Here is a 257,326-nt window from a genome sequence, read left to right as displayed (position 1 = left end):
TATTTCTACATAAAACACAGATTATCATTGACATACAGAAGATAAGAGTTAGTGGTAATTATGAATTTTACGATCCTCACTTCCTTCAGGATTTCACTGGATTTCACTTTTTTAAGCTAAGCGGCATATAGTAACCCCGTTTCTTACAAAGCTAGTCCGTGTTGTATTAATGTACTGTATGTTGTCTAAAACAAACACCTGTTCCTACCTGGCAGGGAGGGCTGTAGTCTTCATGCACTGTGAACATGTTATTTCCTCATCCAGGTGGCCACTCAAAATATAACCCAGTGTGAAATACGTTACAGGTGTGACCCCAGCATGCAAACCTGCTACCTTCACCAGACGGTGCAGGAAATCAGAAACACACCAGGCCAAGGCCATTTTGAATCCATAGTGGAGGAAGTCAGAATAGCACTGAAAGTCTTCAAAATAGACAGTGGTCATTTTCAAATTTAGGTATGATGATTACCAGTTTTTTTCAGGCCCGTAATATCTTTTATACACACAATTTCCTTAGTTAATTATCCAAGTAGAGGTTGTGCTTCTGTGATTTTGTTCACAGTGCACCATGTATTTAACCATTTTTTCTTTGCTGTCCTTCCAAGTCTTTCCAACCTGCTTAGGTTCACTAAATTTATGAGTATAAAGTTGGGAGATCTCTGATGTCCATATTACAAACATCCTGCCACACCTACAGGCACATGATCTGAAGCCGCTCATGCCAGATAAAATTTGTGACCCATAAGATTGAAAGTTTTTGGCTGTAGAAAATTATTTTGATTTGAAGCGCCTGTGTTTTAAAAGTATAATTAAATGCAGAGAGGTGCACTGAGCCTAGTTCACCAAAAGAACAAACAGCGATCATTAAATCATCGCAATCACCTCTGTAACACCGCTGTTTGGTGTTATGATGCAAAAGCAAGCTCTTACATGTCAGCCACACAAAAGGTGAGAGAGGTGATGATGCACATGGACGTTTAGATGAATTTAGCATGCTTGAGTACTGTGTGCATCCATGTTGCACGGCGAGGAGGAGGCCAGGTTTAGTGTCTCTTCAATTAACAGCAGAGGTCTCGTCTCGGCGTCCTCCAGGGCCTACCTGTACCTCCGCTGATTAGTGAGCAGTCACAGCCCCAATTAGAGAACACAGGAACCTGGAGAGACAACACTCTTTATTTAATTGGATTGTGTTGCAGTCAGAGGCTGCTAACTGGCAACGTATTGAAGCAACCTGGAACTGCGGAGCATAAACAAGACATTAAAGATAGAGAAGGTCTTCTCGAGAAGCATTCACAGAGTTTTGTGTGATGGTGCGACTACGGAAACATTTTTCATTCTAGGAATTATGCTAAGTGTCTCTCTCATTTTAGTGGAGAGTTGTAGTGGTACTGCTCCTCGGACAGGGTCATTAACACACTAGTTAAATTTAAATACTTATATACATGGAAGTAATGGAGGTTAAACTTAGCTCATCCTTTTTAACCTGAAAAATGTGGATGACTTAAATTCAGAGCATTATTACAAGTATTATAAAGTTGATGGGATAACACATCATACCTTATGAAGAGAAAAGTTTAAATCTACTGGTTTCCTTTTGAAAGAATGGTTTTTTTATTGCCTTGTGAATAGTTATCCTATAGTTAATGTATTAACTTTATACTGACACTAAATCAGTGCTGTCCAAAAGAAGCACAAATTGATGGTTTTCCGAAAAGACAATTGAGGATGAGCTCATAATGGTGGTTGTTTACATCGTTAATTAAACCAAAATGAGTTTCCTGAAATCATATTTTTTGTAGCTCTTCGATCCTGTTTCAATTTCCAATCCAAGACGACATTTTCCAATCCAAGAGCTGTTTTTCATTGTTGCGCGTTGACATCCAGGGTAGCGAAATTCTCAAAGGTCTCCTTCTTTTTTTCTTTTGCTAAAACCTTTTTTCCCCACAGTTTCCCCTCGCTGAAACATGTGGCACATAACAAAGACATCACCCTCATAGTGTGGGATGGTAGTCTACCACCAGGCGCCTAAGGGACACTGACTGGCTGCTTGGTGCTGCCAGGATCCAGACAGTCCAGTTTCTTTCTCTGCAAGTCAGTCAGACCCCCTCAACTCCCCAACTCCCTGAGCCCCCGTCACTCCTACCTCCATCTAATTACCAAACCTAAAACCCCACTCAACTAATTAGCCACAGCAGACCCAGGAACTGTGAGTAAAGGTAAAGAGATGGCTTCATTCTGGGAGTGTGTGTGTGTGCATGTGTGTGTGTGTGTTAAAGAGAGGAAGAGTGAAAGAAAGAGACAAGAAGAAAGGGAAATGGAATATTCAAGCCTCCTTTAGCGAGCACATCTCTACAGCCAATTAAAGTCATTTATTAAACTCTTTGCGAAACCTGAGTTGTGCATGACAGAATGATAGGGAATGTGTTTGTTTGTGGCTGTGCATGTGTTTCTGGATATGAAGATGTGCGTGGGGGTTGCCTGCACGCGCACCCACATAGCCTCCCTCACACACACACACACACACACACATGTCCACGTGTCTCAGTATGGCTGGCAATCTGTCGGCTTTTCTGTCTATCAGCGTCGCGAGAGCTCAGTGGGACATAAATTACAATATGCAGCAGCACCACTTGTGTAAGTCTCAATGAAGGGGAGGAATAACTTTCTTAATCAAGTTCCCCTGATTAATTGTAATAAAGGTGTCATCCGTAAATGTGTCCTCCTGATTGAGTAATTCGGGGCCGGAGACAGTAAGCACATCCCTGGTGATTGGGGGGTTGGACAGAGTAGGGGGAGGGGGAAGGAAGGTGTGTGGAGGACATACTGAGGCACAAATAGCTCCTGGGCACACTGGCAGCCTTCGCACAACTGACAGTTATGAAATACAATTATCAGTGTGATCTGCTTAAGAATTCATCAGCGGCTTCACCGGCCAGTAAAGACGTTCAGAGAGAGACAGAGAGGGAGACTCAAGAGGAGAGAAGGCCTCACTGATTAAATGAGATTTTTATTTTGTCCAGCAGATTGTTCACATTATGTTACACTGTTGTGTGAGGATTATCTTTTCTGTTGTTTTCCTGTTAGGATTGCTGGTTTTATCCGTCTCAGTTCAAACTAATAGATTATTTAAAAAAAAGGTTGATCTTTTATTGTAGTTAGCATTGATTTGGAGATCAAAAAAGATGTTAGAGGATTAGGTTAAAACAGGCTAAATTTGGCTTCACACAAAAAAGGAAAAATGTTTTGAGATGATAGAGCAGGTCGTCCACTAATTGGAAGATCGGAGGTTCGATCCCTGGCTCCTCCGGTCCAGCATGTTGAAGTGTCCTTGGGCAAGATACTGAACCCCACATTGCTCCCGCAGGCTGTGCCATCGGTGTGTGAGTGCGTGTGTGAATGAGCATTAGAACTCCTGATGAGGAGGTTGGCACCTTGCACGGCAGCCTCTGCCATCAGTGTAAGAAAGTGTGTGTGAATGGGTGAATGTTGGCGTGTGGTGTAAAGCGCTCTGAGTGGTCGGAGGACTAGAAAGGTGCTATATAAATACAGTCCATTTACTATTTGTGGCCTTTTAATATGAAGCCATGTCTTCTTGTGACCGCTTGTTACAAGCAAAAAGTGATCAGATTTTATAAAATTTTCACAGTGTTTAGAGGTTTGAAATGGTGAAAATGAATAATTTATGTGTGAACATACCAGCGGCATCTGCATCTTACGGGAAGAGTGTAAGATGCTGTTGAAAGCTTGAAAAAGGTGGACCTTTTGACTTTTTTTGGCAAACAAAAAATGTATTTGTTTTAGAGCTGCAACAATTAGTCAATCAGACAATCAACAGAAAATTAATCAGCGACTATATTGATAATTGAATAATCGTTTTAGTTGTTCTTTAAGCGACAATACCAAACATTTGCTGGCTCTAGTTTCTCATCTGTGAGGATTTCTTTTTTTTTGTCTTCTGTAATAGTAAATTGAATGTCTTTGGGTTTTAGACTGTTGGACAGACAAAATAAGACATTTGTAGACATCAAATTGGGCTGTGGGAAATTATAAAGGACATTTTTCACTATTTTCTGTATTTTATAGACAAAATGACTAAATGATTAATAGAGAAAATATTCAGCAGATTAATCGATAATGAAAATGAACACCAGTTGCAGTCCTAATTTGTTTAGCAGAAATATGTTTTTCTTTTCTTTTTTCCCATCTTGTTAACAATCTCATGACTCCTCCAGTTTTTCCGTAGGAGGTCTCAACCCGCGGGCTGGGAACAACTGGCCTAGGTTACATACAGTATAATAGTTGTTTCAAGAGAATTTTTATGAGTATATGTCAAGATATAGTTGTTGAAATACTGTTGGTTGTATGTTACCTAGACATAAAAACTTTCACTTTGAAGACAAATGTATCCTTTAGATGTGTAACCAAGACATCTGGAAGTCTTCAACAAATGAGCACCCAGCCAATATTTGACTGAGCCTAATATGCAGGTGGTAGTGGCCAAGTTCAAGAGCAACCCAGACAACCAAACAATTTTAACATGATTTAAAACAGTGGTTAAAAACACCATATCAGCTTTTATTTACCGCTGTATTAATACAGTATTATAAAACTTTATTCTAGCTCACTGTACTACCTGCATACGTAATGAATAAAAGATCAAAACAAGCACATTTCTATTTGACAGATAAAATCTCACTCAACAACATTCATCATCTCTTTCTACCTACATTAACCCTTTAGGGCACCTTCTCTGGCCTCTGGAGGGGAGTGAGGGTCCCTCACCGTGTCTGTTCAAATGTAGATATATATTCAGGTGAAAGGCAAGGGCACCATTCACCACCTCAGGATTAATGACAACATCATCGCCATCGCTATGCTGACCAGCCCCATATTTCCATTGGCTGGATAAAGAGGAGAGGAAAGACGGTGGCGGGAGGGGGGAAAATATGAGCATCTTGTCGGCGGGATGACGGACAGGTCCTCAGTCCAGCTCCCCCAGGTCCCCCCTGTCCTCATTCTTTACTGGCCAAGCTGGCTAGCAAGGCAACATCTCTGCGGCCAAGGACACAGGGGTGTCAGCAACGCGTCTGAGTAACATCGTTCATCAGGCCGCATCGGTAATGGGTAGCTCTCTGTGACAGTGGTCATCAGGACACAAAAGCAAAAGGGCCCATAAACATCACATGACAGATGGCTGGGAGGACAGCTTTAGACAGGGAGGGAGGGATGGAGAGCGAGAGATAAAGTGAGATAGAGAGAGAGGGAGAAGGACAGAGGTAGAAGAGAGATCTCAGGCTGGATTGTTAAGTCTTATGAAAAGTCTCCAGCGCCGGATGGTTTATGAATGCTCATGTTCAATGTCAGCTGTGAAGGGAAAAACTGGAAATCACAGGGAAAATAGTTTGCAACTGATGCCCAGCAAAAAAGGGTCTAACCCGAGCGCAGTTTGTGCAAAATAGCCCCAGTAAATCTGTCCATGATGAGGAATGAATGCAAAATATTATATCTTATTGCACCAAAAACATATCAACTCAAGCCTATCTGCTCAAAATGATTGATGAATGATTTTCAACAATATTTTCTATCAAAAACATGAAGAACTGTTTGAGATTTTATTTGAAATACCTTTTTACTCACGTTTCATTTTGAGAACTCGTATTTTTGTCATTCTGTCACTTCCTTCTGTTTGTTTACCTTCATGTCAGCAACGACTTTGGCCAATTAGCGCGGTGAAACTATTTAACCTCCAGCACGGTGCATGCAGTGTAAGCAAACGGTTAAACGGCAGGACCGATATGAAAGAGGTCTTTGCTTAAAAGCCTAACATAGAGAGAAAAAAAAAAGTTGTGCTTGAAAACAAAGGATAAGAGATTGTTGAGGAGAAATCTTCAGAGATACAAGCCTGCAGCGCTGATATGTCAGAAGATTTTATCAAAAGGATGTTTGGCACAACTCCGACTTTGAAGAGTTTGACAGATGAGCGCGCTGCGTTGGAAGAGTTGGCCTGAGGAGGATGATGTTTTAAATAAATTGCGGCCTATGCAGTTTTAGCTGGGGGAAAAGTTAAGAAATAATTACGGAGGTGATAGCAATGACAGAATGCGATAAACAGGTTGTGTGAAAATCAGGTGAGGTGAGGGTGTCGAGGGCTGTCATAGAAGTGACTGCAGAATCTGTTGCAGGTCCCCGTAGAGGGAAGACAATTGTTGTGTTAGCATTAGCAACACCTTTGTCAACTCCAGATGTATACTTTGTCTTCACTTGTTTACAGGGAAATCAATTCCCAAATGTGAGGTATCATCTTCAAAGCATAGGAAAATGTAGCTCCCTGCCTTCCATAGTGACGCCGCAGGCCATTCTGCGTCTTTCTTTGTTTTGTGGAAACAGCCTTGCCCGTCCATTAATCGTCATCCATCCATCCTGTGCACCTGTATATAAAAGGGAAATTAGAATATCCATCACTCGAGCGCAACGTCAGCATGATTGATGGGTTAGTCACTGGATCCCCTCCATTCCCTACCCAAGTCTATGTTTCAGGAGTGAGAAGTGAACATTATCTAGCACCATGATCAGATTTAGTCTGCACATTTCCATCTAGGAGAGCATTTTGAGTGGATGATACACATCCCTATGAGGAGGCAGCCAGCAGAAGGTTTATGGAAATCTAATATCATAAGGCTTTTTTGGTTTGTTAGACTTGTTATTCATAGAGTAGGCTGGTGACACGTTTGATGTAACAGTATAAGACAATGTAACGAGACAGAATCTCATTTTGTTGAAGTGTTTCTGTCAAACTATGGTCTGAAGGATGATGGGGAAAATCTGTGCAAACAGGTTTTGAGTGGGGTGTGCTAAGACTAAAATACCAACTGTTCTCAGAGAAAATCCTTTGGTAAATAACAGGAAATGTCCTCTGAGAAGGCGATATGAATGCCAGAGAGCGCAGGATACATGATTGTCTTTTGAGTTAAGTAGTATTTAAACAAAAGGCATAAATAGATAGACTCAGTGCAAACAGATGAAACAGAAAATTATATGACAATGTTGGGCTTTTGTTAAAAAGACTAAAAAAACTACTTTTTAAGTGTGATATGATGGCGTAAAAGTGCTCTCAAGAATTAAATTCAATGGGAAATATTAAATCTTTGTCTTTTTTTTAATATACTTGGCTGAAAATGCTCTATCAGTATTGTCAATCCAAAGATATCGGTATTTAAAAACCCATATCGGTCAAGTTTATGTCTCTCCTTCTCTATCTCTCTCCCTGTGTGTGTGTGTGCGTGTGTGTGTGTGTGTGCGTGTGTGTGTGTGTGTGTGTGTGTGTGTGTGTGTGTGTTTTGACGAGGTGGAGACAGGAGCCCTAACGCTGCAGGATGGAGAAAGGTGAACAGGAAACAGAAGGTGCCCATGGAGGAGGTATATGACATCTGTCAGGATCCAGGGTGGGTGGGGGATTCAGCACCCCCCCCTCCGCCGGCCGAGGGTCACCCATCGCACCGCAGTCGCTGAAGTTGTCACGACACCATGACACTTCCTTGGCAGTGGTGGCCGAGAGCCGGACAGCCTCGGACGTTCAAGACACACACATATTTTTTGAGTAAATTTGTCTGAGGGGAGTAGGGGGCATTTTGTATGTGCTGTTTGTTCCTTCTCTGTACAGAAATGTCATCGTCCTGTTCATTGTTGTCTCCCCCCCCCCCCCCCCCCCCCCCCTCCTCTCTTCAGGGTCCTGGATGGAGGAAGGTCAGCTGACATGGCAAGGTCGACAAACAAACAAACAGAAGGAATTAAAATAGAGAAAAACAGAGCAGATGAAACAAGGCGGTGTGTTTTTATCACTGTGAGGCTGATGGCATGTAGCAGCCATTACTCTCCGTTGTGTCCTCTGCCCCCCATTGGCTGCAACAACACCGCCTGGCGGGGCTGCCAGTGTCACGTCATCTCACACTTCTGCTTAACTACATGGACGACAAGGGCCACTTCACACCAGGATCGCTTTACTGTTTCTTACTGCTCAGGTAGCTGTGTTTGCTCAAGGTGGCAAAGGTTGTTCACACTTGATTTGATAAAAAATATATATATATGTTTTTTTTTTCCATTTGAATGAAAAAGTAAAAGAATAATCCTCACAAAATGTTCCAGGTTCCAGACTTCAGAAGCGCCGCCCAAATCTCTGATTTTTTTTTTTTTTTACAGCGATTCAAATAGTGAAGTGTAAAAAAGCTGTTAAGTGAAACAAAATGGCAATTCAGTCTCTTTACCTGATTAATTTCTATAATAATAATATCTTGTCAGCTGCAGATCTTTACTTCACTTTGTCCATAGAAATTTTGCTAATATGGGCAGATTTGATAGTTTTGATTTAAAATGGTTTTAGATGCAGGAATGTTGAGAAATGTGGAGAAAAAAAGGCTGATATTGCCAATACCGTATATGAAGACAACACAGAGTGAATACAGATTTGAAAGTGCCAGCATTAGAGACTTAGACATGTAACACACATGAAACAATACGTTAGTGCTGAGTTAATTGTTAATCCCCTTTTATATCTGCAAGAATATTATAGTTGTTTTATCATTTAGACTTCATCCTAAATAACCAGCAGAGCTCCGTTTGTCATGACTTTGAATGTGTTTGGCTCAGCCTGCTGCAGGTGAAGCCCGGGCCTCACCTTCACATATCTGTATGCAGAGTGTGCCTTTAAAAAAGCATGTTTCTTTTGTTTATTCTTTGCGTTGTCTTTTCCTTTCAGAGCAGAGTTTTGACATTGGAGATGACAGGTGTCTGTGGGGTGGAGGAGAAGGAGGAGGAGGAGGAGGAGGAGGAGGAGGAGGAGGAGATGATGGTAAGAAAACAATCTTTGACTGCCTGTGGGTGAAGGCAGACTCCTCTAGGCAAGGCGGCCTTCAGCGTTTAGCTGGGGGCGCAGTATCAAAATCACAGCCACTGCTGTACCCCTAAGGCGCTAATCTCAACCAGTTACCGTCAAGTGCTGCTTCTTCTTTATATAATCCTTCATTCCCCCCCTTCCCTCTTCTCTCTCCATCTCTGCCACTCCTCCACCGTCCCAGACCCAATCCACAGAGGTGAGAGGATAAATGACAGTTTGAGAAGGTGCAGGGGAAGCCAGGCATCTTGAATCCAGCATTGTTTCTTTGCTTACCAAGGTTAAAAACACATCCAAACTGTACAGCTCTCACAAAACGTTTTGCTGGAATTGTAATATCATAATTAGCAGGGCTTCTGTGCTTATCTGTACCAAACTAGGCATCTCACCAGATGCTTAGGAGACCTCTGCTGTCATTCAGTCGGCTAGATGGAAAAGGTCTGTTGTTTGATCACTGGATGACTGCTAATTTAATAAGTGTTAACTATGGAGCAGCCGAGCGAGGGAAAGAGGGAAAAATGAGGGAAAATGTAGGAGTAAAAAGCATTAAGATTAACTGATGACATGTTCAACTGTGCGCATAATATGAGGCTTAGTTAAGTACGCACATGCTGTTTGTCAATTATTTAAAACCCCAGGAAATTAAGTCCAGGTAATCTCATAAGGTGTAAATAACATTCTTTTTCATGGCAGCTTAATTGAATTCATTTGATGCTATTTAGAAATAACAGAATTAGATTTTCTTTCAAATGCAGCACAAGGCTGTCAAGAGGCGTTCTTTGTAAAGGTGAAAAGAAGAGGAATTAAACTTTGTTAATTCAAACAGATCTGAAGGGATCAGATATGGGAATAATTGAAAACACAAAGGATCCCTTATGTCTTCCTGTAAAGCTCTTACTCTTGCACTTTGAACTATTCTGAAGTCCATTAATGTTATATTCTGCTGCTGAAGTCACTTGAGGTACCTGAAACACAATACTGAATGGTAATCCAAGTTTTAATCAGGACTAAAATATATTTCTGATATCAGTTTCCGTAAGTGCTTTAATCTTCCGTGTAAATCAGGTTTTTTACTCTTTTTGCACATCATTGTACAATACATGCATGCAGGGAAATATAGTCACAAATGGTGCCACTATATTAAAGTGTCACCTTAATACCTAAACTACAGAGGTAACTGTGCAGCTAGTGAGGACTGAAGCAAAGATGTTGACAGCGGGTTGTAAAGACCAGGCCAACCATGCAGACACAGAGACAGTGGCCTCGGGTATTTCAGATTTGGCATTACTAGTGGGATGGCATGGCCTAACGTTATTTACACACACATAGGCAAACACACCCACAAAGAGACTTGATGCAGACTGTAGGTGAAGGCCGGTATATGTTTGTCTTGTCTTGTGAGTGAGCAGGCCGGAGATGGAAGGGGTGGGGGGGGGGAGACATATCGGAGGGACGGAGGGGAAGAGGGGAAATGGAGGGATTAGATGAAACCTTTCAGTGCGTGTCATCATCCCTGACATTCTGTAGGGCTTGACCTTAACAGAGTAGCATCGTGTCAGAGACAGGGTCTCATCACCGCCAAGGAACACACACACAGAGACAAGCCTTCAGAGATCCCTACAGCCCCGACATCAACACCCAACATACACTTTCATACAAACACACACATGCAGGCACACACGTACACTGGGAATCAAACTGATAAGTGAGTCAACACTGGTCTTTTGTGAAAACTCGAGTATCAACGAGCTGACAGTCATCTGATGATATAATGTAGTTTAATTAATTACATATTTATTGATTAGTGAATTACTGATTTGAAAAACTCTCACTACAATGTTGAATGAGTAGCTTTCCTGGGGTTTCTGGGTGTTTTATGTGCACTTTAAGTACTTCTTTTCAATGTTGTCTTAAAAGCTGAGGTTAAAAGTTCATTCTTCCTTTAGTAATTGTCCTGCAGCTATCAATCATATCGCACAATCTACATCAGCAGATGGAGTTGAAGATCATGTGGGATGATCAAAAAGCTCCAGATTAGATAGTTGCCCTGAGAAAGCTGTGAGAAAGTAGTTAACCCATTTTGGTAATGTGCTGCTGTCTCAAAGCCACATACAATAGTAATATTTATAAGTATATTGTAGGCTACATAAATTACATAAACCTGAAATAACTGATTATTTTGACCACATAGGGGGAGCGGAAACAAAGCATTAACATATTATGACTTTCCTTTTAGCTTTGTTTTTGGTCTCCACCAACTCCAGAAAATTATCTGGCTCTGATGCTGCTAAATGCTCCGCTATGTTCACCAGCTAGTCACTGCTTTTGTCTGTAGTTTGGTTGTGGACAGGTAGCATACAGTTGGTTTTTAGAGGTTTCTGACTGAAAACAGCTCATCACTGTGAGCAACCACTTTCATGTGCAGCACAAGTAGTCATGTGATCTATTGTTAGTATAAAAATAATCATTATAGCAGCTTTAAGAATAAGATGCAGTATCTGGTGTTCACATGTTTACTTAGATAGATCTCAGGTCCTGTCAAGATTAATTTCAAAGTTGTAGTCACATAAACAAGATATGAAGAAAATATGTCTGTCAGTTGTATAAAAACATGTTATGTTTTGTGTAAATGGTGAAAAGATATTGGAATTTGGAAAGAAGGAAAAAGTTGGTAACAAAAAAATGCACACATAGACCTGAGAACAACCGGCATGGAACAGAGGTAGACAAGTAAGTCCGGACATGTGATAGTGTTTAATGCAAAATATTGATATCTGCCAGTAAAAATAGATATCGGTCAAGTTCTCATAGATGCATGTATCAAGACTAAGGTTAATGCTCCTGTTCCTGCACTTCCTGACTTGACAGAAATTTACTTAAAGCCAGCCTATAAAACATAAAGCGTATCACAAGTCCCATCTTTCTACCCTGCCCACCTATAAAGAGTGTGTCGTAACGATGCCTAGACTTTATCTTCCACACCTTCTCATTTGTCGGCCTCCATATTCTGAAGACAGATTTAGAGTTGGCCATCGGGCTGCTATTACAAAAATATGGTTGACCTTTGAGGACCAGGGATGGTTTAGAGTAGGACTGTTCCTCCTCAGTGTTGTTTGGACAGCTTGCTCCTCTCAGTCTTATTAACATATGCCAGTCTCCCTAAATGTTCTCAGTCACTTTATTAAAAAATTTAAGTGCAACAGTATAATTTTTATTATGCCCATAAAGGAACCGCTAGCTCATATTAATTTTTTCATGAACAGTGAACTTTTGGAGGGAACCGCAATGGGTTACATAATTAATTTCTGCTTTCTGTTAATCCAATGCCGTATATTCCAAAGTCCTGCTCTTTTGGTCTTTGTTTGAACCTTGTTTTCTATCTATCTATGTAAAAATCCATACTTTAACTACAGTAAAACTCAACCATTCTATCAGTTTTTCATATATTTGAAGGCATTTCCACAGCTCCACATATTTTCTTCATTTCCGCCTTAAGCAAGTTCGAAAATATTTTTGTGATATCTTCCCTAATTCGATACATCATAAGCCACATAGAAATAGCGGGATGGAAATATATTTGGTGTCTGTGTTTGTCAGTGAGAGTGCTGCTAGGAGTTTACAGAAGCGGTGCAGTGGTAACAGTGTGTTTCTGACCCCATCATGCTATCTGTTCTAATGATGCTCAGGCCTCCATCAAAGTAGGGACCCCCCATGGCTCCTGGGGGCCCCTGGGCTCAGGCACAGTTGCTCTGGTTCGGTTTTTTCCCCTCACTGCTTGAGGCTCGGCACAGTAATGAGAAACAGAATTTAAAGAAAAGCAAAACAAAACAACAAAAACCCCTCCATCTTAGACTGACATCCAGTCTGTGTTCAGTCAGCTTGCTCTTTTTCTCCTTCTCTGTATCAAAAACAAAGATTGTTTTAATGGAGCAGTTCAAACACACTGGGCAGCTTTTGTTCAATGCAACATTTTTCTCTTCCACGCATGCACACACAGAGGCACACACACACACATAGACACACACACACACACACACAGGGAGGATTAGTGTAGAGTGTGCGCACATATGGATTGATATGTTACAGCTTACTGGACCGATGCAAGACAAAGGGAAAAAGTATTGATTTTTTGCCAATATGGCTGCATGTTGATCCTGGGGCCACATTCATTTTCATCACTCAGATAGAGGGGGAAAAAGCGGAGGAGTGTCACACTTGTTTTGCCAGTCTCCATGGCAACAAGGATCATCCAAGTCAGAGGAGGTCAGGTCGCTGGCGAGAGGCGAATCTGGGTTCACTGAAATCGACATTACAAGAAATTTCCTTCACCTTCACTCTGTCTGTCTCTTCTTGTGTCTGTCCATCACCTCTCTCTCACAATGCTCTTACTGCTCCTCCATGGACTTCTTTTACCTTTCCAACAAGGTTCTATTATGCTGCAGTTCAAATTCCTACATCAGCTAGAAGAACCTTAGGATGCTTTCATACCGAACCTGTGTGGTTTGGTTCAGTTATGCTGGTGTGAAAGTGGTCAATTGAACTCCGGTGCGGATTTAACAATTTCAAACTTATAGTTTGTTTGCTCTGGTCCGAATCTGTTGATGAGTTGGTAAACCTTTTGCACTTTCCTGTTGGTTCAGTTTCTTTTCACACAGAAAAAATTTCAAGCGGATCAAAATGCATCACTGAAAGCCATATGAGAACATTCACTTTGCTCATTGGTTAGATGTGTATGGGCCTGGAGTGCGAGTGTAAACACAGGAAGAAGGTCCTGAAGAAGGTCCAATCTCTGGCTAGCTGCTAGCAACTGTTGATCAGAGTATGCCTTTTAGTTGTTTTTTTTTCAGATTGAGGTCAGATCAAGTTCCCACCACAGATGAACCACTCCAGAATTCGTTATTGACCACTTCCTTGTCTTGGCACAGTTGTTTTGGTCCGCACCGGAGTACAACTGCTGTGTTCAGATCTGCCCAAACTGATCACACAAAGGGGAAAGCGAAAAAAGGTCAGATTCAGCCAGACTAAACAACATGGGTTTGAAAACGTCATTAAACGATCTTGGTCCACTTCCAACAAATGAGTGCAGTTTGTTTGTGTTTTGAAAGCACAGGATTTATAACAGTTGATATGTGATTTATATCTTGCTGTAAGTGCTGTATATATATTCATGCAAGACCATTTGATAATCATGATAACATGCACACTATCTGTCCATATTGGTTGCAGTCTTTATTGATTTTCATCTTCAAATATTTTTTTTTTATTTGTAAGCTCTTTGCGTCACCAGAGGACATAAATGAAATGAATAAGTAAATAATGATATAGTGTAATAATAGTATAAATAATAAATAAATAACACAAGAAGCATTTAAGCGCTGCATGTCTTGCTGTTTCTGCTTCTCCATGTGGGTCCATATAGCGCAGACGATACAGAATGACATCACCAAAACTGTCCAATCCATGAGTTACCTATCAGTCTATACAATGACATGTTTACAGCTCTTGGCTCAATTGTAAAAAGCCAGTGTGAACACAAATGAACTGGAGCTAAAAGGCAACATTTTTTTTCCGTTGGTCCAGACCAAATGAACTGAACTACAGGTGTGAAAGTGCCCCTAAATAGTACTTTTGATTGAGGCACTGAACCTCCAGTTGCTCCAGTGGAACCAGCATCCACCAGTAAAACACTGTTTTAAAACATATGGCTCTCTGTTGACTCTAACTGGAAAAATTGAGTTTAAACCCATCACTCATTTCTCTCCTGTCCCTCCACTCTCCTCTCGGTGTACTGCAGCTCTCTGACCAGGCTGCATCCTTCATCCCTCATTCCTCTTGATAGATTAGAGTTTATTACTGCGATCCCAGATTTGTTGTCACTGCGTATTTGGGTGGTAATATGTTTCCTGGCTCCTCATCCAATTTGCTGGGGGCTGATGGGCGGCTGATTTCGGGGGAGGCGTGAGAAGAAAGAAGGGTAGCTGCCAACCGACTGAGGCCAACTGACTCTCCTCAGGTGATAATTGGCTGCTGATACAACATCCAAACCCTAGTAATTAATCTCCATGGTTGTGTGTGTGTGTATCACAAACAACATGTGTTCACTTCTTTATGCGTGATGTAATACACAATCTGAAATACAGTTAACAGTTTCAAATCTGACCTTTACACTTTTATTGTTTTTTTTTTCATTTTTACTTTGACTACATATTTTTTGGGTAACAATATTAGTTCATGCTTATATCCTTGACAGTGCCAGTGCTTTTCATTACTGTAAAACTCTCATGTCTTTAGCCCCCAAAATAGTAAGAAAGGTCATCAAGTGCAATTATGCACTTTCCTCAGTTCTGATATTGTAAAATAATTAACTCAGCAAAGGGAACGCTACTAATCAAATGTAGACTGCCTCATTCGTTAATCGTTCACTATTGTTCAAAAATTGATCAGTGTTGCCTAATATAAATACAGCTTGTTTGATTACATATGTACTGTAAGATTTATCAATACTACACTTGTTGTTGATAACTGTTACTCCCAACCTTTCTGACCTGTGACCCCTTGAAACACAGTCTACTTGGGACCCCTTGACCTCCAGGTTGGAAACCACTTGTTTGTTATTGTATTATTATTGCAAGGCAATAATCTCATCAGACTCCATATAAGTAAAGTTTCAATGAACTGTTTTCAAGTCCCATGAGTTGTTGTTTCTCACCAACCAACTGATTAGAAAATGTTGATTTACATTTCATCTCTTGTGTCAAATAACTTGCATAAAGGCATCTCCATCTCTAAGCGTTGATGGTCATATTTGGATAAGATATTGTTACATCTTTCTTCTCTGGACCCCAGTGGCAGCTAATGGGATCTTCATGAAGAAATAACAACCAAATAATTAGTTTGTTATAAAAGCTACAAAAAAAGGCCTGCATTAAGTTAATTAGAATACATTTTGGGAAATAATACCACAGTATAACATGTCACATAATACACATCAGGTAGCTCATTGTTATTACATTGCAGTTGGTGATAAGCCGTGAAAATAACCTGACAGTGTACAAGGCAGAGATAAGAAGCAGATAGAACGAGCATCTATCTTACTCTGTTAATTAAAGATAATCAGTCCTTAAAGACATCCAACTCTTTAAATTAACACAAGATGGTGAGTCCTGCACCTCAGAGGGGAAAAGACAAAGAACAGAGAGATATAAACACGGGTAGAAACATAAGCTGTTTCCATAAAACTGTCAAGCAATTTTTAAGCAAACTTTTGAAATGTCACCAAAGATATAATGTTAATTATGTGTGTTTCTGCTGAGTTAAAGTTGCCATGTACACCTATTGAACCAGAGCTATAACAAAAACACAACAGGGGGAGTGTATCTCCGGAATTGATGAGCATATTGTTTATTCAAAGCTGATGTTGGTCATATTTATTGTCGTCTGAGAAAGACTACAAGGAAATTTATGTGGTAAAACACTAATTAGTTTTTCACCAGTATCAAGTCTGTCTAATACCAGTGCAGCTATTTATAGACTGAAGTCAGTCTACAGGTCATTCATTCAGTTCTTCAGTTCAACTTAATTCTTGCCAAGTTGGAAAAAGTGAATTTTGACCATCAGGTCACCATCTTTGAGGTAAGGTCACATACTGACCTTTTTGATTTGAACCTTTGGGAGACAATCTTTTCTTTACAGAAACTACAGTCAAGTGTTGCCACTGGACAACAACAATGACTGACATTGTTGTTGTACACTTTTTTTCACCTAACTTGTTATTTTAACGTATAGTTTAAAGGTTATGGTGATAGTCCACATAGTTTATGGAGAAAATGGCTACATTTATTTTAATATCAGTAATTTCTATTGCTATCATCAAAATCAACAAAAAACATATTAATTCTCATAATTTTCGCATATGAAACATAATTTGAATAAGAAGCCTTAGACAGACAGAAAAGATTCATGTTTAAGAGAATGGTGTCAATTCATCATCTCTGTAGATTAACCACAACAGTGAACCAAAGGCCTGTTCGGGTGTCTGCTTTTTTTTTTCCCCAGTGATTCCGATGGCGGACAACAGTAGGAAACTGGGTTTCCTCGCCAGGCTTTGTTCTCTGTGACTCCCAGTGTGAGTTCCGTGTTAATTAGGTAAATGAATACGTGTGTACAGACGGGGCCACCCCGCATTAATAGCGACACCAGCACAATCGCAACAAAAGGGCCCCACCAGCTAAGGCTAAGTTTGTGATTAAAGGAAAGGCCTCTATGGTGAGGTGTAACAAAATGGCATACAGCAGGCTTTGAAGCTTATTTATGGCGCTTTATCTAATCCCTACCACCCGTGGCTATGGAGGAGATATGGATGTATTATTCATGATAATGTATGGTGGTGACTCTTATGCAGATTCACAACAAAGGCAAACTTTCTTTTTGTCCCTCTAAACGGCCAATTATTTTTTTTTCTCTTAGACTGATGCGGAACAGATCAAATGATGAAAAAAAAACAGTGTTTCTGACGTTTGGTGGACCGGTTTACTGTATGCTCTTGTCTGTCTTGTGAGTCTCTGAGCCCTCAAGCTATGGGCTTCCTTGGCAGAACTTCTGACTACAAATCACAGTTTTATTCTTCTCACCTAGGGGATGCCAGAGATCCTCCATAGTCCTAGTAGTAAAATTTGAACTCAGTCCAAATCCACATCATGAACACACAGGTCAAAAAACAAAGACGGATCCTTAAAGAAACAAATCTACCCAAAAACATCTGAAAATAATTGGCTGTGTACCTTGCACTTCTGGGTGTATTAAACTTTACTTGGTGTTTTTTTTTCTTCTTATTTTTCTGAATAACAGGTCAAACATCTACAATGTGACATTGAAAATGTGATATGGATAGCTCAATATTTTGTTCACACACACAGCTTTATCCAGGAATCTTTTCTGTGTGAGGGTCATATGTCTGAGGGAGCAGGAGTCAATATTTCGGAAGAGTTTCTCAACAACTGACACCATTAGACCTAATAAAATTATTGAGAATCTTCCTTTGTACTGTTAATATGAAGCTGTTGGGTAAAGTGAACTCTCCTCTAATGCAAGGGGCTTGGTGTGATGTTGGCCTATTGAACAGTCATCCAACCAGTGTTTGACCCATTCATATGAGACTGCTTTCACAGGTTAATATCTGGTCATTACCTCTGGTCTGCAGCTATGTCATTAAATAATTAAATTAAGTTTCAATCTCTAATAGAGACCCATGCTCACCCAAACTCAACAGAGTCCAATTTGCTTTCAATACAGGCCAATAGGAGGGACACTGATACAAATCAGCTTGTTGGCCCATTCACCAGTGTGGGCCATATTTGAAAATCTGCTTCATAAATAGTTTTTCACTTATTCTAAAAGCATGAAGTCTTTTGTTTTACTTTGACTAAGAATGCATCCTAAAAAGTTCTGTCCACATTTCATCACTAATTTCTTGCCAAATGCTCTCTCTGGCTGTATTACTGTAATAGGTAGACAATATTCTGACCATGTTCCATCTAGTCCATATGCCTTTTATTATGATTTGATTTGATTTTTTATATGATTTATGATGCCACCCATATTTTACCTCATCCTGCATTAAGTCCTACTCAGATAGATACTTGATCAAGCTTACTGACAACACAGTTCTATACAACTTCCTCTCCACTGACCAGAAGAATATGCCTTGTGGATTAATTACATGTCCTAAAGAATTCTTTAAATGTACATCCACTAAATGTACATTTTAATGTGAATATATAATGAAATCACTATGATTACATTCATTTTTGATTGTTTGTTTGAAAAACAGTGTCATCTATGCTGCTTTCAGAGCTTCATCATTTTATATTAATATAATTGTGGTCGTGTTGAGACAAGACCTTTTTCTCTGCTTCTTCAGTAAAAACAGTAATGGCCAGGGGAGTGCAGCAACTTCACACCTTTATTTCAGCTCCTTTGAGAAAGGTATATAGGGGAATGTAGGAACGAGGCAGGTTGAAGTTACAATAAAGTTCCTAAAGTATAAGAGGATCCCAGGATGGATTACGTCCATGTCCATTGTCAGCATGTGTCAGGAATGGAAACTTTATTGCCCAAGTATCCACTGAACTAAAAATGCTAAAGCATCTTAAACTAATCATAGGGTGGGGTAGGATTGCTGCCGGATGGATAAGTCAATGCCAAACAACCACACCAGAGTTACGTGCGCAAAATAAAAGACTGTCATTAATTCAAAGGCAGTTAATAATGGATGAGGGAAGACATCACTGAAAGCTATTTACGGTTTGAGGAGGCAGACATATGAATAGATGACCCTTCCCTCTCACACAGTGACAGTCGAGGGTTACTTTACAAAACTGTTGGCAGCAGAAGATCTTCCTGTAGCAGACAGACAGAGCTGCTGTCACTCAACACTGAGCTGTCACCCTCTGCTGAGATACCATAAGTGTGTATGTGTGTGTATGCGTAAGTGTGTGTGTCGATGTGACAGGTCTGAATTAATGAGAGGTATGTGTCAAGGGGAGAGAGAGACGTTGAGGAGTAAGGAGGGCAAAGATGGCGGCTGAGTGGTGGCGACTACAGCATGTGTGTATGTAGGAATGGCACTTAAAAGGATAATTTTATTATTTCCTGTCTGGTTATTTAAGGGGAAGTCAGAATCAGATGAATCATTTAAGTCACAATCAGTGACAGTTTCATATTAAAACATTGCCTGCTACTCTATATTACTGATTGATTTTAAGATACCAGTAATTAGTTCATAAAGGGCTTATATATGGTATCGTAAAAACTCTGTCTTGTAGTTTAGTTTTTTTTTTCAGGGACAAAGCCTGTGGTGCAAAGGAAGTGATGTAATTTGTATTTCTGGTAAACTCTGAAGAACAAAGAACAGCAACAAAAAAGCACTGTACATACAGTCTATGGTCCAGAGCTGTCTCTCATTAAAAATGGCAATCTAACTAAGTAACATAAAAGAAGCGTTTTCCATTTAAAGGTCAGTCACTCAAATGACAAAAAATATATTTTGTCCAACAGTAGAAGTGATATCTAAACATGCAGGTAGTTTTGGTCTTAAATGCACAGGTTTTGAGATGTCTGTCTATGAGATTTCTGCCACCACCCAAACACAATGGAGAAGAGCGAAATTTTGTTTGTGATGGTCCCAGTGTTTAAGGGGACACTGAAGCTATTTAGTAGGAGAAAAAGACTCATCAAAATCAAAACAGTAGAGGTCAAAATGTCCGGACTTTTTATGGGTCAAGCTTCCAAAAACGCTGGATCCAACATTTTCCCATAATGGAACTCAATAGCATCGTTAAGTTGACCCCCTCCCTGCTTACTAAATGCTAACTTCTTTCAACCCCAGCACCCGCAGTTTGTAATGCCAGCTTCCTGTGCAAAAATGTAAGTCTCAAGCCCAGAATAATCCCCAGAGATAATCCTTATGACATCACTATGACATCATCAATGGGTTTTTTTTGTTTTTGTTTTTTTTTACTTTTGCAAGCTCTTTCCAAAACACATTATACAACTGTTTGCACAAGCTGACTTGTACTCTTCATGGCAAGTAGACTGAATTTCATGTGTGAAATCAGTGGAAAGCCCCTTTAAAAATGACACTAAATTTTTGTCTTTTGCTTCCATGTTTAAACACAATATACAGGATGTAGTTGCTATATGTATATATATGTGTATATATATATATATGTGTGTGTGTGTGTGTGTGTATGTATGTATGTATATAATCATATGCATGATTTACAGTATTGCTTCTTTCCTCAATAGTGTGTTTGTGTCTTGCATTTGAAAGACTGTTGCTCCACATAAAGAAAAAGATGACTCAGATGGGTAAACCTCAGTTTGTGTGTGTGTGCTTTACTCTGTGTGTGTGTGTGTGTGTGTGTATGTGTGTGTGCGTATGTGTGTGTGTGTGCCAGTTTCCCCTCCTGACTGAAGGAGAAAAACAGCCAGGGAGAGTCTATCAGCGTGGCACCCTGCTCCAGAACATTCTTGATGAAGCAAAGGTTGTCTTCATTAGGTGCATTAATATTCATGACGAATGGTAATTTTGACACAGAAAAGGTCTCAGTAACCTTTTCTCGTGCATTTTTTCACTTCTCAAGGAAATTACAGTCCGGCAATGACTTAATTAATGCTTGGTTTCTTCGCCAAGTCGTTTGAGGGCCTGTCACTTTGAGGTTGGGGTATCTGTCTCACACCGACAGCGATTGAGAGAGAGAGATAGAAATAGAGGGAGAGAGAGAGGAAAGTAGGATTTCAGGGAGATAGGGAGGGACAGGATCAGTTGCTTTTGCACAGGCTTATTTACCATTAAATCCTCCACTCTGTTTTCCTCCTTATGCTCCACCCCTTCTCCTCTCTCTCTCTCTCTCTCTATCTCTCTCTTGCTTTCTCGCTCCCCCTCTATACTATCCACCCCCTCTATTTCTCCACCTCCTCCTTCATTCACTGCATTGTGGTGTGTTGGTATATGGAGGATGTCACCCTCAAGGCCCTGCAGGCCTCACATTTCAGCCGGGAGATCATGAGATGTGACAGGATGTGACTTTTCACTTTCCTCTCTTTATCATCTCAGGGATCGTTCTGCAACATGGCTTCAATGCCACTGAACAGTGAAGCACTGCAGTCCTCGATGCATTTCCAGTCCAGAGGCTATTGTAGACATAAAAACAATCCCTGTGACATACTACTGTCTATGAAGAACATGCATATACATATTTCAGATGCTTTAAGTTACTCCATTCAAAATACATGTAGCATATATTTAACAGAGTTTTTGAGCTGTCAGAAAAGCACATTTGATCTGGATTTAGCTTTATGTTTGTGTTCTGTTTTTGTTAGTATGGAATTACAATAAAAAAAAATTGGGGAGGGGGGGGCAGACAGTGGTGATAACTTGACAAAATATATTAAAGGGACTTCTAAATTTGTCAAAAAAAAACTAACTGAATTTTTGTTGAGTTTAACATTTTCTGGATATTTTTATTTTATTTACGGTCCTGTAAAGCACAAATAAACAAATATTTTAAGGTGTTTTTTTCAATTATCACTATACCAGTATGATGGACTTATTACATTATTTGGCAGTGTACTACATTTAAAGGTTTTATTGTGTTTTATCCCTTTAGAACCACAGTTTTATGAGACTGTAACCAAGCAGTGCATTATCCATCAGTTGCAACAGTGCTGGCCGCCACACACACACACACACACACACACACATACACACACACACACAAACACAAAGATCAAACCACGCACACAGCAATCTAAAACATTCAATCCTTCCCATTTCCTCTAAGACAGTAAAATATTTGAACATAAGGCAGCATTTCCTTTATCATGTCCCATAAAAATAGTAATTTGCCGGAGCCCCTTGTAGCACAATATGGTAGGCAGTGTGTTTTCCTGATAATGTAGAGATGACAGATAGGTCCATACTGGGAGGTTTCACTTCATTCTGGATACCAGTGTAATAAATTGCAGAGGGAAGGAAGGACGAAAGGGAAAGATAGAGCGGGAAGAGAGAAAGATAGGGCAACAGATAGAGACTCCTCCGACATCTCTCTTCTCTGGCCAGTAGAAGGCTGCACTGTGGGCAGTGATTATACGCTATGAAAATGTAGGATTAATTAGGCCGGCAAGGGAAGGCAACCCTGTCTCATTACTGGCACACTATCCCCCCTCAAAGATATCACCGCTAACACGGCCATCGCACTAATGCCAGCAGACAAAGTCCTCTCTTTTCTGCCCATCGCCCTTATTATCTTATTTAAGGCCACTTAAGGAGGGCCCCAAAGGTGGGCGACACCATAGATTCTCTTCACTATACGCCACCTTAATCAGAGCCTCTCCTTTGCTCTCACCTAGAGTTATATAGAAAAAAATTGTACGTGTTTCAGAGAAGAAAGAGTTTCTTTTTTCAGTGTAGCGCTACATGTGTGATTGGGTGGAGCAGGGACAATGGTGGCACAGTTTCCACTTTGTCACAGGAATAATTAGTCTATGGAGACTTTGCCCTCACTGTGTTGATCCTCTGTTCTTCTCGCTTTATCCATTTTCATAGATAACGTGTCACTCGGCCAGAGCCTTCCTCTCCCCATAACATCTGTGATTCTCCATCATACACTGTTCATCTTCCAGGTCTTTATCTTTCTTATTTGTCAAATGCATCACATCATGGAAGGACAATTTTCTACACAGTCGTGCAGACCATGTGAAACTTTACTGGGATCGTTTCATTTTTTTGACCGCCATTTGAAATGATCATTATGGTGATAATCTGTAAGATATATATATATATATATATATATATATATATATATATATAGTGTGTGTGTGTGTGTGTGTGTGTGTCTGTGTGTGTGTGTGTGTGTGTGTGTGTGTGTGTGTGTGTATATATATATATATATATTAGGGCTGAAATGATCAATCAACAACATGATTATTCTGCAACTATTTTACAATGGACTAGTTCTTTCATAAATTTTTCAAGTAAAAATGCCAAGAATTTGTCAGTTGCAGCTTCTTAAATGTGAGGATTTGATGTTTTTCTTTGTCATATATGATTGTAAATTTGATATATTTGGGTTTTAGACGGTGACGATATAAAACAAACCATTTGAATATGTCACCTTGGTCTCTGATAAATTATAACAGGCATTTATCATTAATAATATTTTATGGACAAAATAATTCATCAGCTAATCAAAAAAATCATCAGCAGATTAACCAATAGACAAAATAATTGTTAGTTGCAGCCTTATTGTTGTTGTCTTTTTTTTCTTACTTAAATGCTATCAGACAGTGAATGTAATAGCTTATATGAGCTGTCTTTAGGAAGAAAACTGTATTATATTAGATGGCAAAAGCAAATCTGCAAAACTGCCCTGTGTACCATATGGGCCTCACAGTCAATTGTAACATGTTGTGGAGCCTACATAACGAAACCTAATTAGATTGTTGAGTCAATCAGCATCCCACAGGTACATAACACGGCTGTAGAGAACAACAAACCTGTCTAATTGCCCCGAACATGATTACACCTCTCACCAGGACTGAGTGCTTCAAACATCCTTGTTTTTGTTTTTGATTGCAAAGTCGTTACATGTGCTAATTGTGGCATGCAAACCTGTTTGAGTGAGTGTTAGCCTTGAGATGGAGGTCTAAATTATAAGCATTCAGTGCAATAAATGACATTCTTCCCGCTGCACACGTACTGGGCCCCTGCCTTGGAAATAAAACAGCTTTTGTGCATGTGTGTTCGCCCATCTCTACTGTTTATAACCGCTGTGAGAGTCTCACCTCCTCCGAGCCAGACTTAGCCGAACATAATTACCCAGGGCGCTCTGCGATAACGCCTACTGTCACTCCTCATTTACAAGGCCTGCTGGAACTCCACTCAATTAAGTAATAAAACATGTTCTCTACTATTACCCTCTATCACATGAACATTTCAATAGTGCACATCCATAACTGACGAGAGCTGCTCTCCTTTAAATTGGCAAGAGAGTTTATTGAAAATGTTGATGTGTTAGTTCAGGATTATTCTTTAGGTTTAGATCTCTTCCTCAGCTAGACTTTGAGCACATATTTATACTACTACAGAATTTCACCTGCAAATAATAATAAGCAACATTTTTATGAAAATGAATGTAATTTTTTCTACTTAATCATAACAGGTGAATTGATGAAAGATTGTGCATCTGTTATTCTAAACATCTGGAATTAAATCTTTAGATGAATAATCAAAACAGAAACAGAAATTAATGAAATCATTAAAATGTCCATAAAAATGTACGACCAAAAATGGAGAAAAATTTGCAAAAAACACACATTAAATGAGATATGTTTAGTGAACCTGAACTTTAAAAATCCATCCTCTTATTTTCTGAGACATGGTAGATTTAAAAAAAAAAAAAAAAAAAAGAGTAACATGGGACCTTATAAGGGAGTAATGAAAATGTCCTCTCAGTATTTATTTCCTCACTAACTTGTTGTGGTAATGTGCCCCCTCTGGAGTGTCAGCAAACTGTGATGTCTGCTTCTGCTGTACCAGAGAAAGAAAAAGTGTAGTGGAACCAGGGATTTGTGGTCTGATGCAAATATTGCTATGTCCCCAAATGCCGACCAGTACTCCCGGCCAATGGTGACCTGACTACGAGAGAAGAAATGTAGTCTGATGCAAATGTTGTGTTGGCCTGCAGTCAGAGCCCTTAAGTCGACCCTGAGGCAGTTAGCTAACTCCCAGACTGCCACGTACAGTACTGTGGATGTACTGTAGTTGCACTAAAGCTGTACTGTAGCTGCTCCGCTCACTGTTTTTCCACTAGGTGCTCTCCAGGGCCCCCCCCCCTTGCTCGCCTGCAGTGATGTCTGAGGCCACCACTATAGGCAGCTGCCACACCTCTGCTGAGGCAAGAGGCTCCTCTATGAACTGGGGTAACATTTCAGATGTGTTGCCATTAAACACCCAAGGGACACGGTTTGGAGGAAGAAAGTCAGCGTAGGTCTTGTGAAGAAACACATATCACTATTTCACTGCTAATCAAGTGGGAAAATATATTTGGCTCATCACAATTATATGGTATATGTTAAAGTTTTTTAGCCTCAGCTATTACAGTGAGGAAAAGTTTATATTAACTTCTCTCTATCTTAATCTATTTGGCTCTGACCTGCACAGTTCACTCTTGAATCTTGTCACTGATGTACATAATGTCATCATCCCAGTTTCATGTTTTCTAAGCAAAGTCAGTCACATGGTGCAATCTGGAATACAGTACAAGATGGTATTCAGTGTCAGAGATGAGCCATAGCCTCTTGTTTTCTACTCGGGGCGTAGTATTGAATCCACAGAATACAACAACTGCTTTTGTGCAGATTGAGTAGGTGTTCTTGTTTTATTCATTCCTCCAGGATAAATGCAGCACGGTTCAGGTGAGGTTTCACTGATATCAGCTCTACATGCGTCTGCATACAAGCGTTCCCTATAAAAGGTGTACAAAAGGTGCTGTAAGGAGATGGGAGATGGGTATGTTGATTTTCATAAAAGAACATACTGTTAAAGCATCAAAGGCTTCAAGATTGTCAGTCCTTCAGACACATAACATCAGGATCAAAATGTCAGCTTCAGCTCAGCACACAGACTCATACATAGTCCCAACACGACCTTTAAGGAAGTCCTGTAGGGCATGTGTAGGTGGTGAATTACAATATAAAAATGGTTGTGTGCACGTGTGTCTGCATTTATGTATGTTAGAAGTATGTACCTGGATAGTAAAAATGTAAATGTGTCTGTAGGCTCTAAAAGGTTAAATTTCTGACTGATCCTCACCCACATTTGGATTGTGTCCTAAAGTTTTGTGTTAATGAACATCCATCCGGGTGAGTGTGTGGCACGGTAAAACAATGCATCCTCACTAAAAAGATGGAAGCTTGGTAAAGAGTGACTTCTAATATGATTGCTTTCTCCATTGTATACTTTCATGGTTCTCTCTGTTCCCTCAAAAGTCAGAATTGTCAGGTTAAAAATTGTCAACAATGTAAATTTGCATGTCAAAGTTCACCAAAGTTGAGCCTTATGCGAAAGCACGACTCAAGCAGATTTACTTCACCTCCATGAGCAAATCCACTGATTGCAGTGATTCCATTGAAATGAAATAATTTCAAATGTTTGCTGTCATTAATGCTGGCATGACTGAGCCTTTAGTCTTGTGTGAGTGTGTGCGTGTGTGACTGCACACATGTATGTCTCCTGTCACCAAGGTCTGTGTTGTCCTGTTTCTCCCGAAAGAGTGCACATTCTTATGTCTGTGTATGTGACTGTGCAGTCTTGTGTGTGTGTGTGTTTTTGTGTATGTGTGTTCAGGTCTGTGTTATGGGATCTACCCACTGATTACTGAGGGCGAGTCTCAGCCTTTGGGAGTGTGGTGAAGGACTGGCTAAGCTCTCGGTGATGTCAGCGGCGTTTAACAGAGAGGGAAAAGCCTCGGCACTGTCGCTCACTGAGCCGGACTCTGACTGCTGTGTGTTTGTGTTGGACGTCAGCACGTGACATTTGACGCTAAACAGAACCCAGACCTAGGCCAACACAGAGCAAGGGGAACGTGCGGAAGAACCTGGGGCATGCTGGGTAACGAGATCTGGTGAAAGCAGAGGCTGGATAATGGCAACCTGCCGCACTTTACAGATGTGAAGTCAGAGCTTAGGGTCCCATTTATTTGGTTTCTTAACATAACTTGCTGTTTTTTGTTTTGTTTTGTCCAGTAGTAGAAAGATACATGAACAATAAGGGAGATTAGGAAACATGTAACAAAATGGTACAAGACTGGATCTGAATCCTCATTGTCACAGCTAAAGTTGTGTGTATATTTAATGTAATTAAGTAGCTTGTAATTTTGAATTATTTTAATAAATATGTGTTTATTCCCTTGCTTACATACCTAAATTGCAGAGAGAACCAGGCCTTTCTTTCCTCCAGGTTATCATAAGAGACAAGTCTTTATTTCTTTTATATTTTAACTCCATCAGTGCAACAATATAGTCATGTCATGCTCACAACTCTGTAAAGTGAAGTCACTCTATAATTCACATTTTGTCCTCGTTCACAAATTTACTGCAGTTAATTCTATATTATGCCAATCATTTCCTCCACAGATGGTTCACATTAAAAGCCTTCTAGCAGCTCATAGAGCATAATCCATCCCTTTCCTGGTTTCCTGGTCTGCAGGAAGTTTTGAGCCTAACTGCTAATAGCTTAGCACTGAACAAAAGAATGGCAAAGTACAGTAGGCCCAATTGGAATTAATTAGTGAGTGAAAAAAGTATTTTGAGCCTTTAGGAACTCTCTTATTTAACGCTCTTATTTGTTCATGCTGTTATTTGAGGTTCCACCGTTATTTGAATATCTTTTTTGAGAATGTGAATTCTAACCTTGCATACTGTTGTAGGAGAATTTAATCAAAATCCTGTATGACTTAGATAATACTAGCAAAAATAAAATTCGACTAACACAAGCATGCTACAAAATATAGCATTTACACACATTTGAAATCAGCACACCATTATTATCCATAGCCACCAGAGAACATAAACACAATGAGGTTGTTTGTGGCTCCCATAATAACAAGCCACTAATGATACTAAGTATTAACAAAAACCCCACAGCTTTTTGACATGTTAAAGCCGGGTTAAAGAACACACACACACACACACACTTCAGCTCAGGAGAGGTGAGAGAAGGTGGCGGCGCAGGGAACAAGGTGGGAGAGAAAGTGAAGATCTGGGGCCTTGGCAGGATTCAGCACGGCATGACAAGGCTCCCATTACATCTCATGTCAGCTCATAAACTAATGGAGGCATTAGCATAGCTTATAGTATGACTATGAGTCATTGGAGATGATATATAATTTAGAGAATCTGCGACTCAGCCCTAAAAACGGTGATTCCAGTTTACACAGCCCTCACTGATGAGAGCAGATGTAGGAATATACTGGCATTCATTTGTGCACTGTGCATTAACACACCATCTCCCTCACTCACACACACACTTGCACACACACGCAAACATGTATATACTTGCATCAGGAGGCTAATTACTGTAGCTCATGCGTTACTGATACCATCTCTTATTTTTCTCCCCTTCCATGTCTAATGGTTGTGACAGTAAATGAAGAATGCCTGGGGGGGCATTTTCATTGTGACACATTTAAGAACGCCAGCAGAACACGTGACTCGTGTGCGTGCGTGTTTGTGTGTGCATGTGTGCAGCTTTGCTTTAAAATCCTTCAAAGCACTGTCACAAAACACAAACATACACACACACACACACACACACTCAAGCTTGATAAGATCTGTTCAAAATCTCCATCAAAGAATCACCATTAATTGTCATCAGTCACAGCTGAAGCGGTGCGAGGGCAGCGCAGTTGCATTTCGATCAAGATGCGTATAGAAAAGCGGCTGATAGGCTGTGACGGCTCCAGGGTGCGCCTGGCGTCTCAGGGGCATCTCTTTGCCCAGAATCAAGCCTTTATTGTGGGGGAAGGAGCTCTCAGGGCCCCCTTCTAATCTGACGCCCATTCTCCTCTCTGTCTCACCTGCAGGTGGGAGCTCACACAGCTAAAGGCCTCCTCACAATCAACCCCCCCTCTCCTCTTCGGCTCCCTCTCCCTCCTGCCTCCTCGTTTTAATCCCCCATCCATCCATCTATTGCTCTCTCATCGCAGGTGCTTTCCTCCATTTCCTCCACACTTGTTCACAATTAGTAGCTTTCAGTTGTTTTTTTTTTAGGAAAATTTGCTCAGTGGTTTTTTTGGCGAATTTTCTCTCATGTGTTTTATTTTGTCCTCTTTGGATACGTCTCATCCTCCCTCTCTCTACCTCTTCTTTTCCTATCCTCTCTTTTTTCCCTCGCCCTCCTTGCATTCCCTCTCCCCCCCTCCCCTTCTGCTATACCTATCTATCTATAGTCCGGCAGATGCTGTCCCATTTGTACTCTCCCCCATGACATTCCTACGGGGGATTGCTTAAGGATTCAGGAGCCTCGGTGCTCATGGATCACACTGACACTTGGTCAGCATCAGCAGATTATGAACTATAGGCGCCTGACACCCCGCCATTGTTCCTCCATCTAAATATGAACAATAAGGCCCATCCGACGCCCACGCTGACAGCTTATTCGCTCTTATCACTCCTGTGGAGTCGCCCGGCATGATCTGGGCGCCTCCTCCCGTTCCTTCCTCCCCCCGCACCATGTACAAGTCTCATCCCCCCACCACCTCCACAACCAGCCCCACATGCTCCAGCCCCTTCTTAGCCCAGCCACAGGGCAAGGGTGGAAGGAGTGGAGCAAGAAAGGGAGGGAAAGGAAGAAAGGGGCAGAGGGCAGATAGAAAAGCTTGCAGAAAGATACAGAAGCTGGTTGGAAGATCATGAGGGCCTTCATCAGCAAGTAGAATTTACAGCTTGGAGGATGCTCTTATCTTGAAGAAAAAGGGTTCAAGTGTTTTGTTTGGGGGTACTCTAGCAGCGGGATGCCAGACTCTAATTGCTTGTCACTGTCAACTGTCAGATGAAGCCAAGAAGTCAAATACTGTTTGAACTGACTGAGAAAAGACACAGATTTCAGAACACCATGCAGGTGGCTGCTGTGGACAGATAAAAACATTAGCTCAACTTTCTTTTGAAGCTACAGTATATACATTACATACAGGCTTTCATTTAGTGTTTTACATCTATTTGACGCAACCCCATCACCACATAAGAGTGTCAAATTTGGATGATCGATCTAGCAAAACCCTGGATTACATTCAATTCAAACATTTTTCACATCCAATACCAACTTCTTGTTTTACATCCATTGTTTTCAAAATTCTTGCTTTTTATCTGTGCATGGCAACTACTGTATGGTTAAGGTCAAGAAAAGATCTTAAGTTTATAGAATTTGAACTTTATGGTTGAGATAAAGTTTGGGTTATACAAGTTAAACACTTAATAAAAAAGTGTACATTAATTGCTGCTCTCCTGCATGATTGTCTGATGCACCTTCCCACTTTGCACTGAACGTTGACATTGGACGTTAATATTGAGATCATAAAGAATCATACAATATGGATGTTATTCTGAGGGTTACTGGGCTGATTCTACAAAAATATTAGCTGAATATCAGCAGGGTTTGGTTAATGGACTGTTTCTCCAACCACAACCCTGCCACTGAGCCACACATCTCTGTCACCGTCACAACTTCACAACCTCCACCAGCTTTTAATGAGACTGGCCAAGTTCCCTGTTGACAGCACACCTTCCACATAAAGAAGAGAAAAAGAGGGAGAGAGGCAGAGAAAGGGCGACGGGTGGATGAAGAAGAGGAGAATAGCAGTATGGAGAGAAGGAGGAGGAGAGCAGTGGAGAGTGGCGAGGCTTTCTGAGCAGTGCAGAAATTAACAGGGCCCCAGGGACGGCCAGATCAGAGCCAGGGTCCCCAGAGAGCACTTACCACAGGGGCCCCCACGCTTGTTGCAGCAAGGCAGGGGCCACCAGGGGACTCCCAGGGCTACACTTCACAAATGTGGGGGCTCAATTCGCCATGCAAGATGGTTAAAAGGCAGACGGTCAGGGTGGCTGGGAAGGAAGCACAATTATGTCCTGCTTTGAAATACCCCGCTACGACAACCAGAGAAATTATAACAAGCTCAGATATGTTTAAGATCAATTTGGGAATAAATCCTCACAAATGACGTATTCCTCTTCTCTGAGAACATAATATTCAAAGGCTAACTCCCATGTAGGGTTTTTTAGAGGGCTGAAATGCCAACCAGATCACTGGGGATGAGGGAATTAGCCAATAATATGAGTCCTGTTGAATGACACAGACACCACCCATTGGCAGCACCATAAATTTGTGACTGCACTTCTCCAGTGGCACAGTCAGGAGTAGTATCACATCTAATCCAATATCAGTGACACTAAAACTCAATCCAGCAAATGAAATCACCCTGAGAGTTGAGGCCCCACTTCCTTGTTTTACATCAGGAGAAAGAAAGTGGGGGACAGAGAGAGGAAAGTAATAGACACAAGAGGGGATGACTAAGAGGAAAGGCTGCTGCAAAATAAAACTTTTCCTGTGTACAGAGATATTTGACATTCTCATTTTAGTCACATCATTTTAATTGTTAAGATGCAAACACACATGGGCCCATTTATAAACACTTTACACACTCATGAGAGTCCAACTGGACTGGAATGTAAGTGTCATAAATGAAAACAGAGATGTGTTGCAAGAGCCGTCCGTGGGATGTTTTTTCATCTGCACTAAGAATGTTCATAAGTCTGTTCCTGTTTCTGGTGGCGAAATGACATTGGACAGCTAGTAAAGCAAAGAAAATCTGTAGCTCAATTTTTTTTAGCAGTGTCAGTTATAGCCACAGGATGGGCCTCACTGTGTTAAATTAGTAAAAGATGCCAAAGGCTTTGTTTCTATGTAACTGACAAACATACTTTTAACAAACTTTTGAATGGTGAAATATAAATAACATTCCAATTGGGTTTTCGCCAGCTTTGTCATTCAATCAGCTTTGTGAATGTCAACAGAGACACATCCACAAGAAAAGTGAAACTAGTCTTTCAGGAGTGGATTAGTCAGGTTGGTCTTTTATTGGTCAGAGCACACCATAGCAGAGACTGCCCTCATCAAAACCACCAGTGACCTCCTCCTCACTGCTGATTCCGGCCACATCAGTATTCTTATCCTCCTTGACCTCTCTGCAGTCTTCAAAACAGTTTCCCACACCATCCTCCTCAACCCCCTATCTGAATACCTAGGCCTCACCAGTACAGCTCTCTCCTGGTTCGAGTCATAACTCTCCAACAGGAAACAGTTTGTCACCATCGGAGACCAGACCAGAGACCAGTTGCACCCCGGACCCAGTCAACCAAGGTGTGCCCCAAGACTCTGTGCTTGGACCCCTCCTCTTTACCATCTATATGCTCTCCCTCGGTAAGATCATCCACCACTAAGCTTCCACTGCTATGCCGATGACACACAGCTGTATCTCAGCACTAAACTATCCACTCAGTTCCTCCCACATCTGGATGTCAGTTGCAATCTACTCAAGCTAGATAGCAACAAGACAGAGCTCATGGTTGTAGCTCCTTTAAGGCACTGCTCCAGAAGGTTGGAGATCTTTTCCTCGACATATACAACTGCTCCATCTGCCCATCCCCAGAGGTCCGCAACCTGGGTGTCATTTTGGATTCCACCCTATCATTCCAGTCACACATCAAATCCATCGAAAAATCCACTTTCTACCACTTCAAAAACATCTCCAGACTCTAGCCATCACTCTCAGACTCCATGGCAGAGACCCTCATTCATGTCTTCATCAGCTCCCATCTGGATTATTGAAATGGAGTCCAGTCCGAGGCACCCAGTAAAGCCCTGGACAGGCCCCAGCATGTACAGAACTCAGCTGCCAGGGTTCTCACCTGCACCAAGCCCTGGCAGCACATCACCCCCAACCTCATCCACCTTCACTAGCTCCCGGTCAAGTTCCACATCTCCTAAAAAAATCCTCATCCTCACCTACAAAACCCTCCATGCCCTTGTCCCCCAGTACCTATCAGACTTCCTCCACCCCTATACCTCGTCCCAGAATCTGCAGTCCTCAGACACGGGTCTGCTCATCGCCATCCACACCGGCCTGTGGACTTTGGGGACAGAGCCTTCAGTGTGGTAGCCCCCACCCTTTGGAACTCTCTCCCAGCACAGTACCGCAATGCTGCATCTTAGGACACTTTTAAAAAACTCCTGAAAACTTACCTGTTGGTCTTAAGTTAATTCTGTCATCCTCAGCAGTCAGTGCTATTATTATTTTCTGTTCTTGTATTACTTGTTTTGTCTGCCTCACTATGTGTAAAGCATCTTTGGTTCCCTTGAAAGGTGCTATATAAATCAAAGTTATTATTATTATTTTATGTCAACAAATGTTAGCAATATTTTTGGTAACAAAATACAAACAGACAAAATGTACTTGGTGATATTCAACATGCTGATCATTTTTACAAGGTACAGGAGCAGCAGCAGGGAGGATATTTCTTAAGGTAGTGGTGGGCAGAGATCTTATTAATTTTTTCGTCACAGTTAATTTCATATAAATTTCTAAAACATAACTCAACAGAACCCAAAAACAATGCAAGTAATATATTCTTACATTGTATTTCTACTGACATTCAGTAGCCTGCTGCATGTATTACTGATGTTACATTGCACTAACCCTCATAATGCTTATAATACTCTTACTCCAGTGGAATAGTAAAGTAAATTTTTAAGTACAAATTTGTGGGACTTCAATATTTCCATTACATGCCACTTTATAATTCTACTCCTTCTACTCCTTCCACAATTCAGAGGGAAATATTAGTTTTCACTTCACATTTATTTGACAGCTTTAGTTACTTGTTACTTTACAAATCAAGATTTTACATATAATGAGCTTATAAAATATATGATGAAATATGATGCATTGTTATAGAATAAATTACTCAACAGTATATAAATTACTTCAAAAAATAACATACACCTTGAGCAACATGAAATGCTGCTACACTTAAATGTATCAATAATATTTTTCTATTTGATAAAAGGGCCATTTTCTGCACTGAGTACTTTTACTTTTGATACTCAAATACATTTAGCTGACAATATGTACTTTTAACTAAGTCAAGCATTTTTAATGCAGTGTATTTAAAGCTTGGTTTTGCTATTTATAATTAAGTTAAGGATCCAAACACTTCCTCCACCACTGCCTTACTCAACAGTTAACTGGAAGTGAAGAGGGAAGTTGAGTTAGCCAAACTGATGATAAACTTAAACAATCTTGAAAGTCGGATGGTTAAGACCTGTCATCATAGAGCTTGTCAGCCCATCGGTGTGCATGGATGCATAAATATGGCTGTGTTTTCCATTTTTACAAACATTTTGACCTGTACTACTTTTTTCATTGAAGCTGCTTTCTAACTGACTTGCACTTAGTGATGTGCCTATAATTAGGCTACTCTCATCAAACTTTCACAATGTGACATTATGGTAAAGTTAGTTAATATGTTAAAACAGATTTGGCAACTGATTTAAACTGATATCAAAAAGAAATTAAAATAGCTTTTCTATAGCAGTTTTTCTACTTGATTTTGGTGCATTATTTACAGGGATTATCCGCTTTGGCGCAGGTTGTTATTTTCTGTCTTCTGTATCATGTAAGAATGTACTGCTGGAGTGACCCAATTTTTACCAAGTAAAACATTAAAGTTTCACCTTATCTTGAAATATGTTTCTAAATCAAGAAAACCTATCATACTAGGTTTTTTTTAACCTCTCTTCATCTGTCACACTGTTTGTTTTGCTAAAATGAATATACCAACAGAATTAACCCCTATATGGCAGTGCTGACATGAAGCAGATGGCTGCAGCAGCTATGTAGAAAGGTGTTATCGCAGGCTGACAGTGAAAATCTGCTATTTAAACAGAGTGGCGTGTTGGCGCAGGGTAGCGTGCCGACTTCTCAGAGTCTACACACGTGAATCAGACTATGTGAAGGCCACTGATATAAAATTGAGGATGTCAAATTGTTTAATTCAAGACTGTACTGTAGATTTGTAAGTGTAACATTTTCTCATCCTTGAGAGGTTTATATCATTTTAAATATTGTAAATCTAAATGGGGAGGAAACTTAACTGGAACTGTTTTGAGAGCATTCCAGCTCAATTCTATTTCAAGTTTCTGCGCGATGTGCACAGTGTTGAAAAAGTGATGCTCTTGTAAGGGCAGAGGGAATAGGCCTCCCACTGATCCACTCTTTGCCTCATCATTTACTTTCCTTTCTGCTTGAGACACTCTGTCTTTCACTCTCTCTTTTTTATGTTTTGAAGTGCTATTCCTCAGTGTTGTGTGCCTAATTAAAAAGCACTTACAGTTGTTTCTGGTTCAAGGTTGAAACGTTGCTATCTCATCATAGTGAGCTAATCAGATCCCTTTTCAATCACCGCTTCTCCTTAATGAAGTGCTGCAGACTTTCAATGGGACTGACTGCCTGCCTGCCTGGTGTTTTATTTAATTCTTTTTTGGGGTAGGGGTAAGCTGCTCTATGGAGGAATGGAGAATGCTTGCCATTTTGGAGGGGGTGTGAGTGTGTGGGATAGAGTGGGCTGTCAATTTCTGTCAGGCGCTGAGGTGTGTGTGGCAGTGAGTCTATGGCAGGGAGACCAGGGGGGTGGGCGCTAGGCAGGGATTAACATGATCAAAGACACAAATGCAGAGCCACATAGGAAAAGTAAGAGAAAGGGAGAAGAGCCATGCAGGGCTCCACACATACCCCCCCCGCCTCCCCTGCCCTCTACACCCTCCTTCCCGTTTTCCCATAATAACTCCCATAGAAGAGATGAACCGTAACTGAACCGTGGCTTCCCTGGCCTGCACTCCACCTCTGCCTCAAACAACTATCGATTTACAGCAACAAAAATGACAAAAACAAACATTGGATTCTTCACTGTATATGCAACTATACGTGGCCTATCGATAGCAGGGATGTATGTACACTCCAGGATTTGAGGTTCCAGCAACCAGGGCACATGTAGGGCGAGACAGACAGGAAATAAACAAACAAGTCGGGTTTAATAGAATTGTACCTGGTGCCCCGAGGACACGCACACACACACAAGCAGAGCGTATCAACTGGCATGCTAATACTGCCAAAGGGAAGCCAAAACTAATAGTGGAGACATTAAGAAAATGATCCCCAGGCTGATATGTTTTCTATAGATGGCGACTAAACAGAATTGCTATATTTATCATACTCAGGGAAATAGAGAGAAGGAGAGAGACCCCCATCCGCACTCCTGTCCCTCTCAGTTGTCCCCGGGAGAGTGATGAGAGTTGCCCCCGGGAGAGAGTGCAAGTTAGTGTTTCTATGTGTGCATTTATATGTGTGTGTGTGTATGTCACCCAAGATACTGAGTCTCTACACTCCACTCCCACCTAGCCCTTGCAAGTTTAAGGTTATAAGTATTCAGATCCTTTGAGTATCAGTACCACAATAGGATACAACATTACAAGTAAATATTCTGCCTTCCAACTAGTAAAAGTACAGAGGTATTAACCTTTTACCAGCAGCTGTTCTGCTTTCATGATGCTAAGCATTTTCAGGGATTGCTAGTTCTATGAAAAGTGAATATGAACATGTACATTAAATTGATTAGAGTTTTATCTTTACAGTCATTGTAAAGAAAATAAACAAGGTACACAGAAAATAAACAAGGTGCACAGCATAGTATACAACTGAACATTTTGAAGCATTTATAGGCAGTACACAAAAATGTAATAAATAGTATTAAACATACTATAGATACATACATATGTAGTTGTAAGCAGATATAATGTTCATTAATGTTTCCACTATAACTCCTCCTGTGGGCTTCCATAACTGCATGTTGGTATATAAACAGATAATGAAGGAAAACATAGTGAAACACTGCTGTAAGAATGAAAAATATGTCTTCACAGGAGAAGTTATAATTGTTGACAAATACCGTTTATTAATAAACACTTATATTTGCTTATAACTACATTATTGTGTGTTAAAAACCATTCATGAACTGTGTGTACATTGCTTAAACACGCTAAATAGGGGGACTTAAATTAAATTTTATATTTTACATAGCTTATGTAAAGCTAATAATATTATACTGCTCATTATATTATTGTATTATTACTGCATTGTGCATTGCCTTAAAGTGTAAGTATTTTTCTGTCAATGTTGAGGTAAAATTGGACTATTTTACACACTTCTGGGTTATTTAATCTACTTCATATTTGATGATCCTAATGTTTTACATGCAAAATCTATATCTGCAAAGTAATGCATAACAACAGCAGTACACTACAATGCTTAAAATTGTACTTCAGTGCAGAGCCTGAGTAACTACTTATGTTCTATGTTACTTATCTGCTCTGCAGCCAGCTGTACAGGAAAGAGCATGTTAATACCAACAATGTAGACTACTGTTGATAGAGAAGTATAATTAAAGCACAGAATCTCTGTTAAAATTAAATTACAACATTTTTTTTCCAATAGTAACATTCACGCTTAGTACTTTTCATGTGTTATTTCCACCCTTGCTCCTACTTCTTTATCCTCATCCCTCCATCCATGACTCCACTCCTCCTCCCCCCCTGCCCTTTTCCGGCTCTCCAATTAAGCTTCAGCGGCAGGTTTCCATCAGCCGTCTGGTCGTCTGCAGCAGGACTCATCGGAGCAGAGGCCTGTCAGGAAATGAACTCATCACTGGGTGACAGCTGCTAATTTCTCCCTCTTCCATGTCACACGAGTGGCCTGCTGCAGTTAATAATGAGCCATCCAGCCCTGATTAGGGAGATACACGGGGAGGGTGGAGATGCACACAATACAGTACACAATCACTCAGCCAGACATGTAGAATAATGTAGTGCGGGGGCACAGACAGACATTCCTATTCAGAACAAAAACACCAACACACACAGTATACTGGGGATGCTAGTGGAGGGCATGAACCCAGCTTGACTCAGGCCACTCATTTTGTTATTTGCATCGCTGGGGGGCATACAGTAATATGCTTCTCCTACCTAGACTGATGTCCATATTAAAAGATGACTTTTGCTTTCATTACAGGTCAGTTGGAGGTCATACGGTTTAGTTTTTTAATCTTTTACCAACTGCCACATCACAATACTGTACATGCTCACATAAAAGTCCAACAAATACGAAACAAATATTTGATAAGATGTCCAAATTTCTAATTATAAAGATTTCTTACATCCTTAAACAATTTTTACCAGCATAAATGAATATTATCAAATTTTCAGTGAGATGCCCCTATTTCTTGAAGGTAGTCAGATACATCTGTTTAAAAGTTGCAGTTACTTAATACAGAGGCTCCCAGCCTGGGGTTAGGGTCACACAATAAACCTGAGGGGTCGTAATACTATCAACATGATAGCATAGCAGGAAAAAAAAACATTTATACTACACAAATATTACATTTTTCAGTCCAATCTATTTTTTCCTGTTCTCTTACCCTTTCAGCCCTCTAAAATGGTAAAAAAAAGGTAAAGCAACTATTTCATAGACTTAGTCATAATACATAGACATATTCAACTAGTGATTATGGGTAATTGCTTGCATATAGGTGAGTCACAAGACAAAAAAGGTTGGAAAGCACTGACTTAAGGGATGAATTCTCAAAATTTTGTAATTCATCATGAAATGCAAACAAATTCAAGTTACGAGGAGTATTTTCAGTATTTACCCCCTTCTCCCCTTCCAGCACGTCCATAAATATTATATAATTATTTGGCAGTTTCCACAGTTTATAGATGTAAATTCTATAAATGTGATGTTATTGTTGCATTTTCATCACTCAGTGGCAAGGGCGCAGGAAGTGGGAGTGCCCCTGCTTTTTCTGTATTGTTTAACTGCAAGGGCAATTTAAAAATATATATTATTAATGTGAATAATATATATTATTAATGTGAAGGAATATACTAGTACTATATACTGTAGTAGGTTGGGACTGTGCGGTGCATGTTCCACAATTTCCAAATGTTCCACATTTTGGTATTAAAAACGTGTGTGTGTGTGTGTGTTTGTTTGTTTTTTCCAATTAACACTTGAAATGATGAAGGCACTTGCAAATGACAGGGTAATGGAAAATGTACTTTGGGGTTTCATATGACTTATTTAAGATGCTCTGCTACTCAGCATGTGACAGCAGCACGTTGCTCAGGATAGGGGGATGATCATTCTTTCCGGTTCCCACATATCTTTGAAACATTCACCCCCAGCCACGCTCTCTCCTTTGATTGAGGCAGAAAATGAGCATGATTGCCTTGCTATTATTGAGACAAACACTAATACCTGATTCTGATCTGATTCTCTAGACTGATGGTTCAGCATGTAGACCATCTGATAACAAACACCTCGCTGGCTATGCTGTAGTGAATGACTGGGTAGTGATAGAAGCTCAAGCATCACCTAATGGTACTTCAATGGTACAACAATCCTGTGATCTTGTGGCACGTGGAAATGCATTTCTGATTCTGCAGCCAAACAAGTTGATATTTCTTCTTCCCCCTACGTCAATATACCTCCTCACAACCCGCAAAATCTGATATTCATGGCATGTCTTTCCTCGTCTATCCTCCATGTGCTGGTACATGTTGCTCATGGGCCCACACATATAGAACAAGGGGGGATAAAAGGGGATAACGCAATGGTTTGGGCACAATATAACAATAAAACTTGCTTGAAATAAATATAGGTAAATGAATATCTCCATAATAAGTCTCCATATACTGTAGCAGATAGTCCATTAAAGGAATAAAACTTTTACTTCTTCCAAAGATGATTGAAGCATGACCATTTGGAGGGAATAAACTTCGCAGGGAATAAACAGTGACAGCCTTTGTGGCAAAAATAGCTCTTAGAGTCTTGTAACAGTGCTAGAGTTTCAGTGTGCTTTAAACTGATGCAATTGAGCCTGTGATGCTCTGCAAGTAAAGTGTGACAATATTTTAAAGAGATCTTAGTCTCGTTCCTCTTTGTCAGATTGATGTTGCAAAATTGCCACGACAATCTGAGTTTGTTTCTGGTATCCTAACTTGTACTGTCCTCTGTCTTCCTTCTACTCAAATTGATCTGTGCACAGGTGGTGAGGGTTCAGAAAATCACCCAAGATCCAGAAGTCAACCTCCCCTGAGAACGACTTGTAATTGACTCCCGGGGTGAGAGGACACTGCTTGTGGGATCGTGGGGGGAGGCGGTGTGATACGGCATTCCCATCGGAAGAGGATACAATATTGAAGACCACAAAAGTTACTGTAAGGTAAAGATAAATAGAAACAAAGGAAAAATAAATGAAATGATGAATAACATCAATGAATGTCATGTCTAATGGAGACTACCTTTAACAACCCGCAAAACCAATCAGTTTTGGACTGATGAATAACTGACAGAGTATGTTAAGTAAGTGACTAACTGAACTAATAATAACAGAAATGTTGAGAAAGTTGATGATTTGATGTTTTTTTGATGAGATTGGTGATTTTCTATTAATCAAATCTCTGGACAAAGTGTCTCTGCCTGGAAAGAACCATTCCAGGTGCTGCTGACAACAGCATCAGCAGTAAACGGCAGGTAGAGAGCCACGCTGGTCCATGCCAGCTTTTGCTAGCAGGGGCTAGAACCAGAAGAGGGATGTGCATACACCACAACAGACCAGAGTTGAGTAGTTACACCCGGCCAACCCCAGGCCTGCGTGAACTCCACCATCCCCAAATTAAATTGTACCGAATTCTAAGAAGACATTGTGTGGAAGGAGGGCTGCTGTTTCAATAGCGCTCACAGCCAGGGATGATGAAACTTACATCAACGCTGCTGCAGACTATTTACCAGTGGTGCATGAGACTTGTGACAGATAAGTTTCTGTGTCCATTCACAGGAGAGTTTCAGATTTGTAGTGGAAGTGGAATACTGAGGGGTCAATACACATTGAAAGATTGTTATCTGTCATACATGGAAACTAGTCATCAAGACAGAACAGGGGTCACACTAATTAGCCACACATTTTAATACAGAGGTGCAGCAAGCATAGACTTGTGTCTCCATAGTTATGAGTCCAGAGGATTGCATGTTACAGGAAATAACCTAGAACAAACTATTCAAAGTAGAAAGTGGGAAATAATTGCAGTCAAGGTGGAGTATACTGTCTGGACCAATCACCCAGGATTGTTACTCACAGAATTATCAAACTGGGCAACAGGGCAGGGAGACCAGCTACACCAGACAGCTACACTCTTTACTCTGGAGAAAACTAATTTGAAACTAGGGTGATATGGAGAGGCTACACAGGACCCAACTGGGCTGTAGCCCTGGAACCACTTTATGAGCACTATTTTTAATCACCAAGCTGATAGTGCCACCAATTTTGTGGTTCTTAGACAAACCCCAGGACCCAGAAAATAGTGTGCACCTGGAGAGTACCACTACTGCTATTCATGCCACTCAGCAGATGGTAGGCATTGGTGATAATAGTTTTGAGTTGATGTATGATGAGTTCCACTGTGTGATATCTTTGATGAAATGATGAATAAAAATGAAAATGGTTAAATATCATGACATGTTGAAGGAAAAAGCTAATAGACAGATGGTGATTTATAAGTGAATCCTTACATATGTCAGCGTCCATACAAAGTCTTAAAAGTTTGGAAATTGCTTAATTTTCACCATAATATTTTCAAGGTTAGGACTATGCTTGAATTTGAATATACTCCTTGGAAAATGCTTGATTTTCAACATAATGTGGTGTTTCATCTACACAATCACAAAAAAAAAAAAAAACTATTAATGTTTGAAACGAAACGATCTCTTGCTCTGGAAATTAGCAAACATTAAACAATCATGATCAAAACTACAATCAAATATGAACAGCAGGTAAAAATGAACAAGGTGACAATATACATTGATTTCTCTGTGTATAAAGGGATTCCGTAAACTATTTTTTTTGCAGTTGCATTTATAGTAATAATTTAGATGAGATGATAAAGGCCTCAAGAGGCTGGGAAGTTTTGGTTTAGGTACCTTGAAAGTGCTTGAATTTTATCCTTGCGAAGCTGCACAAAACCCTGGTATGTGAACTAAGAGGCAGACATCATACTCTAGCTTCAGAACAGAATTTTGAATTTTGACGTATGTATTTTCTTTTGATTTGTTAATGATTTATTATGTTATGTTAGGCTTCCTTGCTAATGCAATGATCATTTAGTTAATAAAAAATCTACTAAACTTCTAGTAGTCCTAGGAATGCATATTCTTTTTTTTTTTTTTTTGGCCTTTACTATATATTCAATTCAATCATGTATTTGAATATATTTTCAACTCATATGCATAATAAGTGATTGATTGTTGTTTCTTGATACATATTTCAGATTATCACTACATGTTCCAATCATTAGAATCATTAAGTATTTTGAATCTTATATGCTATGTAAACATTTTTCCATATGGTTATTTTGATTGATCATTCACTGCCACATATTTGATTTATGTAAATTATTTTAGTTTTAATTGGCTATTCTCAGTGTCAGGTAATGGAGCGAATTGAGATGTTTAATATTATTTCTATGGTGTTTTATTAAGACTCATTTTCTTCTGTTCTGATTTAGTGATTAAGAAAGATCTTTATGTCTCTAATTAGATGAGTATATATATATATATATATATACACACACACATTATATTCTTCTATTCAAATATGAATTCTAAGACTCAGCAGATAGAGAGAGCAGCAGCTGTCTGACCTCTGGGTCTGGTCGACTTCTTCTCATGGCTGTTGTTATGAGAACACTGGTGCTTAAGTAAAACAATCTTATAGCAATGTCCCTATGTTATGATTCAGCCTGGCTGTCTGTCTCCTGAACAAATCTTATAACCACCAGTTCACAATTCTTCCTTCAGATTTTGAGATAACATTCATGCACCTGAGTTGTACCCCAGAGTATCCTTGATTGATCTAGTTTGTGTTTGTCAATAAATTCTTTTGCTTGAAGACATCCAAATCTCCTGGTGGTTCTGAATTATCAAGCTCAAGGTTTCCATAACAATTAAAATATTTATTATACTGGGATATTTTGGGTTTAGTGTAAGATTATCGGCAGAGAAGGTGGAGATATTATTTTTATGTTCGATTTACTTATTTTCAAAATGTGTATCAACCAATCAAATCTTTGCTGATTGCCATCAACGCACCCACAGAACGAAGTATTTCTGTTACAGTACACACACAACACACACACGTAGCTATGAATTCCAAAATGTCACAAAAGAGAATTTTTGTATTTTTTCAAAAACCCTACCAAAGTGAAACTTTCAAGGATGAGTGTTGATGATTCAGCTTCAGCCACTTCAGTGTCCATCCCTGATAACACCAGCAGCAGGCCCAGCCCCGACAATGAGCTTAGTCCTATCCAGCTGGCTAACACTTGCCCTTCAGTTAAACTCACAGCAGTGGAAATGGGTTCATTATGTGAAAGAGACGGATAAAGCCTTGTGGTTCCTAGGATCTCCAAAAGTTGAATGGGAGGCAGAGCCTTCAACTATCAGGCTCCCCTCCTGTGGAACCATCTTCCAGATTGAGTCCAGGAGGCAGACACCCTCTCTACATTTAAGAGTAGGCTTAATTTTTCCTTTTTGATAAAGCTTATAGTTAAGGCCAGCCAGGGTTGCCTTGGACCAGCTCCTAGTTGCTGCTATAGGCCTAGACTGCTGGGGGACTTCCCATGATGCACTGGGCTCCTCTCTCCTCCTCTCCCTCTCCATCTGTACACATTCATGTACCATTAATGCATGTTACTATCTTGGCATCTCTCCCATAGTTTTGTGCTTTCTCATCTCACAGGAGACCTTCAGCTGCAGACCGCCTGCTGTCCCTGTAGTCTAGCTTGACACCCACCACTGCTGCTATTATTATTAGTCAATTATGCCCACTGCTACAGCTATTATCATTAGTCATATTTCTATTATTATTATTGTTGTTATTGTGCTTCTCTCCTCCTCCCTCTTTCCCTCTCAACCCAACCGGTCAAGGCAGATGGCCACCCACCTACAGACTGCTAGAGGTTTCTTCCCGTAAAAGGGGAGTTTTTCCTTGCTGCTGTCGCCAAGTGCTTGCTCAGGGGGGAATAATGGGTCTCTGTAAAGAGTGCGGTCTAGACCTGCTCTATGTGAAAAGTGCCCTGAGATAACTTCTGCTGTCATTTGGCGCTATATAAATAAAATTGGCGTGACTTCACTTGACTTCTCATGTTGCTCTGCTGTAGCAAAAAAGCTAATTAATGAGGACTGGACAAGAGCTAATGCTGCATTTGTGAAAGGAGGCTTTTCAAATTGGTGAAGGGCTGTGGAAAAATTTAGAGAGCATGAAAAATCCTGTTTTTATCTTGAGGCTCTAAACAAGATTGCCGCATTAAGGAGCACACTAATCAATGTTATGCTGTCAGATATGGTGGCAAAAGAACAAAATACTGCTAAGATGGTTCTGGAGCTTTCAGGTCAATCAGATTTTTAGCCTGTGAAGGGCTACCTCTGTATGGCCAGTGTCATTGTGACGGATGGTTATGGCAACTTATGCTTGAGCACACATATTTACTACCTGTAACTCACAAATGGCTGTTCAGGAGAGACAATTGTATGTCAGATACAGTGCAGAATGAAATACTTGAATGCTTTGCACATGCTATTCAGCGCAAGATAGTTGCCGGGGCATCTGACTCTCATTACTATGGGCTGACGACTGATGGAACAATGGACATTGGGTCATCAGAGCAGTTCTCTTGTCATTTGCACTATGAGGATCCAAACCTTTCATAATGCACCTGACACAATATCACAAACCCTCTTTCACTGCATCAAGGACACCTTTTTGCATCTGAACCCTCTTTTAGAAAAACTACAAGGTTACTGTTTCGATGGTGATGGTAACATGTCTGGTCACTTCTCTGGGGTACAAGTGCGACTTAAGGAGATTTGCTTTTCTGGTTCATTATTTGTACACTGCTGCAACCATGCTCTGGATCTGGTAGCATAGGATGTGCATCTTGTAGTGGATGTACTCAACTTTGTGCAGAGCTCCACACTCATCAGAGAGTCAGCAAAGCGCAAAAACTTGCACCAGTCTTTTTTTGGTGATGAGGATGTCATAGTGCAACATTCTTGGAAGTTGTGTCCAACAAGGTGGTGTGTGAGGTCAAAAGCAATATCAAGGATATGCCATGTCTATGGCTCACATTTGGATCAGCAGGATCAAGGTGTTTGTGGTGAGATAATTGCAAAAATAGCAGGGCTTTACAAGCAAACTATGAAGGGGAGAACTGTCTGGCTTCTCTGTTGAGAGGCAGTCTTTGGGCCTTGAGAGGCCATGGAAAGAAGTCTGCAGAGTGCACAAGCAAGTTTCTGGTGTGCTCGAGTGCATTCATATGTTCAAAGAATGCATACACACACTAATTGAAGAGAGAGCTGTGGATGACATTTTGGCTAAAACAAAGGCATGTGCATCAGCAAACAATCTTAAGTTGCCGCTGGACTCTAGCAGGATAAGCAGGACACTGTCTCATTTTCGCAGCACAATAGCGGTGGAGGATGTTGTGTCAGAAAAGGGTGAATCACTGTGACAACATGAATTTTATGAAGCACTTGATCTAGTGAGATTTGAAATTGAGCAGCGGTTCAGCACATAGATATTTTGGATGATATTAATATTCAGGACCTCATGAGGGAGTCCACCTTTGGAGTGCCAAAGTCTTCATAAAGTAAGATGCTGTTTTATCGCATCTATGACACTGTGTGTCCATGTTATTTACTCCTGCCGCCGTGCAGTATGTTTGTATAATATTTAGTCTCTCTGGTTGTGATTTGTGACAGAATCTTCAAGTCTTTAATGACTTCTTATCTCACTCCTCTCCCATGTCTAATTTCTGTGGTGCTCTGAAGTTAACAATGTTTACCGAGTAGTTTAAATACTGTTTTTCTATATCTGCTCTTCGAAACATTTGCCATTGCCTATTAATTCAGCAGTAGTAAGAGTTAAAGTTACTGTACTCATGCACGTATTGTTAAAGCAGTTTTTGATAACTGAGTTAGAGATGATTTATTTTGATTTGAACATTGCGTAAGCCTATATCACAGGTATACCAAACCGGGTTTCACAGTTTTCATGTCTATTGGTGTGCATTGTGCAATCATATAATCGTTTTGGCTTTCTGCCCTGTATGAGGTTATTTGGCTAAATTCATTAGATATAAATTATCCTGTCTGTTTAGTTCAGTGGGGTACAAGTACAGCATATAGTATGACATTGTGCTACACACTGTATGTATGCCACTGACCTTCAGCATCCCCTACTCAAAATGCTTTCCAGCCTCCCTGCTCAGTGGGTGTTAACAAACTTTACTTCCCGCTCACAGGCACGCGTGGATGCTCACGCAGAGAACGTGACCTCTGTTAAATGTGTGTATCTTTGCTGAATGTGGAGAAAAAAAAGCATGAAAAGACTGTGTGAGTTTATAAATGCAACATGATGCTGGGAACAGGAGACAAAGACAGGCTGAATGGCAGACAGGTGTTATGTGAAATTACAGGCTCCCTTCCCTCTGTGTGGTTGTGGATTTTACTGCTCTTTCACTTCTCTCTGGCCTCACCTCTCTCAACATCCATCTGTAATCCTCTCATTTTTTTCCTGCCCACTCCTCCGCCACTTTCTCTCTCAGCCCACCTTCTCGCGCTGTGTGTGCTATGTGCGCGTGTGTTAAAGGGATGATCTTTTGATGCCCTCGCAGTGTATGAGTACTTTCTCTCTCTCTACTTTCAGCGGTTGGCCATTGTGTTTGCAGCCGTCATAGTGCTCTCCCACTCACTCCATCAGAAACCAGGCCTGTGTAGGGGCCTAAATGAATATTGATTCTCCCTCCAGTGCTGAATACTGCTGGGGAAAAAAAAAAGGATGAGTGTGTTGTACGCAATGAACAGAATGGGCCTGATGGGGGGGAGAAAAAGAGGATGACGATTAGGATGATGGTGATCATGATGACGATAATGATAATGGTGATGATAATGACTGTGTCAGTGATCAGAAAGCATGATGGGAGCTATCAGTTGATGCATGTATGTGCATGTTGCTTGTATGACGGCGCTGCACTGTACATGTAACCGCAGTGTTAATGCTGAAATGCGTGTTTGACACAACAATCAATGACAAATACTAGCATAAAGTGTTCGAAGAAAAAACTGGACACCGTTGTTAAAAATTAGGCTCAGTCTTTATTGTCAGAAATGAAAATGCATTAATGGTTTTTAGAGGTTTTCCAAAAACTTACAAATAGCTGAAGGGTTGTCAAAAACTGAAATATATCCTTATCAATTCCTTTTACTATGACACATAAAACATCTATAAGATCTGTTTTTAAATGTTTCAAAATATTGGTTCATAACTAATAATATACTAATTACTACAAAGGATGGAAGGAAAAATGTCATTAGAACAAAGAGAGAAATTAATAAACCTTTGTGTCGTAGGACACATGCGCAAACCTCTAACATCAAAAAACAAAGCTTAAAGTAATACTAAACAAAAATTTCATGGAGAAAATAACAATCCAAAATGCATTTGCAAGAAAACCATTGAATACATATTTTCCTTTTTGATAAGCCATTAAACTCTCAGCATATTGAATGCATTTTAAAAAAACAAAAATATTTCAGGAGGAAATATATTCATTTCCTAAAGTTGCATGGCATTAATCAAGTGGTTAATGTAGTCTTGGTGGTTGTGAGGATTGCAAATTAACTCACTTAGCACCAGAACCTCTTTCCTTCACTGTCCCACTAAACAAACGATGTCTAACCTGAGTTCAGCATAGCCCAAGAGAGGAAAAAAAAGACAGAAATGATGAGAAGAAAATAATTCAAACTGTAAAATGAAACAAGAAAAGCGAAGAGGAAGACTCCTAGAAATGGATTTCCTGGCAAACATTCTGTCTTTTGGGAAAATCAGAAATGAAATGACAAATGTACCTCTTTCAGTTCATTTCTCTCTCCTCTACCCTTCCAGGACTATATTATGAGGTGCCCCATCCAAGTAGACCACCATCTCTTCTCCAGCCTGCTGCTCTGCCTGCTGCACCTCTCCGTCACCTGCCCCGGCTTCTCCATATACACCTCCCTCCACCTGTAAGGTGCAGTTGTCCAGCTCCGTCACAATGTAGTGAGTGCCCTCATCATTGACAATGACCTGAGTTAGCCCTTCCTTCATCATCTGAGACGCTGCGAGCTGCAGCACTTCCTGCATCTCCTCCTGACCGGCCTCCTGGATGACCCGCACCTCCTCCTGCTCCTGTTTCACCTCAGGCTGCACAGCCTCAGCCATCTCTGGGGTCAAGACCTCATGAACGACAGCTGCCTCTCCATGCATTTCCTCCTGATGGCCCATTTCGCTGACAGCGCTGAGCAGAGCGTCCAGAGCCGTGGACGATTCTGACACGATGTGACTTTGTCCTGCAGCTCCGACTGCTACCCCTCCTCTAGCCACAGCACGCAGCTCTTCCCTGGCCTCCCCCGACTCCAGCACCACGTACTGGGTGCTGCCTCCGGCCAGGTGGGCCCCTGCGGATGCCACTTCCCTGCCTGAGGCTATGACTTGTCCGTCTTCGGTGATGTGGAGCACCTCCGCCACCTGGCCAGCCATGGCCAGTGTCTGCAGGGTGGCAGCAGCTGACTCCTCCAGGGCCTGGTCAATGGTCACCTCTTCATCGCCGTAGCCCTGGATGATGATGACCTGCTGGACAGACTCATCATGGCCAGGTGCATCCGAAGAGCTCTTCTTGCGCACAGGGGATTCCACAGATTCTGATTCCACAAAAGTTGCCCCCTGGCCCTTCAGACGACACTCGAAAGACTTGGACACAATACCTGGAGAGCACAAGAACACATTTCACATTAGATTTAATTTTTGGTATAATGCTGATACTTTTATTACAAGCAATTTGAGTGAAATAGAAACAAGCTTCAATTCCTACACTGCTAAAAATTAACCAAAATTGGGCAGACAAGTGAAGACCTTTAGTGCACTTGCACTCTTCCTGTGGTCACTGCATGTATTCTAACAACAAAGGGGGAAAGATCATGAGAACTAAAATGAAAGATAGAAGAGATTTCTTGGAGTCCAAGCACATATTATGAAAGGAAAACTAGTTAGTGGCAAGATGGCCAGGATCACATCCAAAAGCACTAAAATAAGCATTGCAATTACTGTCCATACCACACATGGCCATGTAATGTTCTTGGTAACTACAGTTGTTGCTATGTTCATGCATCCATCATTCTGAGAAAAAGCAAAAAAAAGCTTTAAAGAAAGCTAAGTTAAAATAAAAGGTGATGTAACACTTCACATATTTGTGTCACTTAATGCATGAAAGAAGACAGAATACGGGGATATTAGGCTGGCTGAAGAGTGTGGTGAGATACAGCTGGTGCTAATTGAGCCACAGTGTGCCCTCTCAGATCACAGGTTGCCATGGCGTTTCCAAGGTGACAGGAACAGTGTTAGAAATGCCATTGTTTAAACAGTGCCTGGCTCAGACACTTGTAGGCTAATCTATGCAGAAAAATGTGAATTTGAGACAGTGAAGAGGGGACTGTGTTCACACCTGAGCCTCTGAGTTTATTGTACAAATACTGAAAACACACATATTATTGTCATGGGAAAAGCATATTGACCCTCATTTGCAATGTTTTAGTTAAAACTGAAGGTTTGCATTTGAAAGTTTGCAGACACTTAAAGCTTTGAAAGCCTTTAAAAATTCAGAAAACTCTCTTCAAAATCCAAACTTTGCAGGAAGGAAAACATTCCTCATTTTTTGAGTTTGGTTCCGGAAAAGTTGACATTTTGGAGGTATGAGGTTTACCCCCAAGGGTAGCGATGAGATCACACAGATCCCCCAGTACATAGAGGAACAAACTCATCAATCATTGATATTCCTATCTCCCCCTGACATTTAATGTCCTGCACTCACAAGGTTGACAATGTGATCAGAAAGTCAGAGTTGTGCTGCAAACGGTCTCTGACCCAACTGTGCCCTGTCCTCCTCCACTGTAAACAGGCACAGTGTTAGCTTTAACTTTCACTCTTACAGGACAAATAGGCAGTGACCAGTAGTCCTTTGGTGAGAGCAAGTTCGTTAATCCTGCATAGATACACTCAGAATGGACTATCGCTATATTTTACAAGAGAAACAATTAACTCTTGTTAATTGTAGGTGCTGGTTTTAAGAAACACACCTATATGGTTGTTAATGGCAGAGTTAAACCTATCTCCCAGCTTCAGCTCAGAACACAGTTTTAAAGCTTTAAAGATATTAATAAACCAAGAAAATGCAGTGTTTTGGGCCTTTTCTGGCAACACATGCATCCACTGACACTTCCTGTCAGTTCAAGACTTTAAAGAACTACTTTTATTTTTGTTTCATTGATCAATTCGCCCTACATCTGATTCCAAGACTGGGAGGAAATTGCTTATCTGTCTACCATATATAAATCTGTCCTTTGCCCATGTTCACACTATAACATACAGTATGATAAATCACCAGAAACTGGCATTATTTTAAAAGTGAGAAGATGAGAACTTGTTGTAGCTCTAACACTGGATGGTTGTGATACAAACACACACACACACACACACACACACACACACACACACACCTTGCTATACCTGCCAGGTTTATTTTGGGGAATAGTTAAAAAAGAAAGAACAATGGACAAAAGGAAGCCGTTTCAAGATCTTTTTTTCACAAAGACTTGTTTGATTCATGCAGAAAATGAGAAAAGTTAACATTTTTTTTTGGGTGCTGTTGAGTCATAATGGACTTAACTATTAATAGAGAATTTACAAATCTGCATGTCACAGAACAAAAACAGATAGCGGGACAATCAAGCGAGATTGTAGTACTTAAGTGTGGATGGACAGAGAGATTAACAGAGGCCTCGGCTGTTGTCACTATGAATAACATCACTCTGAAGATTTTTCTCGCTGTGTTTTCATACCTGGTTAGTTTAGAATACTTTCTACAAACTCTGGAACTGTTTGAACTGCATGAGCGAGAACACAGAAATCAGATCAGGGCCTTGTTTAGAGAGGGTTCTCTTAAGATTTGTTTGGAATGATAACAGGACAACATTTTGTACTATGGTTTAAATACATTGTGATCAATTATACTTCTTTATGCCTATTGATTTTTTGCATGTGTGCATACTACTCATTTTGTTAGCCTGTCTCTTCTCTCAGGTTATGACTCTCTCTGTCTCTATGCTGTGTGTCTACTGTATAGAGTATCTCTATCTATAGGTAGTGTAAGATAACAATGTGCATTTGTTTAAAGGCAAACTAGCAAAGAATTCGTTGTGACACCACAGTCCACAGGCAACAAGTCTGTGTAGTAAATATCAGTTCAGACTGCTATTTGTATCTCAAGTGACAAGCACAGTAGTTAGTGTGTGGAGGGAGTCAGCACTGTCGAAGACAGCCAGAGGAAGTTGGCATTTTGAGCAGCAGAGGTTACCTATTTACACAGAGCTACAGGGCCAATGCTAACTGCCTACGCCAAAACGCTGCGAGCTGAGAGGTCGGCTGGAGAGGACAATAACTCAATGGCTGTGCAGTTTCTGCTGCATTACCATAAAACCTGTTTATATGGCTGTGTGTGTTTTCAAGAGAGAGAAGGGACATTTGTGTGTGTACCCCTGACTGTATGTATATGTTCAGCTCGGTAACACTCAGTTTTTTTAGTTTAAATATGTGTTAATCCACGTATGTGTGTGTGTATCTCTCAATTCGCATGTTGCATGTATGCATGTGTTAGTATGTGGGTGGAATGTTAGGCTTTGGTGGTGTGTGTCTGTGCAATAAGTGCTCCTATATGTACAGTATTTGTATGTATATGTAAGTCCCTGTATGTGCTTGCAAGCTTGCTTATGTGAATGTGTGCTGTGCCATGGGGGTGGTAAAGCTATGCGTTGCTAGTGTGTGTCACATTAGCCATGGGGTGCTGTCGGCGGGTCCCAGCGGCGGCCCGCTGAGGTTTATGGAGTGTCACTCAGTCGCCGCAGCCGTGAATCAAGTTAATGTTGCAGATCCCATCTCTTCAGTTGTCCTGCGCTCCCGGTGGAAGAACAACATTTGAACAGCGTGATTTGGCCCCGGCGAGAGGCTGATGCCTGTTTAATATGTGTTTTGAGTGTTCTGACTGACTGATTCCTTTAACAGGAAGTAGGAGAGAGGATGATAGAGAGAGAGGCAGGCTGCTTTATTGGCTGTGATCTGAAACAAGATGGAGGCTCCCTGAGAGGAATAAAACAACAGGAGGAAGAAAAGGGTACAGAGACGGGTGGTGATGTCATTTTGATTTCCAGATGACACAAACATCTTAAGGAGAGTCTTACTGCAAAACTGAATCAGTCACTAATAATAGACTAGTGGAGGGGGGATATTAAATGTGTGTGTGTGTGTGGGGTTACTTTTTATATGAACTTTATACTAATTAACTTTACAACAGAGGACAATATACACTACACCTTCCTTATCTCATACTCTCATCTTATTTCCCTATAAAAGTTTATGTGAGAATGTGAAGTGAAAGGATTATGGAAGGTATCACAGGGAAAGAGAAAGAGAAATGGAAAGAGGAGAGTGAGATGATTGGAAGAACCAGAGAGATATCTATGATCTATTTTGTAAACAGAAATAAAAAAAATAAGAATGTCAATAGTTTGTAGGTTCATTCTTCTTTTTTTTTGGGGGGGGGGGGGGGGGATTCCTTTAGTAGGTAAGGTTGGAAAAGGGCTGTGTTTAAATACATGTTTAACAAGGCGGTGAGAGATACGAAACATCTGTACTCTGAGAAACTACCATCCTCTGTGACTCCATCCACCAGCTCCTCCGCCCCCGATTCAGCAGGGACCCAGGCCTCCTCTAACTCTGAGGCCCCCCTCCCCTCCTCCTCCTCCTCCTCTACCACAACGACGACTGAGGGACTGAGGCTGTTCAAGGGACAGAACCCTTGCAAAGCATCTGGACCAGACTCAGTCTCTCCCTCCACTTTTGAGCACCTTGTACTGTGTCCTTCATCCTCCAGCACCTGAACTCTGCAGGAACCTACGCCAGGATCCTGTTTGTGGATTTCAGCTCCGCCTCTAACACCATCACGCCGGCTCTGCTGCAGGACAAGCTCTCCCAGCTGCATGTGCCTGACTCTACCTGAAGGTGGATTACTGACTTCCTGTCTGACAGGAAACAGCACATGAAGTAGGGGAAACATGTCTCTGACTCCTGGACCATCAGCACTGGTTCCTCTCAAGGCTGTGTCCTTTCTCCACTTCTCTTCTCCTTGTATACAAACAGCTGCACCTCTAGTCATCAGTCCACCAAACCCCTGAAGTTTGTGGGTGTCACCACCCTTATTGGGCTCAACTCTGGTGGGGATGAGACCGCCTACAGGTGGGAGATTGACCTTCTGGTGACATGGTGTGGACAAAACAGCTTTAAGCTCAACGCTCTAAAGACAGTGGAGATGGTTGTGGATTTCAGGAGGAACGCAGCCCCACCTGCCCTCATCACCCTGTGTGGCTCCCCAGTCGACACTGTGGAGTCCATCACTAGCCGGGACCTCAAGTGGGAGCAGAACATCATTGGCCTCACCAAAAAGGCTCAGCAGAGGATGTACTTCCCATAGCAGCTGAAGATGTTCAATCGGCCAAAGTGAATGATGGTGCACTTCTACACCTCCATCACTGAGTCCATCCTCACCTATTCCATCACCATCTGGTACACTGCTGCAACTGCCAAGGACAAGGGCAGACTGCAGCGTATCATCCGCTGTGCCGAAAAGGTGATCGGCTGCAATCTGCCGTCACTCCAGGACACTGAGGCAAGCAGGAAAGATCATGGCCAACCCCTCCCACCCCAGACATAAACTTTTTGAAACGCTCCCCTCCGGCAAGAGGCTGAGATCTGTAAAGACCAAAACCTCACGCCACAAGAACAGTTTCCTCCCATCTGCAGCTGGCCTCATCAACAAGGCCCGGGACCCCCACTGACACAGAGTCTATCACCCCTTATAGTTGCATTCTACTTTTCGCCATAAATCAGATGTCAAAGTTGTTAGAAGCATAGATTTTCTTTTTCTTTATACACAAGAGCAGTGATTTGCCCTCAAAACTGATTTTCAAGAGAAGTGCATGTCCCCAATTATCTATCTATCAATCAATTATTATGTGCACTGCTGTGAAGAAAGATGAAAGAAATAGCATAATTAAAATTGTTGAAATCACCATGCACCTGTTCTCTGTATACTCTACTTGGTGTAGCCTTTCTCTGTAAATTCTGAGAAGAACATCACTGCATGGGGGGATAATAGTGATGACAGCGAACCCTATCATAAGAAGTGTCTGATGCTGCCCAAATGGGATAACATCTAATGGATGAAATGATAGTGAAATTAAGCTAAACCTGATTTTGATGAGGACCCCACTGGAACCCCTTTAAGGACTATTAGGTGATCCCTGGATTGTAGTCTGCTAACCATTTGTGTGGTGTGACTCCGTGCCTTACAACAGTCAGTGTGCTAGGTTAGTGCGGGAGCCTCCTCGCTCAGTGTACGGTACAGATGCAATTATTGATCAGCGAATCAATGAGCTGGCCAGTGGCGGGGGCCCAGGGCCTCTAAGTGGCATTACTTCAGCTCGGAGAGGCCGCCAGGGGAGCGGTCAGACAGCACTTACCAGCAGTTAGAGAAATTAACCTTAACACTGAGACACCAGGACATACACAATCAATTACACTCGCTGTAACACAGGTCAGCTCGCTGCAAATGTAAGCTTACTTGCACATGCACATGTAATCAGGCCAGCACGCATGCACACACACTCATACAGACACACACACTAGTCTTGTTCTATACTGGTTCTATTCATTCTTTAATCCCTGAACCTAAATTTAACCCTCACACACACTGAAAGACAAAGAAATCAACCTGAATAGACGCAAAGCAAAGTCAATTATACTGTATCAAGCCATAACACAAGAGAGGACAAAAAAACATGCTCGCCATATCAATTACAAGGTCAGCGGCAGGACCATGAAAAAGCCAGAGCTTATAATCAATTCTTAACCACAGCACAAAACCCTTTACAATCCTTTTACCAGCCGATTACCTTCAATTATAGATATGAAGCCACTGCCTTAAAAAGAGCATGATGGAGACCCCTAAACCTGACACACATATGGCTGTTATTTGTGAGGGGATTTTTACAGACGAGGTGGGGCCATGTGTATGTATGTGTGTATGTGTGTGTGTGTATGTGTCACTGGTGCTGGCTTTTGAAGGTGACACTGCTAAGTAGATAAAGTGTCAGTTCTGGGTGTATCCAGGTCACCGGGGAAGGCCTGCATACAAGAGTGTGGGGTGTTTTTTGTGTGTATTTCAATGTATATGAATTTTTTATGTAATACATGTGGTGTATGTGATTGCTGCTTTTTTATTTTATTGTATCAATGTTTATGTTATATGCAGTTTTTTGTGCAGTTTTATATTTATTTCCTTGTTGAGTTTTGTGTATTTTGGCTATAAATGCTGTGGTTTGTGGTATTTGTTTATGCAATATACCTATAAAATAAACGCTACATAAAGAAATGAATGTGTTTATGTTTAGGTATTTTATTAATTATACTGCTTGTGTGTTTTCTCAACATTTTTTTTTTTTACAAAATAGGGTATTTATAGTAATATACAATATGTCTATGTATAGACGTTTATGTGGGAAGTTAATTTCTTTACAAATAAAAACTATATGTCACCTGTATGCATTAGTACATTGGTGTTTGTTTGTGTGTATACAGTACTTAGGTTTATACAAATTCATGTGCTGAATCCTTCTGTGTGCTACATACAGTATGTGTGTGTGTTTATTGACTGGTATTTGTGTGTGTGTGTGTGTGTGTATTTCAGGATCTTCTTTGGTCGAGCTGTGTACATGATGACCTTACCTGCCTCTCTCTCCTCCCCTGTGAGGCCTCAGGCAAAGCTGCATGTGCTTCCTTTGCGTGTTTGTGTACGGACGTGTGTGTGTGTGTGTGTGTGTGTGTGTGTGTGCGCACCTGCGTGTGTGTGTGTGCGCACAAACTAGCAGGTCAGCTGAGGTCCGGCTAGTGATGGCTCTACTTTGTCTGGTAGGGACAGCCGCTACTGTCACCTTTACAAACGCCATGAATCAACGCCAGGGAGGACAGGCCGGCCGACCAAAAAACAACCAATTATACAGCAGCCAGATTGACACCGGGTGGACAGGGCAGAGAGAGAGAGAGAGAGAGAGAGATGGAGATGCACTGAACACACCCAAGGACGAATAAACAGAAGAGAATGAGGGCACAGACTGACAGAGAGCCTTCTGGGCTGTAACACCGATACAGTGGCTTTAAAGGCCAATATTAATACATCAGTCAGCCTAAGAAAGAAGTAAATATCTAACAAAATAATCTGTAACATTGTCACAGAAAATTCATGTCTGTGATGTTCATTTTCTATTGTCAAATGATGTAACACAATGTTTAGTCTACAGCAGGTTCATAAAGACTATTAAAAAGGTCTTTCATAGCATAAATCCTCTGACACACAGGAAGTTATGTGTTTTATGTTTTTGGCTGTGAAGTGTTTTTTTATAGTGTATCCTGGTTCCTGTGAAAAGAGGAGTGTTTTCTCAAGTTTATAGTCTCTTTATTTAGAGTCTCCCACACTGGGGGGAAAAGTGTTGCTCTGGTAGGGAAGCTGTAGGTCTCAGAAACACCCACAAGTTGTTTTCATCCATGTCTCTTGACTGGGTACCATGTGTAGTGGATGCTAAGAGGGTGTTTGCGATGTCCAGATTAAAGCCTCATTTATGAGCATAAATAACTAATAACTGTTGATTTTGAGACATTTCATGCATCTGCTGCTTCGGTTTGCGATGAAACAACAACCAGGATTTGGAGACCTGGAAACGGTTTGCGTTTTGTTGTGAAGTGGTGAATTGCACTTGTTCAAAAGAATATCTGGCACAACAGCAATTGCAGTTTTGTTTACAGTAAACATAATATCTGGTTTTGGTCTGCCTTGTGTAGCCAAACCGCAAGGGCTTTATTGTGGTGCTAATATCTTTCACATCTATTCAATAACCATACAAGGAGAAAATCCTGTTGAAGAGCTTAACATAACTACAGAGTAACTGTCAGTGGTCTCAACACATGTACAAGAATGCAGCTTAAAGACAAGTTGTGTGTTTTAGTAAAACTGTGTGCTATTTCTTTCTAACAAACAAGAAATCACTACCTGAAGTCAAAGTTAACAAGACAGGTTGAAGAACACGGATACACCATAAAACCATGTTTGTCCATTTAACACAAATAACTCCTGGACATCACACACTGTAAGTAACAGGTGAAAAATATCCAAAGGTCCATTTTCTATTATAAAAGAATATCAGTACAACAATATTATGTTTAATACTGAACACAAAACATAAAAACATGAGACTATTTAAGAAAACTATGGTCATTCAGAGTCATAAGACCCAAAGCTCTGAGCAATGAAATATAGTAGCCTTCTGACTGAGGTGGAAAGGGCTCATAAGGTGAGAGGTACACACACACACACACACACACACACACACACACACACACACACACACACACTATAACAGTGGTCAGAAGGAGCACAGGTCAGCGTCCTACTCTCAGCTCTTTTTCTGCTGACAGAGGATAACCCAGTGCGAGTATAATCTAGTCCACACTAACTCTATCCCCCTCATGTCCCCCAGGTCTGTGCCCCCTGAAAGAGAGAGAGAGAGAGAGAGAGAGGGAGCGAGAGAGAGGGAGAGAGAGCGAGCGAGCAAGAGAGAGAGAGAGAGAGAGAGAGAGACTAAACAGGAGAGGGAGGTGAAGGTGAAGAAAAAATAATGGGGGAAAAACATCTCAATTACATCTTCATCCTTTCATATTTGAATAACTTTCTGTCTCTTCTGGCCATTTACTTAGTTATTTGATTTTAAGTTGATGCAGCCTAGGTATAAAAATGAGATATGATATCATACTGATTCAGAAGAAAATGAGTTTCATAACACAAAGAATTTACAAGAACTTACACAGTGACCTTTGGTTTATAGATTTTTACAAAAGATAAGAAAGTAGAATACAATAGAAATGAGAAGAGGATTCTTTAGCAAGTAGTCACAACCATCCATCTCCACGCAGGAGCTAACAGCTCCCTGGGAGGACCAAACTGTGTGGGGGGGGAGGCCATATATGAGGTTGTTCAGGTTAACCAGTATAGTTAGATTTAGCAGGAAAGTCCCTCTGTAAGATGAAGCATGCTTTGCGTCACAAGGGCGAGTGAGCGTCATCTACAATAACACACGGGCTGCTGAGAATTCATCTATTTGGCTATGGATAAAAGGAGCAAGCGTGTGGGAGGTTGCTACAGTCGCACAATCCGAGGCCTGATCAACCTCAGCAGGGCTGCCAGTGAGAGGGCGTCTGACGCTGAAAGGCCCGAAACACCTGACAACTGCAGGTTACATCAGTGATATTGTGTCCTAGAAAAAGATCAGAAGATGCTTCGTTTCGACGTTAAGATGACTAACCAGATATGACTAATGTATTACTTTTTGTTGAAGTGCTGCTTATTTCCCTGATGCTGTAAATCGTAGCTATTTGCTCTGCGCAGATTAAGGTCAGAAATGATCACAGTGTGATGGCCAGATGTAAGCAGGGGAGAAAAAAAAAGAAAGAGTGTAAGAGCCTCATCCAAGAATCCAAGAGGGAAGGTTGACATATGAAACAATAACAAAGATCACAACACTCTTCTTCCCCCATATCCCCCCCTCCCTCCCTCTTTTCCCTTCTCTCATTCTCCCCATTAGGCCTTCTTTCTATCTCTGTGGCCTGTTTCCTTCTTCCTCTCTCTCGTCTTTCTCTCAAAATCTCTGGAGGTGGACCTTTGATTGCTTCTTTAATTAGCCATGTCAGACGGCTCCTTGGATTTACTGGGGATGTCGAACTTCTGCAGATAATTACATCCCTTTCACTTTCTCTCTATTGCAACGTTCATCCCTCCCTCCATCCATCCCTCCATCCTCCTTTCACTGTGCCCCCACCCCCCCTCCTCCCTCCTTCCCCCCCGTCTATCCCTCTCACTCACTCTCCCATGATTTAATGATTAATTATGGATGTGAGTTTGAGAATAAAAGCTTTTTCGCTAATCAAAATGAAATTTCCACCCATTCTTGTAATTACAGTGTGAAGATGATGTTGCTGATGTCTTTTTGTTGCCAAGGCCTGGCCCTCGCAGTGATCTGAGGTCCGTCAAGGCGGATGAAACGAATAATCGTGACATTACGGCTGCTTCAGAATTTCTAAAAACTGGAGAGAGTTGGGGGGGAGAAAGAGAATAAACAAAGAATATAGACAAAAGAGAAGAGAAGCTGAGTGCTGTGAAGGATGTCTGTACAGAAGCTTAGAATGGGAATCAAAGCCAGGCCTGAAACTACAAGCTGGACAACAGCCATCAGCCATGGATAGAATGTTTTTTTTGTTTTAATTTAATGTAAGTTAAAAAATTGCAAAGGGTCAAGTCTTGCTAGCATTAATTTTGTTACAGTGCATTGATATAAATGGGAAAAAAACAAACTGATAAAGCTGCTTTCTTGAGATATTGAATGAAGACCAATCCAATCAGGCTGCTGTTTGATTAAACAGACCTTTCCACCTATCTCATAGAGATAGAAATACTTTAAGAAGCGGATCAATGGAAATGAATAAACTGTACATGTGTTCGGCTGCAGTTTCAGCTCAACCTTTGTTTACATTTATGCACAATAAGAACAATTAGCAAAGCTGTTCTTCAACATATTGATGAATTATGGTCCAGGTTTCTTTCCAGGTTGCCTCTTTTTCAAAATACAAGTGTTCTCTGGAGCTACACTACAACACAATCATTTCTTAAAACATTGTGTGAAATTCTCTAATGCACAGCTTACTTTCTTAGTAGAGCTTATGAATTTCTTGTTGCTTTTATGCAGAATTCAAGTGTATAATAACAAATATCTTCTATCCAGTAATGTATTGCATTAGTCTTGGTAATGAAAATGGATTACACTGAACTCAGACATGTTTATCAACATGATCATTGTAAATCCTCAACTGCAAACTATTTGAGACCGTCATAATCTTTGAAACATACATTTTATTTTTGTAAATTTCAGTAATCTGGTAGTGTCAGATAAAAGAACATGTTAACTCTCAAATTTTAGTGCTATTTATCAAATGTTGTCAAATCTATTTATAAAAAACACTACATAGAGTGAAAATGAATTTTACATAGGCACCACACTTCCTCAACATGGAGCAGGGAGACATTAGACAGCGAGAAAAGGCCTTTCATGTAGGGAGGAAGATGAGGAAAGTATATTGTATGTGGTAGTTTGGTCAAAAGGTGAACACAGAGCCTACATGCTGCTTGTGAGAACATCCCAGCAGAGATATGGAGGGGAGGGTTGCACCATGCAAATAGTTTCTGATTTACATGAACATGTTGTATTGAGGCTTTTGTCTTTACCATACAATTCTATATCAGCTCTCATTGTTTGTATTTTATGTTGCTGTTAATATAAGATGCTGACTGTGTGAGGGTGCAAGGTGCACACTGACAGCGGGAAAGCGGTGAATGTAGATGTTTTGTTGAAACTGGTGTTAGTTTTAAGTTTTGATGGATACCAGTAGAGAATATTTGACTTAACCATTTGGTTATACATGTAAGTGAGACATACAAAAACATAATTTCAATGCACTTTCTTTAGTTCTTTAGACATCTGAAGCGATGATAGAGGGATTTTTTTATGTTGGTGGCAGTGATGCATCTGTTGACTTTAAATGCTTTGAGTGAGTGACAGACTTTTGAAAGACGAGTGACATGTAATGAAATGTATAAATTGATGTGGCACTTTTTGCGTTTTACAAACTGCAACAGAGTCTCAGAGAATGTACTTAAGCAATTGAAAAAAACTGTAATAGAAATATTACAGTAGATAAAATCAAAGCAGCAGGCAATGGACACTATGTTTCCCATTATGCAACAAATAGCGTTCTTTCATTGAACCTTATATCATAGAACTGAGAGCACACTTCAAAGTATCAAACCAAGGTAAGCTATAAGGACACAGGATTTATATAAGGAGCTCATTCTTACAGAACAGTAATGCATTCATGAAAATATCACTGATTTCAGTGTCTGGTTATTTAGCTTGCGATCATAAGCTAAAATAATAGTTTACCCTCCTTTTCATTTACCACAACATCAATGACGCCAACCAAAATCAAAGCCTGACCATCCATACATCCACACGGAATATAATATGACAAGTCCCTATTGTTCCCTGTTGAGAGACTCACACTCGTACACAACACACACACTCACAGACACACAGGTCTGTTTAGCTTAGTCTCCGATCCTCCCTGCCATATTTACTGGGTATTTACCTAACAGAGGCATGCTGGAGATATTTATCGTCCTGATGGCTCTATATATAGGGCTGAGGAGCTTGGTGAGAGGAGAGGCAGGCGCGGTGGGAGGTTGCTTCTCTAATCTCCATCTCCAGGCTGACAGGCTTGAGAAGGCCCTAATGAATGGCTCTTTTCATCTGCACGCCTGTGTGTATGTGACAGTATAAATATTTAGCAATATTGGAGTCAGCTCGTGATTTTACACAGATGGAGTGATTGATGGCTCAACCCCCTGACGCATGCCAAAGACCATCCTGGAGATGTTATATAAACCACAGCCTCTCTCTCTCTCTCTCTCTCTCCCTCCATCATCATCTCCATCTCGCGCTCTCTCTATCTTTCACACTGCCTCCTCTGCTCTCCGCCTCCTTCCCAGCTTGTCTCCTCGCTGTCGATCCGCCCTCTGTGGCTCTGCCAATTTGCTTCACTGTTGAATTTCTATCATACAGTGTGGTGTCTCTACGGCTGTAAGACAAGCTAAATCAGAGGAAAACAACCTGACAGGGAGGAAAGTCTGAGGAGATTGGCATCGACATGTTACAGTGCGAACCGGCTTGGTATTTCAAACCTCTTATTAAAACACATTTTTTTCATAAAACCACATTCTTGAACAACTCTTAGATACTTTATGTATTTGATTTTAATTGTGTTTTCATTAGATTTGTCTTGTTTTTATTCATATTCCACTGTTTTATAATGTTTCTTTTATAGCCTGTCTGCCCTGTCTGTAAACTCTGCAAACTTTTTAAGAATGTTGTTACACAAGATCAAGATGATGCCTGTTATTAAGTGTACAGTGTGTATCTGAGTGCTGTTCCCATGCTCTCGCTGTACAGTAAATCAAAGGTCAAAGTGGACATGTGAGTGAGAGCTGCTCTTCAGCACGGTCAGCGCACAAGCAAATACATACAGAACATATGCATACACACACACACACATTCAGAAACACACACACACACAATGCTGTCATCTGTGCCAGAGATAAATCAGACCAACTACCTCTCACACTCACACACACACACACACATTTTGCTGCCAATATGCTGCAGGATCTCTCTATGAAGACATTGTGTGTGTACATCCAGTTTGGTTTAGCTATACTTGTGAGGACTGACTTGTGAAAGCTCTTGGCTATTATCGTGAGTGCATTTTGGGTTTTGTGGATAATTTGGCTGGTTGGCATGGTGATTTTAGGGTCAATAGTTAAAATCTGGGCTCAGATATGAATAGTGGTTAGGTTAAAGTTACAATATGGGTTTGGGTTATACATGTAGTCATTTTAGTTAAGGTAAATCAAAACCTCAGGGGGACTAATGTAAAAGGAATCTATTGCATTTGTGTGTGTGTGTGTGTATGTTTGTGTGTATGTGTGTGTGTGCAACGCAGACCTTCTGCATAGCCCATGCATAGCCAATTAAACTAAAATACATGAACAAAATCCCTGAACAAATATATGAGGACTTTAAGGGGGGATGTTGAAGATGTATTAACCTTGTAATTGCCTGTGTAAAATATGCTTCTCTGGTAATGAAATTTCCTGCTTTAATTTGAAAAAAATGGGGAAATATCTCCCCTTTTTTGCCTTGTGTTTTCTCATTTAATTGCATTTAAAACTTCAATCTCAAACACCCCCACCGCTTTTATGGGGGGAAGGACCAGTGCTGAACAGCCACATCTATTAATCTAACTGTCCTTTATCGGAATTAGCATTCAAATGTGATCGGTTCCACTGCGCCTTCGCCACTGCTTGTAATTCCAACAAAATCCACTCCTATGCAATAACTACAGTGCCCTTCAAGACCACTGCCACCTCCCCCTCGCTTTGAGAGGTATTGATTTTTATTTGTTCTGTAATGAGAACAATTAGTCTTTTTCATGCCCTCCTTCATCTATCACCTCCATGTTCCTGTGGCTCTGCCACCCAGCCGGCCTCTGTCTTTAAACCCAGCTGGAGGTCCGTTCTCAGGGTAGAGGACAACACTCTACCCCTCTGCATAGAAAATACAACACGCTGAAAGAAAGAGGACATTTTGTTCACCTGACTGTGGCCTAAACAAAGCATGATGTCTTCTGAATTATTCCAAATCTCTCTGGACAAAACAATGCAGTTGGGAGGGTGAATGTTTGATTGACAGGGGCTTTTGGAGGATGACACTGATAAGATAAAGCTGCAACATTTGTACTTTGATTATAAGTGATTATGATATTTTCATACCAAAATGACTCCCCAAAGTGATTATGAATGAATGTTTTCCATCATTTTCTTTTCTTGACACAAAGGAAAAGTTTGTATTTAAACTCTTAAGTAAAACCTAAAATAAGTATCTCTTATTAGAATAAATATTTTTTTTAATCAATACCACAATAACAGATAAACTGTATCCTATCTATCAGACTGGATGCCCAATCTCTTATTCAATATTTAGTCCATGTGCCAGCTCGACTCTCAGTGATATAGTCAGAAGAAATTACCGCACTCTAAATCTGGCGCCGCTGATGTTAACATGTATCATAAAATGTGAAAACACAATAAAACACTCACATCTATCCATTAAGAATGCTTTAATTTCCGCTGTGGCAGGAGAGTGGCAGGCTGGACGGACTAGCAGTGATCAGGAGACTTTAGCCTCTATAAACCACCTGATTGACAGGGTGATTTGTGACTGACTGACTGGATAAGTGGCTAGCTGCTCTCTCAGTGCAGCAGTTTGAGCCTGTATACGAGCATGTGTATATGTGTGTGTGTGTGTGTGTGTGTGTGTGTGTGTGTGACGTCAGGTCCTTTTTCAGCCATGGCCGGTGAGGAATGAAGTATCTGAAAGAGTCCATTTCTCTTGCCGCGCTGCCTGAGCCTTACTTACCCTAATGATGTATATAATAGCCTGCAACTACACTTAACCTGAGCATTACTGTGGCAAAGACTGAGTGGGAGAGGCACACACACACACACACACACACACACACACACACGCAGAGGTCTAGTTTTCTGAGGGCGCTGTTTACCAAAGGCTGCGAGGGCAGGAAACAACCTGGCACGTTGAGAAATGAAAGACTCGCAAATCGCACTCCATCAAATCAAATCAAACCCTAAGATGTTTATTAACATCGACAGCTGTATCCTCGCTTTTTTTTTTTTTTTTCTGATCCCTCGCTCACACTTCGCTCTGCTGCTGACTCATTCTGTTGCTATAAGCTAAATGATACAAGCAGTTAGCATGCTGCATCTGTTGTCTCTTAATTAAACTCATTTTCCTGGATGCCTGTGTATGTTCATACATGCAATATGGAATCTGGCCCTTTCACCCCTTTCGCATTCATTAGCGCGGACGAGAACAAGCTCATCACTTACGCGAGCTCCGTAAGTGACTGGATGGATGTGTGTGCACGCGTGTGTGTGTGTGTATGTGTGCGTGCAAGACAGGTCGGAGACAGTGGAGAGACAGTAAATGACAGAGTCACGTGAGGCGGCTACTGTATGAAACCTCAGATCTAATCAATAGGAGTGAGGAGGACGCCAGGCGCCAGCCAGAGGGTCACCACTCATCACTCAGGTCAACGGCAAACACACACATGCGTGCGCGCACACACGCCTACACACATGCACGGGGAGGGCACTGCACGGGGCACATTACTAGACAAGACTATGAGGCAGTAGAAGATGGGTCAGAGAGAGGTTGAAGCACATAGCAACAGAGGGGGAGCTGGATCGATGGGAGAGATTGAAGGAGCTCCGTAATACCAGAGGAGTCACGGATGTCCAGAATACAGCTAAGCAGGGCTAGGAGACAGGTCAGGAGGGTTAAAACAGCCTCGCACCGCGGGGAGGAGGCATCGACAGGCCATAAAAGAGGTGAGGGAACAGCGGAACTGACTGATTTTGATGCTCATCATGGTTGAATACGATTGCGGTCAACGCAAGGTATCACTGGTGTAGAAGAGAAATGGAGGGGTCTAATTTGATCAAAATAACCAGGTTGTGGCTAGAGATGAACAGTTTCACTAATATGACAAATATAGCAAGCTTTTAGCAATGTTTGCAACAGGAGACAGCCTGCTAAGCTGTGGGGGCTCCACGGAAAAGTGGGGCAAGCAGAGGAGCGCACCAGAGTGTGTGTGTGTGTGCGTCGTGTGTGCGCACCGTGGCTCTGCAGTAGAGAGACACCGACGGAGAGATGGACTAGGCCTGGTGGCATTTAGCCCTGTTCTATAATGACACTGAAAGCTGGGGAGGAGACACAGGCACTGTTATTGAATTATTGAAGGTGCACGGTGAGGTATAAATCTGCCATGGAGATGCCATACTGTTGTAACACACACATACACAGAGGCCACCGACACACAGCGAGGCTGGCGTGACGACTGCAGGCTTTGACTTGCTGACCTTGAGGTTGTTAAAACAAGCTCTCCGTCAGCTTTTCTGCAAAATATGTTTACCTCGTGAGAGAGAAAGGGAGAGAGAGAGAGAGAGAGACAGAGGAGTAGAAAGAGAGAAAGAGAGAAAGAGAGAATGAGCCGGAGTGAAAGTGTTTGTGTGTGCTCTGTGCTGACATTGCCGGAATAAACACAGCGACTCCATCAATTCTTCCGGATTGTGAGGCAAAATAAAAAAGAAGACACTGCAGAGGGAGACATAAAGTAACTACCAACCTGTACTAGCCGGGCTTTACTACACAGCAGCATCATGACTGAGAGAAGAGATTAAGCTCTCGGGACCGCAAACAAACATTCGAATCCTGTGAAACCGCAGTGCGCGCACACACAGATTAAAAGAGAACGGCGGTATATAGATATACCTGTAGCGAATGCAGCCTGCAAACCGTATATCAACCACCAATTACTGATGTTTATCTCTTAAATAAAAAGAGACAGAGTATTGCTACATGCATTAAGACATCACTATATGTGATAATTCCCTTTTCTTCCTTCCAGCGGAAAGATTTTCGCCGTGTGCAAACACATTTTTATTTCCATTATTATTTCTGTATCTCTGTACAGATAGGGAAGTAGTGTTTCTCAGCTCAGTCGCCTCCCACCTCGAACAAACCAAACAGAGGCTTCCTAAAGAATACGCTAGGTGGATGTGATGTACTGTATGTGTGTAGGAATCAACTGTGTGATAAGAGAATGTTGCAAAATGCTTATATGTACATTTGTTTGTTTCTATTCCAGTCTGCTCATGTATGCATATTTGCGCATGTATGTCCGTGTGCTCGTGGATAAGTGTGTGTCCTGCCTGTGCTCTGTAGCCGAGGGGGGCAACTCTTCTTATTAACATCATCAGTCTGCATCATTACTAGGCTGCCTGGGTTGGGCAGCAGGTGCTATGAGAGTGCCAGGGTTACAAACGACCACGGGATTGCTCTTGGAACACACACACACACACTCAAGCATACACACAGACAAAACACACACAGACAGACTCCAAACCCCCCTTTCAAATCCCCAAAAGGGATGTGGGGTGTCTGTGTCTATCTGTTATCCAGTGGGTTAGCGCTCGGTGTCTGGCCAGGTTTTCACTGGGGGGGACGGACTCCATCCATTCTCCTGACAACAGGCCGGTGATACGCAGAAGAGGCTGGGAGAAACTCAGCTCAGAGCAGGGGAGGGTCCACAAGTCAACCAAAAAAAAAAAAAAAGGAAAGAAAGACAGTGTGCAACTAACTGAAACATGCACACAACACAGTATGAAAAAAAAGGTCACATGTTCAGGTGCAAATGAGGGGTCGATACTGGCCTTTTAACAAAGAAAGAGCAATCTTGTAGTATATCTGAACTATTGCATATGGGGCTGACTATGGGAAGCCTTTAAAGGGTCACTTCATTCAAAATGTGGTGTCTATCCATGCGGCAGTTTTGATTTAATTTGTCCAAGTCTTCAGATATCCATCTAAGATTTCTACCACCCAAATACAGTGGAACTTTATGTGTGGTTCTTTCTGGAAATATAATGTCCCTGTAACTTTGGATAATTCACACAACACCCTGTCAACAGTTTTCATAGGGACTATTTCTTTTGTAGAAAGTTGCTGTTTTAAGTGAAATCTTGTGGATTATCCAGAAAAACCTGAACACCAATTCCAAAAAGACAAACATATTGTATCGGGGTGGCTGCAGATATCTCAGTGATAGATGATGAAACTTGTTCACATAAAACAAAAGCTGTGTAAATAGATCATACTAAAGGTAAGTGAGATTTTTGCTAAATTTGGGTGAACTGGCTGTAATTATTAATCATTGTAATCGGTAACCTACAGGAAAGACTTACTCTCTAGAGATTCAATGCATTTCAAAGGATACATGTAGCATCTATTGGCAACTTCAATCCTATCCAGTCAGGTTGTTGAAATCTTACCCTAACACTATGCAGGTACAAACACACACACAACACAACAACACAAACACATGGACGTCCCATAAATATGAGCAAAGTCAATAGGCAGAGTTTGCATATTGACAGATGGATATCTACACCGGTGAAGTTAATGCTGATAAAATGCCCTGTGTTATTATGGCATGTAACCAGAGAATGGTAATAAAAGCTATATGAATGGGGACTGGCCTGTTTCTCAGGCGCCTTTATGGCACCACCCATGACACCAAAGATGTGTCAAAGACAACAGACACTCAATACAGTGCTGTGCTGCTCTACCCTACCTACTGTTATGGATTATGTAGCCAGCATGCGTTCATTTAAGATGTACACATTGATCTGGCATTGACAAAACATTTCATATTAGCCAGGGTTTGCTCTTTACGGCATCAAGGGCAATCAGATGCACTATACTGCATCAGGCTAAATTTAACCTCCTATCAATCCAACTGTGATTCACTCAAAGTCATCCTGCTTCAATCTCTCACTGGAAGGGGTCACTTTTAAATAAACCTGGACATCTGAATGTATGCACACAAAAAAAAAATCTGTTTTTTATTCATTATTAGTAGGATTAAAGTTTGTTTAGGTAAGATAAACTCACTCAAGTGGCAAAATCAGTTTTGTTGATTGCACAATCCGCTGATATTCCCCTAAACCAACCACTTTAAACTGTGTCACAGCTGAGCTAGGTATGCCTCTGAATAAATCAGCATTAGTTTCATATTGATTTGACTGCAATTCAATAAAAAAAATATTGAGGAAGGTGGGGCGGTGCAAAACAAAATGATAAATAAATGAGAGATTCACAACAGGACCAAAAATTGTATTTGGTTCTTTAATATTGAAGCTGCAGCAGAAATTAATGTCTCTGGTTAGTTAGTGCTGTTAATTGGGCGTGCAAAATTAAAATGTTAAAGTCACTGCTAGCTAGGAACGTAGAGAAGGCCCCTCCAGCTGTATTTGACCTAACAGAGCGTGTTTCTTCCCCTTCCTTCTCTCTCTGCTTCAAGTGTCTCCAAAACTAATAAAAAACCCCCTCACAAATCCCCCCATGAAGCCCTCCATATGAACTGTCACATTAATAACACTGCACTCGTATTCAAATTTTCTGTCGAAAAGCTAAAGAAAGATTGAATGCCCCGCCGTGGCGCGGCCAAAGATTGAAGACGTGTCTCATTGACATTGTTAAAAGTTTATGAAAATATATGAATTCTCAAACGTGGCGGGCCGCCGTGCAGCTCCACTCCCAACACTTCTGTTAGAGACCGCGGCTTTTAATCAAAATGATTGAATACCACAAGTTTGGATTCAGGGATTCTAATAGAGGACGGATAAAGTGTCACGGTCCAGAACTAGAAAAACCATACGAGATCACACATGCATGCATAAAAACCTTTCTACATTTTTGTTTTTCCTTTTTTTTTTTTTTTTTTAAAACCACATTCCTCATTGGGAGGTATCTTGTTTTCCTCTGTTACTGAGTGCTTGTGTAAGTGGCATGTGTGTAAGCGGCAGTGTACGGTGGGTGACTGTTAGTCTTTTGGCTCTGTTCCTTTGCTTTCTGGAGCTGATATGAAGCTATATCTGGGAAAGAGACATATGGCACCAACATGAGCATACATACACACACACACGTATATCATATACTCACACACTCATATACACAGACATATGCACCTTATAAAGTGTGCTGAACACACAGTAACAGCTGCTGGCAACATCAAATGTGAAGACTAACAGAGGTGGCCATGTCTTTATGTGTCCGTGTGTGTGTGTGTGTGTGTGTGTGTGTGTGTGCGGTCTGTGTGGTGTGGCGTTGGCAGCAGAGGGCTCATGTAGAAATGCTCTCCAAAGGCCAGGAGCCGACACTGCAGGAAAAAAAAAAAATTGCAAATCCACTGGGGGATAGCACATGGCATCTCGTTGGACCGCACACTGCATATCACTGCTAGCAATGCAGGAGCTAAAGCAAAAAGAATCTTGTTTTAGTTTAACCGCTTTACTTTTCTGAATTTATATAAACTGACCCTATTCCCACAGCGGTAATTAGGACTTTCACTCAGGGTAGGTGGGAAACTCTGAAGAAGAGGACACATACAAAACTATATTTTAACACATCTGTAAGGGCTTACGGTGGACTTGAAGGTCTGAGAAAACAAAATAATTCAATGACAGCAGACTTGATTTAATATGCTTATTACACTGGTACCAAAGAAATCAAAGAATCTGGTTTGTATTTTGTAGAGTTTCACTTTGGACAAATAGATTGAACTACAGTAGATCCCAACTACCAGTAGAATCATTTCCCAAAATAATTTGTGCCCAGCTAAACTGCAGCCAGTAGGCTTATAAACATGGTTTTGCCTGTATGACCAATATGCTGATACAGTTGACATGTTAAGTACAAGCAGTCATTGACTTTTGCTTTGTTTTGTTTTACTATGTCATCCATGTGCATGTATTGACATGCCTCTGCTGCAGAAAAGTCAGGCATAGAGACAGTAGCTAGAAACATAGTGACGTCCAGTAACACAAGCATTCACACTTACTAACATGCACTCATGGTCTTTGCATGTTCATGTTAACTTAATCTGTATAGATGGTGGTCTTTGCTTAAGCCACTGCACCGTCATCTAGCAGAAAAGACATGCAGCGCAGGCAGCTTTGCTTTCTTTGGAATAATTAATGCTAATTAGTTCAAGTTTCAAGTTTATTTTATTTATATAGCAATTAGTGTAGCTTACACATCACCTCATGTACCCTGCTGAACAGATAATGATCATTTGACAGTGTTTATTTTAAACTCGTGTTGATAATGTTTTAAAAACCTGACGGAACGACTGGAAAGCACTCGTTTGTCACATCTGAGGTGCAGTATATGATCATATATGAGGCCTGTATCGTATTAGCTAGCGTTTATCAAAGAACAGAATAACAGCATCCGATAAAAATGGGAAATTTGAGATGTATAAATCATCTTCAGTAAACAAACAGCATCAAAATATGAATTCAAAACACTTGACAAAATGGTTTTAATATGAATGCACTGTGGAGGCATGATATTATATTGGGAAAATTGCGGGCTTTTGTTAAGTTCGACTCCCTCCTGCACACTGCTGACTGTCAAACATTGCCAGAGCTTCTGCGCTGACTGACATGTGTGTACAGTATGTATGTGTGTGTGTGTGTGTGTGCGCGTTCTCATAATGCTGTTGCAAGCAGGTGGTGTTTTTCTCTCACTCCAGGAGGCTCCTCAAACAAAGAGCTTTTAGCATCAACTTATCAATCTCTGCTACGACACCGCGAACAGCTGGGTGGAGGGTAGGTTGTGAGGTGGGGAAAGTACAGTAAACACACGTGTACACACACACACACAATCTAAGTGTTGCCTGGGAGAGCGCTCTGGGTGGTGACTCATGTCAATGAGTTTTGGCATAAGAGGACACAGGTGAGGAAAAAAAAGGCAGAGTGGTTCTAGGGTGACGGAAACACTGGCGAGGTGAATGGAAGAGGTGGAGAAATAGATAATGGAGGACTTCCGCATTCAAAGTCTGGCTTAAAAGATTCTCTCCTTCATGATTATACCTTGATTTTCCTTCACTTTTAACACTTCTATGATCCAAAAAATGTTTCCACGACGGCTGATCTACATACCAATATTTAACATGTTCAAGATGAGAAACACATCTCGCAATATTTGTCTATGTATGTGCATAAACAGAGGGACATTTGCTAAAGATTAATGAGCAATGTGTCATTCACCCACCGTATCCAGCAAACTTCTCATTACCTAGGTAACAAGTTACTACTACAGCGGGTGATCTTCTATCTGCTGTGTGATTGTGCTTTTAAGAAGCTCTGTGGAGGAGCAGTTGGGTTAAGGAGGGTTTCAGAAACAACTCTCTATTGCAAAGAATAAAGACACTTTTCACAGCGGGAGGAGAAATTCAATATGAGTGAAAGACCTGAGTCAGATGGCAGGTACAAAAGCTTTTATCATTTGTTTTAATGTGCTCTGATGACATTTGTGGATGGTTTGCAACACTGGGAAACATAATGAATCCCTTTCAGATTTAATGATACATCTGAGAGTTAATTCATCATATTTCCGATAACTGACAATCAACCTTACGTGATCACATCTTTTAGGCAGTTAACTAAATAGTACGACGAAGTGAAATAAAAGCTCAGCTCAGCTCTGTTATCACTATGATTCAGTCCACTTTCCTCCAATACAACAACCAATACTTAATTTCACTGACATAGAATTAAATTCATTTAAAAAAAAACATTTGAGGAATATTAAACTGTAGAGATGAAAACCTGAAATCTGATTTTTACGGTCACACCATGGAATGTAACTAACACGTTTGAACAAAGAGGTCATGATGCTGTTCAACCACATTGCATTGTTCATTACAGCCACAGATGCTGCAATTAAGCGAGTGATAGTTCAGGAGCTACTTCGGCAAGACCAGTTATAAAGGAGTAGACGCATATGGCTGTTGCCCTGGTAACCTGGTGTTGGTGGATCAGGATGCAGAGAGGACTGGTGGGGATGGACATCGTGAAGGGTTTCAGTGATTTAAAGATGAGTTTAAATTATTGTCTTATGATTTTTCATGGAACTGAGTCAACTGTGTTCATCTGATGTATCCTGAGAATGTCACACTCTCCAACACTCTTGGCAGGATGTAAAGCGATGAGATATAAGCAACAAGTTTGATGTGGACAGTAATGCGGACGTTTTTCTGGTTATTTTTCCACTGGCCTAACTGTGACTCAATTATATCGTTGACATCCTCTAAAGATGCTGTGATGGTACTGTGTTGTTTCCTGAAGCCAGAGTGGTACAATGAAAGGATATTATTAGCGTTCAGGAACTCCTTCAGTTGATCATTTACCAATCCTTCAAGGACCTTCGATGAGACGATTAAGTCAGAAATAGGCCTATAATCATCCCCCCTTTTAACAGATGGAGAACATGGGCAGATTTCCGCATATTTGGGATTGACATTTTGATTGACAGGTTAAAGATCCTTGCTAAGTGTTTAGCAATAGAATCAGCTGCAAGTTTTAAAAAGTATGGTTCCAGATTATCTGGACCTGCAGATTTTTTGGTGTCCAGCGAGAGCTTTGTCAACTTCATCAACAGAGAAAGGAACAAAATAAAAGGGCTGAGCAAAAATACAATCAGCTCTCATGTCTGACGAAGGCAAAGTTTTTAAAGACGAGGAATGGTTAGACAGGGAACCAGAGGCAATGAAGTGCTCATTGAAACATTCCAGCATGGCAGATCTCTCAGAAATGGATGTGGTGTCCTTAACAATGCAAGGAGGCAGTTCATTACGATATCGGTGGCTGAAATAGATTTGATAGCTTTCCAGAATTTCCTGGGATTATTCAAATTGTCAGTTGTTGCAGACAGATAAAATTTCAGACTTGGCTCATCTGGTAAATGAGGTGAAACGGTTATGGAGTAGCCTAAAATGGAGCCAATCAGCCTCAGTCCCTGTTTTCCTTGCCTTCACCCAAGGCAAATTTCTTTCATGAAGTAACTTAGCCAGGTCAGGGGAAAACCCTTCACTCGAAACTTTTGAACAGGAGCATGTTTATCCACAATATGCGAGAACCAATCATAAAAAAAAGTTTCCAAGCTATTTCAACATCATCAATGAGACTGATTTTTTTTCCCCAGTCATGGTAAAATAAATCATCACAAAAGTGCTTCATATCTTGTTTTATAACAAAACGAGGCTTGTACTTGAGAATTTTGGCATTTCTAATTGCAGCAATTAAACAGTGATCACTAATATTGTTTGCAAAAACACCAGGCTCAGAGTGCTTGCGGGGGGCAAAACTAAATCAGTCAAAGATGACTTCTCTGGGTATTTGGGATCAGGGTGTGTGGGGCACCCGATAATTTGGGCACGATTTGGTAAGCTACAGAGATCTTTAAAACAGTCGGATATAGGCTTTAGCTATTCAATTGAGGCCCACGCAGTGAATGATGGGGTGAGTCAGTCAAATCCATCTACATCAAAGATCCGGGCCTCGTCTTCCTCCCTCTCTAAAGAGGCTCAGGAGTCACAGCTATCACTCTTTTCCTCAACCTCCTCTCCAACGCCCCCCCTCACCCCACCACCACCACCACCACCACCTCCTCGATTCGCCCTTTCATTATCTCCACGGCAAGAAGGGAGAGAAAAGGGAGGAAAAAAAAAACAGAAGAAGAGGAGAGTGGAGAGGTCTGAAGAGGTTTTCAAATCCAGTGAAGCCTGTCACATTACAAAAACATGTCGCTTTAAACTAAATGTGAAATATCAGTAATTGAAGCCATAAATCCACTGTTGTGTTTCCCCTCACCTCCTCCTCCCTCCTTTCCTCTCTCTCTACCCATCCCTGCCTTGCTCTCTTGTTTTTGTAGGGGTGCTTTTGATGAGCGGTAAATTGGAAATTATTTTGTGTTGTAATGCCGCTCTGAAACGTCTTCCCATTACCATGCGTCAGTCAGCACTGACAGTGAAATTACTCAACTGTCAATCTGGCTATCAAAAGAGATGGGTGGGGGTTGTTCGTGGTGGGGGGGTGGGGGGGAGGTAGGGGGGTATAACAGGATTTAGAGATTGATCAATAAAGAGAGTGTGATTGGGGGGGGGGCAGAAGAGAGAGGAGGGGAGAGTGTTCGGTCCGTCATAATACTTCTGCTGTGATTGAATAAATCAAAGCTGTTGTGGACTTCAGCTGTCACTATTACCCTCCTCCTGAGTGTTCTTATTACTGTGTGTGTGTGTGTTTGTGTGTGTGTGTGTGTGCGTGTGTGTGTGTCTGGCGTGGGTGCCATTACTGGTACAGGCACCATCTCATGAGGGCAGCAGCAAATTAACCATAATTGCAGATAAGGGACAATAAGAGGGAGAAATGTATAGAATCAAGTAAATGGAATAATGTCTTTGTATGGCAATAATTTACAGCCTGACCAAAGTTCTCGAAATCTAGCTTAGATTCCCTCCTGCTGTGTCCTATGAATGTGTGGGTGTGTGTGTGTCTCTCAGAGGGCACAGCTGTGTTTTTGTTAGTGTTTGTGACTACATTTCTAGTGATATAGCTGGGAAATAACAAGCTAAAATTATCTCTAGCTGGTGATCATTGTAAAGCAAACACTTATATATAAAGAACAGTATTACATTTTCAATTTTATGCATTTTGATTATTGTTAAAATATTCAACAAAATGACTTACTAAGCTGTGTACTAGAAATGATATTGTGAAGATTTATGGTGTTCTTAAAATTGATAAACATTAGCTATAAATACAAAGGAGGGCAAATTGCAATTGGAAGCTATGGCCTCACCTGCATCTCTGCGTGTTGTACAATAGTTCATGAATGTTCTACTATTATTACTGCTGCAGTGTGTGTTGTTGTTATGTGTGTCTGTAATGACTGGTGTGTTGAGAGGCTTTGCAGTATATAAGGAGAGAGAGATAGAGGGAGAGAGGAGAGTGAGAACTCCTTTATTGCTCAATGCTAAATTAATTGCACCAATTATTCACGGAGAGAGTTGTCTAGTGGCGGCCTTCGGGGGGCGAGGCCCTGACCGCTCTCCCTCATTTTTAATTGGCTGTCCTGTTGAATAATTGATTGGAGCAAATGTGAAATGGATGGGAAGGTCCAAGTGTCTTTCATCACAACAGGCCGGCCGCTCTGACAGCCGGCCACAAACAAACTCTGCTGCTGTACGCAATAAACAAACCACACGCAGTTGAATTCGGTCTGGCCACTGCGGCGGGGTTAGAATAGCAGATATGACTCCTGTACATGACACTGCCCTCTGAAATCCCAGCAAGATGTACAACACCAGTAAAACTGATACTGGCAGGACAGAAATCAAGGAGGGCGGGTGTGTGCGGGTGAGCAGAATATCTATTTGTATCACAGTGTCAACAGCGAGCCGAGGCACTAAAATATTTTGATTATATTTTGAATATAACTCAGACTGATGTGTGGAAAAGGGATTTCAGGTAAAGCACTTACTCAAAGTACACCTTAACTTTGAGACAGTAATGTGATTACTGCAAGCAAACAAGACAAAAGCGGAAAACTAGTTCACCTCCCTCTCTGCAACATTTTGCATTATGTGTCATCGGGATGTCCTGCTACATTGCTTTATGGCACAGAAAAGCAAGAGGATGCTACTCCTCGAGTTGAACTTACATATTTGACTTGTTCCTAGAAGTTAAGAAACAACAGGGTTTATGGGAAATGTAGTACTGATACACACCATCAACTTACATCCATGGTCTTTTTTTTCACAGCATCACAGTTAATTTGATTGTGATATACATTGACCTTTAAAACTGGTACAAATACTTGACATCACTTTACTCGAACTGATGTTCATTACCTAAAATTAGAATATTATGAATGCATTTTGATCACAGTAGAAATTCACGTCCGCATACAATTCATTTTCATGTTCTTCTACACTAAATTTTGATGTTATTGGCTCTCATGATGTGCTTTACATAATAAAAGTGATCAAAAATATAATCTACCTGACTGTTGCATTAAAAGGATATTAAAAAGTAAGTAAAATCCAACACTTACAAATGCATGAATGTTTAATATATTGTAAATCTGTCCATTATTTTCTACGCCCCTGATTCACTCTTACATACATTACACACATTCTTACATGTGCTTCTCTGCAACCACACACACACACACACTCACAAACCCCTCGGTAATCAAAGGCTATTAACTCCCGGTGCTTTCGTAACAAAACAGATGTAAGATTCATGAGTCCCTGCCCGTGACTGTTGTCTTTGCCACAGGCTGGTAAAGAAACAATTAGTGCAGAGCTGGCCTCACTGTCCGCCACAATCAATAGTCCCTGATGGTCTTCTAAGCCTATTGACCGAGGCCTGTTCTTCTCCCTGACCCCCCATCTGTAGCGGCCGACAGCAGCTTCAGTCCACCTATCTGGACCTTGGGAGAGGGTTACTAGGTTAAACAAGGCCCGATCCATGCAAACAAGCATGTCTTAATGCTGTCTGCCTCAATCTGCATTTGTATGCAAAGATGTGGTGGAAGGTAAATGTGTAGCAGCTATTTAGCTTGACATAAAACTTCAAACCTAAGGGTGCACATCATGCAAAAGAATCAAAATAATTAAAGGTCACATATTATGCAAAATGTGCTTTTTCATGTCTTTCCAACATAAATGTGTCCCTGGTGTGTCTTGAGAACCCCAAACTATGAGAAAAGACCATCCTCTCTTTTTGTCTCCTGCTCCATCTTTCAGTAAATGTGTGTGCAAAAACAGTCCTCACCCAATGAAACCTACGGAATCAACTTTTGAACTGAATCAAAGTTCTGTTGTTTGCTGCAAGAACCAACACAACAGTCTTAATGTCCTCCCATCATCTGAGGAAATGAAGACCCACTCATTTCACTATATTTTTGATGGAAATGTCACCACAACGACTGGGAAACTGTTGTATGTATGTGTATGTGATGGATTTACACCAGCAGTCCGTGACCCGATCTCAAACTTTGAAGCTGTAAGTTTGCCATGTTTTATGTTGTTGAACTTGGTGTTAGCATATTGCGTGGCTAATATGTCTAGCTGTGCTGGACTAGTGACTAGTGAGGGACAGTCAAGAGAAACTGTGTGAATGTTAAGCCTCATTTGAAGCCAACTGAATAATGACAGTAGTAGGTTTGATGGTGGTAACTGTTTTTTCACGTTGCTTTTTTTGGAACTTTGAACTGCAGCGCTAGCTCAGCTAGCTTTGTTGTTTCATGTTAGCCTGTTCCGCTCTGTTAGCCTCGCTGGTATGTGTATGTTGTTGCTGTAACGCTTTGTAAATGTACTTGATAGACATGCCATGAAGGTAATGATACACGTGTGAAAAAGAAATGGTCAGACTGCAGGAGTTCCTTTGCTTGGCAACGTTGTGTAACTTGGATTAGCACCCAGCAGCTAACTTGCTCACACCATAAAGTTGTAGTGGCCCGCTACAGTGTGTTAAGTGTGTGTAAAGTCAAGCCGAGGTTAATATGTCCATTCTGATCCACAGATACACTTAGCGTTACTGTAGTACTAGTATTAGTGGCACTACTGCAGTTCTACTATGAATACTGTGAACAGTATTCATAGTAGAATATAGTATTCATAGTAGAGGCTTTTTAACCTCGGCCTCTCCTGTTGCGGTCATATAATCTCGCATTGTATCATGGTCAGAAAGCCGCAACCAGTTCCTGAGTTGGGCGTGGGGAACAGCAGCTCATTTGCATAGACTCAGAAACAGCCCATGGAAAACAGGGCTGAAACAGAGGGGTATAGCAGCATGCTAGAATGCATGATATCAGTGGCATTTTCAGCAAAAAACTTCAAAGACATGTTTTGGGGACCTAAGATACCTATATTAACTTGTTAAAAAGGAGTATAATATGTGACCTTTAAAGTCAAAGATGGATGGATTTATGAAGAGAAAAAAAAGCAAAAAGACCTGAATACTTTTTCTCATTTTTGTTCATCAGTGAATGTTTGCATTGCAATTATCACCAAGTTATTCTTCTTGTTAAAGGTTGCTAAAGGTTAGAAAAGTGTGACTGCGGTGGTGTTTTTGATGATTTGGATCACTGGACCGGCTTGGAAAATGACTGTACACTCCTTTAACAGGGATGTATGATTGTCAGTAAGTGTATAGTTTGGGACAATAACACAACTCTAATCACAACTTCATCTGCTGTTCAAAACGCACACACACAATGTTTAACTTTAGCATTGTTAAAAAAAAGTTGCATCATTTGAATAATAAAAATAGAATTATTGTCTATTTCTGTTTTTCATACTAGATAAACTGTCGACTTGTACTGAAAACTAATTCTAGGTCTATGTTTGCCTGTGCTTTTGAGGACTGAATGTGTATGTGCATGGGTGTCAGTCGACTTACACACACCATCTTGTACCAATCATCTCACTTAAACAGCAGCCTTAGTGGCACTGAGGCAATCTGCTGATGTTACGGTAATTGTCAGAATTTGTTTTCGTGTCCTGACAAAACCCTCCTCCTTCCCCGCATGTAAGAACATCTGGACCGGTCCTACTCACTGTTCCCCGGTGTGCTGTGACGAGCTTCTCCTCCACGCTGCCTGCTAAGGAGGAGGAGGAGGAGGAGAAGGAAGGCAACAAAGACGGAAGGGAGGAAGAGGTTGAGGCGGAGGAAGCGGAGCAGCTGTAAGGATGAAGGGGTGGGCAGTGGTGAACAGGTGTCACTCCCACTGACGGGCTGCCACTGTGCCCGCCACCCTGACCTCCCCGACCCCCCGCCCCACCTGCACACCCACGCAGGGTAGTGGGGTAGTGGCGGTTAAGAGAGCACCCATCCCTAACACGTTCCTCACCCCACGCCTACCTTCCTCCTCTTCCTCAGATGGCACCGAAGCCTTAGCTCAATCTGGCTGCTGGGCCCACAGATTGACATACAAACACGCAACACATGCACTAATTAGCACACACAAATGCCTGTACATATTCATAAGTGTTTGAGCATGAGAATGCATGGGCATAAGCTTGTGAATGTATGCAAACTAAAACACACACACACACACACACACACACACACACACACACACACACACACACACACACACACACACCATTGCCCTGCTAAAGCCCTCTTTTCTCTTTTCAGATCAAGCTGCACAACCTTTCTCTGCAAAACTAATATCAAACTCAATCTACATGTAGATAATAGGGATCCAAATAAAGAATAAAAGATAAAGAATTCATCGCGAGGCATATTATTATATGTGAGTGTATTAGCTGAAAATAAAGTCAAATGTCAATCAATAAATACTTAAATGCTTCATGATTAGATTGTGAACAAGCCTGGATATGGAGGGAAAATCAACTGGATCCCATTAAAACATCACATTACATGAACTTGAGGTGGTTTCTGTTATTCCAGCACAAAATATGAAGCCTTCAGGGTCGTTGGTAATGGCAGACTGTCACAGACAAATCACTTGCAATATATTTATTTGCTTTAGTAAACAAATAAGGCCTGCAATGAATGATTCTTTTTAATATCTTCTTTTCTGACTAACTAATTAAGTCTATCAAATGTCAAGCAGCGGCTTGAAATAGCTTGCTTTGCCCAATCAAGTGTCCAAAACTCAAAGGAAATCAGTTGCACTGATATTAAACAGAGCAAAGCAGCAAATCCTCACATCAAAATTGTTGTTGATTAATTTTTTGTCGATATACTTATCAACTAACTGTCTAATCATTTTAGCTCTGAAACAAATAAAGGCAAGAAAAAATTTGATACCAAGAGGATCAAATTTGTATCGTAATCGAGGCAGTATATGGTAGTATATGTTGGCAGTATATGTAATGTTAAAAAAATATGAAAAGTTACATCTTAATGAAGAATGAAAAAGGCTGTCTCCCCGATCAATCAATCAAAATACAAATCTATTTATCCATCCCTCTTATCCGTCCATCCTTCCATCTGTGTCCAATCATCACTGCTCTCACAGCCTTCATCACCCTTGTCATTTTACGCCAGTAACGTTACAGGACAGCGTGGCGAGAGGGAGGGAGGTGCAGGTGTGTGTATAAAGCACCCCCCCCCCCCCCCCCCCCCCCCCCACCTCTCTGCCCTCATCCCTCCTCCACTCCCCTCCCTCCGTTGCCGTGGTGAGGAGGGCAGTAATTACTCTGGTGTCAGCGTTGCTGGGTGCGACTCCTCCCCCAGCAAGGGGCGGCGGGCATCCATAACCCATCGTCCTGCCACGGGGTAAACGCCGGGCCATCCATCACGCACCCACTTGACAAATACCTTCCATAATAGAAGTTTATTTTTATGGGAGGCTGAATCAAGGACTTTCCCATGCATACAAAAACGTGTCAGAATTATTTATGGCTTGTGCTGAGACGCACAATATGTCATATCAAAGTCCCATCCCGCTTGCCGGCGCTGCTGGAAGCTGCCGGCGCTTGGCCTGTCGATATCTCCGCTCGCTATCAATAATGTGGAACACCGCCACGATAAGCCTCAGGATTCGGAGGTCATACACACACAAATGCATACGCATGGGAGCTGACACACACACACATATGCTGGCATTACATGCATACATAGACAGGGACATGCAAAAAAAACTTGCACATGATGACATACATAGATGTGTTTCCAAATGCATATCAAACGAAGGCAAACATTTTCATGCGCGCACACACACACACACACACACGCGTGTGCCCAGAGACTCGCTCATACACACACAGACAGGGAGGGAAATGTAAAAACACGCAGATGAGATGAGAACATAAATTCATTCATGTGCCCACATTCCCTCATTTAATGTTCTTTGCAATGAAAACAAGTGTGTTTTTGCACTTGCATACAAAAACAAGAGAAATACCAATCCCTGCATGACACAAGTGAGTTTTTCTTTTCACAGTTTATTTACTTTACCACCCATCCCTCTCCTAAGGATAAAACAATTACCCAAACAAAGATGTTCACAAGGCTGAACTCGGCCTGGTGCGTGGTGAGCAGGACTGCGGATTGCCGTCCGTCAGTTAAAACCACTGCCAAGGTCAGACGAAAAACAAAACGGTTTGGAGACGAGGGAGCGCAGCTGATCTATCCGCTACGTCTCCGTGTATGTGTGTAAACTGTGTACGTACGTCCATGTGCGGTGGAATAATCTCCGCCAGTGCGAGGGCAAATCTGAAGGAAAAAAAAAAAAATAGAAAAACATAACAACTTAAAGGAAATCCCTACACTGCAGCCTGCAAATCTGAGAGCTGTCAGTCAGTGTGAGTGGCAACCCCTTTTGCCCAGAGAAACAGCAATAAATTGGGTTCCCTGATAAGGCCCCGGCATCTCCAGCACAACGTCTGACCAAAAAGGGGGGAGAAAAAAAAAAAAAAAGAAAAAATGAGCTGCTTTTCCGTAGGCCACTTGAGTGCTGTCAATCAACATGACTGGCAGGCTCACATGTCGCCAGTGGAGAGAGCAATGGAGGGAAAAAATAGATTAATGTACAGAAGAAGGAGCTGTGAGAGAGGGAGAGGGCGGGGAAGAGAGAGAGAGACGGCATTAAGCCTGGCTAGGAGAAAATGAATAAATATGATAAATATGATAATTGAAATGATGAGATTTTGGTACTTGGTATTGGATTCCGCTATGTGCCCAAAGGGATTAGTCCTTCATTCACTGTCATTTTCAGCCTGTCTGTCCCCTACATACACATATACAAACACCGAGCGCCCACGTACAGTATACATTCAAATACTAACACAAAACACATACATTTAACAAGAAAAGATCTAATTCTCGCAGGTGGGTTGTTGTATGTGTAAAACTCTAAGGCGGCAGGAGGTGATAAACCTAAAAAGTCGCCGTCTACAAACCCACTGGCAAAGTAAAAAAAAAAAAAAATGAAAAAACAGCATCGGTAGCAGCGGGAGAACTTTGTCCTGTGAAGACAGAAGATGTATGGCTCAGGGGAGATAGTAGCAACAGTAAATGATTACCTTTTTACAAACTGGGCCTTTGTAATAAAATGCGTAGGGGGGAGTATTATCAATTCAGCCGCCCGGTGAAGATAGCATTTCTGAAGCCACGGCGAGGCTGATCACTATCTAGAGAGGAGCCTGAATCTGTATTCCTCACTGCGAGTCCAGGAGGAAGAGGGGTCTGAGACCTGTTCGTGTGTGCGTGTGTGTGTGTGTGTGTGAGAAAGAAAGTGTGTGTGTGTTTCACTGAGAGAGACATCCGTTAAGGCCCCTTATGCCTGCAGGCCCAGCTGTGACAGAACCAAGATCTATTTTCTTACACCCACAAACAGAAAGACATGCAAGAGTGTGTGTGTGTGTATACACATGAAATCTCTTATACGTGCAAACATACACACTTAGTCCTTGGGGCATAGAACTATAAGATTGGAGATGAAGTTCTGTGTGAAACCGTGTGTGTGTGTGTATGCATCTTTATACAGTATGTGTGTTTGTGTCGAGCTGAGATTCTCTGTTAGATGTCTCACTCTGGAGAAAGACACTGACAGATGACATGTACACAACCTCAAAAAGACACACACACAACACACACACACGCTCTCAAACAACACACTTGTCTGATAGCAGTCAAACAGAGTTGAGAGAACACAGAAGAGACAACAGACACACTGGCAAACAGATAGACAGACAGATAGCATGGCAGAGCTCAGCTGCTGGCCCAGAGTCACATCACTCACTCTCAACACACACACACACATGCTTGCACACACAGACACATATCACCCAAATGGTAAGACATCATAACACACACACAAAGACACGGCAGCACAAGAGAGAAGAAGAAAGACAGATAAAGTGAGAGTAAGGGGGTTAAAAACACACGGGGAAACAGTTAAATAGAGATATCAGTATAGCCAAAGGCGTTGATGCACGCTGTTGAATTGTGGGATATTTACGTGAAACGAGGTGACCGATGAAGTGACACTCATCTGTCACTCATCATGTCTACACATGCCACACTTCTGCCCTTTGCCAATGGGTATCAGAGGTCACCAAAGTCAAAAATTAAATTCAGTCCCCTCCGTGCTTAATGAAAAACAATGAATGAATCAATGAAGGTCGACAATTTTCATGGTTTTTATATTTGGTAGACATTAATTGTCAATGAAAATTGTAAAAAAGTGAGATTTGTGGATCATCTTGAGTAACAAGAACCTTGTTTCTAGAGGAAGATGTTGCTGCAGGGGCCAGACATTCCTGCTGTCCTGAAATTATATTACAAATAATAATAAAATAGATATGTTCTCATGTTGATCAGCCAACCCTCACATGCACACAATGAAGACAAACAGCCACTCAAACCCTGATCTCCAATTTTTTAAAAAGTGCCCTGTTCAGATCCTTATCTCAGCTAATATACAGCACAGAGTTCTGCTATGGAAATACAGAAGTTTCCCCCTCTCTCCATCCTCCTTATTCTCCTTTTTTTCCCCTTTTTTTCACAGGTGTCAGAAGAGATTTCATGGCCTGTGCGTATGTGTGAATTTGCCACACCCCTTTTGAGTGCTAATTTACCCTTTTAGGTTTAATCTACCCGTGAGTGGCTTTCCTCGCCCTTTAATTAGGCTATGGGGAGTCGACACCAACACTAAACACACACTCTTAGACTTTTGAGACACGCATCCAGACTACTTCTCGCTAACATAGACATACACATATACAGTATATGTACACACACACACACCCACTCAAATGCTGCAGAAACACAGTCCCAGACTTGAGACATGCTTTGCTGAGACAGTCCTCATCAGCCCTCTGTGGGCCTCTTTCACACTCTGGCTCCCCTCAACTGCACCAGTCACCAAGACAGGACAGAGAGAAAAAGGGGAAGGAGAACAAGAAAAGAGGGGAGGGGGGGGGGAAAGTGAGATATTCTATACTTGTGAGAGGACAGAAAGAGGTGCTGGTGGTGAAGGCATTCATCTCTGAACTTTTTTTCCATTTCATATCTATTAGTTAAGTTAAAGCCACATCAGATTTTGGCAGACTCAAAGTGGCGGCCAGAGATAGATGTTTGAATTTTTTTTTAAGTGTTAAAGACTGCGCTGCCCATCCATTTTCGATCAAGATGCTGGTGACATGTGCACTCATTGAACCCAAATGATGTTGTGAAAAAAATCTTTGCAACAGATTGGGCCAGGCATTCTCTGGGTAATACTCGAATTACCATCAGCAGTTTCATCACTAAATTTGTGATTTTGGACATAAGGCAGATGTGTTTTTACATCGAACTCTTGCTCTGCGGTTTAAAAGTAGTCCATACAATCCTAAAATTGCCCAAACCTTTTTAATGCTGCTGCTGTAGTGCTATCAATAGCATACGACACATGATGAACACTAACAGGGTTTTCACAGTAAGAGACTGTCGGGACAGAAACATCCTAACCACTGAGCTTTATCCATCACAGTAGAAAATAGTCAGATCTTTGGCCTCTGGATCGTCACCCTAATTAGTTTCTTCTCCACCTACAAGTGTATCTTTTTAAAAACACTGAAACTCCTCTCTTCCACTTTTTTCCCCTCTTTTTCTTCTTGCTCTCCAAACAGACCGCATATTTACCCAAACAAAACTGGCCAATAAAGAGGTAAATACAATAACAGCAGTAGTGATAGTGGCTTGTTATGTTGGAAATAAGAGGGCACTTAATTGGGGTCTGATAGTCTAATAGGCAGCCCCTCTGATTACCAACTCTGCACATTGGCTTAAATTAGCCCACTGATGAGCAGCCAGGGGATTCAATTATGCTGGGGGAGAAATAAGGGGCCCTAATAGGCCACTGTATCAGGAAACATGGGACTGGGCTTGGCTAAAGCGCTGATAATTGGTTGTTTAGTTGGGAAAGTTGAGCCTGCTGGTAATCAGAGACGCTGAAGCGTTTGGAGAGCCACCAAACGGACGACACGCAGCGGCTAGAGAAGCAAAGGAGGGAGACAAGGGTTCTTGGCACAGTAAAAGGGGCAAAGGTCGTGGTAGAGATCTCAGAAGTGCACTCCAGCCTATGAGGGTGTACATCAGGGAAAACATGTTGGTACTAGGAGCTGTGTTGACTCAGTTAAGGTCAAGATGGGGCAAGCAGGGCTGAAAGTCAAAATCAGCAGTCTGGCCTTGTCTGACAACTTGCTCTCATTTACGTTTTCTGCTTTTCTTTCTTATCTTTTCGGTATTCTTTTTTTTTTACTCACCTTTCTCATCAATGACTACGTCTTCCTTTATTTCTGTCTTTCTGTCTTTTCTCAGGCAGCTTAGCTGTTAGCTGTTAGCTGGATATGTACAGTGTGTCTGAAGTGAGGGAGAAGGAGGATTGAATTGGATGAGGCTTTATAGGAGCCGGCGGCTTGTCTGGTCCCATATTCACTGTCCCATACGTGAGGAGCAGCCCTGCCCGCAGGCATCCTCTCTACACGTCACTCACAGGAGGTGTTTGTGTGTGTCTCTGTGTGTGTTTCTGCGTATGTACTGTACACTCATATAAAAGCATACTCCAGAGATTCACGTTTTCATACAAATATATGAGATACAACCAGTGTGCTTTTGCTAAAATATATATATATATATAATATACACACTATTGAAATCATATGATTTGCTCTGTAAAAGAAAAGGAAACTAAAGCAGGGAGCTGGAGTAGTGCATCACAACCAAAAACATCATAGCTTTCCAAGAAAAGTTGCTTCGGTCTTTAAACTGGACTGTTTGTTTCGTTTATTCACTATACTTAAAGCATGCTGAGATATAAAACTGTCAAAATTGAACTTTTGAAACCATGTTGCGCCTACTGTAAAGATATGGCTGCACAACAACTGAACACTCAGTTTATCATGTTGCAAATGCCACTATCAAAAGGTAATATTTGACTAAAAACCTGTGCAGACAATTTGATCCTTTTGCGCTGCTGTCACGCTGTGCAACTGTTACGCTGTGCCCTACACAGACCATCAGCAATTTTTTTTTTAGAATAGTGCAACATAAGCACACACCTAACATAACCCTGCCATTGCAACTCCAGGGAGTAGATATCAAATGTCATTAATCTGCCTCAATTTTTCTGACACTGACAGAACTTGTCCAGAAGCTCACATAGAGGTAGAAGTTGACCCTATCTGACAATGACACTACGCTTCAAGTCATCACTTACCATGTGAAAGAATCTGTTTGTGATGGCCTAAAGGTGGCACGAACACAATGTAGACATCACTTTACATTCAAAGCAGGCAGAAACCTGCTGTTGCAGCACGGATTGGACAGGACATGCCAGTCAAGGCTTTGATTGGCCACTAAACGGCTGAGAGGAGGCTTCTCAGATTGGCACCAGCAGGAAGGGAAGGGAATGGAAGGAGAGGATAAACAAAAGGCCGTTTGTTTTGGCTGATGTGTGATAAATGCAGCCAGTTGGGAGAGTTTTCACGCTCATTGGAGCAGGTCATTATGCAGGAATTGCTGCTTGCTCGGCCCTGGCTTGGTTTTGGTGTTGGTTTACTTAGACTCATGCAACCGACGGAGTATGTTTTTCCCTAAACCCGCTCAGCTAACCTCCCAAAACGCACTCACACATCGCATCTCTCCAGGGACACACATGCGCACCGAGCAGCCACTTCTCAACTGTAATATCTCAAGCTAGACCGCATGTGGAACGTGTAGATGGAAAGAAGTAGGTATGAAACGCGGAGCAACGGTCCAAGAGAGGGACCTTTAAGGGTAGAGGGAAGAGTGGTGAGTTCAAAACAACCCACTTCAGTCCTCAAAGTGAGTCATTCAGGATCAGATAAGCTGAAAGGTGTTCCTCCAAGAGGGAATACGCCAATTAACACCCCAACACACGGCTTGACCTGATCTTCAAGTTTGAACATGCAGACTTGCTGAGGTTGGATAAAACGGAGACACAATAACAAAAGGTACAAAAACAGAAACTGTTAAAAAGACAGACGTACTATTCATTCGTGTTTGAGGCCATATTCATCAGATCTTAAGTATCTGATCGATATTATCTGATGTATTTTCAGTGTGATGACTGATATTTTTTACTTAGACTATAACAACCATTGTTTGCTCTCCTCTTTATTGGTAGAAACATTTATTGGCTTCTCATTAAGGCTGCAAATTCCTTATTGTCTCAAATAAGACAATAAACTCAAAGCAACTAAATCTACGCCGTGACAGCACGACGAGTCACCCTCTTCATCTGATTTTACATCACGCTGAACAGAATTACTTTTTTCATTAATGCCTATCATCTGAATGCAACATAAGGAATGTGACACAAAGACGCCGGTTCATCACTAACGCTGACGACTTGATGTCCTATAGGTGTTTGTTTTTTGTTTTTTCTTCAAAGAACTGTGATGCATTGTGTTTTGTTTTTCACATATTTTTCCCACATAGAAAACGTGTCACATATAACACATTGTTATTAGAAACAGATGTTGATTTTATCGTTGGTGTCTGTGGCTTCTTTCACGACGTCGACACGGTGTCATATGCGCTGGGATAGCAGGACACATTTGCATGACATACACACCTGTCCTCCACCATCCAACACGCTGCTGCAACACAATACGCAAGTAAAACTCCGGAGAGTAATGTTTCAATGTTACATGATGAACAGAAGGTGAAAGCGAGGGAGGGGGAGCCAGGGAGGCACACAGATGCATAACTTAAGTAAAAGCCATCGAAACCCATATTTGTTTACAGATTTGTTTAATAAGGAAAAATATATGCAAACAAATGAATTTGCCTGTGGTTGTAACTGTGTATTAAGATCATCACTTACAAGGCCAGGTCTCCTCTAGCCCTCTACAGTAACCATCCATCATGCATTATTAAGGAAAATAGAATCTGCATAAAGCAGCAACAATGCCTTGAAGAAGTTTATTTATTTATTTGTTTTATCTTTTTAGGCACTAAGCAGCAGATCCAAGTACTAAGTCGCTGTTAGCTAATTACAAAGCATTTGATCTCTATGCCCTGAAGATGTGCAATTATAACCTTGGTTGAAAATTAGGGAAATATTTCATAATTAAAAATAGCGGAATGAAGATGCTCTGACAAAGCTAATGGCGCCTTCCCACCTGTGTGTGTGTGTGTGTGTGTGTTTGTGTGTGTGTGTGTGTAACATCGTTTTTGGTACTTAAGTGGACAGGAGGTTGATTCAACAAAGCCACTGCCCTGCAACTACAGCTGACCTCGCTGGAGGGAGATAGCAGAGAAAGAAGGAAATATACCATTTCCCAAAGCTGCACTAGTCACAGTGTACTAGCAGCATTTTAACTAGAGAGAAAGTTCTAGTAGAGGGATAATTTAACAAAGTCTCAGCACTCTGAGGTACCTGTAGCTCTAGTTCTGCTGCAGTGCTATCTATGCTGAGATCACACAGGCACCGCCACTTCTTTTCCTTGCATATCTCTCTGCAGATCGCACAAGGAAGACAATTGTCATTACCATTTTATTAAAATGTGTCCTATCAGCAACATTTTCCCCTCACATATCTAACCTCCTTTCTTTCTTCCTTTTTTTTTCTTTTTTTTTCTCTCCTCAAATTCTAATCATCATTCCCCTCCATCACTTGCTGGGTCTAATTCCCTCTCTTCCTTCGTTTGCAAAGGACCTCTGCTTTCATCCTTGAGAAGGGCTTTAATTCGAAGTGCGACGCTGAATAAAGAAGGGAAGACGGCGAGAGAGAGAGAGGGGAAGAGAGAGAGTGATATGGAACGACAGAGCTGCGGCGGAGACGTTCGGGTGTCAATCAATCCGACGCGAGGGGCTGCAAGGGCCCGTGACTAGGGTGCGTTTGATCTGTGTCTTTCAAAGGGGGAACAGCGGGAAGGGCCATCACAGACGATTTGCCTCTCGCTGCTGGCCCTAGTGCCACTCTGACAGAGAGCAATCACAAGCAGGTTAATTCAACATCTACCTTCTTAATCTTTTTTTCTCCTGTCTTTCTTTTGGTCTCGTTCTGTCTGCTTAGATGAAACACTGCTCTTTCCGCTAACACCCCCACCTCCCTTTCCCTCTTTTGAAAGAGAGAAAGATCACAAGTGCACCTTTAATGCTTTTTCAAACCACCTATAGTTTGATTGCTTTGGTCTTAATCAGGTTTAAGAGTTGTTGATTTCCTGCATTTCTTCTATGGTTTATTTTCATGTCGCTGTCATGAGGCAAAATTTCCAGCAAACTGTAATGCATCAATGAAAGCTAAGTGGGATTTGAAATTTCTTCCAGAAAATTGGTGCAGTAGAGGATTTTCTTCTAGGGTAACAAACACCATCAGATGCATTTTTTTTTTTTTTTTTTTTTTTTGGATCGTTTAATTTGCTGTCATTTTTTGGTTCATCTCTGCGGTGTGGTGTGAGCAGAATATGAATTAGAGCATCAAGATGACATCTTGAAAACATGCTGCTTAACTTGACTGAAAGAGGAGGATATGTTTCCTGCGGATGGCTGAAAGACGACGCGACTTCCAGACAAGATCTGACCTTCGCTCATCAAAAACCCACAAAGTATGGTGCTTGATATAGCTGGGTAGAATCATTGTCAGATCATGACCGCCCTTACAAATAAAGCTCCAGCATCGGCCTTGAAGAGACATAAAGAGAAATCTCCTTTACAGGGTCTTGGTAGAACTACTGTATTTTCATTTGGCTTAAGAGATAAAAACTTAGAAGGAAACAAAGAAACAAGTGAATTTGAAAGACTGTCTTCTCCAGCAAAGGTCAACCATGAATAAGGACAAACACAGGTGAGGGAAATTGTGGGGTCAAAGGGTAAGGAGAGGCATAAAGGTGTGCTTGAGTTAGAGGTGAGAGGGTATGAATAATACGAAGGAGGGGACGTTCTTCATGTGTAGTTAAGGGTAAAAGGTTTCATAGGGTGAGAGGGTAAGAGTTGGCGTAAAAGAGACCACAAGAAAGAGGTCAGTCCAACAATCTGAAGAATAGATATTACGCCAAGACTAAGTCTGTTTCAGAAATGTAAAAGGAATAAATCAAGTTTTCAGAATCAGCAAAAGGACACAAACCAGATCTATTCAGTTTCAATAGGATATACATCCATGGCCGCGAGAACGCGTGGTGCTCCCCTTCAACTCTACTGCTTTTATGTAAGGTCAGAGGGATAACAGGATAAAGGCTGTCCTCTCTGCTCTTCAGAAGGACAAGCACTCTGCCGATTGGATTTGGTGGCCTTCAAGGACAAAGGAAGAACACTGGGATACAAAGGAACCAATAGAGGAAGAACAAGATTTCATCTGTCTCTATGGCCTGAGTGATTGGCAGGGATGGCTAGACCAGCAATCTTTGAGCACTGCCTCTTTATGGCTGTGTGCCCTCCATCAGCATTGAATAGCAAGACTCCGTCCGGCAGACAGAAAAAAAAACATTCAAGGATTCTGGAAGATCTGACCTCTGTGGAATAAAAGAGCGTGGGCATGGTTGTGGGGGGGCGGCCAGGTGGTTGAATTCAGTGTAATGATTTCAAATGTTGATTTTTTCAAGATTAGAGATGCATAGTACATTAGTGGATTTTCTTCCACAAATCTACCGTCTACCGGATGCTCTACTGGAGATGTGTGAATGGCTTTGGGTTTTTTCATTTCTTTTACAAAGCCTAACCACGACACAGAGGGTATTATGGTTTGAAAATCCAGTTACCTGCATGTAGGTACGCAAGGTCTGGGTTCTCGATATCAGGGTGACTCTCCTTCAGGTGGTTGCGGAACTCCATGGGAGAGTTGGTGGCGTAGTTACATTTAGGACAGTTGTACATCTTCACTCCCTCGTGTTTGCCCGTGTGGAGAATATGCTTCCGGATGTTCTCAGCACAGTTGGATCTAAGAGAGACAAACAAAGATGAAAGGCGTCATTCCTTTTTGAAAAAAAAAAAAAAAAAAAAAAAAAAAAAGATTAAAAGATGAGAGTCATGAGGGAGAAAACACAAGATAAACGCTTGGCAACGTTCCCAAGAAAGGTTTGCTGTACTACACACACACACACACACACACACACTCACACACACACACACACGCTCACACAAAAACTCAAGCTGGGCTTTGGAGCTGAGGGAGCAGCCGTGTTTGGACAGACTCTCAAAGCATTCATTGCCTAAATACGCCTCTGTGAAACAGGCCCACAACAAGCAAACGACTAAAGGCCGCTTTCACAAACAACGAAATGTAACTTGTTACACAAACATTTACATCCTGCATATTCTTTTGATATTTTGTTATGGTTTTACATATCTCTAAGATATTTTCTTTCCTCACAGATGTTCAGTTTAGTGTGTAATGGTGTGGGGAGCTGTGTGTGAGGACAGATGTGCGACTGCGAGTGGATCTAGCGGCCTACTGAATGCATCAGAGATACAGTATGTCTGAGTAGAATATATCTTTTGAAACTGTATGATAGGTGTAGGATTAGTAGTGTATTTTCTGTGTGTGTGTGTGTGTGTGTGTGTGCATGCGCTGCCCAGCGAGAGTTTGTGGGTCTTTTGGTTGGTCAGATAGGGCAGGCCAAGCAGTGAGCTACTGCAGGGTGCAGGATGTAATGATGTCAGCTCAAAGAGTCACACACAACCCCTCTGCTGATTAATGATGCTGCCTGACCTGCTCCAAGGCTCTATCTAAACCTGCCCACGGACACACACAAACACACACACACACACACGTATGTGCTGATGAAGCACTGGATGGGCAAGACAAACATGCACATACATACATACATATAAAGACATGAAGAAACCTTGGTTTGTGCCAAAATAAGAAATTATACATCTCTGATATGACTACATGGGTGTAAATATACAGACAAGATTACACAAGCACCCACATACGTGCACAAAAGCACACACGTAATGCATCATGCAAGCAAGCATGTGCGGTGTAGAACACGGTTTCATACACACACATAAACACACACTATCATGTGTTGATGGATGGGGCACTCGTGCTCAGTTTGGACCTGACATTCTCGGACAGTATAATACGCAATTACTCTCCCTTATCACCTTGGCCGGGACAATAAAGCCTCACTGTGCCATAGCTCACGCCAGCCAAGGAGAGAATTTGTTTTCACTTTTGCAGAGACACCTCTCTCCATCATAGGGCCACAGTCCAGCCTGGCTCCACTGGGGCCTAAAAAAATGTAGTGGGCCCTCGTTGGGTTCTGTTCTTGCTGTGTGACATGCATAAGCACCAGTCACTGGTGAACTATGAGAACTCCTCACAAAAGCTGAAGACTCGGTTGGGATGCTTTGCTATCAACAAAAGAATAAATAACAGTTTGTAAAGCAGTAATTCACAGCCAGGGGATCACTGATGGATATAACGACATACTGTATATGCCACTCAAGCTATATATAGTTTATGAAAGCTTTTACATTTGCTCCAGAGAAGTCAAAGCATAAAAAAAGACTGTCACAATACTGGCCACAATTTGATTCACAAGTGATATGTGGTACAGAAACACCACAGAAATAGAGTAAGATCTAAAAATAAGGGTGCTGAACATTAGACTTCCCTAATAGTTTATTTTAAAACCATAGATTTAAGGTCTTGTAGCTTTACATCACTGTTAAATGTACAGAAGTTGAAGAGTTTGAAGAATTTAAAAATGTGCCAGATGTACATTGACTGACAGTGTACAGATGTGTACATAACCCTTAATGAAACACTATTCTAAATCACTTATTCAGCATTTTGGCACACATTGATGTGATTACTTTGCTATCAGCCGTCACTAGCGAAACAATAACAGGTTCACAGACAAATCACGGCCACATCTGTTGACTGTTCTTTTGCATAATTAAAAAAAAAAGACACAGACTTAAGAATTTTAACTGTCACATGCTCACAAATTAACGCAAATCATTGTGCTAAAAAAGAAATGCATTTAATACTAAAAGTGAACTGATTTCTTATTCGAAAAGTGGGAGCATAAATAGATAAAATTTGAAGCGGAGCTAAAAGGTTCTAAAGAGAGCGCGGGTGGATTCCTAGGGGGGCCATGCTATCTCTCAGATATGGTAATGGCGTAATTGTCATATTAAAACAACACAACGTGCGTTTAGGAGTCAGCAGGTGTCACAGTTAGTGAAAGCCCACACCAGCCCTCCTACTATACACTGTATTAATTAGTCCAACACTGTTTCAACTTCCTCCCCCATCCATGCACTCACCATGGGAATCAGCCATACTGATGCTCAACGGAAATATCACCCCTCCTCTGCCCCTTTCTGTCTCTCCCTCTCTCCTTTATTTTAGCCATTTCCATATTCCTTCTCCCAACGAGTGTATGGTAATGGGAGAGGTGTAATTGAGAGGCGCTTCGTTAGAGGAGATTTAAATGTGTTTCTTTGTGTGTTAAGAGTCGGGTGACGGTGGGGTGGGGGGTGGGGGGGTGGGTGTATTTGGATCAGTGGTGCTATTTGGATCTTATTCTGCCAAAAAGGCCCGGTTATCATCATTAATGCCTTCCTCCCTCTCCCTCATCTCTCCCTTCACTTTTACGAGGTCGCAAACCTTCCTGGCATTGACAGTAAGTGTGTCATCCTCAAAGCCGCCATCGCCTCGAATTGAAACAGTATTTTAACAGGTAGATTGAAACATGAATGCCGCAGCATTCAATAAACAATAATAGCCTTAAGAATGGTGGTAACGTGGCAGGAGTCAGAAGCTACATATCAATTAGACTGTTTAAGATGCCACCCTGACTTTAATGAAAAAAAAAAGGAAAATTGTGAACAATAGATAGCTATAGCTAGAGAGCTGGAGAATAGTCAAATAGACATCATTAATTGACAGCCCAGGACTCCCAGTGCAATATCATTAGAATATTTTTACCACTATTCCCCAACTATAATTATCCCCCTCTATTATCTATCTCTGTCTGAATAGGAGATGAGTGGCATTTGATAAATCATTCACTCCCTGCTCATTTACATGCATTTGAGGAACAGCCTTGATGGAGATAACATTGTATTGAGTGGGAGCCATAGATGCCATCCATAACATTTAATATGGATATTTTTAATCGTGCAAATCAGATGTATACCCGTAAAACACACACAAACACTTCCTACATCCAAGAACTGTCAATCACGCAACTGCTTCATTTGTCTGAGACCTAAATATTTCTTTACAACCGCATCATATTTATTTCATAAGCCCGGCTTACATTGAAAGGTCAAACGTGCAAACTCATCTAGTAGCTCTTTATCGTAGCCGGGCCACTGGAGACGTCGGGGTTTTAAACATGTATTCAGAGTGTAAAAGCAGGGCGAAGGCGAGGCCCCTCTCGGCAGTCTGAGGCCCCCGTATTCAATTCCTCATCCTCACATTAGTAAACCAGCGGGGCGTTTCTGTATCCCCAACCTCCCTCCCTCCTCCTACCTTGCTCCCCCCTTCCTTCCCCTCTGGACCCCTCAGAATCCCTGGGGCCACCAAAATGTTAATTGGGCTTCTAATTTACTGTTTCATTTGCCCCTATCTGTAATGATCATTAAGTATCAGTGCAAGAACAATAGGCCAAGGAACATTTGGTTTGCTCTGTATTCAGCATCTTTCTGATTTTTGGGTTAGCCCTATTTGTCCTTAAGTAAAAAAAAACAAAAAAAACACTCTGATCAATTATTTTTACATAATTCTTCATAATTCATAATGCTAAATATCTCATTAAACGTTGAGTTTAATGAGACACTTGGATTACACATTTAGACATTAGATTGTGTCTACATTTGACTGTCCTGGGCATCCTTCCTGGCTTCTGAGGTTTAGTGTCCCATGAGCTATGTTTTTTCTGTCATGGTAAGAATGGATTTCTGGGCAAAACACCAAATTATTGAAGTTAGTAAAATTAATATCAACTATTCGCAGTTTCAAAAGGTTTCCGAATATAACAGCTGTACATATATGGGCCTTAACCCCAATAAGAACATTGATATGGGATGATTATGTTCAGTGACATTTTTTGACGTCCAATGCCAATGTACAAAGCCTGTAGTGGAACTCAAAATAACACATACATATAAAGCCTCGATGCTGTTATTTTGGCATGAAAATCTTCAAATGTAAATATGGTAAATGTCAGCATCAAATATAAGCTATGCATCTCAAATCAAACAAAAAAAAAAAACCCAATATTGGTCGAATCCTTAATTAATACAGACAAGAAACACTTCTTGATAACTTTGAGAACAAGGTGAGATAATCCTTTGATAATTGCAAAATAATAGCCTGACTACAATTATTATTTGTCAGCATTTCATTTTTTTTTTTTTCTAAGTTGGACAGCGTACAAAAGACAGATGAAATGAGTTGAGCGCTTCACCGCAGCGGAGCAGGTGTAGCAAGCTGCTGAAATGACTTTGTCACAGAGGGGAAAAAACGAATGAAGAGTACATCTAAAACCAATGATGGGTTTGAGATCATTCCCTTTCACACTCTTCTGCCACAACCTGACGAGCAAGCGCAGGATGAGAGGAAGAGAGAGAGAGAGAGACAAGAGGAAGAGGAGAAAGAGAGAGAGAGAGATGGAGAGATGGAGATGTGCAACGCCAGCCAAAACTTTTTCAATTTCACCGACAATTTCCTGTGTAATTACTGATGTGGTATGATGGTGTTTTAATGACAGGGACCTGCCAGTGACAGTGACATTGTGTGTGTATGTGTGTGTGTATGTGTGTGTTGAGGGGGGATCTGGCTGGGCCTGTTGATGATGGCAGAGTGATGAGATGGAGCCGTGCTGTGGAGATTAGACCTGTCTGCCCTCCACCTCTCCAAGCCACCCTTTACACACACACACACACACACACACACACACACACACACACACACACACGAAGCCTCTAGCATTAACACCACCCCTCCACCCTTCCAAACTACCCTACAATGCCACCTGCTATCTCACCATCACACACACACACACACACACCCTTATGTACCCCCCCACAGCACCTCCCACCCCCCACCTATCAACCCCCTAATCATCAGTGCCATGGCGGCGGCCATCAGCGCCACCAAGCGTGGGCGGGTCAATGAGCCGGTACCTGTAGTCGCACCAGGGGCAGCGGTACGGTTTCTCCCCGGTGTGAACGCGTTTGTGCCGCGACAGGTGGGACTGCGTGGTGGAGGCGAAGTTGCAGAGCTTACATTTGAAGGGTCTCTCTCCTGTTGGGTGGATGGGTTGAAGAGGAAAGAGACAGACAAGGGCGATTAGATGGTGATTAGATAGACATGAATATTTGACACAAACGTTCACCAACAGATTTGAGCAGAAAGCTAAATGTGCCATGGTTTGGCTGATATGGCTGAGATGCTATGTGGGATTAATTTTGAAACCGATTCAGCACAAAAACAAAGTTGGCAAAAGCTTTTTTTTCCTGACAGAACCATTGAAAGTTCTGAATCTACAATATAACTAGAAGAAAATATGAGTGACCTTGTTTGGGAGCTGGAGTTCAAGCACTTAAAGGGTTTGTGTTTACTGAAGAATTGAAATCAGTTGAAGTATAATTACTGAACAGAATTTGACATTTTCCCCTCAAGTTAAAGCCTTGTAGGCAGTTGAATTGTCGGTTTGTAAACACTGAAAGTAGTTGAACTAACAGTTGCAGACTAAGAGCTGAAAGCAGATGAACTGTCAGTTGAGGTGTAAGAGATAAAAGCAGTTAAACTGCTGTGTAAAAAATAAGATATGAAAGCAGTCAAAATGTCAACGGCAAACGATAAAAGAAATCGGAATTTCAGTTGAAGTTGAAGCTCCACAGATGGTTGAAATGTGTACGCTACAAATAGTTGAAGTGTCAGAAGTATCTGAACTGTTAACCAAGTATCTAGAAGTTATGTGACTAGAGGCGGTGAGCGGTTGATATGTGGGTTAAAATGTTTTGCTCTTACCTGAGACAGTTTATCTGTCAACAGGATATGTTGACAGGATATATTATGAATGTATGCGGCTTGGTGGCGATCCAAATAGGAGACTCGTACCATTATGTGATAGATGATTACCATATTTGACACAGCCATTAATCTAACACAGATATGGACTTGATTCTAAATTGTAAGGATATGCTTAGAGTGTCAAGAAATTAATTCAACTTAAAATGAAAGTGGTAGGACTGATGTGTGTAGGTGAAAATAATGCGTTGCTGTGAGATATTTGTTCTCTTTGGGAGCTTTGTACTTTAAATTGTTTTTATTTCAAACGGCAGACCATAACAATGAGAGAATATTTTACTCAACTGTTTCAAGGACGTCAGTGTTTAAAACTTTTGGTTGCGCAGCAGTTGATGCACTTCCTTTGTGTAGTAAATCGAGCCTTCATTTTCCCGGGAGATCGTAGCCACTGGCAGACAGAGCTGGATCGTGAAAATGAGGCTTATAGGGAACCAATCTAAACGCTAATGGTGTCATTATTCTATAGCCATTACACTGTGCAATCAACATTTACTTCATGATGATTAGTTAAAGCAAAAAAATTGTCTATTTCCACTTTAAAGAACTGAATCATTATACCAAATATTGACATAAACAGCGGCCTTTAAAAAATGCGTATCAGTCAAACAGTGACAAGCAAACGCTGTCAGACAGGGTGGTCCCTTCATACGCAGCTGCATGCCAACGGATTTGAATATGCAGCTAAATCTGGAATTGGTAGAACTGACACATGTCAACACCGAGAAAGAGGACAGAAATTGGGAGGTTTCGGCGGGAAAATGGCAGAGAAACAGAGGAGCAAACAAAATGAATTATGAAAACCTAAATGAATATTTATAACAGGATTCTTGATCCTTGGGCACCTGCCAGACAACGGTTAAGAGCAGTATTTGTTTCACTATCTCAATTTCCAAAAAAGCACTCGTTATTGACAGCCTATCTGAAAAATGCAATTTCCCTAAGCGACAGAATGACATGGTGAAATGATAACTGAAATTAAAAATCTCAGATTCAGTCAGCCATACTGGTACACATGCCTATCACTGACAGCAGCATGTCACACTGATGTGCTTGTGTGTGTGTGTGTGTGATAGTAAACAGTTGCTAAAACTATGTGAAAAATAATTACTACTGTTCTGATCTCGAACTGTCAATCACTGTCCAAGATTATGAAGGTCCACACATATAACAGTTTGTGTGCTTGGATTAGATTACGACACGCGTTGAGGTCGGGTGCGTTGTTGCTTACCTGTGTGTTGGCGTCTGTGTTTGGTGAGGGCGTGTCTTGTGCCTCCTGCAAAACCACACAGGTCACACAGATAGGACTTTTCACCTAAAGAGACAGAATGAGAGTGAGTGAGAGAAGGAAGGACAGAGCATCAGGGCCATCAAAGAGGAGAAAAACATAGGAGAAACCAGAGTGAGGGGGAGGTAGCAAGAACCTGAGAAAGAAAATAGAATTTTTGTCTCATTTACACCTCATTATTTTTAAGCAGTCTAAAATCTCCCTTAACAGACCAAAAAAAAATGTCTCTAAAGTGTAATTGTGGTTTCCAGATCATACAGGCTTTTAACATACCCGCCAAACTTACTTGATAGAAAAAACAAACCGTATAATTTTTACCCAACATCCATTGCAGCTAATAGACCCTGATCAATTCTGACCTAGACTTTGACAAAGTTGTGTGCAAACAGTTTTCCTTAGTGCTGATATTTTGGATGCTTTTACTTTTGTTGTTTCTGTAAATAAAAATTTCTCCAAAAATTCTGCTGAAAGTGTTTTGAAATGAATTGGTGAAATTACTTTGGTGAATACAATGTCATGATAACTGATGGAAACAATGGCCACAGTGTGTTATGTATTAATCTACATGTGGTTGTGCATTTGGATCGAGCTTATTCTGACACACTGAGAATGCAAGTGATGTCATCAACAATTAAAATAAACTGCTGGTTTCATTCACACGAATATGTGAAGCTAAATATGTGAAGCTACAACATTCCTGATATTTTACTTCATTTCAGTTGTTTTCCCTCTGTCTGCTTTGACTAAATATAGCTCAGCATAATTAATCTGTCAATATATATATATATATATATATATATATTAATTTAATAGCTGCTTCAACATTAATCAAAAAATACAATTAAATAAAAATTAAAATTGCAAATATGGTAGGGTGCTAATACGTGAAAGGCTGCTGAAGTAGATTTTTGGAATCGTTGAATCCTCTGAGCGGACCTGAGGTGCCATTGAGCAAAAAAAAATCTGAGAGCTCAAGTTAAGAAAAAGAAAGAGGAAACATTGTATTAATGGATAGAGAGAGAGATGTAAAGTAGGGAAATAAAATGCAGAAACAGAGAAAAGAAAAAAGCAGACTGAACAGATGAGCAGCAGGTCTAGTTGGCTAACAGATGAGCCAAGCAGAAGTCACAGATCACTAGTGTATATCCATCAGAGCTCTCACAGCTAACTAATTCCTCCAATCAGATGGATCCATGTAAATATGTCAAATGGGGGACGGGAAATTGCCAGTGTGGTTTATTGACTGTGATAAAATCTGAAAAGCACCGCTGAACATAATTACATACTTGTCAGAGCCATAAAAATTAGCTTTATTATCAATGGGATGGTTTTCTACAACTTCATTTGGGGGCGATGCCTTCCAGATGGGGAGCGTGGAGAGCTTTTTTACACTCCTCCTCTCTTCCCTGCATCTGGCTCTGTCATTAACAGCATGATGGTCTCTCTCTCTCTCTCTTTCTATCTGCCGTTGCGCACACACACACACACACACGCTGAGCAACATTTGTGATAAGACACACTCAGGCAAACACTTGTGTGCTAGTCGGATACACGCACGCGCACACACACAAACACATTCATAGAGGGGGCACAGATGTACATGCAAATGAACATACACGCAGTATCCCCGCATATAGACACATAAATCAAACTGTATGTGCTAGTAACACATTTCCACACATGTACATGTTGTGTACCAGCACATCTATAGAAACACCATAGGCGCACACACACACACACACACACACACACACCGCGTGTATGTACGTTATGTGCAGCCAAGTTCCCCGTCACTTAAATATTCATCTAAATGCTGATGTTGAACTCCAGCTCTCGCTACACACCGATAACACATTTGGGTGACTCTTCCAGCTGGGCCTCAGCAGTGCTCTGCTCCTCTTCTGCGCAGATAGCAGCTTTCACTGAGTCCGCAGAGACAAAGCAGCCTCAAGTTTCCTCTATTACACCCATTTAAAGCCACTCGACTGTGAGAAGAGTTTTAATGCAGTGCCACTTAGAGGGGAGAAAAACAGCCTTAAAAAGCTGCATTCGTTAGCCAATTCATACAGATTCACTTTTCAATCCTGGAGTCAATGGCCTTTAAAGGAACAATGCGGTTATATAGATAGCACGTGTCTTTTTTGCTACTCTCTGTAGACAAATTAAATCACAGGATAGGGATTTCAACCTAGTACAGCCGTATCAGGATGCATTTACATTTACTGTTATAAATACCTGATGTCTGGTAGGTATTTTTATGGATAACAATGATCAAAACAAGAACATGTGCAACAGAAAGTGATATATTTGTAGATTTGTGCAAAATAGATTTAGTTAGCATAAACAGCGATTGCTACAGTGACTGAAAAAACTACTGTAGAAGCACCAACACACCAAAACTCAAACTTAAAGACGCCACAAACGTGAAATAAGCAAAACAGTTCTAACTTTGGCATTTCATTTTGTGTTCATGTAGGACCCCATTGCTCATAGAGACAAACAGGTTTCAAGGCCTTTGATTAAAAACAAACAAACAAAAAAAAAAAAAGGTCTTTATTCCTGTGTCAAACTCTAAACTAGAATAGTTACTGAGGATCCGGTCAGACCTTTTCTTCCAATCAGAAAAACAGCGCTGGTCACTCCTCCCCTCTTCCCCTCCCTCCTTCCATCTCTCATTACACCCATCGCTACAAGACCCCACCACAGAAAAATCCATAGCCATCGATCCCTACGCCCAGCCGCGGTCGCCACAATTATTCTTGAGGAGGAAACGTTGGCGATAAATTACATGTGTGCTTTTCATCTGCTGTTCTGTGGGGTGGGAACGACAAGGTGGGGTAGTAGCAGTGACGTGCTGCTGTCAACACTGGAAGCTCTGGATGGCAAAAGCAGCACAGAATCCCCCCCCATCCCATCCCACCCAACATTCAACCTTGCATTACATTATCACCTTAACCTCTACCTACAGTAAAGGTGCAGGATTAACACTTACCTTAAACTTTAATGTAACATAACCCTAAAACCATGTTCGTATCCCTAACCGGCATCAACCTTAAACTTTACTCTCACTTGAAAAGAATCTCTACTCTAAACCCTGACAAATCCGGAGCTGTTCTCATGCAGAGGCAAGGGCCAGACACACACACACACACAGAAAAGCTACAGGTCATAAACATCAATTTAAAAGCATACACAACCCCGAGTACCAAAAGTATAGCGCCAGACACAGAAATACCCTCAAAAATACATTTCCTGCAAATGTGTCTGCACAAAAAAGCCCCTAAACTTTCAGGCAATTTGAATATTGACTCTTCGCATCTTTTCTTTTGTTCCCATGATGCACCTCAACCCTCCAGTCTCTTACTGGAATTAAACATGCCTTATTGCGAGACAATAAAAGAACTTTGAAGTCAAAATATACAACCTCTCTTTGCATGTGTATGTGAATATATATATATATATATAAATATATATATATATATAAACACTATACATATATATGTGTGTATGTGTGTGTGTGTGTGTGTATGTGTATGTGTGTGTATGTGTGTGTGTTTCAAATAACCCCGGAGGAGTCTGCATGCAGCTATAATTGCCTCCCTCATTAGTTATGTTTTAGCAGGAGCGGATGGGAGGGCAATTAATTTTACCGCTTAATTTTTGACACAGAATCCGCTGCTGTATTGATGTGTTCGCCATTTTGGGTCTCATTTTTCAGGGAAATTAATTGACAAAGTGCGAAGATTTATCAGCATATCGCCAGATTAAGCGACAAACTGAAGCAATGAGGAAATCAATTGTGGCCCTGTCGCTGTGTTCAACCCTCCACTACCCCCCCCCCTCCCTCCGCCCGCCTCCCCCGACACCCCCCTCCCCACAACGCCCAAGAGCCTGGGAAAAGCTGGGTGGGTCAGATGCAGTGCACTTATTTATTTATTTATTTGAGTCGCTCATTCATCAGCCGTTACAAATGACCCTGGCGGCTGACGACCACTGAATCCCCACCCCCCCGCCCTCCTCCCCCTCCCTCAGACAGGACTGGTGTGTGAGGAGGGAGTGATTAACATAAAAAACACACAAATCAGAGAGGAACAATGAATCCCGTTAGAGGCAGGAGAAGGAGAGCTGGATGTGTTAACTTTTTTTTTTTTTTTTTTTTTTTTTTGGAGGGGGGTTACAACTCTGTCGACTCTATCCACAAGACGATGAAATTAGACATTTTCTGTCATGGCCTTAGTCTTTGCTGCTGGTTTGGCTGCAATGCATTTATGGGTGCAAATGCAAAATATGTGTAGTTGATTTTGTCTTTATCAAGTGTTTTTTTTTTTACTGAAATCACCATTAGCTTAGCCCAGCTCTTCTTAGTTACTGTTGCTACGCCTGCCAAGCTTTCCGTTCTGGCATGACACATTTGCATTTACCATGATAAAAATGGGAGATTTAACACTCACTCACTTTTGTTGGTAATTTTTTAAACAATAGCTCCTTGATTTCCCACAGAAGTAGACAAAAGTCTTCTAATTTCTACCCGGCGACCGTTTATTTTCCGGCTGCAATGACAACTGTTGCTGGCAGATTTTATCGGCTGTAGCAAGCTTGCTAATTAAGCTAACATTAGCTCCATGTGTTCATTGAAAACACTATCTCCGGTTGACTTTTTAATGTTTCAAGGTGATTCGTTTTCAAATAGGAACCCTGTAAAACCCTTAAACGTGCACTTGATGTAAAGATACACGATATCGTGCCAAAAAAAACAAGGCTAAAAGTCAGCATCCTCACCAGCTGATGAGCTATGAAGAAGAGATGGAAATAATAAAGCAAGTTAGACTTATGCTTTATTGTTTGTGTTTTCAAATAGTATGTTTCACCATGAATCTTTTCAGAGAAAAGGCTACAATGAGGACTAACCAATGTTTTTGGAGAACATAATGCAACTTGTTTGGTTGGGGTTGCTGAACTGTAAACTTTACTAAATCTAATAAAGAGCAGGACAGAGATGCTAATGTTAGCCTACACTCTGCTGTAGTAGCATTGTAAAGGTTTTAAGGGAAGGGGTTTACAGTATGGTCCATTATGCAAACTCTGTCATTTCAAGTTGTATCTTTATGTTGCAGTTGTATGTCTGGTTCGTTGTTCATGATGTATATGTTGTATATTCATGTACATGTTTGTGATTACTGTTTCATAACGTGTTCAAATGTCTCACTACTCAGCTTACACTGAATCTGTGTCAAGGTGTTTCAGCATGAGATCATGACATTAACTGCTGTTATAAGGGATTAGAAATGTTACTTTAAAGGGAAATAAACCAATTATACACACTTGACAAACCAACTCAGTCAAAATGTGTCATTGTGATGAAGCTCTTAGCGGAGGGATAACACTTTTAGTTTTCCCTCACAATACCACTTTGAGTTTTACACTTCAAACTAATGAATTGGATGTGTGTATCATTACGCTCAGCTCTAACACAAACTCCCCAGTTAGTCATCATCCTGTGAGCTTCTACATAACAAACACACACACAGACACACACACACACAAACACACATAAGAGTACTGTGAATCCCATCCCCTCCATTACTGACAGCTCTGTTCCCAGGACAGATTAGTTCAACTTTTAAATCTCCTGCTTATTTTATTAGTATTGCATCTTAGCGCCGTGAAGGAGCCGATTTATAACCTTTAAACAGATCACACACATGCTGATAATATTTCAGTGTGTCAGGTTGGCTGCTGGAATGTGATTGCAATGATTGTATAGCTGCAGCTAAGCATCCAACCCAGCACCAATTACAACTGGCAAAGGAGTGTCGGGAGGTTACAGCAGAGCAAATTGTTTTAGCTTTTTTGGGTGTCGCTAATCAAGTCAGGTCTTGTCACTCACTAAAATGAGGTTGTTTCAGGTTCAATCTCGATATACTATTTTCATATGTTCATACGATACTTGGTCAACCTTGATCTTTCAAGTTCCCCCTTATTTCATCACTTTCCCTTTTCCATCTCAATCACTTCACTCACTCTCCTCAAGTCAGTGTTTCTTCCTGTCAAACTCACAAAGACGCGCGCACACGCACACACACCACCACCGCACAACCACCTCACGCCTCTCCAGGTGACAGCTAGGTGACAGTGTGACGCCAGCCGCCTGATGGGGAATGATGAGGGCTGGAAACAAATGAAAATAAAACGTCTAATTATGTCAGAGGCGCCTTGACGTTACATCACTGTTAAAACACATTTAAAATAACATCCAGCAAGTCTCACACACACACACACACACACACACGCACACACACACGAACATGCACACGCACGCAGCAGGCACCCGTGACGGATGGAGGGCTCTCCTGCAAGCGCTCAGTCAGGCTGTCAGGCCACTGGCTGCTGCTGCTTCTGTCATTGACTTAAAAGGGCATCAAGGAGCCGTGTGTGGGACATTACTGAGGCCGAGGGGAAACTGCTGGGCTGCAGCATAAAGACACTTTCAAAGAGGCTGACTTAGGCTCCTATCGAGGGGCTATTATTCAAGACAGTATCCTCCTACCGCCCACCGCACCATCTGTCTATCCAAAGTTTTTAGTAAGTAAAAAAAGCATGACTCCGTGCAGTCCCACAGTGTACTGTATGGACTGTAATATGTGGGAAGGATGCTATAGGAAAAGAAAAGGCACTGAATATAGTATACAAAATGAGAATTAAACTCTAATCCAGCGCTTTCATATTGCCATCCATGTAGTAGTGGTAAATAAGAAAGTGGGGAAACAAAACTTAAAAAGAGAGCAAACTATATTTGTATTAATAGTACATACAGCATACTTCAAACAAATACTCAGCTTTTGATTTCTATTTTGAGCTAATTGGGAATCTACTCCAAGTGTGATGGTTCTTTTTGTTGGGATAAAAAGCAGGGAGACACATTACATGACTGGCCAGATTTTTATAAAGACTGGACATGAACCAAGATACATTTTGGTCTCTATCATGTTCATTGTTTTCCCTTTTATTCTTCGTTTTCCCTTCCCAGTAGATGAACACACATGTGAGCAGCTGAATGTGGGAAAACACACTCTTGTGGATCATATGGATTTATTGAATACACACTTGCTGACCAGCTGGGTTTGGGGGACACACACTTGGTGACCAGATGGATTGTGGGGAAATACACATGACCACCAGTTGGATTTTGGGGAATACACACTACCTTAATTTCCACACCGAGCAACCCTCCAAGTCTTTTTGGTGGGGGAGGAGGGGTGGCAGAAACACAAAAAAAAGTGAAACAATCTATTTTTTTTCTTCTCTCTTGGCGTTTAGTCATCTCCTTTCAAAATCTAAGTGGTTGATATAACATTATATGGAGCGATGGCCGTAACAGAACCATGAGAAAAAGGTTTAACCCTCTGCGAGATCGCCAAGAACTAGCGCTCCACTCATTCTGGATGTTGAAAATCAGTACAGATGGACGAGTCATGGCTATAATCGGCCAAAAACGTGTGTACAAACAAAGCTGTGAAGATTCATAATTAATGTGAGATTTTCACAGTTAACACATAAACTTCGGTCTCCAGCTATACAGAAATGAAAAAGTACATTTTGTTTGATCCAAGTATAGTCTTTCTTGATAAATAACCTTTTGTCTCCCATTTATAAAAACACTGATTGCCTGTAAAAAAAAAAAAGCAAATCTCATGAATTTTTCTGTTTGGAGTGTCAGTCAACGTGTTTATGGAGGAGTAAAAGCAGTAAGGCTTCATGGTGGAGGTTACTGGCTCTCAGTGTCTCACCAGTGTGTGTCCGGTAGTGGTCCTTCATGGCTGACAGGTTGAGGAAGGCGTAGTGGCAGGAAGGCCAGGCGCACTTATACGGTTTCTCCCCACTGTGCAGTTTCATGTGGTTGTTCAGGGCCCATTTTTCACTGAAGGAGCGCTCGCACAAATCGCATTCAAACTTCCTGCAGGAGAAGAAGAGAGGCAGAGTGGAATGAGGAGGAGGAGGAGGAGGAGGAGGAAGAGGGGGGGAGAAAAAAAAACGAAGAGTTATTTACTGATCCCAAAGCTGACGTAAAATGCTACAAAATCCACCCTGTGAGAAAGGAAATGGAGGTTCCTTGATACACGCACCACTCACACCCACGGAGCACGGGGCCGTGTGATTGCGCGCTGTACATCTACACCCACACTCGCACATGCGTCACACACACACACACACACACACACACACACACGCACACACACACACACACACACACACACACACAACACACACAGAATGCAGTTGGCTGCTGGTGTGTCATGTCTGTATAAGCAGGCATTGATTTTTCTGTCCTGGCCTGCCACCTCCACCATTTATTCTCTGTTTTGCACCAGGGCCCAGAGGACTAGAGAAATTCTGTTACAGTCCACACACACACACACACACACACACACACACACACACACACACACACACACATATATACCCCGCAGGGCCAGTGGGGAGAATAGAGTTCACCTGTCCAGCGTCCCTGACCACTTAGCCAGGGCTAAATGAACGGTTAGCAACATTTTACCTCCCGCCTTCCTTCTCTTAAGGCTCCTGTATCCCAGCTTCCCTCCATCCTAACTTCTCTACAGACACTTCCTTCCTGTTTGTGTTCTCACCGTCAACATCGGTGCTCTCTCTCTGCTTCGGAGAGTAAGTATCAATCCAATAAATGCAGAAGCATGATTTATCACGCGTGGTGTGTGTGTTGTTTTGTCTTACACTGCCAAAAGCCTCTTTTGAGAATCAGGATAAATATGTGAATATGCATGCTGTTCTTTCTTTATGTTGACTCTGGACATCTGTCTATTCCTCATGCCGACGCCTACGACCTGACAAAAGCTGTGTTTTTCTTCTTCTTCTTCTTTTTTTTTTTTTTTTTTTTTATCAATGTGTAGGATGTTTGGACCTATATTCATCTGCTGTGTTATTAGGCTTCAAGAAACACACAGAAGTAAAAAACAATAGAAAAGCCTGTGCTTGAATTAATCTTTACCCCCGCGCTATAATTTAGCCGCAGAATGACTAATGTGCGAGTCATAAACAAATGAAGTCGGGTTTTGGGGAGCATTCGTCTTGCAGCGAGGGCCATGTTATTTTAGGGAGGGCGGCTGTCTTTAAGTCCTGATTGTGTCGCTTAATCCCCGTGGTATCTGTTTCATAGCGAGCAGCATGACACTCACCTGAACAAATAATGACTCCAAGCAGCATGTAGCATGTGTCTGAATCAATAATTCAAACTCATACATCTTCCTTACTGGAAGAAGGGGAGGGGGGGGGGGGGGCAAAGGAGAATGAGAGGGAGGGAGGGTAAAGAGAGAAAGGAGGGAATTAAAGGTGGGGAGGTGGAGAGATAGAGAGGAAAATGTGTCCTGGCTTCCATATCAATCTATATGTTCCATAAAGATGAATCTGAATGGGATATGGATGTCGTCCTACACTAGTTGAGAGGACATTTTAAGCTCACTTTACCAGAAAGGATGGAGCGGCTTTAAAATGGCGCCTTTATCACCTGGCTCTAAGCTCAAATGCATATTTAAACGGCCTTGTTTTCCTTTTTTTTTTTTTTTTCATCAAGTGACTTGGCAGAGACTTTATTTGACCAACAGATGTATGTCTGCATCCGTATTTCCTTCCCTTTCCTTCCTCCCCGCGGTATTTATAGAACAGCTCGTCGCCCATGCCACCGTGGGAGAGGTAAATAAGATGAGTGAAGAGATGTTATCTTTTATTGTAAGCATTATGCACAACACTCCTGCTTTATGAGCTAAACGGGCCATTGTTTATCACGGGGCGTAATCGCAAAGTCAGGCAGGCAGGCAGGCAAGGCAAGGCAAGGCAGGCCTTGACGTGGGCACGCTGCATGCTGGGATGGAGGGAAAAAAAAAAAAAACGAGAGAGAAAGGGAAGAGGAGAGGAGAGCAAAGAAGATGGAGGAGTCAGGGCTGGCAGAGTTGACTATCAGTGGGGGTTTTGTAAGGATGAGAGGAGGGTTTGCGTCTGTTTTTATGGGATCAGATGGAGCGCTTTGATCTTGTCCCCGCATGTCAGATCCCGTCACGATCCACCGTCTCGCCCATACATATGCATACTGCCTCTAAACAGCCAGGCACCATGCAAAACACACCAAAGGTAGGAGGAGGTAGCGGGAAGAGACATAGAGAGAAAGAGGGAGAGAGGTTGTGAGTGGATGCGTTTGCGTATGCATGTGTAGTTTTTGCATGTGTGTGTGTGTGTGTGTGTGTGCGGGAGGGAGGGAGAGGAAGATGATGGAGAGACAGAGGTAAGAGAGAAAGAGACAATTTAAAATATATGTAGACTTTTAGAGTACCTCTTAGAACTGAGTGTAAAACCAATAAAACACAAATAAATCCACAAAATCTTGCTAAAGCATCCAGAATATAGCATGAGAAAGTTCTGAAATTCTTAACAGGGATATTAGAGGAAGAGGAATTGTATATTTATTTATGGGTATGAAATCTAACTGTATGTCATAAAGCAAAGAAAATCTACATATGTAAAATAAACATTTACACAATTCACACAATTACAGACTTGTGTTATACCTCCACATGGGTATTTGGCAGAGGAAGGTCTGTGTTGGGTGGAAATGTCACTGATAAAACTCACGGGTGGGTTTCTAATGTATTCATGTACATATTTCAAGCATTTTTGAAAGCACACATATTTTCAGGTCAGAAATTCAAATTAGCACTACATTTAATAAAATTAAACATTTATTTATTGCTCACTATACCAAAGGCCAAATCACAGCCAGCTGACAGTTGTTTTAAGTCTCTGAACATGAATATAAATATCTTTTTTTTTTTTTTTTTTTGTAATGAAGCAAAGGAATTACACCTCATGCCTTGAACTGACTGCTCTTTGGCTTTTAACATTACTGTCGAACCTTGATCAGCTAGAGGCCACAGCGGGAAAGAACATCTGTAACGTTGAACAACTTCTACTTCCAGTCATTATATCTGCTTTTCCTCCTCCTGCACGTCTCCATCTCTCTCTCTTTTTTTTTTTTTCCCTCTCTGATCATGAAGCAGGGCGACATGATTGACACCCCGTGCATATTTATTCAAAGACCCAGGTGGGCCCTCTTGCCTGTACGTTCAGAAAGCTGCATGCTACTGTGTCTATACTGTCACTCATTACCATATCTATACTGTGGTGTGATCCTGTCATCAGTTCAGGCATATAGGGCTACTGTCAGAACATCACAGACCACACTGGCCTTAATTGTGATATAAATCCCCCAGGAGGAGTAAGTCTGTACCACTAGCAGAGGGTGGGGAGAAAAAAAAAAAAAAAAAAAAAAAAGACCTGACTCATTACCACGCGCTCACTACCGCCCCCAAGTGGTGAGGTTATGCTTGTTAAAGGGGAGCTTGCATGTGTTCTGGATAAAAGTTTAGCAACAGTGTGTTAAAAAAAGAGGCATTTTTATATTATGAAGAGCAAGAGAGATTAAAAAAAAACAGATCCAGATGTTTCCACTAACCTCACAATCCAGTGAATCAGATAAAAAAACTGTTTAGATGGTGAATAATATGATGTTCACTGACAGTGTCATTGCTTTAGGCTGAACTGACACCCTGCTCTTCCTGACTGCAAGTTTGGTTTTATGCTGCGGAGCGTCACACTAATCAATGGCTATGTAAACAGTGTTATTTTAACTGACTGCGCTAATTGTGATTGCCTTTTTGGACAGCTAAGGATCCCTTCCCTGGTTTTGATGTTGTGTTGGCCGGCCGGTGAGAGGAAATAATCCGCCAATGCTCTCTCTCTCACACACTGCAACACAAAGACAGAAAGAGAGAGAGAGAGAGAGAGAGAGAGAGGCCGACTCTCGCCTCAAGCCAAACTGACACAAACAGACAACTTCAAAGTGAAGACTGTTGTTTATTTGGCGAAGGGAAAAGGGGGGAGAGAGGGAAAAAAAAAAAAAAAAAAAAAAGAGAGAGAAAATTTATCTGATATGCAACTGTCAGGAGAGCATTTTCACATGCAAAATAGCGAGTGAGTGAGAGAGATTACCTAGAGGGAGGAACATGACAGCATTCACTAGGGTCAGGATGGATCATCATCTTCAGCCCCCTCCTCCCCTCGTCTCTCTCTTTCTCCCTCCGTCGCTCTATCTTTATCTCTCTCGCTCTCTCCGTTTTTTTTCCCTCCCTCCTTCCTTCCGTTTTCCCCTCCTCTCCCCTTTCCCTCTCATCCTGTTTTCAGACTCCATCACTCTGCACTTCGACAACCCGGCAGCTTAAATCCAGACTAAATTAGCTGAATGAAGATTAAATCATTTGGCCCTGAGCTCTCCAAGATATTGGGAGGAAGACTGAGTAAGCCTTAAATGGTGGCTGACTGGGTTCGGACCTAAATATGTGTCTGAGGAGAGGCTCTTCCTTCAATGGCAGTCAATCGAAACGTGATTAGAGGGGGGTGTTGGGTAAAAAATGGGGAAAAGATTAAATTTCTGGGACAACTGTTTCCTAAGTAAGGAGGCTGGCTTCGTTATTTTTCGTTTGTGTGCAGAATGTCGCCCGACGACAGGCTTGTTCCCGGGCTAAGATATCGAACCGGGCAACATCATCGCTCACGGAGCTCAGGAGAAAAGCTTTAGAAAGCGCTGTAGTCAATGTGGTCTGCGGATACTCAAATCAGTTTCCTGGATGGTGCTAGTTTAACATTCAAATGAACAAAGACAAGCATCTCTGGCCTGCTGCAGTAGTTACAACCACAGTAAAAAAAAAACTCTTAATGCAAACAGAAGAGGAGATTCTCTCAGGAGAAAGTCAGAGAATTATCCCAACAGAGAGGCATTTTAAAGTGAAATATCTATTGAGTTAAAGCATACTGAGACCTGCAGGAGTGTACAGCCGGCATGTCACACGAAACAACAGCTAAAACCTCCATGAAGAGGCCACATGTGTCTGCAGAGGAGTGTAGATGAACCTCCTCTGAGAGGACTGCTGCTGCATATGACTGCAATATAAACAATAGCACACAACAGAGATGCTGCTGCTGATTTATGTTTACCTTCAATCCCAGGAGGGGAAGAAGGAGGAGGAGGAGGAGGAGGAGGAGGAGGAGGAGAAGGAGAAAAAAAAAAAAAAAAAGATAATGAAATAAATAATAAAAGACCAGGCCCATCAGATAAGCTCCTGTTTATCCCGCTGTAGGGCAAATACAAATTGTCAATTTAATGAACACGGTGGACGTGATGAAAGCGGGGTGAAGGAGCCTCCTGCCTGACAAACAATCAGGAAATGTTATCTTAATATTGTTGCGCTGTTATTCAGCCCATAACTTAGGGGGTGGGGGAGAGGCCACGAGGAGAAGGAGGTGGCACGGTAGGGAGAGGGGGGAGCGAGGGGGGGAGCAAGGAGGCACAAAGGCCAGGTCCCTCTGTGGTGGCCCTGTTATTGCCTGTTTTTATTATGAGCCATAGCTCAATAGTCCCAAACACACTTTGAAACACACGACTTAAATGTGAGGAAGAGTGTACACACACACACTTGCACACACAGCCTTAAATTACTAGATCTCTTTTTTTTTTTTTTTGGGTAAGAGAACAACACGACATGATTCTGAACAAAACACTCTGAAATGATCTCTTTCTCTGCGTGCATGCGCATGCTGGTGGTGATGTGAAGTTTCCAGACTCAGTTAATTTAAAAGCTTAATAGGTTTTACAGATATCAGACTATTAATCAAAATGTTTCAACCAAAAAACTGCAAATCAAGAGCTCCAAAAAGCTTCCTGCTGAAATTAGCAGCCGCTAAAAAGTACTGAAAATCTGATTTGTGTGACATGGTTCGGTCAAAGGCCTCTTTTCCAACCCCCCCCAACCCCCCATCCATCCTTTAAACGGCACTTTAAAAAGTGTCCAGATGCTTCACGGCTCAAAGTTTTTTTTTTGTAATTCTTGAATTTAAAGCATCGCAATCTGAGCAGCCACCAAAATTAACTATTATCTCCATATTTATATATTGCTTGCACTAAATTGCGTCGGGAAGAATTACTATCAATATGAATATCTGCAACAATAACTCAGCCGCAGTGCTGAGGACAGGATGCTCTTTATCAGGCTTCTGATAGGCCTTAAATACAGCACAAGGCAGCCATATCAGAGCTTTTTCTCTCTAATATCAGGCCGCATTAGCACCTCGTAAATCAAATTACACTCCTAGAATTTCATTAGGCTCACCTGCCAGCGCTGCTGTGCTGCAGAAATATTTATGTTTTTATGCTGCGATTGTGTGCTCTCAGGTACACAAAAGGGAAGGAAAGGGGGGCTCGGAGGGGAAAAAAATGGGTGATAAACCTAATTATCTTTAAAGAATACAGAGAAAATGTGTCATAAATGGTGGCGATCCTGAGGAGAGCTGGCGTTTTCCGAAGCCTGTGGGGCTGAGAGTTGGGGGGACAAGTCTGCTCTGCTGTTTACCATCTTTAACCGGGGCTAGACTCCCGCAATCCAATTAGCATCTTCCCTAAATTCGCTCTAAACAGAACTCAAACAGGATGATGTATGACGCCGATCACAGAGCCCTCAACAACAAGCTAATCTGATAAAGCCAAAGCAAGACCGCTAATAGTGCAAATACTTGTTCAGACTGGATCCAAATGTTATGATAGGAGTCTGTCTTTATTATCTAATTATCTCAAAAGAATTCACATTTCCATTTGTACATTTGTTGTTTGTTTGTTAGATCGTATTATCTGCATCATAAGCATCTGTGGTAGCGAGTGTGAGCTGAGGCTTGGGGTGGGCTGGGGTGGGGTGGGGGGTGGATGTCGAGGAAACGGCTGTGGGAAAGAAACGGCAACATTCCCCCCATTCCATTTTCTTTCCCATCTGGAGCGGCTGGGTCTGGATGGCGGGGTGTCTGGATATGGATTTTGATTAGACACAAAGGGAAATGACTGAGCCAGTGACCGTAACGACAGCCACTTAATAAAAGGTACAGTCTATACATCAAAGAGCATCTAGCTGTAAATCATTCGGCCCTGTAACGACGTGCATCCTTGTCCCATTACCTAGCCCCTAACAGGCCACTCATATTTACTCTCTGGGCCCCAATATCATTTTAGAATAATGAGCTTTGTCCCTTATCTAATTAACGGGGGTCTAGGTTCTTTTTTTTTGTTTTTTTTTTCCTCCTCTACTCGCTCCCTCACTGAAATTAGGAGGCTAGCATATTGGTTTAACTAACAAATATTAAGCGAATTTGCTCCGTGGCATGACCAGTAAAAGTTATGACACAGATAAGGCGGTCGTGACTATTGTTGTATGTTGTGTGTAATTGCTGTATGTTGCAACTGGAGGCTGTTTACCCAGGATTTTTTTTTTGTGTGTGTGCGTGTGTGTGGCTGTGTGTGCTCCAGTGGGCAGAAGTAAAAGACCAGGTCCATTCTCTCTCTTATTACTGGAATTGTAATTCAATGATCACCTTAGATCACACGCGTGCCATAAATCAGATAGGCTTGACAGAGGATGAAAAATTGTATTAATAATGTGAAACTTATTATACAGTCCCAAATGCTCCCTTGATAAATGACATTGTTTGGGCCTGACAATGATTGCATTTAAAACATTATTTCTGTTTTCTGCTGGTGTGTATGTGTATGTGTGTGTGTGTGTGTGTGTGTGTGTGTGTGTGTGTGTGTGTGTGTGTGTGTGTGCGCGCTGCTGGACATAGCAGCAGTGGTGGTTTGCTGGTAGGGAAGACAGAGGTGGGGTTCCCAAGCTTCATAAAATATTCAAGATGTTTCCCACCCTTCTCTATGGAGTCAGTGGGCAGGCGATGGCCGTGGCAGTAAGGGTATAAAATCTGTGTGTGTGTGTGAGCTTATGTGTGTGTGTGTGTGTGTGGCCAGCACAAGTAAAATGGCTGGTGGCTCACCGCAGCACAAAACACCCAAACTCCCCAAACCACAGAAATGAGACGCGCACATCTTCAAGTCATAAAGCGGCACACTCGCACTATTATCATGACACATCCTAGTCAGATATTAGCAAATGTGAAGAAGTGCAGAAAAGGAGATGTACCGGGCTAATCATTTATGAATGAGTCTACTATAGCGCTTTCTCTTTTTTGGAATAAGTGATTTGGTGGGGAGTTTATTTTTCTTCATAACTCAATTTATACAAGAATGTTAATATAAGAGAAGTCTAGACTTAGTTTGAGCAAGAGCTAGTAGCGACAAGAAAGCCCTTACAGAAAAAAATATGGAAAAAGCCTGAGATTCGACACACTGTGTCTAAACTCTCTTTCTTTCTTTCTTTCTTTCTTTGTATCAGAGCGAGCTGGACTGTGCAGGATTTACCTAAAGCCCAGTCTGCATTCACTGAACACTCAACTGTACTAGATGGAGACAAACCTCTGAATCCTAGTATTGTGGAGTTAGAAAAGCAGCGAGAGAGAAAGGGATCTGGCACGGGGCCTATTTCTTTTCACAAGGACAAACACATTTTGTTGTAGCAGAGTATTTTGCTAATGCTTTCTTATTTTCAACACCTCTCTATATGGATTAAGTGCCCTTGCTCAGTGCATAAGCTGTAATGAGGGATGTTGTGTCTGTGTCAAAGATTTGAGCCAGAAACCGCAACCTGCCTGCCAATGCTGCTGTAAACGAGACCTGGACAGTAAACAGCTGGACTATAACGTCAGCCTTAAATACGTTCTAACACACTGCTTCTTTGTGTTCAAGTAACAATCAAGTGATGCACCATCGGGGCTCGTGCTGATCCAACTCGCAAATACTCACATCCAACACTCCGTGCCAAAAACTTTGGATCAAGCATCGGGAAAATAAATAAATAAATTGAAGTTACAATCTGATAGAAACTTTGGACAAATGTAGCGACGCCAACATAGCGTACATGTAACAGCAATTGCCTTTTGGAAAAAGACACCTGGCAGAACGTACAGTGTGCAATACGAGTGTTTCGAGAGAGGCAAAATAAATGTTGGAGGCTTCGACACGAGCGCGCCAACTTAATAAAACATTTCACAAAGAAAGTGTGCTGAAGCAATGTTGTTGGAAGCGATGGAAGTTATGAAAAGGGGCCTCCAGACAGCAACAAAGCATGCTCGATAACAAAGAAAAAAAATACATTTTATGTGTTGGATGACCAACTGTTACAGCTGAGTTAAATATGAGGTTGTATGTCAATTCTAAGTGTGACAGAAGACTGGATAGACTCTTTTGGACTTTAAAAAGCTGCTGCTGCAGCTAAATAGATTTGGAGCTCACACATGGAGAAATCCACAATGACCGCAACTGAGGATAGTGTCTGACAAACCTTTTTTCGATAGCATGGTGCATGAAGTGCATCTAAGTGGCTCATTGATGGCTTAGTGGATTTTGTAGAGGAAAAACATGCATTGGATTGATTCTCATTTATTGATATTTGGTACTAATGAAAAGAATAAATAAAGGCAATGGATGCACTTGCTCTTGCAGCTGTTTTGTGATAAGTAGCGCTTGTATTGTGCTCTTGAATTGTACAATCTACAACTCATATTGGCTCCTTAAAAACTGGTATCAGTGCAGCTCTGGGTTCAAGAAAAGTCTAATTAAGTTCCTGGACAGTTGGAGTCAGATCCCTGAACAGGGATACTGAGAACCACACTGGTCTTTCCCTGTAGACTTTCCCCTGGCCAGCCTTGTCCACGTCCTCTACTGTATGTGCAACCTAACCCCCCCTCCTAGTGATCTTATTACCCCCCCACCCCCCACCCCACTCCACTCTCCCTTCTCTTCTCCTCCTCCTCCTCATCCCTGCAAATGACCATGATGGGAGGCCATTCATCTCACTCCATCGGCCACCACAATGAAATAAATCAAGAATTTTTCCCCCAAATATAACAATATTTGTATTTGGGGTGGGGCAGACATAATTGATGACTGCGGCCATGCTAATTAAAAACGGCGGAGGTTTCATTAATCTTGGTCATTGGGTATGGGGATAGTAGGGTAGCGGCTACGGTGTTGGCTGGACAGGGGGGGACAAGGCCGCCTCCATCGTCCTCATTGCTCAGGTGATTTGGGCCATTGTCGAGTATATTAGCACGGCAAAGTTAATGTGAAATGGCCATTAATAATCACAACAAAGTCTATAGTATAGAAGCTCAGTCTCTCTGTCTCTGGCCTTCTACCACAACGCAACTGCAGGAACCAAACAAGACAATATAGTGAACAATCACACATGTTTACTGCCATGTCCCGGCTGGAGAAGTTAATTGCTTTTCTGACTTTGCTTTGTAGCAACTGTTGTTTTTTTTTTTTTTTCTATGCCTTAACACACACACACACACACACACACACACACACACACACACACACACACACACACACACAGCTTTGGAGAATTAATTACCAGTCTCAACTTTTGCTGCTTTGCCTGTGTTTGCGTAGTCAAAACTATCAAGCCTCAGAGGGCTGAGGTGTCACAGACTCTTCAGAGGAAGACAAAACATGAGCACCAGGGTTCACGCGTGTTTCACATCATATGATTCTACACATTTGACATAATCTTCACACAGCGTGTATTTGGACGTACATGCTTTTTATCACAATATTTTTATTCTTCAAGAGTGGTTTTCTTAGCTTGAGTATTCATTAGATGTTTAAGAACATTGTGTTTTCTGAAAAAGGGAGAAAAGTCAGATTATCGGATTACTTGTCATATATTGTGGATTATCAATCTCCACAGTGTCTTTCTCCAACAACAAATTTTCAACATGCAAGATGGCAGAAGGTCTGCAAATCAATAAGAAAAAAAAAAATCAATAATATGAAGAATGGTCCACGTTTAAACATTTTGAGTGGTTTATGCAATGTCTACACTCTGAAGCATTATTAAAATAAATTTCCATGACCATCCCCTGCATCACACAGATCATACAAACCAAACACTTGACAGCATCTACCAAATAAGTCATATCAGAGCGTCTACTTAACAGAAAAGACATGAACAGACCCTGGAGTTGATAAAACAGAATCATATTGTTACTGCTGTGCCATTACAGCACAGACAATTTACTAAGTAGCACCTATGAACGGCGCAGATGGATATCATCATCACTCCGTAATGGCCCCTACATGTTAATTCACAACTTTAGCTTCTCCACCACGACTCTGCTACAGAATAATGGCTAGCCCGCATCTGGTAAGAGGCAGTGTGGGGCAGTGTATGAAGCATAGAGAGAAACAGAGAGAGACAAAGAGAAACAGAGAGAATTAAACAGGGAGAGAGAGAGAGAGAGAGAGAAAGAGATGGGTGGGTGGGGTGGAAGCAGTAGCATATGGTGCCACGCTGCCATAAACAAGCTTTATGAAAAGACCGGGGACGTTTATTTAATCATGGAATACCTGAGGAATCGCAACGAGACACACACTTTGTCCCATTATTGTTAGCCCATAAATTTAACTGCTTTACCAGAACGACAAGGAACCTGATACAAGCACCGAAGACAACACAGGGGAAGCAGGTGAATTTATGTATGTGTGCGTTTGTGAACTGCACAGTGTTGTAGTGTATGGTAAAGAGTGTGTGTGTGTGTGTGTGTGTGTGAGTTTGTGTGGTGTTACAGATATAGCCATAACTGCTACACACTGGTATCTGTGTACCTGCAAAACACAGAGAACAATACACTCTGGGAAGTATCCGGTACAGAACACACAGATACGGATGTGTCTACTGTAATGCTCCGTTTTATTCTTCTAGCAGCCTCTGCATGCATAAACATTTATGTTTTCACCTGTAATTGCCTTCATTCTCTAGAAAGTAGTCTCTAACAACCAATGCAAAGAATTAAAACATTCATTAGTGCTTCGACCTCCCAGGTCAGACAAAAACATTTCCGAAAATAACAAGGTGGGTCTAAAGGCCCCCAGAGGAAACACATTTCTCATTTGTATTGAATTGAAACAACAGTGGACATCCAAATAAAGCTCTGCACTGCACTGGGGTCACTTCAAAAACACACACACACACGCTTACAAAATGCACAAACACAACCGTGCTTGCACACAGACGTGGACATAAATATCAACATATTAGCCACACACATGGACTTGCACATGGGACTACATAACACACAACTACACGTACAGCTGTATTTGAAAGTTCACAATACGATATAAAAAGAATGTCATGCACGCGAAATACAATTGGACTGCATGTGCAATTGTGTGCCTGCGCGCACTCACACACACACACACTCACACACTCACACACACACAGCTCTGGGTCAGGGGGACAGCGGTAGCTCAGAGCCAGCTGTGACCTGCCGGTCCAGGTGCTCAGGAAAACCGCTGTTAACGGCCACGATTGATGATCTAATCAAACTGTCACCACGGCGATCCGCTGCAGGGGGAGGGGAGGTTGGGGGGGGGGGGCGTGCCTGTGTGTGTGGGGGGGGCGAGTGGGAGTGGGGTGAGAGCAGGTGGGGGGGAATATCCAGGAGGCCTTGTGCATGCTTACCGTTAGCCCAAATTGAGAGTGACAGTCTCAATAGTGAAAAGGCCTCTTTTTTCCCCGTCTAAGTAATGGAGGAAACAACTCCAGCGGTCTTCCGGAGGATGTCACATAATCAAGGGAGCCCCAAAACACCCCCACCCACCCCTCTCTGTAACGTCTCAGCTCAAGCAGAGCATGGGGGGGGTGAGAGTATGGATGCCCGGAGATGATGCGGTATAGAGCTGGACCGACAGCCAACACAGAGCTGATTATGATGAGTTCTGCATTGTTGAGTGCTAAACACACACACACACACACACACACACACACTGTATTCCCCAAATCAGCTAGACTAAAATGTACATGAACCCCCCCCAGTGTTAACATCTAGTCTCATGGGGCCATTAGGAAACATTATTATTGTGGATTTAGTGATGAGTTGTTCTATCTTCATTCTACATGAGGAGATGATGGAGGGTAAAGTGAAACCCTGAATTCCAACAATCATTCGTTCACATTATCTAAATGGAATCATTTGTGACTACAGTGAAAACAGACTGAGACTCCATAGAGGCCCCTAAAGGGCCCCTATAGCCTGCTCAAGACCATCAACTGCACGGGCCCCACCCTCCCCCGACCCCACTTTGAGAACCACTGCTTTAAACTATCATGGGTGAGCCTCGTACTCTGGTGTCCAACCCACACACACACATCATATGTTCAAACATTAAGCGCCACTCAGCCCACACAGGCGCACCACATACCAGAAGATGAAAACATGCACGCTGTCTGTCACATGTGTAGCTGGGGATTCATGCAATGAGAGGAAGTGGTTTATAACTCAGTGAGTTTGGAACTTTGGAGTACCAGCTGGTTTATTTGAAGGGGCACTAGGATGTCCCCGGATAGAAGAATAGTTTAATCTAATGATCATTTATTTCACTAAAAATGATCCGTAATAGAGAATATACGGTAGAGTTTACAGTGTCAGTGCAAAAGTTTCTCTTTAACCGTTCTGCCAAGAAGTTAGCTGTATGTGAGGAGATACAATTAATATTATTTAAGAGATGTTATTGTATAAATCTTATCTGTGGTGTAGTGTGTGTTTGTCAGAGTGTCTGTTATTCAGTTATTTTAGAAAAGCTGGAATATTTTCACCCTCTCACCCTTACATATTTGATTAAACAACATCAACAGTATATTATAATACTCAAAAAATAGAAATGTTTAGGAAAGCTCTCCTAATGATTAGAGAATTATTTTAATTAATTATCATTAATTATGTCATATAATCCATCTCAGTGGGATCTTCTGGTTAGTGAGTGAATATTTAATTATTGATATGTTCACAGGTGAGTGCATGTATATTATATTACATCATTAATATATTAAATAAAAAATATATGATGTCAAAGTGTATGTTTATTTGTTCAATGTAATTTAACAACAGTGTCCAACAATCATTGTGTAGAATAGATGGGTGCTGTTTGTAGGTATAAGAAGATAATACTTAAAGATTGACAGAAATTACAGGAAAAAATAAGATAATGTAAAACATACAGTAGTTCCATTGCATCTTAGCATGGTTTGTATTTGCATGGGAAAATATGATAATATTTATCTAGTCCACAGAAAAATATAATGAATTAAGTCTTCCTATATTTAGCTGAAAAGAGAAAAGTTCAGGAAGTGGTCCAACTTAATAGTGGCCTTGTTGATCGCTGCCTGTTCTGCGTGTGTGTTAATCACCTTCCCCAGGATATATCCACGACTGCTGCTTGCCCGTCCAGCTCGCATTAATTTAATCGCTGCTCAGCTAATTCATTGATTAATTGGTTCATTAGTGATGCCTGGCAACATCCATTTCTGCCATGACAGTCTGATGTTTCAATAGAGAAGAAAAACAGGCTGGCAACAGCCCAGTTTTTCCACAGTCCCACTGTGCATAATGTCCAACCACTGTCAACAGTTAGCCGCACAATTGTGTCACTGTATAACTGCTTGGTTTTGTGCCACAGGATGTGAAATGAATATGAAGGTGAACTGTGCACATTCTCCGTTCTTGTCTGGTTGAGTAATGTCACTTGGGTTTCAGCGGTGGGTGACATCATTCTTCGGAAAAGAAAAACTTCAAAAGCTGGAGGGACTGTTGGAGCTGCACTACAGAGATGAGGTACATGCTGTTATGAGAAGACAAACTACTGCTGCAGATTTATTCCACAAGTCAAGGTCACGTTGTTCTGACATGATGAGCAGCTTCCAACTCTGGGACGAGCTGTCGACTGCTAACTAACATTATTATTAGTAATAGGATCGGATAGGACCCTGCTGCACCCTGCAACAAAGAGCTGGATGTTAGAGTGACCAACAACAATATACAGCATGGATGGAAGTGCTGATGTGACATCAGTGGCCAAATGACACCACCATAAAGTAGCTAAGTCGTACATGACCTCAGACCTTCCTACTCCAAGACATGAGCCCAGATTTATAATTGGCATTTTGTCACAGTTGCTGTTACCGAGCAGTGGTAGTACTGCGCTTTAACTAATGATGAGTAAGACCACAGGGGTGGAGATTTTAGCATTAAAGTGTGTCAGCAACATGCTTCCCTCACACCCCCTACCCACAAACACACACACACACACACACTCCCACATTTCTACACCATATGCCCATGACAAGTGCATAAAAATCGTTCCCAAGCGATAGCACAGGCCAACCCATAAAAACTTAATGCACCTAATTTCCCAGTAATCAAACTTTTATCGACTGCAATGGCTTTTAAACTAACAAATTTTAATTATCGCTTAATTTTAACAGCAATATTAACGCGATCCCTCATTCTGCGAGTGTTCATTCTCCATGAAATATTGAGTAGGGTAAACAGCGAGGCGCTGTCCGCTGGCTCCTGTTCAAACAAGCAGCCAGCAAACACAAAGGTGAGCTAGGGGTCGCTGAGGCCTTGCCAGTACCACGCCGGGACTACGTGAGCTGCACAGACCTCTGGGAAATGGATCTTCATGAGTGCAAGCGCTCAAAAAAAAAAAAAAAAAACAGTCCGCAGATGTTGCACTAAGATTACTACACAGCATTGATCACCGGTGTGTGTTTGTCAGCGGTTATAATGTGATCCTGCTTCATCAACAGACACTAGTTCATTTTCTGTTGTCTGCTTGATTTGATATAGATTTGAAGGTTTTTTTAAAAGATAAAAACAAGAAAAAAAAACATATTTTCTTTCTTTTTTTCAGGATTTAAGGATATTTAAATACCCCACAGTGAGTCCAAATATCCTTGGCTACTTTCAAGTTAATATTTCCCCGCTGCCTTGCCTGTGCGTCTCTGTGCTGCTAATCACATCCCTGCTTACAGTACCAGCAGCACGGGATGTTATTGACTGCTGCCCTTGGGTGGCTGAAAACTAGGCCTTACCACCCAACACCAAGACAGAAAGACAAAGTGCTGACACAGGCAGATAAGAGGAGGAAGAAAGAGAAAGATTAAAGAGCAGATTCATTATCAATAATTAAGGGAAAGGATTTATTCTAATGAATTAGGGGTTGTCTTTATCTACTCTTTATCTCCCTATCACACAGCTAACTCTCTTTCTCTCTCTTTCTCCCTCACACACACACACACACACACACAAATGCGCAGCACACACACACACACACACACACACACACACACACACTGGCTCGTGGTTTTCGTGTGACTTGACCCCTGCCTGCTCTGTGTGGTCCATATTGCCACCATGCTGGCTCCAGGCAGGGCTCTTCCGCCCTCGCTCCCCCCATCCAGCCTGGACGGTCCCGGCTCTCGGTGCCGGGGCAATATGGCTGCGCTGCACGGCATGCTGGGACGCGGCTGCAAGCCCAGAGCCCGGTGCTGAAAAGCCAGATGCCCGCTCAGCCAAGCTCGGACACTGGCACAGCGACTTGAATGAATGCAGGAACGTACAGTAGATATTAATGCCATCGTGTCAACATAGAAAAATAAAGGCAGTGCATTATGTAAACCAGGGTAAAACTGAAAGATTGATTTGTAGATGTATTAAGCTAATTATTTTAAATTGAAAGTCAGATATTATTGTGTAAATCTAATATAAAGGATATTTTCTATAGAAGGGATCTATTCATTCATCTTGCCTAGAATAAAAATTTAGGGGAAATACTGAATATAAATTAAAATCCAAACATTTAAAGACACAAATAAAGATATGAATCATACACACAAAGTTGCAATCGGTTGCTTAAATCCCAAATCACTATCTGCAGTCAAAAACGACTCTGTTTCTACACCGCTCTCCACTGCAGACATGTAATGACAGATGCTCTGAATATCCCTGTCTTCATTTTGTGAGTCATCACACCTGCGCTGTGTGCATCATGCCTGCTATTTCTGGATCTGTGTTCATGCCTTTTCACCTGGTTTTCTGTTTTCCTTCCATTAGACGCATTTTAACACCGGCTTATTTGGCTCAAAGATACAGTAAAAGCCGACTGCGCCGAGGTTCCATCGACCTACAACCAAACTGTGAGCAGACTTTAGTAATTAGACACGTCCAAAACACTGAAAACATTCTCTCCAGACGATTGTATCACACCTTTTTTTTTTTTTTTTTTCTTTACTTAAACAAATACATCTTTCTTCTTGGTTGTCAGCACTCCTGTTTCAAGAGTGATGAGTGTATTAGTTCAAGGAGTTTATTATTACAAGCGTGAAAATGGCAGGCGTTTTAACAATTACCTATGAAAACAGGTATGTGAGACAGGTCAGTTGTCTTTTGGCGCCCTGTTTTTAAAGAACTAATTACAAGCAATTGAAGCAAGGTCGCTGCTGTCAGTCATGCTCTCTCAAGACACTCCCTTGTTATTAAAGTGTTGGTTTAGGTGCCTGCGCAGACACCCACACACACACACACACACACACACACATACACTAAGATGTACACCACGGATAAAATGGCAAATTACAAGAAAAATGAAGTACTGGAATAAGAAATCAAACTATGTGGTGAAATATGTGAAATGTGTTTTGATGGCAGAGAAAAGATCTACAACGACATCGACACACGTACGTGCTCACAGACACATGTACACGTGTATACACATAAATCAATTTTACACAAATCGGTGGGGTTGTTTCTCAAAAGAAATTATATACTACATAACAATTATTACTGGCTTGTTTTATTCCATGTTTCATGTACAGCATTAGTTCATACTAGAGATCCAGAACTGATGGTTGTATCCTCTCTCTGTTTCACAATCAGAAGAGCACTATTGTTCTTTTGTGACACTGCAACACTCAATCAAACTCAATAAAATCTAACTTTTACAGATTCTGAGGCCTTTTACAACCATTTTTCCCGCTAGGCTGGCTCAAACCCCGCATGTATTAAGTGAATACGGGAGATTACATATTCAGATGGAAATGCACCATGAAACAGGGCTAATGCAACTCAGTATGATATTACAAGTGGGTGATAACAGCTTCTTATTAGGATTCTTAGCTGCGATGCACAATGTTACAATAAAAACCTTTTAACATTGTTCAATGCCATTACAACCTGAAACCATACAACAAACACAGCTAGGTCTATGTATACTTCTGAGGACATATGGTCCTCGGTAGTATACATCTAGCAGAGTGTACACACATACAGGCAAACAAAAGGACAAAAAGCCCTCGTCTCCGCTGAGTGCCTGCAGTGAGGAGTGGTGGTGTGACTGAGACGAAGACCCAGTTGTGTCACTTTATTACAGTTCAGCTCTCCCTTTCTTTCTCTCTCTCCCTTTCTCACCCAGAACCTGTCAGATAGTTGGAGTCTGTCATCTCCCCTACAATTCTTCTTCCTCCCCTTCCCCACAGGGGTTAGAACGATATACGGGGCTAATATTAGCCTTTTATTTTTAAGTCACATCTGACCAGCGTTGGCCATCTCTATCCGCTACCCTCATTAGCAAGAACTGCTTGTAATGAGATGCTGTGTTTGAATAACACAAAGCTATGTTATTCCTCACATGAAAATAATCGCATTTAAATAAAGCCGACGTTTTGTAGCGTGTTCTTCCTGTGTTTTTGTGGGTTTCGTCTGGATACCTCAGCTTCCTTTAACCCTAAAACATGTGTGGTAAACTGAAAGTAGACACCATGTGACAAGAAAATTTGCAGGTTTGTGAGCGAAAGGAAGTGCTGCATTTGGCTTTGATCACCACAGTGTGTGCAGGGTTTTTTTTTTTTTGCACAGCCATAACATTCTTTCTTGGATTTCATATATTCATGCATTATACTCCCCCTTGCCACCTCCTTTCCTTGACCATAGCAAAGGCCTTAGTTTGGTTCCACCGTGCTGAGTCCTTCTCATTCCCTTTAAGTACTTAGGAAAGGTCTAGTGGGGCAAGAGTTCTCCTTGGGAGATAAATAAAGTTTAGGCTGATTAATTAAAATAGTTAGTGTAAGTGAAAGCAGAAATTGTCAGCATCATCATCCTTTTAAAGCGCATATTGGTGGGACTCTATCCTCCTCACAGATACCCACCCAAAATAACTTGGCGTTTGAGGCCCCAGACGGATTTGGCTAAGTGGAGCTTGGCGTCACCTACGGCTAGTCAGGTCTCTTCCTCCTCCTGCTCCTCCTCTTCTCTTCCTTTGACTAACAGATCTCCCCAGTGTTCTAAAAATACCAGGTGAACAGGGAAGTAGAGATGGTGATGAAACTGCCTCTCTGACACTGTCCCACTGCAATCCATCTCTCCACCGCCTGCCAGCCAGCATATGTTTGCAATTGGCTCCCCCCAACAACCCCCATCGCCTCTCAACCCACCCCCCTCACCGGTCCCTAGTTGCTGGTTCAGATCCCCCCCCCCCCCCCCCCCCCCCCCCCCCCCCCCCTACCCTCCCCACCCTATACACACACACACACACACACACATTTCCCCATCCTTTCCTTCTCCCTGTCTCTCTCCCTCTGCAACCGTCCTAGTCTCCAGGTCTGGGCTTTCAAAACCGGTGCAGTTATCAATCACCGAGCCAGCACTGTCACATTGGACCAAACTGCTCATACACACACACACACACACACACACACACACATACACATGCACACGCACGCACACACACTTCCTTTCTTTCTGCATTTCTTTCTTCTTTCTTTCTTCTGTCTTTCCTCTCTCCCTATCTCTCCGTCATCCCACCCCTCTCACTCCTCCTTCTCCTCCTTTTCCCACTTCTATCCTCCGTCCTCTGCCTCCTCTCTTACATTTGCCCAAATTTGTTCCACTTAATAAGCCCTCCCCAATGACCTTGTGCTAATTAAGCTGCACTGTGTTGGAAATATGATGGTTAATTAATGATGAGATAAATTCTGTCTGCAGGACTGTCAGAAAAATGATGACACCGTGTTTTACAGGTTTAAATAGAACAAACCTTGTGGCCGTCCTCCCTCTAAGTGTGCACGCAAGGGGTGTGTGTGCGTGTGTGTGTGTATGCGTGTATCTGTAGAGGCACGTGTTTAAACGAGAGAAATGAATGAGAGAAAACGAGGGATGAAATAAGATTTTGATGATGATTTGCTGGAATGTGCAGTTTGTGTGTGCATATGCAAAAACATAACTGTACGCGTGTGTACACGGGTGTGTTTTAACGTGCACCCAGTGATCATACAGTACTTCTATGTGTGTGTGTGATGTAATGATGCTGCTGTGTGGTACAATGCTTTATGGATGAAGAGAGTGACTGGAGTTGTTTTTGGCAAATACACACACTGAGCTAAACACTATCAGGTAACACACAGACCTTATAGCTCCATCCATGCCCAGAACCCAGTGTGTGTGAATGTATGTGTGTCCTCTATGACCTTGGCTGTATTGCTACCTCTTAATACAAAAGCCAAGAGTACAAAAGGTCTTTGGGAGACAGAGTGTGATGAAATTAGAGATGGGAATTTTAGAGCGGCTAGTCGAAGGAAACGCAAGTCAACTTCTAACTAAAATCAAACTAAGTGCGTTCACTGTTGCCTACATTACCCATAATGCAACATAACTTGATTCACTCAACCATAAAGATTCGGGTCAACCTCACTCCTCTCTAACTCCACACTCTCAGATTTTTTTTTCATTTTCAGTCTTCAGTTCCAACTGACATGCAGCTCTGTCTGGAGCCGCTTTGTGCAGCACAACTTTTTCCTCGTATGCACCAGTTCTCCCAACACCTGTAAACAGACTTCTCTGTGCAAAATTTGTAGAGATCCCCTATAAGTAATCACAATGACCTTTTCTCAATCTATCTTGCAGACACAGTGAAATACAGACTGCATTTTCCTAAGTTCTAATCACGTGTCCTTGTGTTAATGTGTTATCGATGTTATATGTCAAATATCTGTCACAATTTTTTGTTGTTGTTGTTGTTTGTCTCTCATCTTGAACTAGACTAGCCAACACCGCCCATCAGTTGAAATTACAGTTGACCATTACCTCGTGGGTCATACTAGCTAGCCAGGCAATACGTCAGAGGTGAGTGTTTGGAGTCGGTGACAAAAACTTTGTTGACATTTTCAAAGAATGGGCTTGAGGTCATTCAGTTCTCCCTCGTCCTACTCTTTATCTCACTACAGTTCTGTATTCCTCCGTTTTCGCTGAGCTATGCCTATTTTTGATAGATCCGATCAAATCCCACTCGTATTAACCCACCCACATATTCTGTCTCACTCAAAAATATGTCACATTATGGAAGATAAACTCTAACTTCCATTTCACAGTGATTTTAACAAAGCTCTTTTTCTGTTTTTTCTTCTCTTCTCTCTTTAGAGTAGTCCGATAGCAACTTACACAAATGCTGTTAGAAAACAGCTGAAATTCAGGAAAAGGCATCTGCTGTGTAAAAGGGAACAATAACATTCAACCATTCATATTTAGAGAAGCCTAAAGCCAACATAAATAGTTTATGTTCCTGTGTTTTCTTTTTCTCTTGCTTTATTTTTGCTCTTTCTTCCAAATGAGTAGCTTAGATGCTGGACAAAGACCTTCACGACTGAAATGTCATCTCTGTGTTGGTCAGTGGCAAACGGCAGAAGCCTGTGGTACTGGGCATGTCACTGATGTGAACGCATGTAACTGTGAGTGCTGTATGAAGCAGAGTGTTGCTACAGAACGCCATGGAGCTCTGTCAGCTATCCTTGGATAAGCAGAGGTCACAATAACAAACATGTGGATGAAACAGAGACTTGAAGCAGTTAAGGATATGAGGATTTGTTTCCATCTAATCCAGATGAACAGCTGACAGTAGGAATTTAGTCGATCATGTCTGAGAGATGGAGAGGTATCTGGTCGGGCTGCTTACTTCCATATCTGAAGGCACTTGTCATATCTAATACCACACGTTGTCAAAAGTATCAATTTGGTTGCAGAGTAATGAAAAAGCGGGTCTGTTTCTATTTTAGCGGCTCGCTTGACAGATTGAGAGGTGTTTAACGTCTCGTTTTGGCTTGTCAGGGTAGTGGGAGGGGAGGGGAGGGGGGGGGCTTCACAACTTCATCTCCTCATCTTTCTTTTTCTCACACACACACACACAACACACACAAACACACACTGACAGCAGGGCTCTGCTTCTGATAGACAGGGCCAAGCTGGAGACATTACACATACACAGAAACACACACTCGCATGCACAGACAAAAATGGTAAAAGAAACATCATTCATCCTTAATTCAAGAGGGAGAGCAGAAAGTAAGATGAGGGAGGGCGCCAGATAAAGTTTGACAGAAAAAAGAGATGTAAGCAAGAGACCGAGACAGACAGAATGAGTGAAAGCCATTTAACTCATTAGGGGAAAAGGGAGGATCTCAAGTTATATTTAACTTGAAATTTAACAAGGGGGGACTTTTTGCTTAAAAGCTTGCAGACCTAGGGGTTGTAGCAGTCATCCTCCAATATCTAGAATGAATTACTTGCTGTACTGTAGTTTGTCCTACCAATAAAACATCAAATTCAAACCAGATTATAATACGTAGTAGTGAACGCAGTTGTTTAATTTACCTTTCTTTACGCTGTCCGACTCCATGTTTTCCCAGCAGGTGGGTGCTGAGGTGTTTCTTCATCACGAAGGCCCATCTACAAAACACACGCAGGACATGGGTTAAGCAAAGGGCATCGAGCTACAATATGCTACACAAACCGTTGGAGCAGTAAGGGACAAGATGTGGGAACGGGGAAATGAAGCACTGGTAGACAACATCCGCAATTAACTGCAATGAAATGAATAAATGTCTTCCTACATTAAGGTTTAGTTGGATTTAAAAACTGTTTTTCATTGTTTCCAACATTGAGCTGTAAAACATAAAAGATGCTTGGTTTTGGTTACTCTGCTTTTTTTCCCCCCCTCCCTTGAAAGACGTGTTTCACTTTAAGAATATGTGGGACTGTCTGTTAGCGTTTCCTCTGTTTTCTCCAACTGTTAAGACACTTTTGAACAATTGCATGAGAGCACTAACACATCCTTCTCTTCGCATTCCTATGTAGACCGTTTCCTGGAAAAAAAAAAGAAAAAAAAAAAAAAAAGAAACCCATGCGACATTGAGTTTTCAGAACAGCAATAATAAGCTGTCATAAACAGGTTTTGTCTGGAATACTATTGTTTTGTTATTTGATGACAGACCAGCAAAACAGACACAAATTTATATGAAAATGTTGCACCACAAGAGGAGTATTATTTGCTGCGAGTCTGTGAATGGTTAACAAAGTTGGAGTGTATTTGTTTGTTTTTCAAGCACCTTTTCGGTCCGACAGTATAATGAGAGTCTAGGCAAAGAGTGCCACATGTTGTATATCAACGTGCCACACAAATATGTGCACGTGTATGGATTTTTTTTTTTTTTTTAAATGCACATGTATCTGCAGTGCATGAAGTAGCACACACACACACACACAGTCAAAAATACTGGGGTACCGTAGCTCGACAGCGACCACAATGTCCTGACTTTGTCGAAGGGCCCTGAGTTTACCGTGTCTCCTAAACAGCATATGAAAACATAATATACGGATGACAGGACTAACTACTCAGACTTCCAAGCTGCTTCACCAGTGTTTTCATCCCCTGGCCTTTTCATTTAGCACCCATCACTTCCCATTATTGTGCAACTGAGAGACAATGACCACATCTGAGAGCTGAGGATGGAGCTACATGAAAGAGGCCGAGGGAGTTGAACCGACAGTCATGTGGTTGGCACTGTCACTGCACACACTCAGGTCCTCCCTCTGTGACGCTCCTCCTATTTCTTCTCTTCTTGGAGGTTTTTCACTTTTCCTTCTTCCAAGTAGATCATTATTCTATTTTCTCTCCGGCGAGCCCGTCTGTGCCTTTCTGAAGCTTTCCTGCTAACTTTAGGAGTCAGTCTATCATAAAGCAAAAGCATAATTATTTCACCATTTATGTCGCCATGTCAGCTATTGCCCTTCTCTACCCCAAACCTCCCCCTTCCAACGTCTGGACGCGCACACACACACACACACACGGCTGAGTCCTCCATCCCATCATGGCCCCAGAGTCCCATCCGTCATCGAGGCCCCTGAGGCCGACGCTAACTAACACCACCACCATATAAATATTCAAACATGTTCCACTGTTTTGCCTCGTTATCATCACTCTACATTTTCTCAATCCTCTCTAACTCAATCCATCCACCCGTCCAGAATGTTGCCTTGGAGTTAAACTGGGAGCAAGCGTATGACTAAATCTTGTATACTCCAATCAGGGGAGAATGGCAAGATCAAAATGTGGAATTTCTTTGGCCCACTAGAAGCGTCTCTCTGACTGACGGCATCATCTATAAATAAACAAACAGCATAATTAAGATATTTCTGAGAGGGTGGGGGGGGTAAAAGAATTAATCAATATATTTGAGAGAGAAAAGCGAGGCCTTGGAACACTTCACGCGTGCTTGTTTAAGTCGTCGTGTTTAGACGTGAAGAAAAAAGAGCTTGCAAACATTTCTGTTAATTATGTATTACAGCTGTCCTTCATAAACCTAATTACAGAGTGCTGAAAGGCAACAGGGGCAATTTGCATATGCGCATGAAAGACAAGACATATGCAAAATATGATTTTAATTAGCATTCTTTGATAGCAAGGGGTACAAATCAAACTGGCGTGTTGTGAGATTCTCATCTCTCCCGTTTTTTTACTGGATAATCTCAGAGTGGCACGAGTGCAAGATGGGTAATGCCCTATGGAGGCACCTGGCACAGGCTGCACGCACACACACATGCACATAAATGCGTGTTGACATTCGCAGAAATGCATAATAACAGCATGCACAACCCCAAATAACCACACACAAATAGAAAAATAGAAATATCTAATATGCACACAAGTGTTGTCATAATTACCATGTGATTATCTAATACACATTATTACTACTATTCCTGATAATGTTGCGATAAAATGCAGGCAGCATGCACGCAAATACTGATCTAAATACAGACAAATTGCAATCCTTACTCACAAAAGCAGACATCCACAAGTACCCTATCCCTCATGCATACACACACACACACACACACCAACACACAACAAGATCCCATATCTAAATGTTAAAGGGGCAAATCCATTTGTTTAAGGCTGTGTGTAATCAGCCCCCTGCCCTTGGTGTGTGTGCATCCTCTGCCATCCAGGTCAAGGCCTCAGCTTGTCGTCCTGCTGCCTTGGGCTGCATCATCAGCCCAAACCATCAGCCTTGATGGTTATTGTAACAAAGGGATACTTTAACATGCCATTCATCCATATCAATTCTCTTCCCCCCCATGAATTGAACTAATAAGGCTGTGCCTCTGCCCTCCAGGGAGGCTCATAATATCCATTGCAGATATGAAAAAAAAAAAAAAAAAAAAAAAAGAGAAAGAAAAAGAAAGACGGAGGCTCTGGTGTTTCACGTTCGACTTTCCCTTCAGACTAATCGGCGCGCCACAGCTCGTTAGGTCCGTGACGTGCCGGAGCTTTACCGATAAGCAGGGGAGACACGGCTCAATTACCCACAGTTACAATCTTTCTCTCTCTCTTCCCTCCCGCTGCCTGACGATGAAGAGATAACATGTCAATATTTGATACAAACAACTTCATTTGCCTAATGGTGTTCCTGGATAGGCCCATCTACAGGTCCGGAAGGGATGGGAGATCTAAGAAAAGGCCTCGAGCAACACTCGGCTTAGACATACTGTAGCCCACTCCACCCCCCCCGTTCACGTACGCCCATTCCCGAGAGCTGCGCGCGAGGCATGCTGGGATAGAGCCAGGTCAGACATGACATACTTTGCCAACTTTTGCATGTGTTACTTTCAGCTGTTTTCCAAAGGTTTTGACAGTCAACCTTGAAAGGTAAAAGAGGGCAAATGTAAGTGCAGCGTCTTGGTTAGTTCTGACATTTCCGCCCTTACATTGCTGCCATAGAAAGCCGTACCAGATGGCATCAGGTACATGAACGGCATGGCGTGGGGAATTTAAACTTTTGTCACCAAGCAACGTGAACCAGTGTGGTAGGAAGTCATTTACACCGGCAATGATGGACTTGACCGTTCAATCAAAACCTCTGGTTCGACATGAATTGAAGGAGTTCATGGACACTGAAACCGAAAGACAATGAACAATCAGAAGGCTAAATCAGAAAAGAAGCAAGTCAAGTCGAGCACACTATTTAAATTTTTTTAACATCTGTGTTGTCCTAAATGTGGTGGTAGAAGGCAATAGCTTGGGAACAGTGGGCATTTCGTTTTTCTTCTCTTTAAACGATTGAACATCCAGTTTGCTGCCTGCTGTCTGCCACCGCAACGTGAGTGCCACATAGGAAAAGCTATGAGGTGAAAAATGAAGCTCAAGTCCAACAAACTTCTGCATTGTGATTGGTTAAAAGGTAACTGAAAAGCCATTATGAGAGAGCTACCAGATGCAGGAAGCACTCAACCCTCACCGGGTGAAGCTGCCGAAAACCTGGGAAAGAAGAGGGGTTCCATGGGGGAAAGATGAAAGGGGAGGTGGGGATGAGCTCTGAAGTTATGGGACTATGCTCCAGCTCTTTTTGAGGAGAGACGCACACATACACACACACACACACACACACTCTGCAGTGGTCTGCTGGGCCCGAAAGAAATGAGTGTGTGCGGGCTCATCCAGACTCCTGTGCGAGTCCTAATGATGGCCTCCACCTGCTGCTTTAATGTCACAGCTGGATCACCCTCCATCCCTCACTGACTCTGACTGCCATCAGCAGCAGGTAGCTCCCTTCTGCACGCCCCTCCCTCCGCCTTCATCTCCCTTTACTTCCATCTTTCTCCTACCAGTCACCTCCTCCATATCCATCTCTCTCTGCTACACCTCTACTCGTATTTCTTTTTATACCTCCTTCCTGTATCACCAAGTTCTACACCACCTACATCACTTTACCATACCTCCCTTCAACTATTTCCCCATTTCCACCCATTTTTTTTCAGTAACTTCCTGCCATTTACACCACAATCTACTGTATATCATCATCTTCATCATCTACAATGTAGGTGAGACACATTCTACCAATCATCTCAACCAAAGCAACTCATTTATTTTTTTTCTAAATGCCTAAAAAGCATCACAATTTACTTGACAATGATCTATTGAAAGTAGATATGCTACACATACAGTACCATAGCACATTAAATATAAAAAAAATAGTGCCCCTGCATAATATATTTACCATTGCAGAAGGAGATCCATATCATAAAAAAAGAACATTTCACGACGCCACGACTAATTCACTCTTCTGAGTTAACATAATGCGTTTCTTCCTTGTTTATTTTTTTATAAACCCATCCTGGAGAAGCGGAAACCTGGAGGTAAGTTGACATGTCTAATCTGAGAAGGTTTGACAGGCAGGTGAACTGACAGAAGAACAGAAACCAACACTTGGCTGACAGCAACCCTGGAGCGCTGAGACAGCTGCCGACATGTCAGACAGACAGATAAACAGACAGGAACAAGAAGTCGAAAGATAAGACATTTATTGACAGACAGAGAGACTGCTTCCTGACAGAGAGACAGACAGGCACACATCAAGAGTAAGGGCTGAGGAAGGAGGGATTTTTTTTTTTTTTGCTGAGTTTACAGGCTGAGTTTAATGGATGTTCTACAAGCAGGCCTATAACAGTAGATGGGGAGAACTAAATGCGGTGTCAAATTTGCAGATGTAGAGATAGATGGTGATGGAAGGATGGAGAAAGAAAAGCCACGGGAGAGAAAGAAGGGAAATAAAGGAATATGAAAAATCATGATGGAGTATCTAGATAAGCCGGAGTGAATGTGAACTAGGGAGAGAAGCAGAGGCAAATGCAGTTTGCGGTGCTGTCGCTTTATTTGACGGAAGCAAGAGGCGACTTCGCATCAATATTGCTTGGGCTTCTAAGAGATCCGCTTATGGAAACATCACATAATGTAACAGATATTGGGGAGGAAATAAATAAATAAAACATCCAAATTGATTTTGTTTTTCTGCCCGTGCCAGAGCAAAGCAAGCACTTGATCTATTCTAAGATGATCTTGATAAAAATAAAAGAGAGGCAAAGTGTTTCTCTGACGACTGATCAACGTCAAGGCTCTCAATGAAACAGGCACCTCTCACTTATGATGCTGCCGCTTGTGCGTGCGTGCCTGTGTGTGTGTGCGCAGGCGTGTGTGTGTGTGTGCCTGTGTGTGTGTGTGTGTGTGTGTGTGTGTCCTCTAGTCTTAGAGGAGGTACATAAAAAGCTCACTTTGCCTCACCAAAGGGGTTTTTGGATCATCTGCTGAGGCAGGTGATGGGGCTTGACGGATTGATTGAGGCAAAGTTCTCATCGACAGTGGCAGCGCCCCATAGAGTTCCCAGCTCCAGTGCACACTGTTCCATTAAAGGATCATTTAGAGGGAGAGCAAGTTCCACCTGCACTTATGCAGAGCACACCCTAATGTGAGATGAAACAGACATTTTCAAGCTCCGGGAAGGGAGGGGAGGAAGGAGAGAGGAAGAAAAAAAAAAAAAAAAAAGAAAAAAAAAGATAATAATGAAAAATAAAAATTCAGTCCCTTCCCAACAGCGCATTTCCATCTTCAAGAGAACGGCGATTGATGAAGTAATCTATTATTGATATCATCATCGTTATGCGCCGATGGCAGTTTCAGTGTTACGGAGCCCCCAGCTCTGAGCGTCATAGCACTGTTTGCATATTATGCTGCTCAGCTTCATTATATTTTCTAATTAACTGCTTTAATTTGGGATTTAAATCCTAAGTGAGGGGAGAAACTTGAAAATGCTGAACAAGAAAGAATAATACTGTATTTGGTGTCAAGATGAAAGGAGAGGTGTATAAAGAACAAGGTACAGACAGTTACACAAGTGGATTTAGCACTTTTCAAAATAGATTCGTATGAGCTGGCATATAGTGTGGAATCAGCACAAATATACTTTTATGTGTAAAAAAAAAAAAAAGCCAGTATGAAGATGGAACATGTAGTGAGAAGCGTTTTAAATGAAATACATAACATACTGAAGTACTGCCGTGTTATGAGGAGGTGAAGAAGTCTCATTTTACACAACAAAACAAAATGAATCAAAAATGCTGGTTGTTAAAGGCTGTTAGCTTCTCTTGCTAATGCATCTCTCTCTCTCTCTCTCTCTCTCCTTCCTTCCTTCCCTTCCTCTCTGCAGTGCAGTTAAAGATATGAAAAATATATGTGCTTTTTTTCCCCCTCTCCTTTCCACCGCACCGTGTTAAATCATTAAAGAGAAGTCCTGCTCATTATCTCTCTAAACAAAACTTCTCTTAAACCAAATAAATCACTGTTGCGCGGCGCAGCTAACAGCCGTGAAGGGATAAATTACAAAGCGCCTCACTGGCAGCGCTGGTATTTTAAAAAGCTTGCTGCACAATTTCTATGATGTGCAGTAATTTGTAATGCAGGTTTCCTTATGTTTATAAGGTCTCTTCAGGTGTGTATGGTGTATGCTGGAAGATGAGGTGAAGGGTAGGGAGTGAGAAATAAAAAAAGAGCCCAATTCTGTTCTTTGTACTTTCAATATTGTTAAGCTTATTTTGGCACTAAATCTAGCTCTAAGCAAAATTATTTTACATCCCTGAAAATATTTTTCTACAGTTGGTGATATTGCTTAGACAGCAAGTAATGACCACGGGCCATAGGCTGAAACTGTATGTCTGTAAGTTTGGACTGGAGGTCAGAATATGTTGAGTAAATCATTTTGTGGTGAAATTAAATAGTCCTTAATCAATTACAGTTCTGTTTCTGACAGAAGTGTATCGTTGGCAGGGTGGAAACACTGTTGAAACCGCACTTCGACCATCACGGGATGCAGCTACAGGACATATTGATATCATTCATTAAGGAGGCTCCTTAAGGCGAGAAGTGTTATTTAAGGATTTGCACACTGACACTATTGAAGCAGGATACAGAAAGTCTTCCCACACTGTCTCGGAATGATTCCAAACAAACTGACTCTCTGTGGTCAGAGGATGCTACATTATATCAGAGGTGGACAAACACTGCTGATGTTAGCATTATATTAATAATCAGCCAGTCAAACTGATGTATTGGTGCAACTGTAACCGTTTTTTTCCTCCTTTTTTTTCCCCCCCAGCTGACCACTGCCATTAAGGCTTGCTTCATTATAACAAGAAAACACAGCAGCAGTGCCTCATCTCCGGTTAAAGACTCTAATTGAGGAAAAAGACACCAACCACACCTCTCACCTCCATCCCCACCACCTCTGCACCCACCGTGCTCCTTCAGGGACCAGAAGCCATGATGAGCCCCTCCCGACCTCTCTCTGGCCCCCAGTGGGCAGATTAAACTGCGGATAACAGGGTTGCACTTAGGTCCGTTTACAACGGCAAGCCTCCCATGTGCCTCCAGGGGATAAAAACCAAAAACCAACACTAGCCGTGAGACCCCCCCCAACCCCTCACCCCCCCCTCCAACAAAAAAGGGGAAAAAAGCCCAAACATGATTTATTCAGGCTGTTTACTGTACACTCTATCTGCCCGTCCTCTGAGAACAAATTAAATGTATGAAAGAGAGGGTAAAGAAAACGAAAGGAAGAAAGAATGAGAAGAAGGGAAGAAGAGAAAGGGAGGGAGATATCAAAAATAAATAAATAAATCCTGGAAATAGGAGTGAAACATAAAAATCCAGAGGCCTGGAGTGTGTTTAATTTGCACAGAAGGTCTGTAATAACAGACTGTTGTTCACGACAAGACACACAACACTGTGTTAGAAAAGATGCAGACCAAAGATAAATTCTAAATGATAAAATCAAACATATGTCCAAACCCTAAACTATGGCTCTTCAGAATCCAGTAAAAAAAAGGTAGATCTTAGTAAATCAAAGGATGCCAGGTTGCCATGTTCAAACCTGAGCGATGGGAAGATGCTGAGGAATGAGAAGGGAGAGGTGAAGAGAGTGAAAATTGAAAAGAAACAAACAAAGAAGACAGCCTCTAATGTCGACCGTTGTTGTTTTGGTGAGTGGTCTCGCACATTAAAAAGAACTGAAGCAACATGACAAGCGAGAGTTGTATTTCTCTCACTATAGTTTTGCTAAAGCAGATAATCCATAAAACATAAGGCCTCTGTATTGACGTTTTTCCTCAGCCAGCTGAGTGAAGGGCGTAGCTGGGATGTCAGGCCTGTCTGTCGGCCAGCTACCACTCTCATTATCCTCACACCTCTGTCAAGGGCAGCTAAGGTCACACTCCAGAGGAGCAAAGTAAACCGCTATGGTACTAATCTAATATTCAGCGATCCTATCAAAGAATGACTTATTAGACTAGCGTAACTGTTGATGGGAAAGAAAGATTGTAAAAAAAAGAGGAAGTTCACACTCTGGGTATGAAAAGTTGGACTGCAAATGTGACATCTGTCATCTTCTTTGGCTGATGAAATTAAAAAGGACTTTCTCTAGTCCCTGGAGTAAGTTTCCTCAGAGGTTTAGTGAGGTGTCAGCTGTCTGAAATCATATAAAACAATGGACTTTCTGGAGATTGAGTGAGAGTATGGCTTAAGAATTTACACAATGCATCGTTCAAGTGCTGTTATAAATGCTGCTGCCTCCTACTCAAAGCTAGCGCACTTCTACACCTCTCAGAAAGTATGCATACACACACATACACACACACACACACACACACAAAGGATGTCTTTGTTTGGCTATCGCTGCCGTTGTCTTGACACCCACCATCTGCCGCCCCGGCAACAGAGAAGAGTGAAGAGAAGAGTTTCTCTCTGGAAACTCACCCTCCACCTCACAAACCCCCCCTCTTCCCCACCTCCCCTCCTCCCCCCATAACAAAAACACTTTGCGAGATTCCACTCAAAACAAGCGCAGGCCTCCCTCCCACCGCTGACGCTCTCTCTGATGCTCTACAGGTTGAATCACCGCTCAATAAACAGCCAATTTCTCTCTTTTCTAATGCTTGGTTTAAGTCCTCGCCGGAACGTATCAAGTGGTAAACAAACACAAACGATTTACAGTATGAGCCATGCAAACATTCTTTTTGTTTTTTTTTTGTTTGTTTTTTTTCCAACAGCGAAGAAAGCCTTGTGAAAAATCCAAGTCCTCATTCAGCCATTTAATAAAGCCTCATTTTATTGAAGTGTGTGTTAGTGTGAAGAAGGAAGGAGGGGGGGAGGGGGGGGAGGGAGGGAGGATGTGGGAAACTGCAAAGGCCCTCCTCAGTCACCATCTACAGACACGAGATGTATCACAGAGAGCAAGCACTCAAAAGTAAATGAATAAATAAATAAATAAGTAAATAAAGTATGCTATGCAGATGAGGGTGACGGAGCCTCCATCTCTAGCCTACTCTATGATGCACCGGCCATTCATCACCTGCACATGCAAAGCGCCGGCTCCGGTCCTTAGCATATTCGCATATTCTAATGAAGGCTTGCATGCAAATGAGGACGACCTTTTCTTTTTGGCTTTTCCTTTTTTTTTTCCCCATCTTTTTTTTTTTTTTTTACAACTTTACATTAAGAGGAGGGGAGTGGAGAGTAGTGGCTGTAATGGCTATTAGAGCGACAGACTGAGTACGTGACGTTGTGATCTAAACTCAGGGACGCTGTAATTAGGCTAATCTATTACCAGACGGCGGCTGTCAGAGATCTTTATGGCAAAGGACGGACTTGTCAGACACTTTATTTATTAAAACTGGCTCTGGCTTTTTTTTGAAAGGGTTGGTCAGTTAGACTCACAGCGAAATGTAAAGTGCACAGTGACATGGGCTAAGACATGGATAACAGATCCAACACCGGCACCCATGGGACCTTAGCACTGCCCCTGGACCTTTGAAGTGCTGCATGCTGTACAACCTAATTTTGGCCAAATGTGTCTAGACTCCTGTCTAGTTTCCTGCCAGTATAGAGCAGTTATGGCTCCAAATTGAATACTTAAAATTGCCAAAGTTAATATGATGCAGCTTGTTTATAAAATGGATCAATGATAAACTGGTTGTCTTTGGTAAATACTTAACCTGAATATAGTTTCAATTAGATTTTTTTTTTTTACCAAAATTACCTCTATAAAGAGTAAATGCTTATTCAGATGCTTTTCTACTACTTTTGTATATATTTTTTTTTAGAAATAAACATCAGTTCAAACCATAAGCAGAGTCACTTCAGTGTCATTATCGGCTTTAAACACCGATATCGGTTACAGTGAAGTTCTAGCTGTCTGTCTTTGTATCCGACTCCCGAGCCAAACCTCTCCTCCCTCTTTCTGTCACCGGTGACCAGTGGAGGGGAGGGGAGGCCGGCCGTCACCGGCCTCTCCTCTCCTGTCCACCAGGCAGGGTCCTGCGCTGTCGGCGGGGAGGCGGGAGAAAGTTATGCCTCCTTACTGTGACTTTGAACTTTCTCAGATGAGGCATAAATATTGAAATATTGAAATGAAAGATGCGGCAGGCGCAGAGGGGATGGGAGGGAGGTGGACGGGGAGAAGGAGGAGGAGGAGGGGGAGGAGGGGGAGGAGGAGGAGGGAAAAAGAGAGAAAGAGAGAGAGAGAGAGGGAGAGAGAGGATAGACGGATTGGGGGGGGAGAAGAGACAGGAAGCCCACTGAGAGAAGAGACAAGGCCCTCACCCCTCTGCCAGGCTGCATTCTAGCAGGCTGACAGTTATGGATAGGAAACATTACTGCTGCTGGTAATTAAAGCAAAAACTAATACTGTCTCTTGGATGAGGGGGTTTCATAGTGAGCATCCATTTGTCACTGCTGCACACTCGCCAAGGCCAGATTAAATCACACACATATTTAGTCCTGCTGTGCAAAGAAGCTCTCTGTCTATCTGTCTGTCTGTCTACCTGTCTGTCTATCTATCTATCTATCGATCTATCTATTAACTCTTCAGGTTGTTCACACTTAACCAATAAAATATTTGTGTACTAGTACAGGGTGATACAAAACAGTGCTTTTTTATCATTTTTCTTCATGAAAATGGTGCGAGGTAAACAGTATCGCCAGCATCAAGACAAAAATATTGGCATCAGCTTTCAAAAACGCATGTAGGTCAGCTCCTACTAAACACTCCTTAGTGAGGCAGTAAGTCAGTGACTGAGTGAGTGACTGACTGCAGAGTGGCAGTGAAAAGGCCACTGGCTGGTTAGGGGTGGAGCGGTGGGTGAAGAAGAGGACGGGGGGGGGAGGAGGGGATGCCATGTCACCAGACGGAGGGGATCGGTGACACTGAGCGTGTCACAGGGTGACGGCTGCACTCTGCTAGGACCAGTAGCCCCTGCAGCACTGTCAGAGGAACCAGCAGCTCCAGATACTGACACTACCAGCCTTACTGACAGGCCAAACATGACTCGTCTCCGCTCTCGCCACAGACGAGGCCTGACGGCACACAGAGACACCAAGAGAAGGAGGGATTAGAATCGGGGGGGTGGAGGAAAAGAGCAAATAAATACAAACTGAAGTTGTGTCTCCTGAACTGGACAAACAGTACACAGCACTGTGTGGTACCCTCCCCACCCCCCCCCCACCCACCCAAAAGATGAGTAAAGAGAGGATCACACTGCCATAAATAAAGAGACAATAGAGGGAATGCAACCTCAGATTAATGTCTAGAGCCACCATAATTGGGTAAAATTATATTATATTATATATTATCAACTTCATCAGTTTTGACTGGTCAGAGACTGATTCATTTTCTTTTTCTTATTTTATCATAAGAGACTAAAGTTACTTACAGTGACATGTCTTCATAAAAAGTTTATTTTCATTTGTTCTTTGTCTTCTCTTTACTTTATAGGATTTCACATCTTTGTTGACCTCATGATATTTTAAAAAGCAGGGTGGAGTTTTAAGGAAAGAAACACGTATTTAGACTATTTGGATCTGGCAAAGAGACAGAGTGTGTGTGTGTGTGTGTGTGTGTGGGGGGGGGGGGGGGAGTCTGACAATGATAAGATATAGATGGAAATATGGTGATTTGAGGGGAAAAAAACATGTAGGGGGAGGGGGGGTAATGCCAAAAGGGGAGAAGGCAGAAAACAGAAAGGAGAGAGAAAGAGGGAGGAGATGTAGAGGATTCAGAGAGAGAGAGAGAGAGAGAGGGAGAGAGAGAGAGGGGGAGCGCAGCAGCGAGACTGATCGCTGTTGATCTTCACGATAAATGCTCCCGACAACTTGTGACCAAAGTGGCGCTTCGACACTAATCGGCCGTGAAGGCTGACCTGCAGCGAGGCAGCGCAGTTCAGATCGCATAGGGCCGGCGCTGCAGCTCAGACGAGATGGACCCAGACAGGAGACATCCAGGCATCAAAACTCCCTGAGAAATTGCGACATGGCTTCAGTGCACTGTGAGAAGAACATAAGAGGAGGGGAAAAAAAAAACCAAGCAGTGATACTCGGTGCTCTTGGCAGTCGAGGCAGACTTATCTGGCTTAAGATGAAAAGAGAAGGACAGAGTAAGAGTGGAGTGAGGGAGTGAAGGGAAGTGTCTAGGACAGGGGAGGAAGATGGAAAAATATGAGCAGAGTAGAGTAAAAAAAAAAAAAATGGAGAGATCAATTTTATTGACAATTATCTGTGAGCTGGACTGAGCTGAATTGGAGACTAACCTTGAACTGTGTGTGTGTTCAACCTCTGCAAGACATAAAGGGTGCGTGTCTGCAAGCTATACCAACAGGTCTGAATACTCTCATGAGTAAAGAGTAAAGAGATCAAACGTATAAAAAAAAAAAAACTGCTGTGGATAAAGTAAACATATACTACAAGTACAGTATATATATATATATGAGGAAGCCAGGATCATTTTAGTCCAGCCTGCAGAACAGTTCACTGGAGATACTTCACTGATGGAGCTGTCCGATGAAATCCACCATTAAATATCTCACCAAAAACCAGGTGTTCTGTCACAAGAAGGCAGTACACCTCATGTTCCTAGTCAGTACTGAATGAAGCCAGAACATTACTTGTATAAGATTTACATATGTGCAGTAATTTATATGAATCACTGTGAAAAAAAATAACTAAAGTTCAATTTTTTAGTAGAAGCCATTTGTTTGAATGTTTCTCCTGCCTTTTACTTCCCATTTCATTCTAATGGTCTTTTTGGTGCGAAGTTTGGGAAAATCCTGAGGTTGATGGGAATCTAATTCGTTTTTACAGGTATTTGGACAATACTTTATTTAGATTATCCAAATTATACTCAATCCATCCTCTAGTTGTTCAGATATTTCAGTCTGGACCAAAGATACCGCCGTCCCTAGAGCCCCGGCAAACTAAAGAATTACAACTTCAACTATTTGTCGGAAATTGAGCAACAGTACAACCCAATTCATTCCATCAGCTTTCTTTCCAGTAATACATATTCTGTCTGTCAATAAGCTGCTAATGACTCACTAAAGGATAGCCTAAATAGTTACATACACTTCAAGTAATACTTTGTCGAGCTGTCAAACCGTCAGCCGGTCAGTCAGGACTTTAATTTACCAGAAAATACCTTTCCATTCCATACTCTCCGACACATGCCGGCAGATCTGCAGACATATTATACATTCTTAGATAAATATTTTCACATTCACTCAGAGCGAGTTGTCCTCTGTTGCCAAGGCTCTGCCACAACAGTCATGGGGAGGAAACATGAAGCCATATTTTAATAAGTAGGGAACACGCTGTTTATTCAGTCGTTAATGACTACTGGCTCCCACTTAAGGCGCCACATGCAAAATGTGTCCATTGTGTAAAAATACATGGGATCTAATCATATCTGGCACCATAAATCATCTGTGGCTGTGTCCCTTTAGGACAATTTACGGCAAGTAAACACGGGCTAGGTGAAGAGTGGGGGTGGTGGAGATTGTATGTGCAAGATGGAGTGTATGCACATGTGTGTGTCAATATTTCATAGAAGCAGCAGAAGTGTGTGTACTGCTTGGTATAGTTCTGCCAATGTTTTATATAAGAAATGCTTCGATCACATGTTCCACGATTGGTAGAATGATAGTGAGTGTTTTTGGACTGGAAATACTAATCAGAGCTATATCAGACAATCTTGACTGAAGACTTGAAAAGAAGCAAAATATGACTCGACAGCTCTTCTGAGTCTGATAATATGCCAATAGCTTCAATAACGACATCCAAGTTCAACCTTTCCAGCAGGACACAAGTGAAGTTGTCAGTCCGAGTATCCTTCACAGTCACACACACACACACACACACACACACAAACATACTCACATGGTTCGGTTAAATCTGAGACAGAAGCAGAGATTCTAGAAATATTCCCTTATTGATCTGTTGTGGGAAGATGCTATCTCTTTACATGAGGAGCAGACCACTGGAGCCAGTACACACACACACACACACACACACACACATACACACAACACACAAAATCATGTACAGACACACATAAATAGTATTACTACAAACACATGACACGATGAGTGTATGCCATCATCTACAAAAACACAAACATGCACGATACATTTGCACACCCACAAACTAAACTAAACCCATCAGCAAACCACACGCATACACACTTAACACACATGGCATAGATGTCCGCAGAAATAAAGCTTAGCGAGTACAAATACACGAGTCCCAAGACAAAAATACCATTCCACGCAATTACAGAGCGGCCAAAACACTGTTTACTTATTTATTGATGGAGTTAATTGCTCGTTAAAATTGCACATGAATTGTTTTGCACAAACTGCATAAACATTTCATGTTCTGTCTTAAGGAGGAAAGTTTGGGAGAAATGTAAAGCAATATCTGAAAGAAAAAAAAAAAAAAAATCACACCCCTCTCCTCACTTAACATATGTACACATCTTGAATCCTTCACCACAACAAATTGCTTGTATTTATTCAGGAATGCAGAAAAATTAGTTATTTTATAAAGAACTGGGAGAGTAGGGTTTTTTTTTTTTTTCCCTTAACCAACACACCAAAAGGACTGTCTGGGAGACATGCAGCATAGTGCACGCTATTAGTTCTGACTGCTCGAGCTTTCCATTCCTGTACTTACAGTATACCACAAATAGGACCATCACTTTTCATTACCTGCTGTTTCCAGCAGAGCTTCACTCTATCATTGCCACGGCATGCTAATGTAAAGCAGGCTACTGTCATGTAAATTAAACTGTTTGTTTTGTTTGCCTTCCCTCCTTTGGCTGATTGTCAGAGCGACTTGCCAGGAGCAGCAGGTGTGTTTGTTTGTTTGTGTAGGAGTGCACCGGTGTGCCGGGATTGCTGTTTGTGTGCCGCGGTTACTGCTTTATGCACACGGGCTCCGGCTGCACAGCAACAAGTGAGCCTGTGCGTGTGTGTGTGTGTGTGTGTGTGTGTGTGTGTGTGTGTGTGTGTGTTATGGAATCTGAAACACAGAAATGACACACCACACACAAACCTCCCAGTCAACCAGATGTGCTCCTGACCCTGAGCTCAGCCACTGAAATGCAAAGTCGGATGCCTACTTGGCGCTCTTCCCCCCCGGCGCAGGTACAACCAACTGTCACAAACAATGGGAGAATATGCATACCGTGGGCTAGGGTTTGCTACAACATGCTCTCAATGTAAATCATATTTCACAGGTTTCCGAGAGACAAGCCAGTCAGCCACCAAGTCAGCCACCCAGCCAGTCACCCAGTCAGCCAGCCGGCACAGCGCTCTGCTGTCTCTGCAAGTATACTGCCACTGGGTAATTGACAGTGCATGCAAAAAAAAAAAAAAAAAAAGCAAGCGACCCTGTTTACAGCGCTGTCTTAAAATATGGAAACTTGTCCGCTGTTCATTTGTAGACACAATAGAATATCAAATGGCACAAGTGAGAAATAAGAAGCCTTCATGATTCCTCATTATGAGACAGATGACAATGACTGCCGTCTCTAATTAGACAGAAGGGTTTTTTGAGTGTCGACTGACATGTGTTAACTAGATAAAAAATTCTTAAACATCTGCGAGGAGCGTCGTAGGAAGCAACAGTTTTCCTTGCAAAAACAGAGAAGGCCAACGGCTTTGAAACATGTTTTGGCTTAGCTGCAAGAGCTGTGTGTTAACTAGAGAGATTGTTACACCTAGTTGGTTTATAGGAGTTATTTTCAATCCTGGAAGGTTTTTTTCTCATTTTGTTTGATTGTATAAGAGAGCAGCAGCTGGTCCAACATCTTGTTGAGTCGGAGGTTTCTCGCTCGGTTTTTAAACTATTCACTGGGACTAAAACCGTGATCAAACAAGAGCGAGTATTGTGCGTTACGGGTAAAAGCTACCATGAACGATGGGTTAAGGAAGCGCTTTAATCCCCGTAAAAAAAACTCTTTCCATGGCTATATTGCTTAAGAAAATCACTGCATTCATTTAAGTGAAAATGAAATAATTACATGAAATTAGATTATCAGTTTTTGCAAATAACTGAACTGATGCACAAATGCAAAGAGCAATATGTTCTCATTTGAAATTTAAAAAAAAAACCCAACTGATTAGACACTTTGCGGAACAAATTATTGATCACACAATTATTTAATACACTGCAACAAGGAACATTTGCAGTGTTCTAACTGTACTTCTGCCATCAATAGCCGGTCGAATTATCTATGTGGCTCCATTTCATGCACTATTATTCCACCTGGCGAGTACAAAATGGACAAAAAGTTCATCAAAACCATCCAAAGCTTTTGTAGTTGTTTACAGCATCACCAGGAGTAAATATGTTCAATTTTGGATGCTTAGAGATCTTTGTTTCCATTATTGGATGGATGTAAATCTTTTTTTAGTTAATGCTATTGAGATTCAGTGTCTTTTGACCACACACATTCAGTCAGGTAACTCATCCTAGATGCTTAAAATGTAAACACAATGATAAGAGGAATCTCATTAACACAAAGCAGTTTAATTCATGTAAATCCAAATAGCTGTTGAAGAGGCTCTCGCAGGTTTTAAGCACATTCAACAGTTGGTTTTATGCCTCTTCTAAACAGCTTTACCAGAGTGGCTGAAAACAATCAAAAGACAGAAGTGTTTAGAGAAAATCCATGGAAAAACTGTCTTCCATTTCTTGTTCAAGTAATGGCAACTCATGGTCACACACACACACACACACACACACACACACACACACACACACACACACACACACACACGCAGCAGTCACAGCCTCTTGCCAGCTATGTCCACCAACAACAGGCCCTGTCTGTCAGAGAGTGTTATTCGTCATGCCTTATCCTTGTGTTTGGCCTTCTTAGTCCCCAAAACAAAACAACAGCATGCTATAGCAACGTCAACGTGATCCCGTGACAGATCTGAAGTAACACAAACGCGGCAGAACTTAAAGTAAATTAGCCCTGCGTGATGAGTCGACCACGTCCGTCACTGTGAATCGCTCAGCTCTTCTCTAAAGCAAAGCAGATGCCATCAGGGCAGGCACTGTGAAAGGGACACTTTATACCATGATGATAAAAACAACACAGACCTTTTTTTTTTTTTTTTATATGAACAGAAAGTATTTGTTTTGGGCTTATTTTGAAGATGAGCGATCCAAAGAGTTGTCTAACGAATTACGTATTAACCTTTCCACATGTAATGTCATGTGATGTAACCAGGAAGGCGGCGGTGGACGAACCCGCCTGAACTCTGTTGACCCGCTCCTTTGGTTTTTTTTGTGCACCTAAAACTTTAGAGCACACATACAGTAACATTTAAAGGTTTGGACACACCTTCCTATTCTCTTGAATGAATGGTATTGTACGTATATTCTATGCATTACATTAAGTTGCGTCACACTGATGGTAGTTTTAGCCCTGATCAGAAAAACATAAAAAACTGAATTCTGAATGTATGATACAATTTTTATCGATGCTGGAGATTGACTTACGATAACAACACACTAAGCTCATAGTTTACTCCATCTTCTCTGTGTTTATTGAACGTTGCACTAAAGTGATCACTGTGTGTTTGTCGCACTTCAATAATCACTCGAATGGAAGTATTGCCCTCCAAAAAAACACAACTAAATACACTTTCACATTCTTGAAAACATTCCATAATCTAAACACGCATGTAACCCTACATGTGTCAGATAATATAACATTTCACTGACAGTCATGTGTAAAGAAATAAAAAAGAAAAGAACAAACATTTGGGAATACTCGTGCCGGGTGTACTTGTGCCGTACAGGGTCTGAAATTCAAGATGCAAAACACAGAATTGATTTCTCCGTGAGAACAGGGGAGAACCAGTGGTTCGGTTTGAAAGCAAAAAAAAAAAAAAAAAGAAGGAAAAAAAAACAAACATGATGAAGTAATGTGTCATGACAATCATGTTGGTGGGATTTCATTTCAATATGAAATCATTTTAGAAAGGAGAGCATGGGCTTTCACAGCACCTCGAAATTTCATTCTGGGGGGGGGGACGTTAGTTAGTGTTGCACTGCAGATCTCCGACCAATCGGGGGAAGAAATAGAAAATAAATAAATAAATAAAACGTCTTGTCTAGAAGCCTGCTCATAATAACTGTGGCACTTCTGCACCGGAGCTAATGGTAAAATAATAAAAAGAAGGGGGATTCAAGTTGCTAACAAAATAGAAGCAAGAGTAGAAAAGGTAAAGAAAAAAAAAGTAGAGTTAAAGAGATTTACAAAACTGAGTGAGTGTGTGTGTGTGTGTGTGTGTGTGTGTGTGTGTGTGTGTGTGTGTGTGTGTGTGTGTGTGTGGGCATGCTGGTAGTGTTGGTTTAAGCCTGGTAGCACATTCTCAGGGCTCCCAGTTCCTGCTGGCGTTAACCAGAGCCCGAGTCCGGGGGTAACTGGGAGCGTTTGATCTGGAAGTTTCCAATGACCCAGGGCTCCTTCTGTCGCTCTGCCTGGTTTTATGCTAATGCCTGGCTGGGTCTCCCTCACTGTGGGCCGGCCTTAATGACTCTCAGGATGAAGGGGAGCAGCCAAAACAACTTTTCTTGGTGGGTATCTTGTTAGATTAAAGACACGGGGGCCACTCAGGGAATGCTACGCCAACCTCTGAACTTACTGAAGGAAGGACTGCAGCAGGAAAGTGAAGAAAAACAACTTTACTGAATAAACAACAGCAGGAACCCGAGTCGAGGTTGGTTATATGATACAAACAGGCAAATGAATATGCAAAAACAATGGTGTCAATATCTCAAAAACAAACATATGTTTATAAGTTTGCATAGCCTTGGAAGTTAGCAGGCTGCGCAAACTATATGTTTTTTTTTCTTGCTTGTGAATATTTTGATAAGGCGGGAAGCATGTGTGTGTGTGTGAATTTAAGGTATGTGTAGGGTTCGATAGGTCAATAACAATGAGAGCTATGTGTGGGCAGGTGTGAGTGTAGCTGAATAGGTCGGTCAGAGATGTCCAATCTCTACTGGCTCGGAGGTGGGTTGAAAACAAAGCAGGGTGGGAATGTGTACAATCATCCCTCTTCTCTCTCTCTCTCTCACACACACACACACACACACACACACACACACTGACGTACGCACCAACCTGCACTCCTGAAAACTACTCACACACACACACTGCCGAGACTCTTTGCCCTCCTCTTCCTCCCTCCTCCATCTCTCTTATTCTAATCTCAAGCTAATCTTTTCTCATTCTTACCTCCCCAAACCGACTCATATTTCACCGGCCGTATCTTTACATTTTCTATTATCCACTTCTGAAAAATGTGACCAATGGAGGCAGTGTTTTGAAATAAAATATGAATCATCTTAGATAAAGATATGGTGTGGTTATTTATTTATTTATTTTAGGGCTTTTTTTTATTTTTTAATTCCCAGTTAGTCAGCGTTGTTTGCTGTGTTTACCCTCCTCTTCCTTTCTCTGCGTGAAATAAGTTATTCTTTACCCAACTCACTGACATTTCTGTCAGCGGTGCAACTAAATTTTCTCAATTTTTTCTGCTAAAATAAGGTTTCTTTAAAAAAAAAAACAACAACAACAACAACAAAAAAAAAAAACACAGCATGGTCTGCTGACCAGCTAGTGGTGTCTGATCAGATCGGAACATCCAGAAAGTAATACAGTACACATACACACACACACACACACACACACACACGCACAGTCCTTGTATCTACAACTCTGCCAGATATATATAATAGAGAGAGAAATAGGAAATATGAAGCCTTCAGCCATAGCGCAGCAGTGTTACATATGAGGGAAGATCCCATTGGTCCGGCTCTGTATTTAGTATTTCTCGTGAGTAATCTTTTGTCATTTTATCACAAGAAATGAAATAATGGGACAATCCTCTAATGAAAAATGAGGCTGTTGCTGCGGCGCAGGAGAGACCGAGAGACAAAGAGGGAAGAAAAAAGGTTTTGAATTTAAGGCGTTCAAGCGCCTCTATCCTACACAGAAAAACTGATAGGTGCATATCCTTAATTGGGCCGAATTAAATATAAAACAGGCATTAGTGAGTGTGTAGTTGTGATTCAGCTACAAAAAGATGATTAAAATAGAGGTTTACATGTTTTGCAACTATTACCAATATCATCTAAAAAGACATCTGAAATTAATTCAGTAACTGATTGCATATGGTCGGTTGATATGGCATCACTTTCTCCTCTATTATGACTGCTCACTTTGTTTTTAGAACCATTAAAATCATTTACAACTACATGACTGAATGTTAGTACAATTCTGTTGTTCTCTTGCTTCTGTATGAGTGCGAGTCAAAGAGCAGAGCTCTATTTCTGAAAACCCACCCGCGGTTTTTGAGCAACTGGACTCTGTTAGTTCTAGAGGTTTGATTATTTTTGGTCCTCATGTGGTATTTTTTATATCAAAGTCTTGTCATTGGTTAACACTGGCTTCCTCTGCTTACTGCAAATGGATTACATCAATCAGCTGTCATGGCAGGAGATCAAATACTGTCATAACAATACGACTCGTAACTCTAGCCAGCTTAGCAGACAAAGGAAACCGAAGTTGGATGAAAAGTAACCAAACAAGAGGGCAGATAAACAGTATGAAAATGAGAAATAACATATCGGCAGACAGACAAGTGGATAAATAAATCAGAAACCTACAATGACTTTTAAACTCCTCAGCAAACATGTGCAAACATTTAAATACCCAACATATCTGCACCTTTAAAAGCCAATAGTTTTCTGGCTTAATTTAGATTAAGTTATTTATCCCCTTGCTGAGCGGAGATAGAAAGAGGTTGTTTCCTCTCATACAGACACACACACACACACACCGAGTCTGTTACACTCTTTCATCTCCTTCAATTGTGTGTGTGTGTGTGTGTGTGTGTGTGTGTGTGTGTATGAATTTGTGCATATGCCCACGCATGTCTGCATGCGTGAAGCTGCTGTTAAAACTGTGTGTGACAGACAGTCTCTCCTTCCATGCATCTGTGTTTAATTAAAGGCAGAGTTTCGGCATCCCAAGCCACCGCCACAGCCCGCACTCACACACACACGCACACACACACACACACACACACACACAGTTGTACACAGCGACTGAGCAAGCAAGGGAGGGAGGCTGGCCCTAATGTGCATAATTAGCTTAACCCCCATCACTTGACTTTAAAAGGGCTGTTTGGAGGACTGAGCCAGGCAAATGGAGGCTGGGAGAGTGGTCCTTTATGTCTAAAATATTCATTACTGCATTTCAGAGCATTTTCGAGGATCCTCTGATTTTTGTTTTCTCGTTCGGGAGGACAGATTGTTGCTAAGCACCTCTGAGACGACAGGAGAGGCCAGTGGGAAATGGGACAAGTCACCATCTGAAATAACACACACAAAGTCACAAAAAACACACGCACGCACACACGTACGACGGCCGACAACACTGGAAGTATCTCATGTGGTTACACTCTTCTACTTCTGACTCTGTAACAAGAGACGAGAGAGAGACCTTGCATGTGAAACACGGTGTAAACCGGCCAAGAGAGGCTGTCATGACTCCAGCCGTAGAGGAGTTGAAGGGAGAAAGGAGGACGGGAACAGGAGTGACTGGCCAAGAAAATCTCTCGCCCTCCGGCCTGGTCCTTTTTTTTTTTCCCCCCTTTCTCCTCCTCCTCTTATTCCTCCTCCTCATCCTGCTGTGCCAGTACTGACTGCTACCAGCCACACACTTCACCTCCCATCAGGGTCAGGGCACCAGCGAAAAGGTCAGCTCGCCGACAGCTGATTGGCCGGGATGGCTCCGGTCGGCGGCCGGTAGCCAATGGGCATCCTGACGCACCTGATGTGACACACACCGCTCCGAGCATCCTTTGCACAACAGGCCAGAGAGGATGGGCAGAGTGAAAACAACAAAACATGCAGCACAGCTACGCTAACAAAGAGAAACAAGAACAGACTGCCCAGTCCTACAGCAATGTATGAACCAAACAAATGAAAAGTTTATTAATTGACTTAATAACATTCTAAGTTTGAATTTAATACATGGAGATGTGCAAAAAAAAAAAAAAAGGAATTCATTCCAACACTATCAATATGCTGTTGGTAGAGTCCCGGTGAGGACTGAATTAGACCTCACAGCTGCAGCTGCTGGACCAACTCCTGCAGGCCACCAGCATCAATTGTTGCTAATGAAGTACCAAACTGACTATGCATGGAATACAGCGCTGCAGACATAAATACTAAACTGACTGAAACTGCCCATGCCTCACACAATGAGAAAAATCTACCCATCCCATAAGAAGCAGTCTGCTTAGCTGACTCTCATCATGGGACTCTGGTGAAGTAACCCATGATAGCCTTTAACTCAGTATCATGAAAAGCATGACAAGTCAATTGAGGAAATTAGAATGGATATATTCATATTCCTGTGTATTAAGCAGTGTTAAATGCATATTCATAATGGGCTGGTTGCTAATTATCCAGTAATAGGAGTGTGTGTATGTGTGTGTGTGCGCGCATGTGGTTATTTAATGGGTAATTAGCTGAGATAAGAAACTAATAAGCACTGCACCTCAAACACTGGCTCCTATTACAGTGAGTCTACAAATGAATCTGCAAAAAAATCATGTGGATGGAAAAAACAAGATGCCGGAGTTAGACTAAAACACACACACACACACACACAAAGACAGACCGAGCAGGGCTATAAAAAGTGCAAAGGGCCAAACTGCAGGGCTGTGTGTGTGTGTGTGTATGTGCGTGCGTGCGTGCGTGCGTGTGTGTGTGTGTGTGTGTGTGTGCCCCTGGCGGCGGAGCTGTTCATGTGGCTCACACTGGAACAGATCAAAGGAGACGCATCATTTTTGGGCATGTGTGCACCAGCTAACCCCCCCCCCCCCCCCCCCCTCCACAGCCACATCCACCGCCCCTCCATAATAGAGCACAATAAGAACCAGCAGATCCGTCGTCAGCAGCTGATGTGGACGGACAAGAGCAGGAAATGGATTTGGAAACCTCCTCCAGCGCTCTGTCACATTTCCTTGCACTCTGTTGCTGACAAACAAGACACATCACCGTTCTGTTTGACCCCCCCTTCGCAGTCCTTCTCCTTTCTCCCTCTCTCACAAGTATTTGACTTATGCAGGAAATAGTGGGTGGAGCTCACTGTTGTTGTTGTTGTTGTTGTTGATGTTGTTGTGTCCTTGAGCACACATGCCAACCTGAACAAGTTAATGTCCGGCTGAGTAAATGCTATGATTTGTTTGAGAGTACTGGGTGGGCTGGTGTCAAGCTCCGTGTGTGTGTGTGTGTGTGTGGTATGTGGGTGAGTGAGTGTGTGTGTGTGTGTAAGCAGGGTATGGACTGTGGAGTGTCAGTCGTATAGTGAATGCAGAGCTTAATTTTCCACAGTCAAACTCCTGTTTATGGTTGGACCAACACTTTAAGCTTATTACAGTCCTTTAGAGCTGAAAGATTAGTCGACCAGATTGATAGAAAATTAACTGGCAACTATTTTGATAATCAATTAATAGTTTACAGCGATTTTCAAGCAAAAACGCCAAACCATTGACAGCTCCAGCTTCTGAAACGTGAGGATTTTGCTGCTTTTCTCTGTTTTATATAATTAGCAATTGGCGATAATTGGACTGTTGACAGGAAAACAAAACATTTGACGACCCGACGACAATTATGATGGACATTTTTCACAATTTTCTGATGTTTCACAGACAATAGATGAATAGAGAAATGAATCGGTAGATTAATCGACAGTGAAAATAGTTTACCAAAAAATGATTGAAGTCCAGTCCCATCTATACTGTATGAAGTGTTGCTTGATGTAAGAATACATCATAATTGAATATTTGCCAGTGTTACATAGCGCAGCAGCCCAGTAAACTCCTCCCATCACATACACACACCACCAACATCCCCACACCACCACTCTGCCACTGTAAGGCAGTGCTAATATTTGCCCGGCTCACTTTTAATATACATCAGCATCAGGAATGTGTTTTCACTGTGCTGTCGCAAGCCAGTGAAAATATTTGCTTCCCTCAATGCTCCCCCACCTTCTCTGAAAACCCCTACTCCCCGACGAGACACACACCCCCCAACTTTCTCCAGACAAGCACTCACACACCAACAGCCTTCCCCTTGATAACTAAATGGCGAGTGGATTTGCTTAGCAAATTGTTGTGCCGCCTAAAACGACAAGACTTGTGTGGTAAAGATACATGTAAATAGTTGACAGGCAGAAAATGATTTTCCGTGATAGCCGGCCATTAGGCTGGTGCTCTCCAGCGTAGAGGGGTGTTATTGGAAGAGAAACTCTACACGACTGCACAGACATACTCACCGACCGGCGCAATGAGGTAGACGGTCCACCAAGGCTTCACACATGTAGAAGCTCAGACACACACGAACACAGACATATGCTTTAACACTCCGCAAATGGTGTGTTTTGCTTCTCATTTTTCCTCTGGTTTGTGAAACATCATGACATTGTGGAGCCAGCCCCATTAAGGTAGGGCTTTAAAGCAAACATTACAGTGTCATCACGCCACTTCAGACCTCCCCTCTCACTGAATATCAAAGCCAGAAGAGCTGTCAAAAGCCTATATTAATCAATTTCAAACTGAACAGAAAATTGTTTCCTACTCTGCAACCTAACGGCTCTGATTTAGAGCAATCTCAAAAACCTCTGGAAAAAGAATTCACCTCTGAAAGTGAGAAAAGAGAGGAGGCAAGAGAGGAGGAGAAGAAGGGAAAGAAAGAAGAAAAAAAAAAAAGTCAGGGTCTAATTAGGAGTAATTACAGCCTTTTCATTTCCAACATGATGAAATAATTTGATTCTTTTTAAAGACGGGGGTCTGGTTTGCCTCAGCGCAGACAAAGCGCCCCTACGTCGAAAGTTGAGAGCTGTAGCAGGACAATGGCAGTCCTTCTGAGAGCTGAGCGTCACACCGGCCCATAAATCATGCCAAAGGTAGGCTTCAGACACAGCTATTTGACTGTGCCTCGCTGATGGCCGCCATACAGGGGTGACCCACATTAGTGACATAAAATAAATATGGGCAATGGCAGGGTTGAGATGGAGGGGAAGTGACATGTTAGAAGGAGAAAGGGGACATACGTCACCACAAAACACTTTGGCTTGAACAGGCATCCATAGCGCATCAATAAAAAGGACCATGTTGTTTCAATTCACTCTGTACCGATGATGTAAAAAAATGTATTTTTTTTTGTTTCATCTAGCAGGAACTACTCCTATAAGGATGGAAATAATCATATACTCTTTGGTGAACAAAAGAGGAAGGCCTAAAAAGATGTGGCTGGTGTTTGAAAATGACGAAGATGGAGCAAGCAGGAAAATGTTTCATCAGCAATAAGAGAAAAATAGGGAGGGTGCAGTAAGAGAAGAAAAGAGGGGGGAAGAGAGAAGAAAGAAAGAGAAGGGAGGATGCTGGGGCATAATTACAAGTAAAATGTGGAGACATTAGCATAGAGAATAAGGGCTTCTAGTTTGTCTCTCTCTTAGGCATCCTCCCAGAGGTTCTCCCATTGGAAGAGCTAAGGTAAGAAACAACTAACTTCGACTCCTTTTCATCTTACTAAGGACACAGCACATTTAGGGCTTTCACAGCTTAAAAGGCCTCCTTAATCAACACCAACTCTTTCATGTGTTCAGCAATAAAGAGAAGAAATTCCTGTTTCCAAAGGCTAACAAGAAGAGTATTGAAAGTGTCTTGACTCAAGTTCTGAACTGAAGATCGGTGGAGTGAACAAACAGAAAGAAGCCCCTTTCCTTAAATACAACTTTATGAAATATTTTTAGAAGAATACATCAAGTATACAACATATCATCCCTGTACATCGTGCGTGATTTTACTCAGATGTGTTATTCTGTACAATCAGCAATGGTTAACCATAACACAATGAGTTCACTACTGTGACTTTGTTTGATCTAAAAGCTTTTTTCAAAGGTTTTCCAACTGAGGAAAATAAAATTTGAGTAAAGAACAGATCATTTGGAATTACACGGCTAACAAAATGTTCAAATTGTAAGACACTAGGGGTTGACCGATATGTTTTTTTCCGGGCCGATACCGACACTGATTATTAGTTATCAAGGAGATTGATAACCGATATTAAGAACCGCTATATATTTGTAGTAAAAATGAAAATCTTGGTGTCAAAATTTAGAATGCATGATTATGCTTCATTTATTACAGCAAAACAGCTTTGGAAAGCCTTTAGTGGGTTTCAATTATTTAAATGCAGTGGTGGAAAGTAACTAAGTACATTTACTCAACTACTGTAATTAAGTACAATTTTAAGGTGCTTGCACTTTACTTGCGTCTTTTCATTTTATGTTACTTTATACTTCCACTCTGCTACATTTCAAAGGGAAATATTGTACTTTCTACTCCACTACATTTATTTGCAGTTGTTTGCAGTTCCACCACAGTGACATTTACCACCACATGGTTTCAAAGAAATAACTGTTTAAGGTCCAAAGAGGTTAAATTCTCCAACATTTCACAAAAATGCAAAGATTAAAGTTCTGAAAAATGCATCCAAATTCAATTTTATGTAGCAGAACTCAGTTTTTCCAACAAAATACTGCTTTTGCATCAGCTTATCAGTATTAATAATGTACTTAAATTTATTTAATATATCAGTCACAGTCTGATTTTCCCCAAAACGAGTATTTTTACGATACTTTATGTACATCTAGCTGGTAATACTTCTGTACTTTTACTAAAGTAGGATTTTAAATGCAGGACTTTTACTTGTAATGAAATATTTTTACATTGTGGTATTGATACTTTCACTCAAGTAAAGGATCTGAGTACTTATTGAACCACTGTTTAAATATTATATATTAATAACGTGATAGCAGGGAACTTATCATTCAAAACTAGGCTTCTTCATCACTAATGATTACTATAGCTGAATATGTACAATAGCAATAGAAGTGACTATTCAACTCTGACAACTGCAAACCATCTAAGCAGTCTGTGTATAGATTAACACAGGCCTTAGTTCCATTACGTCTAAAGTCTCTAACAACAATCTCTGTCTCAGTCTCTGCACCTCTCTAACAGTTACAAGAAACAGAGTCAGAGTCAACTTAAGGACGCACTTCACACACACTCTTAGTGGTTGGTTGAGACTGAGAGTATGACCGGCCCTGATAAATGACATGCAAGATATAACGTTATAGCCTATCAGTTGTAGTCAGACGGCTAAATTATGTCTCAACAAATTAACTTGGAAAGTCCGCTATTGCATTCAAGTTAAGTCTACGGGACTCAACATTAACTTAACTTATATAACTTATGTTATATCATTGCAACAAAGTGCAATATTCAGGCATTTTCAGCAGTGTAACCGGGAAAAAGGGCATGTTTGTCATCATAGAAATAGATCATAAGATTGTATTTTTAAAACTTCAGTGTAGAGGATTGTGCTGTTTATTGCAACTTCAGCAACATCTGCTGCCTTACCTTTCCAAACACAGCTCTGCTCGCTCACCAGAGCTGCTCCGGTCTGCAGATGCTTCTCTGTGCTGTCTGTGGCACAGCAGAATGCGCACCTTCAGTGCTGATAGGCTATTACTTGTGACGTATTACCAATCAAATAGTGCTGTGGGCGGGCCATTGCTCGAGACCACAGAGTGGTGACTACAGACAGAAAGAGACAGCTGCATTAGAGCCAAAGTAGCGCGTATCGGCAATCAGATAAAAAAAAATATAACGATTCCGATAATCATAAAAATGCTGAATATCGGATTCGATAATCGGTCAGGACGATAATCAATCAACCCCTGTAAGACACCAATTAAGCAACTGTGTTATAAAAGCTGTTCCCACTAAGTTCCCACTACTGTCCACTTTACAATAGCATTTAAAGTATAAAGCTAGCGTTCTATATTTTCTATATTTTTCTTATTGTCAACAAAAAGACCCAGACCAAAAATCCATTTGTCTGTCTTTTAATACTGTCTTACTTTCCCATCTTGTCTGTGGTTCTCAGGCCCAAGCCCATTGGTTCCTACTGTAGATGTACATCTTTAAAATTAGTCTTAAAAATATAGTTTTATTTTAAAAAAAGGGCTGAGTAATTTTCTAAAAGAGTAGTGCACTAGTGTGTATTTACAGCTGCAGGACAGTGTATGTGGGATCGCCTCAAAATAAACTACAGTGCCCATGTTCTTTGTAATGAAGAAACATGTCATCCAGTTCAGCTGTGCGGTTCATTGATGGTCTCTGGCACAGAGGAATATGCTATATCAGGCTTTGGCAACAGGCGAAAGTTGTTAGTAGGCTGAAATCATTGTTGGTTTTGGTCTCTTCACTGCATTCGTTGACAATAAGAAAAATATATCACTAAACTTATCCTTTAAACCTAACTCAAAGACAAAGAGGCAGGCAGGCAGGCTGACAGGGGCTGGTGGAGGCTGACTGAGCCCAGATGGAGAGGCCAAGTGAGGAAGTTGAACACCAGCATCCCTGCTCAGCATCAGCAGCCTGCCTGCAGCCAGCTTGGAGCAATCTCCTCCAACTCTACCTGCCAATCAATGGACCTGGACCTCTCCCTTGGGTATGGTCGGGGGGCCAGAGGGTGGCCCCGCCATCTCCCCGGAGGCCAGTCCCCACCAGGATAAATAGCAAAAAGAAATAAGCTGAAAACAGTTAATGGTTGTCTGTCTGTTCAACCTTTCAAAGAAATCAAACGAGTTCTGTCTGTCTCAACACACATAGTGGATAAAATGGCAAACACATGACAATATACTATAAAAATCAAGTACTTAAAGAGTTAGGCCACCTTTTACCTTTCTCTACCTTAGAGGAAGTTTCTGGAGCTTTAACTACAAAACTCAAAACAAAAAATATATTTTACATACCTTTTGGGGGTTTATGACTATGTTGGCTCACTTTGGATATTTTTAGTAGTGATGTTCTTTGGGAAACATCTAGTTAAATGTCCTCTGTCAGTAAGCTTCACATTACAGCTTTCTCTTTCCCTTTCTTCTCTCCTCCTGCAGGTTTGCCTATGTGCATCATATACTGTCATGACTTCCCAGACCGTTCCTTTTGCTACATTAAATATTTTGCAATTTGCAGAAAGATGTGCAGATGTGAAATTCTGTCACCAACTGTTAGACTACTCAGCCTGTTTTGAAGCCCAGTTGCCTCATTCTCTGCAGGTTCTAGTCAAAACCAGAAATCACTGAATAGAAATTTATTGAGAGATGAAATGTGAATGAAAAGTGATTTTGCCTACAAGATGATGTTTGACTTTTGTCAGGGCGATATACCCCTGTCTGCACAGCTTCACATTTATCTTCGTGTGTGTGTGTGTGTGTGTGAGGGGAGGGTACGTCTGTGTGTATCTGTGTCCGATTCCAAGAGAACCGGAAAATAAAAGCAACAGAGATGATGGAGGTCAGAGCCCCCTTTCATGCTTACAATCATAGCGGAGGCCCCATTGGGCGTGTAAAGCTGAGCTGAGCATCTGTCTGTCTCTTCTCTCCTTTCCAAACCACACACACACACACACACACACACACACACACACACACACACACACACAACAGAGACAGGCTGAGATATAGACGTAACTACCCGGGCAGGCCTCCCTTCCTTGCCTCCCCGTCCACCTGGCCGTTTGATGATGCCTCACTCGCTCATGACAACGCATCGATTTTACTTCTAGCCGCCTTGTAAGCCGTCCGCCTGGAGGAATCCATTAGGGCCAAACAGTTCTCATCCTCCCATTGAGTGACAGCCGTGACAGCCCCCCACCCCCAATTGCCTCATTGCAGACTGACAGCTCTGCACTCAAACGGGCCTTTTTTACAGCAGCTCTAATAGTTTAAAACGCTTACCATTACCAGGCACAGACACATGGGGGCCAGATAGTGGCCAGGCAGAGAAGACAGGTGTTGGCACTTAGGTGTTTTGGGAGAGCGGCATCCGGTCGCAGCCACGCCTCCTCTCAAGCATAAGAGAGCTTACATGCTTGCATCCGATGCGCCCGTCCCCTATCATTTTCTAACAGCAGCTATCTGGAAAAGCTCTCATGAGGGGAAATCCTTGATCTTCTCATCAACCTGCCCTGCGTTTTCAGTAGAAAACCAATTGGCATAAATACTACTATTTAGACCCTCCACTGGTGAGAGGTAAACCACTGACAGCTTTAACAGTGAGACGCTTATTCACCATTTTTGACCATGACCCAGAGTGTCAGCTTACACCTTTGGCAAATTGTGCTTCCCAAGGCTACCACAGAAGATATGAATACTTTCTATGTGCGCAACAAGCTGGTAGTTGTCCTTTCCATAGAGTTTGAAGTGTAGAGTATAATTTGTGGATGCATGTGTGATTGGGTGAGTGTGTATTAATGTGTGTAAATCTTTACAAATGTGAGTGTGTGTTTGTGAGCGGGGTTAAGGTGACCATTTTGCCGCATGTTAGAAGCCGCAGTCAGGTCTCCGGAGTTAAGGCCGCGTCATTCGGCTGATTGGGTTAAGCGCTGGTGGAGGTACTGGTCGCACACTTGTTTTTTCACCCTTGTGTGTAAATGTTTCATGTTTCAACATGGGGATAGTCCGGTAGGGATGTGTACACTGTGCGGCTAGCTTTATTATTTTTAAATTTAGAAGGAATCCAACACAGACAGAGAGACTAGAGGTAAGACTACTATGCACACATATTATTATATTATATATACATATAAACACACACACACACAACACATAGGGCCCATTCAGACCGGACGGTTTTATGTTACTTTAGCTGCTCTAGCATTCTCCGCGTCCAATATTTCAGAACATACTGTAAATCTTGTCCTGAATGCTGTATTCACAGTCCCAATATATGATGTCAAGACTTTAAAAGTCACACTCTCACTCATTTCAGTTTGTTTTCACCTGAGCTGTGTGCCGCCCGGCTCTACCGAAGGCTTCTACGGCGCATGTTCTTCATCTCAACAGCCACTCACGAAGGCATGACCTCACATAAAAATGACCCCGGGAGGAAATCCAAGTGTCAGACACACGCAGAAATATGCCCGAAAAGAGGGGAAAAAGGAGGGAGAAGACTGAACAAGTACCCGGTGATTAATTAGCTAATAATTAAGTCACGGGGTAATATGCATTTTTCAATTAATTAAACCTTGCCTTGCACCATAAATCAAGCGAAACTGTCATTGTTTCACAAATTAAATATATACATTTCCAAGCAATAATACTGTTGATTGCGTAACTGCAGGGCTCATCAGGGAGGGAAGGCATGACATGTGTGTGGCAGGCATCGACTCAGTCCAACGCCCCAACACCTTTGACAGGCCCACAAGTCAAAGGCAGCCAACACGCTCGAGGCCTCCGCCAGTCAGACACCACATCACACACCTCCCATTTTCTGCACGGGACATCGCCAGTGTGTATGAACAGCGTTAGAATCTACAGGAAATATCTATTCATTACATACAGAGCGGTTACTAAGCATGATCTTACATTAAAAAGATTTTTTTTTTTTTTTTTTTCCTCACAGGTAGTTTGTCATCCAGTGGCAGTCACTCATGTAACCAGTAGGTCTATTCAAGCAAAGTGACATAATATCTCTGTTTGCTTTCATTGCTCACAAAGGAAATTCATTACCTCACATTTACAAATGCTGAAGCCAATAGATGCAATCATTATCCAAAATATATTGTTTGTCACCGTTGGCAAATGATGGTATATTTTTCTTCCCAATGGTTCAGACGTTAATTTGCTGAAACATGATGTTGTAAAATGACAAAAACAAAGACCCGCACACACACACACACACACACACTCACACACACACATAAATTCCAAGTGCCTTGTGACATCCAGACGTATAATGAACAATATGAACCACTGCCATCATTATCCTACACAATGTATTTGTTATCACTGCTCCCATAATGAAGTGTCTGTTTGATGGTTGGTACAAAGTCCCATTGCTCAATTGCTTTTCATAAAATGGCATCGATATATCCATGTGGACACACACACACACACACACACACACACAAGCAGACATGGAAACTCACAGTTCAGGTGCAATTAATCAGAAATTAAAAAAAAAAAAATGCTTGCGCGTGCAGAGCCAAGCATTGCTTTATGCTACATTTGTTTTAGCTCTAAAACAGTGTTAACTTGGTCTTTTCTCTCTTTTTTTTAAATTTAAAAAACAGAAACTTTAATTCTACATGTTCATTAATTATTACCATCTGTACAACAAGGCAGGATTTTCTAATTTGTTGGTACAGTTATTGCATAGAATTATTTTAAACAATAACAAAAATGTGGCAACAATTTTATGTTGTTCTATAGTAATTACAATCCACTGTAGCCAATTAGCTGTAACCCAATCCTAAATTCAGGAGGTGTCTACAAGTTGCAGTCTGATCTTTTCACTCTCTTTTTATATGTGTCGAAGTTTTTTGAGGGAACTTGGTCTTGTCATAACCATTTTGCCCTTGGCTAGCATACTAATATGGCCTTGGGTTGGAATAAATTACTGCTCAGATTAGCAGGAAGGATGAAGAGGAGGTTTTATTTTTAGAAATTAGAATATTTGTTACATTATTAAAGGAGGGGAACATCCTTTGATTCCTCTCATGTCTTCTTCTTTTTTTTCTTTTTTTTTTTTTACCCCCTTCTTCCTCACTGAGATAGTCCCCAAACTGCCTACCTGTGTAAAAACAGAAGTCTTCAGTGGACGTGAACATGGCTTAGGGACATGAAAGCAGCATGTCTCTCCCCTCCTGTAGCCCGGCGTTGTGCTCGGCACGCCACGCAAACTCTGAATTTACTGCCACAGCACATTTCGCCCACCCCGCACTCTCCCCCCACCCCCCCACCCTGCCTTCTTCATTATTCAATCAAATCTTTTGTTGTGGGGATTAACGTATGTGTTATTAATAGGGGATCGACAACTATATGCAAATGCACAAGCACGTACGCACAGAAACGTAAACCACAGTTCTGATTAAAATCCTTTCATAAAACAAAGTATTGCTTTTTTTTTTACATTTACAGTATGTGCCAGTGAGTTTAACTATCTACTTACAGATTCAGGTATGTTTCCACTCATACTTTCAGCTGTGGTTATAACAATAAACTGACAAAAGTTATTTCCTCATTTTATCTCGAGGGTTCGTGTGGTTGACCTATCAAGAGGAAGGAAAAAAAAAAACAAAACTTCACCTCGCTAATGTTGTTTTTTCAAATGATTTTATGACAAGGGAGCAACAAGGCTGAAACAGGATTAGTCCACTGTGTCTGAATCCATTTAGCTAAAAATTGACCACGTACTGATTTTATTTTAATCACAACAGACCCTTTTAATTATTGCAGTAATTAGTAAAATATATGTGCCTTCACCTCATATTGATCTATATTGTCTGTACAGTTAGTGATGCAGAGGTCTGAGTATTGACTAACACCCCACCCCACACACACACACACCATCCCTTTAACCACCCCCCCCACAGCCCTCTCCTAACCCCTCGAGGGCTTGATATCTCTCTCTCTCTCTAACACACTGCCTGTCTCTTCTGCCTCCGGGTGCTCGGAGGGGTTGGTAGGAGGGTCAGGGGTTTGCGGGTGTGTGTGTGTGTGTGTGTGCTGGGTGGGCTGTTTAGGCTGATGGGCCCTAAAGAGGACAGATGACCAGCAGAGCAGAAGAAACTGCAGAGCTGAATAACTCTCCCATCCCTCCGTCACGTCAGGAGAAATTCAGCGCCGCGCGAGACACCCGGTCTAAGTGTTGTGACGCCTAATTACCACCAGCAGCAGCAGCAGCAGCAGCAGCAGCAGCAGCAGCAGCAGCACCCAGCAGCACCCACGGCGGAGCGGCTCCTTCGGATGGACGGCCCTTTGTAGTTTCACACGCACGAGAGAGAGAAAAAGGGAGAGAGAGAGAGAGAGAGAGAGAGAGAGACGCCCATATGACGCCAGGGGGGTGTATGCGTGTGTTAGGAGGTTGGCTAAAAAGAATGTGAGGTCTGTTTGAAGTTTGGAAGTTTTAGCCTATTTTTCTTCTCATAGGAGTCACTTTTCTGACTCATCGAAACGCCTCTCCCTTTCCTTCTTTCCTTCCTTTGTTTGTAGCAATATTTTTCTTTCTTCCCCCCACTGAACGTGACACCTCGCCCTACCTTCCCCAGACAAGACACATTTAGCAGCACCTCTGAAGACTCAGCTGGGCTCTCATCCCTGTGTGCTGAACACTGGCTGCTTTGTGGGTGGTGTACAGTGTGTATCCCTTGATTTGCTGATTTTTTTTATTATATATTTTTACTTGAACTGTTCATCCAAGAGTTGGGGAGGAAATATGAATCGCTCATAAATTCTTATAAAAACGTTTAAAACATTGTGGTGTAGTTTCAAAATAAATGTATTTGTCTAAATTCCTGAAAACATGACCACTTGTGTTAAGCGTACGTGCATTACAGCGAGACATCCATACAGTATGAGGTCTGTGCGTGGTAAAGTATAAATGGTCAGTGTGCATCATAGCCAAATGACGTGTTTTCTTGCTCTGAGGAACATTCTAGCAGAACCAGTCCTATGTTATTAGCTGTACAGCAAATACGATTTCACGGGATCCAATGAGTCCTTCACCAAGAATTTGTGTTGAGGCGTTCATGTAGGCTTGAACACAAGGAGCAGCAGGGCCATCACACTTTGGTCCATCTCATTTAGAGCTGGCATGCTTAACACACACTCTCTCTCTCTCTCTCACACACACGCACACATACACACACTCCTTCAGTGGGGAGGGGTGTGGGCAGCAGAGCGGGTGTTCCCTGGCACACTAATCGGCATGACAGAAATAAAATAAAGAGAGTTGGACTCCGTCAAAACATGTATGGCCCCTTAAACAGAGAGCTAATAAAAGAGTTAAAGCTGCTTGTCCTTTCGGCTGAGCCTGCCTGATCACACACCAACAGTCACATTATCTTAATTCAGGGGATTCTTTTAAGTGTCTCCTTAAACAACGGAGAGAACGCTGCTCGGGAAAGACAAATGAGTTTACCAGTTTTAGCAGGGGTAAGTGCCTAAATCCAGCGCCATCGATCCCTATCTGGGTTATTACGAGGCTGTGAGCTGCCACTGGAGCTCCGCTGGTCGAAACGGCTTAAAATATTACGGGCTAAAGAGGGAGGAGAGATGTGTTTGAAGCGAACCACCTCGTCCTCTGTACTGGTCAATACCTGCAGGCGCCACAGGAAGGGCATTCACACATGCAAACACTCTCGAGTGACAGTCCAGGCCACCCCCATATTGCTCACACACACACATACACACACACATACACATATTGGTAAAGGGATGCCTTCAGAACCAACAGATCGGCCCTCTGACTCCACAGGGAAAATTGATTTTTTTCTCTCTCTTGTCTTTTTTTTTTTTTTTTTTTTTTCCCGGGGAGGTGCTGGGCAGGTTTTTAACCTAACACTCTAACCTAAGTGTTAATGCACAAAGAGACATCATGTCCATTGATCCAGTGGTGCCGCCAGAGCATGTTTAAATGTCTGAGGGGGGGAAAAACAACACAGGGGTTTAAGCTAAACTAGTGGGATCATAGCCTTCATGTGGAAGGCCTGCGGAGAATTATTTATAATTTCTAATGTATTTGTCACTGTTTGCTACTGCAGTCATGGTCGTCATTCCATGCACAAAAAAATTGAAAATTGTAATGTAGTAGTTTTATTTGTACTACTGTTCAAGCACCAAACTTCACATAAACAGCTGCTGTTAGAAGTTGAGCTTTATACGACACAAAAACGAATTTAGATTCAGCAAAAAGTTTGGCAAAATATACACTACCTGCAACTGTGGGTAGGAGTAGGACAAAGAAAGTACTCCAACCCTCCGGTGTAGCACATCCTGTCTGCTAATTATTGTTAAAAAAAAAAATAAAATAAAATAATAAGGATTAATAATACATTAAAGACAACCAGAAGAAAAAAAAATCCCAGCCATAAAACATATGTATTTTTAATATGAATCTCACTGAATCAATACCCTCAATTAGCAACAGCAAGCAAATTGCCAGGCGAGGCGTAATTACTCGAAGGTCAGTAGGTATTATTCACAGTCACTTTAGTTTACCACATTAGAACAAGACAGGACGTCGGGCTAAAATTATGAATTCCATTCCCATATCTGTCCTTTTCTGATTTAGATGGATGAAGAATAATTAACTCCTAATTATTCAGATCACTTAAGGCACTTTCTGGATCCACAAAAGAGATGCAGTCGTGTCTGTCAGCCCACTTCAGCTGCTATCATTTAGAACGATCCAACAACTTGACCAATGACAATGTGAAAAAAAATAAAAACCACTCCGGCTGCCTGTCTGTTTCCCCCCCCGAACCCCCTCCAGCTCCACCCGTTTCTACCTCAGAGGGTCTTAAGGAAGCACACTTCCTTTAAATTCACCCATATGCAAATTTTCAGATGTGATTTGCATTTTAAAGTATTTAACTCCCCATATTTATTGGGCTCTGAGGCCTTGCTGATCATTGATTTATGTGCTTCCGGCAATCGTATTTCCATATTTTGTGTGGTTTTTAACGACAGTAATAATTCAAATATGCAAAAAGTTGTTCTTTGAACGATATCTTTAATTATATCCTCAAAGCATCATTCCTTTTTGCTTCTTTTTTTCTAGAGCTGAGATTGTCTTTGAATAAAAAAGGCTGAAGAATCATAAATTAGACTATGCGATGAGACATTGACGGGCAAAACTCCAGTCGGTTACCTTATGCACAGGGAGACGTCTTAGCATGTTTTCCTATCTCCAAAGCCACAAACAGACTCGGGGTGCTCTGCTGTACAGGGACCCGTGTGACCTTGTCCCCAAAGCCCTTTATTAATGCTGACATTCTTTCACCACAAATCCAGTCTCAGATTGTGAAATTCGTCTCTTATACTCAACCCAAAAAAAAAAAAACAAAAAAAAACAACACATGCATAAAAAAAAGGAGACCTTCCCCCTCTGTTTTGCCGCTAACACCGAAAGTTTCTCTGTCACCTCTCCTTATTAGAGTTGTCATAGTCGCCGCGTGCTCTTATGAAAGCCGTCACCCTCCACATGATTAAAAGTGGCGGGTTCCCACCACCGTTTGGCCCATCAGCATCACCGAGCAGACGTCAAATGTGTCTGCAGTCCTCCTTGCCCATATTCCCTTTGTCACCTCGGCACGGCGTGGAAACTTTTTAGAATAATTGCTCACCCATACACGAGCATGGGTGACTAATATATTAGATTAGTGGTGTTTGGTTGCAAAAGGGGAAAGGGGGTGTTTCATTATCTTGTTCACTTGGTAGACTGCATACTGTGAGAGTCAATATGAAAACAGAGTAGAGATTAATTTAGTAAGAGAGAGCCTGTACATTACACCTCTGACCGGAATGAGCTGCACAATAGTTTACTAGATTAGAAATTATAGTATCATCATACTGCATGTCAGAGTCCTGCATTATCACTATCTACTGAATCCAAGAAAATCATTTAAATAGATATTATTCAAGTCAGAAAATGCATTGAAATATATATGCATATTAAATACATGTGAATCATAACTATATATTTTTCTTTTGCATATTTTTGTGCCCGTACATCACATCACACATCTTCTGACCTCAAGACCTGCATCAAAAACCTTTTTTTTTACAAGCACAAGTCTGCACATTCTGTCTTTTTCTCTCTTTCTCACTAACACACACACACACACACACACACATACAAACAAAAAACCACATTTCAAACAAGAACATGAAAATCCAACATACTGTAGAGCGTTCTATTTAACTGAATGGCCAATTACAGTGGTAAGATTTAACAAGTAAAACATAAATAATAATTTTCTAAATTGTACTTAGAAAAATAAGTGGTAAATTAACTAAAAAATAATATTTGTATATTACAGCAGCATCATAATTATTAGTCTCAGTAATTACTGTTATTACTGTAGTAATTTTTCAATTTTCTTCATAATTTGTATCATCAAAATATATTCAGTGTGGGCGATGGTTTTACGACGTCGTAGTTTTAAATGCAGGGATGTACAGAGTTCAGTACAAGCCAAACACATTAACACGGAGGCCCTTGGAGGATGCATTTCACCCCAATGTTTAACTATCACTGCTGAGTCTTGCACTGAGTGCACGCAACATATGTTACAAACCCCCCCCCCACACACACACACACACACACACCCACCCCCTGAGACTCCTGGCACACCACCCTCCACTCTGCAATTAAAGCTTTAAGCCTCACTTCAGATTTCTGCACAGTGGCTTTAAAACTGATCACTGCGGATCAGTGTTATTAAATTAAATTGATTTAATGTGATGTTTATGTTTGTGACATATACACGGACATACATACATACAGACTTGCACATTTGCAAGTAGCACACACACACACACACACACACACACACACTCCGGAGTATATTTCTGCTTTTATCTTAGAGTGGGTTTAAAGGAGATTATGGAGGGTGAATGTTAAAAATTTTATTGATTATGTGACATTTGAATATGTATAATATGTGTTTGAATATATCTGATATACACACAGAACTGCACATTCACATTTACACACACACACATTATCTTGCAAAGATCATTCCACAAACACACACTTACGAGCAGCGCCAAAACGGCAGTCGGAAACGGTCAATGAGGAGGTTGAAAGCTGGTCAATTTACAAAGCAAATAAGAAAAGCTGACTATAAAATCACTTTGATGCATTACAAAACTGTATGAACTCCTGCAATATCTGTTCTAAGTTGCACTAGTGAAAAAAAATGTCTTTGTTTTTTTTAGTTTTTGTAAAAAATCAGGATAAAGCAAATCAATTAGGCTTTGCTGAAAATCCTTCATCTGGTGTAGCAGGGCTGTGAAACAGAGTGTAAAACTATTCTCTCTCCCTCTCCAGAAAGGTTATCACGTTGTATCTTATTGCCTTTACCTGCTCCTATTCACTGTGAACATGCACTGATTTGAATAAGCACCGCTCCAGAGGCTCTCTTATCAGATCCCAGACGGGTGTGCCAACACAGCAGTATCAGGTACACACCATCTCTCTCTGCCGCCCCCCCCAAAAAAAAGGTTAGAAGAAAAGAAAGAGAAAGAAATAAAGAAGAAGAAGAAGAAGAAGAAGAAGAAGAAGAAGAAGAAGAAGAAGAAGAGAGCGTTGGTGCATCTGGCATCTGTTGCCTGATAACACGATCTGGTTATAATCACATCCAGGCTGGATATGCAAAAGTGACCAAAAGAGGAAAGCAGTTAATCCTTCTCTGGAAATGATTCGTTTTGCCATTTTCCTCTTCTTCTTCTTTTTTTTTTTTTGCTTTGTTTCTTATCCAGAATATATTTTCTACAACCTCACCTACAGACTCATCAATTTATTTCAAGTATAGAAATGCAGGATATAATGTACTGAATTTTTAAGTGGGATATTATTAAAAAAAATCATTAAGTGGTGTGATAAAAACAAATTGTAGATCCGCTAATGTGCAGCAATTACCCACCGAAGGCATGATATTTTAAAGATTTCATTTCATTAATGGCTTGCATCGGGACTTTTCTTTCTCGCTATACACAGCCACAGGAATACAATTCCCTAAAGATGTACTGGTTTCCAGTTTCCAGTGTCGTTGTTTGCTTTTTTACTCTATGGAGGGGGGAAAACACCGGCTTGGGAAGGCATCAGTCAGCGAGGTTAGCGAGCATGGTAGCAACATGACCTCAGAAAATGCATCCTCCTCGGGTAGGTTAAACAGACACAAACACACTCACACAAACAAACACGCACTGAGGCCATGCTCATTTCCCCAGTCCTCTTAACAGGCTAACCTGCTCTCTTCATTAGGGTGCTGTGGGGACTTATCACTGTGTAGTCTTTGTCCTTGCTGTAATTGCCCTCTCGGCATGTCAGCCCCCCCCCCCCCCCCCCCACCCACCAACCAACACCACCGCCATCGCGGCAGCCCCACACCCAGCGAGCCAGGCCCAGCATCAGCCCCCTCGTGACAGGCCTGGTGAGACGGCGGAGCAGGGAGCCTCTCCTGAGACCTGCTGATCGGCCCCTGAGGTCCACCGGTATAGAGAGGCTTGTCCTAGTTAAAGCAGCACCGGCAGGGACACCCCTCTGAACGCTACGTCTGCCCTGCCACAAGCCCAGCCTCCAACTCCACTCATTTAAAACTGCACTAACACCCACTGTGGTAGTCTCCGTTGCACCAAAAAAGACAGGAAAGTATTTTGATAACAAATGTTTCTACTTTTAAAAAGTATGACGCCAGAGAGCATCAGACTCTCAAGTATATTTATATAAGCCACCCCCCCTTTATAGGCATCAACACATTTAATTAATTGTGCTATTTGCTTGTAATCTGAAAGAAGCCAGCTTTGTCTAAAACAAACTTTCCCTTCATTATCAGTCCTCCACCAGTTCCGACATCGCCAGTAAACCTACACAATTATTCCCGATACATGTTCTACTTGTATTTTATATAAAAATGACAAATATCAATTAAGATAAATGTTTAAAGACTCACAGATTTGAACGAACCTTTCAACAGAACGAATAGAATCTTAATTGCATTTCATTCATATAAGAGATCCACATGTACCACACACCAGGCAGTCAGATACTGCAAATGAAATCTTTGACTGTGGGTTTCTAGCAAGTTGAATGGCGCCATCTAATGTCCAATCAACAGACCGCAAGTAATGAACACCAGCAAGTGTTTCTTTGAGCTCCAAACTGGACTCAAAGAAACAAATTAGTTTTTTTGGCTCCGGTTGAAGCTTATGTAGCCTGTAAAAGTCTAAGTAATCAGATTTTGCTAGGGGGCTTGGAAGAAGGCAGGCAGGCTTTGAAATGACCATAAAAGTGGGCAGAGTGAACCCCACTAATTTGAAATTTAACTGTAATAGACACACAGCTATCAGTGTTGCAGCATAATTCTGACCTCTGTTTGTTTTGCTGAATAAACAGAATAAATGAATAAATGCTTCCTCTTCACACGGCGTGCTGCTCCTCATCACGCTCGACGCTTTCCACTGCGGGGTAATCGATGCGTCAGCGTTTTCACGGCTGGCTGCAGGGGTTGCAGACCTACGCCTCGGTCTGGAGGGGCTCGGTGGCGCAGGGGTTAACGTGGTGCAGTGTTAAGGGAAAGCGAAGAAAGTGTGGTTGACAATAAGGTCTTCTACTTTTCCGGCCACACGTCCGCTTCTCTTTCCCGCAGGCCTGACACTTGTGGATGCCAGACTGGAGTTCAAGCAACTCCCCCTCCCCATTTCGTCACTCCTTACACTTTACCCTCCTCAAAGAAGTACCCCAATCTGCCCCTGTTAGGAGCTACGGCACAATTTGGTGGCGACTTTGCCGATGAGGAGATTTTAGTGGCAGCTGCAGAGCTTGATCCTAACTTCTTCCACCACTAAACCCAACATCAGCTACCAGGGCCACGGGAGATGGCGGCGAAAACAAACACCAGGGCGTAAAAGTGTGATGTGATATGCGGTGTAACGTTGCAATAACTTTGTTGCGCCACATCGGTAAATGCAAACACATTAACACATTACACATTGGACACTGTGCCCCTCTCATTAAAAACACAAGAGTGCAAACATTATCTATCCCCCTCCGCAGTCCGCACTTGCATAAACACACACAAAGACCTCATTGCCTTTTCTGCATCCCTGCATCCATCCACGGAAGCCACCAACAAGCCTTGGGAGTTTTTCTACAGGGGTGTTTTATGCGTCCCGCGGGGCTCGGAGACAGTGAGATGTTGCTATAGCACACAGAGGATCCCAGTCAAGGACACAGGCAGCATCACTCACTCCGCCATTATTTGCTCATATTTAAAGCTGGGAGGCGCAGGGGCTACCTGAGGGACTGTAGCTACACATGCGGTGGAGGATGGGTGATTTCAGAGTCCGACGGGTGTGCTGAGCGACTGAGAGCTAAAGGAGACGCAACGCAGGCGAGGAGAGAGAGAGGGAGGGAGTGACTGAGGGCTTTATATGTCAGCCCGGTGATACCAGCGTTTTTATGGCCGAATATTTTTCCTCTTGTCAGAGCTGGATAAGGAATCACCATAAGGTTGGGGAGCATGAATATTGCCCTTGAGGGCCCACTGTGGCTGCTCCTGTTTATGGTTGACTAGCAATCAGCCACCGATTCAGGACCCACAACCCCTCATCCATCCACGTCAGCAATTAATCAATTAAACGGGTGGCGGGGAGGAGTGGGATCGGCTAGGTGTGTTAATACAATAGCCTGTTAAGGTTGATGTAATTTCATCACTAATGTCACCCATTCATCACGGCTTATTATCTGTTTCGCATAGACAATGGTCAATATCACTTCATAAATCTAAGAATCATGGGGATCTTGTGATATTAAGCCTGAAGGATGCTACCACATGATGGGCTACAGAGCATGAGGGCCAAGTTAACAAGTAAGCCTGCTGAAATAAGTGGCAGACATAATGGGATAGATTATAAAACGGGAGTACAGATATTTTATGTAACCCAATAGAAAATGTAATCCTATTTTTAAAAGATCACAGTTCAGGAGCACCATCTGAAAACACTTTTGTCTTTAGATAGTGTTTGTTTGCCACAAGTCACTTAAGTGTTCTTACTGTAGCGCTGCCAATCAAAACAATCCTTCTTATAAATCTTTATGGGATGAAAATACCCCCACTTTAGAAACCGCAGACATGAGGTTACAGATACCCTGCCTGTTCTAACTACATTGTGGTATGTACAACGTTTCATCATAAAGCACAAGTGTGTGTGTGTGTGTGTGTGTGTGTGGCTGTATGCGCGAGTGTGTAAATAGATGGGTGTGTGTAGGAGGAGGGCCTGCGCGCTTGTGTGTCTGGTATCGGCATGTGTGGGCCAGACCACATGTGATACACAGAGTGAGAGTGGTATTTTGGCGTACCGATGGATATGAAGGCTTGTATCGCTAACAATGTTTTTTGGATTCGAGCCACTGACAGCTGACAGTTTGTGCCAGTATTTCATAACTTTTAAATGTCGCCGTTTTCAGGGCCAAATTATCTGAAAACTTACAACAACTCAGTGTTTCTGGAAAAAATATCTTCTCTGTTAGGGTTGGAATAAGCCTTGGACACCACGTCGGGACAATAGACATTAGTATGGAGCATATCATAATCTCACTGTTGGATCTCTAGTCACTCTTACAACTGATTTTTACCATCTGTACTACTTTCTCCCACCTACAGCTCCTATTGGACACCCATCTGATGAGTATTTCCTAGTCTTAAACAGGTTAAACTGGGTTAGAACTTGCTGATTTTATGGGCTTGTAAAGCTCACTGAGGCACGACAAGTAAAATCGGTCTACACGAATGAACTTGACTTAACCTACTAATCATAATCCATTTATAATTGTTTGGAATCTGATCAAACTGTTTCATTAGACAGACGACAAGTGTATTGTTGATTAATTCTACATACAGTAAATATAGTATGTAATCAAACTAATTGCATTATATCCATCATATCAGCTGGACAGCACAGACTGGCTTACATCCCATTTTTAACAGAGGGCCAATACCTGAACTGTATATCGGTCTAATGCTACTAACAGCTTCAGTCAGACACAAAGAGCCTCCCTTACAACCAAGCCAACATTTCCTCAGCACTCCCAGCAGGTACATCAGCTCAATTATGATGATGGCAATGACTGATTGCATTTTACCTCTCCCCTGTTCCCCCAATAAGTCTGGCCATCACACAGAGAGAGGGAGACGGAAGAAGAGAAGGAGAAGGGAGAGAGACAGAGACAGAGATAGCAGCATCATCTCCGGTGAGCTACAAGCATCCCAGATGCCAGTCTCCAGGACGGTATCAAACATCTCGGTGGCAGACTCGCCATGAAAATAATCTATACCTACAGGAAGTCAATTAAAAAGTGCCAGGGGAGATTAAGAGCAGCGTGACAGCTTTTCGTCAGGCCACAGGTTTGTCTGGGAGAACCAGCGTGTTACGTGTCTGCTGTGTGAGCGTATGCAAGGTAAAGTGTGTGTGTGTGTTGGTAGTAAAAACGTGCTTGAGAACGGGTGGTGGCGGCGGCGGCGGCGGTGGAGGGAGGAGACCGTTGCCGAATGTCTTTAAAAGCCCCCTCATGAATATTAAAAAGGCGCTTGGCAGCCGGCAGCTCTGCCACAAGTTTGCAAACCAGCGTAATGTGTCTGTTTGCACTGAGAAAGGGCTCAGTCCGGATATCAATTAAATCAAGCGTTGTCAGTCTGATGGCCCTCTCAATGGAGGGACACCCCATTCCCCTCTACACATCAGCTCAGCTTTGTGTCAACCATCCATCTCTCATCCTCCCCGTCGCTTCCTCCTCTCTCACGGTTGCCATCTTTATCAGCCTCGACTCTCTCTCTCTCTCTCTCTCTCTCTTTCCTTCCCTCTCTCCCTCTCTCTCTCTCTCTCTCTCTCTCAAGCAGCCAGTAACTGAATGCACAAATTACTCTCCCCTCCACCTTTAACTCCTACTAAATCTTTCCCCTTTTCCACTTTGCTGAGCCGGGATATTTTATTCCTCCATCAAATATGCATCCCATTAATTAAGTTAAATTACTCCTGACTGCCAAATATCCCCTGCCCCGATGGATGTCAACACAGAAATGCATGACTGTGAACCTGCAATGACACGGCCCCAACACTTAAACATGAGTTACAGCCTTTCCAGCTCCATCCATGGGCAGATTACCAGACACTTTGGGCTGCTGGAATTAAGCGCCGTTCGCTCCTTCCCCTCCACCCAGCTTTTTAATAAGTGCACAATGGATGACACTCGCACTTCTGACAATGAGAGGACTGATATTTTAATTACACCCCTTTTTTTCATCTGCCTTCCTCTTCATCTTTTAATTGCTGTTGTTAATCACTCATTAACTTCCCCTCTCTTTATTTTTTTTTTTCCTTCCTACAATATACCTATGACATGATTAGCTCGATAGAATGGATTGTTCAGCGATATTTCTACAACAATTCAACTTTTAAAAGATAAAGTTTGTACTTCTTTTGTGTGTAAAGGGGTGAAAATTCATTTTGCTTAAGTTTTTTCTACTGTATGGAGTTTATTGGCTTTCGTCAGCTGAAATTAATTTTAGAGGGTAAACCCAAAGTGTATATATAAATGTTATCAATCTGACCTGTAGATATGGTCTTTATAGATAAAAACTACTACTTCTACTCATTTTAGCTCATTATCTGTCTGTGCGGAGCAACAAGATGACGACATGAAATTAAAAAAAAAGACATTTTCGAGTTCTGCAAGTTGAGATTTCACAAAAAACAAAGTGATAAAAAGCTGCAAAATGCAAAGGCCACAAAAAGTGTACTGTTTTAGTGAACAAGGTAGTGAGATCATACCTTGCAGACAACAGCCTCTTAACCCAGACAGTCCTCGAGAGCTGTGCTGCGTTGGCTCCCCGGCTTAACTGCCGATCTTGCCGTTTAGCGTCTAGACCCAATGTTTGTTTTTGTTTGTCTTTGATTAAGGGTAAATGCTTTGATTATGAAGCCCGGAGGCCCCTGTTCTGGGTCCACTAAAAAAATATGAGATTGTTATTACAACCTAATAGAACTGATATGCTGACAGCGATTTCTCTCTTTGTCTCTGGCGCTCAGTGAATGCTGAGTGGGGTCCCATTCAAACTCTTCAAAAGCCTAATTTTCCCGACACGAGACTGACCGAGCAAACAGACTTTATCTCCCTCAACTACTTGTGCTGCGTAATTTGAAACACAAATTTAATGTTTGCATGACTGCCGCTGAGCGTTCGCTGCCTTTCTGCTGAGTATTAGGCCTGAAATCCAAACTCCACTAATGAAGCCATATGTTTGTTGTCATCGCTCCGGCTGAGAGATATCTGAGTGGACGTGTCACCGTGTGGGGAAATAAAGTTCGACTATTCAGAAACAGGTATAAAAACTGTAAAAATGTACACCTCTGGATTTATATTGATATATCAATGCTGTCTAGAATTGATTTCTCTCTCTCTCCTCTCTTTCCTTTTTCTGTGTGTGCATGTGTGCCTGTGCATGAGTGTGTTTCTATTGCAAAAAACATTAATTTTACAAACATCAGCCCAAGGCTACTAAACACATCCAATCCATTATGCTGCGCTTTATCGTGTTATGGGGGGTAACGGGCTGTAAAGCTGTCTCGGTCATAAAGAGCGATCGCAGAGTGCCGAGTCAAACCAGAACGCCGAGCTCTCCAAGCCATACGCAGCCCTCGTTATCATCAGAACAGCTCCGTCACATACTTAACCTTTCCAGACCAGCCTTTCTGCATTATTTTCCAAATGACCTTTAGCGTTACTTATTTCATTTCCGATAATGGCATACTAAATTTAGTTAAATGCATCAGAGCAAAATGTGTTTATTTTGGTGAAGGGGACTACGCTGACTGACAAGGACCATGTTCCCAGACACAAACTCTAAAGTGTCCAAAGTAGTAAACATTAATACATCTTCCTGATGAGAATAAATACCAGGCCCTATGTTTGATGAGCAGAAGTTATTCAGATGGATCAAAACAAGTAAAACGAGACAATAAAGATCTAAAGACAGCATAAAAAGAGTAGATATATGAGGATGCGGTTGCCATTTAATTTAAAGAAAAGTTCAGGGATATACTGGGGGGGCACAGTTTTGAGTCAGAGTCGGTTCACCACCTCTTCAGCCTGATAAAAAGTATTTGAGTGAAATTCAAATACAAATAATGACAAATAGTATTAAACAGCTGTCAATAAGACTGGTGATAGTTCATTTTTTATATTTTCCTTCTTTACATGCCTGCAAAAGCACATTCACAGCCATCTAAGGCTTGATAAAACACTTATTAAATATACAAACACAAAAGATTTGTTGAATCAGACTTGTTTGAGAAAAAACATTCAGTGTTTACATCTGTTGGGGGGATAATGAATTCAGAATTCCTGCTTCCAGTTCCTGCCAACACATGGTGCACGCTCTTGGTCACACACACAGCTAAATAATTTAGGACATTGTGAGCTTTCAAAAGGTCTTACTCTTAACATGAATGCATAGCTACCCTAAAGCTGTTGTATCACAGACACAATCCCTCAGCCTCTAAGGAGCAGTGTGCTTCACGCCCTTGCTGTACGAGCAGAGGGGGTAGGGTGGAGGGATCTTAGCGAAATCGCTAATGTACGTGATGATTAAGTGTAACTCAAATACCGAGTGTGTTGTTCATAGGCCTGACAGGCAGTAATTTGGTGTATTATATTCTGCGGTTTTAATTGCACGCCACCAACGTGTCCCTCTGACACGTTATGAACCGATGATGTACAATTATTTCGGGGCGGCGGGAGATCAGTGGAGTGACATTATAATCATCCTCATAGGGATCCCTCTCTTCATCTGCAACAACCATTAATGTTTAAATGGGAGGAAGAGAGGAAAAAAAAAAAAACATAAAAATAGTTCTCAGGGAGTTCTAACCAGAATCTGTTTGAGGATTATAGAGAATCACGTCAGGGGAGAAGGAGAGGGGTGTAGATAGACAATAGAGGGGCTGAGTTAAGTGACGGCTTTCTCTGGATAAGCAGCAAGCTAAGATGCTCCTCCACTGTCACTGCCAGGCCTCACACTACTCATACAGGCCCGGGCATTAAGGCACATTACAGCGGATGAGCCACGCAGGGCGGAACTGATGGGCTATTCTGGGAACAGACCAGACAATCTCACAAGACAGGGGGGACATAAAAACCCTGACATGAGCCAGCCCCATCCTGTTAACAGTCAAATCACACACACAACACCCAACATAAAATCATGACTATATATACTCTCTCTAACACTAAGTCAAGAAAACTGAGACGAGGGAGGGAAGGAGGGAAGGAGGGAGGCAAAAAAAACACAATGCGGCTTCCTCTACAGAGAGGACAAACTTGAGCGTGTTGCAAACTTTCCGCGTTGCGAGAAAGCAACAGTTTTTAAGTTGTGTTCAAATTCCTGAAGAAGTGACACTAGGAAACGGGCAGCTTATGACCCATAATCATAAAAACGGCAGTCCACAAGAGGACAATCCATGCCCATGATAATGTTAATACTTCTAAGACCCGGGCTGAGATATTAAACCGATGCCTCAAAGCATTTAGACTGTTTATGCATAATTTAACACCTACAACAGCAATGGATGTCCGTTGCATCTTTGGGGAGGACGAGAGAGCGGGAGGGTTGGAAATGCTGAATCCAGGGCCTTTCTGCTAGATGATGGAGGAGAGGAGGAGGAGGCTCATTAAGTGGCCGAGCCCCACTGTGGACAAAAACACGCCAGGAGGAAACGCAAGAATCTGTTGTCTCACATGGTGGAGGATTTTTTTTTTTTTTTTTTTTAACCAATTAAATATGAGAAATCTTATCCTGCATGCCAAACAGCCAATTTGTGTTTTTCTGCTGTTTTTGCACCTTAAGAGTTCTTTATAAGCAAATTAAGACAGATCAGTCTGTTTTAAAATAAAGACACACAGATAGGTAGATAGATAGGTAAGAAACAGACGTACAGGGGAAGTGAGAAAAATGGTGAGGCACAGACAGAAAGCCTTTAAAGTGTTAGCGATGACGAGCGAGGCACTGACCAGCCCACTCAGGTTTGATTGGCAGCGCGGTCAAGGGTTCCAATCATGTCCTGGCCTCGCATTTGCATTTGTTAATTAAATGCCACAACAATATGATCTTTAACTATCAACAACTTTCCCCCCCCCCCCACTCCTAAGAAGAGACTAACAGCAGCGGGCTGAAGCTAAAGTGAGGTGGACAGCCAGGGTGCAGCACATCCATTCGCTCAGTGTCAGAGCCGAGGTAATCTTCCAGTCTGAAAGTTTAACAAGGAAAACACGGCAATCGATGGCAGTGAGGAGAGATTTTTTTTTTTTTTTTTTTAAGGGAAGGAGAAGAAAGGGAAAAAGACACAAACAATATGCTGAGCCGATGCTCTAAACAAAGTGGCAATAAACTAAGCCCACAAAACTCCATGGCGCAGGGAGGCCCAAGAGTCTGTAACCATGACACAAATGAATGAAACCCCAATTTCATCATGTAAAAAAAAAAAAAAAAGCAGCCCAAACATAGTCTTGTGTTAATTCAAATAATAAATGGTGATTACACATAAAAATCCCCCCCCGTACCCCCTCAATTTTTTTTTTCTTCTTTTTTGGTTAAGGAAAATGTTGCCCCATTATTAGTATCCGCAGGAGAATACAGAGCTTAATCATACTATAATCTCACTTTTCTAGGTCACCCAAAACAAAACGGGTAATCACGTTACACATTATACCTGAAACACGGCAATCCATTAGTAACATGCTTTAGATTCAGATAAAATATCATCAAACGTGAAAAGTTTGGGGGCGAAGGAACGGGCTATGTGTATGTGTGGCTCTGGCCTTAATGAGGTTGTTTCTGGGGGTTCTCTTTGTGTTTGCTGCTCTTTAGTCAAGAGGAGGGATGGCCTGGTGATCAGTCAATAATGAAAGCACACACAGGGCCGATTTGTCACCAGTGGCTGGCACTGGCAGCACACAGTTCCTCCATCCGCATGATTTGTGAAACCGGAGGCTGTATTTAGTAGTCCCATTTAAAGACACATCGGAGTTCCGTATGTATGCGCGAGTATGTAATGCTAGACGCTTGGTCAAAGCCCGACACATTTGCAGCACTTGGGGAGAAAGGCGGTTTTCAGCTGGAGGGGCTTGTGAAACATGAGCCTTTCCTCTCATTAAAGTAGAAGCTGTGTTTAAACCAAAGCTTGTTTGCTCCTGCTGTAATATGTTTGTGAACATCAGCGGGAGCAAATAAACACATTCGCTCTGCTCGGCTTTAGAAGAACAAAATCGGCCTGTGACTGAACTAAATGGAACGGTTTACACAGAATTACACAGAGGGAGAAACTAATAACTCTACATATGTCTTCATCTTAGCGAGTGTATAGCCACAGAAGCTCGATGGCACAAAGCTGGAAATCCCACAATTTACTCTATTCCCCGACTGCATGTTAAACAGCTTAACGCGTCCATTTGAACATGGCAAGGCAGTGAGGAGGTCTACCATGGGAATGAAGCGAGCTGAACACAACATATGGTCTACATGTAGGGGGTACAAGGTACTGGGATAATAACTGTACTCTTGCACTACTGGGCATTTATAGGCTCGTGGTTACCTACATAAACTTCTAATTAGGATTATTTGTACAGCTGAAACGATGAAGAAGGTAAAATAAACTCTATTTCTATTACCTTTAATTCAAACAAAGTCAACGAGGAGCGATGCATTTGTCTTTTCAAGAAAGGCCTGGGAGTAATTAAAGGTTAGGGAAAGGTTATTCGTACACATTAATGTGAGGCCATAAAAGAAAGCTTTTTGATTGTTTTTGGACTGCCACCAGTTTTTATCAATATTCAATGTCTTTAAAAGGATTGTTTTCTTTCCTGTTTCAACCACAATATCACAAAAGTTCAACTTTATTGGCAAATACAACATACTGTACATCAAAATGCTCTCAGGATTTTGAAACAGCATTGATGAAGACTCATCATAGGATTATTTAAGGCAGACAAGTGAAATTCTTTTAGTAGCTCCTTCAGGCAGTGTGTGTGGATTTAGTTTTTTACAGATTGACATTTTTTAAAAAGGACTTTGTATCAGAGTGGTTGCAACGCATCACTCTTTCATTGTGTTCGGACGAGGCAATAGATCAATTACTTTGTGACAGATGCAATTCAAAGGAGGTGATACAATTGATAATTAGCTGATCACTCCTTAGAAACCAACATGAAACATTTCTACACCTGCCGAGAAGAGCATAAAGGTCGTTGGCTGTCACTGGTGTTGCTTCTGATTCTTAAACTCAGACACAGTGGCAGCTGTTCTGGAAATGAATTCCTCCTAAAATATCCCTAAATTTGTTTACATAAATATGCAGTGATAAACAGGTCGATCAGTTGCAGAGTTATGCTGTGTTTTATATAAATACTTTTAAGATCTGTCTTTAAGATCACGCCGCCTGGGTGTTTACAGAGGCAGCAAGTCATGCTATCTGTTAAATGTTCATTTATTGGTCCGGTACTTACCTGATCAGGCTGAATCGATTCTCAGGTGGCTGTTTCTAGACTTAAGTCTTGTAACAACATCAGTATAATGCTAAAACAAACACGTAAACTTGACATGGACTACAATAGTCATTTAAGGGTTTGTATGTTCAGTTCTGATCTGATCACAGCTCTGTCTCTACACTTAAGTTGTAAAACAGCAAAACCTTTGCTCAACTCCTTGTCAATTCTGGGTTGTTTTTTTTTTAAGGAGTGACTTCTATCTTTGCTTTTTAAAGAAAGTGTTTTCAATCATATTTAAAAGACGTTAGTCCTTGTAACTCACCCACAGATGTCGCATTTATACTCTCTCATGCCGAGGTGTCTCTTCACGTGGTTCCTGGCATCTCCCAGCTGAGCAGTTGCAAAGTTGCAGATTTTACACATGAAGGGCTTAGATCCTGTAAAACAAAGTGTGGAGAGTTCATATACAACAATAGCATTCAATCTGAAAGAAAGAAAGTAGCAATTTTAATAAAACCTGACTGCATAACAGCTGGGCAGTAATGTGATTTTACATTACAGATCGTTTTTCAATGCCAGGCATGTAAGACTGTTATTAGTTCTCTGCTAGGACTTCAACCTACTTCACAGCCACAAAATGACTCCAGAATTATAAAAACAGATGCCCTTAATCCAGTCCCCATAAAAACTACAGTCACACTCCAAGTGCCAAGCGCCTCTTCTTTCACTCTCTATCTATCCTTGTCACTCTCCTTCATCTCTTACCTACTCTTCCTTTGCCTGTGGACGCGTAAATTGGATTCCAAAGGTCAGGGCGAATACGTAAATCAATTCTGTGTGCGCTCACTACCTCCCATTCCATCATTAAAGCACTAATCACTCTGGCGGGCTTCGCAGGGAGGTTTCTCCCTAATTATTGTCATTAATAAGTCCAGAGGGCGGGGTAGCGTTTGAGAGAGTGGCAAAGCCTCTGCCTGCCATCCGTCATTTAAGAGCAGAGCTGCGAGGGCTGATGCCGGTGCTATCTGTGTGACGCACAAACATCTTCCAGCTCAAGTTAAAAGAGGGAACTGGGTCCTTCAAAACAAACACAGCAGATATGTCAGACAAAATCAGTTACCATATGGTTTACCAAACCATACCGAACTTTAAATTCAGCCAACTGATTTGCTAAAGCCTACACTTCCTCATAAAAACTAAACATATGCATTTGGCAAAAGAAAATGGATATTTTGTTTGGCAGGCTGAGCCAGATTTAGGCCAGCATCACACAGTGCGACACTCCAATCTAAGTGGCAGCCTGGTATGATATCCACGTACGCATCTTTGAGCAAACCCTCACCCTCTCCCAGTGAATATCCCAAGACATTCTACAATATTTATTCCAGGGGCAGCCGCTGATTTGATTAAGCACTTTGTGTAGATTACTAATTTGTTCATACACGGTTCACTTGCTGTGAGCTGGAAGTACGACACATCGAATTTTAAGCTGGTAACGAAGATTGAAAGGCAAGCCTGTGCTAACAAGGCCCATAAACACAGAGGGCGGGGAGGTCCACATATGGGCAAAAGCAAAGCCAGCCTCTTCATTTCACATGTCCCTACAGTGTACTACACACACACACACACACATACAAATCACGAACGCAGTCACAGAGGCACATAAACAAGAACAAACAAAGGCAGATTAACACATAAAATCCCTATACATAACTACATATGCTTCACACCTAAATGTGTAGACACTTTCACACACACACACACGCAAAAAAATAATTACACAACAAAATCATCAACACCCATAAAAAAACAAAAAGACAAGCCTACACGCTCACACCACACCCACCATCACACCTACACATACCTACATCTAGATTCAGAACCCAAACTAACACCTATGCAAGTGCATACAGACACACACACATTATATTCACAATACATAATCACCCGTGGACAAACAGAAGGAGAGACAATCATTCTCTCTCCTTCTCACTCACACACACACACACACACAAGTTGAGGTGAGAGAGAGGCGTGTGGGGAGCTGATTTGTCCAGATGGCTGGCTGAGTATGAGACATGGCAGAAAGGAGAGAGATGTAACATCCCTCAGTTCTCACATCTTATCACATTAATACTCCACCACTCCACTTAAACAGCCTCCGTGAAACTGAAATTGACCATCAATGCAGTGTCATGTTAAATTAATATTGCCATCCACATAGGGGCGATGTGGCTCCCTCACATCCCAGATGAGACAGGGAATGACTAATTCATTTCCTGAGAGAAGAACCTCATGCAATGTTTCACTACACACACACACACACACACACACACACATACACATAATGTGATGTCTTAAGCCTTGCACATGTCACACACTCCTGCCGGGCCCTTCGCTTTAACCTTCATGTTTAGAGGAACAGAATAATACATGATAATTTCATATAAGTAAATGTCTGCTTTGTTAGGTTTCTTTCTACAACCGGTTCAAACACAATGGTAACACTTGAGATTGTTCCAATTTCCACCGCGGGTTAGCTGCAGCCTTACTGCGCTGTTTACATGGCAGGCACTGTATAAGTCATCACATTCTGTCACACACAGAGTTGCAGATATCAAGTCAAGATTTATTTTTATCCGTCACATTTTTTTTCAATTATTGTAGCCTACCGATAGATCTATTTTACATTACAGTGAGTGCATTAGAACATTTTTAATACAGTGCCACAAGTCACGCAAATATAAAACAGGATTCTTTGCAGGGGGATTTAACATGTGCGTGTCAATACCGCCCTGTGAAAAACATACTGCAAAAATATTTGTAAAATCAGTGAAGTTCCTTGACTGAGTATGTAATCGTGCATCATGAAATTATTGTAGCCTAACAGCAGGCCTAACATTTCCAAAAGAAAAGGCTACAGATGAGTGACAGAATGCCATTCATAGTGGTGCACTAAATATGTGTATTGCTTCCTAGTTTGTGGCGGCTGGGCGACTCCACCACCTGTGAGAATGTAGCACTGATGGCCATACAGTGGAAAAATGCATTAACAACTTTGGGTACTACTGCTTTACTGTGGTATTTAGTACTGTAATGTAAAAGGCCAAGAAAATTAACCCTCTTGCCTCAGATACTTAAAAACCCAAAAGATAGATTACATTAAAAAAAAAAAAAAATCAGGGAAAACTTTAAATTTTCTAATGAGGACATCATTTAAAAAGCAGCAAGCACCACCAAAAGGATTCACTTTACATCTATATCATGTCATTCACCTTGAGACAAGGCGAGACATACAGTACATTTTTTTCGTCAAAAAAACCTTTTTGGGATTTCTCAGTCTTTCATTAACACGGTCTCTAATATCTTTCCATTCCTTGCTTGAAATATCCTTGTAATAGTGCTGAAGAAGCTTCTTTAGCTTAAGAATAACATTCCTGGGAAGGCCTTGTTTGCCATCCAAACCCTTCCAAATAACCTTCTGTGCACAGGACGGGTATGTGGGGAAGTCCACAATCATCATAAACATCATTGCCGCATAGTCATCCAAACGTGGGCATCCATCTCTGTATTTTGTGGAACTAAAAATGCTTTTTTCAACTTCCGGATTCACAGTCTGAAGAACAATGTCTGGTAGGTTATTAGGGGTTGGTGGTGTTCGGACAGCCGGTGTTGAGGTAGGAGCAGATACCCTGTTTGGTGGTGATGGCAAGTGAGGTGAAAATTGTGCCTCCACACGCCTTTAGGAGGAGCTCCAGACTAGTGTCCACGGGGGGCTAGGAGAGGTCGAAAGGTACAACAGGGAAAACTGATCTTGCAATGGAGTACAAAGCCACCGTTCATTGTGTAAGTCACCACCGCTGCCACTGGAGTTCCCCCTCTCCACCATCATCTGGGGGGGGTGTCGGAAAGAATCGTTTTCCTCACAAACTTTAGTCAACTGCCGTTCCAGCCCCCCAACAGTCCTCCGGAGAGAGGCGTCGTCCTTCAGTGCTTTCTTCCGGTCGTGTTTCAGCTCATTCAAAGCCTTCTGAAGCCTGGAGACTTCTCCCTGCATGCACTGTTTCACCAGTTCCTCCACTGCCTGCACAGTGACCGCTGCAGCAGGAGGCGCTGGCATGAAAAAACAGCAATTAAATCCAGAGCTGTAAATACTTCAGTCTTGTCCCAGTCTACTTTCTATTTTCACCTTTACAAATTTTTCTCCATCTGGTCCTCCTACATTTTAGTATTTGCAAAAAAAGAATCCAAAATTGCATGCACTGATTAGTTTGATGGTGAATGGTGGTGATGGTTAGTATAGAACTCATATAGATGAATCTGCAGCTCTTCCTTGATCCTTTCCTTGTGTGAACTCTTTTTGCGCATTTGGTCTTCCCCATTTGGGTCTAGATTTGGCTGCAAAATGGACTTGGCTTGATTAGAAATAATATAAAATAATTATATAATATGTAAATTACAAGTGCCATCCTTTTCCAATTTGATACAAGGTCCTCTCTCATCACTATGTGACCACAATCCAGTGTGGAATGAGAGGATTTAAGTCGTTTTTTTCTTGGTAATTCTGAATCAAAAGCCCATATTGGTTAAAGTGGCTTCAATAATATGGATCATGTTCAAAAATCCAGACACGAGGCAGACCAGTGGAGCACTTCCAGTTTTACTTTTCACTTATTTCTACAAACACACATCACATTCTCTGTGTAAATGTGCATGCATGGCATGTGTGTCCATTACTTTAAGGCTCAGTCTGAGGTCAGACAGCTCACTCCAGTGAAAAAGTGACCAATTTACCTCAAAATGCAAATTCCAGCTGCAACCTCATTGGCAAAATTCAAGCATGTGTACGTGTTTCCTTTAAGGGACAAATTGACAAATCTGTGTGCAGCCTCCCACTACCGACTCCTGATTTCACTGATTAATCAAGTGAATAAAAACTAGGTCTTAATTAAAAGGATCTGGACGTGCTCCCGGCCCAGAAACTGGCAGACCCCCACCGTGCTGCTCCGCAGCCCCACAAACAAACTCCCAGAATAAATGAACACCATATAAAAGGTGAATAATTCACTGTAATGAGGGAACTTAGCAATAATAACAACTGGCATATGTTGTCAAAATGAAGAGAAATAGGTGCTTTCCACAAATACGAACAGCATAAATGAAAGGGGAGATGTAATCATATACACAAGAACATAACTCTATTGAATAAAAAGACGTAAACCTAAAAAACAAAAAGTGTTCATCATCTGAAACCTCAGAATGTGCCCTTGACTTGAAGCCATCTGTTAGGACTTCAGTGTTACAGCTTTCATTTTCTTAAGTAACACCAAGCAAGTGACCTCAAAACTCAAGAATTATGGCATAGGGTAGAATTATGAATACATATAGACTAACCGTTAATAAGAAGAAAGTGGGTGTTCAACATTAATCATCAAGAGTTTCACCTCCAGTTCTTACGGCTTTAAGCAATCTGATTTTAGCAGTAAGCAACCTGACTTTGGCACACAAGGTGACTGGCACACATACTAGAAAAAATAAGAAAAAATGTTTAGTCAAATGTAAAGCTAAATTATTCCTTTGCCCCAGAAAATATAATGGTTATACCTTTGGTTATACTGTTTTTCCACTTAAACACCATGGCAGGATGTTTTATTCTGAGCCCTTTTTCACTTAAATGCATTTATGGGCATATGATAACATGATGGAGTGAAATCACAGCACTCTAAGTACTTCACCCGTATTCATTGAGGACACGCTGGGAATATTATCTCTTCATTTGCTAACAAGGACTACATGACAAAGCTACAATACCTACACAAACCATCCACTGTGACTGACTCTGAAAGTGGAAACAATCCTTTTTTTACCTCCCATTCAACCGACACCTCATACACACAAAGACACATGCACTCATGTGCACACACGGTAAGCACAGAGCATGGACTTCAATTAAAGTCCCATTAAAGTTTGGGCTGAAAGGGGGATGGACCATACGAGGCAGAGAAGGGCATTTATTGATGGCGCCCTCACATCTCGTTCCTGCATTAAGTTGATTTTAAAAGCAATTAATACACATGGTCAGGGAAAAGTAATGGAGCGCCCTATGTTCTTAACCTGCCGGACATTTCCCAGCCGAAGCCCTGACCAACGCAGCCCTGCTTTGCATTATAAATGACAAGATAAATCTTAATGGATTGAGGATAATCAGCTAGCCATGAAGGCTGACATATACACACATTCACCACGCATACGAGCACTCACACACATATACACAAACATGGACATACAGACACAAGGGAAATTAAAGGCTTTGAATACGTCTGCATTGATTATTTTAAATTATTAGCCCACCTCTCTTTGGACCTCCAATGCTTTTAGCCTAAGCTTTAACACTTTTACAGAGACTTATTGACTATAATTACAACTGAGTCTTGGTAATGGACACATCAATTATGAGTCGCACATGTCTCTGACCAGGCGTTGCTCAGGGAATCCCAATCTGGGGTCCATTAGCGTCTCTCCTGCTGGTCTGAAGCTCAATCAGTCTTTACCTTCACCTCAGCTGAAACAGCTATTACCTGGCTGGAGTAGATAGTAGCCTTAACATTAGCCTGAGCTGCCAAAGAGGAGGCTGTATCTCCCCACTCAATACTTGTTGTACCAAAACACAAAGGCCTAATAGCTCAGCAAATACATTTTTGTTTTCCTTTTAAGATTTTTTGCTACAATTATCAAATGTGGTCAAGAGTCAAAGCATTATTGTATATGGAATCATAAGAACATTATAAGTAAACTGAGGGAAGGATTAAAATATTATCCATACATTATACCACAAACCTAATCAGTCACATGATACAGATACTCAGTGCATTAAAATACATGTATTTCAATGCACTAAGTATCCAAAGCATTCTGAGCACCTTTCTAATACATTAAACTGCGGCTAAAGGTTAAAAGTGCTCCTTTTACTCCCTTTAAATATCGCTGTAGGTAAAATGGGAAATAAAAGCTTTGATCTGTTTTTTTCTAAATGGTCAGTGTGTTCAAAGAAATGTTTGCAAAAGTGTGTCAGATACAGAAGAACAGAAATAGCGAGGGAGTGCATAAAAGCAGGATACATACCGGTGTGTGTGCGAATGTGAGCCAGGAAGGCCATGGAGTTGCTGCTCTTGCACACCTTGCCACAGTATTTGCACACACTGCCCTGGTTCTCCTCGCGCTCACGGTTGATCTGCTCCGTGTCCTCCAGCACGTACTTGTTGACCTCTCTCAGCAGCTCCTCGTGTTTCTCCTTGATGTGAACAAACAGGTCTTGCTCCGTTTCGAAGCGGTCAGTGCATTTTACGCACTTGAAGCTCGCACCCCCTTCGGGCAGCTCCTCCACACTGTTCTGCTCGTTGCGGAGGTGGGCGGCACTGGTCAGGTGCTGGTGCAGGTTGCTCTCAGTGTAGAATGACTTGCCACACACCAAGCAGTGGAAATGCTTCTCCTTGGACGGATGCTTCATTGAGATGTGGACGTTGAGGCCGCTGATGCCGTCGGCCATGAAGCCACAGTCCTCGCAGCGTATACGAGCGTTGTTTCCTTTGGCCTCATCTCTCACTCTCATTTCCTTGGGTTTGAGCTTCTTGACGTAAGCAGAATTGGGGGTCAGGAGACCAGAGGTCACAGGTGATCCTCCAGTCAGGCATATCACAGCAGCCTCGCCTTCTAGAGTCAGACCATCCTGCAGCGCCTGCTCCTGCTCAGCGAGGGTCTTTACGGATACAATGCAGGCATCAAAGGGTAGGGCTTTGGACATTTGTCTATCTGTATGAGAGCTGTCACTTTTTTCATCTACATTCACTACATCTGCGTGTTTACTCCTTTCTTCCTGGCCTTCTTCCTGGCCTTCTTCCTGACGTTCTTCCTGACGTTCTTCCTGACATTCTTCCTGACGTTCTTCCTGACGTTCTTCCTGGCCTTCTGGTTGTGCGGGTTGTTCCACTGCAGGTTGAAGTTCTGCTGGAGCCTGCTGGGGTTCGGACAGTGCTGTTACTTCGACTGTCTGGTTTGTTGGATCTGGTTCACCACCAGTGGAAGATGTGATACTCTCTGTTTGCTTCTCATCTGCACTGCCAGCCACACCAACCACAGCATCAACAGGCTCTGTGGGAACTGAAGGTGCAGCTGTGGACTGATTGTCTATAGCTTGGTTGTCCTCTGAACAGGATTCAGACTCTTCTGTGGGGCTATACGGTTCACATTCAGGGTTAGAGTTTGCCCCAGCAGTGACCTCCTTCAGCTTCAGAGGGAGCGACAAAGCTCTTTGTCCATCACTCCCTAATGGCTCCAAGTATTTCTGGCTTTTCTGCTTATGCTTCTCTGTGTTGGCATGGCGAGACATTTCCCTGCTCGTTACAGCATAATAGCTGCATGCTAGACAGACATACTCAAAGTCTTTGGTGTGCTTTCTTTTGACATGAAGATGGAGGGAAGGGATGGACTGAGCTACAAAATCACAGTGACTGCAAGCATTAACGGAGTCATATTTAGTTTTTTTCTGGCTTGCGTCTGACTGAGTTTGCTCTTCTCTGCTATGCTCTTTTGACCCTGTTTTATCAGATTCCTGCTCTCCGTCAGTGGCCTGTGTAGTTGTGGGGTCCTGGGATGATGCACTTGTGTGGCTGTTGACCGGGTTATTATTTGCACACTCTTGTGCACGTCTTACATGTTTCTTCGTAATACAGTGACGATCCATGTCTCCTTTGGTCACGCAGCTATAGTTGCACAGGTTGCAGCTATAGCCATACTCCTTGCTGTGTTTACGGCGGACATGGACACTGAGGTTGGTGGCATTGGACACTACCAGGCCACAGTATCCACAAGTGGTTGTGGATCCTTGCTTTGGTCTTCCTCTTTTCTTTCTGGGAGGTTCTAGCTCCAAGTCTTCCTCCTCAACAGAAACAGATTTAGCAGCCCCTACTGCCTCCTCAGTTTCCTGGTCTCCCTCTGTCAAAGAAGGTACTCCTTCTGCAACAGACACTGGAGTGATACCATCTATACTGCCACCATCTCCAGCACTGTCTTTGCTTACCCTCTCAACATGCTCGTCAAATGAGGAAGACTCTGTGCTTTTCTCTCCATTTTGATGTTGCATGTGGCTATCTGAGGACAGGTGATCTTCCATCCATTCACATGTGGCTGAATAAAAGTTACATAATTTGCAGCGGTACCATTCCTGGCCTGGGTGTTTGATTCGAGCATGGCTCTCCAGTAACACAGGGGTGCTAACCCTAAAATCACAGTTTTCACACTTCAGCTGGAACCTGCTGAGTGTCCGTTTGGGCACCACTCGTGTTGGGATAGTCTTCACAGTGGTGCCAGGATCCTCAGCTTCCTCTTCTTCCCCCATGTTCTCATCGGCATCAACTGAAAGACATTACAAAGATACACTTTTTCAAGTCTCTTTTTAACCAACACAATTTAATTTTTTTTTAAAAAGTTTAAAAAGACTCAGAGTGCAACTTTGAACAATAAACATTGGAACAGTTCAAAAAAACTTAGCATTGCATGTTTCTACATTTCTACTTGGAACTAAAACCTAATACCATTGATATATTGAATGAGTACAACATTTTCACAAAAGCTACAAAGTACAAATCAATACAATAGACAGTGAATACAAATGTATTCACTGGGATGTTAACAAGTGTTTTCTGAGAAAATCTGTCCATACCTCCTCCGCACCCACCCAGCTACTATGACTGTAACAATTCAGTCATCATTTTACTATACAGAAGTTTGAAGCTTTTTCGAATATTGTTTCATTCATCAACCCAGACTGAACTATCATAGATAAGAATAACATGAATTCTGGTGAAGGGTGAATTTCAACATTGACTGGATTAGAGAATAGCAAATACTCACATGTGTATGGGGTGTCTTTGGTGTGGTATCTCTGGATATGCACATCTAGAGGAGCCTTGTCCCTAAACTCTTGCCCACAGTAGTTGCAGGAATAAATTATCTTGGGTTTTGGGGTTCGCTTGCTTACTCTTCTCTCTGCCTGCTTGTCTAATGCCATATCCCTTTTAGTTGAACCTTTTGTGTTTATCCCATCATCAGTGGCACTTGATCTCACATCATCAAGATTTTCAAGGTTTTGTTTAACATCAGCAGTGCTTTCAGTCTCCATATCCATCTCCTGTTGGACTTCAGCTGGACTCATGTCAGAGATATTTTCACCTTCTTCAGCTGGCTTTGCGGTTCTATCTGTGTTCTTTGAGTTCTTGCCATGCTTTCTTGCATAGTGAATTTTCAGTGATCTTGGGCATTTTGCTAAGAAGCCACAAAGTGTGCAGAGCTTATCCCCATCTTGAGGTACCGAGTCTGGCAACGGCCTTTCAGCCAGTTCCTCATCTGCTTTATCCGGCTCTACGGTCCTACTGGGTGAGTCGGTCTGGGTTTCCTCCATTTCCTCATCGTCTGGTTGCACTTTCCCACTGGTGTCATTTTCTGACACTTTGTCCTCAACAGCCTCCTTTCCTGATATCAATGTTTTATCCATATCATGTCCTGCTACAATTACATGTAACAGTGAAGCTGGTCACTGTCAAAGCTGGATCAAACTCCTGAGAAAAGAAAAAAAAAGAACAGGACTTATATTTGGCATCTTCAACTGATACACAATTCAGTGAAGAAAAGACAATTCTGTAAACAAGTTAACTGCATTAGCCACAAATTGTGTAATTCACCACAAGCTTCTGGAAAGTGATCAATCCTTCAAAAACACTGTCTGACCAAACACAAGTAAATGTCGCCATCTAGTGCCTCCAGGCAGACACAAATCATGTTAAAAAGACAGACCAGCATGAGAGCTACAGCTGCTGCTTCAAATGAGAAAAAAAACTCTGGTTGAGTCACGGTCATTTAATAGAGTACAAATATATCATTGCTGGTTTAAGACTCATTATCAAATGCCTGTAGACATGACACAGTGGAGCTACAGTTAGTTGCCACAATTACGAATAACCATATATCTAAATCCTCACGCAGTTCTAACAGTTTCAACAAATCTTTTATTTTTTTTAACGGGCAAAGATACTAGGTAAGAGTTTGTATAAAATTGGGGAAATATTAAGCAACAAAATCCTTAATCCACAATCCTTAATTGTCATTAAGGTTAAAAATTCTTGTCTTTTTCTTTTTCAGTTTTATGTACATCTCATCCATTTTGATAGTCCAATACTAATTACCATCCTTTACTTGGATTTGCCTCATTAAGGAGGGCCACTTTCATTCTGTGTTATGATTCATACTTTATTTCCACTACCAGCCTCATAACCTATTTGTATTTTAAATGTAAATGTAGTATCCATAAAGATTGGCCATGTTTATGTTATAACTACAGTTACAGAGAGATCATTGCACATCCATATATTGGGATGGCCTAAACTGATGCTTGTTGTTCTGCAGTTCAACTGCAACTGAAAAGTTGCACATAATCTGCAGCAACAGAACGGAGATTCTATTTTGTTCATAATATGAACCCATCCAGCCAATCACGAAGGGATAATATTCATCAGGATGTTGCACGCAACCAGTGGTCACTATATTTCAGTACAATCCAGTATCGAGACCATGGATGTATTATAAGATCTTATTATACATATATATAGTATTGAGACTGAGCTCTGTGTGCTCACTACCGCCATCCACTGAGTATTGTGGGAGAATACGACTGCAGGATTGACAGGGGGAACACAGTATCAACATGGGGTTTTTATTGATGTATTGTTTGCTTGGTTGCTAACGTCAAGTTGCATTGACGCTGAAATGAGAGACCCCTTCCGTTGGATCATGAAAGGTCTTAATTCAAATTAAATTAAATAGTTTCCCTGTTTTTTTATCCCTCTTTGCGAGAAAAGGATAGCATCTCAGCTAAGGGTGCTAAGCTAATAATATAATATGTCAATTGGACTAGGACTGTGACTGCTGTCTACCACTTGTCCAACACCGAGACCAAATTAACAAGACTTCTACCTGTCGGTTTGGTAACTTATTCTCGGTAAAGTTCCAATAGTTTAATATTACCGAGCCTGCGGTACAAGCTAGAAAGTAATACAAGTTAGCCTAACAGACTCTTAACTGCACGTTTCAAACTGCAACGACAGGCGAAATATGTCATGTTGCAATGCTACCAAAATTGTGAAATCTCTCTTTTCATGGTGTGGCTGGATCTTGCAGCAGGACACATACTAGGTCGAGATGTTGGGGGTTTTAATGCTCATTTGCTGGCTACTGTGTGGCTAATGTGCTAACTAGCAACATGTTCCTCAACTGTACTTTGAGCTACGTACAGCGCGACCAATTACATTGCTACATCGTCTGTGTCATCCAATCATAGGGGGGCAAAGGCGGGTCTTAATCGTTCCGAGGCTTGGAAAACGACGGCAGCACAGAGGCCCAAAAAGGAGGCTAACATCGACCTCTGAAACTGTCACCTACACTATCGAGACAGAACTTGAAAACACCCGAAAGAGCGGTCTTTTGTTTCATGAAAAGCGACTTGGGTAATAATAAGGTAATATAGTGACAAATGCACTAAACTTACCTCTAATTAAACGACTGTTCCCACTGTCCGCGCTTTTTGCTGCTAGACACAAATGGCGTACCGTAGCATGAGCCATGCGTCACATGAAGAGGCGGTCCGCTCGCTGCATCTCTGTTTTTTCTTTTTTTTTCCTTTTTTTATTAAGCACAAGGAAACAAGACAGCGAATAAACAAAATGCAGTATAGAATTCAATCAACAATGGTGGAAATTATGCTACAACACGGACAAATACAAATAACACACTAAAGAGGTATCATTATACTTAAAATCAAGAGGGAAAAAGTTGTTTTTTTAAAAACAAAACAAACAACAAAAAAGTGCAAGATAAAAGACATTAAAATGGCAAGGACCGAGATAAAGATGAATACAATTTTTTAGCCTCTCTATTAGTTTTTTCTATATTTTTTAGCAACTTGAAGTAGTTGGCAAAATATATACGAATACGGTGAAAGAGGGCCTTTCCACTTACAAGTATGTAACGTTATATGATATTTATCCAAAATAATCACAAGATTAACAGTATCTGAAATGTTTGCATCCAAGCTGTCCATAAAATAAATTATAGCATTGTAAGTAAATGAAGGTATGTTATCCATTTCTAATGACAACCAATTATGAATATTGGACCAAAACAAATTAGCATATGAACATTTAAAAAATACATGTTTTCAGCCTCTGAAGAACAAAAGATGCAAGGATCCACTTCACATTTAAATCTTATTGTGTAGAAAATCACTAAAAGGGTATAGCTATTGCTGATACTTTTTTAAAATGAGTTTCTTTGACTTCAAGAGCAATAGGACATGATAGATAAAAAGAACAGGATTGTCTCCTTAAAGGGGCCTCTATATTATCCTATACAGAGCATAAGTCCCCCCAATTTTTTTGTTTAAAAACCAGAATAACTGTTCTGTTATCACATCTTTTATCCAACAAATTGACATAACAGACTTTTAGAGAAGGCAAAAAAGTCACAATCGAAGACAATTGCACACTTCTTTGTATCATCTGAAGTAAAGGAATGGGAATGGCTTTACAGATTTTGTCATACTCTTTTCTTGAAAGAGTAGTTTTATACTTATGGTAAAATCTTCAAAGGATAACAAGTGTCCACAATAAAGAATTGTTTAGTGAGAAATTGTGGGTAAATGTAATTTTTCCAAAATGTCTCAATACCTTGAATGTTAATAATAAAGGACAGAGATACACTACTGTTTATATCACTATAAAACATCTGAAAAACATTTCAAAAGCTTGTTCCAAAACCAAACATTTCCAAGGCTTTAAACAAAAGGTGGTGTTCTAAAGCATCAAAAGCTTTAAAGAAATCTAAGAATAAAATTGAGCTATCATGTGGGATCAGTGAATTATAATCAAGTATATCTAAGACTAATCAAGTATGATTATGAATATTTCACCCTTTGATAAATGTGGACTGTGTTTCATCAGTTATCTTGCTCAGCCCTTCCTTAGGTCTATTAGCATAAACATGCTAAAAGCTTGTAATCTCCACAAAGAAGTGTAATAGGCCTCCAATTGTCCAAAGATAATTTATTTTTGTTCAGTTTTGGTATAAGTGTGATTATACCTTGTTTCATAGTTGGTGACAAAATGGAGTTGACTTTACACTCTTAAAAAGCATCGTAAATCTCTAATTTCAGTCCAGGAGTGTTTGTAAAACTCTGTTGTGAGACCTGCTGGGGTCAGGTAACCTTCCATTAGACATATGTGAAATGGCAGTGTCCAGCTCTGCTCCTTTTAGCTACTGTTAGAACTTTGAAATTCTCACCTATTTTTGGGGTCCCGTCCTTTAACAAAAACAGGAAAAATCAGCTTCTTGATTAGAACAATAAAGAGTCTTATAAAACGTAAATATATGATTATCAATTGTATCCTGATCTTCACTCAAACAAAGATTAACATAGTGTATTTATTACTGTTTTGGCCTATTTTTTTCTAAATTAAAGAAGAACAAAGCTTGAAACAAGCAAACTGTTGTGAATAGAAAAACCATCATCAAATCACCAAATGCAGGAATATCTCTTTGAAGAATGGTGTTCATCAGCCTTGGCATTGATTCCACAGTCTCTGGAGCTCTACAGGAGGGATGAACATCATTCTTCAAAAAGATATTCCCTCATTTGGTGTTTTGATGATGGTGGTGCAGAGCGCTGTCTAACACGTCAGTCTAAAATCAACCATAGATGTTCAACTGGGTTGAGATCTGGTGACTGTGAAGGTCATAGCATATGATTCACATCATTTTCATACTCATCAAACCATTCAATGCCCTCTGAATTGGGGCATTATCATCCTGGAAGAGACCACTCCCATCAGGATAGAAATGTTTCATCACAGGATAAAGGTGATCACTCAGAACAACTTTGTATTGATTTGCAGTGACCCTTCCCTCTAAGGGGACAAGTGGACCCAAACCAAAATGCTCCCCAAAGCATAACAGAGCCAGCAGATTCCCTTACTGTAGGGGTCAAGCATTCAGGCCTGTACCGGTTTTTCCTTTAATTTGTCACCTGTCTGTAGCTGTAGTATTAGTATTTAAAAGTGTCCAAGTGAGTAAGTTGTCCAATCATTTACTGTAGTTCAAAGTTGAAAAAATCTGTATGACAACAAGAGCTATGCCAACTGTTGGAAGAGAACTATAGTACATTATCATGTTCTATACTATATTTTTCATTGTGAAGGAAATTGTTATGGTAGTCTACTGGAGAGTAAAGAAAGAAAATAAAGACCTAGCCTATTAAAACCACTGAATACAGTGATACAGTCTTTAGTTTTAGAACATGAATGTAAATGTCCCTCTTTCCTTCATAGCCTTTGTCTTTGACCTTTCTGAATTGTCACTAAATTGTTAAGGAATAAGAATATGTTTTTAAATGATTGTATTCATTTGAAGTAGAGTTAGCATGTGGTCTACATAGAGACAGTGCAAAATCTTTTCTCATGTCCTCAGCCCATGGTCACCACTTCCATTTGACATCCAGTGTTAGCTTTATGGAAAGACTTAAGATGGATTAATGCATGGGCATTAATTGATTAAGTTGTCTGACAGGTCAGGAGGTGATAAATGATACCTCCTGCAATGAATACACAGTTTACTTTTGCAATAATTTTGTTTAATTCATCACAGTCAAAATTATATGACATGGATGGTTGGAAACACAGACCCCCTCCTCCCCCCCAGCCCCCATTTTTCATTAGGATTCATCATTCATTTTTCTCCATTAGTTGTCTATTAAAAGGGGGGAGGCTTTGGTGGACACTGCCTTCTGTCTTCTCTCTTTTAAGCCTTTGCGATTATATTTAAAGCTTTGCCATGAAATCCATAGACTACCCCCTTGAATCTAGGGATTTTTGCTGGAATTTGGTTTCAATCATTCAGTCAGTTAACTGTACAATAAAAAAAATGTATTTGGAAACATTAGAGTTTTATTTCTGACGTCCTTACAGCCTTTATAGTACTCTTTTTTTCAGAGAGCATATATAATTCTTGCATTGGTATGTTTTTGTAAACTTACATAAGTCTTTACCTTTCCTCCTGCCATCAATGACAGTTAAAAGGCCTCTCTTGCAGCTTAGCCACATGTTCATTCCAACCAGGTTACACTTTGTTTTTACATTTATAAAATGACTCACTTTCTGCAATAAAATATTATAGTATGTTATACATTTTTGCTGTTAACATAAGGCACCAATTACATAAAGGAACTGCTCTGCTCCTGCAAAGTAGCTACTATGGCCAGACCAGTTGAGCCTATCACCTTACACTGTTGTTGTTGTTTAGTGAACAATGAAGGTTGCCTCAACACCTACATTCACAAACAGTTATATGATCTATTGTAGCCTTCCAGTAATAGATGACCATGTTAACCAGGATTTGTACATCAGATGTAGACACAATGATCAAACCATTGTCTTGTTTTTCACAGACTGGATAGGCTGACGTTATTGTCTCTACAAAACTATCTCAAAGACATATTGTTTGAAATATTAGATACATACAGTATATGGGCAACCACTATCTATTCATGTGAATGTACATATACATACAGTATATTGTACCTATAAACATTTACACATACATCACTTCCTATTTCCTGCTGCTCTAGAGTATAAATAAGTAAGAAAAGAGCAGAAATCAAATGAAATGAAACATTCTTAGATATTTTGCATTAACTATATTTAAAAACTATGCCCACCCATGGCTCAGCTCTATGTTGGGACAAAATTACATCATAATCATTCTTATTAAAATGTTTGGTTACCTCACCTAATTCACACCTAACTTTATACTGAGCATATATGATCTACCAAATAACTGAAAAGACCTGTGTGTGTCTGCAGGGCCTTTAATAACCAGGTGACTATTACTTGCAAATAGCAGCAGTGCAGGCAATGCATTTGCAGAGCCTGCCATCCAAAGGATCCATCAGCCAACTGGGACATTTTGTGGTGGTCCCCTAGTCCCACAGAGAGTCCTCAGACTGGCTATAATAGTGGATAAAAGACTAACCTGAGTAGCTAGTCAGTTGGAAGGAGCTTGTAGCAACATTAGAGTAACCTCGTTGTCTCTGCATGTCTGCCAGGTCATCATTGTATGTGTGTTAATGCTTCCTGAGGTTGCCTGTTGAAGATAGACAGGATGCGATGTTATGTAATTGAGTCCAGCAACTTTCCAACTTTCCAGCAAGTTTCACTGTAACAGAAACTAACTTTAATCCACCAGAGGGAGCAATCTGCACATTCTTCACACTGGCAAACTTCAGCCACAGCTGCACAATGTATGTGTATGTAGTGCTATGGCAACTGCCTGAGACAAATCTCACAGAGAACAGTTTGCTCAAAGACATGACTCTTTGCCAGGGAGTGATAATGCTGTAATATTTTTTCAGGGATTAGAAGTACAGGGGGAAAAATAAAACTCATGCAAACACAAAACAACACAGTGATACAAGTTTTTTTTTGTCTGAATTTTGCCAAACAATATTAGACTTTAAATAGACTTCTGTTGATCTAGATCTTATAGTTTTTCCCATAAAATACAAATACCTGGTCTTTGTCATGTAGGGCCAAACAAATTATGTGCTCCTCTCCTGTGAATGCATCCTGTGTGTAATAAACTCACAGATGTAGTTAATGCAAGTATCTGATAACTGCTGCTTTACTGCTTAATAAAACATAATCTGCACATTGTAGCTGTGACTTATGCTTGTTGTGACAAATACTGGAGGTAAGGAATCTCTTTAACTTGGAGCACAAACCAGTTCTTCAACAAACAGGACAACTATCTGGATAAGTACCAGGGACCTGTGACGAACCTTTGTTTTTTCAACATCAAGCTAATCTACTAATCTCTAATCTTTTGTTGGAAAATCTCCTGTTTCCCTTCACGTTTTTTTTTCACCAAGTGAAGTAACATGGGTAACACGTGCAGAGGTTATGATGTCCCACTGAGAAGGCGCTCTGACCAACGAGTCACTGGTGCATTGTGCATTCAATTGGTGCACTGCTGCAGGGAAATGAACACGGGTCTCTTCAGTGATGGGCAAATGTTCTATCAATACCTTAAATATAACACAAGGCAGCTGTAGGATAGCTCTAGGACTAGCTGGCAGGGGAAATCCAACTAGTTCCTGCCCACTGCAGCTTGAGGCCATACTGCATCATGCCTGCCAAAAGTCCAGTCCACCACCACCCCCCACCCCCCACATCATATACACTGTAATACCCTCTCAGAAAACGATTTTTTCCTTCTCTCTTTGTAATGTGGGCGTGCCTGTGCTGGAGTTTCTCCTTCATTATGGTACCAGCAGCTGTCTGAGACCATGATGTCACAGCAGCCCAAAAAAAAAGCATCACCTCACTGTGTAAACACATGGCCATGTTTAAAAGGTGAGTCTCAGAATGGGTGCAGTGATGTTTGGGTTTAGGATGGTGGTTCAGAGGACACACAGTGGAAAATTTTGGACCTGATTATAGACTAAAAAAAGAAATGTTTTAAAAAGTGTGACCCACAGTCCCAAAATAAGTAGTTTTCTTAAGCTTTCAGAGAGCATGACGTATGCTTTAGTGGTGAAAACTTTACATGAAAAAGTTCAATCGGTTCATTCTAATATACTGCATTATTCAGCTCTTAAATCTATCTATGGTCTGTTTCACTCCACTCTATCCCATCTGCAATAAATACCAACCTGCATCCCAAATGGATGGTATGTGCAGTAACATTCCTTCAGACTAGCTTCCCTAATCCCTGTCACTCAAGTTCTGACATTTTCCTCTACAGATCTGGGACAGATCAGGGCTGATACACAGATTAGGTTTCTGCTGGATCTAAATGAAGCTGTGCTCTATCTTACGATCCTAAATTGAAAGAAAAGTGTGAAACATCAGAATAAAATTGGACATAAGAGAAGGGAGGATGATATGCTATTTAAAGACTACTACTTCTGCTACTGCAATGGCTGTTTTCTGCTTGAGCACTTTTCAGAGCATAAGACAATCTAAATAAAAACATGTAAATGTCATATTAAGGCATCAGAAAGGTGACAAATATCAAGGTCTTACTTTTGTGTTCTGTGCTCACTGGGAGTTACACAGTTGAAACAGTCTGACAATGAACTCATAGGGGGAACTCCTTGGTTTTCTGGCACCAAACACAACACATGCAAGCCATACAGCTGCGGGACACTATTTCTCTAGGGTCTCTCTCATTCTCACCCCTCAAGCACCCCTATCCCTCCCTTTCCATCCTCTCCATCCTTTCCTAGAAGCATTACCTCACACCACATTAGGCAGAGCCGGAGGTATCACCTGGGGAGTGTATTTGTGTATGTCTGAGCCTTGTATCTGTGTATGTACGAGTGAGAGGGCGAGTAAGAGAAAAATAAACTTTCCGAGACATTTCTGTCTAAACGTGACATTTAAACAGCATTGGGTGGAGCACAGTAGACATAATCCTTCTGTTTCTTTCTCAGAGTTCAGCTTACTTATCCAGCTACTTGCAAAGCCACAAAAATATGTAATCAGGGACACTGTGTAATGTGGACAAATCACTTGCAGGATAAGATCAGTCATTCTTTGCACTATTTCAAGTATTTCCTGTGTATTATGCTGTTGTTTTGCCTGTTTCTGATATTAAACATTAATGATTTGTGTCAAACTGGACATCCTTTGCAACAAGACTAGAATAAAGAGTAACAACAGAACCAGGCAGGTTTATAACATCATGTAACTGATAATAAATACATTTTCACTAGATCATTGCAGCTTAAGGACTTAACCATTTTGACAACATTAAACAGCAAAGCAACCACTCAGCATCTGTGTAATTACCATGACCTACAACCACCTCTATATAATACGGTGAAATTGACTGAATATTCTAAAGAGAGTGAACACAGTGAAGGAAAGTGGAGGGTGTATTCTTGGACACACTTAATCATTGTGATTTTGCTAATAGTAACCTTTACAAAAGGTACAAGAAAAGAGGAGTAAATTGCCGTCACAGGAGAGGGTGCTGTTAACAAAACCGTAAAATACAGAGAGCGTAACTCAGCACATTATGACTGCTGCCGGTCATCTAAACATCCTCGAGGCTGAGTCTTATGAGAGCAGCTGTGTATAAGATGAGTCAAACATCCGTGATTTAAATCTGAGCAGGCCCACCCAAAGAGAAAAGAGAAATTAGACTGAGAGTGGTTTACATCTCTCACTAGGTGTTCATTATGCTCTCCCTGTCATAGTTTTAACTTGACTGCTATTTTATGTGTCTTACTCTCTTTTTGCTTCATAATCCACCTCATCCTTTGGTAGTGTTTTTTTTCTCCTGCTAGTGCTAATGTTGGTCTGCACTCAGCCTCATGGCTGTTGATCATGTTAGCATGAATTGTTGGCTTGTGTGTGCATGTTTAAATAATGTTTATTTGACTAATACTGAGTCTCTACTTGTACGTATGGGGAAAGTGCTGTCATGACTTTTTGTCAGGACTACAATAAATTGCACCAATAAAGCCAAGACTTCTACACTTCTACACACTCATGTGTAAACTGACACAAATCTATATGAAAACACGCACACAGGTTGAAATGGGTTTGGGGATAATGGGTGTTAAGCATTTGTACTACAATCCATGTTATTAGATAATTTTCATTACCTTCCTACAACACATCTTGTGTTTTAAAGGAGAATTTACCTTGGACTGAAAAAAGGAGGAAAAAAGTATCAAGAAATAAACGTATTTAATAGCTGCAAAACAGCATTCTGAGACACTGAGTGGATTTATGTTGATTGAACAAGAGGCGGACTGACTGCTCATGGTTCTGTGTATCATATTCCGCACAAATTCACAATTTTACAGTTCAAAAACTGTATATAAGTCTGCTTGTTTGTAATATGCAATCTGTCATGCAGCACATCCCAGTAAGATCCTCAGTAGATTCCATTCTTCACGCCAAAAAGAAAAGGAAAGCTGTGATTCATATATCATATTAAGGACATGATGATTTTTCAGAAAGAATGGTTAGTCATGGTGCTGCATCAAGGGAATCTGTGTGAATATTGTAGAGTATGAGTCACAAAATTAAATTGCTTTTTTCTTTTTACTTTGTCATGATAGTATCCCCATCCCTTTTTCAGACATAGGTCCAGCAATTTGACACCTATTCCCTGCAGTTGTATTGTATGGTATAGTACTAGTAGTCCAGTATGCTTGTCAGTGTAGCTGTGCCATCTCGCAGGTACATTTTCTGGTTTTGATATATCTGTTGCCCCATTGCATGCAATCCATCACTCTAAAAAGCCACCACTCCTCTTCTTGCATATTTAATTGGCAGTGAATGTCATTCAGCATTACTTATCATCTTTTGATTTGTTAGCATGTGTAGCCAATTGTGATCTTGCATCATGGGAATCTGCGTAAAACCATGCGGCTGTTTGAAGCACTGACCTTTGTATCGGCCTCGCCCACAAAAGCGGACTGCATGCCAAAATTTCTGGTCTATATTATAGGAAGGGGGAGAAAAATGGGATGGACCAGAGGCATGGATAGATGGATGGGTGGTGCATACTTAAGTATCGACTAAAGAGCAGACTGAACTACAACATACAATAAGAGCAAAGCAGCAGTGTGGCTTTGTGGTTACAGTAGTAGTTGTGGTAGAGGTATCAGATTAAAAATGACTGTATTAAACCTTTCAATTTCCATTCCTACACTCTGAAATTACTTAATGTGGTCTTTTTTGTTGTCAGATATCCAAATCTAAGCTAGAATGAGTTTCAGTCAAACTGGCAACTTTATGCAAGTTTGTTTTAAAGCAACAACATGATGTATGGCCCACATTTGCGTGAGGACATCATCGGTATCCTGTATCAAATCTCAAAATGCTCAGTGCCCACTGCTTAAAAATTGATATGAATCTTTACTCTTATTTACAGAATGTGAAATATACAGTAATCAGTCATCCTCAGAGGCGGACACTTTAGTTTATTCAGTGACAAATACACAAACACACATGTCATCTGTGTCTATCTCTCTGTCACACACACACACACACACACACACACATACCAAGTTGTGCTGGCTGTGACAATGTTTGTATCTGCTCTGGTTTACTGAGTGTTTAGTCTAGAATAACACCAAAGTCAGCCAGCAGCCCCAGCACCGCCTCAATGGCCCACTTTGCCCCTGGACAGATAAACTGAGAACTTTTGTATTGAAGAGTTATGCCAGTCTAATAGAGTCTCTTTACAGTGTTGAATACCCACTGACTGTGTGTTCAAAGAAAGAGAAAATGAATCTTTAACTGATCTACATTGCTTTGAAATGCTACATGCTTTCAAAAAGCAATGTTTCTGACTGAATACAGAATGAAAAGACAAATGCATTCAGAAGTCTTTTCTTTTGATCACCACTTCAAACTACTGAAAAAGTTTCTCTCAAAATTGCATGCAAGTATTTCCAGAAACTTAAAATCACACTACTTTTACATGCCATGGAAATAAAATAGTTCATCTGCAGTTTTAAGAACAATTGTTTCAAGCCCTGCTGGAAAATAGTCCATCTGACTTTTAACAAGAGGCACATGCTGATAAGTTCTCATAAGTGTTTCCTGTATTACAGAGTTTGTAATGTCACTGGTAGAAATGTAACAATCAATCAAGTGCCTAAAAAAAAAATACTGAACCCTGCTTCCAGGAAAGACTGACACCTTTTAGAGTCTGGTAGGGTGAGAGAGAGCAGGGGTGATTTTCCCAAACAGATTTAGTGCCTTGATCTCTTTCAGTCTATTGTTCAGTGGATGGAGGACTAAAGGTTTAAAATGTTACTGAGCTTTTGGGAAAGTCACCTACTGCTCCCTTGATTGGGAATGAAGGGAACTTACTTTGCTGTATGTGTAAGATCAGAAAACAGTTTTAGTTTGCCCTGTGGATCAGGGTGTCAGATCAGAAAACACATATGCTGTATGTGTCATTCTGGAGGGGAGTTAGAAATGATGTTTTTGTCATTTAATTTGGTAAAAACAAAAAAAGGTAAAAAAAAAAAAAAACAACTAAACAAACATTTCTTTTTGCTATTCTCTTACACCCCCTTTGTATTTAGTAAACACACAGAATGTGAGGTTGTTTCATTTTGAAACAGGAGACAAAGAGAGAGACATGACGCAGAAAAGAGGTCACTGGGGGCAGAGAGGGGAGGGTCTCCTAGAGCAGAGGGGTGGTCTGTCTGCCTGTCTGCGTGACCTCGCTCACGTCTTAGCTGCTATTTGAGTGACATCTTTGCAGTTTGCAGCTATATTCGGTGTTAAATTACTCACAAATAAATAATACTACAGAAACCATTTAGTGTAGTATGTAGACAGTACAGTGACAGAGTTAAAATGATTTAATACATCCCACCATGACCTATGACATTTTTGTAGCTGTAACGTATGTTAGTCCAAGCTGGCTGGAGGATGAAATACTGCCCAAAGGTTTAGGTCTAGTTTTTTGTAGTAGATGCTTTTTTTACTTCACAATTCTTATCCACTTTTTTCTGAAAGTGTATGATTGTGGTATGTAAAACTGCATTTTCGAATTACCACAAAGTACAAGTGTAAAAGGAAGTTATATGTGGTTTCCTCTATTTCCTAATCTCCTCATCCCTCCTCTTTTCCTGTACATCTCGCTTTTCTGGTGTTGTAGTGTGAGCATGTCTTTGTTCTTAGTCTGAAATTCATTTTTGATACTGGATTTAAATCATTGCATAAAAGGAAATGATTAAAAGGGGGAAAAAAATGATACCACATTAAAAGTTGTGGTAATTCAGAGGGGGATTTAAGAGCTCATAGATGAATTTAGATGAAGTGACGCTTCAAAAGACAGTGGACAGATGAAAAAAAGCTGTTTGATTTGTGCTCAATGGTTTGATTCCCAGCAGTGTGTCACTGTGATCTGGGATCTTAAGGTCTCTTTTATTCAGCTGTGTTCAAGTAATTTGAAGGAGGGAGGGGTTGGTTGGCTGTAAAGTCTGTTTCTTATGTTAAGTTTTTTTTTGTCTTCTGAATAAAAGTAAATATTTTAGGAACTGGGATCAAACCACATCACATGTCAGCAGTCAATTTCAGTTAAATCAATGCATTAAAAGTCATTTATTCTTGCTGGACAATGTTGAATTCTGCTTCTGCCTTTATGTTTTTATAGAGAACACATTGTCCTGAGAGCAGAACACCATCACTACTGTCCAAGACGGTAACCCCTCATTTGGACCCACAAAATTCCCCCGTTTCAGTTTTCTTGCTGTGGCTGTGTGAGATTTTAGCATTACCCTGAAATCATTATACGTTGTTTTAAAAGCCTTTTGACAGTGAAGAAATACAGAAACATTGGATTAGATAAGAAATGGCATGTGACATATACAAACAGACCACAATACAAACACTGTTACAAAATGAAACAGTGGTTTATAAGTCTCGGATTTCCACCAGGCCTCATTCTCTTTAAATATAGAGCAAGTCATCGATCAAGACAGTACCCCAGTAGGTACAGTTTGAGCTCATATCACACTATGTGCACTTGGTGTGATGCACAGTATTAACACTTTTCATGAAAGCATTTTCATAATCATTGTACACAAATTACAGATTAAAGTACAGTCATACAGACAACAATCAAGCTCTTGTAGTTGGCTGACACATGTTGAAACAATAAATACACAACTAAACAAAGATAAATACAATAAGCTGTAAATATTCATTAAGCTGAATTGTTTAAATGCATTCAGCATTTCTCTCATGCAAACAGAATATTTCAGACAGACTTTCCAGGATAGTAGGCTACATGAGAAGAGAATGTCCTCTGAGGAGCTATCACATTGAGCAGACACACAGATCTTCACTGACAGTCTTTCTCCCAGTGGTTTTGACGCAGCAAGATTATCTTTCAAGCCTTGAAATGAGTCCAGAAAGAGCCTGAGTCTACTGAACATGTCTTTTTTCTTGGGTGGCCGCTTGTCCTCACAACTGTAGAAAACTTTGTAAGTAATTTCTCTGTTTCTATTGGCCAAGTAGCAGAGTATACCAAACCAAGGACACTATGAGAACATGGCATTCGTCTCTTTGAGGTTTTAGTATCAACCAAATCTGTGGAAAAGTGGAGAAACATGTGAAGACATCTTCCTGTGGGTGTGCATGGCCACTTCTCAGTGGTGGGACCATAATGTCTGTACAATATGCTTAACAGTGGACATTATGCTATATTGTATCTCTGACTACAGGGAAATGTGCAGTGCTCAATGTGGAAATAGGCCCATGGGCTCCAGCTGTATGGTTTTCAAATTGTGCTGAATACATTTTTATCTGGCTGCCAAAGGAAACTTAAAGGAAACATAAAGAAGGTAAAGGTAAGACAACTCACCTTGTTACTGTGTATTTAAGGCTGGTGTAATGAACATTGCAAAAGTTTGTCAGAATCTGTGATCAGTGTTTTTCCTGATGTTAAAATTTAGGATTTTGTCTAGTGTCTGATATTGCTGGAAAACAGCAGGGCTTTCATACATGGTACTAGTATTGAGGGTGACGGGACCTCCATGTTGTTAATGTGTAATGTCCATTTTTGATTTGGGACACTGTAAGGATCAAATAGCTTGTTACATCTTGCAAAAAACAAAGCTAATGTAGTGTAGGTTAGAGTTACTGCTACTTGCTGGCCTTTCTTATGTGTCATGATTTTAAAAGAGAGAAAAATCTGGAGTGCATCTTTACTTTGTAATTTTTTTTTTTTTCTAAAAATCACACTCCAAGAACAAAGGAGCTTTTTAGAGTCAAGGGCCTAGACAATTGCAACACAGAGGGAAAACACCATGGCCATCTGAGTCTTGAGTCTACTAGAAAGCCTTTGATATGACATGGCTGGCATCAATATGTTTAAGCTGAAAGTTTTCATCAGAATGTCACCTAGCATCATGTTTTCAATAAAAAAAACCAAACAAACATAATTTTGTAATTAGATGTTTCTAATGCATAAAACATCCATTCATAAGCTTTCATGAGATCATACCACTGCGGTTTCTGCCTTATGGCTTCATGTACATCTTGGATTGTTTCAAAATGAAGAACAAACTGTACAAACTGTTGCATAGAATAAGTCATTAAAGACTAAACACCAACATTCCTACGAATAGCCTGTTTTTCACAAAAACTTAGCTTTTCCCTAACCATCTCCCATTTTATTTTATTGTACTGTATTTTCTACTGTATTCTTGCATTTTAACTATTTTCTACTGTACTTATGTATTTTAGTTTGCTGATGTGGTGTCCTTTATTGTCAGTTGTCCTGTTTAGTGCTGTTTTTCGGTGCTGCATGGTGAAACCAAAGATAACTTTCCACAGTATGGACAATAAAGTTCCTTCCTTCCTTCCTGTTTGTTTTACAAGTTAGTACCATGTGCATGCTGAAAAAAGTGACATCTTTTAGCTAGCATCAAACTGTGTCAGCAGACTGATCAAAGTATGCCCTGTATGTGTATGTATATCCTTTGGTCATTTAGGGGAAGCATGACAAGCTGCACACACAAACAGCATTCATTTTCGGTCTTGTTTCTTGCTCTATGGTGAATGTGTGGGCTAAAAGATGCTTAAACACACCATAAAATTGAGGGGAATTGCAGAGTCAGGTGATAATTCTCTGTGGCCTTGATATAATTGATTGCGGAGGTGCTGTGGCTCATTTCTCTGAAGTGCAAACTATCCCTTTTAACAAAAATGTCAGGTTTGAATCCTGCTCATTGCTACAATGTCCAGCACGCATACTCTACCCATCTCTTTTTTTATTGCCATCTGATAAAGAAGAAATGTAATAAAGATTGTATTTTAACAGGCCAGACTTGTGACTTGAACCCACTGACTTGGAGGAGCATGCTATGGTGTTTTATGATAGATGTTAACACTCAGTAGGATCTTGTCCTTTGTATGTGTGTGTGTAATGATCATTTCAGTAGCCTTGTTTCATTTTTTACAGACAGGCTTTCCCTTTTCTGTGTGTGTGCATACAGTGTGTGTATGTGTTGTAGGTGTGTTACAATTTATACTCTCCTATTTGTATATAGAGAGAAGAAAATGTCCTGTTCGACTGGGAGGGGATGAGTCTGAAAAAGGTCTTTTCTGATGTCACACACATGTTGGTAGTGTTACAGCTGACGAGCATTTTAAGCTTCTGAGAAATACAGAAATGCATGCATGTGAGCGCAGACACACACACACTATAAAAGTTGATGTGCACTTCAGGAACCAGGAAGTCCCCTTGTTGTTCATGGAACATCTGGAGCACAGAATCCCTGAATCCCGTGTTCCCCTGGCAACACTAAATCAACAGCCAGCCCACTGCCTGCCCTAAGTGTCTGTGTGTGTCTGTGTGACTGCATGTGCGTACATTGTGTAACAGTATGAAGTTTTGATGGAGAAATATACTGTAGTAGGCTAGACAGGGTTTAGTGTGGTTGTGGTATGTGCACTAATTTGGTAGTGCAAATTTTGCATCCCTGCTATAAACCATTCAATAAATACAAAATCATCTAGCTCTTTACGGGTTACAGGTCTTTACGGGTATTTCATTTTCTTTATTTCACATATCTATTACATGAATATAAAGTAATGAAATGGACAACTTTGCTATCTACTGGATTTTGCTGACTGTTTCAAAATACAGTACAGGTCTCTGACTTCCATTGCACCAAATCAGACAGTGATCTGGTTTCCAGCAAAACTCTGATTTTAATTCTTGATATTTTAAAAGTTTCCTCACTGAATATAGGAAATGAATGCTGGTCTTTAATGACTTTTAAGTCTTTTTAACTGATCTACAGTTTGGCATTATTTGCTGGGCCTGATCCCGACAGTTTGAGCCACTGACAGCTGCTGTGTGGACACAATGTCACAGCTAGTGGCTAAACGGAGCTATAAGCTTGCCTCCTGTAATTGCTGGATTACAGCAGCTGGTTGTCAGAAATCCAAGGCAGTGTCTGAAACGCAGTCATGGGTTATCCACTTGAGAGACTGCCTTTTCTACAGAGAAGGTGACAGATCCTGAGGTGTCCAGGCTCAGGGCAGAGCTCCTAACCATTGAGAGCCTGATCAGCGTATTACTTAACCGGCAAGCTAAAATGCTCCCACCAGGTCAGGCTGGAGACTGCTGGACAAGACCAAAAATGATCACTGTAAGCAGACTACTTGATTACTATAAGCAAATTATTTAAACAGCATATAAGCGGTTTCCACTGTATATGTTTTAGTATGTAAAGAAGATTATTTGATTGTTTAAAGACATATTTTGCTTTTATTTATATACTAAAACAGTGTTAGGCCACTTGTTAGGGCAATATCATGCATGGAGATGTGCTGGAATGCATAGTTTTTACCATAGTCAATTACTTTACTATCTACTGAGTTGATCTCAGAATAGGGTTTGAGTTACAAAATTTATAATGGATACATTGCTCTATTGCCCTAGTGATCCATTCCAAAACAGCTTTTATTAACATCAAGCTATCCAATAGCTTCCCATTGTCAATGGCTGGTTGTTATCGCCCCCCATTAGCACCAGCTTGTACTGTAGCAGCCTGAAGCAGCTCTCTGGCCCCCTTTACCAGATCAGAGCTCATCCTATTAGGTGACCTAAACTGGGACATGCTCAAGCCACCTGACAAAGTACTACAGCAATTTTACTCCCTAAATCTCCATCAAATCATATCCCTTCCTTGTAGGTATGACCCCAAAAACTCTGAAAAGTCCTTGTTGATTGATGTTATCTTCACAAAGTAGCTGCATATGTACCAGTCTGGTGTGTTCTGCAATGATATTAGCAACCACTGTTTTATTGCCTGTGTATAAACTAACTACTCTGCTAAACAGTCTGTCCTGATCAGTTGTAAACAAATCCTAAAAAACTTCAACACTATACATCCCATGCCCCCTTACATAGCCTCACCCTATAAGCTGGTTCTGAGAGTGAGTTTTGGATGAGCTGCTTAGGCTGGACCCTAAAAAACCAGCTGGGTCTGATGAGCTGGGCCCTTTCTTCTGTAAGATTGCAGCTCCCATTGCAGATCTTTTTAACCTGTCCCTCCACACAGCTGAAATCCCATACGTATGGAAAACAGCTGTAGTGCGTTCCATTTTTTAAGGGAGGAACCAAGGCTGATCCTAACTGTTATAGGCCCATCTTTATACTGCCTTGTTTATCAAAAGTGTTGGAAAAACTTGTAAATAAGAAACTTACCAATTATCTGGATGTTTATAATATTCTGTCTGGTGTTCAATCTGGTTTCCAACCCTCAAAGTCCTCAATGACATCACTTTTGCTTTAGATTCTAAACAATATTGTGCAGCAATCTTTATTGATTTAGCTAAGGCCTTTGACAATGTCAATCACTCTATCCTAGTTGGTAGGCTGGGCAGCATCAGGGTCTCTGGTCACTCATTGGTGTGAGTCTCTATCTCATGGAGAGGGTGCAATGTGTTAGATCAGAACAACTCCTCTCTCAACTCCTCCCTGTCACTAAGGACGTACCCCAGGGCTCGATCCTAGGCCCCACACTATTTTCTATATACATAAATGACTTTGCTTGTTCTGCTGGAGACTCATCTATCCACCTTTATGCTGATAACACAGTCCTTTATGTAGTTGGTCCCTCCCCAGATGCACTTCTTAGCAGGGTAGAACAGGCCTTCTCCACCATAAACCTTCTGCTAAACACTACCAAGACCAAGGTCATGTGGTTCGGTAGGAAAGGTTTTGTGTCCCCTCCAGCCCTCTATCACTCTGCTATCTGGTTTCCTACAAATTTCAAAACAAGCCACTGCACTTTTATTCCTATGTCAACTGGCCATCCTTACACACCTGTCATAATAATATAATATTCATTGGTTCATGATCATCTACAAAACCTTCCTTGGTTTACCCCCCACCCCCCTTCCTACTTATGTCACTTGTTACAAACTACATCTGCTGCCTACAACACCTGTTCTGTTCACTATTCTGTTGAAAGTTCCCAAAACAAATAAGATATTCAGTCAGTTGTCATTCCGGTCTGCTGCAGCCAAAGACCGGAACAATCTGCAAAAAAAAAACACTAAAACCGGACAATTTTATCCCCATGTCAGCTTTCAAGACTCTATTATGAGCATTCTCACTGATACATGCAGCTGTTTCCGACTCACTAATATTCCCTAATCCTTGTCTGTCTGCTGCTTACTGTTCTCCCATGCATATTCTTGCTCTGTTGTTTCTGCTGCTGTTTTGCTTTTGCCTGTTTGTCTTACTACTTGTGTATGCTTCTCTTGTTCTGTTGTTGTATTGCCTGATGCTGTTGTCTGCTAGCTACCTGCTCAATGCTTGTGTGCTAGACTTCATGTATTTATGTAATGCTTGCTGTCACATGTAATGCTTGTTGTGACTGTGTGTAAGTAGAGAGTGTGTTGGAAATGTTTGGATGTCTGCTGCTGTCTTTTTAACTTTTGACTTTTCTTTTTAGCCCCTACCCTTTTCCCTCAAGAGGCTTTGCCCTTTGCCAGGCCACCATTGTAAATAAGAATTTGTTCTTAATGACATGCCTGGTTTAATAAACGTTAAATAAATAAAATGAAATAAACCAGGGACCCCCAAGCTGGAGTGAAATATTTCTCCCCTAAAATAAAAATTCATGCCATAGACGGCTGGGGCATTTTATGGTCTGGTGTTACTTTGCATTGTACCACTAATTATACATGTTCAATTTACAGCTTGTACATAACATTTAATGTCTGATCCTGCAGGATATAGCCACAAGCACTTTTGAAATTACAGTTCAGGCAGTAAATTCAAAGTCAAGCTGCTTCTATCCTTCTGATAAGAAAGGGTACATGACTTTTTCAGTGATGTGCTTGCAGTCAAATGATTTCCAAAAACCCTTTTAAGGAAAAAAATATGAGTTTCCATGAGTCTCATGTGTGCAGTAGCAGGCCAAATGAGGCATGTCTGACCTTGGGAACATGGAAGCACAGAGTCTGAGGTCATTTCCCTGTCGTCTGACCCCAACCATCCCCTCTTAACCTCCCTGTGAGCAAACTGCCAAACAGTTTTATTTGTCTTCTTTTTCCTCTTTACTCCCTTCAGAATGATAGTCAAATGTTTTTTTTTTCCCTCCCTTTCTATCTTTATTTTTTGGCATTTGAATAGATTATAAGTCAGTATTAAATTTCACATTGTTGTGAGCAAAACGGTTCTTCTATCCTAAATTTTTACTAGACTCACTGTTAACTGAGGTGTAATTGACCTTTAGTCCTTCATACTCTCAGCTTTGTGTTCCTGACTCATTTCCTTTCACCCTCTCCAGAAGAGAGTAAAAATGACATGAGCCACACCAGAGAGACATCTGAGAACCAGCGTCATTGTTGGAAATCAAACTGTCGACCACAAATAAAACAGCTTTAAAACCTCATCAGTATAATCTTGCTGTTTGAGTCATTGTTTCATCTGACCTCATCTAAAGGCTCTTAATTTCTCTAAGACTTGAAACCTGGAGTCTCTAGGCTGAGACCAAAGAGAGGGGTTTGTCATTCTGTGTGAGAGCTGTTTAAATGTGTACATTTGAGTGTGTTTGATGTATTGTGTATTGTCTGTGTTGACTTTTAACTCCTTGGAGATACTTTTTAACTTTTTTTAAACTGAGGGCAGCCCCAAATTATCTTCCATCTTCTTGTGTGTATGTGATGATTGTCACTGCAATTACAAAACCAAGCTCTATAACTGCTTGAGTTTAAGGCCAACTTTGCCAGTTTATGTTTTGACCCATTTTTTCGAAGTGTCTGTCTCCAAAAAGCATGTATCAATCCTGTTCTCTGAATGCAAAGGTCCAAATATGAGCTAAATGAAAGGCCTTAAATTGGCTTTTCTTGATCAGTAAGATGAGAAATGATTATTTGAGAGACATTAAAATAACAACAGTGTAAACTGGTAATTGTGTAGTTTATTAGGGCCCTGATCGGTGTTTCTAACTGGTAATGGCTACATAATGGTTGTGTGTGTGTTGATCAGAGAAAGAAGGAGACATAAAAAGTACTTTGACAGATTCCGTTGTGGCATGGTTACTGCAGTTATAGTCTTTCTCTCAAAAACAGGGATCAAATTGGCATATTAATCCAACAAAGCTCTTCTTGGCGAACAACAGCAACTAAACAGCCACTCATCATCAAGAGCCATGCTCATTCCAATCTCCTCCCCTGCTACAAGCAAAAGCAAAAAAAAAAAAAGACTTCCAAAAAGACATGACTGAGTTGCTGTTTGCAAATTTGGTGCCTAATTGATGGCATATCTTGTACTGTTTTTCTTGAAAGGAGATTGTATAATTAATTCTTCATGACTTAAATATATGCCAGTGACGTTTTTTGATAAATTGTTCTCTTTATGAGCTACTTGTTCGGCTTAAATCATGACTTTGGCTGAAATTTTATCATAAGACCATTTTATGAATAAGACCCCACAGTTGTGTGAGAAGGAAATTTGACTAATTTGGAGGAAATTGGATTAAGCCAGAGAGAAGCATGATAACCTTGAGAATCTATTATCAAAGTGCTACTTACTGTTTCTCCTCTATCAGTTCAGGACTGGTGGCAAGCATTCTGGGAGATATGTATAGGCAGCATAAGATATAAGCTCAGGATGAGTCAGGTTGAAATACTTAAACTCTATTGTGCAACCAAAGCTACTGCACTCAGAGAGGAAAAGCCTCCACCTTTCTGATCTGCTACACATGTTACATCATCTGTACAAATACCGCAATCCAGACAAATCATTTTGGCCTTAAAATTGCTGTGGGTACATACTGTAAGCCTAAGGCTCAATCAAGTCAAGTCACGTCTTCAGAATCAACCCCCCTCGTCTGCTTTGAAGTCTGCAACCGCATCTGTAAGTGGTAAATGACCAGCTTCCGTTTGGAATGAATACATTTATCTTTCAGATGATCCTTGTGACTTCTGTTTGAGTGATTATTAAAACCGGCTGTCAACCCATAACAAAAAATTGACCGAATTGGATTTGTGAGATGAAAAGGCAGAGGGCTGGAAAGAGAGCAGAGGGCTGAGGAGAGAGTGGTGCATGTTCACACGGGAACCTGGGGAGAGAAGAGATGAAAGTGTTGAATGTGTTGCTAAGAGTTCAATTTGTGAATCTAACCTCAGTGTATTCATACAGTGTATGCATTGTATATTTACAAGCACCACATTATATCAAATAGTAATTTTAATACCTTTTCCTATAGAGAAAGTTTAGATTCCTTCAAAGGTCCATGTATTCCTCTACACAGCAGTGTGGATCACATACACAGACTGAACTTTGTGTGTCCCAGTTATATGGCATTCTGGTATTTCCTTGTGGGTTTGGAACCTATTATGAAATACCATAAAAATAGTGAGGGTATAATTCAATTCCCCATAATTCTTAATCATAAAAATTAGATTATTATGAGTTGAATCACCTCAGACGTTTTTGCTCATGTTCTGAGTAGTAGCTTATAGTGTATGCACTGACATGTTAATGCTTTTTACTGATAAGGCACAGCTGGGTTTCACTTCACTACATCTCTGAACTTCTGACTTCCTCTGTGCTGGCCCACACCCTGTGATCCACAGCTGCTGGTCAGACTCACCCTGCTTTGATTCTGTTTATTTTAGGAATACTCATCCAAGAGTGATTCGAGAATCAAATACTCACCTGCCGTGGGCTTGAAAGTCTCCTTGACAGAGCAAGTTATAATCTACTGTACATAAAAAGCTTGATGTTTAGCAGTTGTCCAATGGCTACCCAGAGTCGTAAAAACTTCTCAAACCACTTCTCAACTTCTGTAGATTCAATGTCACTCAGTCCCACATCCACAATTACTAAATTAACTTAAACTCATATAAACTCTACATGATCACTTAACACTTGTATAAATCCATGACAGTTCTTTATTGCTGGTCAAGTTATGTTCCTATTGCTGTTAAATAGCTCTACAATAAACTCTAAAGAAGGTGTATTCACAGATATCATCTGTTACACATCATGTTTATTGATGTGAATGACCTTCCACTATCTTATCTAGTACACTAGTTTTAATAAGTAGGATTTATTTAACGTTTTTCAACTTTACTGTAAAGTGTGTAATGAAATTCTCTTCATCCTCTTTTTAATTAAAAAACAGAATTAAATGTAATGATGTAATCTATGGATGGACATACAGTCATTCACATTGTACACTGCTGAGCCACAAGAACAAACCTAGTGGTAACTGGCAACACTCTTGACAAGTTAGGTGTACATACCTTCTAAGCAGTAATGTAAGGAAAATTCCACATGCATAACACAGTTGTCTGAAATATGGGGAAAAGGGCAAAGCAAGCTTTCTCTGGAGCTTTGCACCATATCTCACAGCCTTGAGCTTTAAGCTCAAATTTTGGGTTGGATCAGATGGGACCGCGTGATGACAACTGATCCATCCCCATGACTGCTGAGCAAAGCCCGTCTGCTAATGAAGACTGTGAGATGTGGTTAAAAGCTCTGAAGAAACAGAGCAAGAAGACCTTGAATTAAGATGCTTTTTTTTTCAAATTTCAACTATATCCACAATCAAAAGTCAACCTTCACACTCAAGAATGAAAGAAAAACTTAAGTGAATTACATTAGTAGTGTTATGAATGTTATGTTTCTTATGTTCATATTGTTATCCTGTTCGGTTCTTGCTTGATGCTGGATTACAGTCCTCAGACTTTATGGGTTAGACCAAAGAGGTCGAAACTGTGTTGATACTCCCTGACCGAAAGAAAGCAGAATGTGAATGCTGTTCTGTCTGTCTGTTGTCAAGATGTGCGTGCCCCATACTCCCTTCATCTCTCGGCTTTCTCAGCACTCTACATTGTTTTCTACTATAATAATTGTTTCACTGTTTATCCCGGTGGGCATTTCAAGGTTCAAACACATAAAGCCTCCCCACCCTCATTACTCCTTATTATCATTGACAGCATTAAAGAAAAGCTGCACTGCCTATTTGTAGAGGAAAAAATGATTCAGATATCCCTTGTATTGGCCTAGAATAAATAAAAACATTGTTCCTACTCAGGGCCAAAATCACTTCCAGTAGCCTTTGTTTCACAATGTACCTTATGTTTGTGTAGAGAATTTGATGGAGGGGATGTCAGTGGGGTCCCCAAACTGTTGTCATCTTTATCACCATATCCAGAACCCAAAGTGGTCATCAAGCACACATAAGGCGACCCTCCCTTACAAAAGTCAGCTATCCTTTAACCAGCTACCACTGGGAGAGGTCAGATTCACTCAGCTTTATTAAATTAAAGTGTGTGCAATGTGCCAGTGGGATTGGAACGGTGTGTGTGTATAATAGAGAGACAAAGAAACAGAGCAAACAAAAGACAAAACTAAGATTGAGAAAAAAAAAAAAGACACATGGGCCCTGTTAAGACAGAGAAGACTGGATATGCTCTACAACTTGATTATCACACACGCCCATATAATAAGCATGTAGACAGCTCATGTTCATTGCTATTGCCACCCCAGTCTCACTATTCACTGTGGACATAATTTTGTGTTTGATATCCCAGTTACAACCCTAGAGATAAAGTAAAAACAGGGAAATGTGGCCTCCCACAATGCAAGATGATTCATATAAACATATACGTTCATCCACTTTCATATTATGATTCAAATATTTGTCATTAGGCCTCCAAATTGAACAGTCCAGGAGATTTCCAATGAAGACTGTTTTCCCATTTTTGCTCATAGGAATAACAAATGATTGAATTCACTAACATATAATTGATATAAGATGTAGGCATGGGCAAAGCTATAAACTGTATAAAACTTAATCGTCATATAAAAAAGATAACTTGGTTGACAAATTGAGAAATCAGATTTTGTATATTTCCTATATTTTGTTATGTTTTATCTAATTATAATCCCAAGATGCTTGTTGATTTAATTTTTGGGTCATTCTGAAAAAAAAAAAAAAAATCACAAAATGATAGCAGGAAACACCAAAAGTGAAGGAGTTCATTTCCTCATGTTCAGTCTAAACAGAAAGTCTGCATATAAATCAACTGAGTCATGTTCAGTCACTCAGTAACTTACTCATTTACTCATTACTCTCTCTCTCTCTCTCTCTCTCATGCACACACATACACACACTGATGCTCTTTGCTCCATCCTTCCAGCTGTGAATTATCTTATTTCCCCCTTTGGGAATCAAGCCACAGCTGTAGACTTCTCTTTCTTTCTTCCACATATTAACACACACACACACACACACACACACACACACACACACACACACAGAAAAATACACAAAGAAATGTGCAACACACACATGCATAAAATAACCAGTGTTGTTTCAGGTTAGCTTTTTGTGATTTCTGCTGTAGAAAGACAGAGAAAAAGACAGGCAAAGGTTGAAAGCCCCATATCTGTGACAGTAACTGTGTTAAATAAGTGTTTACTACTGTAAGTTGAGAGCTTTCCACAACTTGGGACTTCATACTATTTCAAAATGTTATCAAATCCTATGGATGTTATCAAATGTTTCACATTTTGTGTTGAATTGTAGAGATACAGCGATGTGCTGGCTCTGCAGCAATGAAAGCGATGATGAAATCTTATCAGAACTCATAGAACAAAGAAGTCAAAACTTGCAACACAGCAGTCTTTATATCAGCCATTCACAACCACAGGTGGGCCTCAGAGCGCCATCCATTGGGCTGCGGAGGCAGTGGTACTGCCAAAAAGTTAAAATTATTTTTTCTGATAATTTACAAAGTTTACAAAGCTAGTCATTTTTATATCTAAACAAATAAAAACATCAAATTGAAATGCATAATTTAAATGACCAGTTACATTTTAATATTGCCACGCCAATCAGAACACATCATTGGGTAGAGACAAACTTGTTTTGCCACTGTTAGCCAGCTAGCTTTCACTGTGGATTCTGCTTCAGAAGACGTGGCTGTTTCCATTGTGTTGGAAAATGAACTGATGGAACTATCAGCAAACATCAGCCTGAAGCTTCAGCTCAAACAAGTTGACCTGGCTTCATTCTGGACACTGGCTGCCAGTCAATATCTCTCTCTGTCAAAACGGGCAATCAAATTTCTGTTGTCTGTCACCACCACCTATTAGTGTGAGTCAGGGGTTTCCATTGTGACTGTCATAAAATCAAAGGCAAGGAACACACTGAAAGTAACTTAGATGCTACTCTGTGTGTCAGCATCTCACCCATCCCACCATGACTTGATCTAATTTTTCCCAGAAGCAAGCCCAGGTGTCTCACTAAACAGAGTATTTATTTTGGTCATTACAGCTGACAGGTGGCATAACACACATTTACAGCCCAGTTTTTTTGTCAAGTTATGTTTTTTTTTTGTTTGTTTTTTTGATTGTTTTTTTCATCTATTTGGGAAGGTGGTCCTCGGATATTTTTTAACAATCAGAAGTGGGCCTTAAGTTACAAAAGGTTGAGAACCCCTGCTTTATATCACCTGATTGTGTGTGAAGAATTGAGAGCCTGGATAGCTGTGTGTGTGGTCATTTGGCTGTGGGGCAAGGGGCATCTGGACTCTACCAATGTCACCCATTAAAGCTTCACTCCGGAGACAGATAGGAACTAAACAGATACAAATGTAGACTGAAATCCCATGTATGTTATATACATTATTTTTATTTAAATATTTTTAGGAAGACCTCTGCACCAAAGAAATGGTATGACATTTAAACTTAGAGCAGTTGGAGCGTGACATGCAAAAAGAATGGCTCCTTTAATTCTCTATGAGGCATAAAAACACATGGGAGTTTTTAAAACAATTAGCCCTGTTGAATGAGCCTCATTATGTGGTTAAAGGGTTCAGAGGAGAGGAAAAGGAAGAGGAAAGGTAAGTTGGATGGAGATCGGTAGATGGAGAGAGCAAGAAGAGGAGAAGGGGGGTGTGGGAATATGAGGAGAAAGACATGGAGGAGGAGCAGAAAAGAGAGGAAGAGAAAGCAGAAAGAAAATAAATGGTGGAGGGAGAATCATGGCAGTGAAGGAAGCAGTAGAGGTTGAAATTTGGAGGTGATGGTGGGGGTGGGGGATGCTTGACTTAAATTATCTGAAGTGAAGCTGCTTTGAACCCCCAAAACATGGTGAGAAAACACACAAGGTAGGGGGTGTATGGGATGCATCAAATTGTGAAAAACACTCCACCCTGACACATTGATTAGTGGAATCAGAGCAGGATCCCATTTGTTGGCTCTGAGAAAATCCTGTTTATAAAAAAGCTAAACAGCTGAGAGAATGGACAACTGAGAAGAGTGAACAAGTGTTTATCAGAAAAGAAAACAATACACCGGGAAAGAGTCTTTGAATGGATCAGCTGCTGGCGGTGATCATACCCTTGGAAAACTGTGGTAAACTTTGAAGAAGAAAGTCACCCTGAACTTGGTCTTGAATTGTTTAATTTAATCCATCCAATCCACTTGTGAGATTAGCCATTCAGCATCAGCAGATAATTTTCATGAGCCTTTTACCGTAGTGTGACAAACTGAAGAATATTGGATTTTCTATCAGTAGTGCTCACATATGGCCTGGTACAACTTCATCTTAATTTCCAAACAACAATGTAATGTTTCTGTATCCAACTTTTGTTTTAAGATGAAATTTAATACCAATAATTAAACCTCTAAAGCCCATAATAAAGAATTGACCAAATTCAATCAGAGGTAACCAAATTAACAAACTTATACATGCTTTAACTTCTGTAGCCAAGTCTGTGGTGAGTTTGCCTTCTAATTTCACAGCCTTTCTGTTTAACTAACCCCCTGTTGCACAAAACAGAGGACTGCTGTCGCTTCTTTTTCCATGTGTCACCTTTAATCTAACTTGAGTTAAAAGTCCTTCAGCCTAAAATTTTCCCATACATGTACTGTATAATTTATCTTTCCCACATGTTGAGTGCAATGTTCAGATGGTAATGGCTGAATTTTAGATTTGTGACAGTAAACTGCACCCAATGCAAACCCAACACTGAGAATGTGCTTAAATGTACCTATTTATATAATTTACATAAATTTACATTTGAATTCATGTTTCACAATTTGTGTTGGCCCACCTGTATTAAACACTGTTACTACTGGCAAACTGAGAGTAAATATTGCATTACAGATGACATGCCAGCAATCAGAAGATGATGCCGCTACTACTACCTACTGGAACAAAGAGAATATCATATTCATTAAATAAACATCAAATCACATATTTGCTTTGGAGAATTGTCTCTCTCAGTCAGTTACTTTCTCTGATGCATGGAGCATCAGAAATATTCAGTGCCAGCAAAGACTCACCGCCAGTTGAACTACCAGTCATTCTTCTGACTGGTATGAATGGGAAAAGGTTGGAGGTCAATGCAAAGCAGTTTATTCCATGGATGGATATATTGCTGCCAATATTCTGTCCAGAATGTGTCATACTGTGTGTAGGTGTGTACATGACAGGCGATATTGTAATATGTGTTTGACATTGTCAAAGATGATGAATTGCATTGTGTATATGATCCTTAAGTTCCCTCAGGATTGATTTTTCCAAAGGTGAATGTTTTTTTAAAAATTCATAAGTACAGAATTATAATTTGCATACCTGTAAATCCCATTAAGTATTGATCCTATGATCCTAGTGTGTCTGTCACATGCACCCATGGTGCTTACATTCACTATTAAAACATCATGGATTACAAACAAGCCTGGCAAATGCATTTACATATATCATATTCAATGAATATGTTGGCATGTTATGTTAAGTCTGTCTGAGTTGTAGGAAGCAGAACATCTTCTTTTCTCTAATACTACCTTTTAGAGGTTGGAGCCTCTTCTTATCCATCATCATAAGTGACGAAGTGATGAGGAGAACAGCAGAGTGAAATATAGCGATCTGCTTGAGTCCAGCAAGACACATCCATCTTTAAAGAATAACCTGTCCAGTAATTCACCTGATTGGTAGCACCACTGGGTGAGTTATTTGCCAGATGGATGTTTGTGATATTTTCTCATGTAATATAAATTGCTTTCAACATGAGATAAAGATAAATAACCACTATCCATTAACTGGATTGTTTTTGATGGTGATAGCAATACAGAATGTAATATAACAGATGTTCTGGAAATTCAATTGAGAGAGTTAGATACAATAAAAATAACTATTAGAGAACATTTATCCAATTCCATAATTTAAATAGCTAGCAAATGAAAGTAGAACTTCACCACATTGAAGCTGTATCTCTACTGGTTGACACATGTCTTCAATCTCACGGTATTGTCATATTGCTTAACCATACTGCTCAGATACAACAGTAGATCAGTAAAATTTCAGTATGTGCAAAAACAGATGGGCACAGTCATATCAGTACTTGGAAAGTGTCATAAATTGATTTGCTAATGTTTCCATGCTTTACACGTATCCAGGAAAAACAAATGTCTTACTTCCAAAGCTGTGAAGTACTGCAACCTTCCAAAGCTTACGGTCCAACTCATACAAACACACTAGACATAGTAACACCTCTGGGGAGCTGTGAAGCTTACAGAACTTTATGTCAGCCAACTTCTGCGGAGTTTAAGACTCTGTGGTGCAATGATGAGCATTATATTTATCATTGTAGTTAAAAATCTAAGGGCAGGTTTCAGTTATGGTTTAGGGGTAAGGGTAGAGTTAGGCATAGGTATGGGCAGTGTAGTTGCAAAACCCTACAAAAATAACAACCACTTGGGAGGGACAAGCAGGGTACGACTCTGTCAGCTTCTGGAGACAGTTTGCCAGTAGGGAGCCATTAGCTGGCTAGCAACGGCAATAAGCAGTGTTGTAATGTATTTGGCAGAGTCAGAGCAGCGATGGCGTTGATGCTGACGCACTGAGAGCAAGGCCTAGCTGCTTCCACAGTGCTGCTGATCAACTCACATGTGCTATTCTCTTTTGTATATGAAAATTACCTCACTGAGAGACAACACAGAAGAGACACAGAAATGAAAATACAACAGGGAGAGTTTGTGTGTAAATGTGGTGTACTGGTCATGGTTTGGCAAAATAAAGAAAAAGTCTGTTTAATAATTTGCAGAAGTTATAGTTGAAACATTTAGAAAATGTATAAATTGTGCACAATGGCAGATGTCATATGCTACCTCCTTTAAATGTAAGCAAAGTTGAAATTACTTTTTACAAGCATGTAGCATCTTTGTTTAGTAATCTTCATCTATGAATGAATAGATGTCATTAGGTCTCTCATATCAGCTTTGATATTTTCATAAACTAAAGCAGTGAAAATCGAGAAATAACTATCTCTAATCTTTAACTGAGAAATCAATAATTCTTTATAACCTTTTTCTGTAAAGCTGCACAAATCAATATTTTTATATTAACAAAGGATCAAATGACTACCTGTAATATCAAAGGGGTCACTTTAGTAGTGACAAAACCAGGCAGAATTATCAGCTGACTCTGCAGTTCCCCTCAGCTTTGCGGAGCTTTTTGGTGCCTTTCAGGTCATTGTTTTGGTTTTATTTATTATATAGTCATCAATATAAAGGATGGAGAACAACATATTAAGAGGTGTTTTTAAGGCTGCCACTATAGATTATTTTCAATATAAATTATCAGATTATTTTTTAGAATTAGAAGAATTAGATTATTTTTGGCCTATTAAAAAAAGGACAGAAGTGAAAATGTCCATCACAAGTTCCTAAATGCCAAAGGGATATCTTTTAAATGTCTTGTTTTGTCGGTCCAATAGTCTAAAACCAAAGATATTAAGTTTACAGTAAATGTCATATCCATAAACTAATGAACTACACTACAAACCAGTCAACACTTTCAACTCAGTGTGTACTCAGGTGTACAGTGTGTTATGGCAAACTGCATCCTCAGACTTCTACTTTCCACTTTTCGACCAGAGGTCCACTCTGGTAATTGGAGAGGAGACATGCCACAGTGAATAACTGATTGATGTTCGCTGAGATGGAGAGGGGAATTTCAGAATCAAAAATTTGGTTTTCCTTGACCCTCCCAATTAATCTCTCCACATGGACTCTCAAACAAGCAATCGAGTGGCTCTCAAGAACATTATGTGCTGACATTTGGTTTCAGAAAAGACAGAAAAGCAGGCCAGTGAACTTTGCCAGGGACAAGCTCATCTACAAGGAAGCCCTTATCAACCGTAACAGCCATGTCAGGGGACAGGAGAGGTATGATGCCTGATTGCACGAAGATCTCCTTGTCACTCACAGAGCCTTCATGCAATGTCAGAGTACCACGTGGTGCCATGCCTACCATGGCCTTAAAGATGCAATGGGACTTGTATGAAGAGAAAACTTCACTCTTAAGTAGCAAGAAAGAAAGTGTTTGGCAGTGCAACTCTGTTCAGTCAATGATTACCTTGGTGTCTGCATAGTCCCTGAACTCATGAGGACTATAAGCTCTAATTTTTTCAGGTGTCATTCATGTCCATGCAGATCTGAGCAGGCAGTAAAGGAAGTTGGCCCATGTTATAATGATTTTACTGACTGTTGTGTGGTGGATATTAAAACAGTGGCCAAGCTCCCCCTGGGTGCATCGAGTAAACAGGTTGTTAAGAAAAAGGAAAAACTCCTCTATGGGGACCAGTTTCTGGTGTGGAGAAAAGGCATGATTAGTATTACACAGTATATCCCTTTTGTATTCCAGGGGTGGGGTGACTTTAACAGTGACAGCCATGTACTTACTGTGGGTCTGCTGAAAGCCTCCTCTCTCACAGCAGAGGCAGAGGCTCCTCTAGCCCTTATAGCCTGTACCATTTGATGTCACTGATTTGATTAGTCCAGAATGGTATAAGATGATCATAGGAGGGGAATCTTCAGAACAAAATGCAAATTATATATTCTGGTGATTGTAGTCAGGATACTGTAATATTCCCTGAGTGAGTCTTCTAAAGACATAGAAGCAATATGAAAACATGCCAAATCATTTTATTTCAAGTGGCTTTGAACATTTAAGTTATAATAATAACTTTTAACAAGTGTTCATAAATGGCATTAAGAAGACTATTTCCAAGGGGGTATTTTTTAAATGTATTTTACATACTAATGACAGAAGCAATCTGTATGCTTATTAAAGTAACAATACTTTCTGATTCAGTCTCTGGTAGATAAAATAGCATTTGTGGCTAAGCAGTTTACTGAGTTTAAAGCATCATCAAACCAATTTGAAATGGCTCTCAATCGTAGCGAGCTTGATTATCTGTCTGCACTGCTTGCAGTTTGTCTGTCTTACCCGGTGTAAAATCAAAGGTCTTCTGATGATCCAGTGAACCACTGCAACCCACAGAGGTCTTGTAAATGGAGGGCTTTTCGCTGGTCCCTCAAGGCTTCAATCTCCCATAGCATACCATCATAGTGTTCAAAGTCCATGACTACACTGTTACCAGGAACACAGTTCTCATGGTCTACAACAACTGGCATCACTCACCTGCTTGCTGGATGAGGTCTACAGGCACCTCCTGGTCAGACTGGGCTGGCATTGCGCTGGGTCGTGTGCAGCGCTGCCAAACCCTGGAACATGTCTGTGGTTTTTTGTAGTTTTTCCATTGAAAAGAGACGAGGGAATGGCTCTAACTTTCAATGTTCTACTTCCTTGTGATGTAATGCAAATTTTGTCACTGCTAAAATGTCTGCTGCATACCTTTGTGTGACTTCTTACTGTAAAACAATCCCACCTTATTTTGTTTAACCACTTAAGATGAAGTTCAGGGTCTTTCAGAAAGCGGTGGAAGCTCAAGACAGAGTTTCATTGACTCGAACCAAAGCACAGTAGAACAACTACTGCTATCTGTGGATACTTTTTAAATATTTACGCTTCATGTTGATTTCTTTGCAGGTCACTGTTTGCTAGGTTTTGGTTTCCCATTAGCTTCACTCAACTAGTGCGGCAACAGATTTGAACTAGAAACACATATGACACCTTCGGGAAACCCAGAAGTCACTGGACTGCAATCATGCACAGGGCCTATTAAATTACAGAGATTAAACAAGACTAGGTCAGACCCTAGTATATGGCTGGACTGACAGATACAGGAAGTGGAAACACTTTGCCACCATTCTCAGAGGGTAATTCACATCACCATCAGTGAGTTGACATCAGACTTGGACAACGATTTAGAGGCATTAGCACATGTTCCTGCACTGCCCTGAACACAAATTCTTGATACTATGTGTGTGTTGAAGTGTCTGTGTTTCCAGTAAATAAGTTTACTTCTGCCCTAACAATGATCCATCCTGTTCTCTTGAATCCTCTGTCTCTATGTAGAACTCAGAACACACATACACACGTTTTATGACGACGCTATCAACTCACTGGCCAAAGGCTAACATGTCATCTCCAGTCACTCATCACTGTGGTCCACGTTATGTGTATTTGCATGTTTTCTGCATTTATGTTAATGACCATACGTCTATGTATTCATATCCCTCCCTTGTTTTGGTTGCACACATCTGTCATCACATACATACACACATCCAGTTTGCAGGTAATCTTACGGACTCTAGATCCGATTTCGTACTTGGACTGGCCATCTGGGAATTCTGGCAAATTTCAGATGACCTGATTCACCTTTGGGCTGCACACATTCTCACAACTCAGGTATTTACTAACTGTAACATATTGTTTCATTTTAAAATTAAAAACTGACAGACATCTTGATCTCTGTAATGCCAAATGTATTAAGCTATAGGCAAATTACTATTCTAAAACATTTCTTGTAAATTTAACAAGTATTTGGTGGATAATATGGGCCAGATGGACTTTGAAATCAATCCCACAGTCCTGATTAAAATTCAACATTTTTCATTCTAACAATATACACAATCCTGCCAATTCTGCACCTCCCACGCACATACATCAGTATCTTTCTGGAAGAAGCTGGTTCTCTCCAGTATGAAATTGATGGTTTTAGCACAGAATACACTGTTTTTAAGGTGGCAGATGTATGTATTTTTTCCCCATTGTCCAACTGTTCCAATGAAATTGTCAAAAGCTGATAATTACAAAAATGAAAGAATAGAGCCCATTAATGGTTTGTATTGGACTTTGGGGAAGCTGCCCATTAATGCTGTGCTAGCTGTGGCTTCCTTCCAGTCCAAATGGTTAAATATGGACATGGTAACAGTGCAGATACAATACATATAAATACATTTCTGATCTTCTTGGTAGAAAAATGAACATTCAGAGGATAGATAAATGCCTTAAAAAATCCCTTGAGCATGTGCTGTAACAAGTTGAACTGTTGTAAAGAGATTTTCAACTCAACTGCGGAACTGATTTAGATTATCTCCACACATGCTGAAAGAAAACCTGCTCTAGTTAATTCATAACTTGAGACTGGTTTATTTTCTCTGAGCACTGTAACAAAATGTGGTCACTGCCACCCTTCAGATGCATTGTGTGCTGTTAGCTTGTCGTATGCTTGTGAAATGGTGCATTATCTTAACAAGAAAGAATACCAGTGCTCTCACTTTTATGTTCTAACACTTTATGTTCTAGGTCATTTCAAATAAATGAATAAAGACTCAAGAATCAGCAAATTAAAACATAAGTTGTTTTATTTGGCACAACACAAAAGTGCTTTATGATAACACTGCCCATGACTACTTTGGCATGAAAATAACCTCATGGTTCAATTATTGGTCTCATTTATTAAACCTTAGAATAAAACCAAACCTTAAAACTGTATAAAAATGTCACTCAGTTTTTCTTTTTCTTCCATTATTACTCAATAAGTCACCTCACAACTTTAAAACACAATATAATTTGCAGATAATTACATTTTTGTGCAAATGCTTTTGAAATGGTTTTGGATGATGGTTTTAAGTCTGCATTGGCTTTATTCTTTATTTTATTTAGAACTGAACATAGAGAGCATGACTCCATATAATTTCAACACTGCAAACAAATAAATCTAACAATATGATTATAGCAATTATGTTCACTTGACTAATGGATTATCAAGCACACTTCAATATTTATATTTTCATATTTTTAACAATTTAACGTGGAACATATTGAAATAAGCTTGATAATCCTTGATAGAACATATATTTAAGTGTTGTATATAATATATTAATGTATTCATTGTTTTTGCTGTGTCAACATATGGAACCTTAGGGGTTTTACATATTTACCAGAGTACATTTTACCAAGTACAGAATGCTATAAACCACAGAATGTTCTTACATAAATATGCTGGTTTTCTATCTGAGTACAAAGTACAAAAACACAGGTTCATCATCTCTATTGAAATCAATAACTTATCCCTACAAATTGCATTTTTATTGTTGTTATTGCAGACAAAACCCCCAGCTCATAATTTCACATTGTTTGGTCAGATATACAAGTAATTGTCAGAACAGTTGAAAGCACAATACATTTTTTCCATTTTTCTTATAAAAACATGAATGAAAATAAAGAATCTTTGGTAGCTAAGCAAAAATAGAATAAAAATGTCTATATATAAAAATGCATTGAAATACAAGTAACAATAAGTAAACGGCTACAGCAAAGGGCCAACAAGGCAGAGAAATCCAGCTTTGACTTAATAAGGAACTGCGTATAAAAAGGACACTTTTATATTTAATATCACAAACAGATCATAAATTACTTGAGACCTTCAGAATGCATCAGTCTTTGGACGGCATCCTGACACTTTGATGCAATGCATGGAGAACCACTGAGGTATTTCATCTTGATTATGTCAAGCATGACACTGGACGACGGGAGAGACATAAAAGTGCATAAGAATTAAACTCATGTCTTCTCCTAGTCTATAGCAAACACTGGACATATTTCATTCCAAAATGCTGTTCCCTTCCATCAAGTGCCCTTATTCACATTCCTATTATCAGGTAGTACTTTGCTCCCATTAGAGACGTTAATGTTTCCTTCCCTTGCAAGTGAAAGATTTTCACTTCATTCATCACAATGCAAGGAAGCAGAGAGATATAGCCACATTATCCCCAATACAGTATGTGATGGAAGGAAGAGAGCAAGGGCATGTGGGAGGCAAAAATCACAAAATCTTTTCTCTTAATACATTAACAAAAATAGTGTTAAACCCATTTTGCAACATACACCCATCATTCATATTAAAGAAAAGAAAAACAAAAGTCATTGTTTCTGTAAAAAATAAAACAGTCACAGCAGCAATGATACACCGTCTCTCTTCTGGTCATATGTTCACCTGATCACCTGATCCATTGGAGATTAGATCTACCAATCAGTGATCAGTTTGAGATTCTTCACTTTGTAAACGTTGAGAAAAATACTGCATTCATGTCATATGGGAATAACAACAACATTTTTAAGTGTCCGATTGATTTATGTGTTTAAATAAATGTATGACTGTATGAATACATTGTGCATTTCACTTAACTACAGGTGCTTTCTTTTTGTCAGAATGAAGGTAGTCCAGTAATCTTTTTCAACTGGCAGTTCCAGATGCGGTATTTACTGTCTTAAGCTGTATGGGTGAAGAGTGAGAGGAAGTTTGCACTGTATCTATCCCATATGACTTGAATGCAACAATAGAAAGAGAAGAGCTCTCCTTTTTATAGCCCTTTCTGCACCCTTTCACTCTTTGTGCATTGATACTGTAGCTCTTCCTAAAAACACTGAAAAGGCACAGCAATGCATCGCCCCCAGAGGTAACAATTTAGACCATGTGACATTAGAATGGGATGAAAAAACAGATGAAGAATGGTAGGGTGGCCTACAATTACACTAATTTGATAGTGATGGCAGTAGCCTCTCTCAATACCTTTTAGAGTTATGAATGTGATCTTCAGTTTTGTGCAGTCATTTGACAGTGGAGACAGCCCCATATATAAAAGCCTGGCAGGGCAGGTACAGTATGCTAGTATTTTCAAATTGAAGTTATGTGGTGGTCCTTTTGGCTTCCCTTTGGTAGGGGCAACATGTAGGTTGATTTTCAGTTGGATCTACAAACATTTCTTGGACACAATGTTGCTCTGGAGGTAGAATATTCATACTGGTTAGGTTCAACCTTAATGAACACAAGATCCAGTTTCTTTGGCTAAGTTGCTAATGTTAGACTGAAGCCCAGTGAACATGACAAGTGTAAGAGGTAGCTATTATTATGAAGCCTAGCACTCTTGCTGCCAACTGCAATATATTTAATCTCGCCATACTGAGTTATCAGGGTTAGCTATAGCCTACAGTAGCTGATCTTCAGCTAAACATATTAGATTAGATAAATCTAGGTAAGCTAATTAGCTAGCATGTTGATGTTCCAAGATCATGAATGCTATGGTCATGAATGAACAAATAAGCAGCCACTGCCATTAACATTTTTTTGCTATTCAAGTTTGAAAAGATCCTGGGTTTTTGCCCATTTTGGTTGAACTGAACCAGATTATCCTCCAGAGCTGCTCTGCATCTGAAAAATATTTGTATAACAACAACAAGGTGAGTGAAAACAACCCCAAAACATAGTGGTAAATGATGACTGTAGTCTATAGGTCATACATCCAGCACCATATCATAGTGTGTTTCCTTCTTCCTCTTCCCACACTTATTTATGAGCACTGCATATAACGTCACAAGTATGACCCAGTAACTGGCATAGACAACTGCCCCTATGACCAGAACAATCTTTTCTGATTCAGGAAAGGGTTTTCTAGTCTGCAGGATTACTGTGTAGATAATCCCAATGAAGAGGATGGTGAACCAAACTGATATAGGAATCAGGCCAATGAAGTTCACCACTATTGTTTTCCTTCCAGAGGTCCCCCATCCAGACTTGTTGATTGTTGCTATTGCAAACATTTTGGCTGGCAACAGGCTTGACATGTACAGTACAGAATAGAAAGACATGAACACCATGACAATGTTACCTCTGAGGCAGCTGGCGAATGATGACTTGATCAGCGCCACTGCCTGCACAATGAGAAGAAACAACAGAATATTCCAGAGCCTTCCTTGGTAGAAGAGTTGGATTGCAGTGGCAATGAGGAAAAATGGGAAGAACCCTGTGATCACAGCCTCATAAGTCATCCATAGATGGTGTTTGTGGAACCACATGGAGTTGTAAAGCCATTCTCTGAAATATGACTTACTCCATCGAGTCTGCTGATTGAGCCACCGCAAGTATGTAATCGGTGTCTCTGTGAGGCACTTTGACCGTGCAGTGTATTTGGTTGCGTACCCGAGGCTGAGAACTCTGTTGGTGAGATGGCGGTCATCACCAAAACTGCAGTGGGATCCCATGAAGGTCTGATTGTACCAGTCCTCAAGGAACTCGTGCAAGAGGGAGTTTCGGTACATTCCTAAAGGCCCACTGATGCACTGCACGCAGCCAAAGTAGGACTGGCATGCCCGCTCAATGTTGAAGGCCATCCAGTACCGTACACTGCTCAGGAAGGAGATCCATGACTCATATTTGTTTAGGATCTAGGGATAGATTGATGAGCAAATACATTAATGTTAATAGTCATAGTTTCCAAAATGTGTTACTTTTAGCAAGGAGAATGTTAGTTTTGTAACTACCTGTACATCTCCTCCAACGCCTCCCACCATGGGGTCTTCTTCTAGAACTTTTACCATCTCCACTGATGAAGCGGGGTCAAGCATGGTGTCAGAGTCACACACCTGAGTTAAACCCACAAAAATAAGCAGTGTTTTAGAACCAAGGGTTATCTATTACAATCATGTAAAAAGGCAGCTTGAGGATAGTGCAGCACACACTTTACCTGGCAGACATTGGACTTAAATCTTGTTAGATATACATTCCCCACCCCCCTAATTTATGACAGACAATGATTACATATTCTCTGTTTGTTTGTAGTATCAAAATAATACAAAACAAAGTGAAACAAATACAGCGCTGTATGTCTCAGTATCCCACCCCTACCTCTCTGTCTTTCTTTACTCTTTCTGTTGGGCAGGATTTGGTGGTCCAAAAGCAGATAAATCAAATGTGTTGAACAAGTGAAAGATAATCATGCATCCAATCAAGATTTTTATTGGTCTTAATATGGCAGGCAGATAATCCCCTGCAACAAAGAGCAAAAAAACTCTTTTAATTTAATTTAATCACCATCCATTATCTTTCTGGTACTCATTTTAGCCTTCTCAGTTTTCTCCCCTAACAAAATCAGGTATTGAAAACAACCACAGAGCTCAATCCCCATTAACAAAACACATCTGTTACTGGCAGAGACTGATGATAATAAAAAGACATGCAACACTGTCCCTCCTTTCTCCAAATGTTGTAGGATACTGACATTGCTGACAGCATTGTGATAAGTTCTTTTGAAATCACTGTTAAACAAGAAGTTTCTGGCAGGCCTTAGCCATCTCCAGGTGGTAGACAGCATCATAGCAGAAACTCTTTATCCTCACAGTTTGCGTCATTGTAATTCGGATTCATTTTCCAAGAATATCATTAAAATGTTTTACTGTTTAACTGATTTTCACTGACAACAGTAATTCACTAAATACTATATATCAGTCAGCCCTACTGACAGTTATATCTATCTTTTGCAATGTCTTAAACTTTAAGACAGATATTCTCCAAATGGGTCCCAAATTCAACCTTTTTTTTTACACGGTTTTGAGCCTTGACTCTGAATACTGCTCATGTAGATGATGTAACACTCAGCTCTGGGAAACAGATCTGTTATTACACTTAGACATCGGCTACTGCTGTCCTTCTTCACGCTACACTTCACAACACGATGCACACAGCCACCGTCCATCTAAAAGCAACACAAAAGACTCTTTGTGGACCCCATATTTGGCTTGGCAAAGACCTCCTTCCCCTTTGCAGTCATCTCTTTCTCGATCTCTTTCCCTCTTCCCTTTCTCTCCATCTTCAGTTCTCATTTGTCTAGTTTGCATTTCCCTCAATCCAGCTTTCATTCTTTCCTTCCCTTCATCCTACATTAGATATCAACTGTCCTTGTTTTACCTGTATGTTTACATCTACACAGATACACACACAGACATAAACCACTGAATATTTTACCTGTTATATAAAGGTGTCTAATTTGCACCATTGACACCCTTCCCATTTTCTGCCCATTTTGCATTAACTCTAGTCAATCCCAATGACTAAATGTGTCCCTCCTTTCAGTTTTTCTTTTTTCTTCTCATTTAAACCCCTCTGTTAATATTCCTCTTTTCCCTTCATTAATTAATTGAAGCCTTACCTGCACATAGTCCACGCTCCTCCCCAGTGCTTTGAAGGCTGTGTACATGACTTCTCTCTTCCCTCCCCACTTCTGCATGATACACACGCACTTGTTGTTCAGCACCAGTTTGGAGACATGCTGAAGGCTTTCAGCATAACTCTCATCTGTCTCCTCGGGCCCCCTGTTGTGATAGTTACTCCGCCACACATATGTGGCTACTTTATCCCATCCCATGATCTCTTTAAAAATCTCCATCATGTACAAGTCATCATCATTGTTCCCATCGATCACCATGATCACTTTGATCCCCGGGTATGTCAGCCTCTTCACCGACACCAGGCATTTCCTCAGGTAGTTTGGGTCCTCTTGATACGCTGCAATGCACAACGCCAATGATTTATTCAATTTGATTGGCGTCTCCAAGGACCGCCTCATGTTTCGGTGCTCTAAGAGCGCAAACAGGCTCTGGATAATGAGGTGGACAACCAAGATGGCACCGTACAGGCCGAAGGATAAATGATTGCGGGCTGTGGTGAAGAACTGGTAGCCCATGATGTAGGCTGTGGAGATGCCCACCAGGAGGGACACGCCAAACATGGTGGTGCCGAATATCCGCAGGTAGGTAAGGACTCTTTGACAACTCATCTAGGGAAAAAATGGGAAGAAAAGGGCTCAAATTAGTCATCATGGTACAAAAGCGACATGGTGTACATTAATTACAAGCCTATCACTATGGGGTGCAGACCCTGAACCATAGCCTACTCTTATTTTTCCTTCTTTTTAAATATACTCCAACTAACCAACAGAAGAAAAAGCACCCCCTGCAAACATCAGATGCTATGATTTGGATGGGAAATTATTATCCTCACATGTATTTGGAACTGCAAACATACACAAACTTTAATATGAAATTTGCTTATTCACAGTTTTTGACCATACCCCTCTATGGCACACACAGCCTTTTACATTTTATAACACCATACCTGCAGGTAGAGAAAGCAGTAAAATTTCTCCTCCTTTTTTTCCTCCCTCCTTCCCCCTCTCCTTCCTTCTACCCCTCCCCAAAATCCCTGTCTAAATGTCAGACAGTTGTGAGGAGCCGATTGTTCCAAATCTCCTTAAGTGTGGGTGGGGGCACATTACAAGATTTCTTGACCTAATTAACCAACAATGTGGCTGCCCTCGCCAAAGATCCAAGTTCCAAGTGCTCTCTAAATGCTGTATTGTTTTTTTTTCAGTATTGTGGAGAAAAAGTTCACAAACATTTTCAGGAAAGCACCCCATATAAGGAACTCTAATGTACTGTGGCTTGTCCATTAAAGAATATTCTATGTTTTTATATGGGGACCAATGATCTCCTGCTTTTGTGTTTCATCTCAGTCTTTTGTGAACACGGACTCTTTACTGAACAAAATCTTCTGCTCAAAATCTTTCCAGCACTCATTATGTTGCTACCGCCATCTGTTTGGCAGACCTACGAAGACCCACTCAGCGTGGCTCAATGCAGAGCGGACCACCCTGTGATGTCATCTGTTAATATCTCCGTGGGAAGAAGAAGACAAGCGTTTTTAGGTTTTCTAATGCTGCACGTGTGCTCCTTCTCTTTACCTATACTCTCAAAGAAAGTTTGACAAGAAAATCATTTATACGATTAGATAGATACATGGATAAAGATACACAGTGGAGAGAGGATATGTATGACATTATAGTGTACGCTTTTTTAGCCTAACATGGCAATGATGAAAGAGAGTTTGACCCTTTGCCATTACAAGGGTCACTGAATCAGTAGCAGGTCAGAGACAGCGCAACATTTTGAGCTGCACTTCAGAGATGGTGCAACCACATTAATGTCATTTGGTGAACATTTGATGAATCTCGCAAACATGTTATTACATATGCATTCATCATTAAAAGTTATACAAGTAAGTGATAGGCATGACAAGCAAGCCATGTAAATCAGGACAAGCAATATAGTCATCAAAAGAAGAGTATACAAAGCCAAGCAGTGTTTGTGATTTGGAAAGACTTCCTTACACCACACCTAAACACATAAGACAGATGGAGGGTGGGAAAGAGTAATACACAGGGTGAAAAAGGAGAAAGAAAGTAGGGGAGAGGGGCAAGGGGAATCCAGAGCTACAGAGAAAGAAAAAGGAAAAGAAAGTGAGTCAAAGCACTGAGAAGAAGAGATACAGATGGCTGAACAAAAAAAGCAAGCAACACTGAAAGATTCACAGTGAGCAAGAGAGATGCTAAGCTAAGAGAGAAAGACAGACACACACACACACACACCCCTTGGCTCAGACATAATGTCTTGTTCATTTGATCGTTGAATGAAAAGGCCACAAACAGTGTAGCAGGCCTCCTCTGGCACGTGGCAAGGCTCTTAACGTCAGACGCTCATTTACAAGACCCTTGACACACACGCCAAACACACACACACATATACACACAAAGTACACAAAATACACAAAATTCACATATAAAAGCTTGTTACAGCAGTGCTGGGAGAGGGGTGTGTGTTTCTGTTAAAATACACGTGTTTCATTGTGTTAAGCAGAGAGTGCATTTCACCTTAGACCTCCTTTAGTTTGTGTACATTTTGTGTGTGTATGTGTGTGAGTGAGTGTGTGTATGTTTTACAACTATATAAAGTAGTGTAGAATAAACCCCCTCACCCTGTCTTTCTACATCAACTTTGAATGAACTCAGCCACTGCTTAGGAGCAATTATGTTTTGCCATAAATGTGCCATCAAAATATGTGTACCTAATTTAGATATTTTAGAATGTTCGTTGTAGATTATATTGTCAAAATCTTTGGTATTAGTACATGAAACCTGACAAACACCTCCATGACAGCTCACCAGTCTATCATAAGACACTTTCACACCTACTGGGAATTTAGAGTTTCCAGTCCACCTACCCGGCTTGTTTTTGGACTGTGTGAGGAAACCAGAGAAGCTAAAGTAAACCACTGCAGATGTATGGAGAACATGCAAACTCCACACAGTGTTTGTTGCTTTGTGACTGCTTGTTTATTTATGATCTGCACTTCACTGACATCAAATGCTCGCTCTGGTTAAAAGTTTGCGGTTGAAAGTACAAAACCAAACTGTGAAATTAAATTCAGTCGATGTTCCACAGGCATAAATCCTTTGCCGTTGTCTCATTTCAAATGCTGAATGCCAAATGCAGTCGAACTGAAACGTCTGAAAGCTTGTAGAGCTTTGTGAATTCAGTGCAAAACAACAACACAGCTCAAACGCTGCAACTTGTTAGGATGCTTCTCTCTTCTTGGCATGTAATAAGCACTTTTGGGCGGATGATCCAATGCAAAGGTCAAACTAACAATTAGCTCAGACGGCAAAGAGATTACACTAAGTGCAGCCTAAAAATTAGTCATGATGCGCTTTCAAACTGGGCCCCGGCCCTTCAGAGATAAAGCCTCTAATCAGAGGAGTATCTGTGACAGTAGAGGTATTATCGACACATGTGCATGATGTCACTTTGGTGCTCTCTGTAACTACGCATGTCGGTATATGTATCTGTGTGAGATGAAGGTGTCATTAGCACATGTGAATGATATCATCCCGGTTTTCTGTTTGTTTTTGTATCTTGGCATGTATGAACCCCGTCACTATCTGTGTGTGAGTCCAGCCCTACAATGACCTTGGGTTGGATGCTCTAGCAGTCTCACTCTGACGTTATTGTCTCTTGAGTGAAATTCTCACTGGCTCCATCTCAGATATAACGTGACAACAATGTAAAGCCTTGCATGGATGGAGAATATTTAGTGGGTTAGTGGAGAGATGAATGAATGAATGAATAAACAAATGAATGAATGCATGACTTAGTTGTCTCACTAATGTAATTGGTCCACTGGAGAAGACTCTGTTTGGCTCATAACTTTTCAATTTCTGCTCTACTGAGAACTACCAGTCCAAACAACAAACAGATGGATGGATGTGTTGGGAGTGGCAGCAGCTTTGACGTTAGAACAGTGGTCACTGGGGAAAGGTCACTGGTTTGAAAACCTGGACTGGCTGGGAAAATATGTAAGGCATTGAATCCTCAAACTATAACATAAAACTAGAGATTGTGATTTTACTTCCCACCGTTGCTGTATGAATGTGGAGCAGGACATCTCTGGAGACTATAAATATGTCATGTAATCTGTTTAAGTCATTTGAGCTATATGATCTGAGCTTATATCCCTATTAGATATGAACAGACCCGCACATACTGAACGAACATTGTACACTGTGTACTGTTGCGCACAGTTTATAATTCTATATGGAATGATGCACATTGATGCACAGACAAAAAATCTCATCTGTGGCCCAAAATACACTTAAACTGAAACTTTTATTGGCAATTCACTCTAAAAATGTAAACTTTGTGGTGCACAATCTTTGTCATCTTTGGAAAAAATCATTAATACCTCAATTAGGAAAAGCTATTGCCTCTGATATGAGTAAAATTACAACTATCTGTATTGTTTAGACTAGTGATAAGGTTGCTACTTCAGAGGCATGCAAAAAAGGATAATGTATACCCAGAATGTCCGCCGTGGATATAAATGATAGAATAATGGATATCCATCTGTCATCCATTAACAACAAAAGTTTGACATTGGAGTAACATGTAGAAACTTAAATATGCAGAAGACTGCAAAAAATGATCCTTGGTACACAAAAAATCGACGCATATATTCGACAATCAAGGCCAATTAACAGTATAGATAAAGAAATAGCTTCAGCTTAAGAAAAGCTACAACCTAAAACTACAAGCTACAAGCTAAAACTGAATACATACAGTACAGTCTCATTTTAAGCATTCCTGGTATGTAGGGAACTAAAGGAAATATCCCTGTGACCCGTTTTGAGCCTCAAGTATAATAAGTGATTTAGTATAGTCAGGAGAATCACCACATGCTCTTATGCAGTGGATAGCTGTCAGAGATATATGTGGCTTGACTGGGTTGTCGGCCATGTGTGCATGTGGGTTTGACTAGCCAGCTTTCAGGGACACATTTCAGACTCAAGACCAGTTAATTGGGGACAGCTTGCTTAGGCAAGTCGTGGTTGCTTGTGTGTGCAAATGTGACAGAAAATATGTACAGTGTTAGTGTTTGGCCAGTTTCCAGTGTGTGTATGTGCACACAAGCAGAGGTGTGTGTATGTGTGCTGCAGAGAGGAAGCGATAGTTTGGCCAAATTCACAGGGGAGCAAGAAAGTGGAATCCCCGTCTGCAGGGTCCTGGTTCCAAGCCCTGTGACGGAACGTAAAATATAACAAAGCTCACCAGACTGTGTGAGTGTATGTGTCTACGCACAGTAAGTACTACACGTGTATATGACTTTGTGAGTGTGTGCCATTACTGTATGCTCTTGCAGTATAAATCTGACACGGAGCCAAAAAAGACAGCTTGCTTGTCTGCCCAGAGCTGAGATAACATAAAGCTTACATCTTTATGTTATTGTGACTCAGCAGTCACTGGCTGGAGGTGTAACATTCACAAATCAGAGGTTCTGGGCGGATGACTGCTATTCACAAATCAAACTTTAATGTTGCTCTGAAGAGTGAGCCAGCTCACATCTGTGGCTGGTATACTTTGGGCATGAATACAGTATATGACAGAGAAGGTGCTACAGTACACTCTATTAAACTGAGGTTATTATTTATAGCAATGTCATTATCTCAATCAAACTTCAGTAGATAATGAAGACATATTGATGATATCTATGATTTGCTAAAAGCCTCTTAGTGAACATGCTCTGATGAACAATTGGACAAAGTTGATTTTATCACAAAGACGGAAATTGGGAAACCAGACCGGTTGAGGGTCGTACACACCTTTGAAATCTCAAACGCATGATCTTCAGCCAACAGGAAAAGCACATATGCAAAAATGGAGAGATACATGGACTGGAACTTAAACAAGCAATGCATATGGTGAAATAGTGTGTGTGTGTGTGTGTGTGTGTGCGTGCGTGTGTGTGTGTGTGTGTGTGTGTGCGTGCATGTGTGCGTGTGTGTGTGTGTGTGAGCTGGGCAGGGCTGGAAAGCAGAGGATGCATTTTAAAAGCATTAAATGTGGAGATAGCCCTCATGGCGGTTGTAGCAGGATGCAGGGAAGGCTCACGTGTTCCTGAGCAGATGATGAGGCAGAGGAGAGAGAGCAGCTGGGAAAGACTCGAAATTTGGCTGCTGTCTTAGGTGAGACATATTGGACACGATCAAGGCTGGCTTGCTTTTTTTTTCCACTTCTTCAAGCTGCTTTTTGCTTTCCAAGATAAAGTCCATTTAAGTAGGATTGATTTGCTTATAGAAATGTGTTCTCCTCATTTATGGTTTATGAGAAATAATCAAATCGTGGTTAGGAATGAGTCATGTGTGTAGTAATTTAATGACGTAATTTGAAATCAACAACTGTCATCTTAATTTCGTTTATCTCTGTCTATCTCTGTTTATTAAATGGATGCAATATCGTGTTGAAATGAGACATTGTGCTGTAGCGTGCGGCAACTGTGCACTCTTAATAAAGTGGAAGGTCATGTGAGTTTTAAAAGGCACCGCCAGGAAGCGCCTCACTCCTCCTCTTCTCCTCCTCTCCTCCTCCTCCTCTTCCTCCTTCTTATAAACCCCCCCATGTGGTCACTGGGAGCATTGTCATTATAAGAACCAGAGCTAAACAGTAACACCACCCACTGTGCTACACTGCACTGCTCCTTACATGATTGGAATCAGGTGGACAGGGTCACAACTGGCAAAGGTAGAATGTTACAGCATTACAAGGGAGTTAACTTTAACAATCCCCTTTTCTCCGTCTTCCGCTGTCTCTGTATTTCCTCCCCTTCTGCATGCTATTAGAATCAGGTGTGATAAAATTGTAACTGGCAAAGGCACCAAAGGTTACAACATCCTAGAAGAGTGTTTTGTAATGCTCTCCGCCAGCTTCTTGTTCTGCTTGTTGTGCATCATCTCATTCTTAAACCACAACAGTCCGGTTGTGTCGTTTTACTTTTATCCAATTTAAAAGTGAAGGTGAACGGTGAAGCTGCAACTCATTCATAAGAGAACACTGAGGTAAATCCCTTCTTGATTTTGAAGCCAAGCCATGCTGTTTGGTATTTTAGCAAGTCTTCGCTCTTTGACTCATCCCTAGCAGTACAAACGTACTTTCGGGAGAGAGTGAGTAAAATAATGAAAGGAGGATGAAGATGCAGAAAGAGTGACTTGTAAAAGGGGATGAAGGACTACAGTATCCAGTAAGAAAAGAGAGAAAGTGGGTTGGAAGGAAGTGAGTTAGTCAGAGAGGGAGGGATGGCAGACACCAAAAGAGGGAGGGGGAGAGAGACTGGAGGCACGCTAGTGGACTTGGCTCACTTCACTGCCAGCTGAGGCACTGGAGTTAAGCCACTGTGGCTGGCTCAAAGATTTTTGGCCAAATTACAGATGCAGCTCAGTCGAGAATGTAACCCTCTATAGTCAGTCCTCTGTCTGAGTATTTGTTTGCTTTTATTTCCAGTGTTGCATTTACACAATAAGAAGAAGTGCAATTTCAGCACTTTATGGCACTTCAGGGTTGTAAAAAAACAGCTTCTGTTTCATTTTTCCTGCCACTAGAGACTCAGATCTCTCCCAAAAAATGTTTTAAATTGTTTTCTGCTTTTATGAATCCAATCTGTCTCTCTCTGTTTCATTCACCGATCTATCACTTCCCCTATCTGGCAATAGACTGTTATCAACAGTGCGTTAAAATAACTGGCCTCCCCTGACAGGGGAGAAAATTCTATTAATAGCACTCTGTAGTATCACGGCTAATTACAGCTATCTCTAGATAATAGAGACAGAAAACCACAATCGCCCTGAGTGGATGCATGAACAGATGGTTAGTGGAATAAAGAAAGGCAAGAAGGAGCTGACTGTGATTCAGATTTTAAATTTTGGACCTTTAGTCATGGGTGCTTTGTCACAAGGTGCACAATAAGTAATATCATAAATAATGTCACAAATGCAGCTACACAGTATGGGTTACTTTATGGCACACTGAATTCTTGGATCTATGCATTAGCGTTGGCATCAGCGCTCCCCATGAGACTCCATGTGACTCAGTATGAGGTAGTGGGAAGCTAACTTAGAGGCTCACTGACATCCAAATTTTCACTTTTACTAGCTGACTACATTGCTGCTTCAGTGTTACTTTACCAAGGGAAACTGGAAAAAACTGGCATGAATGCTGGATGAGGTAGGTGGTGGTGTTTGGTGTGTGTGTGGGTGTGTGGGTGTGTGTGTGTGTGTGTGTGTTTGGGAGGGGCTCCACATATACACTCTCTTCTAACTTCAGTGGTTATACCCTGTCAGCCCCAAGGCCTATACACTGAAAGACCCTTGCTGTGAGCAGTAATGGCACGTGAGACTTGTTGTGAGCCCTAATGGAGGCCAGTCATGGAATGCCTTCCTCTCTTAAGTAGTAAACTGCTCTCTGCGCTATTTGTAAGAACATCCTGTAGCACTGATGAGTCTGCAGGATGTATGACTGTGTCACTGTATTGGTTCAAAAGAGTTGTTCCAGCTACTTCCCTTGCCTTTTTTTTAATAAAAGTAGTAGGCTACAGACAGTCATAGACTACCCACTTGGCTGCATGTAAAAATAAAGTTTTAAAGCTTAATATTCCACTAACACACTAGAGATGGATTGCCCTCCTTGCTGTGCTACACTGAGCCCCATGCTCAGTGGAGTAACTCCCTGGTGGGCTTAGATTAGGTACAGTATGTTGGTATTAGTTTGGATACATACAGCATATTCATAGACAGAAGGTCCATACATGCATTGTGAAAAGAACATATGGTCTGCATCTATCTTTTGAAATTTACATATGCATTTCTTGTTTAATGTAAATGACGCAGTGCACTGGGGAAATACAGCATACAGTCAAAGTAAACCTAATAAGTAAAGGTAAATATTCATAATTATACTAAAAATACTGTAAATAATTGAATGGCAGATGTGCTGGTCTCATCGATATGTGATGAGTACATGCTTCATCCTTCTGATCAGGTGTGCATGGCCGGTGTTCCAGCTTGCACAGCGTGAGTATTAGAATGCTTCATGAAACAATTACCCAGGTTAGTAGGAAGTAGATGCCATGTGTAGGATGGAAACTCTACTGTACATCATAGATAAATGTCAGGAGTTCTCAGACATCCAGCTCACAGATGGGCATTCCTTGTGTGGGTTTTATATGAGCCAACAGTGGAATCTGCTAACAGAGAGGTCAGAGTGGGTGAATAGAGAAAGAGAGTATGTCAAAAGCGCGTGACAGATGTTCATTTACATATGTGTCTGTTGTGTGGTGGGTGCCTGGGAATGTTAGTGTATAATGCCAAAAGTAACAAGTGAGTATGCATTTATTATGTTATAGTCCCATGTGTCTAAGTGGCCTGTCATAAGATTCCTGTTATGTTTGCATGCATCTATATATTTCTGATCTCTGGGACAAGAGCTGGTGGGACTGCATGGACTGCTGAACATTTCAGCAAGGTAAAGGTCTGTCAAAGGTCTATTGTAACAGTTAGTAGGGTACCGTTTTAAACATGCAGGCTACTCCTTCTTCTCAGCAAATAATAGTCATTCACATGCGGCATTAAATTACGCGCTCCTACCACGAGGCACGCTGAACGTTTCCAAATCCAGCCTTCCCACTGGCTCACACATGTCAAAGAATGACGTATGCCTCGTGACGTCTTCGCTTCGTTTATTCTCATGCTATAATAACTGGCTCAGCCGCGACTGTATGTGCACTTGTAAATGATTAAAAGAGTAATCTGGATTTATATGTTTCACACATTTCCACAGGTGGCACAGCTGGCCAAGGGAATACAGATGTTAGTGCCAGTTAAGACAAATTAAACTTTTTAGAGACATATTTTAGTTTCAGTGTAATAACATTTTATGTTCAGTAGGAACATCTGTGGAGGAAAAATGACGTAAGTGCATGTCTCCAGAGATGTTATCCGTGCTTTACGCACGACGCGTGGAGAGAAACGACTCCAGTGATAGCTGGCATGCCCCCAAACTTTAAGCATCACTCCCTTTGCTGGGCTTAAATATTGTACAGCATCCTAATGATACGAAATTATGAAAGAAACCTCTTATATACTGTAGATATATTTTAAATTTATTTATATGACAGTTTGGAGCATCAACGTTTCCAAAATAATCATTTTAACTATTTATAACCTCAACATGAGTAACTACTGATGGAACATTTATCACCGTCTGTCAGCAGGCTGAAGGGTCAACAGACCAAATGATCACTGGCCGCCTACCTTGAAGCAGCTGTTGTCCTGTCGTTGGTCCTTGAGAAAGGATGCGGTCAACTCCGGCGGCTCTGGTACCGCTCCACAGGGAGAAAAAATCTCGACAAAGTTCTAAAGGACACTTGTGCAGTAATGAGTCTCATGAATCCGCTCAAAATGGTCCTCATTAATAAAAAAAAGGAAGAATAAAGAATCGTGCAGTTTCCTCTAAATGTGTTCAGCTGGATGCTCAAAAATATTAAGCACTAGTTTTGAACTGTCTGTCAGCAGTCATTAACTACACACCGCATGCATCTTAGGTGTACAAACATAAACATCATGTCAGTCAACTTTGGCATCATTCATATAAAAAAGTATAAATAAAAAGTACACTATATAAAAATGATAAATATTTTTCTCCATCAACTTCTGACAGTTTCATTCATACTTAAAAAGTTTTTAAAAAGTTACAAAAAAGCCATCAATTTTGGCAGTGTCATATTCACCAAAAAAAAAAGAAGTTTCCAGCAAAGACTCTAATAATCAAATATGAGTCAGATCATTTGTATTTTGCTGTCTTGAGGGGCATGCAGGTAAGTATTTCTATAGTTTCCCCAAGCATCCAGTCTACACAGACCGCAGAGAAGTGGCCAAAAGTCTCTATGCCGCTGTTTCAGCTGTCTAATTCCTTCCAGACGGCTGTGTGTGGAGCCTCCTTTATGGCTGCTGCGGCTCCCAAACCCCTTTTACCGGCCTACAACAGATTGGCGTGTTGTTTTAATAAGAGGGGTAGGTTTTGGGGGGTGTAAGAAAAGGAGGAGCGATGGAGAGGAGAGAGAGAGAGAGAGAGAGAGAGAGAGAGAGAGAGAGAGAGAGAGAGAGAGAGAGAGAGAGAGAGAGCAACTCATCCAAACTCATTCAAACTCTTGACGTACCGACAGAGAGAGAGGGTGAGAGAGATAGAGATTGGCTGACCATGCCCCCATTCAAACCTGAGAATAGAGCCGAATTACGGCATGTTCCTAAGAGGCTGTTAAATGTACAAGTGTTGTCATTAATTAGCCCAATAATACATACTGTGAATTCTGGCACAGCTCAGAGTTCAGTGCTGAGCTTTAGATTAAATGTATACATTGCCTGGCATTGAAATTGATGCTAATGATGAAAAGATAATCCAAGGAAAAGTTAGACACTGACAGAACAGCTGGAAATGGATTATAAATTCAAACATTCATCTGCAAATGCACGTGTATGCTGCAGTTCCGATGTTATGGAATTTCAGTCATCTCATTTATTTACCAAAGTGCAGTTCCAATTTTTGACCAGCAGGCAGTGCTATGTAATACAGAACCCAGAGTCAGGGGTCTGATGTACAGTAGCTGCTCTAAAGAGAATATCCAACCAAAAGCAGGATTTATGTTACTCCTGCCACTGTGAGTTAGTCAGTGATTGGCGTCATTATCGGGAAATCTTCCACAATACCTGGAAGAATTTGGAAACAAAAAGGCTGCATGTTGTGGCTGTCCAGTGAAAACCTTGTATCTCCAAATTCAATGATTTTTACTTTTTTAAATAAAATGAAGGAATAAAGGTTTCTTTGTTAGCTGCAACAAATCTCCTACTTCTCATATTTAGAAAACTATTATCAGGGCAGAGTGTTTTACTCTTTTGAACTATTGATAATGATTTATACAACTTATTAAAGGGTTTTCTTTGGTGGAGCCTTTCCTTATCTGAATCAAAGGTCTGTGGATAGAGGGCGCTGTATGTTGTGCAGATTGCAAAGCCCTCTGAGGTAAATTTGTGATTTTGGGTTACAGCACATCAATCATGAGTTGACTTGCTGGTCATGAAACCAAAGGTTGGACTCCCAATGATGTCATATTTTGTATCAACACTGCAGTGTTTTCCAAAGATCCAAACTCACATGATAAGCATCCTTTTTGTAAAACATCACGTTTCGGAACGTGAGCGTATATGAGCTGAGGTGATGAATAGAAATGAGGCCTGTGGTAGGAAACCCCCTGTAGACCTGCATTGTTTATGTATAGTGCAGTAAAAACACACAGTTTCCAAGCTCCGGTGGGTCTATCCCCGACTGTGCCAGTCAGTGAGCGACATTATTGTCACAGGGGCCATATATTGTTTGAGGCCAAAATGAGTCCTCTACTCTTTGCTTTTTTACTTTCACACAAGCTCATTTACTCAAGTATTTATTTAAACAAGGAAATACACAATTACTTGGAGACGTAAAAGGCTTCCTGGAAGTGGGTGTAGAATTAACACAGTATAGAGCAGAGATGCAACTGGCAACCTTTCCATGGGAAAAATACTGTATATTAAAATGTTTTTTGTACAACATGTAGTACAGAAGTAATTTTTCTTATATTTAAAGGATAAATGACCTTTTGGCAAAGCATAAGTGCTTCTATTTCAGGACTGTTTAATTATCAAGAGGACATTTCACTCAGAAAACAACAAGGGCTGATGGGAGCAAATGGTAACCTCTGAACACGCTGACCACTGAGGAGAGGTTGTGCTCTGCATGCCATGTTGCTGTCAATGCCAGTATGCAATAATATCCATCATAGACTCTGAATTGAAAACTCAGTGTTGTCAGTTCTATTGATGGTCTGCATTTTAATTGAAGTCAGACTACACACACCTTTTATATAGCCAGAATGTCCATATGGAAATACACACATTCTGTGTGTTCTATGTCTACTACTGTGAGACTCTACAGGCAGGAAACAGCAGCAGAGCTTTGGGGAATATATTGAGCAATTATCCTGGGAGGTATAACTAGGTATGAGCCTATATGTTCACAAAACATGTCACACTGTCAATCTAAGGTTTGTTTTACTTTTGCCTTGACCAGAGTAGCAGCCTGAGATTGAACACAAATTCCCCCACACTGACACATCCACCCCTCAACCAAAGTGTGTCGTTTAAACATTAGAGGAGAAAAGTTATGAGCAAAATATAATTCAAATCCCCGGATTGGCTGAGAAAAATTTCAAAGAAGGGTGGTTCAACTGAGTGATGCTCTCTCCCATGTGAACTGCTGTCATTGGCTCTTGAACAAAGCACTTAACCCCCTCGTGCAACAGCAGAGAAAATTCATGTTTTGTATTGCTTTTCCAGTGATGGTGAAGTTTGCTGTCATTCTCCTGTTGAAAAGATTGAACATGCATTTCTGAACCTACCTCACATGGCCAAAGAATCCAGATCTATTGCTAGACAAGAATGTAGATATTGAATGATTCAACAAACCTTGGAAAACATTCAATGTTTTGGGGGTCTGTGACAGGCTGTGAACTTCAGTCTCCTGCAAGAAAGTCAGTTGCAGTACACTCCCATCAACTCGGAACTTCACACCCTTACCTTCCACTTTGCCACAAAAAGGGCACACCAATTATTGCACTGAACTCTGGCATTGGACATAAAACAATGCAGAAACAGTGTAGAGTCAGGGATCATGTGGTGGAAAACTGCCTTTCCATGATCATACGAATGTGCCAGTGAGAGAGCAAAGATAACATTATGCCAATAAGAGACAGTTTCCAGGGAGTTAGCAAAAAGGCTAACCTGTGGTATAGTAATGTGGTTTTCTGTGTGAAATGATTAAAGGCCGCCAGGTCCATTTTTACTGTGAGAAAAAAGTGGAAGATGCTGAGGCAGTAATTTCTAAGATAAGTCACACTTGTATTATCACCAAAGCGTCAAGGTCACTTATGAACTCAGAAATAATGACCAGATGGTTGAATATAATTAAAAAATGAGGTGGAGCCTAGAAAATAAGCTCCACAACAGGAGGGGTTATGAAAAGTATATAATATGAGTATATATATGATTTTAGGTTAGGTTTTTCCCGGGACAAAGGCCTCGGTTCGCCCTGTATGTCTTTATGCACAGTAAACCTATTCACATTGAACTCTACCAGCCTCCAGTGTATTTTCTGAGTTTTTCTCAAAGAAGATTTATTGACCTGAAGATTTATTGGCCCATTTGAAGATTTTTCCACAACAATCATCAATGACATGGCTGCACAAGCAAACAAGAGTGCTGCTTCCCAAGAAGTTCAAATAAAACATTCAGATGTTTAAAACGATAGTAAAGTTTGTTCACCCCAAACAGAATAACAGTAAAACTGTGTTAGTAAGTCACAGCTTCTACTTCAATCACTTACAGCTGCCTTTGTCAGCGTCATCACTATTGCACTATTTTACTTTCAAGTGTTGGATAAAAGTTTGCAGGTGTGTAATGGCGTTGAAACTGTTGTAACCAGCTGTCTTCTCTTGCTTTTCCTGCGTATTCTGTTTTACTTATCTTACAGTGACCTCTTTGAAGTTCAGTTCTTTAAAACCAAGACCATAAGTATCATCTCTCATCACTGCTTTGGTGATGCAGCGTTTGAATCAACCAGCATAGTCTACAGCACCTCCACAGCCCTATCAGATGAACTAAAGTACCCCTCCATCGACACCACCCTTCATCAAATCAAATCATAATTTCTATTTTGTCAAATAAGCTGAGATACTCTACTCATGGTTGGAAATCTACTATTTACTCTATTATGATTTCCTATTGTATATATATATATATATATATTACTTGTAAAAAGGTCAAGACTGATTTGAAAGTCTCCAACACTAACTTAATTTTTCTCACCTGTTGGCATGACCTCTCCCAAATGTTTCCTGTGGTTCTAGAATTGCAAAAAGTCAACTTGCAGTGTAAAAAAAGCTGTTTTTTTTCTCCAACATGTTTAACCACCAGATGTGTTTGTTGTTTTTACATAGTTTCACAGTGTGTTTGTTGTATGAGCATAACATATTACATCATTTGATTGCTGAACACGTGAGGTGATTTTGTGCCTCCTACAATAAATCAATCAAAAATTCCTGGTGTTAGAAGTGCACTCAAAGCACATGGGTTTAAATCAGGTCAGATATATTAAAAAAAGACATAGTCTAAGGCCTTGGAGAAGTTGAAAGTTTGATTGAGTGTAGTTGAATGGGTGGGTGGTATAAATCAGAGCTCAGTGCAGTTTAACCGCAGTCGCAAATCAGTGCTGTCTCGAGGCGTGGTTTTAGGGTGTGAAGTGTAGTCTCTAGACAGCTCAATCAGAAAGACCAAAAATAGGCCGCTGATTGGATGTTGACATCGGGTCTTGTGGCTGGTTGGATTATGTCAGATACAGAGACGCACACAAATGGATTGAGTTGGGCGTGACGCTCTTGTATAGAATGATCCAATACACACACACACACATGCACACAGAGTAGGCTACCGTGTTGGGTTCCCTTTCTCTCTCCTCCTTGACATAAAGAGTGTTACTCCAGGAGTTTAGGTCCAATTGGTACCATGTGTCTCTGCTCTTAAATACATCGAAACCTTCAGTCTATGATTTCCTCACGTCTCTCCGGAGGGCTGTATGTTAAGCTGTGATTTTCCCAAATTTAGGGAAATGGGGAAAATCTTCTATGCTCTCCTCCCCAACAATGCAATCAGTCATCAGGAAGAAATAATATTTACGGAGGGCAGAAGTCAAGCAGTGACGTTGTCTCATTAAAAGGCAGTACATTTGACTGTTATCTGACTGTTTAATAGGTACATAACACATAGACAAACATATTCACCAGACAAGGCTGCAGAAATGCAGCATTGTTTAAATTTGAGTGTTTTCAACAGGGTGCTGTCATCTTTGGGCCAAAGGTGTCTATTGATCCTTTCACACCCTGATTTCTGTCAGAACTTGTATATCGAAGTTATGATGTGTTTCATTCTGCCACATTCTTACAGCAGCTTTTTTAAAGCAATTTTTGAAAAATGGGGAATATTCTAACAAAATAATAAACAGTGCAGTCTTTTAGAGTCCTTAAAAATCTAACCTCGTCTCACTGTTTTGGGAAAATAAATTGAGGTTGGACTTTTGGTTTTCTGAAGATAAATGTAACCATTTTTGCAGGTGTACGTAGAGTCACAAGGGAGCCAACACACACACTTCCCAAATCTCAACAAGGCATCATGTAGACCTGAGCATCCAGCAAGCTGACTGGTTGATCCAATTACAGGTTCAAAGCACATAAATCTTATACACAAAATCTGTACTAGTATAAAAGGAAACATCTCAGAATGACCTATGTGCAGGTTTGCATGTTGCAATCTCTTCCTCCACACAGACAGTCAGTTGGGGTGGAGCAGTGGTGGTAATGGATAGAAATAACCTTTGAACCCTGAGAGGAAAGCACCTTCCTCATCTTCCTCCTCCTCCTGCCTTCCTCTGGGTGCTGCCTCAAAGTTTCCACCAGTGCCATGACGACCTAGCAGAGCCGCTATCATCTGTGGATGGAACATACAGTTAGACAGACACATACGTGGACACACACATACAACTGCAGACACAAACACTCATCATTGAAATTATTATCATAACATGAACCAAACCCTCGTTTAAACCTGAACGTTTTATGTCCACAAATGTGTATTCCTATTTTTTTTTAACACTCATAAGACTCAAAACATCCACTTATCATCAGCTCAGCCACAGTACTGAACTCTCACTGAAAGACAGTGATTGAGCAAGGCAGAAAGACTTTATGTTTAGGGGGAAGAGAGAGAAAGAGCGGAAGATTGAAGCAATCAGGATGGTACTTGTGTTGATTTGCTCTGAGTGAGTGTGTGTACTCATTAGGGAATTGTGGTAGGACATGAATGCTTCACTGCAGGAGAGACTACGTATGTGTGTGTGTGTGTGTGTGTTAAGAGACAGAAAGAGAGAGGGTCTGGACAGGGATACGCCACTCTCCTTGTTGTGGTATTGTTACCATGGTGATTTCTAAGACCATAACGCTGTGCAGAATTAGAGGAGTAATTTGGAGGTTTTAAAGGATAACGCTCTCCATGCACTTCCCACTGTCTGTCCCTCTTGTGCTTCTCCACTTCCTCCTCTCTCTGCCTTTTCTCTTTCTTTCTTTCTCCATACTGTTTCCATATCTCACCACCCGGACCCCCCACTCCACTCATCTAGTGGCCTCCATCCTCCTAAGTCTGACGTCTCAGCCTCTGCTGGGTGTTATTTGAGGTCACACAGACCTCAAGGCCACAACCTGTGAGAATTACAGTTGACATGTATTCAATCATCATCCCTCCTCACAGGACAATGGACATAATTTACCAACCACCCCATATGTCTGCAACATGGCAACACAAGAGAGATTATAATATTACAAGCCAAAAAAGAACACACAGTGTGTACTTACAGTTAAAAAGTTATAATATCAAGGGGGGTGAGTTTTCTCTCTTCGCTCACAGGCTGCAACGCTGGTTATTGTGGTTGTACAAGTTTTTTTAAGCTTTTGTCTTGCACTACAAGGACAAAAAATGATTTTGGTGGACTGATCTGACATGAAGAGAAACAACTTGAAATTGGCTCATTCACAGTGTTTTGTGGTTTGTTACTGATTTTCTTTTACTTTTGCATAATAGATGATACATGGTGATACATTACAGTGCTCTTAATAAGGTGAAAAAGACATACTTTGAAGCTCGTTCAGTTTCATCTTGAAATGTTTACACTGAGAAGAGAGGATGTTGTGATGTGCGCCCAACACTTGAGTGTTGCAATGTTGTCATTTGTGTAAAATACCGCACCACCATCACATTTGGGTCATCTGGTCCTGTAACTTTTTCTGCCATATACTCACCTAAAAATTACTGAGGAAATCAGATTGATGGCCCAGGAAGTATTTTTAGTAAGTAAATTTGAGGTTTATTTGCACAATTCAAATTTAGTTGCAAATTTGACAAGTTATTGTTCCTTATTCTACAGTATGGTTTAAATTTAGGGGAGAGTGGCTATAGTGGGGTAGAGAGACATACACCTTCTTTTACAACCTCACAATTCAGTTGAAACAACTTGTCATGTGTCAGATTGGTTGAGTCCATTGGAAAAGATGTTTAAAATGTATACAAGATCAAAACTCAAAACTCTAAGAATGTTAAGAGGACACTTGGTATGTACGTTCAAGACATAGTGCAAGATGTCTCAGGCATGCAGTCCATCCAATCAACTTCAGCTCAGCTCAAAATTGTAGCATCTACTGATAGTCTGCATGTGAGGCGTTTAGGGGACGGGTACTGTTCTCTCTTGTCATCGAGAAATCGGCCTGTTCCGAACAGGCACATTTTGAGCACTATACTAGTGAAAATAATTCAAGGTATCCGTTTGTTCATTACATCACAAAGAAGAATAAAAATGCACCTGAATTAATTCATTGTTGAACTCACACACATGCACACACATTTTGACAGTGACAGTCCAACACACACTCACATAACTGTGCAGGTCTGAATGACCTGTGTGAAGCAGGAAGTCTGCTGGACATTCTTTACTGCCTCTGCTATCCTCCACTCTGCTTCAAAGAGCTGCTGTTATCAGAGCTGCTCAGTAATGGTTTTAATCAGTGGCTTTTATCTGAGTGCTAAATGATGGCCGTAAGTCACTAATGAGTATTTCATGACAGTGTTTTTACTGTGACTGGAAGCTGGTGGTCTTATTTGGTTAGTTGTAGAATGATTTGAATCACAGACATACAGTCAATATTTAAAACTCTGTTAGAATTGAGTGATTCCCTTTATTCTTCAGATTGAACGTCATGAATTCCTTTGTAATTCAGTTCCATTTCCACTTTTATTTACACTTGTTCAGTAAACGTCCATCTGTTCTGCCGTACTTCACTTACTCACACATAAAATTAGTCCAGTTCCAGATGACAAATAGGTGTTTTAACTTAGAACACTGCAACTAACATTGTTCTCTATCATTAGTCATCTTCTGGCTTTGAGTTCAGTATTGTATCTAAAGCTGAAGCTTGAAAAGCACTTCCAGACGCTGCAGTGCAAACCCAGCCTTTGTCTGCTAAATGAGCATGACAATATTTTTTACTAACAGCAGTGAGACTGCAGGCGGATATTAAAGGGAAACAGGCCTCGGTGTGTGCTGCTTCCTGTAATGGATGCCACAAAGGATAGAGCAAGTACTTCATGAGAATTATGAGTCCTTTTACAGACCTAAACGATGATTGTGAGTGTTAGATGATATATTGACCACACAGTCTTTCATGTGTTGTCACTTAAATATTGTCTACGGTATAGTGGGTAGTCATTATCTTGTTAGTCTTCCACATACACATTAAAAAGAAAGTAAGCTAAGGTTAACAGAAAGGTTTTTAGTTTAAAAACATATGGTTGCTACTGTTTTTGCAGTCCACTGATTGTAAATGGCAGAAATTGAGAACTTTATGGAGGTGATGGCCATGAAGGGAGACAAGCGGGATGTTGCAGGTCACTGCACAGGTTGTAATGGATCCATACAACAAAGACAGACAGGATATGACAGTGTGGATCTACATCAAAATGCCAACTTAATCTGTGACACGGTGTCACAACCTGTGCCATTCCAGTTGATGGTAGAATTGTGTTTCCTTTTTTATGTTTCTATTATGTATCTATTTTGCATTTGTTAAACTGTGACTTGAATTCATATGAACTTGTGAAAACTGTTTTATACCTCAAAGTCTGAACTGGGTGAGTGTGTTCTTCCAGGAAATTTGTGATTGCCAACAAATATCAATACTTACCAATCCTGCCGGGTTTTTTTTTTCTTTTTCCATCAGCAAGACCTTACCTCAGTACTGACCAAACTATTTTACCATAAAATAACATAAAATAAAAAATCAGAACCATAGGTTGTGTGTGTGTTGACTTAACCATACCCAAATTTCACAAACACTAATTAAACTGAGCTGAAATTAATCATAGAGGCATCACTACTTAGGTCACATTCTGCTTTAAACAGGATATCTCAAAACCCCTTGTGAGGATATTTTGAATGCTTTACCATCAGTCACTATCTTCAAGTCATTATGTACCTGTGGAGCTGTCTGCTGTGTCTGGTTGATTTAAATTTATCCTCTCTTGTGTGTTGCGTTAGCACTGAACTGTCTTTACACACAGTCATACCCTGAGTTATGTGCAGAAATCCAGCGAAATCCTGTTATGATGTAGGATGGTCATCAAAAAACAATACAGCAGCTATATAATGCTATGAATTGCTACATGTGGTTACACTCCCTCGGCTCCTGACCTTTCTTCCATCCACAAATCTTTCATACAGAGTAAATCCATCCAACAAGTACTGATGGTGTACCTTCGCTACATTTCAGAACCAGATTTGATGTTTAGAGGTGTATTTTACTCAGAAAGTCAGATTTGGATGCTACAGTGGAATTAACATTCTGGGAAATATAGAAAATACCACAATTCTTGTAAGAAAAGGTGCTCAAAATACTTATTTATTACAATATTTCATCACAAAGTATTTCTGTAATCATACAGATGGATGACTGATGGATAAAAGGTGGAATTCTCTTTTAATGGAAGTGGTGGGTTACTTGTATCAGAGTGCCAAAATTGTTTGAAATTGTTTCTTAAATTAATCTGTTAGATGCCTTCTACGAGTCAATGAACCAATGACTCAGTGAAACAATCACTATGACAAGAGAGATGGTAGAACAGGTGGAGGATTGCCTGCTGCGAACTGTTGATCATGAGACTTTGACACACACACTTCACCAAGCAACTGTACAACGGTCACAGAGTGCACAGTGTGTGAATAATGATCATAAGCATGACAGTAGTTACTGATGTTTCATCAAAGCCCCTTCATAGATCAAAGTGTATTATGTAAGAGGTGTGCATAAACGTAATCAGAGGACATGTAGAAATGATGTATGTCATATTTATCTGCAAATACGACCATGACCGTAATAATGGCAGTTTGATGTTTAAAATTAGAGGGTGTGAAAGAGCCTATTGTGACTGAGGCCTTAGGATTGTGTGTGGATTAGGCTGACAGTCTCAAATGCTTCTACAGTTACAAATTATCAATTTTGTTTCGGCACTCGTTTCGCCACAGCTCAATATTCTCAAACAGTGGGTTGTCATGGGAAATTTGGAAAACACAATATGACATGCAACAGAAGTCATGAACTAGATATGAACCCAGGAACACATGCGTATATGATGTGCACTTGTTAACATTGCATTAAAGGAATATCCTGTGGTTTAAGCTTTATACAAATTAATTTTGGAAAGGATTTCTACTTTATAAAGTTAAAAAAAAAAAAACAGAAAGTGACAGAAAAATAGGACAGTTTCTTTGCAACAAGCTGTCTGATTATCCACCCTGTATTACCTTACTTTCACTTTTTAATTATCTTTATCTTCATGTTATCTTTATTTAGTGATTTTCTGATGCTGGTTCTGCTGCTTAAATGCCACAAAAAATGATCTTATCTCTTATCTGATTTAAAATCTTGATAAAAGCCTTTGATGATATTAGTACATGATATAAGGGTCTTAACCCATTACATTATCAGAATACCTTGCTGTCTGACCACTTCATTGTGCTTGTTGGTCTTATCTGAACAGACAGGTTGAACATGTGACAGAACTGGACCCCTGCTAGTCCATGATCAGGAGAAGCATGGGTCAAATTCTTCTCTCTCTGTAACACCTCCACCTTTGGTGTGAGACACACTGGCTCTCTCATGCAGAAATGCACACACACACACATCAACCAGCGCAAACCATCTCCACTCATTTCATTTCGTCCTAAAGTTGATTTGTTGGCTGGATGGCCATAATTATCTGCATAAGACATTCACACATGAACCAAAGCCCTGCTTTTCCTTTGATTCTCCGCGGTCAGTGGCCAAACATAATCGCCTGCATGATCTCTAGCCTCAGGGGTCAAAGTGCACAATGTCAGGTCCGGGGTCCCAGAAGATCAAGGGTCACATTTGTCCCTTCGGGGCTACGGCCACAGAACCAGCTGGAAAGTCATGTATGAAAGAACTGCAAAATGTAGAGGTCTGAAACCTTTATAAGCCTCCAACACTAAAATTAACATCTAAAAAGGCTGCAATATTTAGAGGTCTGGACCTCGTTTGGCCTGTGGTTGTTTATTTACAAAGTGGTGAAGATTTTAATTTTTAGTCACATTTTGCAACAACTCTGCTCATTATTAATCACAGCATTACTAGGAATTGACTCCACAGCACATACTGGCAAGAACCTCTGAAATATTGTTTCCCCAGTGAATTTTACTAAGAATTTCTTCTCTGTTTCAACACAACACTTGTAGTTTTTGACATGCATTTCCCTGTATTGTTCTATTACAAGGTGCAGTGTGTAGGATTTAGGGGCATCTAGCAACAAACCAACTGAATATCCCCCCACCCCCCTCACCCTCTCTTGCCAAACGTGTAGGATAACCTACAGTGAACGCAAGACTTGAAAAAAATGCAAAAGGTCCTCTCTAGAGCCAGTGTTTGGTTTTTCTGTTCTGGGCTACTGTAGAAACATGGCGGTGCAACATGGTGGGCTCCGTGAAAGAGGACCTACTCCCTGTGTAGATATAAAGGACTGATGATTCTAAGGTAATGAAAACACACCGATTCCTATTTTCAGGTTATTATACACTTATTAAAACATACTTATGAATAACATATTACATTTCTGTCAAGTCCGTTCCACTAGTAGCTACTAAATCTTTCACATTGGTCTTTTAAAACTTGTATCCATGACAGTTCTTGATCACTGGTCAAGTTATGTTACCTATTTGTGTTATAATTCTCTATGATAAACTATAAAGAAGGTGTTTTCACAGATATCATCTGTTACATATCAAGTTTATCGATGTAAATGACCTTCCACTATCTTACCCAGTATACAAGTTTTAATATGTAGGATCTGTAGGATTATATATTAATTCAAATATATTTATGAATGTTACATTCCATTACTGCCAAATCCGTTCAGTTCAATGCCACTAAATTCAACACACTGCACCTTTAAGAATCAGCCATCAATACTGTCTTATCCAGCTGCATGTCATGAAGTCATCCACCTCGGTTTCTTCTGTTTCCGTTGGTCTGAATCTGTCCCAATGCAGGGATTAGAACCTCATGGGATCTCTGAAAATGGAGTTAGTTATTCTGATATGATGACTAATACCATCTGACTTTTATTTTAAAATCCCTTAAAGGCCCCTGGAAGCTCTATCAACATCAACAATCATACTTTATGGTGTGATATGAGGACATAAAATTAAGGACATAATCAAAAAAATGGAAAATTACAATAAAGTTTAGTAATGACACTGTAAAAGTCATTCATCTGCATATAGTTCAATACAGTTTAATCAAACACCTCTGTGATTTCACCCATAATGCTCTATCAGTACAGTACCACAGAGACCAAAGCACACCCACTGAGAAGCCTATCAGCTCCACATCTCCCAGATATCACTATCAGTAATTTGTAAACCCTGCTTCCTACCCTATATGTCTTAGTGCTGTCATTCAAGTCTAGGTTCGTGATAAGAGGCTAAACCAGCATCCATGGTATTGTACCCTTTGTAGCCAGCGTCTTACAAAGGTTGATGCAGACCTACTAATGGGGAGGTATTTAAATTACGTTGTTTCAGCTTTCATGTTAAAGACTCTGCAGTCCTGTCTTGTCACAGCCTGTCAGTCTTTCTTTTTTTCATTCCTCTCCCAGCAGGCCTGGTGGAGATAAAGCAGTGAGAATACAGGCCACGCTGTTGAGGTGCAGGCATATTTCATCCAGAGGTCAGAGTGGACAAGCCACAGCTGTCCAGGGTGAGATGGACTGGTGCCTGCAGTGATCAATAATCTGGAGGTTCCAGCCATTACATCCCACCCCCTCTCTAACCCGCTGACCAACCCATTCATCTCTCACTCAGTGGCTCTCAAACCTTCTCATTCACGGTCACCTGATCTTTAACACAAATTCTCTCTGACGCAAAAACTGGACTTACTCAGTCTTTACTTTCTCTCTTTGAGTAGACCTGCCTTCTATTTCTGTTCCTTGAATTTGTTGTCCATTCTCTCATTATCACACTTTATGCCTTTAATTTCTTTCCCAAAATTAAAACAATATCTATTTCTATGTGCCTTTAGATTGATTTTTTAGTTAGCTCCAATCATATTTCTGAAGGGCTTTGTGTATTGGGTTTTTAATATTTAAGATATTTAACAAGGTTATACCTTCACAAATCAACACAATTTAAACCAAATTAGAACCATTCACGTAATAAATATTAACAGAAGATTCAAATTTTGTGGTAGA

General features: G+C 41.1%; 2 protein-coding genes across 4 annotated transcripts; both read right to left on the bottom strand.

Moving 5' to 3' along the window:
• Positions 1–47,305: 47,305 nt before the first annotated feature.
• On the bottom strand, positions 47,306–194,163 carry znf407 (zinc finger protein 407). 3 transcript variants are annotated; one of them, XM_067602268.1, is made up of 10 exons: positions 194,046–194,163; positions 191,360–192,063; positions 188,573–190,861; positions 181,773–181,887; positions 129,389–129,463; positions 106,630–106,796; positions 98,786–98,869; positions 96,648–96,768; positions 91,259–91,437; positions 47,306–48,969 (listed from the first exon to the last, which is right to left on the bottom strand). In XM_067602268.1, exons 2-10 carry the CDS (start codon positions 191,997–191,999, stop codon positions 48,101–48,103), a joined length of 4,539 nt encoding a protein of 1,512 aa, XP_067458369.1. In that variant the 5' UTR covers positions 192,000–192,063; positions 194,046–194,163; the 3' UTR covers positions 47,306–48,100. The 3 variants fall into 3 exon arrangements, with proteins under 3 accessions (XP_067458369.1, XP_067458371.1, XP_067458370.1); XM_067602270.1 differs by lacking the exon at positions 194,046–194,163 and adding an exon at positions 193,691–193,787; XM_067602269.1 differs by lacking the exon at positions 194,046–194,163 and adding an exon at positions 193,633–193,733.
• A 33,016-nt stretch (positions 194,164–227,179) lies between these two features.
• On the bottom strand, positions 227,180–243,837 carry has2 (hyaluronan synthase 2). The gene is made up of 4 exons (XM_067602267.1): positions 243,137–243,837; positions 232,820–233,446; positions 231,156–231,257; positions 227,180–231,059 (listed from the first exon to the last, which is right to left on the bottom strand). The coding sequence occupies exons 2-4, from the start codon at positions 233,444–233,446 to the stop codon at positions 230,130–230,132; spliced, it is 1,659 nt and encodes a 552-aa protein (XP_067458368.1). The 5' UTR covers positions 243,137–243,837; the 3' UTR covers positions 227,180–230,129.
• Positions 243,838–257,326: the final 13,489 nt, after the last annotated feature.

The sequence above is a fragment of the Thunnus thynnus genome, chromosome 10 (genome assembly GCF_963924715.1).
Source record: "Thunnus thynnus chromosome 10, fThuThy2.1, whole genome shotgun sequence".
In the NCBI taxonomy this organism is placed as follows: domain Eukaryota; kingdom Metazoa; phylum Chordata; class Actinopteri; order Scombriformes; family Scombridae; genus Thunnus; species Thunnus thynnus.
This window is presented reverse-complemented; position numbering and strand designations above follow the sequence as displayed.

Coding starts and splice junctions, on each gene's coding strand:
- znf407 (XM_067602268.1), bottom strand. CDS start 191,999: ATGGATAAAACATTGATATCAGGAAAGGAGGCTGTTGAGGACAAAGTG. Junction 106,797..129,388: donor GTCGGACAGCGTAAAGAAAG/GTAAATTAAACA, acceptor CTTCTCCTGCAG/GAAGTTTGAATGCGATTTGT. Junction 96,769..98,785: donor ACACAGACGCCAACACACAG/GTAAGCAACAAC, acceptor TCCACCCAACAG/GAGAGAGACCCTTCAAATGT.
- has2 (XM_067602267.1), bottom strand. CDS start 233,446: ATGAGTTGTCAAAGAGTCCTTACCTACCTGCGGATATTCGGCACCACC. Junction 231,258..232,819: donor GGAGCGTGGACTATGTGCAG/GTAAGGCTTCAA, acceptor GGTTTAACTCAG/GTGTGTGACTCTGACACCAT. Junction 231,060..231,155: donor GCGTTGGAGGAGATGTACAG/GTAGTTACAAAA, acceptor ATCTATCCCTAG/ATCCTAAACAAATATGAGTC.